This window comes from Panthera tigris, chromosome F2 (assembly GCF_018350195.1).
Source record: "Panthera tigris isolate Pti1 chromosome F2, P.tigris_Pti1_mat1.1, whole genome shotgun sequence".
NCBI lineage: Eukaryota > Metazoa > Chordata > Mammalia > Carnivora > Felidae > Panthera > Panthera tigris.
The window spans coordinates 6,441,515-6,650,943 of record NC_056676.1 but is presented as its reverse complement, the minus strand read 5'-3'; the positions used below and the strand labels follow the sequence as shown (position 1 = coordinate 6,650,943).

Below are 209,429 nucleotides of genomic sequence, written 5' to 3'. Positions count from 1 at the left end.
TGACCCCAGGGCCCCAGAATTGGTATATGAAACAAACACAATCCCCATAAACATCTTGGCTTCCTTTTTTTTTCTTTTTGCAGAAATTGATGAATTGATTCTAAACTTCACATGCAGTTGTAAGGGACTTAGAATATCCAAAACAATCTCATAAAAAGAAGAGCAGAGTTGGAGGATACACATTTCTCAATTTTTTTTAAACGTTTATTTATTTTTGAGACAGAGAGAGACCGCATGAACGGGGGAGGGTCAGAGAGAGAGGAAGACACAGAATTCGAAGCAGGCTCCAAGCCGTCAGCACAGAGCCCGACGCAGGGCTCGAACTCACAGACCGCGAGATCATGACCTGAGCCGAAGTCGGACGCTCCACTGACTGGGCCACCCAGGCGCCCCACACATTTCTCAATTTTAAAACTTACTATAAAGCCACAACAGATCAACAGAATAGAATTGAGTCTATAGGTAAATCCATACGTCTACGGTCAGTTGGGCTTTGACAAAGTGCCAAAATAATTCAATGGAGGAAAGAATTGTCTTTCCAACAAATGGTGTGGAACCCCTGGACAGCTCCAGGCAGAAGTTTAAGTTGAAGTTCTACCTCACACCACATAAAACATTAACTCAAAATGAATCCTAGACCTACATGTAAGAGCTGAAGCTATAAAACTCATTTTCTTAGAGGAAAATGTAGGGGTAAATCTTCGTGGCCTTGGATTAGGCAAAGCTTGCGTAAGTACAATATCAAAACTCAAGGCACAAAAGAAAAAGACAGGTAAACTGGACTTCATCAAAAAGGAAAACTTTGATTTTCTAAGAACATCATCAAGAAAGTAAAAAGATAACCCACTAGGAGACAATATAGAAAATCACATATACATAATAAAAGAATTTTATCCAGAAAATATAAAGAGGTCTTCCAACTGAAAATCAAAGGGGCACCTGGGTGGCTCAGTTGGTTGAATGTCCAAATTCGGCTCAGGTCATGATCTTGTGGTTTGTGAGTTTGAGCCCAGCACAAGGCTCGCTGCTGTGGTGCAGAGCCTGCTTCGGATTCTCTGTCTTCCTCTCTCTCGGCTCCTCTCCTGCTCACACACTCTCTCTCTCTCCAAAATAAAAATTAAAAAAATTTAAAAAACCCCAGAAGTTAACTAAAAATGGGTGATGCGTCTAAATAGACGTCTCTCCAGAGAAGGTATACAAATGGCCAATGAGCCCATGAAAAGATGCTCAACATCATTAGCCACTAGGGAAAAGCAAGTCGAAATCACAATGATTTTACATGTAATAGGTCGGCTTTAATCAAAAAGACAGACAAGGACAAATGTTAGCGAGTATGTGGAGAAAATGGGACTGTCATGCATTTGCCAGCGGAAACATAAAATGTTGCAACCACTTTGCTAAACAGTTTGGCACTTCCTCAAAACGTTCGACATAATTACCCTAAGACCCAGCAATTTCCTCCTACGTGTCTACCGAAGCCAGAGAAGTGAAACGTGTGTTCACATAAAGGCCTGCATGGAAATGTCCAATAACTGGAATCAACCCACATGCCCATCAACTGATGAACCAAGTGAAGTAAATCTGTACAATGGAATATGACTCAGCAACAGAAAGGAATAAAGTTCTGACACAGGTTGTAACGTGGATAAACGTCAAAAACATGCATAGAAAAGCCAGTCACAAAAGAGCACATCGCGTGTGATTCCATTCATAAGAAAATGTCCGGAGTAGGCACATCTAGAACGTAGATTAGTGGCTGCCTGGGGCAGGAGGGTTTGGGGGAGAAATGGGGAGTGACTGCCAATGAATCAGAGGTTTCTTTTTAGTGTGACGAGATTACCAATGAATCAGAGGTTTCTTTTTAGCGTGACAAGAATGTCATAAAACTGATTTCAGTGATGGTTTCAGAACCCCGTGAAAACCCTAAAAACCATTACGTTTGTATACGTTAAATGGGTGGATTATATGGTGTGTGAATTCGATCTCAATGATGCTGTTGAACTTTTTATGAAAAGAGAGGCAACTGCTTCAAGCGACCAGATGTTTCGGCGCGGGTGCGGTACGTAAGTATCCGGATGGTTCTGTTCCCTGGGGTCAGTTGAGTGAAGATATGGTTGAACCATATCACTGGTCTCGGTGGGGGTGGGGGTGGGGGTGGGGTCCCAGGACCTGATTCTGGACTCAGAAGGAAAATAGGATAGGTGGTATTTGTTATCTCAAATTGACCTGTGCCGTTTTTGGAGCTGGAAGGTTATTTTGTCCTCCTGCCCGTGTTGTCTTTGTGCATTTTGTGCCTGGGGAAACCTACCTGAGATTTTCGGTGGTGTGTCCAGGGGCTCCATCCATGTAGTCCTGCACTTGGGACCAGCCTCCCCGTCTTCACATCCTAGGGCCAGAACACATAGTCCCGAGCCACTCTGCAAACCGAATCATTCACGTTTCTCTTTTTCTTTCATGCTGTCCTTTTGGTCCACCAGCATTTTTCTCTTGCTCTTTCATTTTTGCACCCTCGATTTTTGGTGTCAAACCTTGGAGGAAGCATTTCTTTCTAACGTTCATGACGTTCTCCTTAGCATTTTCCCCATGCTTGTAAAAACCCTCGTTTCTGGAAACTTCTTTCTAGTTAATAGCCATTTGGATGAAAATTATTTCATCTTAAATCATGTTTGTTAATAATATTATCTAGGTGTGCGAATAAAAGGCCTCACGCTCAGTTCTTGAGAGATCCTCGTAAACATTATTGTTTCATATTCAAGGAAGGGGTGTGTGTATAGGGGGCACAGTAGCACCGACTGGCCTCCCCTGGCATTCTGTGTAAACCCAGTTTGCTAGAGATTGTAGCGAGAGGAATTTGCATGAAGAAAGAATTTTACAATCTGTCCAAGTTGAGTAACGTACTTGTTGGCAAATTTTCATTACCTCAAGAAAAAGGGCATCTCCTAAAGGGTCAATGTAACCGAGAGACCTGTGTCTAGGAAGCATAAACAGCTGAGAGAGTGGCGAGAGGAGGGAGATTAGTGGACCATTAATCTATTCGACTCCAACTTGGTCGTTAGCTCCTGAGAGAGGCAGAAAGCTGGTGGACTGACAGCCGATTGAGTAAATGTTCATGGAGATGAACGGATAAACCCTAAGCCCGGAGGAGCCCAGCCGAGACTCTTCCCTCATGCGAATGAGACTGATGATAGGCGGGTCCGGGGAAGGAAATCTTTACTGGGGTCCATCTCCAATTCCAGACAGTCCTGGAAGACCCAGACAGGGAACCTTCCAAGACTGCCCGAGTGGTCATAGCTCAGGTTGTGGATCCCGGCATTTGCTCTACTGGTAGGAGGATCTGCAGTCTTTGCTGGATGTCATGGATCCAAACGGTGACCTTGTTTTTCCTCCATTACTGTGTGTTAAAAGCATTAGAAGAGTGGTAGAGGACTCACTTAACCGTGGATCGATAGCCTTAAGGACCCACACGTGGTCCAGATGGAAAGGCGTGCAAATCACTAAATGACCCTTGACTTTCAGCCAGATGCAATAACTGGAAAAGATTGTGGGTTGTTCATTTAGAATGAGTGAATACATTCTCTCTCTCTCTCTTTCTCTCTCACCTATATATCTCAGAGAGAGAGAGAGACAGAGAGGGCATAGGCACACATGAGCAGAAGAGAGGGAGAGTGAGAGAATCCCAAGCAGGCACTGTGCTGTCGGTGTAGAGCCCAGCACGGGGCTTGATCTTACGACTGAGATTATGTCCTGAGCTGAAATCAAGAGTCAGACATTCAACCAACTGAGTCACCCAGGTGCTCTAAGAATGAGTAAATATGTTTAAAAAAATTAAAAAGTTTTTAAAAGTTTTTAAAAATTTTGAAAGTGCTTGACAAGAGCTTGGGAAAAAGGCTTTTATAGAACAGATGTGGCAGCAGAGCAAGGAAATCATGTGATTGGCTACAGCTTAGGCAGGTGACTAATTTGGGAAACCTTGTTGGCTATTTGTGATTGTTTAGCGTTATTGTTTATGGTACGAGTGCGTTTATAGGAATTCACCCTGGGTTACACGGGCTACCAAGGCATTAGAGGCAGCTTAGTCTAATGGCCTCCTTGGTTAATTAATTACTTTCACAATTCCCCCTTTTGGCCATTTTCTCGTACGTGATGGATTGATAAAAAAGTTTTCTATTAAGGACCCCTTCCCTGGTCACTGTCAGGGTTGAGGTTTTCGCTGTGAAACTCCTAGGTTATCGTGTCAGTTTTATGGAAATTTTTACTATTCATTTCCTTGTTCATCTCATTTCTGTCCTCCCAGCTCAGTGAGACCATCTGATGTACTGTTGATGGCTACAAGTGTGTGTTTAAGGCTTTTGAGAGATACTACTTAAAAGAAAAAATTTAGTGTTTATTCTTTTTTTAAAATTTTTTCAAATGTTTATTTATTTTTGAGAGAGGGAAAGACAGAGTGCAAGCTGGGGAGGGGCAGAGAGAGAGGGAGACACAGAATCTGGAGCAGGCTCCAGGCGCTGAGCTACACAGAGTTCGACTCGGGGCTCGAACTCATGAACCATGAGATCATGACCTGAGCCGAAGTCGGACGCTCAATCGACTGAGCTATCCAGGCGCCCCTGAGAGATACTACTTTTAAGCAGACCTAACATAAACATAATTATTGTTGAAAAGTCCACGTATCAACTTTTACTTACAGCTATCCTATGCATTTGTTCATTTAAAAAAAAATTTTTTTAATGTTTATTTATTTTTGAGACCAAGAGAGACACAGAGCATGAATGGGGGAGGGTCAGAGAGAGAGGGAGACACAGAATCTGTAGCAGGCTCCAGGCTCCGAGCTGTCAGCACAGAGCCGGACGTGGGACTCAAACCCATGGACCATGAGATCATGACCTGAGCTGAAGTTGGAAGCTCAACCAACTGAGCCACCCAGGTGCCCCATTTGTTCATTTTTTAAAAAGATTTCTTTTATGTTTTATTTTTAAGTAATCTCTATACCCAACTAGTAAACCTAGGTAGAACTAAAGTTCTATGTTTGCCTTATATTTAATGTTGATAACTCTGAAGACATGAATGTTTTCATTAAACCAACCAAACTTAGACTAGCTTTTATATACCAAAGATGATCCCAGATCATGTGAACTTGAGAAACATTTGCGTTAGTGTCTATATTTCCGAGACGATACTTAATTTTTATGTAAATAATTTATTTTTCTTTAAGCCAATTAAATAGAGTGTCTTTACGAATTAATTTTGCCAATACCATCTGGAGTAGAAAAATCACACATATAACACACACACATGCACACACACACATAGAGAGGGAGACATAAATAAACATATAGCAGACACTTTTTAAATTTTAGCTATGAGACAAGTCTAATAACACAAAACTCGCTAGTTTCCAAAAGAACTGTTGGATCCAAATTGTGTTTCTGGCAGTTGGAGTAAATCAAGATTACTTGCTCTGGTGACTAAAACTTCTTACTAGTGTTTGTGGAGAGGATTTATGATACTTCCAGTTGCTTTTTGTAAATAACTTTTTGAAGAGGCAATTTTTAATTCATTTAGTCTCTTAGAAGCTTCTGCATACCAATCAAAAGATGTATCCCATTATTTGGGGGAAGTGTCCTTTTTCTCTAGGGCACCTTGCAAATGGATAAGGTTATCTAGGTTAAAAGTTCTCGACTGTGGCCACTGTAATTCAAGATTATCTTTGGTAAGGTTCACCCACTCGTTCAGACAAACGTATGTTCTGGGATCGTAATTTTTCTACACGTTCTCAGCCAGAGTTCTAGATGGAGGAGCCCCAGACTCTTTGGGCTGGGAGGAACCCGTTTTGTTTTACTGTGGACCGAGTCTGGAAAAAAGAATGCTCAAATAAAGCTGGAGAGCTCACAGTGCGAAAGCGGCAGAGCTCAGATCTGGGAGGAACCTTCTGCACCCTCAAGGAAAGAAGTGGTCACCGCAGACTCTGCAGGTATCCGTGCCTGATTGCTCCCCGAGGGCCACCAAAGGTCTCCTTTGGATCCTGTTTCTGACACCGGAACTCTAAAAAGACAAACGGAGGCATACTAACATTTTGAGGAGTTTATCTGAGTAGATGTGGATTCGAATCCAGGGAGTGCCAAAGCAAACGTGGTTAGGGGTGCCCCGGGAACAGGGGTTGGGGGAAAGGCTTTCATAGAGCGGAGGCAGAGGCGAAGCACGGGAATTATTTGCTTGGCCACGGCCTCATTTAAGAAAACCTAGTTGGCTGTTTTGATTCCTTGCTCTCAAATTTTGTTGCCTGGAAGGATACAAGTGCATTTATGGGAACTGACTCTGGCTTAGGTTTCGGTTTGCTCACGTAGGCCACCGACGCACGATAGCCATCTGGGCCTAATGGCCTCCTTTAACAATGGCTATTAAGGTTACAAACTGTGGAGGTTCAACTGGCTGACACGTGCCCTCGAAACAAATCGGGGAGTCAGGCAGCAGTCCAGGCAACGCTTGGCCGTGCTCTGTTTCCTACCCTTTGCCTCCTTCTAATTAGGATCTGTATCTCTAAGGGTAGCGACTCAATGGTGGTCCTTGGAAGACAGGCCCACCTCAAACCCGGGGGATCTGTGGATGTTTCCTTATTCGGAAAAGGGTCTTTGGCAGATAAGTAATTAGGCGAAGGCTCTTGAGATCATCTTCAGGTGGGCCCTAAATCCGATGACAGGGTCCCCACAAGGCACAGAGGTGGAAGCAGCAGTGTGACCAGGGAGGTCGAGATTGGAACACTGCAGCCACCAGAAGCTGGAAGAGGCAGGGACTGGATTGTCCCCCCAGAGCCTCGGGAGGGAGCATAGTCCTGCTGACACCTTGATTTGAGGCTTCTGGCCTCCAGGACGGAGAAAGAATACACTTCTGGAACTTCTGGGGTTTTTTAGCCTCCAAATTTGTGACAATTTGGTACAGTGGCCCGAGGAAACGAATACCGTCAGAAGTCCTTTTCTCAGTCCGAAGCCGTGTTTCTCAACTTTTTCCTTCACTTTTGCCCCATCCAAGAGAGACCAAAAATGAAGCTACAATTTAAAGTGAATTTAGTTTCTCCCTAACAAAAGAAGTTAAATACTGAGAAAATTTTGGTAGACAGGGGTGAGTCAGTATGGGTCTCAGAACATTGGAATGTCCATGTTTTTTCTCAACCTCAAGGACCATTTTGCTACCTTGAAGACAATATTATGTCCCCAGTTTCCATTGAAAGTACAAGGTCTAAAAATATAGGAAATGACTAAAAAGGAGAAAATTACTGGGGAGGGAAGCGTTGACACTGTAGACAGAAATCAGTGGAAATTTAGGCCGACTAATCTTTTTTTTTCTTCCTTATTCATTTTGAGAGAGAGAGAGAGAGAACCTGTGCGCACAAGTGGGGGAGGAGCAGAGAAAGAGAGAGAGAATCCCAAGCATGCCCCACGTTGACAGCACGGAGCCAATGGGGGGCTCAATCCCACGAACCCCGTGAGATCAAGACCTGAGCTGAAGTCAAGAGTTGGACACCTAACCACGATTAATCTTTTGTTTTAAAAAAGGTATATTTGGAGAAAAAGCTATTAAAAAGTCAGCTTGTGACCTCTTGGTCAACTTCCAAAAGTTTCCTGAGAATAATAGTTATTAAAAAGAACATTATATTGCAGGCAAACTTTGATAGCAGTGTAATAGAAGAATATAGAGAAATGTTTAAGTTTACATTAAACAGTGATTGAATGATATAGATAGTGTTATAGGTAGGTTCTGGACTGGGGCTTGATTGATAGTTGGGGTGATTAGCGGAGGAGAGCCAAGAGGGCACTCCTGGTATAAGGAGAGAGGTGGAGTGAAGGAGAGGACACGAAACCTATCAGGTCTCTTAAGCTTGTGATAACAGTTGAACTTCCCAAGGGAAGTAATGGTGTTGGGTCCACATTGCAGGGAGCATTGAATGCTAGACCAGGAAGTCTAGATTTTCTTACACGGGAAATAGGGAGGCAGTACATACTCTTCATCAATGTTTATGTCCTAATCTCTTCTTTTTATAAGGACACCAGTTATATTGGATTAGGGCCCACCCTAAGGACCTCATTTTAACTTAATCACCTCTTTAAAGACCCTACCTCCAAATACAGTCACATTCTGAGGTACTGGGGATTGGCACTTCGTCATCCGAATTTTGGGGGGAAAGACACAATTTGGCCCAGAGCAATAGTAACATAAATCAATTTTATGGCAGTGGTTTAACTTCTTACATCTGCGTTTTCAATGTATTTCCCCCAGGAATAAATACAAATTCAATCTTTTAATCTTTTGATTTTCTTCCTCTATCTGTACTCTTGACACATTGATATGAAACTTAGATATTTTCAGACTCAACATACAAGAAACTGATGATAGAATAAAATTTCTTACTCTCTCCTCTAAGCTTTACAATTAATAATTAATGAAATTAATGTTAATTAATTAATACATTAATACATAAATAATTACATAACAAAATATATATTTTATATACATAATATTGTTACTACATAACAAAATAATACAATAATAAATAAGTTAAATAAATTAATAAAATTAGTGTTTTCAACTATTTGTAAAAACGTCAGCTTAATATATCCTTTGTTCATATGTGTTAATCAAAGATATTTTATTATAATGAAAATAACCTACATTGAATTCCTTGATTTTGATCGAGTTTAATTTTTAGTTAATTCATTGACGTATGAAAATTACCCATGGAATTGTCACCTGTTCTGGTTTATGATTTTCTCTAGTCCGACCAAAAATATATGTACAGAATATGCTGCAGTTTGAATAATTTCTAGATCTACCAATGACATTCAATTCCTTTCTGTGGAATGACATTAAGCATTCATTTTTATGATCTCTTAAAGTATGATATTTAAAAACTATCTTGAAAATGAAGCCCTGGACCCCTTTTCACTATCAGACCTAATAGGATAATGAGATGTGTGTTGATGTGGGTCGGTGAAAGCCCTGTTTATCTGAGTGCCTCAGAAAAAAAAAATAATAATTCTGCATGAATAAAGTGAAAAATTTCTTGATTTCTCCACTTGGTTTACTTTGAAACCTGGCCAGTGAATAAATACATTCAATTGATGGTAGTGAGAAGTCATCCTTATGAAATTTTTAGGGAGGTTATAGTCCGGATATTAGCTCCTTGAGATATGCAAGAGAAGTTAAGGGGTGCCTGGGTGGCTCAGTTGGTTAAACATCTGACTTCAGCTCAGGTCACGATCTCACGGCTTGTGGGTTCGAGCCCCACGTCGGGCTCTGTGCTGACAGCTCAAAGCCTGGAGCCTGCTTCCGATTCTGTGTCTCCCTCTCTCTCTGCCCCTCCTCCGCTCATGTTCTGTCTCTCAAAAATGAATAGACATTAAAAAAATTTTTTCTATCTATCTAATCTTAAATTCCACTATAGGGAACATAGAGGGTTATATTAGTTTCAGGTGTGCTTAAAAGCAAGGCCCAAAAGGATTAAACTGTGGGTAATGTAAGTATGTTCTGGAACAAAACTCAAGAATAATGATAGAAATAAAAAAATACCCTGGCACCCAAGTAAGTAAAATCCACCAGTTCTGGCATTTAATACAAAATAACCAATACCTTGTAAATTGTAAGCGTGCACATTCTCTCTCTCCCTGCACCGTGTGTGGACACAGTGAGAAGGTGGGTACCTCCAAGCCAGAAGGAGACACCTCACCACTAACTGAATGGCCAGCACGTGTTCTGGGACTTCCAGCCTCCAGAACTGTGAGAAATAAAGCCCTGCCGTTTAAGCCACTTGGTCTGTTGTATGTCATTTTGGCAACGTTGGCTGACAAATAGAGTTTTCTTTTTTTTTGCTATTTAAAAAAATATTGCACGAAAAATCCTTGCACATTTATCTTTGCACGCTCATACTGATAGTTTCACAGCAGACGTTCCTGGAAGTTTGATGGCTTGTTTATGGCATGTGCACCCGTAACACTGGAGTAGATACTTATGCTATTCTTTCTGGCAGGGCCTCTTTGTGTTCAAATGCGCCACAATGATGTCCTTCTGTAATGGTAAGGCCATGTATTCCCGCCACAGCCTAGAATGTGCCTTCATATTTGGAGTGACAGATCAATCAGATACAGATAGGCATTCTTCTGCTTTCTCCATAGGAGCACCACTGACATTTTTGGCTAGAAAATGCCTTGTGTGTGGTACCGTGCTGGTATCCCTCCCCAACATTCATCATCCGTAGTCCCTGGGCATCAAATGCCAGAAGAACTCCATCCCTAATCATTGCAGTAAGCCCAAAAGTCCCACAGAGTTTCAAAGACCCCTGAGGGGGTTCCTTTCTCCACTCTCAGAAGCTCTGAAACATGTATCAAATTTAAAATATTATAATTAATGTTGTATGTAAGTGATGAATCACTGACTTGTACTCCTGAGACCAATATTGCACTGTATGTTAACTAAAATTTAAATTAAAAAATTTAAAAAGTAAAAAAAAAATACTATAAAGAAATAGTTTTGGGACTTAGAGCTTTGTTACCAACGAAATTTTTTACTAAGCTATTATTGTGGTTAGTATCTGCAATCTTTCTTTGATTCCAATTCCACAATTTTCTTAGTAAGCAAGTCTTTGATTAATTTCGGCTAGAAGCTCGCATATAAACGGACTCAATCTATAGCATCAAATTTATTAAAAGAAAATTTCAAGTAAGAAGAACAAACACAAGGAATATCCATGTACATTATTCAGATTGAAAAAGTTTAACACTTTGCAGTATTACTAGAGTTTTTAAAAAAAACTTTAGGGGCGCCTGGGTGGCTCGGTCGGTTGAGTGACTCTTGATCTCGGCTCAGGCCATGATTTCATGGTGTGTGGGTTTGAGCCCTGTGTCTGGCTCTGTGCTGACAGCATGGAGCCTGCTTGGGATTCTCTCTCGCCTTCTCTCTGCCCCTGCCCTGCTCTCTCTCTCAAAATAAAATAAAACTTAAAAAAAATATTTTACTTTAGAAATACAACATAGATACGACGTAGGGCCCCTCTGAACATTTATTCCACCAATTATACTAGTGTTTATCCTTTCCTCTATGTTTGTGATAGGCAGAATAATGGCCCCCTAAAGATTCTACTTTCTAATCTCTGGAACCTGTCAATATGTTAGCTTACATGGCAAAAGGGAAACATGGTGACATATGTGATTCAAGTTAAGGACCTCGAGATGGGGAGAGTTGCTTGCATTAGCCAGGTGGGCCCAATCTAATCACATGAACCCGTAAAACCAGAGAACCCCTATCAGCTGTGTTGACTGAGTCTCAGAAGGCGCTGTGACATTGCTGACTTTGAAGGTGGAGGGAGGAGGACATGGGCCAAGAAATGCAGGCAGATTCTAGAAACTGGAGAACACCGGGAAATGGATTGAAACCCACGTCAGGCTTCTGACCTGGAGAACTGTAAAAGACTAAATTTGTGTTGGTGTAAGCCAGCAAATTTGTGATAATTTGTTAAAGCAGCAATAGAAAAATAATACATTATATCCTGTTACTATGTGTTTACTCACAGTGCTTTAAAACTTGGCCGAAATTTAACATTTTTAGTAAAATGTCTTGTTATACATCCCTCTGAGTGCTAATTACATATAACTGACTCTTTGCAGTACTGAGTAGTATTACTCATTATCTTAAGACAAACAGGGTAGTTGAGGCCCGGACTGGGGCAATCTTGCTCAAGTCAGGATTGTCAAATTTGCATTTTCAGTAAACACAAAGTTTTTAGTATAATTGCAAATACTACGTGAAATATTATTTGCTCAATCTGCAACCCGAGGGCAACGTAACTTTTGTGACCCACGTCTCAGCATCAGTTTCATATTTAAAATCCGAATAAGAATGCCTGCTTCATGGAGCTGTTAAATCCACGTGGAAGTCCATCTATTTAAAAGCATTAAAGGAAATATTTCAAAAGAACGGCGGTTAAGATTAAGTTTCGGCCTGATTCTCTGCCTTGGGCTGGAGGCCTCGACCGCCCCCAAACGGGGCTCGGGGTTTCCGGGCGGTGGTCCCCACGTGCCCACCTGCTCCCCTCCCTCTGGAGGGGCCAGCCTGGGCACAAGCTCTGCGTCCCTCCGGGGCCTGTGTCGCCGGTCGCGCGGACTCCGCCAGCCCACCTTGAGCGAGGCCCCCCCCCCCCCCCACCGCTAAGCGCAGTGCGGCTCCCTGAGCTGTTTTGGATCCTCCGGGCTTCCGGCTTCCGCTTTCCGGGCTGTCACGTGCCTCCGCTCACGTGACCGGCCCTGCTGTCATTCCGCTGCCGCTCCGGCTTCTTTCCACCTGGGCCGCCCTCAACGTCTGCTGGGTGCAGGGACGTCTGCCCTTGCCGGGGCCGCTCCGGCTGGAAACCCCGCTCGGCTCCGACTCGGCTGGCGCCCCCAGCCGGGCGGCGCCCCCGACGGCCCACACCGCCGCGTCCTCCTCCCTGCCGCCTTCGCGTGCGTTGTCGGGTCCCCTGGATTCGCGAAGTAAGCCCGCAGTCGCGCCGTTTCGTCTCCCGCCCCGGCCGGAGGGAGGCGACCCCCTGCGCTTTCCCCAGCTTCTCTGGCGCCTGCTGCTTTCTCGCCGCGCAGGCCCGTCCAGCCCTCTTGCGGCCCCGGGCTTCCAGATTTCTGTCCTTCCAGGCCTCAGCTAGGTTTACGGAACTGGAGCTCCTAACCCGCGGGGGCAGGAATGGGGTGGGGGGGGGGAGGACAGGTATACTGTATACTTTCCCCAGGATTGGGCCTCGGCCTCGGCCTGCTGCAGGTTCGAGTTGTTCGGGGACCCAGAGGGCCATCCGGAAGCACCTTCACCTACCCCGGGGGAGGCCGCTGCGCCTGAGTCCGCTCGGTGTTCAGGGTTCCAGCCTGACCCGGCCAGAGCCAGTTTTCCCTCCGTCCTACCTGTGTGTATTGCTTGGGTTGTTTAGGCAGCAAACCCTCAGATGTAGAGATTAAGTTCCAAACTGACTAAGGTCATTGGGATTGCAGAATAGAATTTTGGGTATGGTTTTAGCTTCTTTGTGGCCGTGGCAGCGAACGTCTGTTTTGTGAACCAAAACCTGTATATTTCGTATCGAGAGAAAATCAGGCCTGAGCATTTACGCGTAAATTTGGAAGGGAGAATTACGTGAAAGCTCATTATTGTAGGTGGTTGTCACCAGACCAGAATCCCATTGTTGCTTGTACCTAAATTGTAATTGGTATTTGTTCCAAAACTTCCTCCCCAAATTGATTTTGAAAATACTCTGAACTTTGGTTGAAGAAAGAAAATTACATTCCCACCTTAGGGTTTTTATTTTTATTTTTTTATTTTTTTTTATTAAAAAATTTTTTTTAAGTTTATTTATTTTTGAGACAGAGAGAGACAGAGCATGAACGGGGGAGGGGCAGAGAGAGAGGGAGACACAGAATCGGAAGCAGGCTCCAGGCTCTGAGCCATCAGCCCAGAGCCCGACGCGGGGCTCGAACTCACGGACCGGGAGATCGTGACCTGAGCCGAAGTCGGATGCTTAACCGACTGAGCCACCCAGGCGCCCCCACTTTAGGGTTTTTAATTTGAATGAGTAATTTTACAAGGCACTTGTAGCAGTTTTTTTTTTTTTTTAAATAATGATGCTTCAAAATGATGGTTAGTAAATGTAAAAATAAATGGTCTTCTCTCTACTGTACAGGTTCTTATTTTTTTCCGTGTCAGGAGAAACTTGTTCCCAGTCGTATACATTTAATCTGTATTCCTATTTTATTGAAGCCAGACTTCTGATGTTACTTTGAAGAACTTAAAAAGAGTTTCTTTGAAAAACCTTGCCGCAAGATTAGTGCCAGTAATTAAAAAACTTTTCCTGGAAAAGTAAAAATCTTTAGAGAACACTTTTATGGAGCAGGGCGTAATTGGACAAGTTTTGAAATCTAATGATTTTCATACTTAGGACATCTAATATATTTAATGTTTGAGTTGAATGGGGAGAATAAGGCGATAACAATGATGTTAATAACAATAACAATGATAGCAGTAGTTGTTAAAATATGGTAACACCTCGTATTCTCATGTTACTTTGCCTCAAAATTGCAGATCTGCTGAAAAAACATCCAAGATCATAACATTTAGATGACCAAAATGGATATCCGAGGTGCCGTAGATGCTGCCGTTCCGACGAACATTATTGCTGCCAAGGCTGCGGAGGTTCGGGCAAACAAAGTGAACTGGCAGTCCTATCTTCAGTAAGTACGGATTTGCTGTGAATCAGGGATAATCATGTGCTTTTGCATCGGACTTTTTCGTGATCATGCCTCAATGAGAGACATGATGGAAAAATACTACCAGACATGGAAGGAAACACTTCCTCCTTAGAAGTCTTACCTGCCGTAGGGAGACAGGATAGTGTGGTGGAAGGAGCTAGAGGCTCTAGCAGGGGAGCAGAGCCCCTCAGAGCCGTTTTGATCTTCCGTGTCTGGAAAGTTGTACCTTTTGAATGAGCGGGAGAGGTGGGAGGCGTGTTCATGGGATTTGGAGGGGGGAAGGGGATAGCGGGCAAAGCCTGCCAGACTGGCACGTTGTGCCTGGGTGATCAACGTGGGGAAGCTGGTGTTGCAGCGTGGCTCATACAACTAGTAAAAGGTGTAGATGTTTGAATTCCAAGACCTGGGTTTGAAGTCTGGTTCTTCTACTAGTTTGGTAATCTTAGGGGAATCGTTTAACTTCTTTGCGGTTCATTGAAGTAAAATGAAATGGGGAATACGGATCTCGCAGAGTTGTTGCTGAAATAGCATATTTAAAGGATTCGCACAGTTGAATATATGCAATAGTGTGTTGAATGCACTCTCCATAAATTTTAGTTCTTTTCCCTTCTTTCTTTTTTTAAAAATTTAATTAAAAAAATTGTTTTTAATTTACATCCAAATTAGCATCCAAATATAGTGCCACAATGATTTCAGGAGTAGATTCCTTAATGCCCCTTACCCATTTAGCCCATCCCCCCTCCCTCCACCCCTCCAGTACCCTCTGTTTTCCATGTTTAAGAGTCTCTTATGTTTTGTCCCCCTCCCTGTTTTTATATTATTTTTGCTTCCCTTCCCTTGTGTTCATCTGTTCTGTGTCTTAAAGTCCTCATATGAGCGAAGTCATGTGATATTTGTCTTTCTCTGACTAATTTCGCTTAGCATAATACCCTCTAGTTCTATCCACTTCCCTTCTTTCTTATACGTATTAAGATTTAGCATGCTGGTGTTCCGTATTTATCTGTAGAGTAAGGGTTCGTTTTTTCTTGACCATGTTTTATCGTATTGACTTCATATCTGTTTTGGTATATTTATAACAGTGATTTATTAAGGAAATTCAGTTCAGATTTTCAGATACGTTTTGAAAAACAAATCGAGGAATCTTTAGTTTTATATTTAGGAGTCTGCTGTAAGAGGGACATATGGCATACAACGATGATGCACTTATTTCGGTTAATTTAGTCACTCATTAAACATTTATTGTCCACCTGTCAAGTTTGAGGCCTATTTCGAGGCTTTGAGGCTTCAAAAAGATAAACTTATAGTCTGGTAGGGAAGTCAGTTATAGAAACAGATCATTTGGTATGTTAACTGAGAGAGTAGAAAGGTGCACCGGGAATGATGGGTGCACAGAAAAAGGACAGCTAAACCTCCCTCCAGGAAGTTTTTCTGGAGGGAATGTTCCAACGTAGGGAATTAAAAGCAGCGTGCTGGGTGGGGAATAATACATGTTTTGGAGGCAGGCAGTGGGGTGGGCTGAGGCCGGAGAGGCAGCCGGGAGCCAATTGTGGAGGCTCCCCAAGGAGCACAGTTTTAAAATCCCTGTTGTAGAAATTGGGAGTGACCGATGTTTGTAAGTGGGAGTTGGATGTCAGGTTGCCTTTTGATTGGATTGTTCTACTGACAAAACGTAGAGGGTGGGTTTGTGGAAACAAACCTAGAGCTATGATGAGGCTGTAGCCGTATCCAGGCTGTTGGGATGGATAGGATTGGATAGATTTGAGAAAGTCTTTGCGATCGATTTAATCTATGAGGGTGAAAAAGAATCTAGGATGATTCTGGATTCCCACTTTAAGGGACTAGATTATTGTGGGGCAGGAGGAGGAGGGACTTTCTGATATTCTCTCTGTTCATCTATATCTTTATAATTTAAATTTAAATCCCGTGTGAAATTAGGATTTTGAGCTGTTTCCTAGTTTTAGTCCAGAGTGTGTTTGGACTAGAGAACAAGGGGTTTCATGTTTATAAAGCTTGTCCCTGTTTATAACCTAAATAGAATGGTATTGTTATTAATCAGAAAGCACTGGCTGACTGGCAGAGGTTCCCTAGCATTGGTATCTGGAACATTTTTAGTTCCAGGGGGATATTTAATTGTTTTCTCTCTGTTCCTCCTTTTCAAAGGCCTCTGTACTACTAAGTTGTAGTCTCTCTCATTCTTTTTTCTGTCCTGTATTCTGCTGTCTGCCTCGTGTGTTTCTTTTATAAAACCCTTCTACTTTGTACGTCTGTGCACAAATGTTCACCAAGTGTTAACTGTGTGCCTGCTGTTGAGCCCCACCGCCCTGAGACGTACACTTCTGTCTGCAAGTTCCTCCCTAGATCACGTGGCTCATTAACTCCCTTCAAGTGGGTGTCTGCCCGGGTGGCCTCAGAAAGGACTTCACTGTAATCTACCCAAAAGCTATCCTTTCCTCTGTTGTCACTTTCTAGCTCCTTACCCAGCTAAAGTTTTTTTCATAGCATTTAGTGTCCTGGCATTGTGTGCGTGTGTATGTGTGTGTGTGTGTGTGTGTGTGTGTGTTAAAAAATTACTTATTTTTGTGTTTGTGTGTTTTTTGTTTTCCCCACTGCAGTCCAGGCTCAAAGAGGGATGTTTAATTCACTGCTGTGTCACCTGTTCTCACAGGTGCCTGACACACAGTAGGCTGCCTGTTGATCTTGGCTGGTTACATCATGAGTGAGCAGAGTAAATGTTGGGCAGTGGTGGAGACAAGTGTTTGGGAAAGGAGTACCTTACTTGGCTAAGTCACATACTGTGTCATGTTACTTTCATGGCAGCACTGTGACCTAAGGTTTTCTATCCCTGTCTTATGGAAGAGTAGATAGCTATTCAGATAGGTTAAATAACATGTACATACTGATGTAGGTTTTAACTAGTTGATTAAAATGATTTTTCTTTCTTTCTTTTTTTTTTTTTTTTTTTTTTTTAAGAGAAAGAGAGTGTGAGCAGGGGAGAGGGGCATAGGGAGAGAGAGAGGGAGAGAGAGGGGGAGAGAGAGAGAGAGAGAGAGAGAGAGAGAGAGAGAGAGAATCTTAAGCAGACTCCACACTCAGCGAGGAGCCCAGTGCAGGGCTCCATCCCACAACCCTGGGATCTTGACCTGAGATGAAATCAAGAGTTGGGTGCTCAACTGACTGAGCCACCCAGGTGCCCCTAAAATGATTTTTCTTGAATGCCTCTACCTTGGTGCCAGGTAGAACTGCCATTCAAATTTGCAGTGACTGATATGAAAGGAGTAATGTGGTCAGATGTGTGCTTGAGAAAGCTGGCTGGCACTAGTAAGAGGGGTGTGGAGGAGGGTTGGATTGGAAGCAGGGAAACCTTTGGTGGGTTGTTACCTTAAGGCTGAGCTATTCTAGAGGCAGAGAAGTTGAGAGGAGAGCGGTATTAGGACTGGTGCCTGAGTGGTTGTGGGTCATTAGAAAAGAGACCCCCGTTCCTAACTTGCTAGGTTATGGGACTGTCAAAAGAAGATTCAGAGACAAAAGAATTTAAGCAAGAAAAGAAAAAGGTTACTTACAAAAAAGGAAAGAAATTCAGACCTTGGAAGAAGTGGCTTACTGCAGAAAACCACAATTATTTAAGTGGCAAAGAAAGCTGTGAAATGATAAGGTCACCAAAGGTAACCTTCATTGTACAGTTTTGTCATGGTAGAACACCACAACTTTTTCTCATGATTATCCTATATACAAAGGTTATAATACGCTTTAATTCGTTAGCATGGCAAAATCTGGGGGTGAAACTGTTTTAGCTGGGAAGTTCAGGCTTATGAAAAAGACCATATGTATTTTGGGGCCAGAACTGGACCTTGTTATCTTGGTCTACCCCAGGGTACAGAGTGCCTTTTTTCCTGCCTGGTGTATGAAGTGCTTAGCCACAGGGGAAACAGAGCAAAGTGTCTTTTTTTTTTTTTTTTTTTTTTTTTTTAAATTTCATTATCCCATTAGCCAGGCTGGGATGGAATGTGGGTAGGGATATATGTTAGTGACCTCTGCTGTGCCCCTCAGGGTCTAGGGTGCTTGTGTGCTTGCTCTGTGGGAGGTCGGCCTGGGCCGCAGCTCAGACTGGCGCAGCTCAGACTGGGCCTGAACTCAGCGGCACGGAGGGTAGCGGGGAGCACTCAGGGAGGGTTCAGGGAGCGCAAATGAAGACAGCCCCCCACAGGGCCTGAAGCACAGGGTAGGAGACAAGGAATCTGTGAAGAGCACTAATGAGAAGTGGCCTGAGAAGGGCAAGAAGAATCTGGAAGCTCAGGGCGAGAGGGTCAAGAAATGGCCACATTGCCACCTGCCTCAGAGATCTGGAAAGATAAGGACTGGAAATTCCCCTTTGGGGGCTGGTAAGGAAGGGATTGTTGGAAAAATCCAGCAGGTGAGAATAGTTCACACACACACACACACACACACACACACACACACACACACACAAAGAGCACATGTGAAAACAAAGTTACAGTGCTTGCAGCTGAAGAACTGAGGGGCAGTAGATTCCAAAGTCCAGAAGCAAGTGAAAAGTATATAAAATAGTGTTTAGTAATAGTATATATAAAACCCAGAAAGGGATAAAGTAAAACGCTGAGATTTTGAATACTCAAAAGTCGAGATCTTCTTTGGAGGAGGGTCGGGTTGTGGGGAGGGGTGTCAGGAAGTATGAAAGTTCAGCTCCCTTGTCTCGGGGAGGGCCCGGCTCTGAGGACCTCACCTTCCCAGACTCCCCTGTGTGCTCAGAAACCCGTTCTCTTCAGGACTTTGCCTGAGTCTGGGCTGGGCTCCTAACCTTTCGAATCCTGTGCCCCCCCCCGCCCCATCCCTGGTCTCCCCTGGGAGCGCCGCCTCCATTAATCTCCTGCACCCCAATCTCCGTGTCGAGACCTGCCACCAGGAAGCTGGCCCAAGACTTCTGAAAAAGGACTCCCATTTCTGTAACTGTGCGTATGGTGAAACCTGCCTCAAATTCAGTGTTCCTTGGTTGGCCTTTTGTGGAACAGTAGCCTCTCAACATACCCCCGGGGGCAGGGGGTGGGGAAGGGCGGTTTTTTAAACCACTCAGTTGAAAGACATCTATTGATGCTATTTGAACGGCAAAGCGTATTACATTTTTTTAATTTTAAATTTGCATTTCTGTCGTGCTTACGTACGTCAGGTGGTGCTTCTCGCTTTCATAACCGCTCAGTGGAGTCGGGCAGGTACCATTACAATGGCCATTTTACCGGTGTGGCAAACATTGGTCAGAGGGATAGCGACCTGCCGAAGTTTCACAAGTGCAGTTGGAACTCTTCCTCAGACTGGCACAAATTCCACACTTTCCCCACCAGACTGATGGTCCGACAAGGTCGGCGTGTGTCCCGAAGTGCCCCGTGTCAGAGACTAACAAGGATGTTTGCTGACAGATCTTTTCACAAGGAAGGGTCAGACGGCGGTTTGCTGTGGCACGTTTGTGTCGTTGACGAGTGTGTCTGTGGCGAGGCTGGGTTGGAAGGGAAGGTGACGATGGCTCCGCGGTGATGATACTGAGTGTATCTCAGTGTGACTCTCTTGATTGGAATCTCACTGAAGGAAAGAAGTTGGGAGAGAAAAGGAAGATTCCAAGGACTGAGCTTGGAGAGAAGTCTTGCGCTGCGAGGAGCCACTGAGGAAGGAACCCCTGAAAGAAGTGGGAGGAAAACCGGATAGTGTGGGGTGATTGCTGTTAGGACAGCGTGTCAGGAGGGAGAGGTTATTTTTTGAGAGGGGGGAGGAGCTCATTTTTCCGAGTCTGGAGGGAACATGAGAAAATGCTGGAGGCAGTGATCGTAGAAGTTCGTGTAAAGTGGCTTTGGTCTTGATGGAGTGGACAGCCGAGTGAATTGTGTGGCTGGGAGGGGGGTGGGGTGAGACTTCGGACGGCCAGGCGCCGCTCTAACCACCTTATGTGGGTTATTTAATTTCATCCTCAGATCAACCCCTACTGGCAATGTGGACGTTGTTTCCATTTTGCAAATGAATTCACTCAGGTCCAGAGAGGTTGCGTGTTCCATACCTGGTGGAGCTAAGCTTGCACCCGGGTCTGTGTGATGCGGGGGCCTGTGCGCCGACCCCGGTGGTTAACCACCGAGGAGAGAGGAGGAAGATGGGGAATTCCTGTGTCCCTTCGTCGCAGTGTCAGCTCAACTCTTATTGAAAAAAACCAACTTCCTCTTACTTCCTAGGGGGCAGATGATTTCTGCTGAAGACTGTGAATTCATTCAAAGGTTTGAGATGAAAAGAAGTCTTGAAGAGAAGCAAGAGGTGCTCCAAACTGAAGGCAGTCAGGTGATGGATATGAACATATTACGAACACCTTCCTGTGTCACTGAAAATTCGAGAACAAAATTTTAATGACTTGGTGATATTTCCTTGTAGGTGTGCGTCATGATTTATCTAAAAATCCTTTTTTATCGGAAGATGTTTAAATACTTTCCAAATCCTCTTTTTTGGAAGACATTTAAATACTTTCCAGTTTTGTTTGTTCATTTTGGGAAAATGTTATGCCGAGTGTGTTTATTCAGTTTATTCCTCCACGCTTTTTTACATGTTTTTCATGGCACTTTCCTTATGGTTCCACACATAGGGTTTTTCTTTTTAATTTTTCTTTTTCTTTAAATTTAGTTAACATACAGTGCAATATTGGCTTCAGGAGTAGAATTCAGTGATTCATCACTTACATACAACACCCAGTGCTCATCCCAACGAGTGCCCTTTTTAATACCCATCACCCGGGGCGCCTGGGTGGCTCCTTTGGTTAAGCGTCCGACTTCAGCTCAGGTCATGATCTCATGATCCGTGGGTTCGAGCCCCGCATCGGGCTCTGTGCTGACAGCTCAGAGCCTGGAGCCCGCTTCGGATTCCGTGTCTCCCTCTCTCTCTGACCCTCCCCCATTCATGCTCTCTCTCTGTCTCAAAAATAAATAAACATTAAAAAAAAAATTTTAATACCCATCTGGCCCATTTCCTACCCACCTCCCACCGTTAACCCTCAAGTCTCTATTGTTAACAGTCTCTTGTGGTTTGTTTTCTGCCCTCTTCTCTTTTTTTCCCTTTTTCCCATGTGTTCATTAATTTCACATATGACTGAAATCCTATGGTATTTGTCTTTCTTTGATTGACTTATTTCATTCAGCATAATACATTCTAGGTCCATCCACATCATTGCAAATGGCAAGATTTCCTTCTTTTTTGATGGCTGAGTAATATTCCATTGTGTATATATATCACATCTTCCTTATCCATTCATCAGTGGATGGACATTAGGGCCGTCTCCATAATTTGGCTGTTGTCAGTAGTGCTGCTGTAAACATTAGGGTTCATGTACCCCTTTGAATCTGTGTTTTGTATCCTTTGGGTAAATACCTAATAGTGCAATTGTTGGATCATAGGGTAATTCTATTTTTAGTTTCTTTTTCTTTTAAAGAAAAATTTTTTTAATGTTTATTTATTTTTGAGACAGAGAGAGACAGAGCATGAACGGGGGAGGGTCAGAGAGAGGGAGACACAGAATCTGAAACAGGCTCCAGGCTCCGAGCTGTCAGCACAGAGCCCGACGTGGGGCTCAAACTCACAGATTGCGAGATCATGACCTGAGCCGAAGTCGGCCGCTTAACCGACTGAGCCACCCAGGTGCCCCTCTTTTTCTTTTTTTTAAAGTTTATTGTGAGAGAGAGAGAGAGAGAGAGCGCGCGCGTGCGCGCGCGTGCACACACACACACACACACACACACACTGCGCGTGTGAGTGGGGGAGGGGCAGAGAGAGAGAATCCCAAGCAGGCTCTGTGCCCTGAGGTGGTGTCTCATTGTGTTTTGATTTGTATTTCCCTGATGATGAGTGATGTGGAGCATCTTTTCATGTGTCTGTTGGCCACCTGGCTGTCTTTGGAAAAGTGTTCACGTCTTCTGCCCATTTCTTGACTGGGTTGTTTGTTTTTTGGGTGTTGAGTTTGATAAGTGGATAGATACTGGATACTAACCCTTTATCTGATATGTCATTTGCAAATGTCTTCTCCCATTCTGTCAGTTGCCTTTTAGTTTTGCTGATTGTTTCCTTTGCTGTGCAGCGTTTTTTATCTTGATGAAGTCTTAACAGTTCGTGTTTCCTTTTGTTTTCCTTGCCTTTGGTGATGTGTCTAGTAAGAAGTTGCTGTGGCTGAGGTCAAAGAGGTTGCTGCCTGTTTTCTAGGATTTTGATGGTTTCCTGTCTCACATTTAGGTCTTGCATCCATTCTGAATTTCTTTTTCTGTATGGTATAAGCAAATGGTCCAGGTTCATTCTCCATGATGCTGGCCAGTTTGCCCAACACCATTTGTTGAAGAGACTGTCTTCTTTCCATTGGATATTCTTTTTCTCATTTTGTCAAAGATGAATTGACCGCATAGTTGTGGGTCCATTCCTGGGTTTTCTATTCTGTTCTGTTGATCTACGTGTCTGTTTTTGTGCCGGTACCATACTGTCCTGGTGACAACAGCTATCTAATGTAGCTTGAAATCCAGAATTGTGATGCCTCCAGTTTTGTTTTTCTTCTTCAGGATTGCTTTGGCTACTCGGGGTCTTTTGTAGTTCCATACAAATTTTATGATTGATTGTTCTAGCGCTGCGAAGAATGCCGGTCATATTTTAATAGGGATTACATTTAAATGTGTAAATTGCTTTGGGTAGGATAGACATTTTAACAATATTTGTTTTTCCAATCCATGAACATATGGAATGCTTCTCCATGTCTTTGTGTCCTTTTCAATATCTTTCAGAAGTCTTCTATAGTTTTCAGAGTATGGATTTTTCACCCCTTTAGTTAGGTTTATTCCTACATATCTTATTATTTTTGGTGCAGTTGTAAATGGGATCATCAGGGATATTGGCCTATAATTCTCCTTTTTAGTGGGGTCTTTGTCTGGTTTTGGAATCAAGGTAATGCTGGCTTCATAGAATGGGTTTGAAGTTTTCCTTCTATTTGTTTTTTGGAGTGGTTTGAGAAAAATAAGTATTAACTCTCCTTTAAATGTCTGATTGAATTCCCCTGGAAAGCCATCTGGCCCAGGCAGGAATCTTGCTTGTTGGGAGATTTTTAGTTACTGATTCAATTTCTTGCTGGTTATGGGTCTGTTCAAACTTTCTATTTCTTTCTGTTTCAGTTTTGGTAGTTTGTGAGTTTCTAGGAATTTGTCCATTTCTTCCAGATTGCCTAGTTTGTTGGCACATAATTTTTCATAGTATTGTCTTAGAATTGTTTGTATTTCTGTGGTGGTGTTTGTGATGTCTCCTCTTTGATCTCATGATTTTATCCATTTGGGGTCTTTTTTTCTTGATAAGTCTGGCTAGGGGTTTATCAATTTTGTTTATTCTTTCAAGGAACTAGCTCTTAGTTTCCTTGATCTTTTGTACTGGTTTTATTTTTGTTTCTATATCATTTGTTTCTACTCTGATCCTTATAAATTACCCTTCTTCTGCTGGTTTTAAGCTTTATTTGCTGTTCCTTTTCTGGCTCCTTTAGGTGTAAGGTTAGGTTGTGTATTCTGCTTCCTGAGATAGGCTTGAATTGCAGTATACTTTCCTCTGAGGACCGCCTTTGCTGCATTCCAAAGGGTTTGGAGTGTTGTTTTCATTTCCATTGGCTTCCATGTATATTTTAATTTCTTCGTTAATTTGCTGGTTAACCCATTCATTTTTTAGTAGGATGTCTTTAACCTCCATCTATTTGAGGGCTTTCCAAATTTTTTCTTGTGGTTGATTTCAAGTTACATAGTGTTGTGGTCTGAAAATATGGATGGTATGAGCTCAATCTTTTTGTGCTGCTGAGGGCTGATTTGTGACCCAGTATGTGATCTATTCTCAAGAATGTTCCAGGAGTGCCTGGGTGGCTCAGTTGGTTAAGTGTATGACTTCAGCTTGGGTCATGATCTCATGGTTCATGAGTTTGAGCCCTGCATCAGGCTCTGTGATGACAGCTCAGAGCCTGGAGCCTGCTTCAGATTCTGTGTTTCCCTCTCTCTCTGTTTCTCCCTCGCTCATGCTCTGTCTCCCTCTCAAAGATAAATAAATATTTTCTTAAAATTAAAAAAAAAAAAGAATGTTCCATATGTACTTGGGAAGAATGTGTATTCTGTTGCTATAGGATGAAATGTTTTGAATATACCTGTTAAGTCCATCCGGTCCAGTGTGTCATTCAAAGCCATTGTTTCCTTGTCGGTTTTTCTGCTTAGATGATCTGCCCATTGCTGCAAGCAGGGTGTTAAAGTCCCCTAGTATTATTGTATTATTAATAATGAGTTTGTTTATGTTTGTGATTAATTGATTTGTATATTTGGGTGCTCTCCAGTTGGGGGGCAAAAAATATTTACAATTGTTTGATCTTCTTGATGGATAGACCCCTTAATTACGATATAACGCCCTTCTTCATCTCTTGTTCCAGTCTTTATTTTGAAGTTTAGTTTGTCTGATACAAGTATGGCTAATCCGGCTTTCCTTTGATGTCCATTAGCATGATGGATGGTTCTCTGTCCCTTTACTTTCAATCTGTGGGAGTCTTTAGGTCTAAAATGAGTGTCTTGTAGGCAGCATATAGAGGGTTTTTTTTTTTTTTTTTTTTTTTTTTTTACCCATTCTGATACCATATGTGTTTTGATTGGAGCAGTTAGTTTATTAAAATTCAGAGTAATTATTGAAAAATATGAACTTAGAGCCATTGTGTTGCCTGTAGAGTTGGTGTTTTTTGATGATGTTCTCTGTTCATTTCTAGTCTTTGTTGCTTTTGGTCTGTTTTGTTTTGTTTTGTTTTTTCTCTATTCAAAGAGTCCCCCTTAGAATTTCTTGCAGGGCTGGTTTAGTGGTCACAGACTTCTTTAGTTTTTCTTTGGCTGAGAAACTCTTTATTTCTCCTTCTATTCTGAATGACAGCCTTGCTGGGTAAAGGATTCTTGGCTGCATGTTTTTCCCATTCAGCACGTTGAATATATCCTGCCACTCTTTTCTGACCACGCTTCTGTGGACAGGTTTGCTGCAAACCTGATCTGTCTTCCCTGTAGGTTAAGGACTTTTTTTCCCTTGCTGCATTGAGGATTCTGTGTATTTTGTGGATTTGATATGTCTTGGCTATGGTCTACTTGTTGAATTTAATTGGGAGTTCTCTGTGCTTCTTGGATTTTGATGTCTGTGTCCTTCCCCAGATTAGGGAGTTTTGCTCACATAAACATTCTGCCCCTTTTTCTCTGTCTTCATCTTCTGAGACTTCTATGATACAAATGTTATTCCTCTTTAATAAGTCACTGAGTTCTCTAAGTCTTGTATCGTGATCTTTGCCCTCTGTATCCCTCCTCTCTTCAGCTTCACTATTTTCCATAATTTTGTCTTCTGTATCACTCATCTGCTGCTCTGCCTTGTCCATCCTCGCCGTCATGGCATCCATTCGAGATGCATCTCTGTTATAGCATTTTTAATTTTAGCCTGACTAGATTTTAGTTCTTTCCTCTGTAGAAAGGGATTCTCTGGTGTCTTCTATTTTTTTTCAACCCCAGCTAGTATTCTTACAATTGTGGCTTTATTTTTAGTTTATTTTTATTTTTTGAAAGAGGGGGTACAAGTGAGTGAGGGGGGGGGGAGAGAGAGAGAGAGAGAGACAGAGACAGAGAGACAGAGAGAGAAGCAGGGCTCATCCAAAGTGGGGCTTGAGTTTATCTGATTCAGGACTAGAACTCAGGAACTGTGGGTCATGACCTGAGCCAGTCAGATGCTTAACCGACTGAGGCACCCAGGCTCCCATAATTGTGGTTTCAAATTCTATTTCAGACTTTGTCTGCATTTCTGAAACATTTTTTAGAATAGATTCCTAGAAGGGCAATTAAGTTTCAAAGTAAGTATTATTTTTAAAGTTGCTTAACTGTTTTTTTGTTTTTTTTTTAGAAAAAATTTTCCACTTTGTATTCTTACTAGAATATGATGCAATTCTGCTGTCCCTCAGATTTTCTGATATTGGGTGGGGGGGCTACTGATGACTGAAGGAGCTTATACACAACTCAGCCCGATTCTCACAACAATCCTGGGAAATCTGTGAGGAGACATACTGATGGCTACGTTTTTTGTTGAATTCCAGAGATTGTCACACAGTTGGTAAGATGTAGGATGGGGACAGGTCATAGCCTTCTGATTCTAATCCCTAGTACTCTTGTCGCTGGAGTCTTCTGCTTCCCAGTAAATGCAAAAACAAAACAAAAATAAAAGCCAAAATCAATGATAATTTTTGGTTGTCTTCATAGCTTCATGTTTATGTTATCATGGGCAATCAAGAGTTATCGTTGCTAGGTCTATTTAAAAGTAGTAAACGTTTGGAAATGTATCACTAAAAATGATCACAACTCTGATGCAAGTCATAGTATGTTCCTCCCCTACTTCATCACAATATTCGTAAAGCATGTACATTTTCTATAATTGAAATCTTTTAGTTAATAGCATTTGTGTTATAATTTGTGCAAGAGAAATATTTTACCGAAATTCCATTAAGATGCTGTGTTTGTAGTTGAAAATGAGAGTTCACATTACTTTCATTTTTTTTCCAGTGTGCTAAAACATTTATAAATTTGATGACTCACATCTCCAAAGAACAGACAGTTCAGTATATACTAACTATGGTGGATGATATGCTGCAGGTAGGTATATTCTTTGTTTAATCCATTTGGTGACTTCGTTGTTTTATATCCTGCGCGGTAACAACACTTTTGTACGGTTTCACTTATACCATGGATTTCTTCTGAGTTGGGATTGCTAGTAGTGTTAAAGATGGGAATGCCTCCACACAGGCTCTTTTTGTTGTTTTTCAGGATGTCCGGTAATTAATTTGTATTTTTTTCATAATACCTCGGAGTTCTTTGTTCAACACCAGTGATATTGGGTAAATCATTTGAGGCTCCCTGGGTGCTCTGTGTCCTTCCAGGCGATGTGGCTTCTTCTCTTTCAGCCATTCAGCAGATTTCGGTGCCCCTGCCGTCCTCCAGGCCAGTGCCAAGCGCTAGGGGTCAGCGCTGAATGTAGGCAAGGTGCTTCCTCTCAAAGATCCTGTCTCTTTGGAGAGCATTTTGCTTATCATCTGAGACTTTTCCAGTTGCGTAAAGTTCCTATTTACTGTTTTACTGTCCCCGAACACAGAGGGGCCTCCCTTATTCATAGTTTTGTAGGTTCCACCAGAGTGTAGTCTAGATTGAAATTGTTGGTGTACAGAGCAGTTCTTTTCGAGAAAGGCCACCTGGGCCGCTAAATCCAGTGCCTGACCACTTCTTCGGGACTTGAGGAACGGTGCCAGTGTGGTTGCTTGTGTGGAGCGTTGTTCTGTCAGTTTACAAAGAAACACTTACTGATGGCCTGCTATGTGCCAGGCGCTGTACGAATTGTTAGTGAAGGTACACAAGTTAAGAAGAATGGTGCTGTCTACCTAGGGCCCTCGTTTATAGGAATGTAGTGATTTTATGATGTGGGTAAGGGTCAGTGTCCAGCCTGGGCCGATGCAGGCCTGTCTGAGAATGACTTCGGTCTCTCTCAGCGCTTTTTTCTTCCATAAAGTTAAGAAAAATGGGGAATGATGTGGTCTGCCTTGGTTATCCTGCTTACAGGATAGGATTGCACCTAGAATGAGCAGGCTTGAGTTGGCATGCAGGCTTTGCTTTTATTTATAAGTGTATACGTATATACAACACACACATGCGTGTACACACAGATATCCTCATTTTTTTATGCATGTTATCTGTAAATTAGAAACCAGGAGTTCACACTCTCTCCAGTTTGATTTCAGCTCAACACCAGAGTTCATTCGAGTCTGCCCTTTCCACGTTCGTAACTTTCTTCTGTGACAGTGAGATCGTGAGCCCTTCTTATCCTTTGTGTATTTACTTGTCTGTTCCGCCCTATAGCACAAGGAAAGGAGTTTCAGAATTGCTGACCCATACAACTGTGAAAAATGAGCCCTTTAACTAGAGTTCAGTATTTGTTTGCAGTACTTTTTCTTTAAGCTGAGAATATGTAGTCAGAGTATTGTACTCAGAACAGTTATATTATTTTTCTTGAAATACAGTTAGATTCACTTGTGTTTTTGGGTATTCTACTTATCTTTTTCTCATTCTTGTTGATTTTTTTTATTTTTGATTATGTAAAACACCAACATGCTTCCAGAAGTCAAAACTATACAGAAAAGATACAATCAGAGAAATGTCACCAAACCCTTACTCCCCATCCCTGCATTCCCACCTATCTCTTGTTAGGTAACCGGTATCATAGATTTCTGGTTTTATCCTTCCTGGTTCTTTTCTCCCCTTGCAGAAATAGTCAGATACATGTAATACGTTTTTTTTTCCCTTCTCTTTCTTTCTTCTTTTTTTTTTTTTTTTTTCAAATGTTTATTTTCAAGAGACAGAGCATGAGCAGCGGAGGGGCAGAGAGAGAGAGGGAGACACAGAATCCGAAGCAGGCTCCAGGCTCCGAGCTGTCTGCACAGAGCCCGCGCGGGGCTCAAACCCAGGAACTGTTAAGGTCGTGGCCTGAGCAGAATTCGGACGCTTAATGACTGAGCCACCCAGGCGCCCCATATTTGTGTCTCTTTCTTACAGAAAACATGTAGTAAATATAATCTCTTGTATTTTGCTCGTCTCACCTAACAGAATATGCCAGAAATCATTCCATGTCAGTTCATAGATATTTCCCATATTGTCTTTTGGTAGCAACAGAGTACTGTTTTGTTTTGTTTTTCTTTTAAGATTTTATTTTTAAGTAATCTCCACACCCCGTGTGTGGGGCTCAAATTTCCAACCCCAAGACCAAGCGTCACACGCTGACGGCCAGCCAGGTGCCCTGCAACGAAGGACTCTTTTAGTGGATGTACCGTGGTTTACTTAATAGTCTCTGATGTGATGGACATTGAGGTTGGCTCATATACATATTTATTTTGGTTTAATAAAGTTTTTATTATTTTTTTCATTTTTATTTTTTTAAGAAAGAGAGAGCAAGTGAGCAGGGGAGGGGGCAGAGGGAGAGAAAGATAATCCCAAGCAGACTCCACTCTCAGTGTGGAGCCCGACGCACAGCTTGATCCCACATCCCTGGGATGGTGACCTGAGCCAAAAGCGAGAATCAGATGCTCAACTGACTGAGCCACTCAGGCGCCCCTAAAGTTTTACTTTTCAAAATGTCCATTGGTTTGGGCCACCTCATGAATCTTCACCAGCAGCTGGGACATCTCTGACTTTGGTGTTTCTGGTGTAAATGGGCTCTGTTTTGAAACCAGTTAAGAAGTGCTTTATAAGGAGCCCTTGAAGGACTTCCCTGGCCAGGGAACCACGAATTTCAGTCTCCGGTAACAACTAGGGTTTATAACCTTTATAGTTGGGAAGTTGTTTGGGGTCTGTCATGTGTCAAACGAGACAAGGTTATTGGGCATGTCCCGAACTTTGCCTTTGGACCACGTCTTTTTGGCTTTGCCTTCAGATTTGTTCACTGGGTCTTTGTCTTTCTTGGCTAACTTTATGGTATCTTCTTGTTCTCATTGTCCTTGGGTGGTATCACAGAGCTGGGGGGAGCACCCTCGCTAAGATGTTGGACGAAAAGTGGTTCCAACGTTTTGTAATTAGAAATAACGAGGCCCAGAATAACCTTGTGCAAATGTATTTTCAGATGGTCAGGAATGTACTTCATGGTAAATGGCTAGAAATAGGATTGCTGGGTAGAAGAGAACTACATACGTAGTTTTGTTGAGATATTGCCGTATAATTCCATTTTGCAGTCCCACCTACGTACGAGAACACCTGTGTCTCTATAGCCTTGCCAACACAGGGCATAGTCAGACTTTCACATTTTTGCCAGTCAAGATGGATCTAAAGTTGAACACCTTCAGATGTATAGTTTTATTTCTTCTCCTTGTTGGCCTGTTTTTATGAAGTGTACGTGGAGGGATGAGACTTAGGTAGCTGACATTATCCTCGGCTGTTGATTAAGCATAGTTTATAAATTGATTTTATTGGTACAATTTTAGTGACCTTGAGAAATTTGCACATGACCCCCATCGTTTGATTTCTTGTGCTGTTTAAAAAATACTGTAATTATAAATGTTATCTTATTTTTAACCAGTCATTTCATTCTTTAATATTTCTGGGTAGAATACTTTCGGACAGAATTGCTTGCTTTTCCTCATGTGTTTAGTGTTGGGCACATAATTTTGAAGATGACGTTGTTTTCTGTGCTCAGCTATCAACAGGAATTGTTAAATGCCTTTGAGAAGAAGGGCTTTTCCCATATTCTCTTAAAGGTTTGTAACTTGAGTACCTGGAACAGTGATGAATGGAAGATGCATTTTTAAGCAGGAATTGAAACCACAAAGGACTAGTCAAGGGAGATGGGTTTTAAACTTACTTAAAATGTAAAAAATAGTGTCTCTTCTTTCTGTATGTAGGGTCCTTGGTCTATTTGTGTGCCAATGATAATTACTGTTTTAACTTGAGAAATAATCCACTAATGGAGTAAATGATGACTTCTGCAAATGTTGAATCCCTTGATAAAATCATTATCATACCTTGCAATTGTTATTCCAAACTCTGATGACTCATTACTTAAGGAGATATTAGTCTGCTCCCCAAATAGGTAGGTAACTGTAAGCACAGACCAAAATTTAAACCAATGTGTTTAAAAAGAACTAAATGATCTGAAAATTGTTTGTTTTTTTGTGATTTTATCAAATATTGCTACTTGGCAACCATATTCATTTAGTGAATCAGAGAGTATATTTCAGCCAGTGAAACGTACAGAAAACTTAGGTGAGAGGTAGCGTTTGCATGATTTGAACTAAGAATTAATTGTTCCTCAGATCCTGTCTATCTGCCTAGTGTTCCATGCTGTGTTTTGCTGTCTTTATCCGCCCTGCTTTTCTGTCGTGATTGTCAGGAGTAACCCTATTTTATTGGTGTGGAGACAACATTGGGAAGCGCAGGTCAGAGGTTCAGGCTCAGAAGTGTAACTTAAATTGCTTTTCCCCGCATGGGTGCAGTCTGCTAGCTTGGCTCACTTGACTTAAAGCTAATCATGATAATTAAAGGTATTTTGAAGTATCTATGCCTGCCCTGTCACCACCTCTGACCCGTAATAGCAACTGGCAGAAGAAGACACACTGTTGGGACCCAGAACGAAAAGTTGAGAAACAGTGCACAATAGAGAGATGCATTCTGATGAGTGATATCATTTCTTTTCTTGTTTCAGGAAAATCACCAGCGGGTCAGCATTTTCTTTGACTATGCTAAGCGCAGCAAGAACACCGCCTGGTCCTACTTTCTGCCCATGCTGAACCGCCAGGATCTCTTTACTGTTCATATGGTAAATTTTGAATTGATTAAATTTCTGATCTGGGGAAGAAACACTCTTGGGCTATTTATGACTTAGTAACCTCCCAGTTCCCCCGAGGAGTAACGGCTGTGATGTTAATTTTTCAAAGCAGTGTTTCCATTGATGTTTAGTAATCTGGGGGTATCGGGAAGACAGAGGAGATGGGGTTGCTCTGAGAGAGTTAAAGTTTCGTAGAGTATTTGTCGAGCTCATGAGCATGAAAGCCTTTGGTAATTGCATGAGCAAAGAGCTTTTGATTGTCTGTGACAGGATTAACCACATTTACTACAGAAATTAAATTTTGTTTAGTTGTTTTTTTTAATGTTTATTTTTGAGAGAGAGAGAGAGAGAGAATATCTTTATTTTTTTTTATTATTATTTTTTAATATCTTAAGCAGGCTCCACGCTCAGCATGGAGCGTGACGAGGGGCTTGATCCCACGACCCTGGGATCGTGACCTGATCTGAAATCAAGAGCTGGACCCTCAACTGACTGTGTCACTGAGGTGCCCCCCAAAATATATTTTCACAAGTGAAATACAAACTTATTTTGGAGGAGTTGGGTATTAAAAAAAAAATCTTGCAGCAGAATGGTTATAAGAGTCCTACTTTTTAAGGTATATGATGTGATTTTTAGAATCAACATGGCATTCAAGTACATTTCTTATTTTTCAGGCAGCAAGAATTATCGCAAAGTTAGCAGCTTGGGGGAAAGAACTGATGGAAGGCAGTGACTTAAATTACTATTTCAATTGGATAAAAACTCAGCTGAGTTCACAGGTAAAAGATACTTTTTCTAGTATCTTTGAAAGGAATGTGACGCCCATATACAGATTCTTATGGTAATTATATAAATGGTAAATAAAAAAAACATTATATTAAAATAATGCCATTTTGAACTACTCTTAGGTATGGTAGTATGCTTCACTTTTTCTTTCTTTGACCACCTTCAGCTCAAACTTTTCTGTCTTTTCTGCCACTTGGGGTTTTCCATTCATGCTTTTCAGTGGATGAGGAGGATCTTCCTTCCTGGGGGCTAACCACCATCACACAGGCGGGGGACCGGAAAGGACTTGCGCGGCTCCAGAGGGGGGACTCATGTAAGGCTTGCAGCAAGTGGAAGGAAACAGTGTAGCAGGAGACGGGGTGCAGGCCCCGAGGCTAAGACACTTCAGGTGCAGCTCCCACGTCTGCCGTGGGACCCCAAACCTCTGAGATTTGTGCGGGAAATCTTGGATTTGGGGAGAGCCCTTCATTAGTTTGTAGCTGGGATCGTTTATGTCCTTCTGGTCACAGGGTCAGGGCAAGCTGTCGTCCAGTGACACCAATAAACAGAACGCTGGGTGCCGCCAGGGACTTTTAAACTGCAGACAACCCGTTGCAGATCAGGGGTCAATCCAGTTATTCTAGTCTTGCCCAAGAGTCCATACAAGGCTGCCAGGCGCCCCCCGGGTAAGCCTGGAGCTGCCGGGTCTAGCTGCGAGGTAACCGTTACTGTGGCACCTTCCCAGATGCACCGTATCATCGTGGGATTGAACATTTGGGCCTGAGGTTAGACGTGAAGCCTGCTTGTGGCCATCTTGGTTGCTTTCAGACCTTTCTAGCTCTACTTCCCCACGGAGGAAAACAGCTTGCTGGTTGAATGACGGGAAAAATGAAAGGTTTTCTGTTTTTGTCGTCATGGTTCCCTAGAACAGGCAAAAGATAGGACGCTTATGGTGGCTCAGTGGTTCTTTCCTTTAGGCTTCAGTGACTGATAGCAGTGATAAGAGGGAGACTGGGAATGGTTCGCAGAAGAGGGGTGAAGCGAAGGTGGGTGGGGGAGGAGTACTGTGGGGAAGAAAGGGTAGAAGAGAACGAGATTTTGGCGTGGGGGTGGCTCCCGTGAAGAATGGGACCAGGAAAGCAATACTGGCAGTGTATTGTCTGTGTTAGAAATAAAGGTCTATTTGAAATAAAGTTTTGGAAAGTTGTAATTCAGATTTCAGGTGACATTTTAATAGATTCTAATTTGAGGCATAAGAGAGAGACACGATGACATTTTCCTTGGGTTTATTTTTTGTCTTATCGTTGTTTGCCTTTTGGGGGAAGTCTAATTAATTGCCTTTTATATTTGGACAGGGATATTTTGGAGTGTCTTGAACACGATTAAGTACTTTTTATATCAGTAGCATAAATTTTAAGTCTTTTTGGCTTAATTTTTAAAAGTATTTTTTCTAAGAGCCACAGATTGGCAGATTTTACTGAATTTGTGAGGTATTTAAAAAACACACTTAGAACACGAAAAATAGGTGTGCAAGGATGAGATTTTAAATTTCTAAGCGTATGGCATTTGGGATCCGAACGCTTAAGCTTCCCCTCTCCCCTCCCTTTTTTTTTTCTTTTTTGAAATTAGTCCTTCCTTTGAACAAACTTTATTTGTTTTAGCGTTAGCTTTATGGTGATGATAGTGAGGCTCTATTATAACTGGATTCATAAAATGAAAATTGGTAGGAAGAATGTATACTGCAGTTTGCCACTAACATTTTGGGTTGCTTCATGCTAGATTTTTCCTCGCAGGAATAACATTTATACTGTGCCTCGCAGATGATTTGTCGCTTCTGGAATGATTACGGTTATAACTGCGTCCAGGAAATGTCCTTATCATCGCTAGTGGAAGCAAAATATTTCAGTGTCTAGAACAGTTTTCATTAGAACTAAGCTTCTTGGTATTAGATGAATGCTTTTCTTTATCTTTCTGGTTCATTCTTTTTTATCACCTAGTCTTTGGCTTTCTTTGGTTATGGTATCGCGTTTCTGCTTTGCACGTCCTGCTACGAGGTGACTCTTCAGAGTGCCAGGCCCCGTCTGGCTTTGCTTCTCAGAGTCTGGTCACTCCTTCTGCTAGGATCTGAACTGCATTGTCTTTCTTGCCACGGGCAGACACTTCTTCCACAGCCTTCTATCAGGGTCCAATTACCGACTTCTTGTTTAAAGAATGAAACAGGATTATTTGGGATTCTATTTGCTACTTTGCTTAAATGTCATGTGATGGCACTGTATCTGGAAGGTCTCTTCTACCATCGTCAGTGTTTTCTCTCTCATAAAAAGGACCACAGTTTCATAATTTTAATAGAAATACATTTTCAAAAGTCCAAAATAGTTGCAAGTTTGGGTTTTTGGTTGACTTCATAGTGACATTTAGGAACTTTTTCTTTTTTGGTAGTTTAAGCAACGTATGTAGATTGGAGGGCTTCATGCCTGGCATTTAGTACATAATAAATAAAATTAGTTTGAATAAAACTGAATAAAAATATCCTTTCAGAAATTCATTACCACTTTTCTCTTGCACATTTAGCCTTTGACTTTCTACCTTTCCTTTAGTCACTTCTGTAAGTCATTTAGACATTATGTAACGTGTGAATTTCTGATTGTCATTATAAACTTACTAGCATTGCTATGGATAATCTAATTTTAAGTTCTGTGTAGTATCTTCCCGTTAATTAGGCACCTGTTTTGAAAGCATTGCCACAGAAAAGAGTGTAGGTAGTTCAGCTTAAGACAATCATCTTCCCTGAAAATCAGTTCAATAAGTAAATCCTGAGACTTGGAAATTTGCACCAGCTTCACTTAATGAAATTTAGCTGGAGCTTAGTATTCAGTTTATTATTGTTCCTTTTTTAATTATTAAGTTATCTGGGAGAGTGTAATATTTAGAGTATTTCATGTCGCCCCCATGCTTTTTATTAGCTGATGATATTCCATTAAGTAGGGTTAAGAAAAAGAATTATGAAATTTGCTTAGCTCCCTTTTATAAGCTGATAAATTCAGATAAAAATTAAAAACAAAACTAAGTAATAAGTTATTTATTTCATAATAGAAACTGCGTGGTAGCGGTGTCGCTGTTGAAACAGGAACAGTCTCTTCAAGTGATGTAAGTATATTCCTTCTTAATTCACTGGTCTCCTAACACCATGAACATAAGTTATTTTGAGTCATTTAAAATTTTAACGATGTTTTCTAGCTCCGCAAATGTACATCTGTGGATTTGATATCGCCTCCGGTTAGGGTAGTAGCATTGTAAAAATCATATGTGTGTGTGTACATAGGCACACGCACACCATTTATAAATATTTATGGTCTCTTGGGAGACTGGAGACTTGTTCTTCCTTGTTGCTCTTCTTTTCGGGTCGCTTCATCTCAGACCTGAGAATGAAAGCAAGAGTCTGAATTCAGATCCGCAACTGGAGTGAATAATTGTAAAGTTGCTGACGTCGAGCTTCAGTTGTCTGATAACCTCTCCAATATCTGTCTAACGGATACGTGAACAGCATGTCAAGCAGTGGAAAACAGTTCAGTGATGGCTTTGAAACTCGTTACTTACACTGTGTTTCTCAAGGCTTTATGTAGGGCTACATGGTGGCCAGAACCCCCACCCGCCCCCTTGTTTTTTTTGGCCAAACTCTCCCCACATTTTTGTAGAGCCAAAAGGTTAGAGGTTAAAATGAATCCCGTCTCCCCAAGTTTCCTTCTTGATTAGAATTATCTTCCCCACTTGGGAACAGCTTATCTTTGTTGTACTCAGAATAGCTCAAGAACAGGCAATGAGTTTGGACAAGTAAGGGCCGGCCTGAGTAGAGCCGGTTGAGACAAAGGGACAAAGAAACTTAGAAATGTAAGTGAGATGCGTCTGTCTTCATTTGTTGGAAATATATCTGGGGAATTGGAAAAAGTCTTTAGAGGACAGTGTCTACAACCTGCCTATAGTACCTAAATGAAGCTCTGTGGAAGCCATCTAATGTTCCTACTGATTACCAATACGCCCATAATCTGCATGGGATGTGTTTGTGTGCCCTGAGACTGTAGATGGTAGCGGAACCCATCTTCAAAGCCAAGAGCAGGGCTTCTCTTGGGGCATGGGTTGAAGGATTTGACAAGTAGCATGTTAGGCCAGAAAATAGCTGTTAGCCTTCTGAAATGGAATCAGAACAAGGTGAGCAATCTTGTGGTCAGAGTGGGGTAAGCAGGTGCTAGGTTAGAAGTCCAGATATTCTGCCATAAGCGCATGTTTAAATTGAGAGTCTTTATGACTTGAATTTCTACCAGTTTGAACTTTTGAAAAGTTATTTAATTCATGTGTTAGACTTACTGGTAAGTTTTTTTAAAGGTGTTTTCAGAATCACGTATCTTACAAACTTACTTGCTTGTTAATGTGTTTGTAACTTATTAAAGCTTACACAATGAGTTGCAAGCTCCGGTGACATGGCATTCTCATTTTGTTCTTTTCTGTCCAGTGTATCGGGGGAAAAGAACTAATTAATTCAGTTGGCAGCATATTAGTCAAAGTGGTTTACCTGGTAGACTCCTCTCCATCCCTCCCTAACAGAATTAGCATCGGGTAATTGTGAGTGAGGAGAAGAAGGCCTTTGATTTTGACCTTTTTCCCTTTCATACCCTTCAGACTTGAGCACACTTGCTGTCTCTTCCTGAAAGTTCCTACTTTTTCAGATGGCTCTCCGCTTGGAAGGCAGACTTTACTAAGTTGAGCATAAGGTGTTGACCTTTCGTCTGCTACTTGCATTTTAATAGGGGAATCTGGGTTGGTAACTAATGTTTATTGAGCTCTTACTGTGTGTTCAGTACTGCTTTGCTCATTGGGCATTTACATCTCTTTGATATTCACGCTCCCTCTCGGATGTAGGTCTTTCCGTAAGCCACACTGTATAGATGTGAACGGTGAGGCCACACGGAATGGCAGCACCGTCTTGCCCAAAGTCATTCAGCTAATGAGTGACAAAAACCCCGAAGAAAGGAACTGCTTGCCAAGGGAATTCCTTTTGAGGCAGTGGAAGGGGAATTGGGTCTGGGGGCATTCTCCACGTTGCAGAGCCTGCTCAGACTTGTAAAAATACGGGTAGTGTATCTTAAAATCCCTTTAGGTTTTCTGAGCATAGAAAAGGTTTGGGAAATTGCATTACATGATATTGCCACTTGATGTCAGTATAAAACACAAGTTTGACACTTCAAAACGTGAACTACGAATGATCTAATAGTCTTCTCTCTTAAAATGGCCACGGAAGCCTCATCTTGAGTTATAAGTGGATTATTACAAACATTTTTGTTTAAATGACATCACATAAGTGGGCTTGCCTTAGAATGCATTATGTTGTGTTTGCCCAAATATGAAAATGTTAACCAACATCCGATCTTACACACTCACCTTAAACTGTTCGGTTCTTTACTGGCTCTTGAAAGTGAGTACTCAGTCTTCTGTCCTTCTGAGGGAGCCACACAAGCCATGGAAGTTGGTTGGTGCTGATGTCCTGATAAAAAGGCACATACTGTGATCTGTCACGAACGGCAAGACTTAGAAGGAATCTGGGAATTTCGTGTTTGCTCGTTTTCTTTTGCCTCTGTCTGCCTTCACTTGCACCCGTGTGTGAGGGAGCAGGGTGACTTCTCATTTGGTTCTGATCTCTGGTTGTTTTGTTGTAGATCCAGTTTAGCATTAGTTATTGCTAGATGAACATTGTTTCACTGATAGGAGTAAGTAACTGCAGGAAGTTGATGTGTTCTCCTTATTCCTTATTTCATCTTGCCTTTTAATGTTCTGGATCCATTCTGTCCACCCGAACTCTCCATGATGATGGAACTGGCCATCGTGGGAGCCACCGTGTGGCTCTCGAGCGCTCGGAAATGCGGCAAGCGCGAGTAAGAAAGTAAATTTTCAATTTTATTTAGTTTGTTAACTTTTTTATCGAAGTATATATCACATACCATAAAATCCACCCATCTGCGCAGTTCAGGAGGTTTTAGTATATTTACAGAGTTGTGCAGCCGTTACCACAATCTAATTTGATAACATTTCAACCCCTCAGAAAGAAACCCTGTACACGTTAACAGTCATTCTTCATTCCTGTTCCTTGCTCCTACCCTCTAGCAAACACCAGTCTACTTTCTGGCTCTCTCTTCCTCTTCTGGCCGTTTCATAAAATTAGAGCGTACAGCCCGCGGTTGTCTGTGACTGTCTTCTTTCACTTAGTGTAATGTTTTCAAGATTCATGCATGTTTTAACACATATTTATAATATTTGAGAATGAGAGAGACGAAATTTAGGGGTTTTTTTTCCGGCTTTTGGCAAGATTTCTTAAATTGTCTTCGGTGGCGGTTCTAATATCCTCATTAATATGAAATTCGTTTTACTCTTGTAATTTAATGCTGTGCCCATGTGACACTTTTCAGTCTTCCACAAGAGGTAGAGTACTCGGTTTAGTTCTTCACCGCTTCGTTGTTGAGCACATCAAGAGTATCCCCGAGTAGCTGGAATGAGTCAGGAATTCCCGTGTCACGAGTTCGTACAGTTTGGGCCTCTTATTTAACTGCGGTCTGCTCTAGCTGGTGAGTCGTGAGGTCTGTGAGGACCCAAAGTAATTCACAAAGGATGTCTGTGTAAGTTTGACCTGAAGCGGATCTTGGAGGATTTTCGTTGTTCAATTGCCTTTTATCTTCCTGCCACCAAATTAATACATCTCATTACACACTGGGGACCGTTAAAATGTATGCACAGAATGAACGTTAAGGAGGGAAGATAAGAATCTGTGCGTTTTGTTTCTCTGATCATATTTTTGGAAGGATTATCCAGAGGTATATTCTGGCAGTACAGAAGAAAATTGAGTGGTAAGGTATTTCAGTACAAGACTTCCTTGTACAAATCATTGTCAAAGCATAGCAATGATTATAACAACAAGTAATCTAAACTTGTACATTAGATGTGTTCTTGGAAGTTGTATACAAAGCAATAATTTATAAAGTAATATTTTCTCAAGTTCATAATGATTTTTCTGCATAGTAAGGAATCTCATTGGATGCCTAAGCAAATTAGGTTGAAAGCAATGCTTGAAGGACGTTGAGAAACTTGTAAATTAATAGTGAATTGTGTTTTTTTGGTAAAACTTAAATCTAAGACTAAATTATCTCAATTTGGGCATTAATTTAATCTAGGTATTTTATGAGTATTGACTAGAAGATCTTTTTGCGTAAGCCAACTTCAAGAGAATTTTTGCCCTTCTGTATTTTAGTTCCTGCATATGAGGTAATAAAAATATACCTTACCATTGTTTTGTGCCTTGCAGAACTGATGTGAGTTCAGATTTGAGTAGCAGATGTTTTCCTTTTAATTTGTTAGGGCTGATATTTCCCTTTATTGATGATAAAACAGTTTTGAAGAGTTTAAGTGATTTGCCAAAGATAATTTGGCAAAATTCTTGATAGGCAAAGCCTCTCCCCTTTTCCTTTCCTTCCTTTGTCTTTTTTCTTTTCTTTCTTTCTTTTTCTTTTTTTAAATTGTGTCTTAACTTACACAAAGTGAAATACACAGATTTAATTTTTTTTTTTTTAACGTTTATTTATTTTTGAGACAGAGACAGAGCATGAACTGGGGAGGGTCAGAGAGAGGGAGACACAGAATTTGAAGCAGGCTCCAGGCTCTGAGATGTCAGCACAGAGCCTGACGCGGGGCTCGAACCCACGGACCGCGAGATCATGACCTGAGCCGAAATCGGCCGCTTAACCGACTGAGCCACCCAGGCGCCCCTGAAATACACAGATTTTAAATGTTCAGCTAAAAGAATTGAAATGTCACATGTCCTCGTACTCAGCACTTCCCTTTGGCTCAACTCTTACCAAGGTTGTGGTTATCATGGAACCTAGTACCATAGATTAATTTTGCCTAATCTTGAACTCTGTTGTAATGGAATTGTATTCAGTATGAACTCTTACGTATCTGAATTCTCTTGCCAATATTGTGCCAATGAAATTCATTCATATTGCATTTAGCAGTGATTCATTCTTTTTTTTTTTTTAAGTTTATTTATTTTGAGAGGGAGAGGGAGAAAGGAAGAGAGAGAATGAGCAGAGGAGGGGCAGAGAAAGTGGGAGAGAGAGAGAATCCCAAGCAAGCTCTGTGCTCCATACTGAGCCTGATATAGGGCTCGATCCCACGACCCTGAGATCGTTACCTGAGCTGAAATCAAGAGTTGGATGCTTAACAGACTGAGCCACCTAGGTGCCCCTAGCAGTGATTCACTCTTTTTATTGCTGTGTAGGAATGTATTAAATGAATATTTTCTATTCTCTTGTTAATGGATATTTGGGTTATTTCTAGTTTTGGGCTGTTGTGAGTAATCTTGCTGTGAACATTCTTGTACATGTTGTAAAGTATATATAAATTTAGTAGATACTGCCAATCCGTTGGGGCGCCTGGGTGGCTCAGTCGGTTAAGCGTCCGACTTCGGCTCAGGTCACGATCTCACAGTCTGTGAGTTCAAGCCCTGCGTCGGGCTCTGGGCTGATGGCTCAGAGCCTGGAGCCTGCTTCCGATTCTGTGTCTCCCTCTCTCTCTCTGCCCCTCCCCCGTTCATGCTCTGTCTCTCTCTGTCTCAAAAATAAATTAAAACGTTAAAAAAAAAAATTAAAAAACAAAAAAGATACTGCCAATCCGTGTTCTAAATCAATTTACGTATCTGTCAACAGAGAATGAGAATTCCAGTTGTTCCATTTCCTTACTGACATTTGACATTGTGTTGTGTTATTTCTTAAAGCGAACGTCTGTGATAGAGTTAAAAATCACACACATAGGTGCACGTACTCGTTTTTAGTTCTATGAGGAAGGATTCATGTAATTGTTATGAAGCATTAAATACTTTTCGGACTGTTGAAATGGGCAGTCCTCCATTTCATGTAAAACTGGCTTCTGGAATTTATTTCAGTCAATTTTGTGTTTGAAAAGTTCAACTTAGTGCTTCACCAGGTCTGCTCTGGTGTACGTTTCACTGTCTGTGGGACAGATGCCTTTTACTGCAATACAGACATGTTATTTCAAGTGCCCATGATTCCAGGATTTAAGTGAATATTATCTTTGCTCTTTCTCATTTAGTCTGTACTTAAATCCCAGCATTATAGCGGGGCACCTGGGTGGCTCAGTTGGTTGAGTGTCCGACTTTGGCTCAGGTCATGATATCGCGGTTTGTAGGTTTGAGCCCCGCGTCAGGCTCTGTACTGACAGCTCAGATCCTGGAGCCTGCTTCGGATTCTGTGTCTCTTCTCTCTCTGCCCCTCCCCCACTTGTGCTCTGTCTCTCTCTGTCTCTCAAAAATAAATAAACGTAAAAAAAAAATAAAAATTAAATCCCAGCATTATGAAGATGAATATTGAAAATGTATCTATAAACATTTTATAACATTAGTTTTACTTGGTACAATCTCACCGTAGTTTTTATGTTTATCTTTTGTTGCCAATTTACTTTGTAATTCCTCAGTTTTCAAATTAGCTTGTAAATCTGCAGAGTATGGATCCCTGAGACCATATTTGCCAGGAAGGTGAATTTTATCAGTTGCTGTTTTCCCTTTGCTGTGATTATTCCACCACGATGTAGGAGAGTTTGCATTTCAGCGACATTGGAAAATTTACCCAAGTGATATTCTCTTAAATGTGTTGAGAAGTAAACCTATTTCTCTATACCAGTGAGGTTTGCTGCAGTGAGAGGGCTTGTTGTGGCCAATTCTCAGCCCGGGATGTCTGGTGTAGCACAGAGAACTCTAGCTTAAGCATAAGAGAGTGGACTCCTAGTGCCAATCCAAGATTAACTCACTATTTTAATTTCAACAAATTATATCACCTTTTTAAGCCTCATCTTGAAAAATTGGTATCATAGTATTTCCCTTTTATTTTTAATTTTAATTTTTGTTTGAAAGGGCTTTGAAAAATACATGGGTTAATAAATTGTTTTTATTAAAAATTCTTAATTTCTTTTTTGACAGTTTTTTTTTTTTTTTAAGTTTACTTATTTATTTTGAGAAAGAAAGAGAGACAGTACAGGGGAGGGCTAGCAAAACCCGACATGGGGCTCGATCCCATGAACTGTGACACCATGACCTGAGCCAAAATTACCTGGCTTAACTGACTAAGGCGCCCCTACCTTAGCAATTTAAATGGCAACTATTATCTGCTTGAGTGAGTGCTTTTATCATAAATATTTTCTAGTAAAATAGGATGATATAAGGTGCAGCCAGAATTGACTAGCAATTCATATTAGTTCTTAAATTGAGATAAAATACTAGACAATTTCATAAGATCCATACTACCAAACAGATTCAGTTTTGGCTCCAAAAGGAAATAGAATAATAGTGCTATGTTGTATGTATTTCTGCAGTATTGATTGTTATCAGCGTAAGATTTTGGCCAAACTTTCAGTTACTGAACCATCTCTGTTAGAGACCCATTCATTTGGAATTTGTGCAAGATAGGACGTTTGTTTGTATTTCCCGTTTGTTCGTTCAATCCAGAAATAGGTATTGAGGTACCTGGGTGGCTCAGTTGGTTAAGCATCTGACTCTTGATTTCGGCTCAGGTCATGATCTCATGGTTTGTGAGCTCGAGCCCCGTGTTAGGCTTTGTGCTGACAGTGTGGAGCCTGCTTGGGATTCTCTCTCCCCCTCTCTCTTCTGCTTGCTTGCTCTCTCTCTCTCTCTCTCTCTCTCAAATAAACTTAAAGAACCATGTATTGAGTGCCAACACATACAGTGCATGGTTCTGAAAGAGTAGCACTGAACAGGATGGGCAGGACTCCTGGCTTCACAGGCCTTCATTTTACTCAGGGAGGACAGCATTAGACAAGTTAATTAGGCTCTTTGATTATCTTAGTACCCTTGTGGCAAGGCTCGTAGGAAAGGAGCACGGGTCCACGAGGGTGCGGTGGGGCGGGGGGGTGGGTGGTGGTCTCATCTGGGGCCAGTTTGCTCAGGCTTCCTGAGGAAGCAGGAGATAGGCCTGCGCCTCCAGCGGAGGGAAGCGCGTGGAGAACATCGCAGGGGAGGGAGAGCAGGCAGGGAGATAAGGCAGGTCCAGGACATTCAGGGCCTTAGGGATCACAGAGGGCTTTAGAGCTTCTCCTTGGCAGGGGAAAGAAGCCATGGAAGCATTTTAAGAGGGGGAGTCACATGGCACAGAGCAGCCATGGGAAGGAGGCCAGCGTGGCACCAGACCTGGTAAGCAGTGCTTACCAGAGCGTCAGCACTGCTCCCTCGATGGCTGCGTGCCTTGCTTGTTTACTTTCCTGGGCTTCTGTCACTTGTCTCCTCAGCATTGGGTGCCTCCAGAGATCCTGTGTAACAGAATGGAATTGCTGGGTTGTAAGGTGTATGTAAATTTAGTAGATGTCGCCAGTCAGTGTTAAGTCAATGTACAGATCCATCAACAAAGTATGAGAATTTCCACGTCTCCCTCTCTGCATTTCCTGTTTCCTTTTCTTAACAGTATTTTTGTTGCATTGGATTTGTCAGATTCCAGTGCGCTCTGTAATTTACTGTGTGTGTGTGTGTGTGTGTGTGTGTGTGTGTGTGTGTACACTTTTCCTCTTTCTGCATTGGACTGTAAACTCCCTGATGGAAGGGATTGCGGTCTGTTTGTTCATGGTCGTGTGTCCAGTGCAAGAACAGTGTCTTGCACATAGAAGGCACTCAGTAAATATCTGTTGAATGAATATTGAGTATAGACCTGTAGAGTCTTTCTGGGGAATAGTTGAGAACTTAGAAAGATGGAGGCCTTATGTCCCTTACTGGTTTCTGACCGTGCAGGCAATCTGAGGTTGTAGCTGTCAAGCAGTTTTTCTACAGCTGCAAGGGCAAATGGGCTTCTTCGTCTTTGGTTGGATTCTAAGGACAAATACATGTGAAAATAAAGTGGAATCCCTTCTGCTTATCAGATAATATAAGCAACCAAATAGACGCTGTTGAATTAGGGAATACTTCTTCAAAGTTGAGAGAGCACAGGGGGGTTAAAATCTTTATGTAAATGGTTAAAAATGCAGTAGATCTCTATGTATAAGATTAAATGGAAGAAGAAAATTACAAGTGAAAGTTATAGTATAATCTTATTTTTTTTTTCAAAAAAGAATGTATAATGCATAGAAACTTTCTACAGTATTACACAGAATATCTACTAACTGATTACATCGTAGGAATGGTACTGAGGGGTGAGAAGAGGGATGTTTTATTTCATGCTTATTCTGTATTGAATTTTTAATCATAAATATGTACAAAGAATTTCATGTAAAATTCAGGTCGATACAAGTCATATTAATACACAAATATTAATGAGATTCTGTACTATTTGTCTAGTTTATAGCTGTACCTAGTACCCGGAAGCAGCTCACATAGTGATGGTGCCTGTTACCCTTGGGTGTTCCAGGCATGGGGTCAGGGAAGGTCAGCTGGAAAAGCGAGGCTCTGGTACTGCTCCAAGGGACGGCACGGAGATCTCTTCCTCGTTTGATTCTCTCTTGTGGCATTTCTGTGTGGAAGGAGCAATCTTTGATTACCTCAAACACTGCTTCATCAGTGTCTGTGATGGTGGTTTGTGACATCGTCCTGCGAGATAGACTGTTTCTCTGCCTTTCGCTTCTTGTTCAGTTTGTCTTTGTTTGAAATCTTTTGACATTTCAGGGTTTTCTAATTAGCAACTGCAGCTTTTTCAAGAATACTTTTTATTTATTTATTTTTAAGTTTACTCATTTATTTTGAGAGGCAGGGAGGAGCAGAGAGAGGGGAGGGGGAGGAGAGGATGAATCCCAAGCAGGCTCTGCGCTGTTAGCATGGAGCCTGATGTGGGACTTGATCCCACGAACCATGAGATCGATCGTGATCTGAGCTGGAATCAGGAGTCAGATGTTTAATTACTGAGCCGCTCAGGTGCCCTGAGAATACTTTTTAAAGTCCTGATAGAATAGGAAATGCCAGCAGAAAGAAAAATATATACAGCAGGAAGGTCAAGATTGTGTTCACATTGAACCGTATGGAGGACAGTAGTACATTTCTATAATTATCACAGAAATCAGCTTAAGGGAAATGACAGTATGGAATTTGGGGGCTTCTATATTTTGTCCTTTTTTAAAGAAACAGTATCTTGGTAGGCAGAAAACTAAAAATCACTTCACTTGCACAAAATACATGTTAAAACTTCAGGTTCTTGGGTGCCTGGGTGGCTCGGTCGGTTAAGCGTCCGACTTCGGCTCAGGTCATGATCTCATAGTTCATGGGTTCGACCCCGCGTCAGGCTCCGTGCTGACAGCTCAGAGCCTGGAGCCTGCTTCGGATGCTGTGTCTCCCTCTCTCGGCCCCTCCCCAGCTTGCGTTCTGTCTCTCTGTCTCTCAAAAATAAACATTGAAGAAAAAAAATTTTTTTAAACTTCACGTTCTGCTTTTTTCCTCTTAAAGCCAAATGGTGTGCATGTGTGCCCCCCCCCCCCCATACTCACACAAAGGGCAAGAATAGAGTTTTATGTGTGGCACAAGGAAGCAATTAATTCCATCTGGAGAAATGAGAATACAGTAGTAGATGCAGAAGCAGACACGTATTGAATATTGAATGACAGATACCACCGAAAACTCTTTCGTACATGAACTAATGAAATTATACCCGCATTCCATGGGATTTGTCCTATTACCACCATTTTATAGGTAGGAAGCTCATTCAAGGTCACGTGGCTTGTAAGTGGCTGAGTGTGATGGTCTGGCGCGAGAGCCTTTGTTCCTAACGCTCATGCTGTGTGTTACCGCCTTCCGTTCATGGCGGAGGAGTTAACAGTTGGTCTGAGACTTGGCAGCAGGTGAGCCAATGCAGACGGAGAAGAGAATGGGGAGAGAGCTGTGCAGTCAGTACTCAGAGGTAGAGGTCTGGTTCTCAGGTGAAAGTAACTGTAGAAACTCTTAAGGTCACTGGTGATCCGAGCATTATTATTGTCATTATTAGTGGGTGATAAGATACAAAAGTAAAAATTTGGTGACGATTCTTTTAAGAAATGTTTCTGTATTGGGAGATAGATGCAGAGGTTGGTACAAAGTTTAGAGACTTTAAGGTGGGAAAGGATTGAGTATATTTAGAGGCTGAGGAGAGGAAACCAATCCGAGAGACCGAAGGTGTAGGAGAGGGGTCTGATGGACGACACATCACGTGGGAGGAATGGGATGTACATGTTGGCTGGGGCCGAGGGTCATGGACAGGAAGTTTTCCCGTCTCCTAGGCGAGAGAGGGGCAAGAATGGCTGTAAGTATAGTTCAGTTTTTGGGGTGAGATGTTGGCAGCTGGTGAATCTCTAAGTAATGGTCCATATATTTTCTCATAATGCTGAGAGTGAGGGAAGAGAGTGGGACAGGATAGCGGTGAGTGTGTGAGTGGCAGAGAGAACAGTCTAGAATTGCACGACGGCTTTGCAGGATTGTATGATTTTCTTTAGCAGTATTGAATTACCTTTGTCTGGGACTAGAGACGGTGATTTGTTGGCTTGATCGAAGCCTTATTTAGAAAAAAAATGGTTGAGTAATTTTTATACGTAAGAGTAATAGGACAGTGTAAGTGACAGATAAGGAAGTGATATAATTTACTTTGTTTAATTGAAGGCAGTAATTCAATCATCTGCCAATGTTGCCTTGACTGTATACTTTGAAAGTGATTTCGGGACTGGCATTTGGACTCCCTCATTATGTATAATAGGCGTGAGTACAGTTTTAGAGCCAGGATCTTTAATATGCACATTTATAATGTGAATCCGGAAGCTGTATGACAATGAAGAATCCATATTTGAAATGTATCATGTATTTCAATGTAGCATAGTAAATGGACAGGAAAATAGGCTTACAGTGAACCAAGAAATTTTTGTGTTGAGGGGCGCCTGGGTGACTCAGCTGATTAAGCGTCCCGCTTCGGCTCAGGTCATGATGTCACGGTCCGTGAGTTCGAGCCCCGCATCGGGTTCTGTGCTGACAGCTCAGAGCCCGGAGCCTGCTTCAGATTCTGTGTCTCCCTCTCTCTGACCCTCCCCTACTCATGCTCTGTCTCTGTCTCTGTCTCTCTCTCTCTCAAAAAAAAACAAAAGCCAAAAACCAAAAAAAACATTAAAAAAAAATTTTGTGCTGAGAGGAAGTTGATGATAAATGGAAGAGGAGAGAGTGCCCTAGGTTGCATTTTTATTCACTATATGCGGAAACCTTGCTTAGGCTATCCCTCTAAACAAGAAAAATGGAGTTCATCTTTCAAAAAGGATTACTACCTGCTGACTAAATTGGAAAAATAACATTTTTTTCCCATTATGGAAGATTATTTTAGAACTGAAAATTCGCATTTTTTTTTTTTTTTGGTCATTTCTGTTAATGTTTTGAGTTTTCAGGCAAATTGTATTAATGGATATATCGTGCTTTTGGGAAACTGTTCACTACTTTTAAAATCTAAGATAACGTTTTCTTGATATCCTTTGATACTTCCGCCAAATGTACTTATATCGTTGTGTTTTTGTGATCGAATGCCTGGAATTTCTTTGAAGTGTTAGGTTTTAATGGACTTTGTTTGAAAACACAGAGCCTAGTAGCAGCGTGTATATTAGGTTTTGTGAATTTCTATAACATCCGTGATTCTCTCCATTTTCTTTTCTTTTATTAGCATGTTCTTTAAGGCTAGAGTCTGCAGTTTCCTCTGCTCTCTCTGTTCTTCTAGATGGGGGGCGGGAGGTTCATGGTAAAAATTTGGACAAGAACCCAGGCCGGGTGTTGCTATTAGCTTTACTAAAATGGAGGTGCCTGCATTGTTCCTGGGGGTATTATTCCTGTCTATTTCAAGTTCCAGATTTAACCTCAGTTTTTCTAGAACAGTGCTGTGGAACTGATAGCTGTTAGAAATGATAGAGCACCTTTTTCAAACGTTTCGACTTCTTATGTGCTGTATGGTGGTTGTTTTTTTGAAGTCCCCATTTATTGCATTTCTGTGCAATGCCTGGCTCTATGCTAAAGGCATTACTTAACTTAGTCCTAACAACACTCCTTCGGGATGTGTGGGGTGTCATCCTCATTAAGGACAAAGGTATCGAGTATTGGGAAGGTTCAGTGACTTACGTCCGTTTAAGTACAGGCCCATCTCCAAGTGTAGAGTTTTATCTTTTTAATCTTATTCGACATTTCTGTGGTTATGAAGAGCAGTATCGTCTCTACGGTGCCCCGTTGAGGGCTGAGTGAGACATCGCGAGATAACACTTACCAAACCATAACAAGGAAAGGGTTACTTCTTTCCTTGATTTCCCTGTGTGCTGAGTAATCTTGAGCTATGTAGGTTTAACCTGGCAGAGAAAAACAGCCTCATCTCTAGGAGGTAGAGAGAAAAGCAAAAACGAAGGTTGGTTTTTGAAGATATGTTAGGGACATTTGGATGTTCTGATGATAAGAACCTCTAGCTAAAAAAAAAAAAAAATCCGGACTTTCCGTGTATGCACGATCCACGCCTTTAAGTGCTTGTCAACCTGAAACCTTGTCCTTCTGCTTGTGTAGAGTTCTCAGTACGTGCAGTGTGTCGCCGGGTGTCTGCAGCTGATGCTTCGGGTCAATGAGTACCGCTTTGCCTGGGTAGAAGCGGATGGGGTGAGCTGGTGAGTGCCCTTTCGCTTTTAACGAGTAACATTTAAAAGCTTCCCTCCTTGACATTTGCAAAGAAATTAATGCACTGAATCATCTAAAGGGAGTTTTTTGTTTTTTTTTTTTTTTAAGGCTGTTTAGCAGTGGATTATGCTAACCTTCATGGAAGTCCGTAGCTCCTAAATGAAATGTTTCCCCTCTCCCTCACTTGGTCTGTGCTATTTGTAAGAGGTTAAGGACTCTTAAAAGCCTGATGCTTGACAGAACAAATTCTAGGTACTCAGAATAGGAAAAAAAAAAAAACAAAACAAAAAAACCAATTATAAAATATCTTGTGGTAAATGCAGGCAAAAATCAGCAAGAAAAGGTCTTATCCAGAAAAATGAATGTGACCCATTCTTTGTAATGCTGTGTAATTAGCCCATTCTCTGTGGGGTCCTAATTTGCAGGCTCAGAAACCTGGAGGGGCTGCCCTCTCAGGTTAGCAAATGTACTTATATGAGAACTCCCCCCAACACCAAAACAAACAATGCTCTTTTACTACCAGAAAGTCCATTTATTTATTCATTATGGGAGATCTCATGCTTTTTTTTTTTTTTTCTTTAACGTTTATTTATTCTTGAGAGAGAGAGAGAGAGAGAGAGAGAGAGAGAGAGAGAGAGAATCCCAAGCAGGCTCCATTCTCCGCATGGAGCTCGATGCGGGACTCAGTCTCACGAACTGTGGGATCATGACCTGAGTGGAAATCAAGAGGGGGACACTTAACTGCCTGAGCCACCTGGTGCCCTAACAAATTAGTAATCTTATATTAACATGTAAAATTTCAATCTTTTTATACTTATTTAGCCTTCAGTATGTCAGGAAAAACAGTCATCACAATTTGCCATGTGGACAATTTTCAAAAATATATATATTTGGTCATTTTATGGATAATTGGTAGACTTATGAATAAAGCAATAGTGAAAAACAACCATTTGAAATTCTGTAAGAATTTTTTCATGGTAAGTCTTTTTGTAGTAAGTGAATTTTGGTGCACCAACGTCGTAAAAGATGAAAGAAAACCATCACATATCCTTTTAGCAAAATGGAATGGTGCAGGCTCTTGTTGCAAAATATCGTTGGAGGCTTTCACGTTGAACAGCTAAATAGGTGAGAATACCCTATTTCCTTTCTTTGTCCTTAGAAATATATTTTCACTTATTGCCTCTTGAGTTTGAGAAAATGCATTTATGATACAGTCAGCTGAAAACTCACAGTTTGAGGTTTCACGTATGTGACCAATTTTATCATCGTTGTTAATAGAAGGCCGTCTGTCTCCGCTTTCAACTTCTGATTCATCTAATAATTACGAGACGCCTTCCTCAGGTAACTGCCATTATGGATGGAAAATAAAAAGTTCTGAGTTCTTTGAATTTGCAGTGTTCACACAGTGTCAGGAGACTCAGCGGAAGGACTCAAGGGACCCAGCATGTAGTCATTCTCACGGCTGGGATTTATTTTTAGAGACACAGTGGAGCAGGCCGCGTCTGGAGGAATCCATGTTAGGCTTCCGTTTGTTCTCTCCCCGCAGTAGTCGGGGGTCGCACGGCCTACTTTTTCCCCAGTGGTGAAAATGTAGCAACATTTGTGTGACGTTTCTGCCCAGGAATCCCTGTAGAGACTAAGCACCTGTGGTTTTCAATTTTTTTTTAATGTTTATGAGAGAGAGAGAGAGAGAGAGAGAGAGAGAGCGCACGCATGCGCACACAACAGAGCATGAGCTGTGTGTGGGGGGGGGGTGGTCAGAGAGAGAGGGAGACACAGAATCCGAAGCAGGCACCAGGCTCTGAGCTGTCAGCACATAGACGCGGGGCTCCAGCCCACAAACCACGAGATCATGACCTGAGCCGAAGTTGGACACTTACCAGACTGAGCCACCCAGGCACCCCAAGCACCCATGGCTTTTATTGGAGGTTTATCAGACACCCTCTGCCTACCACGCAGCAAAATTCCAGACTCCAGAATATATTGTTTAGGTGCAGTGAGCCATCTCTGTCATTTAGGGAGAGTTTTGTATCAGTGTAGGAAGTTGTTTACCACTAAAGTTCCTGGAAGCCAGCCGAAGGCTGACTGTGGACGCAGACTTTCCTAAGAATAGCAGTTTCAGGACTACAATGTTGCTTTTTTTATTGCACAGAAACCTAAAGGTAGACTACGGAGATGGTATTTCCAGCCTTTTTACCTTCCTTACGAACGATGCAGTGCTCGCCTCAGCAGCACACATACTAACATAGGAGCGACACAGAGATCAGCTTGTCCCCTGTGCAGGGATGACATATAAAGTTGGAAGAAGGATGCAATATTCGGGGCAATGCAGTAGAAAGGATAATTTCGTTATTATTATATCATCTTCCTAGGTGATTGCATCATTCTCCGATTTTCTTTTTTTTTTTTTTTAATTTTTTTAACGTTTATTTATTTTTGAGACAGAGAGAGACAGAGCATGAACGGGGGAGGGTCAGAGAGAGAGGGAGACACAGAATCCGAAACAGGCTCCAGGCTCTGAGCTGTCAGCACAGAGCCCGACGCGGGGCTCGAACTCACAGACTGTGAGATCATGACCCAAGCTGAAGTCGGACGCTCAACCGACTGAGCCACCCAGGCGCCCCTCTCCGATTTTCTTATATTTTAGTCTTTAATTTATTTTTAAGCATAGTTGGGAATAATGAATGTATAATGATGCAATAATATTTAGGATAATAAAATACTGTAATCGTTCAAATTATGGGCAACATAAAAGCACTGAGATCCCGTAAGCGCATCTTAGGTTTATGAATGGATCCAACAGACCTGTATAGTGATTGAAGAATAAATTGAATTTCATTCTGTTACATACAAAATAGATTTTTTTTGTTCCCTGGAAGATCTGGAAAACAGAATAAAAGTCGTGAAACAGCAATTTCTACACATAGTTAGAATTGCTCAGAAAATAAACCCAAATACCGAAGTTAACCAAATGTGGCTGTTCTAATTACTGCAGTATTTCGGAGGACAGTAAGCAGTGTTATTAACTGTTTCCGTTAGCAACAAGCACAGGGACACATACAGTGTAGAATACTCTGTGTTCAGCATGTCCATTTTGACATACTAATGACTGCTAATTAGATTTAAAGTAATCAAAAATAATAGAGACCTTTAGGTTGAGAGCGGGCGTTAATCAAGGTATAACATGTTAACTTGCTGATAGTGTAGCAATCTAAAAAAGTCATTTAATCTTTTCACCTTTAAAGAAACAAACCATGTACTTTCTACTTGTCCATTTCTTTTGTTTAGAATTGAAAGGTTTCTTTGTTTCTTTTCTTGTTTTTGGAATTCCTCAGATCACAATTAGGAGTCATGTGAGGAGAAAACCTCAAGTATAGCCTTTCTGGAAGAACGAACCATAAGAGACTCTTAATTATAGGGGACAAACTGAGGGTTGCTGTAGGGGAGGTGGGTGGGGGTTGGGCTAGACGGGTGGTGGGTGTTCAGGAGGGCACTTGTGCTGGGCGCTGTGTGTTACCTATAATTGATGAATCATTACATTTTACTTCTGAAACCAGTATTACTCTATATGTTAACTATTTAAATAAAAAGTTGAAACAAAACAGAACTCCAGAACATTTTTTTCTATATAATTTTTTATTTTTATTTTTTTGTTAAAAAGCCTATTATGTGAATGATACAACACTATTTCTGGCTATTTATATTCCTATGTAAGACCAAAAATATACTTTGCATTATCTTGCATATTGACTTCACTAGAAAGTCTGAAGGTTACTATTGATTTTTTAAATACTGGAGCTAAAAGAGGGCTTTTCTAGGACAATTGCCTCCACAGATTCAACTGGAGTTGAAGTATTTTGTAAGTGTAAAGTAGTATATAAGAAAGAATGACATAAAGGAAGGTAATTTTTATTTTTTTTTACTTTTTTAGGATTAAAAAAAATTTTTTTTAATTAAAAATTTTTTTAACATTTATTTTTGAGAGACAGAGACAGAGCGTGAGTGGGGGAGGGGCAGAGAGAGAGGGAGACACAGAATCTGAAGCAGGTTCCAGCCTCGGAGCTGTCAGCACAGAGCCCAACGCGGGGCTCGAACTCACGGACCGAGAGATCATGAGCTGAAGTCGGACGCTCAGCTGACTGAGCCACCCAGGCACCCCTAAGATTTTTTTTTTTTTTAAACATCAGAACATTATTAGGTGATGCTGTGTGATAAGGTGTGAGGTGCTCGTGGGAGTAAAGAGCATCAGCCAGCTAAAAGTGCACAAGTCAGCCAGTAAATCAGCTGTTCGGTCTCCCTAGCCCTGCACTGGCTTGATTTGTTTTTTAAGCCTTAATTGAAAACACAGGATACTAAATAATAATTTTGGCCTCATGGACCTTGGCCTTCTATTTTGGATTTGACAGTAATTTGTATTTTTTGGACTCTCTGCGTAATGGTGCACTGTATATTATAGGGAATACAAAGAAACGTATGTGGTCTCTTTCCTTACAAAAAAATTATAATCTAGTTGGAAAATATTAAATAGCAAACCAAGGTAGCGTTTAGGATCCTATAGCATCATTGAGTAACTTTTTCAGTGACTTTAAAAATAATATTAAGCTCCTCGGTTTGAGAGGGGTAGTTGAGAGATGGGGATTTGTACTTATCCATTCTTCAGGCCTCTGCTCAAGGGAGAATCCTTCCCTTGAATCCACTCTGGGAATCCTGCCTCCCCACTGGACTCTGAGCTCCTTGAAAGCATGGGTAGGGTCTGTTTTTGCCCCCCATTATGTCTCCCATGCCTTGCACTGTACCTGCCACGTAGATTTTCAACAGATGTTTGTGAAATTACTGTATTCAGGTTTATCTTGGGCCTTTGTGTCCTTGGAGTCCCCTTAGCATGCTCTTGGACCTCTGTTGTCTTTGGAGTTAGGGTTCCCTGCCCCTAAGGGAAACCCTTCCTTACTCTGGTAAATAGGAACTTTATTTTGCTTCATTGGAGTTCTTTTGGTGGTTACTATTTGGATGTAGAAGACTTACTTATTTCTTCAACACAATCATATACAGTGTAGACACATGTTGAATTCTGAAATTTCTCTGCAGCGTTCATCATTGTTTTTTTTTTTTTTTAATTTTTTTTTCAACGTTTTTTATTTATTTTTGGGACAGAGAGAGACAGAGCATGAACGGGGGAGGGGCAGAGAGAGAGGGAGACACAGAATCGGAAACAGGCTCCAGGCTCCGAGCCATCAGCTCAGAGCCTGACGCGGGGCTCGAACTCACGGACCGCGAGATCGTGACCTGGCTGAAGTCGGACGCTTAACCGACTGCGCCACCCAGGCGCCCCAGCAGCGTTCATCATTGTTGATTGCTCCTTCCTTTGAAAGCTTTCTGTCTTTATTTCAGCGACAGTGTGAGCTGTTTTTAAGCCCTCTGGTCACTTACAATTTTTTTTTTTTTGAGATAATTTAATATCAAGAACTTGTTAATTAGTTACAAACTTGTTAACTAGGTTTCTGAAAACAAATAAAAGAACTCTCAAGTGTCAGAGACAGTGGAAGGTACAGACACAACCCCTAAAGTTGGGGAACAGATAAGAGATTGGAATTCCTAAAATTCATACGCTTCAAGGAGTCTGTGTAAACTGAAGTTTAAACCAGGGCTTATGTCCCTGAGCTCAGAGGAAGGGCCTCATAGGTCAGGGACCTAAATGGCTGGTGGTGGTATCGCTGAGGGTGTGCAGTGAGGCTGTGCGGCCAGCGCTGTTGCAAAAGGAATTCAGCCGGTGCCACGGAAAAAAAAAACGGCTGCCGCTGCCCCGGTGAAGAAATGTAGCTGGAGTGTTACCCCCCCGGGAGCGGGGAGCCAACAGGACAAAGCCTCTTCTTCCTCTGTCCTGGCGGTCAGCCCCTAGCGGCTCTTGCTGGCAGACCCAGCTGGCAAAGCAGAACTGTGGCTTCAGGTTCCAGCCACAGCGTCACGGAGCAAAGTGTGGAAGGCTTCCTTTCATCAGTGGAATAATCAGAGGGCAAAAGGAAGCTGGGTACTGGGGTACTGTTGGGATAAAATGACTTTATTTTACGTAAGATATTTTACGTGATGTATACCACTGACATCAGCATTAAACAAAAGCAAGTCTTAAATAACAACTCAAAATAGAAAAGATGTGAGGGAGAAATCACGCATGAGAAAATGAAGGGCAGTTCAGCGAATTTGTAACTGTATAGGAAGGAATCATAAAGATGGGAAAATGGCACAAATACAAGCCTTCCACTAAGCTAGCGGTTGTAGATTGTAAAGTCAGATTTTAAACATTTATTTATTTACTTTAATCGACTTTTTGGAGCACTTTTATATTTACAGAAAAATTGAAAGTGCAGAATTTTCTTATCTACCTGCCCCATAGTTTTCACTGTTAAGAACGTCTTAACGTTAGTATGGTACGTTTCCTTCAGTTGACGAGCCGATATTAATATACTCTTATTAACTAAGGTCCCTGTTTACATTACGGTTCAGTCTTTGTGCTGTACGTTCGGTAGGTTTTCCTCTTCACCCCTTAAGGAGTTCCCCTTAACCCCTCTGGTCATTTTTTAATGATCTAATCTGGTAGTTTCTCTTCTTTCTTGTTTAAATGTAGGCATTTCCTGTGGAAATTTCCTTAGTTGTTTTCCTCGATGTAATCTCTTTCATTTCCATATAGCTTTCCCAATTTCCTTATCAGTAAAATGGGAGGTTGAATTAGAAGCTTCTGAGGTTTGGGGCACCTGGATGGCTCAGTTGGTTAAGCTTATCAGACTCTTGATTTCGGCTCAGGTCATGATCTCACGGTTTGTGAATTTGAGCCCCTCATCGGGCTCTGTGGTGACAGTGTGGAGCCTGCTTGGGATTCTCGTTCTCTCCCTTTCTCTTCACCCCTCCCCTATTCACACCTCACTCTCAAAATAAATAAACTTAAGACAAAAAAAAAGAAGCTCCTGAAGTTTTACCCCCAATTGGCTATGTCCTATTCAGGCTCATGACCCTTTTTGTTTCCAAAATCATCCTGTTTTCTCTGTATGAGTCTCCTAAATATTTTTAAAGCTAAAAATGAACCTCTTGGTTATCCAGACTCAAAATCTTGGTATACCTTATGACTTCACCAAGATGTACAGCTATTTGTGTTACCAAGTCCTTTTGATTTTAACTTCTTTAATGTCTGTCCGTCGGTCTTACCGTTTCCTCTGCTGTATTATTGCAAATTTATGTTTCATTTCTTATTGCTTTCCAGCAGCGAGTGCTGCTGAATGCTGAAATCTTAAGAAAAAACATTTTTTTTTTTAATTTTAGAGAGAGTGAGTGTGTGCAAGCAGGGGAGAGGAACAGAGAGAGAGAGAGAGAGAGAGAGAGAGAGAGAGAAAATCCCAAGCAGGATCCAATCCCAGCACGAGCCTGATGTGGGGCATGATCCTGCAACCCGGGGGTTGTTACCTGAGCCGAAATCAAGAGTTGGACACTCAACTGACTGAACCGCTGAGGTGCTCCGGAAATCTCGTGACCTTAGGGAAGACTTAAGTGAGGCTGTGCTGGAAGTGTCCGTCTATAAGTAGGCGCCTAACTTGCTTGTTATTTCTGGCAGAAAAGAAAACGAGGCCATAATTTAGAAGGACTTGTTCCATTAGTGCAAAAAAGAGAATAGGCGATTATTTCTTCTCTCTTGTTGCACTGTTGCAGTAAATGTTTTCTTAATATGTGTTCCTTTTCAGCATAATGGGAGTTTTGAGTAACAAGTGTGGCTTTCAACTCCAGTATCAAATGATTTTTTCAATATGGCTCCTGGCATTCAGTCCCCAAATGTGTGAACACCTGCGGCGCTATAATATCATTCCTGTCCTGTCTGATATCCTTCAAGAATCTGTCAAAGAGAAGGTGACAAGAATCATTCTCGCAGCATTCCGTGTAAGTGTTTTGTGGGTTTTTTTTTTTATGGTGTGTGTGTGTGTGTGTGTGTGTGTGTGTGTGTGTGTGTACATGTGAGGCATTTTCCCTGTGGAGTATATATTTGAGGGCTTTTAGCAGGTGGGAAAAAACTGATTGTTCTCTGTGTAGTTATCAAACTATGGGTGTTGGTGAACATAGAGGCAAACCTCACTAATGTATATATATTGTGGGATTGAGGCAAAGCCATATAATAGGATGGGGTTGGGGAGAAGCCATTTAAATGGATACAATATATGAGTTATAAAAAGCTCGTGGGAAATGTAATTGTATGATGTTCATGTGGACGAAATCCTCTTTGGTTGCAGTGTGTTCCAAGAGACCGTTGAGGAAGTTTTTTTCTCTTAAAGGGCCCTTATTTTAGTATAGAGTTGTAGTTCAGATTCTGGATATAATTATATATATATGTATATAAAACTCCCTTGAACAGATGAGGGAGTTGAGAACGAGATGGGGAGCTGAGCCAGACTCTGAAAGCTAGGTCTTCTGGCGGCCAGGCAACTTAACACTGAAATAACGTATTGTTAATTGCTTGCCCAGACCCAGTGCATTTGCTGTCGTAGTTGTGTGTTGATTATTTTGTTGGTCACCTTAGGATTTGTTGGGCTTCTGAGGGATAGCTTGGCCAGCCCTAGCGTCTTTTAAGGATGCCACTGGAGAGTAATAATAATGGGCTGTTCAGAGACTGCTTACTCTGGGCCATGCATCATTCTAAGACTTTCCATTTGTTAGCTCATTTAGTGCTTACTACTGCCCTGGAACATGGCGATTGTAGTTTTTACTGTTAGTATGTTGGTCTTCTCATTTTACAAATGGGGATACTGAGACAGAGAAGGCACATTGCTGGTCGACATGCAAATCCAAATTAGCTTCGCGATCTGCTTTTAACTAGTATTTGCTCTTACGTTTTCCTTAAATAAACAACAACAAACCAAAAATAAAAAAGGAGTACAGATGTATTACATACACTTAAAAATAGCATACACATTACATTTGCCAAACATAGTTACTAACATCTTTCAGATTTTTCTAAGCACACAGAGAGAAATACATAGTTAGGTGTGTAATTTTGTTTTATATTTAAAAATAAAATGGCATCGTATTATAAATATTGTTCCGTGACTTTATTCTTGACCATCTGTGATGAATATGTGTTCATTTTCATACACATGGTTCTCCAGTAACTTTGAATGTCTGTATTCTACTGTGTTGACGTAAAGTGGTTTCTTTAACCGGTGTCCTATCGACGGGCATTTGAGGTGCTTCCAGTTCCTTTTACATGTCTGTCCACTTCTGTTGGATATAGTTCATTTTTTTTGTTTTAAACGTTTATTTTTGAGAGACAGCGAGGGGCAGACAGAGAGAATCCCAAGCAGACTCCGCACGGCCAGTACAGAGTCTGGCGCAGGGCTTGAACCCACAAACCCAGGTCACGTGAGATCATGACCGGAGCTGAAATGAAGAGTCAGACGTTGAACCAACGGAGTCATGAGTCACCCAGAGGTCCCTCTGTTGGATATATAGCTCTCTAGGTGGAATTACTGAATCTAATAATAAACGTTCACAGTCTTGATAGGTAACATCAAATCACCTTTCATAAATTTGCAAGTTTACATTTCCATCAACTATATCTTGAGGGTGCCTGTTTTTCCATTCTTCCACTGGTATTTAATATGATCTTTCTTTTCATTGTTACCAAAGATGAGGTGAAAAGTGAAATCATTTAAAGTTTGTATTTTGTTAACAATGAAGCTGAGCATTGTTTAATACTTTTTATTAGTTATTGATATTCCTCCTATAAATTGCTTACTGATAGCATTGGTCACCTTTAAAATTTTTAAACCTGATGTGTAGTAACCCTTTTCTAGGTGTTTGTAGTTAATAATAATAATAACTAATGTTTATCGAGAGGTTATTTTGTATCAGGGGCTGTTCTAATTGCTTTCAGTGTGTTGCTCATTTAATCTCCCAAGAACTCCATGCAGTGGGCGTTAGGCCACAAGTGGTTAAGGAATTTGCCAGAAAAGCTAGGAAGCGGCAGAGCGGGACTTCAGTCTCAGGCAGTAGGACTCATGCTCTTAACCGTCGTGCTAACCTGTCTTCGATGCTGAGGATAATAAATGTTACAAGTTATTGGGTGATTTGCATGCGTTGACTTATTTAATCTTCATTATTATCCAATTATTTTATTACATGTGAGGAAACCAAGGCTTAGCAAGTAAGTAAGCCTTAGTTAGTAAGCATTAAGATTGGAATTCCAGCGAGTGCTGTCTGGCTCCAGAGTCACTAACCACTCTGTCATCTCCTTTTTCTCTTTCTTGGCGCATTTTCTCAGGAATCTTTAGCATTAAAAGAAAGGGAAACCACAAAAAGGAGAACTGTAGGTCCCATGAGAGAGGAATTGTTTCCCTATTTGAAAATACATTCTTTAAAAAAAAAATTTTTTTTTAACATTTATTTATTTTTGACAGAGCACGAGCAGGGGAGGGGCAGAGGGTGGGGGAGACACAGAATCCGAAGCAGGTTTCAGGCTCCGAGCTGTCAGCACAGAGCCCGACGTGGGGCTCGAACTCACCAACTGTGAGATCGTGACCTGAGCCGAAGTCGAACGCTTAACTGACTGAGCCACCCAGGCGCCCCCAGAATACATTCTTTTTAATGTAGGAACTGTTCTGTGGCCCTTGAGAATTTACTCTTAAGAAACAGGGGAATGTGGTGCCTCACATTGGCTGTGCCGTTAGGTTTTCTAGCAAACTGTTTATGTGAGTGGTCACATCCAGATACGGTAATAATCAATTCTTCAGTCAGAGCAGGTTGTATTAATGAGACTCTACTTTGAGGTGTTTTAGTAGCTGAGTTGAATGTACCTTTTCTGCTGCTTGAGTGTTTCATCATCCATATTCTTATTTCTTTAGTAAAGATGAAAAATTCTAGAATTAGGATCTTCCAACAGTCTTCTGGTGGAGGTGGAGGGTGAGAACAGGAGGTTTTAGGAGAAGCTTCAGAGAGGAGAAGGCTTGAAGAGATTTTGGAAGGATGCCTAGGAGTGTTTTAGTACAAAGCTGGAAAGAGGTTGATAAATGTTAACAAATAAAGAAACTGACTTCTGGAATTGTCAGTAATTTGTTCTTGTAGGTTGATTATTGCCCCCTGCTCCCACCCTGAAGTGAATGTTAAAGGAATAAATGGAGTACGTAAGTCTGGCTCTTTTTTTTTTTCTTTTTTCTTTTTTCTTTTCCTGTGTGAGAGAGTGTGCTTAAGCTGGGGAGGGGCAGAGGGAGAGGGAAAGGAAGCATCTTAAGCAGGCTTCATGCCCAGTGTGGAGCCCCACGCTGGGCTCGATCTTACAAGTGTGAGTGAGATCATGACCTGAGCCGAAATCAAGAGTCAGTGGCTTGACCTCCTGAGCCACACAGGCTCTCACAGTCTGGCTCTCGAAGATACGATCCTGGTTTGTGGCCACTGGCTCTCCGAAAGGACAGACCTGCTCTGTAAAACGGAGCGTTTTCTCTGCTGCTCTGTAGTACCCTTCTAGGCACTGGCCTGGTGGGGCCAGCACAGACCCTTCGGCCCCTGTCACTGACTCACCCTAACGTGTGTTCATACTCTGGGGGCGTCAGCCACCAAAGCCCAGGGCCTCTGAACGAAGCTCCTTGAGATCTGCTTGTGCTACTTTATTGTGCGCTGTGCCTCCTTGGATGGACGTGAGGCAGGGCTGGCTGCTCTTTTAAATCCTGTTCGTTTTGGTCGAACATGAATTACATCCTTTCAACTCAATATATTTATTTTTTGGAAAGCTTAAAGCTCCTCCTATTTGATTTGTCTTTGTTTTGATCTTCTCCCTCGTTTTTCCTTCTTCTAGTTCTGCTGTAGTTACAGGAATCTTTGTTTTATTAAACTTCCCTATTCCAGATTAAGCACCTGCCATGTAATAAGCAAATGGAAAAAATTTGATCTTCTTCCTGTTTATAAAAATAATACGGTGTTATGGTTAAAAAAGATGCTATGGAAAAATATTAAGAAAAAAGTGTAAATTAAACATAGTTTCACGCTCAGATATGGAAGCCTCTTGTTAATACCCGTAACTTACAACCTTTGTTCCCTTCCCACATCGGGGAGCAACCCTGGATGCATTGCAGTGGGCACCCAAAACCCGAATGGTTGGAGGGGCCCGGATTCTCCTCTCTTCAGGTTTGGGCAGATCGCGCTTGGCACCAATTTCTGCAGAGAGTGCGTGCACTCAGGTTGGTGGTAGTGTGTGTGCCCAGCATGCACAGTGGAGGCCGAGTTTGCTGGGCCGTCGGGCCGGCCTCTCTGCCTTTGGGAAGTTCGCTTCGCGTCTCCATGCTTCCGCTTTGTTCGTGTGTCTGGTGAGAGTGATACCATCTGTCTCCAGTCTCTCCTCGGGCTTTATGCTCATGTGATAATGTCCTTTGAAAAAATAAATGTGGGCTAAAGAGCAGGCCCTCAGTAAGTATTGTGACCATATGACGGACCGAACAAAACACTGAGGTAGAAGTAGAAGAGCCTTCTATAGGAGTAGATGGGTGGCATTGAATTCAGTGATCTTTTTATGGGTTTCTTTATGGACTGAGAAATTCCTTTTAAAGGTTTTGGCTGCTTTGCTTGGTTCCCATATTTAAAAGTATAACAATAAAATTCTACAAGAGAATATCTGCTTGCACCTAATTCTGCATTGACAATGAACTCACCCTAGAGTGTCTTACATTTCGTCTTCATGAGTGTGTTAAGATTACTGATTATATTAGGATTTCATTTAAATAATCCGCTTAACAAAACGCTGTGGGAAGCAAGACTACAGGGAGAGAGTCCCAATTTTCTGTTAGTGCATGGGCTTTTTTCTAAATTGGAAGCTGTTCCTAAACTTGTCATGAAAAAAGTCTTTTTAGAAAGTAAGATACATTTGGTGTTGCTAGATTGTTAGGAAAGTTAGTACCCTGACTCAATGTCTTTGCAATTACATTGTCAGAAAGATGTCTTGGATTATTATCATTATTATTTTTCTTTGTGTGACTTTCTTTTCTGTGAAATGGGTCAACAGCTGGCTAAGTAATTAACATGGAAGTGAATAGTATTTTTCAGTTTATATCTACCTATCCTTTTTTGTATATTTTCTTAAGTTAAAATATTTACTGTTCCAAATGTTGATGATCGTAAACATTTATCCTAAATTATTTCTTCTGATCATTTGGGGATAAGGGTGCTTGTCTCTTTAAGGTAAAATACAGGTGTGGGAGAGAGAGCTGCTGTAGAGGTCAGGGTCTTATTTTAGCTGCTCTGTTCCACAGAATAGATTTCTATATTGATTTTCATTTTAGACCATTATTGTGTAAGATAAAAGGGTCATTGGAAGCAGCAACCGTTCATATTGTTATGTCTTAGAAGAGAGGTGTTAGTTGACGTTAGTTGAATCCTACCTTTGAGCTCCTCCCTCTGTCTCCTTGTCCCTCTCCTTCTCCCACCTGCTCTCCTGTCTCTTCCATGAATTATTTATTCACCTATCAAATGTTTACTAAAGGCGATTATGTAATAGGCAGTGTGTTGTTAGTTACCGAGTGTATAGAAGGATGAGTAACGTAAGATGCGTTTTCTCATGATTTCGTTTTGTATTTAAACGCTCATCTTTATGGAGTGACTTCATGAAGTCACCATGAAGATGTTTACAACGTAAAAAGCTCAAAAAGTCCCAGAGAACTAGAGAGTCAGACTGAGGTTCTCAGTTTTGTTTTGTTTTGTTTGTGTGTGTGTGTGTGTGTTTTTAAACCTAATTTGGGACTTCGGTAGACTGATTATCTGCTTTTTATGGAAATTGGAAAAGTACAATAGTGTAGCCCTTTTTCTGATTTTCCTTTCAGTATGGTGTATTAGGGAGAGTGTATGCTCTGGGGTGGATGGATGTAGGCATGAATTTGGCACTACGCTGTTGGGAGAGTGGCTTGAACTCTTCGAGCGGATTTCTCCATCTGTGAAAGAGTAATACTTAACTCACTTCAAGATTAGGTAAGGATTCAGTGAGATAACAGGAGCCCGGCAGTAGTAAGCATAAAGTTTTGTATTTACTTCCCTGCCTTTTCTGCCGAGGAAAACATAGAGTGATAGCAGTTTGCCTGTTTAAATCATCTACCTCTATAAATTGCATTCTTGCTAAGTTAGTGTTGACCGTGGGCAAAGATCCAGTGCTGACCTGTTTGATTTAGAAGAAGCAGCATGGGGGCACCTGGGTGGCTCAGTCGGGTAAGTGTCCAACTTCGGCTCAGGTCGCGATCTCACAGTTCGTGAATTTGAGCCCCGCGTCGGGCTTTGTGCTGACAGCCCGGAGCCTGGAGCCTACTTTGGATTCTGTGTCTCGCTGTCTCTCTGCCCCTCCCTTGCTCATGCTCTGTCTCTCTTTCTCTCTCTCTCAAAAATAAACAAACATTTCAAAAAAGCGGCATGAATATTTTATTGATATGTAACACGATTTAAAATTTTTATTTAAATTATATTTACAGTTTCAATTTTGTACCCACAGCACATGGAACTAATTACAAGGGTGATTTCGGGGCTCTGTCTAATTTTAGCTTCAGATTATGTAAACTAGACCCAATCTGTTGGCAGGACTATTAGATTTTTAGTATATGTGCTGCCGAAGCGAGCACAGGACTATTAGATTTTTAGACCCTGCTGTGCTAAATTTGGGACGGTACAGTCATTAGGAGAATATGCAGAGGGCTGGAAATCAGAAGAATGTCTTTAGATATCCAGAACTTTAATGTACACAACTGAGTTAAAATTAAGTCATTAGAAAGGACATAGTAAACCCATTTGACTTAGACCATCAGCAGGTGAAAAAATGACGTGTCCTTTTTTCTTTATCATTCTCAAATTCATAAAACCTTTAGTCATGTATTTTTTCCCACATCTTGAAACCCAGGCAGGACATTTTTGTGCTGAAGGCTTTAGGAAGCTTGCCGAGCTGCTGTGAGCTGAAAAAGTCTAGCAGCTGCTAATTATTTTGTTTCCCATTTGGCTCGGTGGATTTTATTTTTGAAAATGTCAGTCTCACTTATTCATAGTAGGTGCTGGACTTCAGGTCTCTGCAAATGTTATTCTATTGGTTAAATTGATTTGTCAATCTTTGGTTCCTAAAATAAATCAGCATGTTTTGAGCTAGTAACTGAAAAGACACCGAAGATCATATTTGTGGTCTAGAGTTCTACATGTGAGTTTTATTTCTCTTTTTGGCTCTGCTTAGTCAAGAGTCTACGTAGTGTGTCAGATAGTAAGAGAATTCATAATTTTACTTATCTTCCTGTGCAGGCGGTTCATAGTTGGAACCCTTTCGGGGAGGTCCACCCTAGTTTGAGTGTGTGGGGTGCTGTTTTGCCCACAGCTTTGGCATGGAGGTATCGCTATCAAGAAATCTTATTCCCTTGGGGCGCCTGGGTGGCTCAGTCGGTTAAGCAGCCGACTTCGGCTCAGGTCATGATCTCACGGTCCGTGAGTTCAAGCCCTGCGTCGGGCTCTGTGCTGACAGCTCAGAGCCTGGAGCCTGTTTCGGATTCTGTGTCCCCCTCTCTCTGACCCTCCTCTGTTCATGCTCTGTCTCTCCCTGTCTCAAAAATAAATAAAACATTAAAAAAAAAAAATTAAAAAAAAAAAAAAAGAAATCTTATTCCCAAGTCTGTACCTCATTCCCTGTCTCAGGAACTTACACGTTACTCAATGGATACCAGGTCTGGTGAGGTATAGTAAGATTGAGTCATTTTTTCATCTTGGGCTGAGTCTTTATGCAGTGATACTTCAAATATGGTGTGCGTGTGAACCATTGGTTAGCTGCGTACAGAAAGGAAGAGTAAGCAGGCAGAAGCTTACAGTACCTTGACGGAATAGTTGCATACCTGTCGAATTTAATAATACAAAATTTGAGATTACGTTGTGCATGTCTTTTTAAATTCATTTTTCTGGAGATTCATTTTTGTGTTTTATAAAAGTATTTGCACTTCCATGGCTGGAAGGTCAAAAGCAAACGTAACTGGCCTTCCCCAGTTTGAGATGGTTTGAGAAACCCTGCTTTAACATACAATTTCACAAGGCTAGCGGTTGTGGCGAAGGAAAGATCTGAGTTGTCACGTGATTCCACTGCACCCTTAGTGAGGACGAGATTTCTGCACCGTTGCTTGGACAATGGCAGAAATTACATTTGCGCTTTTGATTTTGTGGAGGTGAAGATGCCATTGAATTTTAGGGCTTTTTAAAAAAATGTTTATTTTGAGAGAGAGAGAGAGAGAACACGCATGCCTGCATGCTTGAGGGAGAGGGAGAGAGAGAATCCCTGACACGGGGCTCAGTCTCACAACTGTGAGATCATGACCTGAGCTGAAGTCAAGAGTCGGCTGCTTAACTGACTGAGCTACCCAGGCGCCCTGAGTTTTGGGGCCTTTAAAGAATAAGCTGCTGCCAGATTGTCTAGGTTTGTTTGGGAAAATTCGTTTTTTGGTTTTTTTTTTAGTGTTAATTTATTTTGAGAGAGAGAGAACAAGAGCCAGGGAGGGGCAGAGAGCGGGGGAGAGAGAGAGGGAATCCCAAGCAGGCTCTGCACTGTCAGTGCAGAGCCCAACATGGGGCTCAATCTCTTGAACCTTGAGACCACAACCCAAGCTGAAATCAAGAGTTGGACGCTCAACCGACTGAGCCACCGAGGAGCCCCACAAATTCAGTTTCTTATTTCATGATCCATTCGTTCGTTTTCATTCTTTATTAATGAAATGGAAATGAAATTAAACCATGTTTTGAAGGGAAAATGATCAGGCTCATTGATTTGACTCAGGATTGAAGAAAAGGGGAGAATCAACTATGACCTAAGTTCCAAAGTTCTGTTATCTTGGAGAACTGAGAGGAAAGGTGGTATTAGAAGAACACAGTAGTGCTGCTGTTAGTTATTATATTGATTGTGTTGAAGTTATTGTTGAAATCGCGAGTTACGGTAATACCTTCATTAGGAAGCTTAATTCTTTAGTCAGCAAATATACAGTGAAATAACAAAGGATCATATGAGCAAAAGTGTTTTGATATGTTTCTTTTTTTTAAATTATTTTTAAGATTTATTTTTATTTTTGAAAGAGAGAGAGAGAGCACGCATGTGTGAGGGAGGGGCAGAGAGAGAGGGAGACAGAGGATCCGAAGTGGGCTCGGAGCTCAGGGCAAAGAGCACGATGCGAGGCTTGAACTCACGAACGGCGAGATCATGACCTGAGCCGAACGAAGTTGGATGCTTAAGTCCCGTGTTTTGATGTGTTTCTGAAGTTAGAAGAGATAGTAAGAAAAATAACTAGAAAAAGCAACAGAAAACTTTGTAAAATAGTAGATAAAGTCTTTAAAAAGCAAAGGAAGAAGGGAAGAGTATCATAAAGGAAGAGGTTATCAGAACTTAGGTCTCCCCAGAGCTTAAGGTCTTTAACTGAATTTCATTATGGTCAGGGAACATATTCTAATAAGTTTCAATTCTTTGAAATTTGAGACTTGTTTTAAACAAGACTTATGGTCTGTCATGGTGAATGTGCCGTGTGTGCTTTAAAAGAATGTATATTTTGCAGATGTATAGTGTTCTGTAAAATGTAAATTAAAGCAGGGTGGTTAAGAGTGTTTTTCAGCTCCTCTATGCACTGATGTTTTGTTTAGTGGTTCTATCAATTGCCAAGAGTGGGAGTTGTTAAAATCTCCAGCTATTATTTATGGATTTGTCTGTTTTTCCCTTCAGTTTTGCCAATTTTTGCTTTATGTATTTTGAAGCTCTGTTATTAATACATTTGTGTATGTTACATTTTCCTGATGTAACAGGAAAATTTCCTTGAATCGTTGTGAAATGTCCTTTATTATTGGTGATGCTTTTTCTCTTGATAAGTACTTTATTTGGAATTAATATAGACAGGCCAGCTTTCTTGTCTTTTCTTTCAGTTTCTTTTCTTTCTTTTTGACGTGCCAGCTTTCTTATGCTTATGGCTTTCCATCTTTTGATTTCAGCCTATCTACGTCTTATATTTAAAGTTTGTCTCTTTTAGATCACATATACTTGAGTCTTGAATTTTAATCCCCAAATCCTCTGCCTCTTAACTGGAGCATTCAGTTCACTGGCATTTAAAATAATTATTGGTACAGTTGAATTTAGGCCTACCGTTGTACTATTTCTGTTGGTCTTAATCTGTTTTTTGTTCTTCTTTCATTCTTGCCTTCTCTTGAGGTAACTGAATCCCTTTTAGAATTTCATTTTAATTTTTCTGTTGACCTTTAAATGTTCTTTGTAGTGTTTCCTTTTTTTAATTACATTTTTTTATTAAAAAATTTTAAAATATTTTTATTTTTGAGAGAGAGAGAGACAGAGAGAGAGAGAGTGCGCAAGTAGGGGAGGGACAGAGAGAGAGGGAGACACAGAATCTGAAGCAGGCTCCGGGCTCCGAGCTGTCAGCACAGAGCCTGACGCGGGGCTCGAACTCACGGACTGTGAGATCATGACCTGAGCTCTAGTCGGACCCTTAACTGACCGAGCCACCCAGGTGCCCCTGTAGTGTTTATTTCTTAGAGCTTGTTTTGGTAGCACAGTATATGCATCCTTAACTTTTCCCATTAAAGTTAACATTGTACTCTTTTATGTAAAATGTAAGAACTTGAAATCATACAGGTCTATTCTCTCTTTTTTATTCTATAGTTGACATATAAATATATTTACATAGGTAAGAAAAAAAACCTGTATTACAGTCTAACTTTTCCTTTAAACAGTCTTATTTGTATTACAGAAGAGGGAAAAATAGTCTTTTGTATTGATTCAACTATTTACCGTATCTGTTGTTTTTCCTTGTGTCCTGAAGGTTCAGCTTTCCATTTGGCAGTCTCACTTCTGTCACCTGCAGAATTCCCTTTAGCTCAGGGCTCATCAGTCTGTAGTAGCTCATGGGTCAGTTCTGGCCCACCATCAGTTTTTGTAAATAAAGCTTTATTGGAACACTGCTGTGCTTTTTTTTTTTTTTTTTTTTTTCTGTATTTTGTATGCCAGCTTTTGCATTATAATGGCAGAATTGAATAGCTATGATGGAACCCTCAAAGCCTAAAGTATTCATTATTTGGCCCATTTTAGAAAGTTTGCCCACCCATGCTTTTGCATGCCTTCTACCACAGGTCTGGTGGTGACCAATTAATTTCAGTATCTGAAAATTGGTTGTTTACCTTTATTAAAAAAATCGAGATATAATTGACATACAACGTTTTGTTAGTTTCAGGTATCCAGCATAACACTTTGATATTTGCATATATTGTGAAATAATCACCCCAGTATGTCTAATTAACATCCATCACCACACATAGTTACAAATTTTGTCTTGTGATTACACCTTGTAAGATCTACTTTCTTAGCACCTTTCAGATATACATATAGTGCTATTAACTGTAGTCATCATGCTGTACATTGTATCCCTAGGACTCCCTTATTTTATAACTGGAAACTTGTGCCTTTTGGTCCCCTTCACCCATTTTGCCCACCCCTCATCCACTGCATCTGGCAACCACCAGTCTGTTCTCTATATTTATGAGTGTGTTTTTTTTTAATTTCAGTTTTTTGAAGATTCCACATATAAATGCGTTCATACAGCATTTGTTTTTCTCTACCATTTCACTTAGCATAATGCCCTGAAAGTCTATCTGTGTTGTCATAAATGGCAAGATTTCCTTTTTTTAAATGGCTGAATAATATACCATTGTGTATATATACTCCCATTTTCTTCCTTTTTTTAAAAAATATTTTTAATGTGTATTTATTTTTGAGACAGAGAGAGAGAGAGAGAGAGAGAGAGGGAGCGCGCAAATGGGGGAGGGGCAGAGAGAGAGGGAGACACAGAATCCAAAGCAGGCTCCAGGCTCTGAGCTGTCAACACAGAACCCAACGCAGGGCTCGAACTCCTGAGGCATGAGATCATGACCTGAGCCGGAGTTGGTCGCTTAACTGACTGAGCCGCCCAGGCACCCCTATGCCCCATTTTCCTTATCCATTCATCCTTTGTTGGACACTTAGATTATTCCTATGTCTTGACTGTTGTGAATAATGCTGCAATTAATATGGGAGTGCAGATAATCTCATTGATACTCTGTTTTCATTTCCTTTGGATAAATACCTAGAAGTGGAATGGCTGAATCATATGGCAGTTCTATTTTTAATTTTTTGAGGAACCTTCATAGTGTTTTCCAATTTATGTTCTCATCAGTAGTGAACAAGTGTGCACTTTTCTCCATAACCTTGAAACCACTTGTTATCTTTTGTTTTTTGAGGTGATATTCCATTGTGGTTTTGATTTGTATTTCTCTGATGAGTCGTGATATTTTTATGTACCTGTTAGTCGTTTGTATGTCTTTGGAAAAATGTCAGTTCAGATCCTCTGCCCATTTTTAAATCACTTTGTTGTGGTTGTTATTGAGTTGTATGAGTTCTTCATATATTTTGGATATTAACCCCTTATCAGATACATGCTTTGCAAATATATTCTTTCATCCACCAGGATACCTTTCATTTTTTAATTTAATTTATTTTATTTTATTTATCTTATTTTATTTTAGTTATTTTTGCTGTGCAGAAGCTTTTTAGTTTGATGTCACCCCACTTGCAAGTTTTTGCTTTTCTTCCTTGTACTTTGGTGTCATATACAAAAGATCATTGCCAAGATCAAGGTCAGGGAACTTTTTCCCTATTTTTTTTTTTTTTTTAGGAGGTTGACAGCTTCAGTATGTGTGAGTCTTCAATCCATTTTGAGCTGATTTTTGTGAGTGGTGTAAGATAGGGCTCCAGTTTCATTTTTCTGAATGTGATTATACAGTTTTCCTGACGTCATATATTGAAAAGACTATCCTTTCTGTATTGAGTACTCTTTTATGTGTGTATATATTTTTGAGAGAGAGAGAGAGAGAGGTAGAGAGAGAGCAAGCGAGGGAGAGAGAGAGAGCGCACATGTGCATGAGCAGGGGAGGGGCAGAGAGAGAGGGGGAGAGAGAATTCTAAGGCTCCAGCACTGTCAGTGAGGAGCCCCATGCGGGGCTTGATCTCATGACCTGTGAGATTATGACCTGGGCTGAAATCAAGAGTTGGACACTTAACCGACTGAGCCACCCAGACAGCCCCTCCATTGAGTATTCTTGGCTCCTTTGTCAAATATGAGTTGATTGTATATGTGGGGTTTTATATCTGGGCTCTCTATTTTGTTCCATTGGTCTGTGTGTCTGTTTTATGCCAGTGCCATACTGTTTTGATTAATAAAGCTTTGTAGTGTAGTTAAACCAGGAAATGTGTTTGTTCTTCTTCCAGCTTTGTTCTTCTTTCTCAGGATTCCTTTGGCTACTCAGGGTCTTTTATGGTTCCATACAAAGTTTAGGATTGTTTTTTCTACTCCTGTGAAAAATGCCATTGGAATTTTGATGGGGACTGATCTCTCATTTACATATGCTAAGCTAACTCTCTTAATGTGTTTGTTTAGCATAATTATTAGGAATATAGTTTGCTTGCAAAAATAAATTTAAAAATTTCATATTTTGGTACAGTTGACTTGGAATTGTCATTACAGGATTTGTGTGTGTGGGGGTGGGTGTGTGTGTGGAGGGGAGGCATTTGACAGGCCGCCTTTACCATCTTGGTGAAGGTAGCTTTCTTGAGAGCTTGTCTGTTTCTGTCCCTAAGCCTGAGCATAGTCTTTGCTTAGAAATACTGGTTCATTCAACGAACAGTTTATTTTTATAAATAGAGTTGAACAGTGTAGGGGTTAGGGGAGCTGACCCCCTGTGCTGTCCGAAATCCATGTATATCTTTGGACTCCCCCAAAACTTAATTATGAGTAGCATACTGTTGACTAGAAGCCTTACTGATAAACAGACGATTAACACGTATTTTGTATGTCATGTATCTTATGCTGTATTCTTACAATAAAGTAAGCTAGAAAAAAAATTTTTAAGAAAATCCTAAGGAATAAAAATGCATTTCCAGTACTGTACCATAATTATCAAAAAAAATCTGCAGAAGAGTGAACCTGCACAGTTCAAATCCGTATTAAGGGTCCAGTATATTTAGGATTCCTTTGCTCTTTTCATAAGTATTCTTCTAAGTAGAAAAATTACAGAAGAAAACTAGAGAATTTGCCAGAATGTCACAAAACTTTTTTGGTAATTGTTCAGGCAATGTCCTTTGTGCATTTGCAGGTTGGTGAGAGGGGAAAGGGTGACTGACTGAGAAACTCTAGAGATACTTGAAGAAACATTCTTCCTTAGCATCCCAAGTACTAGGTGGCTAACAGATGAGAAGTTCACTGGGTGTGCTCAGAAGCAGGGCTGTGAGAAAGGATTTGATGGACTTAATTGTAAACATGTCCAGTGTTTTGAGGCCCGACTGGTTCAATGATTTTAAATGTGTGGTTAAGCCAGTAAGTAAGCGAGGAATAAGAAATACGCTTTTGATATGGGACAGGTGCTCAGGAAAGAGATAAGGATTTGTGATATAGTCTTCGCTTAACCCGAGAATAGAGGAGGAGAGAGGGCGCAGGAGGTAGTGCAGGGGTCTAAGAATATCACATAAAGAAATTATACGGTTTTCTCACGTGTGTGTCTAACTCAGAACTTTTTGGAGAAATCGACTGAAAGAGAAACTCGCCAAGAATATGCCCTGGCTATGATCCAGTGCAAAGTTCTGAAACAGTTGGAGAATTTGGAACAGCAGAAGTACGACGATGAAGATATCAGTGAAGATATAAAATTTCTTTTGGAAAAACTTGGTGAGAGTGTCCAAGACCTTAGGTATGTTATTTTAAAAAAACTCTCACAGGCTGGATATATTGGGCCTTGTTGGACTTTCCTAGTATTTTCAGAAAGTCTAAGTTTGTTACTAACTATAAACTCAAAAGATTTCACTAAAACATTATGTCTTCTGTTAAGAATTGGGGATATGGGGGGTGGGGGACAACCGGCTCATCACCATGGTAACAGTTGGCTAGAGCCTTGTGTTACGTCTTCTCTTTTGGGGAGGTTCCCACCCTTCTCTTGTCTGAAATCTGACTTAATCCCACAGGATGTTGGTGTCACTCTGGAACCCCTTAAGAATCTCCCCCTGGTTTAGAATCTTTTTAAACAGCACTCGTTAATTTTTGAAGGATGTTTGGCCATAAACGGAAAGAGTATTTTTTTCCCTGCTTTTTTGAAGTTCCTATTGTGTTCTTTATTTTTGATATTAAAAATTACACAAATGATGTACCATGCAGTAAGAGAAAAAAGAATCCTTACATAGTTCTAGAAGGGACTCCACACCTCTTCCACCTAGTCATCCCGCCCCCACTTTTGTGTTTGCTTCCAGAAAAACCTTCCTAGCCCTGCTCCCCTGACACGTGTGTCCATGCACACACACAAACGCATATACAGATGGGGTTCTGCATATTCTTCTGGAACTGTTCATTTTTGTTTAATAATGTATTGATGATCTTTCCCATAACGTATATATCCTTTGTTTTTAAACTACTGATACATTTTTAAAAGGGAATTACTGTGTAGAAGTAGATCTTTCTGTGTAGGTGGTTTGGGTTTGGGAGCCAGGCTGAACCCAGGCTGGCTGAATTGTCTGGCCACTTTGTCCACACTTGGCCTTGACAAGCTTCTTGACTTTGTGAAGCCTCAGTTTTCCTTTTGCTAAAATAGCAATAAAAATTCTAACCTGGTAGGATTTGTTGTGAGGTTTCAACTATCCAGCAAATGCCTTCGGTGTAGTATGTGTTCCAGAAATGCATTTACCAGATAATTCAGTGCAGCTCTTAATCCCAAGGCCCAAGTGCTGCTATAGAGATGGGATGTGTCACCGAGATCAGTGGTCTATCATGGGCGTTGTAGAGGGAGGCAAATGAGTTTTGTCCTTCTGTAATTTCAAATGTGACTAACTGCATTGTAATAAACTAGCCTGGCCAGCAGTAGACTTGAAGTTTTTACAAATTTTACTAAAATTTTCATTTTTATAAATCTGTTATCAGTTCTTCTCTAATAATGATTTGAGATCTCTTAAAAATGAATAAGATTAGTGATACTTAGCTTTCTAAATTATTTAATCCATGTTAGCCAATTATTATTATGTATTGATTTTTCATGTTGAGTTTGGTAATTTGAAAAATCCTGCTCTTTACATTAAAGCCAGTCAGGTGATGGGTATGGGTAAAAGAGCTTTGTCTCTGTTTTTGCTGTTAAAGGTTTAGGATATTCATGTTAAACAGCATTAGTTTACTTCTTACACTGATTGGCCTTACATTAAAGTAAATTAGTACTTTATTTAATAGAACACTCTATTCAACTTAACCAGTAAAATTCTGGTTATATTGAATTACCAGTCAGTATTTAAATGGCTAAATCTTTTTCAACTTTTCACTTGGAAGGATGTCCAGCCATGTCCTTTTAAGTTTTCACTTTTCACTTAGAAGGAAAACCATTGGCTGACAACACTAAACACTTTTTATAGAATGAAGCTTTGAATAATTAAGTTACTTGATACATAGTGAATGATTTTTTTAATGGCATTGCATTGCAGTTTGTTTTATGCAGAGGTTTTTGTTTTTGATTTATAATGTTAACTTTGTTAGTGAATTACCTTTACAGTGTTTGTAATCATGTTGTGCAATATTATACCCGTATGTGTATTTTTCATTGCATAATACAGTATAGTGGTTTATGACATATATAGTATTGGAATATGCTATTTAAGTAACATACTTTTATATAGATTCACATTAACGCATCTAGTGGTCTGGCAAATACAGTATTTTAAGTGGGATGGTGGAAACTCTGCTAGATTATCAGATATTATACTGATTATACTTTATTTATTAGGACGAAGATTTTGAAAGCAAATGCTCCTTTCAGTAAACCTCATTTTGAGCACTCCAATTTGGCAGGAGTATTGGACCTTAGGACCTTGAATAAATTTCACATGGTTTATTAAAGATTATTTAAGCTGTTTAAACTTTGTTTAGTGGTAGTTTGTTAATGTACAAAGGATGGTCAGTCTTTGCAGTTAAATCATCGGTGAAGAATTTTTTCTTCTCTTGAGGTATGATTAACATGGTAAAAATGTTTTGCTTAATTTTGGAGCAACTCTTAGATTTTTCTTAACTTTGAGATCCTTAAAATTTTTTTTGTAGCTCATTTGATGAATATAGCTCAGAGCTTAAATCTGGAAGACTGGAGTGGAGTCCTGTGCACAAATCTGAGAAATTTTGGAGAGAAAATGCTGTGAGATTAAATGAGAAGAATTATGAGCTCTTAAAGTAAGTTTTAAATTTCACTTCACACTCTTAATACCTGTTGTTCCACCTCCTTGCCAATGTACTTTTGTCACTAGTGATAATAAATTTTAAAAAATAGTAAAAAATTTTAGTTATTTCATGATTTTAATTTGTATTTTCTTCCTTCCTTATGTGGTTGAATACCTTTTCATCTGCTTATCAGTCATTTGGATATCTATTTTTCCAGAATTGGTTGTTCAGGCATTTAAAAAATTTTTTTAATAGGAGATCTGTATGTATTCTGAACGAGAGGTCTTATATCTGTTCATCTCCACTGTTTTCTTCTACTCTTTCACATACCATTTCACTCTTTGGTTTTAGTGTGGCTCCATTGATTAATTTTTTCCTTTATGGCTAGTATTTTTTTTTTGTGTCCTGGTTAAGAAGTTTTTCCCCATATGGGGTCATGAAGATGTATTTCCAGGTCATCTGCTGGAAGATTTACTGTTTGAACCTTTCACAACTAGATCTCTATTCCATCTAGAATTGGTTTTGGGTAAGGTACAAAGTAGGGGTCAAGATGCAGTTATTTTCATTATGTAGATGTCTAATTGAACCAACACCATTTTTAATAAAAATTTTTTAAATGTTTATTTATTTTTGAGAGAGAGAGAGAGAGAGAGAGAGAGAGACAGAGCACAAGTGGGGGAGGGGCAGAGAGAGAGGGAGACACAGAATCTGAAGCAGGCTCCGGGCCCTGAGCTGTCAGCACAGAGACTGACGCGGGGCTCGAACCCACGACCCTCGCATCATGACCTGAGCTGAAATCAAGAGTCAGATGCTCAACATACTAAGGCAGCCAGGTGCCCCATTTTTGGGGTTATCTTATCACTTTCTTGATAGAGTCCTTGGAAGCACATTTAAAAATTTTGATAAAGTCCAGTTTATTTATTTTTTTGTTTCTCATGCTCTTGGTGTCCTACTGAAGAATCCATTGCCAAAACCAAGGTTTTGAAGATTTACTCCTCTGTATTCTGTAATATTTTTATAGTTTTAGCACGTACATTTAAGTCTTAAAAAAAAATTTTTTTTATGTTTATTTTTGAGAGAGAGAGAGACAGAGTATGAGTGGGGGAGGGGCAGAGAGAGAGGGAGACCCAGAATCCGAAGCAGACTCCAGGCTCTGAGCTGTCAGCACAGAGCCCGATGCGGGGCTCGAACTCACGAACCGTGAGATCATGACCTGAGCCGAGGTTGGACGCTTAACTGACTGAGCCACCCAGGCGCCCCACATCTAAGTCTTTGATCCTTTCGAATTTTATTGTACATGATGTGAAGTAAGGGTCCAACTTCATTCTTTTGCATGTAGCTATCCAGTTATCCCAGTAACATTTGTTGAAAAGACTATTTTTCCCCATTGCATTGTCTTGGTATCCTTATTGAAATTCAGTTGGCCTGTGGACACATGGGTTTATTTTTGGACGTTCGGTTTTGTTCTGTTGATCTACATGACTATTCTGATACCAGTATCCTACTGTCTTGATTACTTTTACTTTGTAGTGTGTTTTGAAATTCAGAAATGTGAGTCTTTTGCCTTCTTCTTTTTTCTGTATTGTGTTTAATCAGTCTCCCACTGATGGATATTTAATACTATTGCCAGATTTTGCTGTTAGAAACAATGCAAGAATTACTCTCTCTCCCCTACACACACACACACACACACACACACACACACAGACACCGTACTGTAACTTTTAAAATGAATAGATTTAAATTTTTAGAATAATGTTAGGTTTACAGAAAGATTGAGGGGAATGTACAGAGAGTTTTCATATATTCTCTCTTCCCCTATTATTAACATCTTGCAATAGTGTGGTACGTTTGTTATAACTGATGAACCAATATTTATACATTATTTTTCACTGAAGTCTGTAAGTTACATTAGGGCTCACTTTTTTCTGTTGTCTAGTTCACTCTGGTTATATGCTCTGTAGGTTTTGACTGATACCACATGTCCCCTATTACCGTGTCACGCAGAATAGTTTCACTGCCCTAAAAATTTCCCACGTTCCACCTACTCGCTCTGCTCTTCCTCCCTCTCCCTGAACCTCTGGCAACCACTGGTCTTATTTCTATCCTGTAGTTTCTCCTTTTCCACAATGTCCTAGAGTTGGAATTAGATAGTATATAACCTTTTCAGACCGGCTTCTTTCCCTTAGCCATGCACATTGAGAGTTCCTTCATCTTTTTTTGTGGCTCGGTAGCTCATTGCTTTTTATTTTTTCTTTTCTTTTTATTGCTGACTGTCCCATTGTACGGCTGTACCATGGTTTCTGCATCGAAGGACGTCTTGGTTGCTTCACGGTTTTGGCAATCACTGTAGATAAAGTTGCTCTAAAGGTCCACGTGCAGGATCTTATGTGGACATAAGCTTTCAACTCACTGGGGTGAATCTGAAGGGAGTATGGATGGCATGGTAAGACTCAGGTTTGGTTTTACAAGAAAGTGCCAAACTGCCTTTCAGGGTGGCTGGACTTTTCGGCATCCCCGTGAGCGGTGAATCAGCATACCTGTTGCTGTACGTCCTTGCCGGCATCTGGTGGTGCCAGTGTTCAGGGTTTTGCCATTTTCACAATGAAGGTGGATAGTGTTATCTCCTTGTTTTCCAGTGATGCGTGATGTTGGTCATCTTTTCGTTTGCTTATTCGCCAGCTGTTTTCTTTGGTGAGATGTCTGTTCAGGTCTTTTAACCATTTTTAAATTGAGTTGTTTTTATTATTGTTGAATTTTAAGAGTGCTTCATGTACGGCTCAGCTGTTTGTGCCTCTGACTTTGATTTAGGCTCAGGTTTTGATCTCACAGTTCGGTGGCGCTCTCTCTCTCTCTCTCTCTCTCAAAATAAATAAATAAACCTTTAAAGAAAAGTACTCATTCCGATTGGTTGTCCCAGTTATGCTCTGTTTGTGGAATGAGCTGAGAAGTTTTCTTCCTATTTCTGTGCCCTTGAGCAGTGTCAGTAACACGAGTCACCTGTTCCTTGAATGGTCTCCCCTCACGTTCGCTCCGAAGTAGATGAAGGAGGTCTCTCCCAGTGGATTGGATTCTGGGGGGGTGTACCCCCCGCTTCACTGCGGAGGACACATGCGCCCCTGGGGGCGATGAGTCCTCCCTGCAGGTCCTCGAGGAGGCAGAAATCTGCTCCAGCTCCCGGCAGAGGGGAGCCTTCTGTGTGTCTGGTTGGCTCCCGTTGTCACAAGCACTGTCGGGCTCCGGCAGTGGTGACACTCTGCCCGTGTGGTTGCTGTGGAGAAAGTAGGAGGACGGCAAGGGAGCCGGGGGTGTGAATCTGGGCTGCCATCTTCTCCGAAGATGTTCGCTTGCTATTTTGCATTTAGTTTTACCTGTGAAGTTCAGGTTCAGATCCTTCGTGGGACTTGGAGAGAGAGGGAGAGAGGGGATGTGTGTGCTCAGGGCGCACGTTCCGTCTTGATCGCAGCTTCGAGTAACTTCTTCATACCGACGAAAGGCTTACAGATGTTTAACTTTCAAAATATAATTGTCAAGGATTCAGTGGTTGTCGTGTATTAACTCACCATTAACTCAGTGTAGTTGTCTCTCTTGAGAGAGCAGGGGAGGGAGTTCCTGATATTTTAGGAATTGCGTGAGGTATACATCGTGAATCTGAAAGTAACCTGTTACATATGTATAAAAGCTGAAACTGCAAACTTACGTGTGATTTATTATGTGTAGTGCATTATGCATAATAGTAAGATCTGTAGAAAATACGACTATATTTATAAATGCCTGTTTTCAGGAGATACTTGCATTATACCTGTGCTCTGTTGTGCTGTATGGAACAGCTAGAAGTCAATCTCTCTTTGGATTACATGTATTTCAGAATTTTGACAAAACTTCTGGAGGTGTCCGATGACCCACAAGTCTTAGCTGTCGCTGCTCATGATGTTGGAGAATATGTGCGGCATTATCCACGAGGCAAACGGTAAGGGAAAAGCCATTAGCTAGTGTTTCCTGCAACATTCAGCTTAAAATCCTAACTAATGTGCTTACCTTGAAGTAGACTAGTTTAGCAGAGGTGCTAAAGGAGTAAGGGAAATCAAGATGGCCATAATATGGGGCATCGTGATAAACCTTGTTAAAAACGGGTAGTATAAAAGTATCCGTACAACTGTAATACTACTGTGTAGTGGCCAGCAGAGGTCACATTAGAAATTTGATGTTCAGGATTTTCTTTGGTTTTTGTAATTAAAAAATTTTTTACGTTTACTTATTATCGAGAGACCGAGAGACACAGAGCATGAGCAGGGGAGGGGTAGAGAGAGAGGGAGACACAGAATCCGAAGCAGGCTCCAGGCTCCGAGCTGTCAGCACAGAGCCCGACGTGGGGCTGGAACTCACGAACCGGGAGATCATGACCTGAGCCGAAGTCGGACGCTTAACCGACTGAGCCACCCAGGTGCCCCGGTGTGTATAATTTTAATTCAATAGCCATTTTGTGTCTGCTGGTTATTTTTCGACTACTACCAGTAGCTGCAGAGCTGATGAGACATTATTATTGAACTTGTCAGATTCACAGTGTTGAAGAAAATATAACAGCCGTAAAGAAAAGTTATAATAGATGTTATAGAAGTATGTTTTCCAGAGTATTGAAAAGAGAGGAATTCATGTGGGAGGAGACAGGTAAGGCTTTACAGAGGAGATGATGCTGGCTACATAATTTAAGATCACTTAGACACATTAACAAAGAAAAGACAGGCTTTTGGGGGGAATGTGAGAAATTAAGGTACCAATATTATATCAAGGGAGAAAACTTTAAACGATATACGAGGGCTGTTTGATGTTATTTGGAAAAGCAGAAATGCGTAGGCCTTGGTTTGAATTATTGCTCTTTTGCTTGCGAATTGGTATCCTAATCTATAAAATTGGGGTGGTAGTCATATTTGTTTCTCATGAGGCTGATGTGAGGACTGAATGAGTTAACCCAATACAGAGATGAGTAGTGCCAGTAGCTACATGGTCAGTACTCAGTAAGTATTAGCTACTTTCATTACTGTTAATGTTAGCATTTTACATTCCTCAAAGCTATCTATAATGAGACATAGAACAGTACTTATCTTATTTATCACAAAACAGTGTCCTGTGAGCCCAGAACATCTTAGAATGGGAGCGGAAATTGACAGGAGCCACAGATGCGATTGCATACCTTAACATTCCGCAATTACTTCCCAGCTTCCTCTTTTTCCTTGTAGTGCATAAATATTTAAATCTTTTTTCTAAAATAATTTTTTTAAGTTTATACGTTTTGAGAGAGACAGAGTGGGGGAGGGGCAGAGAGCGAGGGGGAGAGAGAGAACCCCAAGCTCTTCTGGAAGGTAAATGAGAGAAGAATTAGGCGTGTGTGTGGCAACGCCTCAGGATATTGGTACTTACTCTAGGGAAAGTGGGACATTATTTAGTGTAGCTCCTGGAGTACTCGGCGTTTGAACTGCAGAATGTTTTCCTTGTGACCCAGCAAACCCTTGTGACTGGTCTTGCGTAGGACTTGATTTCAGGCGGACTTCAGAGGCAGACGGCATAGGTGCAGAAGTCTGTGCGGTAGAGCTGTCCGTTGCATTTGTCAGTTGTGTGATTGTATTCTTCAGCTCCAGGGTCGCTGCTTGGTTCCGTTTATAAGTTCTGTTTCTTTATTGTCCTTCCGTTCATCTGTTATTTTCCTAGTCTTGTTCCGTTGTCTGTGTTCTCTTTCATTTCATTCAGCTTCTGTAAAATGATTATTTTGATCCTTTGTCAGGCAAATTTTAGATATATCTTTCTATGGGATTAGAAACTGTTCGTTGCCTTTGGTAGTGTTAGACTTACCTAATTCTTCGTGGTCTGTGTAGCCTTGCATCGATGTCTGTGCATTTGAAGGAGCTAATATCTCTTCCAGTCTTTAAAGAGCATTTTCAGCAGTTAATGGCCTCCTCTCTGTCGTCTGGGTTAACGGATGGGATTACCTCCGGAATCACATTCGTGCTGGGTCAGAGCGGGTTATGCGCGGTTGATGGGTCTGCAGCGGGGTCCACGGTTGGCAGGTTGGTTGGTCTTCAGGTGTCTGGGACTGTCTCCAGTCCCTTGTTCAGTTGGGTAGTGCTGGGACAAGGTCCACTTCAGCCTCCGTGGCTGCGTCCATAGTCAGCTGTCCTCTCACCAGGTGTGTGGATGGGTGCACCTCCTGCCAGGTCCCAGGAGGGGACCAGTCCCTGGTCACTGGTGGGTCCCTGGGTGGGCAGGGTAGACCCGGGGCCGTGGCTGAGAGGGGCTAGAACCAAGCTCCAGGGCTATTTCCGGTCTCCTGGCTGCGACTGAAGTCTGCGTACTTGGCGTCGGAGGCACGGAGGGGCGTTTGTGCCACCAGGTCCCTCGGGTGGGTTGGACTACTCCCTGACTTTGGCTGGAGGAACTGGGGCCGAGTTTAGGACCGTTTCAGGATCTCCTGAGGCACAGATGTGAGTGTCCCCCCACCGGGTCCCTATGTCGGCAGGACTGCTTGTGACTGCAGCTTGGAGGGAATCGAACCTAGTTTAGGACCTTTTCAGGATCTCGGGGATGCAGGTGGGTTACTGCTCACGGACTGGCTGGGAAGGGCTGGAGCTGAGTCTAGGCCTTTTCAGGACCTCTGGGAGCACTGTCAGACGTCTCCTGCTGGGTCCCTGAGACTGGCTGGCCTGCTGGTGGACTACTTCTGTGATAGGGATAAAGCCACCTATAGGACCCTTCAGAATCTTTAGGGGTGCAGCCTGCAGTCTCCTGCTGGGTCTGTGTGCCAGCACGGATGTTTGGGGACTGGCCAGGATGGGCTGGAGACCAGTTACCGTGCCCTTTCAGAATTCGACAGAATCTGTTGGGCTTACCTCCAGCGGGTCCCAGACCTCAGCAGAGAGGGGCTGAAGCCTGTTGAAGAGCTATTTCAGATCCACACAAGTGGGACTGAGGTTTGTGTGCCTGTTAGCTGACGGACGGGTACGTGTGAGTCCTCCAGGGTCCCTTGGCGTATTTTGTTGGTGGCAGAACCAAAGCCAGTGGGACCGTAGCAGAATTTTCAGGGTACAGAGCTGTTTCTGAGCCTGTGGCTAGGACGACAGTCAGTGAGTGAGCTGCCTGGGTGTGAGCCTGCCTTCTCAGAATGTCTTTCCTGAGTTGGAGAGTGCACCAGATAGCATCCTGAAGTTCCCGTGAAGGTGCTTTTTCCATGGTCGGATGCCAAATTATTGCTGTTGAAGAGGGGAGATGCATTTGAAGGATGTCTTTTATTCAGCCATCTTGCAGACGTCATTCCTATAGCCCATCTCTGCAAGTTTTACAGCAGTGCTCTTGTCCTTCTTGTCACGTGACCCTTCTAGACCAAAGCTTTGTGTGCATTTAGTCACTGATTGGAAAGTGGTGAAGTTATAGCTGCTGGACTGGGACACATGGATTTGGTAGCAGTGGAAGGGTGACAACCTTAGCACCTGCAAACAGAAAAATACCTCATTCCCCAGAGACACAGGGGAGGGAGAATATTAATCTTTATTTTTCAGTGAATTTTCCCTAGGGCTTTCCTCCTGAAGATCTATGAACCGTTGCACACTTTATGTTTAATTGACTGCTGCGTCTGTCATCTGCCTCCAGGGAGCGCTGTCATGATTTGATGGCCATTCCCTTTAACCTTATTGAGAAACCTATTGGAAACGAAAGGCATAATAAGAGGTTTTGCACCTCCCAAGCAAAATACCTGTCAGTAGCTCTTTATCCCTCAGCTTCCCTCAGCCATTCCAAGGGGCAGATAAATGTCACCCATCTGCTACCAGAGATAAGTAGGTCAGTCTTTCCTAAAACCAGGAGTAGACTCAGTCATTTGACTTGAACTGAGACCCCTAAGGTTTATCATCCATCTGGGAAGCCACCCGAGGGCACCATCAACTTCTGCCTTCACCTGGTCCCCGCCTCACCACCACTGCTGATGAAGATCTCATTTGGGTGGCCCATCAATTATAAACACTTTCTTTGCAGAGGCCATGAGTATCAACCCCTGGTGTTATACTTCCTGTATGAAGGCCAGGCATTAACTTGCTTCCCTTCCCACAACTTATACATTAGGGGTAGTCATAAGGAGCCTTTTATTTAAGGAAACACTACCAGTTGATCCTGTGGTCCTTATATGAATGTGGAGATTTCTATTAAAAGGAGCTACCTTTGCTGATTCAGTGGAGTTTCCCAAAAAGAAGTGATCAGTGATACCGTATGCCTTAACACTGGAAGACACTCAAGTTACCTTCAACTCACTGGCCAAATTAGGTGACAGAATTGCTCTAGACTTCCTTCTTGAGCCAAAGAAGAATCTGCACATTTTTAATGTATCCATTTGTACCTGGTTTAATGCCAAGTATAAAGGTCAATACAGAAACTTAAGGGGAAAGCCATTGAATTTTAAGTAGACCTTGGTGCTTTATGGTATTTTTTCAGCTGGTTAGGCCTAGGACCTTGGGGGACATGGATAAGATCAGGACTGCAAGGTTGGCTTTTTTCTGGTGCTATTTGATCTCTGCTTGCATCAGCCGGATTATTCACAGTGACCAGTGGAGTGACGTATTCAGGTAAACTTGCCAGAAAACAAGATAATGTAGAAATAAGGGTATATGCGGGGAGATATTTATCTCACCTTTCTGCCCTTCTTGCATATCGAGGCACTGAATGCCCTTGTCAAATAGATGTCTTCCTAGGAACAAAGGATGCTTACTGTCCATTATGAGAGTTGTGGGTTCCCTAAGTTCAAGGTTCTTCTTCTTTATACTGTGTGTGCAGGGCTCATTTAGCTCTCTTCGTGTTTTCCTATGGAAATTGTGGCTTGAGGAACCAGCACAAAGTGCTAATATTCTTACTGCTGCTGTTACCTTGAGTAACAAACTATCAGTCTCTGACCCAGGAGTCTCATGTCTTCTACCCGCATTTATGAAACTGTGGCAGCTTTACTTGCTTGCAAGTGGGATGAAAGCCAAGACCTTTTGTAGTTCTTAACACTGTGATATTAAGAACTATTTAACATTAATACCATTTAAAAATAGCCTATTATGAAAAAATTGAGGATCTTTAGATAAGATAAAGACAAATCTATAGATATAGATATATATCTATATATATCTATATCTAATAGCCAAGGTCCCTAGCCCATCTAAGATATGTTTTATATGAAAAACAGATGATAGATGGATCCTTCCTAGATATGTAACTGGGCTTATTTATAGTACTCTTGGAAAGGGAAGCTAAAAAGCAAATCTAGATATATCCTCATTCTAAAATCATAAAGGTGGTGAAAAACTTAAGAACTTAACCTTCTTACAGTGGCAAGTTATTACCACCAGCTAGTGTTTCAAATGTGTCTTATGGATACACTGTTTTTACACAACATCTGCTGCTGCTCCCAAGCCTGTTATGCCTTCACATAATCCATCGCTGCCATATCCCTTCTTTTCTCCCTTTCCTACTGTCTTCCTGGTGAGGGATTATCTCGCACTCCAGGCTTTACCTTCTTCAGGCTGCGTTATTGCTGGTGGTATCCACTGTATCCATCCTCAGTGCTGAAACGCTACCTAGGTGTCTTTTTTTTTTTTTGCCTGAAACTCTGGCATGCTGCTGTTTTTCTCTATCCTTCCAGTGGCTTACATGGACCCATGGACTAGTATATTCTTTTTTGAAGCCCCTCACCAGTATATCTCAGAGTAACTTCATTTCTGTACGGTTTTCTGCTCCCTCTTCTTTGAGATATATTTTCAAAGTATTTTCTTCTTATCACATAGCTCCTGAAGACTCTCATTCTCTTTGAATCTGCTTGAAAAAATGTAGCATTCTCTCTCCGTGAAGTCATTCCCGCATCTTCCTACATGGGAGTGTTTCTCAAACTTAATAAATAGTCAGTGGGTTAGCAGACCTATAATTTGAAACAAATATTTTAAAAATTAATCATTACTCAAAAAATCTAATTCACATTTAAATTACTGATAACTCTTTGGTGCCAGTTATAGACATGATTTTGTGTGTGATCTTTTTACTGAGGTATCGATAACAATGCTTGAATCATACACACTTTCTCTATGCACTTTATTTTTTATTGCTACTAAATTTGAAAAACTTAACTCACTGCAGTAAGTTGGCAGGAATGGCTTCAACAGTTTGAAGTCCCTTGAAGATAGTTCTGGATATTCAGATCGTATGTGGATTCAGACTTCTCCCTGAAGTCTGCTTTAATAGTTCGTGTACCAAGTTGACCGGCCCATCCCGTGTAAAAGGGAAATGGAATGTTGCTATGTGTGAGACAGAGACAAAACAACTTTGTGGCTGCATTTGGCCATATAAAAGTATTGCTTTAAACTCAGGTGCAGCTTGTGGATGTGGTTTTTAACTGTAGTTCTCATTGTTTTCCTCCATGAATAAAATAAAAACATTAAGATTTGGAAAAAATTCAAACTTTCAGGGATGTATCCATTTTTACCACAATGCAGTCACCCTGAAAAGTTACATTGGTATCTCAGATTTGACGTTGATATTTTTATTCGCGTTTTTAACCTATTCAAGATGACGACTGCATTGCTAAGTTACTTAGAATAATGGAAAAGGATCTTTACTGGTGTCGTCGCTAAAAATACTGTCTTATGCGTCACATACTGAGGAAACCAATGGTGATCATTCCCTACTACGTAAGGAAAAATCATGCTAGCAAGGAAATTGAATAAGTTCCTTCCAAAATACAAAAGACATGCTTCCATTTAGAAAGGCAGTCTTAAGCGCCCCGTGTTTTTCTTCACTCAGTGGTTGTAACTTGATCAAATTCACACTTGTTCTTTTTGACACTAACAAGATCAGTAGGCACGTTGTTGTTCCAAGGCAGTAGTCAAATCTCTTTCTCCATGGAGCAATAACTCTCCCTGCTGCACATAACTAGTCCTCTGTCAGTGGTGAGCCCATGAACTTCGTGTCCCGATTATGCCCTCCAAAGATATCTTCGGAGTATCTCCTCCGTACATGCACGGTACCCGTGCTGAGCTAATGGGCACCACAGACATCAGCACAGAATTACACAGTGGTTAAGTGCACAGACTAAACTTGTGTGCTTAGGTTCAAGTCCCAGCTCTGCCACGTGATAACTCTGCAACTGTGGCATGTCATATAGCCTCCATGTGCCTCAGTTTCCTTATCTGTAAATGTGAAGACCAAATGAGTACATATGTAATGAACTTAGAACAGCACTCAGCACATAGTAATAAGTACTGTTTAGGTGTTTGATAAAGTAGTGAAATGGGTAATTTTGTCCAGTTGTTAAAAGCATCTGCTGTCCTGCATGATAGCAGTTTCAACTGACTCTTGAACAACACTGGTTTGAATTCTGTGGGTCCGCTTAAATGTATTTTATCTTACGATTTTCTTAACATTTCCTTTTCTTTAACTTTGTTGTAAGAATACAGCATATGATATAACATACAAAATATGTGCTCATTGACTGTTATAAGTAAGACTTCCAGTCAACCATAGGCCATGAGTAGTTACATTATGGGGAATCAAAAGTGGTATGTTGACTTTTAACTGTGTGGGGCGTTGGTGTGCAAACCTCCCCCGGCCCCGTGTTTCAAGGCTCAGCTGTACTCTTCTCCACTATATGTTTTTGACATCATGTGATTTTAAACATTACAAAGAAAGGAAATGTGGCTTTCTCTAAGAACAGGATGTTCTTTGTGGTGGACTTTTTTCCTTTGGCGGGTTTCTTAGGAATGATTTGTACCCTTCATCACACAGCAGGAATGTCAGAATGTTGTCTCATTTGGAACTTTGGCCCTTTCTCCATCTCACGCGGTAAAATCAGTCAGTTGACAAGGTTTCATATCGGAAATGTTTTGGAGGCGACAGGTGAATGTACTGCTGGTCCAGTGATAAGTATTTCGGTACTAAATACCCTATTTCCTCCCTGTCGTTTTCTTTCATCACACTCAGATTTGTCTTTCCAAGCACATTTACAGACGATATTCAAAACGGGGTCCTGTTCGCTGTTGTTTTACATATTTGTTGTTATTTTCACGACTCCTTTTTGTAGTCTAAAGAAACCCTTTTGATTTGATAGCTTGTTTTTGTAAATTTGGGTGGAGAGCACAACGTAACAGCAATTCCCCTCCCCAGCTGCAAAGTTAATAATTGTTGTCGATAAATGGAAATAGCATGAAAAGTAAGGGCCCAAATGAATTTGCCCTGTCAACTGTGCCTGCCAGTTCAGTTCTTGTAAAGGGTCCACAGAAACAAACACGGCTTCTTAACCTTATTTTTCAAATGTGTATGATGGTGTGCGAGTAAAACTGTTCCAGTGCTTTGTCCTCAGAGGGCAGCAGACCACCGGTGGCCCTGACAGACGCCCAGAAACCACACTTCGATGACTAGAGCCCGAGAGTTGCTCCCGGGAGAGCGTGCCCCTTTGCCTGCAGAACTCGGTGGCACGAGTGGGGGCCAGTGCGATTGCTCCGACCAGCAGAACGTCGCACAGCACGCCCTCCTAGGGCTTGTGCCAGCGCACCCCCCCCCACCCCCCCACCCCACCTGGCATGCCGCAGCGAACACGTCTCTTTCTTTTCCTTTAAGGAGTGCGGCATCTGAACGGTCTTCCTAGGGGCGCCTGGGTGGCTCAGTCGGTTGGGCGTCCGACTTCGGCTCAGGTCACGATCTCGCGGTCCGTGAGTTCGAGCCCCGCGTCGGGCTCTGGGCTGACGGCTAGGAGCCTGGAGCCTGCTTCCGATTCTGTGTCTCCCTCTCTCTCTGCCCCTCCCCCGCTCGTGCTCTGTCTCTCTCCCTCTGTCAAAAATAAATAAACGTTAAAAAATAAATAAAAAATAAATAAATAAACAGTCTTCCTATATCCGAGGAAGTTCCCGCCGTCCAAGGCACGTGCTCCCCTTCACTGTAGAGGATAAAGGTGCCAGCAGTGTGCTCTCCTAAACTCCTTTGCTTCCGGCCTCAGCCGACCCGATCCCCCTGCCCCGGACTTCCGGCAGGAGTGAGGGCTGGAGGGCAGTGGGGATAAGCAGGCATCGCCTCCGGGCAGCCGCCGTGGCCTGGCCCCACGAGGGGGGAGGCAGCAGCACCCGGTGTCCGGGCGCCCGCGGTGTGAACGTAGGCTCCTGCGCCTCGCCCGGGCGGCACACTTGCCGGGCTGCTGCTTTGGTAGCCTGATTGCGATTCGGTGTGGACGAGCCTTCACGCTTGGCTCCCCAGCCTTCCGAGCCGTGGCGGCCTCTCCGGGAATTCTTTCACCGTTTTAACTAGGTAGTCAAGTTTCTGTGTCTGCAGGTAAAAATACCGACTGACGGAGGAGTTCTTTTTTTAATCTGGCGAACCAGCACACTGCCATTAAAACAGAGCACAGAAACGTGTCCGATTTTCTGCGCACGGACCAGTGTCCCACACGTGTACTCAGTCTGTGGCATCTTCCGCTGTGTGCACAGAGATGACCTGGTTGTGTCCCCCCGCCCCACCGGGCTGTGAACTCGGAAAAAGAGAAACTCCGTCCGACGAGGCATATTGTTCAGCACGCAGTAGGGCGTAATAAATAGGAGAGGAAGAGCTACCAAAAGCATTCCTTATTCTTTGAAAATGCACACTTCTGTATGAGGTAAGCATGTTTCTTCGTACAAAGCCTAACGTGGCACATACGAATAAAAATTAGTAGCTTGTTCTGAGGGTGGCATTAACTTTTTACCAGTAAAACCCGATTAATTTTTCTCTTCTAAATGAGAATTATCACGAAAAGTAACATTCTTCCTATAGGAAACTTGAAAAAGACAGAAAAGAATAATAAAGAAAACACAGTACTGCAGCCCTGAGGTAAAAATAATGGTTTATTTATTTTTGCTTTTTTTTCCCTCTATGCATACATTTTTCTCCCAAAATGTTGATTATAATATCTCTCGTGACCTAGTTTTGTTCATTTTTTCGTATTTCCCATCGACAAATTTTTAAAAATATAAGTAATGCTACCTATAGATAAAAGTATTCCAATTTGTTCAAATCTTACCAGTGGCTATTTGATATGTTTCCCGCTTTTCATTATTATGAAAACACAGCGAACGTCTTTGCAAACATTTCTGATTATTTCCTTTTTTTCTGGTCCCTTAAATACATTCCATGAGAGAAAGTATATAAGTACTTCTGAGATCTTAAAAACATTATTAAATGTAGGGCAATTCAGGCTCCAAGCAGCCGCATGTGAGAATAGTGTCTTTACCACCCTCTCAGCAGCAATGAATGTACTCATTTCTCTTTAAACTCTCACAGGGGAAGCTGGTACCTGGTGCTTTTCAATTTGTATTTTGATTGCTTATGTGATTTATAGGGAATTTAGTTGCCACATTTAAGGCAGACATCTTAAAAGTTTGCTGTCTACAGTATTATTCTATTCATAAGATTTTTATCATGTACGTTTCAGTTACCATATATTGAAATTCATTAATTCACTAGGCATTAATGTTTTACATTCCAGTGAAAACCTTTGTGGTTTCTCTCACTACTTTTGTGCTTAGAAAGAACTTGCCCATTCAGAAGTCTGGTAAATATTTTCCTGTATTATTTTAGTTTTTAAAAATGTTAAGGGGAACAAACTAGAATAATACAAAACAGTGAACAGAATAGTGATTTCTGTGCCATTAAACTTGTAGACTCTAGAGGGTGTATTGTTACACGGACGTGAGAGTGCCTACGTGCGTGTAAATGAAATCATACATGCAACTTAACCATTTTTAGCAATATGTTGTGGAATCATAATATGTTATAATGTGTTACAGTGTGATATGATTTCATTAGCCACGAATTGAATGCTAAACAGTAGAATCCTTACCAGGGTCTTTTATGTGACTATGTTATATATTACAGGATTACATTGAGAGGACAAAGACCTTTACAACAAACAAAAATGCGTCTGTGCTTTTTAGGATTTTTAAAGCTTACTCTAAAATTGCGTTTCTGTGTTTCACCGGCTGGTACATTCCTTAAAAGTTCTTAACCAGTACTGAGCTTGTTAACCATGTATTCTAGGTCTTTAAAGCCTAACATGCTACCAACTCAACTTGTTTTGAAATACAGTTAGCAAGTTTTTCCCTATTAGGCAATAGCTTATAAACAAAGTGCTCGGATCTAGTTCTAAATCAAATCATTTAAATACCCTGTCTTTTTAATGATGTCTTGTGTTAATATATTAACTGGAAATCCTCTTTTCTCACCATTTTTTCACACATCAGTGATTTTGGACATCCTGTATAATCTGAAATGAATTGGTGTTTCAATTAAATTTAGAAGATGGGAAATGTCTGTCTCTTTTATAGCAGTGAGTTTCAGTGGAGTGGAGGTTGTCTGTCCACTCCGTGAGACCTGTTGGAATTTCTGGAGTGGAGGGCAGTAATGTTTATGGTTTGAAAATGGTATAATATAATAATATAATACGAATACTTAATATATATGCTTAATAATATAATATGAATACTATGAAATAATATAATAAATGTAATAATGTACATTATTAAAAGCCAAAGTCTTCAAAATTTACTTGCTACTGGTAATATGAGAAGATAGTATAAAGGGGCAAGGGTTTAAAATGTCAAAAAACCACTTTATAGAGGAGTAGGCAGCACATTTGCTGTGAGGATTACATGAAGTAAAAACTATGAAGCTATGTTGTATGTATAACATATGTTATATGTAAAAACTATAGCTGACACCTATAAAAATGTTACCGTTGTTGTTATAAATGGTATATGATCTCTGTTTTTTAAATCCATCATATTTCACATACAATATGGCAGCTTTCTGAGATTATATTTACTCACATACAGTTGATCCTCGTTTTTTATGCATTCTATATTTGTGAATTTGCCTATTGGTTAAAATTTATTGATAATCCCCAAATACTCATGCTTTCGAGATCATCTGTGGACGTGTGCAGAGCAGAGGAACGAACGTTTGAGTTGCTGGACGCACAGCTAGGCAAACAAGGCGATACTCTGCCTTCTTGTCTTAGCTCTTGTGCTGTAAGCCGGTGTCCTTCTTGGGATTCGTTTAGTGTCATGTATTTTGCATTTTCGTGCTTTTTGTTGGGTGATTTCACTGTGTGAAATGGCCCCCGAGCATCGTGCTGACGTGCTGTTCAGTGTTGCTAAGTACAAGAAGGCTGTGATGTGCCTTATGGAGGAAGTACATACGTTAGATAAGCTTCATTCAGGCAGTTCTAGCGCTGTTGGCCGTGAGTTCAATGTTAATGAGTCAACAACGTAGGTTAAATCAGTTGTCTTCAAACAGAAACATGTAAAACAAGGCTTTGTATCGACAGGTTGATAAGAATGTCCTGACCAGAGGCTTGCAGGAACGTAATCCTGTATTTCCCCTAGGAGTCTCAGTATTCACTAAATCAGGGTTCATGGTGACTTTAAGAGAACACAACTACCATAAATAATGAGAGTCGGCTGTATTTTCTGTGTTGGAGGTATCCAGAGGGGGCCCGGTAAAGAATTCCTTTCCTACTTGCCTGAATTCCAAGCTATTTGAAATACTTGACAACGGAGATAACAGATAGAAGCCAAACTAGAATCTTCACCGATAAAGTCACTTTTGGGGAATGTGCTGTGCCTTCCTGGTACCGAACCCATTAACCCGGGGGGCACTGGACAGCGTGGAAGAGAAAAGAGGGAGCGGATGAGTGTCTCAGAGTCCTGCTTCCAAACTCTCGAAGCACGGAAGTCCCTCTGAGAGGGGTAGGCAAGGGCAGGGGGAGACGGGGCTGTTGGGTTAAACAGCAGGACACAGAAGCCGGCCCTGCCAGCCCCCCCCCCCCAAAGTGGCTCATCCGTACCCACACAGATCGGGCAGCTGAGTAGGCAGTTTGCAGTGAAGTAAGAATGGCTGTGGATCTGTCCCCCCAAACCCCTTTGAAACTTATTCTGTGATGATAATCTTTCCATGCCTTTGGATGAAAGCCTAGGTGCGTTGCAGTCCTTTCCCCCTCAGGCCGAGATGACAGCCCCGTGATCGTTTTAAATCACGGAAAGCGTTTGGTTGAAGACATTTAGCAGTCCTTCTCGCTGCGTACTCACAGGAAGGACGTCTCTCTTTGCGATGCCCTCGGCAGGTACAGGCCCACAGTCCCTCCTCTTCCTGGCTCTGTTTCCCTGAGCTTACCTGCCGTTGCCTCAGTCTTCCTGAGGCCGGTGAGCGGAGAAGGTGGAGGCGACGGGGAGGAGCGGGGGGGTTTCTTGCTTGCTGTTATGGATGGCTGCTTTATGTTCTCCCCCTGCTGGATGTCTGAAGCTGGTAATTTCTCTTGGGAGCACTTTTCTGGGTTCGTCGGAGGCCCCTTTTCTGGGCCACCCACCGCAGCCCCTGTGGTTGGGCCGAGCCGCCGTGTGCTTCGTCCGGCTCGTGGTGCCACTCAAACTTCTTGACACCCCAGGCTCTGGGGACGTCGGCCGATCCTGACGCAGCCCCCTCTTCTTTGCTGCTGTGGGTTACTGTGACCTCTCAGGCTCATGCCGCTGTCGGGCACCAGGCCACTGTCCTCTCTGCCTCTGTGTGTGCTTTGCTTGGCGTGGGGTTGGAAGCCGTCAGCACCTTTTTCTTTTCTGCAGGGCAGGGACCTACCTCGGGGCCCGTCACGTTCTACAGAACACTCAGAAACCGTCCTTCCCCTCCTTGGATCCTTTAATGTTGGAAATAGAATTTAATCCCTAAGGGGATTAAAAATCACTAGAGTTCTTTATAAATTCTGTATGTGACGTGCTCTCACGGTTTCCCGTTAGTGTCTCATATCTGTGGATTTGGCATCTCAGTAGGTACTGAGGCAGAGGAGCTCATATTATTATTGTCATCTCATACATGTATACGTATCAGTTTCAGCAGTTCCAAAAAATTAGCCTGGTTACAAAGACGTCAGGTAAACTCATGCCCGGTCAAGTCATCAGAGTAGGCAGGTCCGTATTTTGCAGCGTGGCAGTGGGGGAGTCTTGCGCATATGTGAGAAGAAGGCACGTTGGGCCTTGTGACTCTCTTCTTCTTCAGTGTTACCCTGGACTTGCGTATTTCTCTTTTAAATCTCCGTTCTCTATTGTTTATCCTGATGGCCAGCCTAGACCCCTCACAGCTCTTGGAAGAGTTCATCATGGGAGGTGCAGAGATGGCAGGCCGGCAGGTAGTGAGTGCTGTGTAAATGTTTGCTATCACAATTATTTGGAATTCTAGTAATAGTGTGCTAGAGCAGTTGAGGGAGGGTTATCTTCAGGCACTTTGGCTGCAGTAAAGGCCTCTGTTTTTTGAAGGCTTACCGGTCCTTCAGTGATGTCATTTGGAGAAAAATAAACTGGGTGATAATAGACATTGTTATTAATGTACCTATTAATAAAATGTAATAATATGGCTAATAGATGTTTGACGAGGGCCTTCTGTCTTGAGCCCTTTGGAACAGAGGGTAAGCAAAACCACGCATAGATTTGCCTTTCATGGATCTTCTTGTATAATGAGGGAGACACATGTAATATTTTAAAAAGCCATTCAGGTACAAAATTGCAGCTCATGAATACAATGAAAGGAAGATACAAAGTGCCACGAAAAGGGCATATTTGGGGGATTAAAGTGGAGAAAGAGAAGGCTTCTTTGAGGAAGGAACAGTTGAGGCAAGATCTGAAAGATGAATAGAAGTTATGTGTCATATGAAGTGGGAAAACTTCTGGGAGAGAAAGCAGCATGTGCTAAGGCCCTGTGGCTGAAGGACCTGAAAGAAGGTCAAGGGAGTCCGCGCAGAGAGCACAGGTAGGCGACCGTGCTCTGTGAGGCGCTTGGACAGGAAGTCCAGCCCAGGCTGTGAAGAACCCAGTCAGCCATTGTTTTGTTTTTAGTCAGGGCAAGTGACAATTTAGATTTTTGGCAAGGTCACTTTGACCACAGTGAGGAGAATAGGTTGAAGGGGAACAGCCCCTGCGTCCTCATCACCCTCACCGTGATCACTCTCATCGTCATCATAGCAGCAGACATGGGCTTACCGTATTGCGGGGACCTGGGCTCTACGGCCTTTGGGCTTAATACCATACCGTGAAGGAAGTGTCCGGGCTCCCTTCATTTGCCAGGAAGGGATTGACTAGATTAAATGACTCAGTGGAACATATCTGAGAAAGGGCAGAGCTGATGTTAAAGTGATGTGTTAAAGCAGAGGACCTGACACATGGCAAGCGATTAATGTTCGGTTATAATTATACTGTTCTTTCCCCCTCGATGTCAGTACATTTTTCAAAAGAGGTGTTTTGAAAAGGAAGTATAAAAAGGTATACAGATAAAAGCCGCTCTCTCACGCTTGCCCCATCTGCCCATCCTCGGGACCGTCTTCCTCTGCCAGAGTTCCTAGTGCCTTATCGCCGACTGTGTGTGGAGGTGCTGCTCTCCACCGACGGTGAGGCTGCGGGCTCCACGTTGCCGTGTGGACGTAGGAGCCCCCACAGCTGTCGCCGCAGCCACACCCTCGCAACAGCACACACAACCTCTTTCTGTTCGCGAAGCGAATCGCGTCTTCACTTCATTTGTGCATCTGTGGTGACCGGGGTTTTCCTGGTGGTAGGGGACACAGCGACAGAAAGCGGTGTCGGCTGGCAATCATCTGGGTGCCCTTGACAGTCGGAATTTCCTCCTCTGTTTCACTGGCCAGGACATCACGTGGCATATCGCATCATTGTAAGAGAGGGCGGCTGTCTTAAAGATCGAGTCTTTCTCAGGAAATTAACATGGCTTCCACCAGGTGCTTTTTAACCCTGTGTCCCCTGCTGTCTGCGTCTGAGCTGTCTCCCAGCACGGCAGCCGGTGGACTGGATACTGATCTGATACGGGTGCAGACATTAGATGGTGTTTAGTATACCGGTTTTAAGCAAGCCACGAATACCGGCAATGAAGAAGTTGTAACACTCGGCAGCTTAGAAAACGGTGATCGAGAACAGGATCCAGAAGACTGCAGCAGGCTGTGAGATACCCAGGTAGATGAGATGTGCCTGGGTTAGGCAACGAGACTGACAGCCGGATTCACCAGTGGGAGTTTAAGAGAGAATATCTTGGAATACGTTAAATCTGTGGTTCAGAAAAAAAAAAAAATGTTTTAAAGACGTGTGTTGGTTTACTTACCACATTGTAACTTTCGTCTTTAAAGTCCCTAGTCACTTTGCTCCACGGGCCTTCTGCTGGCTGACAGCGGGAGCTGGGAAGTAATTGCCGCATCTTCACAAAGTGCCTTCTGTTCCGCAGGGTTATTGAGCAGCTTGGCGGGAAGCAGCTGGTAATGAACCACATGCACCATGAGGACCAGCAGGTTCGCTACAATGCTCTTCTGGCCGTGCAGAAACTCATGGTGCACAACTGGTACGTGCTGGCTTTTCTTCCCCCTCCCCCACCGAGCTGCAACATCTCGCTTGCACCTTGCAAAAGTTCTTATGCGAACGCTCTGATGAATGATGGCTTTTTAAATCAGCAGTTTTGATCAGATACCTAGAAATATGTTTCGGCCATCGAGGGCAACGACGTCATTTTTAAGAGAGCAACTGCGTTGATGTTCTCAAAAAATGAGCATTCAAAGTACTAACATCAAAAACACTTGCAGAAGTAACTAAAAGGACATTCGCGGCTTGAGGGAATCAGTCTTTTTTGGAGTTGAGGGGAATCCGGTTGGATTACTGATCAGAGGCTTTACAATTTCACATGGCTTAACTCTTTAGAATATGGTTAACCTGAACAGTTTTACATTCACGTGAAAACACTAAGATTCAGCTCTCACATTTCATTCATTATAGCCTTTTGCTTTTGAAATAACCACAGTCATGTTTTTCTCTCATTAGTTTTTACTTTTCAAATAAAAATTGTTGACCTTTTTGTACCCACTTAAGATAGACCGAAGAGCGACTGTTAAGATAGAACGGTGAGCCATTTGTGTCCGTGATGGAACCTACCAGAATTCCCTTTGCCATGGCTAATTTTAGCTGCGGGTTGGGTGTTTAGTGCCTTCAATGCTCTACTGAACAGTTCACATACCTCTCTGTTCTCCACCATTTGGAAGGATGCTCTGGTGGTGGACTGTTCTGTTAAGGCGTTGTGAACAAATACACGTTCCCTGTTACTGACGGTAATGGTATGAGTACGTTCAAAGGAAAGCATGAAAGGTACATTGGTAGGTGTGCATTTGAGAGATGCAGGGAAACACAGTATAGGGGACCGTCCCGGAGTGCTGCTGTGGCATCTTATTTTACATACTATGATCTCGCCACTGAAGCACTTTTCTCATAAATACTGACAACACATGTATGCATTCTTTCAACGATTCTTTTGAGCACTTACTTTGTACCCTGTTACGTTAAATGCCGGGCTACAGATATGATGGAGGTAGGTGCAAGTTTACATAGGGTGGATAGAGAAGGCCTCTGGGAGTAGGCCAGAACAGCCAGGCTGACACCGTCGTGATAAGAAACCAGCCGTGCAAGCCAAGTTATTAGGGGCAAGCACTTCAGGTAGAGGGAATGAGAGGGGAACCAGCCCTCGGCTTCTTTAAAAGCAGTGCCTGGAGACGTCCTTGGTTGTCTGGAGACAAAACAGGGGTACTGATGCTACTTGTACAAGTTGCTAGAGGCCAGGCGTGCCGCTAAACGTCCTGTGATGCACGGACAGGCCCCCGCAGCCAAGAAGCGTCCTGCCTGCCGTGTTAACAGCGCCAAGCTGGAGAGACTGTAACTGGGAGTGGTATGAGGGCTGGCATGGGAAAAGACGGGCAAGGCAAGATTGCCAGGGAACCGGTCATGTAGGGGCCTGTAGGCCGCCATTTGACTCTTTCATAAGACGAGTTGAAAGCCATTGATGACAGTATTGGATTTATGTTTTAAAAAGATCTCTGAGGCTACTCTCTAGTGAATGGATTGTGGAGGGGTAAGTGTTGAAAGCAAAGAACCGTTTTAGTGGTTCTCACCGCGGTGGAGAGTAGAGATGGCCGGTGGCTTGGATCGGAGCACTGAAAGTTGAGATGACGAGTAGTAGATGACCTTGGATAGATGTCAGAGCCCGTGCTGGTGGCACTTGATGGACTGGAAGCATTTTTACTTGTTTTTATATCCTCGGCTCAAGAAGAAAGGGATCAAAGCAGAGGGCAACCAGAAATGGTTTTTATCTAATATTTATCAGGAGGAAAACACTTTTCAAGTCTGTCAGTAAAAAACAGAATATTAGACTGATTTTCTCTCCTTGTTTCACTTTACCATGAGCCCCGTTTTCAACGCAAATGAATTACTTAGTAGCTTTGTATCTCTTGGTTGGCACCTCTTTCTCGAAATTGAAGAATGTTGGCGTTTAGTAGAGTTCGAGGCTGTTGCATCCAGCACACTTACATTTGTCTTATGTGAAACACGCTTTCATTTTCCCTTTTTGTTGATATTAGGGTTGCTGAAGTATAATTCCTGTTTTGTTAATAAAAAAATTCATTAAAATTTTTTTTTAATGTTTCTTCATTTTTGAGAGGGAGAGACAGAGCATGAGTGGGGGAGGGGTACAGAGAGAGGGAGACATGGAATCCGAAGCAGGCTCCAGGCTCTGAGCTATCAGCACAGAGCCTGATGCGGGGCTCAAACTCACAAACTGCAAGATAATGACCTGAGCCAAAGTCGGACACTTAACTGAATAAGCCACCAGGCGCCCCTAAAAGAATTTCGTTGTAATAGTTCTTCCTGATGAAGTATTTATTGTTGGGTTTAGCTTTTTTTTTTTTTTTTTTTTTTAATGTGTACTTCTGATGCAGGAGAAAAGAGGGGTGTGAGATAAAATGACCTTTTTTCTTTGCCAGTGGAGGAAATTTTTTGGTTGAGAATTTTTGTTGTTTCAGTGTTCATGCATTGAAGGTGATTCGTTTGCAATTGGAATATTTCCTTGAGTTTAGGAACTTGATTTAGTTTCTTGGTACATTTTTCAACGCATGATTAAAAAGAAAAAGTAAACATCTTTATCGTTAGACACTGGTTTCTTAGCTCTCTGACTAGCTGATGAGCAGATATCCTTTCCCCCCCTAATTATGTGCTAAGCTCTTGTAACTTTGTTTTAATTATGGTAAATCTCCTTGAACGGAGAAGCTTAATGTCAATATTTTCTTACACTTTCTCTTTAAAGAAATTTCCATATGAAGAGAAATTTTGTTGTGACATGTGTATTTCCATGTCTCTTTGTGCTAGAGAATGAAAATTGCTCAAGTAAATAGCAGTTTATTTAGAATATCAGATTAACGTGAGATCGAATAGAATGCAATTTGGAAAGTAAATCTTCTGCAGAGGGTACCTTCAAATATGAAAAGGATTTTGAATCTGTATCTTTATGCGGGTATATCCAGTTTGTCTTGTTAAGTCGTGCTGGCAGAGACTGCCTTTCAACTTGCCTAAAGTAGACGCTCCCCGCCCCCCCCCCCCCCAATATGGTACTCGTGTGCTAAAGATGTCTGCTGATTGAATCTTACAAAATTTTCTTGGAATTGTTTATTCTCACATCAAAGACAAACATGAAAACAATTGACTTTGTTTCCTCTTAGCATTTTGTTGGTTTTACTTAAAATGAATTTATGTAAATGATTATGTTGGTACTATATAGTGAAATAAACTAGCTGAAAATATTTAAAATACAATCATAGATTTAAAAGTGGGAGAAAAGTCTGCCTCAATGGTAACAGCAGCAGCCTCTCATGCCATTTTCGCATGCTTATCTGGACTTGTTGTTTTGTTCCTGGGCCACACTTTGAGATTTCCAGCACACTCTGGATTTTCTTGTACTCGTCTACCCGAAATGATTTTTAGATTTCTTAAATACTGCATTACTCCGTAAAGCTTCTGTTTATGAGTCTAAGTCATAATTTTGGATACAGTAAAGTTAATATTTTACTATTTTTTTGTTTTAAACATAAGTTTAAAATTACATTTAAGTATAAATCGGATACTCGTGAAATGATAGAACTGGGCTGTCAGTGGATCTTGATTTTGATTCTGTTTTAGGGAGTTACATGTTAAGTTTTTGGTAATGTAGAGGTGGGTTTGAGCTTATGTAACGAAGGAGTATAGAGTTGTGTATCGTGTGAAAATACTCAATTCTTTTCCACGATTGTGTGGTTGATTTCTCAGTCGCATCATGAATTTTGCAGGTCTTGGAATGGCTGGGGTTTCTCCCCTTCCCCTTGACACCTGCATTTACATGGAAAATGTAGTATGGAAATGGGTATGGGAATGGGTATGGAATGGGTATGGGATGGGTATGGGAATGGGTATGGGAATGGGTATGGGAATGGGTATGGGAATGGGTATGGGATGGGTATGGGAATGGGTATGGGATGGGTATGGGAATGGGTATGGAATGGGTATGGAATGGGTATGGAATGGGTATGGGAATGGGTATGGGAATGGGTATGGGAATGGGTATGGGATGGGTATGGGAATGGGTATGGAATGGGTATGGGAATGGGTATGGGAATGGGTATGGGATGGGTATGGGAATGGGTATGGGATGGGTATGGGAATGGGTATGGGATGGGTATGGGAATGGGTATGGAATGGGTATGGAATGGGTATGGGAATGGGTATGGGAATGGGTATGGGAATGGGTATGGGAATGGGTATGGAATGGGTATGGAATGGGTATGGGAATGGGTATGGGAATGGGTATGGGATGGGTATGGGAATGGGTATGGGAATGGGTATGGGATGGGTATGGAATGGGTATGGAATGGGTATGGAATGGGTATGGGAATGGGTATGGGAATGGGTATGGGAATGGGTATGGGAATGGGTATGGGATGGGTATGGAATGGGTATGGGAATGGGTATGGGAATGGGTATGGGAATGGGTATGGGATGGGTATGGGAATGGGTATGGGAATGGGTATGGGATGGGTATGGGAATGGGTATGGGATGGGTATGGGAATGGGTATGGAATGGGTATGGGATGGGTATGGGATGGGTATGGGAATGGGTATGGAATGGGTATGGGATGGGTATGGGATGGGTATTGGGATGGGGATGGGATGGGGATGGGAATGGGTATGGAATGGGTATGGAAAATCCTCCTCGATGCGGATGGGGAGTGGAATGGTGGGGGCTGGAGTGGAGCTGCCAGGGAGGGAGGGGACACTTGGCACACCCTTGGCGTCTCCTCAGTTCAGGGGGTCTGGAGCGGGTCAGTCGCACTTACAGCCCTGCTTCCAAACGGCGGGCAGCTCTCTGACCTTCCCGTACCCGCTGTGTATTCGTGGTGTGCTCCTGTTCTTTGAGCAGCGCTGGACTTGTATCTTAACAAACTTGCCAAAATATATATAAACAGTGACAATGTACTCTACAGAACTTTTATATATACCCTCGGGTTCTACTTTATAACTTAACATCATAAAATATCATCATTTTTCTCCTACAGAATGATCTTAAATGTAATCAGCCTCTAATTCAGAAGCCACAGTATGTGCATATGGACAGCTCAGGACTTCAGGAAAGAAACACTGAATTTTGTAGGTAGAGGATCTTGTGTAGAATTTTCTATTGTTCCTAGGTTATTTTTCAAATTTTTTTTTAAAGCAGAGTAATAAGTTATAAGTGGTGTTCTCCCCAGATACTTTATGTATAGGTAAACAATGTTACAGAGGACTCACCAAGCCAAGTGTATGACTGATACTACTTTGTTTTCTGATGTTTATGTCTGCTTAGAATATTTTAGTTATTCGGTAAGTATATAGCCATAAATACGGTGATTAAAATAGCTACTTATGAAGAGAACTGAAGGAAAAAACCCTTATGTGCATTAGCCTTTTAGCATTAATTGTCATGTTACTAAAACATTCCATGTGATTTTTAATAAACATACAACATTTCCAGGTTTAACATTTTCCAGGTTTAATTTAGAAATTTGTGGTCACTCATTGGGTGCCTGGAATTTTCCATATTATTCTTACATTTTTGGTGGAAGAACCTTTGCAAATGTCTTTGGTATCATATGTTTTGTGTATTTTTTGGAAAGAAATATAACTCAATTAAAAAGTATATCAAAACCAGTTCCAAGAAAAGAGGAATTCTTTATAGCCAGTTGTCTCGCCATCAGATCGAATAGCTCCCAGTCTGCCAGGTAACGTTGCTTCTACTTTGCTAGTTAGATGGAGCTATTTTGAGGCTGTATCAATTTGTCTGGACACTATGTACCACTTAATTGCAATTGATTTGAGGATGCTAGCAGGACATAAATCTGAAATTGTTGCAAAGTACCAGCCCAAATAAACATTTGGGAAGGTCAATAGTAAGCATTTAGACAGTAAAGAATATAAAAACACTGATGGATAATGGAGTCTGTGTACTTTATAATTAAGTATAAAATCAAATGCAGATTTCACACATAAATGCATGTGACTAGTGTAAGTCTCTGTGGATCAAATTCATGTTGTGGTTTTATTTGATTAGGATTAAAACAGACGAACAGCTGGTTGGGGTTTTGAAGGGTCAGTTAAACATGAACAAAAGAAAAGTCTTGGAAGGGAAGGCAGAGAAAAATGAACTAACTTGCTTTGCTTTCAAGTGCTTTTTCTCTTTTCAGTGGGTGGGACAGTTACTTTTGTGGTCACATGAATATTTCATTTCATGGGCTGTGTGTGTATGTGAAATAATCAATAAATTAGCTCAATAGAATAAATTATGCTAAAAACTAATTAAATAATAGGGGTGCCTGGGTGGCTCAGTCGGTTAAGCATCTGACTTTGGCTCAGGTCATGATCGTGGTTCATAGGTTCGAGCCCCATGGTGGGTTCCGTGCTGACAGCTCAGAGCCTGGAGCCTACTTTGGATTCTGTCTGTCTCTCTCTCTCTCTCTCTCTCTCTGCCCCTCTTTTAATTAAAAAAAGAAAAAAAAAAGAAAGAATAAGCAAACTTTCTATTTACTCATCTAAGAGATTTAATTACTTTTTTGAATTATTTTATTGGTTTCCTTTTAAGTATGTTATCCAGATGTTGCATCTTGATGGGGGGGGGGGTTGGGAATCTCATGGGTAACAAATGAATTTATAGGTTTTCTTACCACTGAAATTTTGAGGAATTGACTAAAAAAAAAATGATGATAAGCCTGTCATCTTAACAAAGATAGATTTAGATGTAAATATCCTTTAATTACATTTTTTAATTTTTTAATTTTTATTTTTATTTATTTATTTTTTTCAATATATGAAATTTATTGTCAAATTGGTTTCCATACAACACCCAGTGCTCATCCCAAAAGGTGCCCTCCTCAATACCCGTCACCCACTCTCCCCAATTACATTTTTTTTTAATTCAAAGAAATTTTAATGTTTTATTTATTTTTGAGATAGAGACAGAGCATGAGTGGGGGAGGGGCAGAGAGAGAGGGAGACACAGAATCCGAAGCAGGCTCCAGGCTCCGGGCTGTCAGCACAGAGCCAGACGCGGGGCTTGAACTTACAAACCATGAGATCATGACCTGAGCTGAAGCCGGACTCTTAACCTGCTGAGCCACCCGGGCGCCCTACATTTTATTAAATTTGCATTTTAAAAGAATTACACAGTGATGCATTGGGTCCCTACTAATATATCTAACCCTCATATGAATTAAATAATGTTCATCACCAGTCCTTACTTGTATTTTTAAAAGCGAGTTCAGAGGAAAGCTACCAAAGTGTCAGTACAGGGCTCAGAGGTGGTCCCAAAAGATCAGGTTTCTTACACCTACACACCATCTAGCACATGTCCCTGGACTTCTCTGTACCTTCAGAAGATTCTTGCCCCACTTTCCTTAAGGGCGGGTATTGGCAGATGCCTGAGCGAAAATGGTGTTTTGGAGGACGGTGTTCCCTACCTTGCCACACAGCCCAGAGATATCTTGCGAGGAAACATTTTAGCATTTGGTTACACCGTGCCGTTCGTTGTCCGGTGGAGGGGGTCTTTGCTGGTATCCCTGTAACCATTACTCTCGTCTCTAACTTAGGCGTGGACGAGATGCCTGTTAGATGAGCGAATATGCGCTAGGATAGATACGAAGTAGAAAACCCTGGCACCGCCACGAGGGCTGTGACGGAGGCGTGAGCGCGTGTCACAGGAGCCTGGGGACCGTGCCTCATCCTCCCGGGCCTTCGCAGGGGACGTCTCCTGAGGAGGCGACGCCTGGGGTCAGCCTGAGGGTGACGAAGGAGTCAGTTGGCGAAGCTGAGGCTGCAGTGTAGGGAGGACTCGTAAAGAGACACCCTGGCGTGGGAGGCCCCAGCGGGGTCCCCGGGACGGAAATCGGGGGCCTGGAGGGCCTGACCTATGGCTCAAGGCCACCTCTGAAGTCGCGCGCCTGGCCTTAGCATTTCAGGGAGACTCAACACAGCCACGGTCATGTGAACACCGGTGTTATTCCTTCTCGGCTTCTCTTTATGGCGCAAGGGGCTTAGCCTCACGTGCCGTGAACCGTACTTGTTGGCAAGTCCCGAGCTGGTACAGCGGCTCACGAGGTCCCGACGGACCTGGCAGCGCTCAGCTTCCTGCTCTGTGGCTTTGGGATGTGGTTCCCACCCTTCCGGTGGCAGAGGAGAAGGCAGGTAGGAAAGGAACCAACGCTTTCTTTTCTTTCTTTTTTGTGACTTTTTAATTGGAAAGAATGTAGTGAAAGGTTGCAGGAGCAGAACAACGAACCTCTGCGTGTTTCACCCGGTTTTGCCACTTGTTGAAGTTTTGCTGCATTGGTGTGTTTCTCCCTCCCTCCCTCTCTCTCCCCCTCCCTCCTTCCCTCCCTCCCTCCCTCCCTCCCTCTCTCTCCCTCTCTCTCTCAGCTGTTTGAGAGTAAGGGGCAGACATTACACTGTGGCCCTAAATACTTTAACACCTGACTCCCAGGAACTGGCTTCCTCCTGTCACCATAGCACAGTGACACGCTGCTGTCCCCACAGCTCACACTGCCCCGTCCACTGTTTACACTGGTGTCTGTAGCAAATACGTTGTGTCCAGTCCAGGACCATACACTGCATTTTGTTACTGAGTCTCTTTCGTCTCATTTAAATAGAACAGTGCTTTGGTGTTTCTTTGTCTTCTTTTTAGCAGCGGTATTTTTAAAGCCTACAGGCCAGTTGCTTTGTAGAATGTTCCTCACTTTCAGTCTGTCTTCGTTTGCTTCCCGATTAGCTTTAGGGTGTGCATTTTGGCAGGAACGCCACAGAGGTGATGTCATGTTCTTCTTAGGGTCTTTATCAGGAAGCTCTTGAGTGGGTTTAATAATAACCCTATTATTAGCGGTGGCAGTTTTCACCTAAAGTGGTAGTAGGGTTCTCTGCTGTAATGAACTTCTTTCCCCTTAGTAATTAGTAAGTAATCTGTGCGGAGGTACTTGGAGACGGTAAGCACTGGTTGTGTTTACCAACAAACTTTCACTCATTTTTAGCATCCAGTGGTGTTTCTTGCAAGAATCAATTATTTCTGTAAATGATTGCAGAATACCTTTTGGGATTTTATTTTTTTTTTAATGTTTATTTTTGAGAAAGAGAGAGAGAGAGAGAGAGAGAGAGAGACAGAGCATGAGCAGGGGAAGGGCAGAGAGAGAGGGAGATGCAGAACTTGAAGCAGGCTCCAGGCTCCGAGCTGTGAGCACAGAGCCCAGTGCAGGTCTCGAACTCGCGAAACACGAGATCATGACCTGAGCGAAGTCAGACGCTTAACCAACCGAGCCACCCAGGGGCCCCTGGGATTCTAGTTTTTATAGGTGTAATGCCTTTGGAGGCAGCAGTCTGTACTCACCAGTGTGTAGGAAACTGAATCTGCAGAAGAAATAACTAACAATCAGTGAAGGATCTTATGTGGGTTGTACCGGCCACCGGAGGAGGAGGAGGAGGGAAGGGCCAGGCACTTGACGTGCCCGAACTCCTGAGCCAGGAGGATTTTGTCTTACATCCAGTGCTTCTTTCCTTCTAGCATCTAGCTACTGTTTGATAAGTTTCATTGCAGGTAGTGAGCTTCAGAGGATTGTGACTTGGTATCAGCTTCCTATCTCAGTTATTATTTTCTGAAAATGACATATCTTTGATCTCTTCTTGAGTGTTTTTATGATAGCACTATACAGCCATTAAAACAATATCTCCAAACCACGCCTTTCATCAGACATTAGTAATAGAGGTTTTATGTGGCACACCAAGAGTGAATGTGCTCCAACATTAATAGTTTTAAGAAGGTTTACTCATAAGGTATTTAGAAAACAGATATCTGTTTTCATATAAATGAATGAGATGTCTTATTTTGGTGAGTGGTTATGTGCTCATGGTTAGTGTGTTCGTAATGTTAGGAAAGTATAATTTTGAGACTACTTTTCCATTTGCCTAATTTTTTTTGCCCACATAAGAGAATTTCATGTTTATGTATGTGTGTATACGTGTGTATACATGTGTATATATACCTATCTTCTAAGATACCTTTTGCATATTCTGCGTGTTCAGAATCAAATATATCCAGTTTATCATGTTCTGACAACCTATGACAATTTTGCTATTTTTCTTTTGACTGTAAGTTATTTTAGGTAAGAATATGTGTCCTAATTATTGTTAACTTATATTTTTGATAAAATTGAAGGGTGGTAAACATTTATACTTAGATGACAATAAAAAATCTTTGCAGTGTTTTGGTAGGTTGTCAGTAGAAGCCGCATGTTTAAATAGAAGCTGCCCACGAAATAGTATCAGTGATAAAATTGTAGAAACAAATAAGCCACTAGAAGGTTCTGCCAGAGCATAACAGGAACGCGATTGGTTCTAGTATACTAGTGAAAGATCTTCATACACTAAGATCTGAACTTCTGTGCGTGCTTTACTTCACCAGACATGGTTTGTTTGCAGTCAATAAAAACCTACTTAAGCCAGCTTAAATCTAAGAAACTCTCTTGGAAGGATGTCAGCGTAGCTCACAGAACCCCACGATGGGGGAAGTCACACAGTTTCACCGAAACCGGGATCCGGAAAGCTGGCCGGAAGCAAGGCCACAACATTTTCCACCTCCCTTTCCTTGTGGCCACACGGTTTCTCCCGGCTGCAGCTGCCTGCTTCGTTATTTTCTGTAGACTGGCTTTTCCGCCCAAGGTCCTGTCGGGGTTGCCCCTCGGTTGCCAGCTAACCCTCCAGTTGAGTTTTCTACAGCGAGCTGGCGCAGGGTGCCTCTGCCGAATCCCTTGCTTCCTGCTGGGCGTGTTCCTTGGCCACTTGTCTCTTCCTCACCTGACGAAGAAAGAACAGGGTTCGGATGGCAGGGAGGAGTTCTTTTTTGTGGATCCGTGAGTTTGATGTCTCTGCGTTGCATCCAAGAAGGAGTCCCAAAGGTAGAAATACAGGTTTGGAGTTCCAGAGCAAGATGGGAGCTAGAGTGATAGAGCTGAGTCATCAGGAGACAAGGGATTGAGTCGCGGCAGTAGATGAGATTACCCCCCGAAAGCATGTGTAGAGCCGGACCTCTTCACCTAGGAGGTGTTTCGGTTAGCTCTGTGCAATTGGATGCCAAAACGTGTAGAAGTGTTGTCTGTGGGGAGAAGTCCACACTGTTCGTCAAATCTGCAAAGGGGTCTGTGATAAAGAGGAGGGTAAGAACCACTGTTAGAGAATGAGACGAAAATAATAAGGGATCGACAGAAGAGGAGTAGAATTTTACACGAGGGTGGGGGTGGGTGAAAGATTCTAAGGAGAAATGGCTACAGGATTAGGAGAAAACCAGAAACACATATGTTAGGGAAGCAAATGGAAGAGAGTGTATTTCAAGCAGGATTGAGTCAGGGGTGGGCGGTGTAAAACACGGCCGAGGGGACCAGGAAGAGGAGGAGCAGATAGTTCCCTTGGATGTGGCTGCAGGAAGACCTCTGGAGCCCAGGGCTGGGGCTCTTGGTGGCCTCCAACAGGCAGATTGCCCCAGGGATGGTGAAGAAGTAAAGAAAGTCACGGTGGTTGTTCCCTCTAGAGGGTTCTTTAGGAGAGGGAGGCGGGAGGACAGTGCTTAGTGGGGGCCTGAGGCAGACATCGGCTGTTTGTTGTCATCATTTGCTTTAGCCTAAAAACGTTTTAAATGCAGTCAGAAGGGAGTTCGAGTGGGAGAAAGTGACGAAGGGAGGGCCCTGAAGAGGCAGGGTGGAGTCATTCCTTGGAAAGGTAACTCGTGGGCATTGTCAGGCCTCCCTTCCGATAGCCCCTCTCAGGATGAGATTAAAACTCTCGTCGCCTGTTTAGCAAATAAATCTTTATTGAATTGTTAATTGGGGAGTGTAGGTATCCAGTTTGTGCCGAATGCATGTTTTCCCCATTGCTAAAGATTTAACTTTTTATTTCCAGACTTTTGAATTTGAGGGTGTGGCGAGGTGCTGGTTAGGAAGCAGTGCCACTCTTTTTACTTTTTGTTTTAGAGACAGAGTGCGTGAGCAGGGCAGAGGGGCGGAGGGGGAGAGAGAGAGAGAAATGTATACTTTTTAATGTTTATATGAGAGAGCGAGTGAGTGTGCAAACGGGGGAGGGGCATACAGGGGGGAGGGGCATACAGAGCGGGAGGACTGAAGATCTAAAGCGGGCTCTGTGCTGGCAGCGGAGAGCCTGTTGCGAGGCTCAAACTCATAAACCGTGAGATCATGACCTGAGCCGAAGTCGGATGTTTCACCGACTGAGCCACCCCGGCGCTCTGTGAGTGTGTGTGTGTGTGTGTGTGTGTGTGTGTGTGTGTGTGTGTGAGAGAGAGAGAGAGAGAGAGAGAGAGAGAGAGAGAGAGAGAGAGAGAGAATCTTAAGCAGGCTCCACACCCAGCACGGAGCCTGACGTGGGGCTCCGTTCCATGACTCTGGATCATGACCTGAGCCTAAATCAAAAGTCGGGTGCTCAACCAACTGAGCCACCCGGGTGCACGCCTCCCACCCCACCCCTGGAAGCAATGCAAGTCTTTAAAAGCGTTCAAAGTATTCCACACTGTTATCAGTTATTGGGTGTGCTGTATAGATAACAAATGGAGGAGAATTAACATTTTTTTTTTAATTTTTTTTTTTAATGTTTATTTTTGAGACAGAGAGAAACAGAGCATGAACGGGGGAGGGGCAGAGAGAGGGAGACACAGAATCTGAAACAGGCTCCAGGCTCTGAGCTGTCAGCACAGAGCCCGACGCGGGGCTTGAACTCACGGACCGCGAGATCATGACCTGAGCCGAAGTCGGCCGCTTAACCGACTGAGCCACCCAGGCGCCCCGAGAATTAACACTTTTTGAGGCAGTAGCCCGAAGGACATTATCTTTTAAGTCTTCACACATCTCTCTGCAAGATGGACATTACTGTTCTCGGTTTTATAGATAATGAAGTCCGGAGCATAAGGATGGTTACGTGACTGCCCAAGTTTTCCCATTTATGGGAGTTAGATTTGAATATGCGTCTGTGTAACTCCAGATTCCAAGTTTGTTGTCACTGTGTCGTGCTACTGAGTAGAGCGTCCTTGGGGGCCCCATGAGTGTGTTCTCTCCCATCACACCTGCACAATAGGGCACCTCCTAACCAGACATCTGGTAGCGCTTTGCTTTGGTGTTCAGGTGACACTGCCGTACCACTAGCTCACCTTCTGTCTCCTCTCCGCCTGTTTTCATTGTCAGTGTCAGTATCGATCACTGCCCGCCCCCTCCAGCTCCTTGCTGTTTTTGTCTCTGTTGCTTCCTCAATGCTTGGGGACGAGTTATGTTTGCTGACTGAATTAATTAAAGCAATTTTCTTTCCTTTCGTTCCTTCCACACCCTGGCTTTTGTGCAGGAAGGTTGGTAGTGTGTAGATCTTACCCAGCAATCAGATGCTCCTTTCCTACACACAGGAACTTGTGGATCAGTCCCAGGAGGTTGATTGCCTGGCCTTCGCCTTTTTCTTGCTTCATTTGATCTCTGTCTGCTGCCTCTGGCTCTTTGATGGTGAAAAGAGACTCCTTTTCATCCTCATTTCCCGACTTGATGTGATTTTAGGGTGATGATTCTGTTGCTACTGAAAGGGCATCTTCCCAGATCTTTATAGTAGTAGCCTGGATATGGGTTATAAGTATTTTTTTTTAATTTTTTTAATGTTTGTTTATTTTTGAGAAAGAGAGGGAGACAGAGCGCAAGCAGGGGAGGGGCAGAGAGAGAGGGAGACACAGAATCCGAAGCAGGCTCCAGGCTCCGAGCTGTCAGCACAGAGCCCGACGCGGGGCTTGAACTCATGGACTGTGAGATCATGACCTGAGCCGAAGTTGGTTGCTTAACCAACTGAGCCACCCAGGTGCTCCGAGGGTTATAAATATTTTAATAAGGTGAATATAGCTCTCATCACAGCCTCCAAATTTTAAAGACTAAATTAACACTGTTTGCTTCTTTTGGGGTATCTTGGCTTCTTAAGTCACGTGGGTGATTTCCTCTTTTGGTTAACCATTTTGTTTGTTGTGCCCATTTAATGGCAAAGTCAAGAAAATGAATTATATAACTTACATTAAATAGGGTAGTTTAAAAACCTATATTAAATATCCATTAAAAGTTTTTTACAAATAGTTGGGGTGCCTGAGTGGCTCAGTCAGTTGAGTGTCCGACTCTTGATTTCAGCACATGTCATGATCTCACAGTTCCTGAGTTCGAGCCCCATGTTGGGCTCTGTGCTCGCTGTGCAGAGCCTCCTTGGGATGCTCTGTTTCCCTCTTTCCAGTCCTCTCCCACTCTAGCTCTCACTCTCTCACTCTCTCTTTCTCTCTCTCAAAAATAAATAATAAACATTAAAAAAACTAAAAAAGTATTTTTACAAGTAATTATTTTTAACCTGTCCATTTCAAGACCTGTTTTTAATTCCCCCAAGTAACTATATATGTTTTGTATTTTATCATTTATCAGCATACCTTTTTAAAATACCTTTTTTTCATTTATAGTCGCTTTGAAGTCCTGTTTCTCATACTTCTCATTATTGGTTTTGGGGCTTTAGGATTTCAAGTAGACAGCAGTTATTTGTTTGATGATAGCAGAATATGTTCGTTGTTTGGGCCTTTGTTCTCCAAATAATATTCTGAAGTTCCTCTGGGCAGCATGGTAGAATAATATCTATTCACAATTTGGTAGTCATGGTTTACTATAACCTTATTGATTTGTTGTCTCTGTAGAAATAAAAAAAAATTAAGTACCTTGGATGTATAATATTAAATATATACTTAAAAAAATGGGGGCTGTAAGAATAGACTTTTTATATTGTGACAAATAGAGACCAGTTTCCTGAAATCAATTGTTCATTTGAAGCTTTAGGACAAAAACATGGCACACCCAACTTGGAGAAAATTACTAGGAGAAATTATTTTACCTTATTATCATGTGACATAAATGATCGTATTTAGCAAATATGATAAATTATAGGCATATAGATGGATTATTAAATATAAAAGCAAATGTATAGAATATTTACTATCCAAAGTGTTTGTGTTTGCAGCATAACACTAGAAAATAGACAGCTATCAGAGTACTCTTTTTTTTTTTTTTCTTGAATGATTTTTGGCATAGTTTTGAGTATAAGTTGTGGGCCGAAATGTTTAAAACAGAATTTTGATTTACTCTGCATTTTGCTAATGAAAAATTTCACCTTGTGTTTTCTCTGCTACATGATTTCTTATCAGTGGTTAATGCTCTTCAGACCAGATTGTTCACAATATCATGCTTCCCAGTTGTTTTTGTTTTCTGCTCTCCTGTCTCTTTGCTTAACTAGTCTTGAATAACGTGCTAGTTTCTCGGTTGGAATAGATGATAGTGTTACATGGTCACAATTTGCTGTTTTCCGAGGTGCTCAAGGTTTTCTGTCTTGTTGGTTGTTAAACCTGATTGTGTTAGTTCTGGCTTGACATCTCAGTCAGCCTTTCTGCCCCTCTCTGCATGGGTGAGAATTAGAAAAGGCAGTACTTAAATGCTGAGCTGTCAGGTTGAGATGGTGACAGAGACTGCCACATATTGAAGCAAGACATTGAGGAAGGTTTCAGCATTTCAGTATTTGGAAAAAATTTGAGTTCTGCCCTCTGTCTGGATTTATTTAAGTTTGTAGGTTAACTGTTAGCATATTTTACATGCTGGGCTAATTGAGCCAGTCACATACCCTTGTCTTAAAGCCAGTGTATATCTCCTATCTAGTATAGGTACTGAGGGTTTTTTTCAAGAGGAGACACAATGGAAGGATAGGTTCTGCTAATGATGTAACATACCCAAAATAACAGTGGTCGAGACACAACAGATGTTTGTTCTGAACAGTGTCTCGTGAAAGGATGGGGGTAGGCAGTCCTGAACCGTAAGTACCAAGGGATCCAGTCTTCTTCCAGCTCAGGATGCTGCCATTCCTAGGGTATAGCCCTCGTCCTCATGACTGTGGGTGGTGGTGGATGGACCAAGCACTGAAAGCCTCCTGGAATGTGCCCCCCAGCACTTCTCCATACAACAACAACTTCTCCAACAGCAACAACTCCCTGTTGGCCAGTACTGTTATGCGGCTGCAAAGGAACTGGAAAATGAAGGCTTGACTAAAATCATGTGTCCTACTATAAAGTTCAGCGGTTCTATTATTGAGGAAGAAGGAGAGAAAAAGGATACTGGAGACTGAGTAGAAGTTAAATCTGCTATATAATTTTATGTCTTAAAATTATCAGTATTTGCATTGATTTTGATTGTTGTTTTGGGACCCGTATGACCTACCTCCACTGGCATAGATAATTGAGGAGGCTGTGATTATGTTTGGGGTTCATGTTCTCTTAAAATCCCTTCTTCCTTTTAAGAGTTTTAGAAAAATTACTTGTAATCCCTTGAAAGCTGATATTTGGTAATTCTTATGGCACAGGAATTGCCAGTGCTTTTGATGTTTTGATGTTTGAAATGTTTATGAACTAAAACCAGTAAAATAGTTATACTACTATTACTGATTTATTAGCTGAACAAATAGCCAATTATAGATTTTATTTAAATGAAATGTATCTTAATTTCAAAACTAATTTTTGGCCGTGAAGGTTGATGATGATAATTGGCAACTCCATTCATCATGTACTTAAAAGATGTATATTGGACTTGCAAATTTGAACAAAGCTAACTTTACTGGTTACTTTTTGGGAGGAAAGCTAGACTGTTCATCGAACAGGAAGTAATTTAATGCCACTCCTGTAGCAGAGTGTGACAAGCACATGCTTCACTGTAACACTGTGGGGAAGGGCTATATGGCCTTGTGGAGAGTGGGCCCAGTCCAGGCCTGGGAAGGGATATAGGAGCTCTTGGCAGATTAGGAGACAGTAACCAGAGAAGGGGAGGGGGAGAGTGGGGAGAGGGTGGGAAGATTCCAGTGAGAGAGTTATGTATGCACATATATTGAGGTCAGAGAGATCCCGACCCATTGGGGGAATTACCACTGGTCCCGGACAGCGGGAGTCTGGTTACGAAGCTGAAAATACGGTTGGAGACATCATAGTGGCCGGGTCATGACAACCGTCTTTGCTGTGCTAGGTTTGAACTCCTTCCTGAAGACTGTGGAAAACTACAGAGATTAGTAAAAATAATCGCAGTGTCATTTTAGGAAGACCATTTTAGAGACAATGGGGGCTGGTGGATTTGGAGGCTGGAGGGAAAAACACCAGTGAAGAGACTGCAGATTCAAGCCAGGCGGTAGGTTATGAGGATGTCCATTTAGAGAGGCAGGGTCAGGGGTTGGAGAGAAGAGAATCTGTAAAACCTGGAGATAAGTTGGATGTGAGGGGAATATAAGAGGGAGGAGGCCAGTGACCCCCTCCCCCCCAAGGTTTATGGTTGATGGTCTTAGTTACAAAACAGAACGAGACAAGCAAACCAAAAACCTCTTATGTCCTTGCATGCTGTATTCCAAATTTCCATCATCTACTTGATGTTCTACATAGCTCTAAGATCCATTTCCAGTGATTATAAATTCACATTGGAGGAACAACTGGCCCACATGTTTTGGTTTATTTTAGTCTCTGCATATGTTACGGAGAAATGGTTCTCTAAAGAATAATTCCGTAGGCTTAGGAGATCTTTTAAGCTTAATTATAAAGCTAATTTAATACACTTTCCACTACATATCATTAAAATGTTGAATTTGCCTTCTAAAATATTGTTTCTTTACTGTGGATTTAGTTGAGCCTTCTTGTGTTATAAGGAGACTCTAATTTGAAATTTAAAATAATTTTAAATTTTGAGCATTCTGCTAGTAATGAACTGGTTTAGATTATGAAGTATTTGGTAGGTTTAATTGCTGGCCTCTTTGTCTCATCTGGTGTTTCAGAACATTTCTTGTTAGGAGAAAAAGGCATTCTCTTTCGGGGTCTAACTTTCCTGTAGTGTAGGGTTCTCCAGCTACTTTTCATTCAGCAATTACTGACATCTTAGAATATGCCAGGCACTGACCTAGAACTTGAAGAAGGTAAATTGACATTCTGTCTACGCTCATGCACTTAAAAGTCTTAATATTCCCAATATAATTCAAGACAAAGGAGTCTGTAATAAGCCTTAAATATGGACTTGGCTTATATACTATTCATAACTAATATAAAATACATTTTCTTCTTAAAAGTCCCTGTAACAACACAGACCTTTCTCCCACACTGTGTGGTGCATAACTAGATTTGTATGTGATGTGGTCATTTAGGATGACTTCTGGTTTGTGGTTTCTGCATGAAGGAGCTTGGAAGGTCCCACTGCATCCTGACAACAAGTAAAGAGCTCAACAGACTGAAAAATCAACAACTCTTTTTGGATCCATAGGAGAGGGAAGGACATAGGGCTAACGGCAGCTCCCGAGATTGGAGAGACAGAGAGGCACGCACAGGGAGTTTAGGCATACTGGGGCAGACCCGTAAGCAGAAACCAGTGAGAGAGCCAGCACCTGGGTAGGAAAACCTGGACTCTGCTGAATTTCAGGAGGCTCAATGTGGACAAGTCTGAGAGTTAAAAACCCCAGGGAGACCCAGTCATAGTGAGTCCTTACCATACAGTGAGGTTTATCTTCAAAAGCTAGACCAGGATCCCACAGTAAATATCTGAGAAAAGTCCCCTCAGGCTTTTGGCAGGGGCAAAGGAAAGGGAACCATCTCAAAATATGCCAGAGCACTTTGTACTTAATAAGGCCTACCCTCAAGGGAAACTGGCTAACTAGAGCCTTACCTGCTGGGATATTATCAGTGTCTAGCTGGCCTGGGGAGGGGAGGTAACCAGCTCTGTGTAGCTCACTCTGGCCATCCTGTCCCACCCAAGGGGGTAGAAGAAACCTTGAGAAACACTTGTGAAGTTCACAGTCCAGAGGCCATAGCTCACTAAAAGACCGAGATCTAATCACAGGATGACAGAATGCTTCCCCTTCCTGCACCTTACCACCACATTACCAAAGGCTTATTTACAGGAGCTCTTTTCACCTAGTACATCATGTCCAACTTTGAAGAAAATATGACAAGGCCTACCAAAAGGCAAAAGGCACAGTTCGCAGAGACAAAGTAAGCATCAGGATCGGCCTGGCAGTGATGTTGAGATGATCAGACTGGGAATTTTAAACAGCTATGATTACTATGCTAAGGACTGTAATGGATACAATAGCATGCCAGAACAGGTGAATAATGTAAGCAGAGAGATAGGAATCCTAAGAACCACAAAGAAATGCTGGAGTTGAGAAACACTATGATAGAAATGAAGAATGGCTTTGATGGGTTTATTGATAGACTGGATGTGGCTGAGGAGAGAATCTCTGAGCTCAAAGAAATATCAATAGAAACCTCCAATGCCTAAAAGCAAAGAGAACAAAGACTGAAAAACCCAGAATAACCACGGACTGTGGGACTTCTACGAAAGGTTTGATGTATAGATTGATCAATAGAATCAACTTGATCTGTAGAGTCAATGCAACCCAAATTAAAATCCCAACAAGTTACCTTGTGGCTATCAACAAACGTATACCAAAGCTTATATGCAGAACTAAAGACCTAGAATAGCCAACACAGTAGTGAAGGAGAAGGACGAGAGGATTGACATTACTTGACTTTAGGACGTAACTACAAAGCTACAGTATTCAAGACAGTGTGGTATTGGTGAAAGAATAGACAAATAGGGCAATGGAACGGAGTAGAGAATCTAGACATAGACCCCCACAACTATAGTCAACTGATCTTTGACAAAGGAGCAAAGGCAATACAGTGGAGCAAAGATAGTCTCTTCAGCATATGGTACTGGGCCAACTAGACATCCACATGCAGAAATGAATCTGGCGTAGACCTTACACCCTTCACAAAAATTGACTCAACATGAATCATAGACCTGAATGTAAAACGCAAAACTATAAAACTCCTTGAAGATAATATAGGAGGAAACCTAGATGACCTTGGGCACGGTGATGCCTTTTCAGATACAATGAAAGAAATAACTGAGAAGTTGGACGTAAGTTAAAAATTTATGCTCTGTGAAAAACGTCAAGAGAATTAGAAGATGAGACACAGACTGGGAGAAGATATTTGCAAAAGACACATCTATTACCTGAAATGTACAAAGAACTCTTAAAACTCAACAATAAGAAAACAACCTGAGAAATAAATGAGCCAAAGATCTTAATAGACACCTCACCAAAGGAAATACACTGATGGTAAATAAATCTATGAAAAGATGCTACACATCCTAGGTCATCAGGGAAATGCAAATTAAAACAAAAATGAGATGCCACTACACACCTATTAGATTAGTCAAAATCTGGAACATTGGCAACACCAAATGCTGGCCAGGGTGTGCAGTGACAGGAACCCCCATGTGGTGTTGGTGGGGATGCAAAACCGTGCAGCCACTTTGGAAGACTGATGGTTTCTTATAAAACTAAATATATTCTTACCATATGATCCAGCAATTGTACCTCTTGGTATTTACCCAAAGGGGTTGAAAACTCATGTCCTTACAAAGACCTGCACAGGGAGAGTTATAGCAGCTTTATACATAAAATTTTTTAATTTTTTTATGTTTATTTTTAAGAGAGAGGGAGACAGAGTGTGAGCAGGCAAGGGGCAGAGATAGAGGGGGACACAGAATACGAAGCAAGCTCCAGGCTCCGAGCTGTCGGCACAGAGCCCGACGCAGGGCTCGAACCCACGAACTGTGAGATCATGACCTGAGCCAAAGTCGGACACTCAACCAACTGAGCCACCCAGGCGCTCCTAGAAAAACAAACCTTAAAAAAAAAAGATACAAGGTCATGATTTTCAGGTCACGATCTCACGGTTTCTGAGTTCGAGCCCGCATCGGGCTCTCTGTACTCTCAGCACGAAGCCCTCTCAGGGTCCCTTGTCCCCTTCCCTCTCTGCCTCTCCCCTGCTCGCCTGTGCATGCTTGCTCTCAAAAATAAGTAAACGTAAAAAAAAAAAAAAAAAAAAAAAAGATGAAAGGTGTGTCGGCTGCCACTGCTGATGTTTTGAGAGCTCACTGCATTGCATATCATGACCATTTGTTAGAAAAATGAGAAAGTGTGTAAGATACTGCTGATTTAATGATAAAGCAAGCTGCTGGTAATAGGTAAAGAGGGACTATTCTTGAAAATAAGCTAGAGATAAAGAAACTCTGGGTATTTAGATTTTATAGCTGGTTTAAATGATTTGATTGTTGGAATTCCTGTGTGAAAAATACCTTTGTTACTGCAAATTTTGCCTAAATTGCTTTTATAATAGACTCTAAGGCAGTTGCTTTTAAAATGCACATTTTTGTTTCTTAGGGCCAGAACTCACATAAATAGATTCTACTCTTAGAATCACTGACCTCTTTAGAGATACTGCGAATCTATTGATCTTTGAATTTAGATGCCATTAGAAAATGAAGTGGCGAGTGGTCATGCAAATACATTTGAGAAATAAGCTGAGGACTGGCATTGTGATGTCCTTAAGCTTTTTATTCTCACGTCTACACAGTAACATGTCCTCAGCTAGTGGGAGGTCGGATAGTGTACGGTGAGGCGGTATTATATAGCGATTAAGACTCTTGAGTTTTTAAATCAGACGGACTTGTGTACAAACACCCTCCTGCCAATCACTGGTTAACCTGACATTACAGTATGTCATTTTCATCGCTAAACTCCAGCTCCTTTTCTATAAACATGGGGCTCATCTGTAGCTTTTATGAATCTTATCGTGGAGAATAAATAAGAAAATATATGTCAAGCAGTGAGGGCCGTGCTTAGTACTAAACAGCAGGCACTGGGAAATGGTACGTGTTGTGGAGATCACTGCTCCCAGGTTGAGATTTTTAAAGTATTGTGGGAACATTTGTATGTCCTTAAGTTTGGAATTTGACCATGTTTCTGTGTTTCTAACTGTGTAAATTAGATGCAGATGGCAGAGGGCATGGTGAGTTTTACATAGTTCTGAAGTTACATAGGAAAACCAATTCATAAAAACGGAATTTGCTTTGTGTGCGATCATGATAAAGCTGGGAGAATGAATAACTTAGAACTGTAGTGAGCTGGCATTAAAAAAATAATTACAACAGGCTGGTACAGAATATTTAGATTTTATTTTTTCTCTTTACCAAATAGAAATCTGTTGCAAGCCAGTATAAAGTTCGTATTTTAAAAAAAAAAAAAAAAAAAACTGTTTTCATACATTCAGAGAAGGATATTTCATTTATGATTTATATTATACCCACTAGTTTTCCGACAGGATAGGCAAAAGTTAAGAGAAATACAATTATGACTCAGTTGTAGGTTTAATAATTATTCTAATAACCTCACAGAAAGATGTGATATATAGAATTCTAGGTCCTTTATCATTTTAATTATGAAAATTTATACACCAAAGGAGACTAAAGAAAATAATACACAAATGATAGTAACAGTGGATTTTCTACTAAGCTTTTTGGCAGCCAAGGGAAAAAGGAAAATAAGGGTGATTGTAGTTTTCATAGGTTAAGATGTTTGTCAGGAGAAAATTCACTTTTTTCCTGGCACTAAATTATATAGATGAAGTTGCCATGTGTTTATTTTTTTTTTTAATTTTTTTTTAACGTTTATTTATTTTTGAGACAGAGAGAGACAGAGCATGAATGGGGGAGGGTCAGAGAGAGAGGGAGACACAGAATCTGAAACAGGCTCCAGGCTCTGAGTGGTCAGCACAGAGCCCGACGCGGGGCTCGAACTCACAGACTGCGAGATCATGTCCTGAGCCGAAGTCGGACGCTTAACTGACTGAACCACCCAGGCGCCCCTTCCATGTGTTTAAATTATATAGGCAAAGCATGTTGAATATCACAGTGTCTTCAACTATATTTTTTTTTTCTTCTTTGTAACTACAGTTTTAGAGAAAGAATAAAAATGTTTGCTTAAACAGCCCTAAATATAGTGAAGGTCTGACACTCCATTGTAATACGGTGAAGGGCGTTCTCTTCTAAGGGTTCATGTATGCCAGGGGATGCCCCCCGGTGCCCGGCTGCCGATAGCTGGGAGCCCAGACACGAATGCCCTCTCCAGACTGCCTCTTTCAGGCGGGTTCCTTCTCAGGAACTGGAAAACAGTTTTTCAGTGTTATGACGGATGCCGAAGTGCAGACCTTTTATGGTCATTGACAAGAGGATGAAACAGGTCTCTCTTAAGCTAGTGTCAGCCTGCGACATGGTCTCTTTTGTGAGCTGTTTCGTACTTGGATTTTTAAAAAGGGGAGTGGATCTTGAGACCATTTCTTTTGTCCGTTTCAGAGATTTGGACTCCCAAATGGTTTAAGTTGTGGATGAAGTTAAAGAGGAGAAAATACCACACTTCTCAGATTTTGCTTCCTAGGTAGTAAAAGCAAAGATTTAACGTCAAACTCCTGTGGATTTCTGGTACACACTGGGCACTTTCTGAGTGAATTATAAGTGGAATTTTTATTCTTGTATCGATCTTCACGTACAGAATGACTCAATACTTAGATTAACTCATTTACAATAATTCTTCTTGAATCTTTTGTTATAGATACACTGCAAGCCCTTGAAGTAAAATCTGTAATTGTTTTTCCTTTTGCCTGACGGTAATGGCACCTGAATCTGAAGAAATTACGTATATCCTCTTAGTACTTTCTAATCTGTAAAATTAGGAACAGTGGCTGCTTTTTGTACTTTTTAGGGCTCTTACTGGGTTGGGCGTCAGTCAGCTTCACAGCATGGAGAGAAAGGGATCTGAGCCCTGGCCAGGCCGTTTGTCCACTTTGTGCCTAAGCACGTTATTGGAAGTTTTCTGAGGCTCCTTTCCCTCCCCCGTCAGTGGAGGCAACTCACCTCGCAGGGATGCAGCGAACTAGGAGGATAGTGTGGGCACACGGCAAGCAGGTTTCCCTGTTGGCTGGTAACAGCGTGTGGGGTGTAGCCACCTGCTCCGTGTTTCTAGCCCCAGGCGCTTGGTGCCTGGACTGGGCTACGGCTGGGGCCACACGGAGTTCGAGGCAGGCTTGGGTGAATCTTGGGAAGATTTTAATTGGCTACGTGTTCCCATTAGCCATAGGGAGATAGACTGTATCGTTTTACAAGCCACAGACGTTCTCCAAAGCTTTGTGCACGTTAGGTCCTTTTTCTGCAGTCAGTATCTTTTTCAGTTGAGCCTCAGTTCGGCTCTCTCTGGTATTTTCACAACTCACGTGCCACACTGCAAACATCGCAATTTCAAGAAAGCCCGAAAGGGAGATTTAATTCTTCTTTCCATGGGTCCCATCTGGGCTCTTCTCCGGCTAGACTTTTGGCATTCTGTGACCTATAATTCAGGCTTTCAGAGTTCCATCTGGGTTTTTGATGTGCACGCTCTCAGTTGAACCCTTTATGTGTTCTTGTCCTGCATCTAAGTCTTAAATTGCATAAATCCTAGTGAGCAGACGCAAAGGAGGCCCTGAGTCCTCTGCATTCCAGGCACTGAGGTGGACGGCCTCGGGGCCACTTTGGATGTGACAACAATGAGAGTACCGGGGAGCATGCCATCCATAATAGAGACCTTCGACCAGGAGACACCAGGCAGCAGAAGACCGTTGGGGTGGAGCCATGGTTGGACATGCTTTTATTTATTTGTATGTGGTTTTTAAGTTTATTTAGTTTGGGAGAAAGCCAGAGAGCACAAGGCTGCGAGCAGGGGAGGGGTAGAGAGAGAGGACGAGCAGGCTCCGCACGGGGCTCCGTCCCACGAACCGGGAGCTGGAGTCAAGCCCCCGACGCTCGACTTACAGGGTCGCCCAGGCGCCCCAGACGTGATTCTAAATTCTCTGCCAGAAAAAACGCATCTTTGCCGGTTTACCATCTGACTCTGACCCTTAATGCAGTGATGTCTTTTTTATGAAGAAATCAGTTATCTTTTTCACCTCCAAGTGTTCACTCTTGTCCCCTGAATATCACTTAAATCTGATATGGGAATGGAGCACCCTGCATGTCTCTGAAAGGGGTGGAGCGGACGGGAGCCTCCGTGTGTGACCAGATCCAGCCAGACCCTTTCGGCCACTTGGCGGTTCAGAGCACTGAACTCTGGAAGGCTTTGCTATGTGACCTCGTGTCATTTCTCTTGGAAACTTACATTTAGAACGTGGTCCTTCACGTTGGTCTTTACTGAAAGAACCACAGCTTACTCTAATTGGCACGGTGTCTTTAGGTATACTTTTAAAATGTTTTCTAAGAAATCACTCTCAGAGGGGAGGAAAAATGATTTCCCTTCTACCTTTCTGAGTTCTTAGCTGAGACCCTGTAATAAATAACGGATTAACACGAGAAAAACAGTCGATTAACATATATTATCTCATGTATACATGGGGGACACGCAGGAAAAATGGGCAACTTAAAGATGTAGCTTTAAAATTTAGGATTAAATCCCATCTTCACAGGGAAAAAGGAGTGTGTGTGGGGGCGGTTAGGCCTGTTAGGGAGAGTAAGTGATTGATGGATGGACCGTCGGAAGAATTAGTGGAAAGTATCATAGATTGTGACAGGGTCTGTCTGGGTGTGATATGGACTTCTGTTCTCTTGTGATAAGAGTCCGTCCTCCCTGGTTGCTGAAACTCCCGGGGAGGGGACTGAAGAATTGAGTTCCTTCTGGAGGACCCGTGTTTAAGGAGATAAGGGGAGGTCAGAGAAAGCCTCTCCCTGCACTTGCTGTTTTCAAGTGTCTACAGCTCAAAATCATCAGTACCCCAAAGGGGCGTATTTGGGGGTGGCACAATCTGCTGACCCTTTGCGCTAAACAGTCTCACTTTTAGAATTGGAATATTTGAAGGCCCAATGAAGCATGCCTCATTTTAGGCTTAATTCCTTATGTACATGCAGGAAAATACATAAGATCTGGACATCTTGTAATAAATATTATATGGTACCCCTCATCTCTCCCTCCCCCCACAACACAACACAACCCAGCCCACTTATGCAGTCATACGTGGTTCCTAGTTACAGGCCTCCCCAGAAGGGCACGGTTGATAGTGACCATAAACTCCTGCTTTGTTTCCTGTCTAGTGAAATGTATAGGTGGTTTCTCTTTTTTCCTTTGCATGAGTTAGAACTACCGACTTGATGGTTGGTTGAGCATAAGATCCCCATTGTCCACGTTATGTCAGGGTAGCTCCTGGTGGACACAGGAATATGTTATATGCCTTAATATGACACGCAGAATTGATAAGTCAGTGATGAGAACTTTCACGAAGGATAAGAAAGGCACATAAACCGTCTTGACACCGTAGGAAGTTTCAGTCTGCCCCGTAGTATTTTCAGTCCTCCTTCACCTTGGTGAGACTTCTGGGGGTCCCTGACACCTCACCTGCACCGGTCCGCAGGACTCGCGCTGGTCCATGCCCTGAATGCTGCTGCTTGTTCTCAGTCCTGCTTCACAGCTCCGCTAGCTTTGGGCTAAGGCCGCGACAGCGGCCTGTGGCCTGCGGCCGTGACTGTGCAAACCCCGCCTCTCTCCCCTCTCTCTAGCTCTGTGGAGAAAGGCAGGCTCACATTTGTGGGAGACGCTGGTGGCCCCCGTAGGTCGTTTCCTGGAGGTGCTTGGACAGGGAGACGTTGGGTGCCAGTCGATGGCATGAGGAGATGACACTAGGCCTGTGTGTGCCCGCGGCTCGTCCCCGGCAGGTGCCCGCATCCCACAGCCCCTGGAACCAGCACGTCCCTGAGGGGGTGCGGCCGGAACGTAGGCCCAGGCCTCTATCCAAAAGTCACGCTGTTTCCTTTTCATGGCAGGGACTCTTTTAAATGTTCTTTACAAAATGTCTTCTGTTCAAAAACAACAGTTTGGGCACGTCGTTCACAGGAAAGTGGGAAAGAAATTGTTTCTGTCCTGGAATTAACAGTGACGCCTGTATGTAACGAAGAGCTAAATATACACCTGCTGTGGGTGTGGATTCAGCTCATTTCCTGAAGGAGAATGTGATCCAAATAGCTCAGCCACCACTGCTCTAAGCCGCAGTACCCCCCTGTAAAATGAGAATACTCCTTCTCTGTTCCCGTGGCGACTCTGAGGACCCAGCGTGACCATCGCTGTGAAGGTTCTAGACTATGTTGGTGCAGAGACAGTAGCTGTGTTACAAGTTGTGAATCTTGACGTTATTTTCACCCCTGGGTGTCGATACTTGTATTCAGCAATACGAGGACATCTGTTGTTGGTGTATCGGTACACTTACATGGAGTCATACTTCAGTGGGTTTTGAGCTTTGCAGGTTGCGAATGTGGCCGAGCTCGGAAACAGGCCTCGTACCCAGAGCGGGAAGGAGGCACCGCGTTGTAAGTGTGTGCACAGCCACTGGGCGTGCGTGACGACTTGTGCATGGTAAACAGAGCGCTTAAAATTCATACAGTACGGGCACTTTTCAAATCTGGAAAGGATTCGTTTTCGGGAGCTCTTTTACTAATTTGTAGTTATTAAAGGAAGTATAGATGAGATTGTATACTATGCTTCGATTTTGAAAGAGATTCTCTGTCATTTAAATTCTAATTGACCTTGTCCTTTTATTCCTGCTGTTTTAGGGAATATCTTGGTAAACAGCTCCAATCCGAGCAACCTCAGACCGCTGCTGCCCGGAGCTGAGCATGCCCTCCTGCCTCAGAATCTCCTGCCTTCCCGCTCTACCTGGGGTATGAATCTCAGTAGTTAGGGGCAGGAACAAATAATTTTTCATTTTACTTGCGATTTTCTTCTGTTGCGTAGCTTTTCCCAATGCTGATTTTCGTTAGACATGTTTGCCCATGAAGCTGTATAAAAGTAGGTGTTTTCTGTAGCTAAGGAAAAGATTACCGTTACCCGTACTGCTTGTAATTTCTGTATTTATTGTTTTCTGGAAATGAGTATAGTTATTAAAGGACTCTCGCTTCAAAAATGTTTTCCTCTTGTTCCTTACTTGGACTTTAACAAAAATCACCTGTTGTCCCAGCCAAATTGAGAGAGTTGTTGTTGCAAAGTAGTGAATGGTAAGTAAATGTTTTGAACTTCTATGTATTTGTCTGTCCATCCGTCCACCCATCCACCTTCCTACCTAATCATCCATCCGTCCCTCCAGCCACCCGTCCATACATCTCTCCATCCATCCGTGCACACACACACGTTGCAGCAACCCTCTGCTAATATTTAAAGAACTTTACAATTTTAAACACATTTTTTAACATAATGCTGTGGTCCGAAAGATTTGCCTGTGAAGCTCAGTGAAGAGTTTTAGCTTTTGGCTTTTAGTTTTAGAATATTTCATTGATTTCCTGTACCTTCATTCTTGGGTTTTAGTACCACAAGTCTGTTTTGTTTTAATACTTTTTGGCTTAAATGTTGCCAGTAGATATTTATTTCTGTTCCCCTCTCTCTTTACCCTGGAACTGCAGGCCTTCAGCAGCCCTCCCTCCCCAAATCTGAGACTTTTGCCTTTAAATCTCTCTCTGCATCTCATTTTTCATTCATTTCAATTGTGTATTCGCAGCAGTTCTCTGAATGCCAAGGTGTTTGGTAAATGTAGGAAGGCTAATAAACTGTTTTGATAGCTTTTTCCTCTTGAGGAAAGAAACTCATAGGACCCATCTCCTGTGTGAAGATTGAATATTATTTTATTTTCAGCATAGGGGTCCTATCGAAAAAGTTAGTTAAGATAATGGATGTCTTTCCTGGTTAGTGAGTTCATGTGACTTGACCTCATATTTCCAAGAAAATAGGTAATCTGAATCCAACCAATTTTTTCTTGACTGAAAGTTTTTTTTGTAAGTTTTTTTTTAAAGTTTATTCATCTCTCTCTCTCTCTCTCTCTCGAGAGAGAGAGAGAGAGAGAGAGAGAATGAATGCATGGGGGGGGAGGGGCAGAGAGAGGAGGGGAGAGAGGCTGTCAGCCCGGAGCCCAGTGGAGCCCAAAGCAGGGCTTGATCCTACGAGCCTCGAGATCATGACCTGAGCCAAAATCAAGAGTCAGATGCTTAACCAAATGAGCCACCCAGGCACCCCTTGACTGAAAGTTTTTCAAATTGCTTAGACCTAGATATTTTTACTTCCCCAAGTATGGAAAAACCAGAGACAGAACTTCTCTCTGGTGGTAATTACAGATTCTGCATTAGCAAAGGATCAGTTTTTGTGTTAATAACATTATTAACACAGTGGTCTATAAAGCTATTAGGTTTTTTAAGACATTCAGTTTCCTAAAATTCTGGTAATGAGACGTTGCAGTTTTCTTAATTTCTTAAGAATACATTGATTGTGGGCCGCCTGGGTGGCTCAGTCGGTTAAGCGTCTGACTTCGGCTCAGGTCGTGATCTCACGGTTTGTGAGTTCAAGCCCCACGTCGGGCTCTGTGCTGACAGCTCAGAGCCTGGAGCCTGCTTCGGATTCTGTGTCTCCCTCTCTCTCTGCCCCTCCCCTGCTTGTGCTCTTTCTCTGTCTCTTAAAAATGAATAAATGTAAAAAAAATTTTTTTAAAGAATACATCGATTGATGTCATACATTCAGATTTTAGCTTCATTTTGCATAGGTCTTTGGTTCTAATGTAGATTCAGTGACAGTCATTCAGATGGAAATTGTTAATGCTTTAATTCCCAAGAAATGCTTTTGGACATGGGAGGCATTACTCACATGTCCTTGTGTTTGAATTATTATCCCATATGTTAAGATGATCTCTAAGCATCTTTTTCTCCTTCAAATTTTTACATTCAGCTCATAGAAGTTATTTCTAAGAATTGTAAAAACAATCACTTTCTTTTTGCTTAATGATTTTGGTTAATATCCGATGATTAAATCTGCCTAAAAATTTAATACCACTTGTCTGTTCAACTACACTGCCAGCACCTGACAGAGTAGACTTACATATCTGACAAATAAATCTTAGTAGTTAATGCTTATAAGTCTAACCAGGCGTACATTTAGTGGAGCAAGTTTTGTTAAGAATTTTTAAACATCTTTAAAAATAGCCTAAACAAAGAGCACAGTGACTACAAAATTTGTTACTGCATCTAAATAAACACTATTTACACAATGTCAGTTACAGGATTGAATCATTTCATCATTTTCTTTGTACTTATTTTTACGTATTAATCTTTTAAAATACTTTCGTGTCTCATTGACTATTAGTCTGTTCTCAATTTGTGAGAAATAATTTCACTAAAAGTTGAATATTTTAGAAAAAAATTTGTGTAGAATTCAGGTATTGGATTTTTTAAAAACTTTTTTTAATGTTTATTTTTGAGAGAGAGAGAGAGAGACAGAGTGTGAGTGGGGGAGGGACAGAGGAGACACAGAATCTAAAGCTGGCTCCAGGCTCCGAGCTGTCAGCACAGAGCCTGACGCGGGGCTTGAACTCACGAACCGCGAGATCATGACCTGAGCTGAAGTCGGACACTTAACCGACTGAGTCACCCAGGCGCCCCCAGCTATTACTGGATTTCATGTTGAGGGCACAGTAGGTTCTACAATATTTGATGGGAAACTCAACTAAATAAACCAGTTTCTAAAATATCATCCATTAATCATTTGTAATAAAATTAACCTGAGTAGATATGCACAGTATTTTATCAAAAACAAACCAAAAAACAACACCCAGAAAAACCTTCTGATTTTCAGATCTTGAGAGGCACACAGATATTCACATTAAAGGGAGAATGAAATTGGGGTGCCTGGGTGGCTGCATCGGTCGAGCGTCCGACTTTGGCTCAGGTCATGATCTCCCAGTTCATGGGTTCAAGCCCCATGTCGGGCTCTGTGCTGACAACTCAAGGCCTGGAGGCTGCCTCAAATTCTGTGTCTCCCTCTCTCTCTCTCTGCCCCTCCCCTGCTCGTCTCTGTCTCTCTCTGTCTCTCAAAAATAAATACATGTTTAAAAATTAAAAAAAAAAAGGGGGGGGGGAGTGCAATAATAGCTTGCTTGTTTGGAAAACTCCTTTTGGGGATCTCGTTGACCCTCATATTTTAAAAGATGTGTGGGAAATATGTTGGCAGGTGAAGCTTGTTCCCACACATTACGCCAGGCCAGTCACAAATATCAGATTTAATAGAATATATCCAATTAAAAAAAAAAATCTCCTTCCCTTCCTATTAAGGGACATCAGAGTAACTGAGGTTAATTTTCATATTATTAAAATTTAAATAATTTTGTAACCTCTCAGATCTTGGAAAGCTCAGAGCCAAGTTTTGATGTTTTTGATTTATTTGATGGTTACTTAAAAGGTTCTCTGTTCTCATTCTTTGTCTTTGAGAATAGAGAATTTTTGAGACTAAATTTTGAAACTACTCAAAGATAGTAAGTAGGTGTCAAAGTTATTTTCCAAATCTGAACCTTATGATGAAATCACTTTTTAGTTTGAAATTTCTCTCTTATTTTGCTGTACAAAATGTTCTGTTCTGATTCACAGATGTGGCTCCTTCAACTTTCTGAACAAGGTTCCAATGGAAAAGTCATTTCAACTTTCTGAACAAGGTTCTAATGAAAGACGAATGAACTAATAATATGTTACTTCATTTATGCAAATCTGAGGCCGAGTGCACATTCTCTTTCTGTTTTTAAAAGAGGGTGTTGACTGCTCTTCCAAACAGAATAAAAGTTACCTTCCAGTAATGGTCTAAGCTGTTGTCTTTAACCCCTCCCAAAGGAAGAAAGTATCTGGGAACTTGGTTGAAAGAAACAATGTACGAAGATTAAGGAATAACAGTGTAGCAGGTAGAAAAATATTTTCAAGAATAGCACAAAGGTCTAAGGGGGTGGACATGGAATTAACACTCTTGGAAGGTTCTTACATTATACGTGAGGTGGTGTAACATTAACACAGGCTGTGATGAATTAAGGGTGCATATATAATTCTCTAGAGCAACCACAAAAACCATAAGCTAAGAGGTATAACTGGAGAGCCATTAGTGAAGATAAAATGAAATACTCAAAATACTTGATTAACCCAAAAGAGGGAGGGAGAAGAGGAAGAACAAGGGGGCACAGAAAGTAAATAGCAAGAGAATAGTCTTAACAGTAACAATAGCTACATTCACACAAGGGGTCTGGACTGTTCTCCCTCTCTGGGCCACACACCCCCCCCCCCCTTCTATATACATCTAGAATTTTAACTGTTCAGTGCTATCAGGAAACCCGTTGCTTCCAGTTGCCAAGATTTGGGAAGAAGGAGCGTTCTTGCCAGGGGTTGAATTCTATCCCCTCCTCTCATCTACCCCTTTGCAGGCTGTTACTGGAGTAGGAAAGCAGAAATTGAAGTCAATTACCATTTGTCCAGCTTCCGAAATTTTCTTGAAAGTGTTGGCTATGATCTCTTTTGTTCTCTTTGTGGGTTTATTCCTTTTGATTTTGTTTGTTTGTTTGTTTTATTCCTTTTTCAATTCTTTGTAGCCTTTCAAGTGTAAGCTTGGGAGGGAAGCAGAGCTAAATGTGTGTGTTTAAGATATTCACTATGTTCAACCTAAAGTCCCAAAGGTGGCACTTGTTTTCAATGTTTTATTTAAAAATTCTTTTAATGTTTGTTTTTGAGAGAGAGACAGCATAAGCGGGGAAGGCGCAGAGAGAGAGAGGGGGACATAGAATCCGAAGCAGGCTCCAGGCCCTGAGCTGTCAGCACAGAGCCCGTCGTGGGGCTCCAACCCATGAACCGTGAGATTATGACCTGAGCCGAAGTCTGATGCTTAACTGAGCCACCCAGGTGCCCCCCAAAGGTGGTATTTTTAATCAAAGTTGACATGTAAAGTGCATCTTAGGCTGAGACTAAATTGGGGAGTAAGAGCAGATGTGCTGGGGGGTATGGACTCAGAGCTGGAAGGATTTAAGAGTCTGTTACAACACTTGTATCTGAAGTGGTGAGAATTCAAATTTGTATTAGTGTAAAGGATTGAAAACAGACTGTAATCATTATATGGGATTATTTTGGCTGGCACCATAGGCAGATGGATATCCTGCCTCTTCTTGATTAACACCAGTGGCCGGCAACCTGCTTCATTGGAAGCCGCTCCAGTTAGGATGTTTTCTCCCTCTGAGCCAGTATCAGTTTGTAGTAATTTTCAACATTTGAGCCAAGTATTTGGGATAACAGGAGTTGGTCCTTTGGGTTCAACTTACTTTTAAAAACATTTACTCTAAAACAGTAATTCCTTGTCATCTAAAACAGTTCTGTTTGAATACTAAACATTTTAGATCCCATTCTGACCTAGAAAGGTGAAGCAAACGTGTCGTGTCGTCTGACCCTCCCCCCAGGCAGCCTCGTCATCAGGAGGAGCTGCCTGGAGAAAGGTTGCAGAAGGAAGTGTCACAGAACCACTTGAAAACAAGGCATTTGCAGGTGTTAGAGCTGGCCCTCCGAGGGCCTGCCTTACAGAGAGAGCGGTCGTGCCCTTAGTCACCGCACATGGAATGGTCTTGACTGGGGCTCTGCAGGGATGTTGCCTTGGTGATGCTCCGGGACCCTCTGCACAGGCACAGCTGACTGAACCCGCAGGCAGCAAATAGGGAGATGGCGGTGGGGGGTGGGCAGCCCAGTCCTGGGGTCCAGCAGGACCGTCCTGGCTGACCCAGACCTGTCTTGAGACGATGGGATGCAGGATGGATAGAAGTAACAGGCAGCGAGATGATTCGGACAGAAGAGTCAGCTAGAGAAAGAAAGGAGAAGAAGAGCAGACAGGTGAGTTGGGTGACAGCTGGGTGGGAGCAGCAGGGAGGAGGACGGGGCCAGTCGTCCTCCTGGTAGAAAACCGGCGTCCTGGGGACCTGCGGCGCTGCGCCGGCCAGGCCCTCCCTGCGAGCTGGCCCACTGGCTTGCTGGCTGGGCTTCTGCCTCCTTTGCATCCCAGAGTGTACTTCCTCTTCCGGTTCCATAGTGTACTTCCTGTTCTCATCCCGGAGTGTACTTCCTGTTCGCATCTCAGAGTGTACTTCCTGTTTGCATCTCAGAGTGTACTTCCTGTTCTCGTCCCAGGGTGTACTTCCTGTTCGCATCTCAGAGTGTACTTCCTGTTCTCGTCCCAGGGTGTACTTCCTGTTCGCATCTCAGAGTGTACTTCCTGTTCTCGTCCCAGGGTGTACTTCCTGTTCGCATCTCAGAGTGTACTTCCTGTTCTCGTCCCAGGGTGTACTTCCTGTTCGCATCTTAGAGTGTACTTCCTGTTCTCATCCCGGAGTGTACTTCCTGTTCTCATCCCGGAGTGTGCTTCCTGTTCTCCTCCCAGAGTGTATTTCCTGTTTGCATCCCAGGCCATGGGTTTTCTTCCACTTAACTTGGGAGCTATTCTGCAGCCCTCACTGTCAGGGCACCTCCCTTTTCTCCTCTATGTCCTCACCATTCTACAAGCTGCAATCCTACCTGTTGCGGTTGTCATTGATCACAGCTGTGCACTCATTTTTCTCCTTCCCTCTCCAACCATTGCCACTGTCATTGCTCTCCTCCAAGTTTCTCCTTTCAAGCATTTCCCCCAAATGTGGACAGACAGCCACGAAAGCATCTACAGAGTGGGCTCCTTTGGGGCTCCATTGACATTTGAGATGAAAGCAACCCATCAGGATCTGGGGTAAAAAGTTGCAGCTTCCTCAGTGAGGTCATCTCCTTAGTGAGTGGGGGGGGGGGGCACATTTTCAGGGGATGTAGAGTTTCAGTGACATTGAAGGGGGCAGCAATAGAAAACCTGTAAAAGCGTTTAAACTGTAAGGAAGAGGAAACCCGCACCTCTGTAGGGGTTACATCTGTGCTGGGACCCACCCGGAAGACCCGTCAGGGCAGAATTGTTAGGCCGTTCCTGCAGGATGGTGGTAGCGGAGGGTGTGGCTCTCGCCCAGGGCTGCGGGTGCTGCCAGCAACGCACGAGATTGTGTAGAATCGGCTGGCAGAGGGTTGGGATCCATGGAAAAATCAGTGGTGTGAGGGTGGGAGGGGGAAGCGGCACATGGGGAAATGGAACGCATTTCAAATGTGGCCCCGTAGCGGGGACCGTGGCCCAGAATTACAGGTTTTTGTCTGGCACCTTGTTGCTGAAGAGAACAGTGGGGAGGCAGCTGAGAAGTCTAGGTGTGATATGTAGATGGCCGGACCGGAGTCTAGGGCGTTGTCAGAAGGCTTATGCCCAACTCCATTTCAAAGCTGTGAGATGCTTGGGAAGCAATGAGAGTGTGCATGCACTTCAAATCTGTGGTTTTCCAGAACTGGTAGTGTGGAAAAGCCATGGGTTAAAGAAAATAAAAGGTTATGGACCAGAGCTTTTAAAAAACCTGGGTCATTGTCTTAGGAGACCTTTGGAGCCCTACCTCTTTGACACTAAGAGCCCTTTGCGTATGTCAAGCTCACCTTTTCCCACCCATTTCTCTGCATCTCACATTCTGGACTTTTTTGTATCTTAGGGCCTGCCCATCATGCTGAGTCCCAGTGCTGATGGACACCTGGGCATCTTCCCTAACAGTGGATGGATGAGGCTTAGCTGTTAGGATGTTGTGAACCTGTATATATCAGGGGAAATTACCCACAGAGAAAAGTCAGCCATCTGTCCCTCTGAAGAGGATTGAACTCTGGGAAAGTAAAGTATGTAAGTATCTATTTCTGGAATCCCAGGAAGAGGATTATATTTAGAATATATTTTAGAATATATTTCTGGAAATATATTCTAAAAGGTCAGAAATCAGTTGTTAGCGTTTAGGGATATCAGTCAGTGTTAACCTAAATCAGAAAGACTGACCCAGGGCCTTTAACATGAAAATCTCACCTTCTGTTCCTTTCAGAGGTAGACACTATTCTTCCAACCCCCTCCTCGTTTGAAGAGAATAAGTGAAATGGGCTGAGGGCAGGCTGAGGCTCTATACAAAGCCCCTAGTGGATTCTCTAGTCTGGCTTCCCTTATCTTGGCAACCAAGAAGGCCACATGTTCCAGCCTTTAGAAATAAGAGAGAAAAATAGGAGTCTGGAAAAGGACGCAGGGGGACAGGTGACCTTCAGGGAGATTGCCATGTGTATGAAAAGACGCTGTCCCATAGGGCCAGTGAGAGGGTCCCTCAACTGGTTCCCTTTCTTAAAGCCAAGTTAGATGAAGATCCAAAAGTCGTGTGTGCTGGGAGAACCATTTTATTTCCCGTTTGGATACTCCCTGAACTGCTGCGCTTACTGATTTGCCCCTTTGCTACTGGACCTGAGAAGAGGGCTCGATGAGAGATGGGGGGACAGTTTAGCTCGGTAGGAAGAGGTAAGGGAGGAGGTGAGATAGAAATCGCAGGTTTGCTGGTGATTGCCTCAGCGTTGGAAAAGTAGGTAGATCAAAAAGTAGGTGGAACTTTTTTTGCGTGGTGCCACCAGGCAGGGACAGCTGAAAGACACATCATCTCTCGCCAGCGGCCACTTTATACATATGGGAGCTGCTCAGGATTCAGCTGTCAGTAGATCTTGTTGGGGACCCATCCTTATCACGTCTATGGAAAATGAGCTAATTTCAGGCAATTGTAATCCATAAAAACACAGCAGGTGTCTCTTCCTCACCATGTTCTTGCTTATATAACGGATCAGCTTTTAGAACGAACTCGGCACACTCAACATGAGCAGAGTCATGTAAGGAGACGTCATTTTTCATGCTCGTCCTCCTCATTCACCTCCTCATGCAGGGGTGAGTGTGTGTGATGCAGCAGAAACTGCCTCCCCGCCCCTCCAGCATCCACAGCTGTGTGTTCAGCAGGGCAGGGCGGGTGGGGGGGCGGGGGAGAGGGGGCAGAGAGGGCCGTTTTAATGGACTCTGAGACTGACGTGTTGACCAGCTTGTTTCAATAGTTAAAAGTGACGAAAAAGCAAAGAATCATACTGAAATCCCAGTAAAGGAGCTGATTAGAGAGACGGGGAATTTGATGGCACAAATTAATAGAAGAATAGTTTCTGGAAAAATGTCATCTATATATGCATTTTGGTGGGATTCGTTCATCAAACCAGTTACTTGTTTTATCTATCTATCCATCCATCCATCCACCCATCCATCCATCCATCCATCCCACCTATCTATCCAATGTTCTCCACACTAGACTGTAAGCATCCTGAGATTAAAGACCAAGTCTGTTTTATTCACTACAATATACCTAAATCTCAGCCAGTACCTGTACTAGGTGAAACTCGATAAATATTTGCTGTATAAACGTTACAGAATTCTCCTCTGGATCTTTCCTGTCCCTACTTTTGATTACTACAAATTGTGAAAATAGGTAAGTAGTTTTGCTAACCTCGCTGGATATAACAAAAATGGAAACTAAAACGTATCGCACTCCCCTGTGCTGGGCACTGCGATAGGTGTTTTATGTGAAGTGGTCCACCTGTATCCCACAAGAATGCCGAGGCAAGTGTTAATCTTTCTTTACAGACAAGAAAACCATAGCTAAGAGAGGTAAGGATGTAGCAAGTCACAAGGACAAAGCCACAATTTAAACTCAAGTCAGTGGGTTCTTAACACTTACCCTGTAAAGGATCTTTGTATCTGGAGTATATATCAATCACTTTCTCATACTTGTTGTTTTTATTTTAATGAGACTCATTACGTTTTCCGTGGAAAACATTATTATGTTTACAGACTTTTGGATTATTTTAGATGAAGTAGAAAATCAAATATACTCCTTTTCCTCTTAAAAGTAGAGTAAGATTTCTACTTCTTCCCCTGAAATGTTAACTGCCGTGGGAATTAACTTTCATATTAATTACCTCTTGCTGCAGCAATATTACCGCGAAGGCAGCAGGCTGAAATAACACATTTATTACGTGACAGTTTCTGTGGGTCAGGAGTCTGGGCACGGCTTAGCTGGGACTTCTGCTTTAGAGTTTTACAAAGCTGCAGTTAGGTGTTGGTCAGGGTGGTGGTCTCGTCTGAAGTCTGGGGCAGTATCCACTTTCAAACTCACATGGTTTTGGGAAAAGTCCAGTTCCTTGCATGCTGCTGGCTTGAGGGCTTCGATTTTTCACCCTCAGCTCCTTGACAGGGGGCCCTCTCCAACTGGTCGTACACAATATGACAGCTTGTTTCTGCAAAGCCATCAAGGTTTCTTCTGGAGATGAGCATTACAATCCTACGTAACACAATCACATACATGTAATCATACACACCCTGTCACCTTTGCCACATTCTGTTGGTTAGAAGGAAGTCACAGGTGCTATCTACACTCAAGAGTATGAACACCACCAGGACGTGGGAGTCAGGGAGGCCACCCTGGAGCCTTGCTTTCCCACCACAGACAACTAAAAAAGCGGACAAAACATAAGAAACGGCTCTTTCAGGCGGTGGGCGACACCCAGTGCAGGTGTATGATCCCTGGGATAAAGAAACAAGGTACTGCCTGGAGGCTGTTGCCGGGACCCAGCAGGTAGACTAGTGATTCTGCTCAGCTGAAGGCAAAGGTCAGCATCTGCAGGGACCGAAGCGGCTAGGATTTGTGGGCAAACTGCTGGAGAGGAGGGACTTACATAGAGCAAACTCTGAGGATCTAAAGAGGGATTCCTTCGAGTCTTTGGCGGATACTGGTTTGTACGGGCACAGGGTCCCTCTCCATAGGGCTGAAAGACAAGAAGTCCAGAAGTTCCCAGAGCTCACGCAGGGAGAGTCCGTGTTCCCTCTTGCAGAGGGGAGAGAGCTCTGATACATGAACAGTCAGGATCTTCAGCAGTGTGACAAATTAGCTGTGGGGATAAATTAGCTCTAGACTGAAGGCCGCTCTAGCTAGCCCTAACAAGCCTTAAAAGCAAGCTTTCAAACTTCCTCAGGAACCTGTGTGCCAACTTCTTTTAAAAGAATGCAGTGAAATTCAGCATACAGCAACATGAAAGTCACAACATCTGGCATCCGATTAAAAAAATCACAAAACCTGCAAAGACAAAAACTATGACCCACAGTCAAGGGGGGAAAAAACCCATTCAATGGAAACAAACCCAGAAATGATAAAATGAGAGTATTAGCAGATAAGGATGTGAAAACAGCGATTGCAATATGTTCTAAGGCTCAAGAATGTAGACGAAGACATGAATGTGACGAGGAGAGAAATCAAAGGTGTTAAGAAAGACCTAAAAGGGGCTCCTGGGTGACTCGGTCGGCTGAGCATCCAACTTTGGCTCAAGTCATGATCTCGCAGTTTGTGGGTTCGAGCCCCGCGTCGGGCTCTGTGCTGACACAGAATCCAAAGCAGGCTTGGAGTCAGGAGCCTGCTTTGGATTCTGTGTCTCCTTCTCCCTCTGCCCCTCCCCTGCTCATGCTCTGTCTCTCTCTCACACAAAAATAGATAAACATTGGGGGGGAAAAAAAGAAAGACACAAAGGGAACTTCTGGAGAAAAAAAGATAATATCAGAAATAGAAGACACACTTGATTGGATTAACAACATGCTAGATACCTCAGAAGAAAATCACAGGGGTCCTGAGTACACAGCGATGGAAACTTTCCAAAATGAAACACACAGAGAGAAAAAACTGAAAAAAGTCTGAGGGAGTTATGGGATAATATCAAGTGTTCCAACATACATGCAGTTAAAATAGGAGAAGGACCATCAGATAAGAAATAATGGCTACACGTTTTCCACACTTGATGAAAACCATAAACCATAGACCTAAGAAGCTCAATGGTCCTCGACAGAAAAAAATATTTAAAAACACAAATCGCCCTAAATCTACTACAGAAATTGAATTTGTAGGTGAAAACATTCCAACAGAGAACAGAAAACTCCACTCCAGTGAAGGCACCTTCAGCTGCCTTCACTGGTGAAATATACCAACATTTAAGGGGAAAAAAAAATCATCTTCATACCAATTACTCCAGACAAAACAAGAGGAGGGAATATTTGCCAACTCATTTTCAGAGGCCAGAATGACCATGATACCGCAACCAGAAAAGAAATTACAAGGAAAAAGAAAAGAAAAGATACCTATAGCCTAATATCCTTCATATACATGGATGTAAAAATCTTAACAAAATTTTAGCAAAGTGAATCCAACAGTATATAAAAAGGATATTATGTCACATTCAAGTGGGGTTTATTGCAGAAATTCAAAGTGGATTTAACATTCAAAAATCAATCAGTGGATTTCATCCAATTTATAGCCTAAAAGATTAAAAGAGGAAATACATGAATGAAAAACCATATTTTCGGGGCGCCTGGGTGGCTCAGTCGGTTAAGCGGCCGACTTCGGCTCAGGTCATGATCTCGCGGTCCGTGAGTTCGAGCCCCGCGTCGGGCTCTGTGCTTACAGCTCAGAGCCTGGAGCCCGTTTCAGATTCTGTGTCTCCCTCTCTCTGACCCTCCTCCCCCGTTCATGCTCTGTCTCTCTCTGTCTCAAAAATAAATAAACGTTAAAAAATTTTTTTTAAAAAAACCATATTTTCATTGTATGCAAAAAAAACCCATTTCAATATATGCCAAGAAAGAATTTGACAAAATTCAATGCCCATACACAAAAATTCCTGGTGAACTAGGCATAAATGGAAACTTCCTCAATTTGGTAAGGAGTACTTGTTAAACACTTACCATGGACATTATACTAAGTGATGACAAACTGAGTGCTTTTCCCTTAAGATTTGGAAGAAGGTAATGATGTCTGTTCTATTCAACATTGTAACAGTCCCCGTCCACACAATATGACAAGGAAAAAGAAAGTGTGTAGATTGGAAAGCACAATGTAAAACCTTATTTATTCACAGATGACATCATCATTGCGTAGAAAATGTGAAGAAATGTATAAAAAAACCCTAGAATTAATCAATGAGACTAGTAAAATTGCAGAATGCAAGGTCAATACAGAAATGCATTTTTCTATGCTAGCAACCAACAACGGAAAATTGAAAATAGTATAAAAATACATTAAAAACTCAACAAGATGTGTGTAATATTGTACACTGGAAATTAAGGAACACTGCAAAGACAAATGAAAGAAGACAAAATTAATGAAATTAATGAGTCACCATGATCATGGAGAGGGAGTCGGAGATCAGTTCTCCCTAACTGATGTGAAATTTCAATACAATCCCAACAGAAGTGCCATCAAGCTTTGTTGTAGACATTGGCAAGCTGACTTTAACATGCGCATGTAAAGGACCTGGAAGAGCTGGAACAGTTTTGAAAGAAAGAACCAAGTTGGAAGACTTGACAGTGATTGATTTAAACACAGTAACCGAGTCAGTGTTGTATGGGCATGAAAATCACCATCCAAACTGGTAGGACGGAATAAAGTCCAGAAATAGAGCCTGACTAAATACGACTGTGGGCACAATAAACGGAACCCTCTCTAAAATGGAGCTGGGAGGCCAAGAGGAGGAGCCTAGAAGGGGGAGCCATATCACCTAATATCAACGATGGGAAGAATGGTCAGTTACAGACTCCAAGAGAATAGTCAACGGGAAAGAATCGCCAATTATAGGTCCCAACAGGGGAACATGCACACCGCAACTCCTACAACGAATCAACTACCCCAGTAACTCAGCCGATGAGAAACGGTCATCACACTAAGGGATTTTCTTTCCGAACAAGCCTTCCCAACCCTCTCCTTCTTCCCTGTTAAAATAATGTCCCTCTCCTTTGTTGGACTTGCCCCTGGTTTTGCTGTAGCTTGCGGGTTCCAGATTGCGATTCTCTGCTGTTCTTGAATAAACTCATTTTTGTTGGTGAAATAACAGACGGTTTTATTTTTATTTTATTTTATTTTATTTTTAAATTTTTTTAACGTTTATTTATTTTTGAGACAGAGAGAGACAGAGCATGAACAGGGGAGGGGCAGAGAGAGAGGGAGACACAGAATCTGAAACAGGCTCCAGGCTCTGAGCTGTCAGCACAGAGCCCGACGCGGGGCTCGAACTCACAGACTGTGAGATCATGACCTGAGCCGAAGTCAGATGCTTAACCGACCAAGCCACCCAGGCGCCCCAGACGGTTTTATTTTTAAGATAAGCCGGACAAATGAGGCCTAACTGGGGAGGTTTAAAACAAAAACAAGATGCGACAAAAAATATCGCGTGTGATAGAACATGGTATGCGAGAATCATGAGGTGAATTTGCCTTCTAAGGTCCTTGCTTCACTTGGGAGGAGGAGAAGGATACTGCTTAGCTTTTGGGTTTTAGAAGTTAAATATTCCTGGTGAAATATTAGGGGAACTCTTAAAAATAAACCCAAGCCATGGCTGTAGAGGTGAGAGGGAAATAAGCTGAAACCCCGCCTCCGCCACGCAGACGTTTTGTGACTTAGTGTCCACGCGTGTCATGATGCCCATCGCATCGTGGAAGGGGCTCAGTGAGACCAACCAGTGGGGAGGGTTCAGCCCAGAACCTGGCTCACGCTCACTGCCCAGGAAATGATGGTCCTCCAGCCGGTTTCCTGGTTTTAGCTGGAGATCTCTCTACACAGGCCCAAAGCTGCTTTCTGAGTTACCAGGGTGCTCGGGATTCTTTGGTAGATGAAATCAGAGCGCTGGTTCTCCCAGCCTTGTGGAGGTTACTGTCGCAGGGTGTGTGTGTGTGTGTGTGTGTGTGTGTGTGTGTGTGTGTGTGACATGCGCTCGCTTTCCTGTTCCTCCGGTGGGTCTGTCGCATCTGGCAGGCACCAAACTGCACCCGTTCCCCATGAAGTAGTAGCATTGCTACGTTCCATTCCCAGCGCCTAAATGTCTCCCCCACGTGGTAGTGGCTTGATAAATACCGCGGGCTGTGCTTCTCTGTAAATCAATCCTCTCTCAGGATTTTCAAGGATTTGAAAAGAAGAAGAAAACAAAAGTGAGGTGCACCAGGCAGTTGGTTTCTATTTAAATAGGTTTTAAAAAGGAAAATCTGACTAGTCTTTAAATAGAGGCGGTGCAAGGTGCCTTGAGTTGCTTAGTCACCTCACACCGTTCTATGTATACAGCACACGGCACAGGGACCCTGTGGGACCTACAGTGCCTTTAGGATGCAGAAAAGTCGCAGGGATTCTGAGTTTATTCAGTGAAGAGCCTGAGTGATGCACAAGATTGTTTAAAAATCAACATATAATGAAACCTTGTTTTCTTTAAGTTTTGTTGGGAAATAATTTCATGTTTACAAAAAGTCGCAGGAACAAAACTAATGTAAACAACTTTATAGATAGCTTCACCTTTAGCTAATATTTTATCCCATTTGCTTTATCATTATTTGCTTGTGCTTTGTCTCTATTTGCAAATGCACACACACACACACACACACACACACACACACAAACTTACACATTTATTTTTCTGAACCATTTAATGGCAAGTTACAGACATGACTCATTTGCTGTAAATATGAAAATGCGTATTTTCTAAGAAGAGGTTTTTTTTTCTTATATAACCACAGTACAATGATCAGCTAAGTGTGCATTTACTTTTATCTGATTTACCATCCATATTTCAGCAGTTTTGGTTGACTTAATGTCCTTTATAATAGCTTTTTCCCTTTAGTACCAGATCTTGATTAGAGTCAGAAATTGAATTTCATGGTCATGTCAATTTGTAATAAAAAACACACAACAACAACAACAACAACAACAACTATGGCAAGAACTAGATGACTACTTTTTTTTTTTTTTTAATTTGAAAGTTGAATCCATGATCCTCAGGGATTTGGGGCAGAGAGTTGTGTCTGAAATTTGCTGTCTTGGCATAAGAAAGGATTAGAATACAAGGAAACAAGTTTGTAGGTGATGGAGAAACGCTGAGGAGAGTTGTTCCCTCTGGTGGTCAGAACAGTCGTGTTTCTAAAGGGCTTGATGGACTTTAAAATATAGGGTCCTAGACACTATCCTCCGAAACGCAAGAGTTAATAGATTTGGTCTTGAGCCCAGGACACTGTGGGGCTTCTTTGTTTGTTTGTTTTGTTTTTGTTTTGTAGTTGTTTTTTGGGGTTCCTAGGTGATTATGACCTGCCAGCAGGCTCTAGAACACAACCACAGAGAGAAGCCTGACTCTCGCTGTGGGGCATGAGGATCGCAACCGACAGCCGATCACTGGCTCTGAACAAATTCACTTCCACTTTTTTTTTTTTTAATAATTTATTGTCAAGTTAGTTAACATACAGTGTATGCATTGCAGTCATGGCTTTGGGAGTAGATTCCCGTGATTCCTCACTTCTGTACAACACCCAGTGCTCATCCCAACGAGTGCCCTCCTCGATGCCCATCACCACCACCCCCAATACCTACCCCGATCAACTCTCAGTTTGTTCTCTGTATTTAAGAGTCTCTTATGGTTTGCCTCCCTCCCTCTCTGTTTGTCACTGTTTTGTTTTGTTTTTCCCCTTCCCTTCCCCCATGGTCTTCTGTTAAGTTTCTCAAATTCCACATATGAGTGAAAACGTGTGATGTCTTTTCCTGACTGATTTATTTCACTTAGTATAATACCCTCCGGTTCCATCCATGTTGTTGCAAATGGCAAGATTTCATTCCTTTTCATCGCTGAGTAGTATTCCATTGTGTGTATAAAGTCCGCTAACGGGGCCAGCTCTGTACCCACACAGACGTACTGCGGGTGGGTTTGTAGCGTGACCTTTGAGCGAGCAATGAAGCGTGCTAGCTGCTCAAGGTGGTTCTGAGGATCAGAGAAAATAGAAGATGCAAAACGCCCGGCATAGAATAGATACTCAATACGTGCTGGGTGAATTGGATTTTTAATACGGGGCATTTAAAAGAGAAATACTGTGCTCACGGAATCTTGGATGGTGACACATGGCCTCAGAGTTCATCATCTCCTTGACATCAATCACATGATTGATGTCTTAGCCCTCAATGAACATCTTAGCCCTCAATGAAACTGCATACAGAAGGAAAGGCTCGGAAACAAAATAAGTTGAGTTAGGAGAAGAAATCAGACTAAACTCATGACTATCTGATTCTAAAACTTACATGGAAATGCAAAGAGCGGCCAAAATAATTTTGTGAAGGAACACAAATTTGGAGACTTACAGTACCTGAGTTAAAGACTTAACTGTAGAGCGACCAAGTCAGGGTGGGAGTGGCATAAGCGTAAACATAAAAATCAATGGGATTAGAAATCTCTCTTCTTAGTGAAAGCCCAGAAATAGACCCCAAATATAGAACAGTTGTCTTGTCAAAGTGCCAAGGCACTTCAGTGGAGAAAGGATAGACTTTCCAACAAATGTTACCAGAGCAACTGAATATCCATATGCAAATAAATAAACTTCCATTTCTACCTTGTACTATGAAAAAGGATGAACCCACACTGGATCATATAACTAAATAAGAAAACCTAAAACCAACAAATTTCTAAATGAATATTTAAAATCTGGGTTTTCTCTGACAGTGGACACTGTGGGTTCCTCATTTGTATTCCTTGCTGCTTCTCACAGTAGTTCAAAGGGAGCTAGACCCAGAGCCCAAGTACCTGAACTGGTTCCTAGCTTTCCCCCTGGAGCCTTAGAAGGTGGTTAATGAGTAGAAAAAGAAGGACCCTTAACATCCAGAATCTTGGCATGAGAAGGAGACATGGCTGAGAAGCACACTGATATGTATGGTCTCCATGTGGTCTTGGCCCCACATAGTGTCGTAATCAGTATTTTTTCCATCCTCGAATGCAGAATATTGCAAAGGAAATTTATTAATGTCATCATTAAATATTGAGGTCAGTTCATGATTCTAAAATTCTGTGCTAATTTAATGTAATCTAATTTGCCAAAAATTAATTTTTCCCATTTCTACACATACTGTTTTATCTTTTCCTTTATGGTGTATTTGAGCTTTAACATTTAACATTAAGCTTTTCTTGAACTTGTGGTTCTATCTTTCACATAGATGTTTTATATTATTGTAACTGTAAGAGGAAATCTGATTATTTTTCCCATTGATATGGAGAACAATGAACACATTTATAGACATTGGATTAAATGATGTTTATTTTTCTGTCTGAGTGGATTAAAATAAGTAATATCTCAATGGCCATTGGCATTTTCATGCATATAGAATCCCATTTTGACATTATTTGTTGACCCTACAATCATGATTAATGTCATTTATCACCAGATATTTTAATTCATATATATATATATTTTTCTTTTTTCTTTTTTTTCCCAGAGAAACAGTGGGCACAAGCCCCTCCAAGAGGGGATCTATTAAGCCAAAGAGCCTTCTATCCTTGGGTGGGTTTGCCCAGAGGAGCCCCAGTCAGTTGGTATCTGTTGAGTCGAGGGATGGAGACTGATCTCAAGGGAGTGAATCCAGCCTTGGTAAGCTCAAGATATCTTTAGAGAGCAACTTCCCTGTGTGTGTACCACTCTAGGCAATGGGTACACCATATTTAAGTAGCTTAGAGTTCAGTGAGATGAGAATGGGCATTAGGTGAAGCTTACCCACTTTGCTAAGTGCTGGAGGAGAGCGGAGAGGGGCCTTCCCTCACACTTCTCCTCATGTGTCCACATTTCCTGATGTGCCCATGTGTGTAAAGAGAGCCTTAGCAGTGTAAAGCATCTGTCCCAGATCCCTCACTCACTTCGTCCAGGAGAGGTAGTGATTTAGCTAATGATGAATTTGAGAGGAGAAACCTAGCCGGTGGATCTCAGATCCTTCCTCCCCATTTAAGCTACCTGCAGGAAAGTCTGCCTCTGTTGGGTGCCCATCAGCGCCACGGATGGTGGGTGAGTTTACCAAGATTTGGGGTTTGGTGTTGCGAAACTGACTTGCTTTGCCCTCCAACAGCAGCTGTATTAGTGATAAAAATGTCACTTGGCCTTATTCTCAGTGGGTTCAGGATCAAGTAGGGAACAAGAGGCATCATTCGTCAGAGTCCTCAAAGATAATTTACAGTAAGAACAGATCGAATGGGTGTACAGAGATGAGGCCCCTAACCTAGCCTGGGGGTCTGGGGAAGACTTTGAGAAGGAAGTGGCCCGGCAAACTGAATGTTGAATAGTTAGTTCATTGGCCAACAAGAAAGGAGAGTGTGTGAAGACCGTGGTCTGAGACGGCGTTATTGGGTAGAAGCCTGGGGTCAAGAAGCAGCATTGTTTGTGTGACAAACAAACAATGCAAGGTCTCTAGAGAGTGGGGTGGGACAGGGAGACGTGTGACTGAGGCCACATGACGTGGAGTGGGATTTGTTTTCCAATGCAACTGTTGCCACCATTTGAGACTCACGGTCTCCCAAATCCCAATGGCTTAAATAACTGGATGGATATGTGTTGACAGTAAGATGTGTGAAACAGGCTTGAGGACTGTCACAAACATTCCCACCCTCAGTCAACAGGCCATGTGGCTGTAACTATAGGGCTGTCTGAGTTACATTAGTGCTGAGAGGCTGCACAATGAGAAAGGTGATGTAGCCAGCCCGTGTGATATTGGCATGGTCATATCGAGAAACAATGGAAAAGCAGAGAACATCTAGTGATGTGTGAGCAGCACCTAAAAGTAGGTCATGTGAAAAGACATCAAGGAGACGGGTAAGTTGGCCCCATCCTGTGTTGTCAAGTGATAGATTTTTGTCTCCTTATCAAGCAGGAACTTCCTATTAGAATTGTAGAGAATAAAAGGTTGTTGAGAGGTAGAAATTCTAAAATTAGCTATTATGCAATGAGTACTACTTTGCAGGAGGCACTGGGCTAAGTGCTTTAAATGCTTCATCTCATTTAAAGCTTAGAACAGCCCTATTGTGACGATATGATTGTCACCTTCCTTTCAGGGATGAGGAAGTGGCACTGAGTGCAGTTAAGTGACTTCCCAAAACTAATGGGATTTGAGCTCAGCTTTAACAATGGCTTGGTTGAAGCCAAGAAAATCAGGGCTGGCCACATCTCAAAGATGTTCTGAAGTCAAAACAAGCCTCTGATTTTATCAGATGAGCAACTTTCCAATATTATAATGCAGTAGAACCCTATCTAAAATGAGTGGAGGGGTACTTGGGTGGCTCAGTTCGTTGAGTGTCAGACTCTAGATTTTGCCTCAGGTCATGATCCCAGGGTTCTGGGATCGAGCCTGGTGTAGGGCTCCACACTGAGCATGGAGTCTGCTTGAGGTTCTCTCTCTCTCTCTCTCTGTCTCTCTATCTCTCTCCCCCCCCTCTCTAAAATAAAAGTTAAAAAATAATGAAATGAGTGGAATCCCAGTATTTATCACAGACAAAAGTGGATTTGCTCTGTATTAAAGTAGAGATGTATCGGTACAACTTCTTCCCTGGACCACCCAAGCTGGCTGAATCTCCTGCAACTTCAAAATTTCTTGGGACTCCATAGGCAGATTGAAAAGCTTTTGGATGAGATGATTTTGACTGATCCTGTGGTCAGGGGATGACAAGTAGTGTGGTGGGGCTCAGGCATAAGAAAGCTGGAAAGCAGGTGCCTCGGTCAGACCCAACAGCTCATGCTGGGGAAGGCTGCTGTTTTAAATCAAACTTTTGGCTTTTAGGTAATTGTGAATTCATATGCAATTGTAAGAAAGACTATAGAGAGACCCTATGTATCTTTTGCCCAGTTCTCCCCACGGGCAACGTCTTGCAAATTTACAGTTCAAAATCAAAACCAGGAGATTGACATTGATCAAGAACATTTCTGTCATGAAAGCATCTCCTTTAATCTTCAATCTCCTTTAATACCCATACCCATTTCTATCCACTCCCTCCTTAATTCCTGGCAGCCATGAATCTGCCTTCCATTCCTATTATTTTGCATTTCAAGAATGTTGTATAAATGGAATCATATAGTAGGTAATCTGTCAAACTTGGCTTTTTCCACTCAGCACAATTTTCTGTACATCCAGTCAGTCAATCCCCAAACACCAAGCCAACTCTGGACTTTATACTCATTTCCTTGTTACTTCTCACCCCAAACAAAGTTGACTCTGTGGCCCCAGCTAATTGAATTTTTCTATCGTCTTCTTTCTTGTTCTTTAATCTTTATCCTATAAAAGCTTTCTGCCTTCCACCCCGTTTACAGTTCTCCAAAAGGAGACTGTTCACTTTTGTGAAGGGTTACAGTTTTTTGCATCACCTAAATTGTCTTCTTTGATAAATTTAAAAAAATATTTTATTTTATTTTTTTGAGATAGAGAACACATGAGTGGGGGAAAGGGGCAGAAGGAGGGAGAGAGAGAGAGAAAGAGAAGGAGAGGGAGAATCTTAGTTCACTTCGTGAAGTGTTACAGTTCTTTTGTGTCACCTAAACTGTTTTCTTTGATAAATTTTAAAAAATTATTTTATTTTATTTTTGTTTATTTTACTTTTTGAGGTAGGGAGAGAACACATGAGCGGGGGAGAGGGGCAGAAGGAGAGAGAGAGAGAGAGAGAAAGAGAGAGAGGGGGGAGAGGGAATCTTAAGCAGGTTCCATGCTCAGCATGGAGCTCCATGTGGGGCTCAATCCCATGACTCTGGGATCATGATATGAGCCAAAACCGAGAGTTGGATGCTCAACTGACTGAGCCACTGGGAGCCCCATCTTCTCTGATAATTTTTCAAAGAATCATTTGATACAAAACAGTTTTTAATTTTAGTGAAGTCCAATTTATCTATTTTGTCATTTATTGCTTGCACTTTTGGTATTCTATCTAAAAAACCACTGCCAAATCCAAGGTTGTGAAGAGTTACCTTGAGGCTTTCTCCTAAGACTGTCATGATTTTAACTCTTATATTTAGATCTTTGGTCCATTTTGAGTTAATTTTTATACATGATGCGACCTAGGTCCCATTTTATTCTTTGGTATGTGGATATCCAGTTGTCTCATCACTATTTGTGGAAAAGACTATTCTTTTCCCATTGGATGGTCTTTGCACTCTTGTTTAAAATCAGTTGATCATAGATGTATGTTTTTATTTTTGGACTCTCAATTCTATCCCACGGATCTATATGTTTATTCATATGTCAATTCCACACCTTTTGATTTTTATTGGTATGTAATAAGTTTTGAAAACGGGAAGTGTGAGAAGTCCAGTGTTGTTCTTTTCTCAAGATTCTTTTGATTATTTGGGTTCTTCATAATCTTGTATGAATTTTAGGATCAGCTTTTCCATTTTTTACAAAAAAAATGCCATTGGGGTTTTAATAGAGATTGTATTGAATCTGCAGATCTATTTTGGGGAATATTGCCATTTTAACAATATTTATTCTTTCAACTCATGAACATGAGCTGTCTTTCCATTTATTTAGATTTTCTTCAATTTATTTCAGTAGTTTTTCAGTGTATGAGTTTTGCATTTTTTTTTTTTTGGTTAAATTTATTCCTAGGTATTTTCTTCTTTTTGATGATACTATAAATACAATTACTTTCTTAATTTTCCTTTTGGATTGTTCACTGCACATATGTAGAAAGACAATTTATTTTCATGTGTTGATTTTGTAATCCATAACTTCACTGAATTCATTTATTAGCTCTAATAATTTTTTATGTATTCTAAAGTATTTTTTATATACAAGATCATTTCATCTATGAATAAAGATGGTTTTACTTCTTTCTTTCCACTCTGGATACCTTACATTTCTTTTTCTTGCCTAATTGCTCTGGCTAGAACTTCTACTACAATGTTGAATAGAAGTGGTGAAAGGGAACATCCTTATCCTGTTCCTGACCTTAAGAGGAAAGCTTTCAGTCTTCACCATTGAATATGATGTTAACTGTGGATTTGACTTAAATCATCTTTCCTATTGCTAGTTTTCTAGAGCTTTTATTATTAGCAAAGGCTGTTGAATTAATCAGATTCTTTTCTCTGATCATGTGTTTTCTTCCCCTTCATTCCACTAATGTGGTATATTACATTTACTCATTTTCATGTGTTGAACCACCCTTGCATTCTGGGGATAAATCTCAGTCATGTTGTATAATCCTTTAAATACAGTGCTGGATTTAGTTTGCTAGTGTTGCATTGCGGATTGTTACATCCATATTCGTAGGAGGAATTGGTCTTGAGTTTTCTTGTGGTGACTTTGCCTTTGATATAAAAGTCGTACTGGCTTCATAGAGTAGGTGAAGACATGTTCCTTCCTATTCTGTTTTTTAGAAGAGTTTGGGGATTACTGAGAATTCTCCTTTAAAGGTTTTGTAGAATTTACAAGTGAAGCCATTTGATCCTATACTTTGTTGAGAAGTTTTTGACTAATTCGTCCTCTTTACTTGTTGTAGGTCTAATAAGAGTTTTTATTTCTTCTTGTGTCAGTTTTGGTAATTTATGTATTTCTAGGAATTTGTTCCTTTCATCTGGTTATTCCATTTGTTGACGTACCATAGTACACAGTACTATGTACTATTGTTCATAGTATTCTTTAATAATCCTTTTTATACCTGTAATGTCAGTAATAATGCATTTAATTTCTGATTTTAGTAATATGTGTCTTCTCTTTTTTCTTAGTCAGTTTAGCTAAAGGTTTGTCAGTTTGTTGGTCCTCTCGATGAACCGACTCTTGGTTTCATCAATACTGTATGTCATTGATTACTGCTCTCATCTTCATGATTTGTTTCTTTCTTCTGGCTCTGCTTTTAGTTTGCTCTGTTTGCCTAGGTACCTTAAGGTGTAAAGTTAGGTTATAGTCTGAGATCTTTCTTCTTCTTCTTCTTTAATTAAAAAGTATTTTTTAACATTTATTTTAAAGAGACAGAGTGTGAGAAGGAGAGGGGCAGAGAGAGAGGGAGACACTTCAGAGAATCTGAAGCAGGCTCCAGGCTCTGAGCTGTCTGCACAGAGCCCAATGCAGAGCTTGAACCCACAAACCGTGAAATCATGACCTGAGCTGAAGTCGGACACTTAACTGACTGAGCCACCCAGGTGTCCTGATCTTTCTTCCTTTTAATGTGTAGGTTTACAGCTATAATTTTGCCTGTGAGCATTTCTTTTTCTGCATCCCATGGTGTTTATGTAGTGTTTTCATTTTCAATCATCTCTAACTATTTTCTTATTTCCGTTGTGATTTCGTCTTTGAGCTATTGATTATTTAGGAGTGTGTTGTTAAATATCTACATATTTGTGAAATTTCCAGTTTTCCTATAGTTATTGATTTCTAGGCTTATTCCATTGTGGTTGGAGAACATACTTTGTATGACTGCAATCTTTAAAAACTTATTGAGATTTGTTTTGTGGGTTAGTATATGGTTTATCCTGGAGAACGTTCCATGTGCACTGGAAAAGAATCTTTATCCTGCTGATGGGCCGTTTTAAAACTGTCTGTTACATCTTATTGATTTATAGTGTTGTTTAAGTACTCAATAGCCTTATTGACCTTCTATTTAGATGTTCTATACATTTATTGACGTGGGGTATTAAAGTCTTCCACAGTTATTTTAGAGTTATCTATTTCTCCTATCAATTCTGCCAATGTTTCCTTCATGTATTTTGGGGCCATGCCGATTGAGGTGTATATATTTAACATTATCAATATATAATTTTCTTTGTCACTTTTCCCCACAGTTTTTGATTAAAAGTCTATTTTGTCTGATGTTACGTACAGCTACCTCAGCTGCCTTTTGGTATCTGTTTACATGGTAAAAAATAGTACTATTTGCATGGGAAAAAGTTCCCCATCTTTTGACTTTCAACCTGTTTGTGTCTTTGGATCTAAAGTAAATCTCTATTAGATGGCATAAATATGGATTATCATTTTTTATCCATCCTGCCAATATCTTTCTTCTAACTGCAGAGTTTAAATCATTTACATTTAAAGGAGTTATTGATAAGGAAGGACTTAATTCTGACATTGTATGGTTTGTTTTCTTTTTCTTTTTTAAGTTTATTTATTTATTTTGAGATAGAGCTAGAGAGAGAGAGAGAGCGTGGGTGAGGGGCAGAGAGAGAGAGGGAGAGAGAGAATCCCAAGCAGGCTCCATGCTGTCAGCACAGAGCCTGATATGGGGCTCAATCCCACAAATAGTGAGATCATGACCTGAACTGAAATCAAGAGTAGGACGCTTAACTGACTGAACCGCCCAGGCGCCCATGTGGTTTGTTTTCTGTATGTCTTATATCTTTTTTTTTTAATTTTTTTAATGTTTATTTATTTTTTTGAGACAGAGAGAGACAGAGCATGAACAGGGGAGGGGCAGAGAGAGAGGGAGACACAGAATCTGAAACAGGCTCCAGGCTCTGAGCTGTCAGCACAGAGCCCGACGCGGGGCTCAAACTCACGGACTGTGAGATCATGACCTGAGCCGAAGTCAGACGCTTAACCGACCGAGCCACCCAGGCGCCCTGTATGTCTTATATCTTTTATGTTCTTCAATTTCTCCATATGGCCTTTTGTGTTGAATTAATTTTTTAATACCATACCCTTTTGATTCCCTCCTCGTTTGCTTGATTGTATATCTTAAGTTTGTTTTCAGTAGTTGCTCTGGGGATTACAAGTAATATCTTCAATTTATAGCAATCTCGTTTGCATTGATACCAACTTATCTTTAATAGTAAAAAAAAGAATCTTCCCTTCTACGGCTTCATCCGCCTCACCTTTAGGTTATCGCCAATTATATCTTTATATATTATGTGCTAATTAATATGTAATTTCTAATTATTCTTTTACGAAATTTTTTAACTCCTATAGGGAACAAGAAGAGAAACAAAGAGCCTCACATTTTGAAAATAACACATAACGGGGTCCTACACTCAAGAGTTCAAGGTGTAGTCTTGGCCGACGTTGAGGTTGTTCTCTGCATCGCACTGGTCTGAACGCATCTCCAGAGAGAACAAACGAACAGGCTTCATGAACGGGGCTGCAGGATGCCTCACTCAACACCGTCCAGCGGAGAGTGGCTCCACCAGCTGACCAGACACAGCCCATGTTTTCAGTCTGCCGACGGAAATACTGCACATTCCAATCTCAGGGAGCGCTTGCTGCTAGGTTTTCCTCACTCCCTCCCAGTTCCATGCCAGGATGATAAATTCTGCGCAGGTCATGGAAAAATTATTGAGTTATACTACAGTGTAGAGAAGAAAGCGTGCTGGTTCAGTATCTTGGATGTCTGAGTCCTGGATACTCAGCTTTCTAAATTGGTGACTTGCCATTTTGCTTACACGCTACTCTCTGTTAAGCCAAGCATCCAAAGACTGATTGGCTTTCAGTATTTTGGTAAAATCATGGTCTGAAAAGTTGAGGAGTGGATCTTGGAACATTGGTACCCAAGAGAGGTGCACCTATGAGAGCCCCATCTGCCTTGATAAGCATCACGTAAAGCTGAGACAGGTGTGATAAACCTTCACATTATATCTGTAGCCCTTATTTCCAAGCATATTAAAATTCACTTGACATTCCAAGTGCAAACTAACCCAAGCACTGAGCTCTGAGAGACATGTCAGGCATAGCCAAGCCTCAGAGGTATATTTAATAGGCATATGATTAATGTCTGGTGAAGATTTACTCAAGTTAAGTTTTATTTTGAGGTGAAAACATGACACTGAGATGGAAATAAATCAAATAATTAAGAACAGAGTTGCTGTTATCACCACATAATCTGGCAATAAATCAGTGGAACAGAATATTTATTTGAAAAAATGTGAGTCAGATTTTTGAGGTGTTATATATTAATTCAATTCGCATTCACTAACAATTATTAAAAACTACTATGGGCAAGACTGGCCTAAGCAGTTGTTGTGCATAGGGATGTGTGTGTGTGTGTGTGTGTGTGTGTGTGTGTGTGTTGTTAGGGGGTGAATAAAAGAATGTGTGAGAGATGCTACTTTCTGTCTTCAAAGAGCTTATGATATAGAAAGAGAGAGGAGCCATGCTTTAATCTAAGGCAAATGTGATGAATACTATAAGAAAAATTGAAACTGTTTCAGGTGGGTGCCAGAAATGATATACTACGTTGGTTTGAAGAAGCTGGGAAAAGCATTACAGAGAGAATGATGAGATTTGAAATCTGTAGACTTTTTCTAAGACCTCAGCTCATTGTCACCCGGTTTCCTACTGCACTCCTCCAAACGTAACCGCTCGCAATGACTTTACCAACGACACCCTTGTTGCTAAATGGAACAGGTACTTGTCCTTATCTAAACAAAATTCACACCACTTGTGGTTCTTACCTTCCCTGCTTTCTTTGAAGATGATCCATTTTCAGCTTTTAAAAAAAATGATTTTATTTTATTTTTTTAAGTTTACTTACTTATTCTGAGAGAGAGAGAGAGTGAGCAAGGAAGGGGTAGAGAGAGAGGGAGAGAGAGAGAATCCCAAGCAGGTTCTATGCTGTCAGCACAGAGCCAGGAATGGGGCTCAATCCCACGAACCGTGAGATCATGACCCGAGCCGAAGTCAAGAGTCCGACGCTTAATTGACTGAGCCAGCCATGTGCCCCCATTCTCAGTTTTAACTCTCATCCCAGCAGGATGAGACCGTGCCCACCTGCTCAGGAGAGAGGGAGCCACTGTGCTCGGGTGCAGAAGCTAGCATCGTCACCTTGTACAACAACTCTTGGGATCATCTTGGGATGCAACTGTTAAAAATGGCACCTCCACAAAATGCATCAGAGATGGGCATTCCAGAGAAGAGTAGGCCTGACTTACTGGGCTGCGGCCCCTGGAGCCCACAGAAGACACTCCAGACAGGGCCGGCACAGCAACAGAGGGGAGGCCATCATCAGTGCGTGGTGACGAGTTAGCAAACTGTGGTCTCAGCCTCCATTTGCAGCTGTACACAGCTCCCTTCACGTGGGCCACAGCGCGGGAGCCATTGATTGTTCTTTCTCACTGCCCCTCTCCCCCGTCATAGGAACAATCTGAAATGGTGGTGGTGGCCAAGCTCTTCTCATCAGAGTTCCGTAAACTCACGTGGGGGTTTTCTGGCGTTCCCTGCCTTACATACGTTTCCGTTCGGAGTGCAGGTGACATCAGAAACAGTACCTTGGTCAACACTGGGACGCTCTGAACGCGGATATATCGCAAAGCGAGGCAGAAAAATCAGCTGATTTGGAAATCAGTCAGCTTGTAGTGGAGACTGACACTCAGATATCAGTGCTGTGGATGGACTAAAAGTCTGAAAAGAGGGAACATTTGCAATACTATTGTATGACATTCATTCACTCATTCATGAACACAGTTATTGAGCGCCCGCTAACACGTCAGACTTGGAGAGACGATCGAATCACAATCTGAAGAGGGAACTCTGTTGTTACGGTTCGGTCTTGTTTAACCGCGCTGAGGGAAGCCCAGTACGAGGTACATCTCTGAATTAGGAGGTAGGATACGTTGGGTGTGCTCCGGGGGAAGGTATGAGTTGTCTTGCCGATCCCATGCATTAGACAGTCCTTCTTGGACTGAAGGGTTCTTGCTGTGTCATTAGAAGTACCCTGGGCAAATCATTTGACATCCCCAGGACTCACCTTTCTCCAACGAGAATCTTTGGTTTAGATTTGCGTTGCTAACGGTTGAGCTCTGTGAGGACAGAACGGGGAGCAGGGTGAAGGTCTGCACCATTTCGGCCATTTGGCACAAATGCAGGGTGCAGATTCTGCATTTTTAAAAGAACTTGATTCTGGGGGCGCCTGGGTGGCTCAGTCGGTTAAGCATCTGACTCCTGATTTTGGCTCAGGTCACGGCCTCGCGGCGCGTGAGTTCGAGCCCCACATCAGGGTCTGAGCTGACGGTGGAGCCTGCTTGGGATTCTCTCTCTCCTCTCTCTGCCCCTCCCCCACCTTAGAATAAATAAATAAACTTTAAAAAATAATAATAATAGAAGGACTTGACTCTGTTCTGTTTCGAGACCTACTGACGGCAGAAAGTTGAATTCGGGTGGAACCAGTAGCTTGACGCTTTTCTGGGTCAGTTCAGGGTTTCCTCTCCTCCTGGAGCTGCTGTCACTTAGACGTCTCTTCCTACCTGTGCTGCCATCTGCTGAAACGAGCCTGCAGCCCTCCGGTCTCTGCCCAGCACCTCACCCAGTCACTCTGTGTCCCCTTTGTCCCGATAAGAGGGCCACCTCGGCAGCCACCCTCGCGAAGTCACCGTGATGGAGTCTCATTTTTGGTGTTCATTTTTTTTCTTCATTGCTTGGCACACAGCACGCGTCGAGAAGTATTTGTTGGATAAATGAACCTTCCCTCTAGGGCGTCAGAGAGGGGTTCGTGAGAAGCTTGGGTGATTTCCCGTCACTCCGGGACCTTGGCCGTGAGGATAGGGACCTCTCTGGCCTCCGCTGTTCCGTTCCTCTCTGATTCTTCATTCTCACCTCGCGGGAGCGTCAGTAAGTCTGTGCAGCCTACGTCTGTTCCTGTGCCCCATCTTTTTAAGGCAATTCACCCCATGTGGTGAAGATGTAGAATTTGCGGATCTGAATCAGGGATCCTCAGTGTTTTGTGGTTTCATAGACCCCGTTAAGAGTATCATGAATTTCCGAGCACCTGCGTGGCTCAGTCGGTGAAGCGACCGACTTCGGCTTGGTTCGTGATCTCACAGTTCATGGGTTCGAGCCCCGCGTCGGGCTCGGCGCCGACAGCTCAGAGCCTGGAGCCTGCGTCTCCCTCTCTCTGCGCCTCCCCTGCTTGTGCTCTGTCTCTCTCTGACTCTCAAAAAATAAAGGTTAATAAAAAATTATTTTAAAAATAGAATATACTAAAAACTGCAATACATTAGAATCACTGAGCAGAAAGTAACAGGAAAGACTTCTAGATGCCTTCATTTCTTTGTTTTGTTTTTTTTTTTTAATTTATTTTGAGAGAGAGAGAGCACACGCAAGCAGGGGAGGGGCAGAGAGAGAGGGGAACAGAATCCCAAGCAGGCTCCACGCGGTCAGCACAGAGCCTGATGTGGGGCTCGAACCCACAAACCGTGAGATCGTGATCTGAGTTGAAGTCAAGAGTCAGATGCTTACCTGACGGAGCCACCCAGGCGCCCCTAGACGCCTTCATTTCAGTGGTAAAGAAACCGAGACCCAAAGCGAATAGAAGACTTTCCGGGGACGTCAGTGAGGTGCAGGTGAAGGACGCTGTGCTCCAGCTCCTGTTATGAGTCCCATGTGCCGAAGGTGCCATTTGGGCGGCACAGCACTGTCCGGGCTGGAAGGCCCGGCGCTTCCTGTCACAAACTAGGTCGCTCAGACTCACCTGCTTAAGTCATTGGTTTTAGGACCAGAACTATTTCTTTTCCTCCCTCCCTCCCCTCCTCCCTTCTTTCTGTCTTTCTCTTTTTCTGTTTTCTTTCTGTTTCCTCTCCCCTCCTCCCTCCCTCCCCCTTCCTTCCTTCCCTTTCTTTTTCTTGCTTGCTTTTTTGTTTTCTTGATTCCTTTCGGTTTCTCTCCCTTTCGTTGCCTCTTTCTCTCTCGCTTTCCTGCTTTCCTTTTTCTTTCTTTCCTTCGTTCAGTTAGTTCTCCATAAGCGGAATGTAATTCCGGGTTTGGGGCCATTTCCCACCGTTGTTGGTGAGACCGTCCAGGAGCAGTCCCTGAGACTGAATTTGGGGTGAAAGACAGTTGTCACGGAGCCGCAGCTCTGAAAGGAAGGGGGGGAGGCCGCCTGGGCCGTGACGGAAGGTGAGCTGTGAAGGCCCCTCACAGTCCTGCCTCCCCACCGGGCGGCCGGAGCGAGCAGCGCCCCAGAGGCCTGGGCCTCGGGTACTACAACCCCAGAGGCCTCTCTTGCTGAGGGGAAACCGAAGAGGTAAATGAGTCGGACAGACGAGAGCCCCTGTGGCTGCGGTTGGCCTTGGAGCACGGTTGCCAGTGCTCGCCTTCCTCCTCTGTTACGCATCCTAGGTGCTCCCTGCACTCAGGGGCCGCCAGGCCTCAGCTGTGGGCCTGGTTACCTGGCCCAGAGGCTTCCCTGGGGGACACGGTCCTTCCCAGGCTTGGGGTGCTTTCCCTGGCCGTTGTAGTCACAGCCGGGCAAGAGACGTTGGAACATCTCTGTGGGGAGAGCTTGGGTCCCTCCAGGGCCCAGGATCAGCCACTGCCCCCAGGGAACAAGCATTTCTTTGTAGAAGTTGGCCAATCTCCTCATATTTGCTGCTGAGCTGTGAGGCGGGACGCCTGAAGGGGTTTGGTGTCAGAATCTCTGGACCATCTGAGGACAAGTCAAGGCCCACAGACCAGTCAGCATCAGAAACCTCTCCTACCCAGTTCCGTGTGGAAAATTACAAAAGGAATGGGGTGGGGAAGGCCCTGGCTTCTGTCATAGGGTGGTTGTGGGACCTGACCTGGTCCCCAGGGGGTGGCGATGTCATGCGCTAATTCCAGCAAGCAGTCTCTGTCTCGGGTTAAGTTACTCCGGCCCCCCCAAAACGGCTGCCATCTTGGAGGGGTGTGCTTGGGCCACACGGTGGGCGCCCTCAACAGCCTCAGAAACCATCCCTGATTCCTGCCTCAGGACACATAATAAGTTGTTCCGGAGAAGGTGAGATGGTGGCTGTCACCTCAGGAAAGAAGCCGGAGGAGGTAGGAAAAAGTGGTGGCTCGACTTTATGTGTTTGAGGGCGGCTATCAGTGGGGAGCCCCTGAAGACGGGTGACCAGGGCAGACTGGCCATTTCAGGAAGAGACGATGCCGTTCGGGGTTCAGTCTGATTAAAACGAGGTCATACGACACAGGATGAAGAACCTGCCTCTGCCTTCTCAGGAATGTACTTCTTCTACGGGAGGTACAGGCCCCGTGCAGGAAGGAGGAGAAGGCAAGAGAAGAGGGGACCGACACTCACGACTCAGGCGGGGGGGCAGTAATTAGTGATCCTGTCTCGGAAGGGCAACACAGCAGTAAGTTTCCAGGTCCTGAAAAATACTTACGCCCTTTGACTGTCACTCCATTTATAGTCTATTTTAAGGAAATCAAAAGTGATGCCCACGGAGATTCATCATAGCTATTCATGGACTAGCTCTTTGCATATATTGAAAAAATCAAATAATAGGAAAATTGATATGTCGTTTAAGAGACATCTCTATGCCAGGATACTACACAGTCACTGGGAATTTGCTGAAGAATTCTTAATGATATAAAGCAACGTTTGATGACACTTTAAGGGGAAAAAAAGAAATACATATATATTGTATACATATATGTATATACATATATGTATGTAATATATAAATATATACACATATAAGTATATACATACCCTGTAATTTCACATTGAAATATACACATTATAATGTCAACTATGTGAATTTATTTGTATATGCCTATATGCACGGATTTATAGAAAAAACAGGTCCAGATTTGAAATTTGGATCTGCTGTGATCACAATGTACTTTCACTTCTACAACCGAAAGGGAGGGAGAAAGACACCTTCCAAATTTTTGTATAACTCTAAGAAGATCTATACATTTTTTTCATAACTCTAAGAAAATCTATCCATTCTGTCCAATTATTATCCAGTTATTTGGGCCAATTAAAACAAGGCCAATAATGTCAAAGTTGAATTAGCTACCACATGTCGGATAAGTAGCTGTCCGTGTTCATAACGCCTGTATGATAAATACAATTTCTCACAAACAAGTACAACAGGTGTATGGTCTCTGAGGTCAGGGCATCCTCAAGGTTATAGAACCTCCACCTTAATTGTTTTTGGAACTTGTGGCCTTTGGTTTGTTAAAAGGTAAACTGAGTCATATCAGACATAATACAAATTTATTTGAGGGGCGCCTGGGTGGCTCAGTCAGCTGAAGGCTAGACTTCAGCTCAGGTCATGATGTCACGGTCCGTGAGTTCAAGCCCCTCACGGGGCTCGCCACTAATAGCACGAGACTTTTCTTTGGATCCTCTGTCCGCCCCCCCTCTCTGCCCCCCCCCCCGCTTGGGCTCTCTCAAAAATAAATAAAACACTGAAAAACAAAGTGTTTATTTGAGCAAAAATCTACCGGCATCAGGCAGCACCAAGCCAGAAGTGGTTAGGAGGGCTCCATCAACAGGTGCAGGGGAAAGACTTCTGTAGAGAAGGAGCAAAGAAAGGATGTTATTGACTGGCTGCCGCTGAAAGCCTAGCTGGTTGTGACCGGCCGTCCTGGGGTTTTGACTTTGTAACCTAGAAGCATTTACAGGCTTAGGTTCTGGTTTGCTTACCAAAGGTTGCCAAGGCATGAGAACCACCTCAGCCTAAGGGCCTCCTGGTTTAACCATTTGAACAGGGTTTTTTTTGCTTTGTTTTGTTTTGTTTTTTAACATTTATTTATTATTGAGAGACAGAGAGACACGGAGTGTGAGCAGGGGAGGGGCAGAGAGAGGGGGAGACACAGAATCCGAAGCGGGCTCCAGGCTCCGGGCGGTCAGCACAGAGCCCGACGCGGGGCTCGAACTCACAAACTGCGAGATCGTGACCTGAGCCGGAGTCGGTCGCTTAAACGACTGAGCCACCCAGGCGCCCCTCCCCCCATTTGAACAGGTTTTAATGATGATTTTAACTAAGGCTGAACAAGAATGCCACACCATCTGCTCTTTATGTGTTTCTACATTTCCTCCCAATTTTCTGGATCAGGGACTTCTCTCGAATCCATGCCTACCCCTCCGCCCTGCTTGGCTCCTTCTCCACTTTAGTTTCCAGAGGGTGGTTCTGGGCATGCCAGTCCTGGCTTAGGCTCTCCTGGGCCCCCGCTCCACTGGGGTCCGGTCCCGAAGCTGATGTGGCTGGAGATCGGCCTCCTCTCCCAGCCCGGCCCCCAGAGCTTCCTCCCGGGGCCTCTTGTTCCTCTCCTGTTGACAACTGCTCATTATCCTGGTCTTGGTATTAGATTCCTCAGACCCGACTGATTTCCTCAGAGGTGACTTCCCGGTCCCCAGTCTAAATAGGGGAACACATTCCCCTCTGTTCTCGCTCGCAGCTGTCTCCACTTTCCCTCCGTGACTTGACGACAATTTATAATCATGTTTTTGTTTTGGGCATTTTGCTTGCCTCTCCCCACGGCTGGGAGCTCACTGCCCTGCACCCAGCCCCCACACAGCACTTGGTAAACAGTAGTTGCTTAGTTTGTGCGTGAACCATCTATACGACAAATGGAATAATGCACCGTAGGAAGAAGCCTAAGGAAGAGATGATAGTATGGTTCAGCAGCCTTTATCTCTGACAGGTTGGCTTATGGGTGGTTTTCATTTCCTATGTAAATATCGATGTCCTATCCAATTTTTCTGTAATGAGAATTAATCACTCTTGTAATTAAAAAAAGGAAAGCCAGCCAGGAAAGGGCATCCACCGCTGAAGCGTCAGTAGAAGGGAGAGGGATTCCGGGGCCCCAATCCCTGCTGAACCTTGGGAAAATCTTAGCGGGGGGGGGGTCCCTGAAGCAGGGGGGTGCTTCAGGGTGTCCGTGAGGCATGGAAGGGGGGCGCCGCGCCGGGATGCTGCTATGGCCCCGAGGACCCTTGGGCTTGAACAGGACAGGCGGTGCTCACTCACAGAACGGGAGGCAGACAGGCGAGCCGTGGAAAAGACGGGACACTCTGGGGTTGAATCGGCCTCTTTTTTAACTAGTCAAGAGGGAGGGAATGAGTCACTTTCTTCCTTCTTCAGGCAGGCGGTCCGGCAGGCGTGAGCTGGGTTAGTAGGATGCCTCCTATAAAGGATGATGATTTGCGTTGTGGTTCGTGGGGCAAAACCCTCTCTCCAGCTGAGTTTTCCATGCAGAAGACGGTGTGAATGAATGCCTATTTGATGACCTTGCTATGAAGACAAAATGAGATCGTGCATTTGAGTCAAGGGCTTAACGCAACAGGTCCTGACACATGGTTTGTGCCCAATTGCTTACTTCAGTAACCAGCAACAAGTCAAGTGGGTGGGGTCAGTGCCTCACAAGAGAGGGGATTCCGAGATTGGACGGCCCTCTGCCACTATCAAGCATAATTCGGTTTCGAATCACATTTGGGGGCCGTTGTCTGGAAGCACTCACTGGTCTGTAATTGTCTATGCTAGACTTTCTCATGACCTAAGTTTTCTTTTTTTTTTTTTAATTTTTTTTTCAACGTTTTTTATTTATTTTTGGGACAGAGAGAGACAGAGCATGAACGGGGGAGGGGCAGAGAGAGAGGGAGACACAGAATCGGAAACAGGGTCCAGGCTCCGAGCCATCAGCCCAGAGCCCGACGCGGGGCTCGAACTCACGGACCGCGAGATCGTGACCTGGCTGAAGTCGGACGCTTAACCGACTGCACCACCCAGGCGCCCCATGACCTAAGTTTTCAAGCTGAGCGCTTGTTTTCCAGTCACCTGCCAACGTCCGCTTTTTCAACGCCACTCAGCAATTCCCGTCGCCTCGCTAATTTAGGTGAATAAAACACAGGTGGATTCTCTTAAAAATTTCCATCGGTGCAAACGGGTTTCTGGAGTTGAAGGTCAGGGCCTCGTTTTGGTCACTGATTTGCGGGTGGACGTCATGAAATGTCATTTCCAGTAGCAGGTTTGTTTTTTTCTAGAACTTTCGACCCTCAAGCGGAGTCCTTGCTCTTCCTTTCAGGGAAGGAGACAATGAAAGTGACAGGTTGTACTCTTGCTGGCGTTCATGTGCACAGCTGGACAAATTGAAAGCAGAGCGGAAAGCGGCACCTCCTTGGACTGTCAAAGGCGCATCGATGATTGACATCATCTGAATTGTCAAGCCAGTCGTCACGATGCAGGAAGAAACCTGGGAGCAGCACAGAAGGAAAAGGGCGGCAAACAGAAGAGGGTGGGGTGGCTGGGTCGTGTCCCTGCCTCCTTCTGATTTTCAGGGGAGAGACCCAAGGACAGGCGAAAGTAGGGGGAGAAGACGACAGGGTCTTGGCCGAAGCCTTTGGCTCTGGCTTGAGATTCTTGGAAATGCTCTGACGGCTCCTTGCTCGTCAGTTTCGCAAATAAGCAACCAGCTCAGAAAGACCAATTATTTATGCTGGTAAATGGTAGAGATAAATTAAGGTGAGTCAGTGAGGACGCATTACATTTTAGTGATAATTTCTAGCATAAACGTAAAATAGAGCATACTGTGCCCAGGCTTGGCACCTGGGGCGTCCCCAGGAACATCACAGCCATCTCACCTGCTCCCGTAAATGTGCTTGGAGACCCCGGGCCAACAGGGGAGAAGGTTGGAGGTGTTCTGCAGGTGTCACTGTAATTAACAGGTTAGGTAAAGTTGGGGTGGTGGATGATGAGATAGGGGGAACAGACCCCAAAGCCAGGCAATGGAGTCTAAATAGACCTTCAAAAAAACCAAGGAAACATGTATAGAAAATTCAGCTTTGGGAGCCCAAAGAGAGAATCAGGAAGGAGACACAGGGTACCCGGGATCAGGCATCACCTCTGGGGTTTGCTATGGGCCCCCGGCAGGGGAGGGTAAGTGGGATGACTGTGCTCAAAAGGCCAGGGTGGAGGTCAAGGGTCCTTCCAGGTCACGGTAGCTGGAAGGCAAAATGTCCACATGCTCAGGATTCGGGTCTTTGTGTCCAGCCGAGTAGATATGCTCCCGTTGCTTTGTGCTGCGATTTCCTCACTGTTTACCATCTGGGGGGAGGGGGGGCACATTCAGGAGCATTTGTGGGCACCAACCAGGTGCCCCGACACCCAGTGACTCATGGCCCTGCGGTGGCTAGCATCCGACTTCGCATCCGGGAACCGCTTCCCCCCACCCGCACCCTCACGGCACATCCTCACACTTCCTGTCCTTTGCCAAAGTGGTGCGGTAGGAGCCTGGGTGGTGGAGGCGGTCAGCGGGGGCACGAGCCTGGCTCTGCCATTCCTAGCTCTGTGACCCAGGGCAAATGGCTTAACCTCTCTGTGCTGCGGTTTCCGCTTCCATAAAACGGTGATAACAAGTACCCCACCTCCCAGGGCTGTCGTTAGGAATACGTGCGATAATATTTACGTGACCTTCAGACAGAGCTTGTAGAAGTGTTCAATAAGCCCCGGCCGTCAGTGCTTGAAAGCCCTGCAGGGTGTTTGGGATTCTTTGTAACTAAACACACACAACATCGGTAACAGCGGAGACCGCTGGCTCGCAGGGTGCGTCAGAGTCCCCAGCTGAAACTCTGAGGACTTTCACCAGGAGATGAAGTTTTGCCCTCTGTTCACCCAGAATTTCCATCAGCCGTTTGATTCCAGCCCCTGCTTCCAAGCCTGTCTGCCGCTAAGCCATCTGGAATTGGGAACTGGTCTCCGTGATCTCCAGGAGGGATCCCTCCTGGGATAGTTTATTCTGATCACACTGGCTTGTTTTGATTCCCCGCTGCTCTGCTCGGTAGCACTTACTGAACTTTCTCGCCCTTTTTTGTTCTTCTTCCTATCCGGCTCAGTTCAAGGAGCCCCTTTGGGACCAGGCAGGGCAGTTCACAAAGGCACATGACAGAAGTGCATGAGCGAGTGGCCGAGAGGTGAAATGGTCCCCCCCCTTCACTTTGGGAAGCCCTGAGGGTCCAAGTGGAGCCTGCTGAGTGAGGATCTGGACGGCAGTGTTGTTTCTGCGGAGAGGAGGCTTGGCAGGTGCCCCGACGTGCAGGCCCAGCCCATGACGTGCCATATTGTCACTTTGGCCACGCTGAGGACTGCCTTAGCCTCTCAGCCCATCTCGGCACATCTCCTCTCCCGTCCCCCGCCTTGATGTGAGGAGGAGGGATGGGGAGGGCTGGCACCTTGTTGGTGAGGCTCCTAGCCTGGAAGTCTCTGGAATTTGCCTGGTAGAATGTGAGGTAAAGGTCATTTGATGAGTTTGTAGAAAAGCTTTTCAGCCCAGGAACGGTTGTGGCCTCACCTCGGACAAATGCTGTAAGGTCAAGGCAATCATTTTATTTTACTTTGGTTCCGTCCAGACTCCGAGGGAGCCACCGGAAGGCTGTGCTCGCTGCTCAGTACTCCAGCCGGCAGGTGGGCCAAGTCGGGCTCGCCTTGGCACAGCACCTCCTTCCAGAGCATCGATGGGACCGCTTTCTCTGTGGAGAGATGCCGCTTTGAGGTCATAATTGTTCTAATATTTATTTTCTCGAAAGCATAGAGGAGGCCGATATCAGGAACCACCAAGAGGTGCTCCCTCAACGTGTTTTCGGTAATTGGTCAGGTGGGTTTGCTAACCTTGTTCCTGGAGGATCACCTGACCTACCTCACTCGTCTGTGAAACAAGAGACCTTGAGGAGTCCACTGTCAAGGCAGCCAAGCAGAAGGCACTGGCGTTTTCAGCCTTCCTAATAATGTAGCTGCCATGCTGGGAACCAACACAACCCCTTACCTGCATGCGGCCCGGTGTCTCTCTGTTTTTGAACCATAAATGCTTTTGTTTATCAAAACTGGATATCCACAAACATATATTTATATATATTTTAAAAACATAAATAATAATAATAAGAAGAACACATGGTTACCTACCTCCTCCCCGCCCCATCCATCAGCTTAAGGAAAAGTTCATTACCAAGCCCTTCAGAGATCCCTGGGCCTCTCTGCAACCCCGCCTCCTCCCTAGCCTTCGAGGTAGCCACCGCCTTGAATTTTGTGTTTAGCAGACCTTGCTTTTCTTTATGGTTTCCTCCAGATGCTTCCCTAATCAATATATTCAGTTGGGCATGCTTTTACAGTTTCTATAAATGGAATCACATCGTAAGCATTCATCGGCAACATATATTTCAAATATCAAGATTATTTTCCAAAGATCCAGCCACACTGACGATTTTCACGGAGTTCCTTCTTTCTTAACCTCTACCATGGGATGAGCCACTGGACAGGTAATTTACTGACCTTTTTTCTGGTGGATGGTTATTGAGTTTGGCTCCATTTTCTTGTCTGCCTCCAGTGTGACCATGGACACACTTCCGGAACTCCTGGGCACAGGGAATGGTTTCTCTAGGGTGCCAGTTCTTCAACTCTTTCTGTGCCCGGACCACTTTATGCTCTTTTTTTCTTTCTTGCTTTTTTTTTTTTTTTTGCATTGAGAAATCTTTTATTTAGACTTTATCCACTTAGGAACCTACAGACTTGATCTAGGCATACTCCATGCAAGGTAAGAGTAACTGCATGCTCTTTTCGGGGCCGATCAGGTTGAAAAGTGCATGTCTTGGGACCCCAGGTTACTATTTATTTTATTAAAAAAATTTTTAATGTTTATTTTTGAGACAGAGGGAAACAGAGTGTGAGTGGGGGAGGGGCAGAGAGAGAGAGAGAGACAGAGACAGAGAGAATCCCAAGCAGGCTCTGTGCTGTCAGTGCAGAGCCCAATGCAGGACTTGATCTCATAACCCTGAGATCATGTCCTGAGCTGAAATCAAGAGTCAGTTTCTTAACCGACCAAGCCACCCAGGCACCCCACATCTTTCTTAAAAATTTTTTTTTTAATTTTAATGTTTATTTATTTTTGAGAGAGAGAGAAACAGAGCACAAGCAAGGGAGGGGCAGAGAGAGAGGGAGAGAGAGAGAGAATCCCAAGCAGTCTCCCTGCCCAGCTCTGAGCCCAATGTGGGGTTCCATCCCACGAACCATGAGATCATGACCTGAGCCGACATCGAGTCTGACGCTCAACTGACTGAGCCACCCAGGCGCCCTGTAAGAGGTCGTTTTTAAAAGGAACGTTTTGCATTCTGTTACATCAAAGTACATTGTATTTATGTGGATCTTATTATACCCATGATTTTCATGAATTGGTCATTTGGAAAATATTAGTTCACCAGTTATGCAGATCTTTCGAATGTTGACACATTTCATTAACAATACCAAAAAAAGTAATTTATGTCACTCCTAACCTCATTAGAAAAGTCTTCAAATATTGGGGCTCATGGTAGCAGAAGCAAATTTCTACAGTTCTAATTTTTGCTTGAAAGCTCAAATTTGATTATTTGTAAAAAATATTGTCAGTTCCTTTTATTTTTTAAGTGACAGGCTCACTGGGTGATTTTCAAAAAGATGCCAACGTGCTTTTAAGTAAAATTGGTATCCCCTGAAAAACAAAGCTCGTTCTTCAAAGAATTTTCTTTTTTTTTAAAAGGAAAAAAGAATTAAAAAAAAGAATTTTCCTTAATGAAACCATCACACGCAGCACAAGTGGTTTACGCTTCCCGGTTAGTCACACAGACTATTACAAAGACATGCACTGCAAGGCTTAGAGGTAGTAAAATGAGTAGCTTTTACCCCTCCGTCAGTGAGGCTAAACGCTTGTGAACAGACTCGTGACTTGTTAGGGGCAAGCACTCGGTGATGATGAACAAGGGCGCAGTGACCACGAGTGTGGTTGGGGCCATCACCTTGATTTGGGCTAAGCACCGGTCTTTACCCCGCCGTTGCCTCAGTGCAAATGTCAACGCAGTGAAAAAGGCAAATCCATGTCTTAAAATGATTACAAAAATAATTCTGACCCGGAGGACCCCTTGAACGTGTCTTTAGGGACCCCAGCGTCTGCCAGAGCGCACTTGGAGAACCACAGCTCTAGGCACAAACAGAATTGGAATCGCTGGACTGTGTGGTGTGTTTACGCTCAACTTCAGAACCAGGGCCAAATTGTTTTCCAGAACGGATGTGGCAGCGTAAACTTCCACCAGCGGCGCCCGAATCCTGGTTTGTTTAATCCCTCCCTAAACTTGATGCGGTCGTAGATTTCTCTTCTTGAATTTGTGCCATTCTAGTGAGTCTATACTGAGGAATAAATTTGTATGGATTTACTGTGTAGTGATAACATTTTAAAACTTGATTGAAATGTGTTAAAGAAGCCTTCGGCTAATGGAGGTAACATGTTGATTGCCTACTTGCGTTCTTGTATAGGAATAACGCCTGCTGGAAGGGTCAGAAGTTTACGCAAATTCTATTATTTAATCTTCTCTACAATTTTATGAGGTAGTTACTACCTTTGCTTCCATTTCATAGCCAAGAACTGAAGCTTAGTGAAGTGAAGACACTTGCTCAAGGTCTCGTGATGTGAAAGAATGCAGTGGTCCAGGACAGAGCTGGTGGTAGACCAGCCATTTGGATGCTTTCAGCCTGGCTTTGAAATTTCAGGGCTACCTTGTCCCGATTACTTACAGTGATTCCTTAAGAAAGGACAGGGGAGGGGCGCCTGGGTGGCTCAGTCGGTTAAGCGTCCGACTTCAGCTCAGGTCACGATCTGGCGTCCGTGAGTTCGAGCCCCGCGTCGGGCTCTGGGCTGATGGCTCAGAGCCTGGAGCCTGCTTCAGATTCTGTGTCTCCCCCTCTCTCTGCCCCTCTCATGCTCTGCCTCTCAATGATAAATAAACGTTAAAAAAAAAAAAAAAGGACAAGGGAGAAGTGCATGTTTATGTTCATTAAAGGAATTATAGGCTTCAGAAGCTCACAATATACTCATTAAGCTGACCTCATAGATGATATCCAGCTGTAAGGCTTTTTTGTTTCCTAAGACTTAAAGAAATCATATGAAAGCTACATAAACCCTCTTGTACAAAACGCCTGTTCGTAGTGAACAACATGGTATTAATTCTGTATAGTAACTACACTTATTGAGGTGATCGCAAAGTGTACAAAGCTTGAAGCACTGTGTTGAACACATGAAACTAATATATTACGTGTCAATTATGCTTCAATAAAGAAAAAAGCCTGTCCAGAGTGAAGACACCATTTTCACCACTTGTAGCTTAGAGCTTGTGCCTTCAGTCCCCTTGAGAGCTCCCAGCAAGTGAGTAGGAGCGGAAGTTAAATCATTACCTGTGTGCCCAGTCAATGAATGTGTCCCAGGGCGGATCAAATGGTCCCTAATGGAAACCGTCTACATGCTCCTGAGACCCGACATCGTCCAAGAGCCCCTCTTCCCTCATCGCAAATCTTGGCTGTCCCGTCGGGAAGCGGAATATCAGGAAATATCGACTTGCGGGACTGCTTTAAGCAAGGAGGGGTCCTGCCCATGTTTGCCTTAAATGGGGCAGACACGGAGCCAGAGAAACGAGGGAGCCTCAGAGACGTGGAAACGTGTTCAACAGCAAATGGGAAAAATTGTATAGTCGTCTTCTCACATTTGAAACTTGAGATCACATCCTCCAATCCCCTGTCCTGTTCTCATTTCCAAGACCTTTCCAGAGGAAGATTTGTCAGGGTCTAAAAGCCATGTGAAGTGTTCCAAGCCATGGTGCAGGAACAGTGAAGTGGACATTTGTCTAGTTACGCGGTCCTTCATGTTGCTGTTTGAAAACCAACGGTTTTGTTTCTAACTGTTTCTCTTTTTCTCTCCTTTTTTTTTTGTTTTTTTTTTTGGTGTGCTTTCACACTCTCAGCCTCCCACTTTAAAAAGACATCTGGTGAACTGCCCATTATTTAAATCATCCTTCCCATGGCAAAGTCCCGTGCCTTCAGTGATTCCATTTTCGGAGGAAATAAGACAAAACGTCAATTTCTTATTTTCACGTAGTGTCTTGACGCATTAATAAAACAATCCAGAATGACTAATCATAATATTTTCGAGGTATAAATTATATGTCTCCCAGCTGTAGTCATTAATGCCAAGTGAAAATGAGACTAAATGGAGATATTAGCCATAATGCCATTGCAGAGTTCCTCAGGGATATACATTACACTTTAATAAAGCAATAACGTAGGAGAATTTTGTTGCTGCAGTGAATTTTGGCATAGCATTATTGCTTCAGAGAAAATTCAATCTTATTTCCCATTCACACATCTGAAAATATGTTTAGACTTATTACTTTTATTCTCAAATTTGGCTATCAACTTTTAATTATTACCGTCATTAGCCTTCTTGATATACTTGTGCTTCATATATACTTTGGTGTTTCCGTCCCTGAACTCCACAACCCTTGGGAGTCACTTTTGTCTTTAATTTCTAAACAAAATAATTGAGTCTTTATCTTCTATGACTACAGCAAGTTTGGTCCCATCCTGAAGAGTGTCTCTGAAGGTCCCACGTTGTGGTGAGGGTTTTTCCCCGGTTGTTACCTCTTCCCTCTTATTTCCAGTGACTTCTAGCTGCTTGCCGTCCATATCTGGCCACACACGATGTCACTATCTCTGTGAATCTCTCCATCCATTTAATCCTCACTCCAAGTGCTGAACTGGTCCCATCCCCCTTAGTCCACAAAACAGAGCGAGTGAGAACCAGGCTGGTGTGGAAGCTGAGAGTTGGCACAGCGGGAGTTCAATCCAGAGCGGGAGATGGTTTATAACTCTCTGTCCTCGTAGTCACGGCCCACACCCTCAGAATCCTTCCCTATCCCTCCGCCATTGCCCCCTCAAATGCCTCCTCAGGGTAGTGTGTTTCCTAATCATGCCTTCCCTCCCCACAGAACATGGGGAGGCCAGCTACCTGATAACACCTGTCAGTGGGAACCCCACCATTCATCCCTACAGAGATGAATTCCTCCACGAGAGAGGTTAACTTCTTCCATATTTAAGCATAGTTAACTTCTTCCATATTTAATGAACATAATTGGAAGCGGGTGCTTTTGGATTACTTCGCCAAACTTTAAGATCCGCTTATACCTGTACCAGCAAAATTGATCGTAAAAGTAGTCCCTCCAAGGATGAAGATAAAGTCTTCCGATGGGTAGATTTCAGCTATTGGCCTGAATGCATGAATGACTGGAGTTTTGAAAACAGCACACATTTATCAAAGGATAAATAGTTAACACTGAAGTTAATTCGGATAGTAACGTGGTAGGGTCCCCTCCCTAAGGAGAGAAGAAAAAGAGGGAAAAAAAAAAAAAAAAACCCTTCAAGGTAACCTGGCTATGGGCCCACGTGACAACATCCCTCATGACCTTGTAAACTAAGACCACTTAATTAGACTACAGGTTTGTGCGTGTTACCATATACGGGAGACAAAGAAATAGAACGTCTAAAAAAACTACATCATGGGACGTTCGGGGCTCCGTTCTTCCGGTAGGAACCCACTGAGCAGTGCCGGCAGGAATAAAATTGTTTTCTGGAACAAAAAGCCTCGGTGTGACTACTCTGTGGGAGAATTCTGCTACGTTATTTGGGGGCTCACGTCTGGGACGCGGGGATGGTGCGTTTCCACCTCCTTTGCCACTGGGGATGTGAACCGCCAGGAGAGGTGACTCACCTGGCACCAGTGGACCCCTTGATCCGCAGGAGACCAGCCCTCCTGGAGCCAGGGTAAGAACCCATGTGTGCCAATGGAACCCATGAGGCCCAGGAACTGGCTGGCTCAGGGAGCGCCCTGTCAGACTGGTAAGAACCCGGGTTTGTTTTGGCCGACCTGCCCCTAAGAGGCAGAGGGAAGCCTGATCACCTCCCAGAGTTGCCCTAGTAGGTCCACTAGGGACGAGGAACGAAGCCGCAACTCTAAGGCGCTGGGTGCTGGGCCGCGGGTTGGAGTCGCCGTGTGACTGTGTGTGGGGACTTGTCTCTTGTTCATTTCCTGGGTCAATGACTATGATCATTAGCGCCAACTGTCTCTGGTTGGTCTACCTCAGAATGGGGACTTTAAGGAGTATTCCCAAGCAGCTGCCGAAACTCCCTTCGTTTCGGGGAAGCTCCCTGTCTTCTCCGGACTGACACGGACTGGAGGCGGGGGGGGGGGGGGGGGGGACAAAACAGAACAGAACAGAACAAAGGAAACCTGGAGTCTGCTCCTCTATCTGACCTGGTAAGATTTAAAACAAGGAATTCTCTTTCTCTGCCTTCTGCTGGCACCTCGCCTTTTCTGCCTGCCCTTCCCCGCATCCTGTTTCTGCCCCACTTGGGGGGCGGCCTACACAACTGGCTCCCCAATGCCTCAGGCACCGTCAGCTCCTCTCCTCCTCCCACCCTAGATGTCGAGGAGCGAAGACCCCCGATGTCAAATTTCCCCACCAACGTTCCAGGTAAAAATTAACCACGGGGAGCAAAGTGTCTTCCGTGGACCCAAGTAAAACGTATTCGGTGTTTAAGCTAATTTAAGTTTGCTGGTTTGAGACAGGCAATGTTTATCAACATTAAAAAAAAAATATTCTACCTAGATTTGCTGAACGTCAAATAAGCTCATGTCATCTCTGTTCCAATTTGTTAACAAAAAGATGACTTAAAGTGATGGTTAACTTTGTCTCATAGTTTTCCTGGGTAGTTGTTAAGATAGCTTTCAAAGTCCTCGGGAACCTAAAACGTTAAAGTTTTGCTTGCATGATAAATTGAGATGGAATGTATTGGATGTCATGCAAGACGAGAGAAGAAAAATTCTGATGTAACATTGGTTACTACTTACTTTTCACTGGAGACCAATGTTTCTAAGAGTTAAAATTCGGCTAAATGTAGTTCAGACGGATAAAAATAAGAAAAGCAACTCTGTATGTAGAAAAGTAGGAGATCTAAAAAAATACATAAGAAATGGATTTTTTTTTTTTCTGAAGGTAAAAGAAAGTAATTTTGTCCTAAATGAGACCGGTTATTTGGAAAGAAAGGGCCTGGGACAAAAATCTAAATGCAAAGAAAAGTTGTAGAAGGTTTGTGAAGGAAAATGTTTAAAAAGAAATTTTACGTGTGGTCAAGACAGGTTAAGGTTAAAATAAATGGATTTTAAAAGTACACTGAATTCCTCCTCCTTTGATCCAAAGCCTGGGAACATGATGGCAACACCCTTGGTGCCGGCCGCCAAATCCTCCTGCGTCGTTCCTGTTCAGCAGAGGAACGAATGCCTCTGCCACTGAGGGAGGGAGGATAGATGAAGGGCTTTTACTAAGATACGTGGGAGCCATTTTACTAAACTTAGCCCACTGTGTGCCGAACATGAATGTCTACATGGCCGGGACATATTTATGTGGGCCTTGTTGAAAAAGGCAGGGGAATAGACCTTGACTTTGGCCCTTTATCCCCCTCCCTCAATGGCCAATGATCAATATGTAAGTTACTGTTGGGCCAAAATAAAATTAGTGTGTCCTAGGACACCCAGGGGGGTCTTGCTTGGTCACAGTCCATTCCCCCAAGGTCCTCAAGGTGGGAAACGGAGGAGTAGGAAAAAACAGGAAAGACCAGGCCAGCTCTCAGAGGTCGGGTCAAGCTTGGGTGAGAATGACTACTCCCAGCACCTCGAGAGACCGACAGGGCTTCTGACTGCCAGTTGCATAGCGTAGGAGATAAGGTTTTCTCTTGAGACCAGAGCTACCTTTTCTGTCCTCCTTTCCACTCCAGGCCAAGTATCCAAACACAGCATGATGATCAGAGGCATCTCCGGAAAACTAACTAAAGTTTTCTCTCAGCCCCTGGGCTGTATATGAGGAAACCTAATTTTTTCTCATTCTTTCCTGATAATGCCAGAGAACCCTACTCCCTTGCTAGAAAGGGACATAGTAACTAAATTGGAGGCCATGGTGCTGCTAAGTCCAGGACAGATAAACAATTATGTGAGTTTTTAAAAATTCCTAGATATTGTAGGCTGTAGGTACCAGCGTTCAGGAAAATAGTTTGCCTGCTATATCGGTTGTTAAAGGAGACTCAATCCCACCTACTCTCCCCTAGCCCCCCCCCCCCAAATAATCGGGGTTCTAAACACTGTCTTCAGCCCTTGGAATGGTTACAAACAGAGCAAGGCAGTTACTATTACCAAGCTCACAGAGCTAAAAGATCATTAAAACACAGCATCAGGCCTTTCTCATTTAGGGAGCGACAAAACTTCCCAAATGGCCCGAAGGATGTTTACGAGACAAAGATTTTGTCAAGGACGGTTCTGCGAGTAGTGTCAGCCTGTGAAGCACGTCTTAGAAACAATCCTTTCAACCACAGACTTGCTCTCCCAGGCCATCAGGGAACTGGAGGCTGTCCAAGAAAGACTGACAACTAGGTGTCACTCATATGCCAAGGTCAAAGAAATTCCAGCGTCTATTGGTATGAGTCAGTACTTGTACTAATTGGGGGAAAGCCTTCCCCTACAAAACAGAAAAGGCACAAAAAGTAATAAAAATTCTGCTTTATAAAATAATGCCCAGATTTGGCTTACCTAAAAAGTTGCAAATGAATAACGGTGCATGGCTCTTGGAAAAGTTTTACACCTCCAAATAAAGCAGATTGTCTGCTTATACACGGCAAAACTCCAAATAACACCGCACAAGCATTAGATGCATAAGACTTTTTTTTTTTTTTTAATTAATTTAGGGCCAAACTCTTGGAAATAGAGCCACCATTGATTACTTACTGCTCTCCTGCTTCTCCATCACCTGGGTTATGAGAGATTCCCTGACACGTGTTGTTTACAAAGTCAACGTCTCTCGAGGCGCCTGGGTGGCTCAGTCGGTTGAGCGGCCGACTTCAGCTCAGGTCACAATCTCGCGGTCCGTGAGTTCGAGCCCCGCATCGGACTCTGGGCTGATGGCTCAGAGCCTGGAGCCTGCTTCCGATTCTGTGTCTCCCTCTCTCTCTGCCCCTCCTCTGTTCATGCTCTGTCTCTCTCTGTCTCAAAAATAAATAAAACGTTAAAAAAAAAAAAAAAAAAGTCAACGTCTCTCCTAGATTGTTTGACAGGTTTGAAAACTGTAGATATTATCTTAAGACGCCATCTTGTTGGTCAGTATAATCTTTACTTTGTGTTTTTCTCTGTGTGTCTGCTGATGTTTATGCCACCTCCTGCCTGCTGCCAGCCTTCCTGTAGAAACATGCTGCGGGCCACTCGACCGACCCGTGGGTAGACTCTAACTGCCGTACCCCTACACCGCCCCTTGTCAGCTTGAAGAAGCCACAACGGTCATCGTCCCTGTTCCCTGACGGCAGTTATAGGCCCTGTTCCTGGGGAGGAATAAACAGGGAAAGGGTTAACATGAGGCAGGGAGAGATAAGGGACCTTCTGGAAGGCTGACCGCAGCTGCAGGCAGGAGGCTGAAGAAGCAGATGGGCTTGTCCCCTTACAGGATCCTTGATGGGCACCCTCTCCCCATTGTCAAGGGCATAAGGCGGGGGGATCTAAATGCAATAGACAACCTAACCCTAAGACAACAGATGCGGGCCCTGGGCTAAAGGAGTGAAATGTCCAACCTCTAAAACCCCTCTGGAGGGGCCCGTTCACTGTCATCTTGTCCACCCCTCCTGCCGTAAAGGTAGCCGAAGGGGGTCCCTGAATTCACCACTGCAGAGTGAAGCCGGCATCTCGACACTGGGAGTGCATTCCTGACTCGTTGACGCTGTGCCAGCTGACCGTACGGAAGATTCTGCAACTCCAGAGGCTCTGGGAGACTGCAGCCCTGCTTTAGTCACTCCGGAAGCTGCCTGATCTACGCACGGCAGAAGGCTGAGGGACTGACAGTCTGGTGAGGCAGATGACCGTCTTATTTTCTATATGTTTCCTTACTTGTGATGCACTGTCACCCTTGTTTCTCACTATCACTGTGATTCTTGCTCTACTCTTTGTCACAGGATTGGCCTAGGCCGCCCTGGCCGGCTGCAAATGTGGGGAGATGTTTCTGTGAACACGCACCTTCCTCTTGTGGACGGGATACTTCGTTGGTGCCAACGTGGGAAAACAACGGCCATAGGAGACTAGAAAATTAGATCCCCACAAACCTTAGAGTAAAACAAACTACCCCAGTCCTACTACCGGGGTTTGGCTTCTCAAAAGCTCAAATAATTGGGAAGAACTTTCTTACCTAGTGGGGGAAAAGTTCATCGTCGTCTCTGTTAAAAACTTAGCATACCTAGGCCAAAGATTCTATAACTCAACTGCCAGGAAAACCCACTGGTGGGGGACCCCGATCACCTTGAGCCAGATCCCCATCCATTTTCTAACTTTTCTCATCTCTGAGAGGCCTGGGACAGTGTCAACACAGCCATCAAGTGGCGGGCTCCATGTGGACTGTACTAGATATGTGGAAGGACAGCTCTACAGTACTTTCCTTGGTCTGGTCACGGTCATGTGTGCTGGAAACTCTTCGTCCATCTTTCTTCCTGCTCCCACTTGCCAGAGGGAAACATTTGGAAGTCCAAGTATATGGGGAGAGGGAGACGCAAAGAAAGCAGCATGCCTTACAAATTGGCAATTAAAAAGATGATAAATGGCCTCCCGAGCGAGAGCGTATAATCCAATATTATGGCCCTGCCACCCGGGCAGAGGACAGGTCCTGGGGCCACCGCACCCCCATTTACATGCTAAAGTGCATCATCAGACCACAAGCACTTGTAAACATTACAACCAATAAAACTGCCAGAGTTCTTAACTTACTAGCCAAGCGACAAACCAATGTGCACAATGCCATCTATCAAAATGGCTTGGACTTAGATTACCTGCTTGCTTCCGAGGGAGGTGTTTGTGGAAAATTTAACCTGAGAAACTGGTGCCCACAGACAGATGATGAGGGGAAAGCCGTAGAGGAGATGACAGATGGAATGAGGAAGGTTGCTTGTGTCCCCGTCCAGACCTGGTCCAGTTGGAACCCCGGGGAGTTATTTGAAGGATGGTTTTCAGCTCTCGGGGGATTCAAAACCCTAAAGGGAGAATTCCTGGAGGAAGATGGCGACGTAGGAGGACGCTGGGCTCACCGCGTCCTGATGATCGCTTAGATTCCACCCACATTTGCCTAATTTACACAGAAAACCACCAGAAGACTAGCAGAATGGACTCTCGGGAGCCAGGCGCAGACGAGAGTCCCACGGAAGAGGGTAGGAAGGGCGGAGAGGCAGTGCGTGCTCCACGGACTGGCGGGAGGGACCCAGGGTGGTGGAGGGGCGGCCAGCCCACCTGGCAAGGCAGAGCCCCCGAGTCTGGCTTGCAAAAGTGGAGGGGCCAGACGGAGTGTGTCCTGACAGCCAGCGGGACTTAACATCTGGAAGGTTATAAGTCAACAACTCTGTTCAGAAAGCAAGAGGGCTAGAGGACAACAGGAGGGAGAGTTGTTGAGCCCTGGAGGACAGAGCTCAGCCTGGCAGGGAACAAAGGCACTGGGAAGCGCCATCTCCCTCGCCCATCCCCCAGCGGAAATCCCAAAGGGAACCAGTGCCCCTCATGGAACTTGCTTGCACCGTGCAAACACCCAACGCTGTGCTTCTGCGGATCCATCTCTCCGATGGGTCTGCCTCCTCCTGGTGCCGCAGGGCCCCTCCCGAAGGGGATCACCGAAGGCAAAGTGAGCTAAAGCTGCCCCTCCCACCCCTGTGCACCTTGCGGATCCACCCCAGCTAATACGCCAGATCCCATCGAAGCAGCACCACAAGCCTGGCAGTGTGCTAGTAGCCCAGACAGGGGCCACACCACAGTAAGTCCTGCCCCTGGGAGAGGGGAAGAGAAGGCACACACCAGTCTGACTGTGGCCCCAGCGGTGGGCTGGGGGCAGACATCGGGTCTGACTGCAGCCCCACACACCAACCCAAGTTACTCCAGACAGCACAGGGGAAGTGCCTGCAGTTCTGCGCCACTCCAGGGACTATCCAATATGACAAAACGGAAGAATTCTCCTCAAAAGAAACTCCAGGAAGTAGCGACAGCTAACAAACTGATCAAAAACGATTTAAGCAATATAGCAGAAAATGAATTTAAAATAATAGTCATAAAATTAATCGCTGGGCTTGAAAAAAGTAGAGAGGACAGCAGAGAATCTATTACTACAGAGATCAAGGGACTAAGAAACAGTCAGGAGGAGCTAAAAAAGGCTATAAATGAGCTGCAAAATTAAATGGAGGCGACCACAGTTTGGATTGAAGAGGCAGAGGAGAGAATAGGTGAATTAGAAGATAAAATTATGGAAAAAGAAGAAGCTGAGAAAAAGAGAGATTAAAAAATCCAGGAGTATGAGGGGAGACTGAGAGAACTAAGTGACATAATTAAACGAAATTATATACGCATAATTGGGATTCCAGAGGAGGAAGAGAGAGGGAAAGGTGATGAAGACGTACTTGAAGAAATCATAGCTGAGAACTTCCCTGAACTGGGGAAGGAAAAGGGCATTGAAATCCAAGAGGCACAGAGAACTCCCTTCAGACGTAACTTGAATCGATCTTCTGCACGACATATCATAGTGAAACTGGCAAAATACAAGGATAAAGAGAGAATTCTGAAAGCAGCTAGGGATAAACATACTCTAACATTTAAAGGGAGACCGATAAGACTCATGACGAATCTGTCTACTGAAACTTGGCAGGCCAGAAAAGAATGGCAAGAAATCTTCAATGTGATGAACAGAAAAAAATTGCAGCTGAGAATCCTTTATCCAGCAAGTCTGTCATTTAGAATAGAAGGAGAGATAAGGGTCTTCCCAAATAAACAAAAACTGAAGGAATTCATCACCACTAAACCAGCCCTACAAGAGATCCAAGGGGGATCCCGTGAGACAAAGTACCAGAGACATCGCTGCAAGCATGAAACCTACGGACATCACAATGACTCTAAACCCATATCTTTCTATAATAACACTGAATGCAAATGGACTAAATGCGCCAACCAAAAGACATAGGGTATCAGAATGGACAAAAAAAAACAAGACCCATCTATTTGCTGTCTACAAGAGACTCATTTTAGACCTGAGGACACTTCAGATTGAAAGTGAGGGGATGGAGAACTATCTATCATGCTACTAGAAGTCAAAAGAAAGCTGGAGTAGCCATACTTATATCAGACAAACTAGACTTTAAATTAAAGGCTGTAACAAGAGATGAAGAAGGGCATTATATAATAATCACAGGGTCTATCCATCAGGAAGAGCTAACAATTATAAATGTCTATGCGCCGAATACCGGAGCCCCCAAATATATAAAACAATTACTCATAAACATAAACAACCTTATTGATAAGAATGTGGTCATTGCAGGGGACTTTAATACTCCACTTACAACATTGGATAGATCATCTAGACACAGGATCAATAAAGAAAGAAGGGCCCTGAATGATACACTGGATCAGATGGACTTGACAGATATATTTAGAACTCTGCATCTCAAAGCAACAGAGTATAATTTCTTCTCGAGTGCACATGGAACCTTCTCCAAGATAGACCACATACTGGGTCACAAAACAGCCCTTAATCAGTCTAAAAGAATTGAGATCATACCATGCATACTTTCAGACCACAATCCTATGAAGCTTGAAAATAACCACAGGAAAAAGTCTGGAAAACCTCCAAAAGCATGGAGGTTAAAGAACACCCTACTAAAGCATGAATGGGTCAACCAGGCAATTAGAGAAGAAATAATAAAACAGCACACCTAAAGGAAAGAGAAGCAGAGCAGCAAAGACACCCCAAACCCAGCAGAAGAAGAGAAATAATAAAGATCAGAGCAGAAATAAACAATATAGAATTTAAAAAAACTGTAGAGCAGATCAATGAAACCAAGAGTTGGTTTTTTGAAAAAATAAACAAAATTGATAAACCTCTAGCCAGGCTTCTCAAAAAGAAAAGGGAGATGACCCAAATAGATAAAATCATGAATGAAAATGGAATTATTACAACCAATTCCTCAGAGATACAAACAATTCTCAGGGAATACTATGAAAAATTATATGCCAAAAACTGGACAACCTGGAAGAAATGGACAAATTCCTAAACACCCACACACTTCCAGAACTCAAACAGGAAGAAATAGAAAGCTTGAACAGAAATTGAATCAGTCATCAAAAATCTCCCAACAAATAAGAGTCCAGGACCAGATGGCTTCCCAGGGGAATTCTACCAGACATTTAAAGCAGAGATAATACTTATCCTTCTCAAGCTATTCCAAAAAATAGAAAGGGAAGGAAAACTTCCAGACTCATTCTATGAAGCCAGCATTACTTTGATTCTTAAACCAGACAGAGACCCAGTAAAAAAAGAGAACTACAGGCCAATATCCCTGATGAATATGGATGCAAAAATTCTCAATAAGATACTAGCAAATTGAATTCAACAGTGTATAAAAAGAATTATTCACTATGATCAAGTGGGATTCATTCCTGGGCTGCAGGGCTGGTTCAACATTTGCAAATCAATCAACGTGATACATCACATTAATAAAAGAAAAGATAAGAACCATATAATCCTGTCAATCGATGCAGAAAAGGCATTTGACAAAATCCATCAACGTTTCTTAATAAAAACCCTCGAGAAAGTCGGGATAGAAGGAACATAGTTAAACATCATAAAAGCCATTTATGAAAAGCCCACAGTTAACATCATCCTCAACGGGGAAAAACTGAGAGCTTTCTCCCTGAGATCAGGAACACGACAGGGATGTCCACTCTCACCGCTGTTGTTTAACATAGTGTTGGTAGTTCTAGCATCAGCAATCAGACAACAAAATGAAATCAAAGGCATCAAAATTGGCAAAGATGAAGTTAAGCTTTCACTGTTTGCAGATGACATGATATTATACATGGAAAACCCAATAGACTCCACCAAAAATCTGCTAGAGGTGATACATGAATTCAGCAAAGTCGCAGGATACAAAATCAATGTACAGAAATCAGTTGCATTCTTATACACTAACAATGAAGCAACAGAAAGACAAATAAAGAAAGTGACACCATTCACGACTGCACCAAGAAGCATAAAATACCTAGGAATAAACCTAACCAAAGATGTAAAAGATCTGTATGCTGAAAACTATAGAAAGCTTATGAAGGAAATTGAAGAAGATATAAAGAAATGGAGCAACATTCCGTGCTCATGGATTGGAAGAATAAATATAGTTAAAATGCCCAAAGCTATCTACACATTCAATGCAATCCCAATCAAAATTGCACCAGCATTCTTCTCGAAGCTAGAACAAGCAATCCTAAAATTTCTATGGAACCACAAAAGACCCCGAATAGCCAAAGTAATTTTGAAGAAGAAGACCAAAGCAGGAGGCATCACAATCCCAGACTTTAGCCTCTACTACAAATCTGTCATCATCAAGACAGCATGGTATTGGCACAAAAACAGACACATAGACCAATGGAATAGAATAGAAACCCCAGAACTAGACCCACAAATGTATGGCCAACTAATCTTTAACAAAGCAGGAAAGAATATCCAATGGAAAAAAGACAGTCTCTTTAACAAATGGTGCTGGGAGAACTGGACAGCAACATGCAGAAGATTGAAACTAGACCACTTTCTTACATCACTCACAAAAGCAAACTCAAAATGGATAAAGGACCTGAATGTGAGACAAGAAACCATCAAAACCCTAAGGGAAAAAGCAGGGAAAAACCTCTCTGACCTCAGCCACAGCAATTTCTTACTTGACACATCCCCAAAGGCAAGGGAATTAAAAGCAAAAATGAACTACTGGGACCTTGTGAAGATAAAAAGCTTCTGCACTGCAAAGGAAACAATCAACAAAACTAAAAGGCAACGAATGGAATGGGAAAAGATATTTGCAAATGACATATCAGACAAAGGGCTAGTATCCAAAATCTAGAAAGAACTCACTAAACTCCACACCTGAAAAACAAATAATCCAGTGAAGAAATGGGCAGAAAACATGAATAGACACTTCTCTAAAGAAGACATCCGGATGGCCAACAGGCACATGAAAAGATGCTCAAATCGCTCCTCATCAGGGAAATATAAATCAAAACCACACTCAGATATCACCTCACGCCAGTCAGAGTGGCCAAAATGAACAAATCAGGAGATTATAGATGCTGGAGGGGATGTGGAGAAACGGGAACCCTCTTGCACTGTTGGTGGGAATGCAAACTGGTGTAGCCGCTCTGGAAAACAGTGTGGAGGTTCCTCAAAAAATTAAAAATAGACCTACCCTATGACCCAGCAGTAGCACTCCTAGGAACTTACCCAAGGGATACAGGAATACTGATGCATGGGGGCACTTGTACCCCAATGTTTATAGCAGCACTCTCAACAATAGCTAAATTATGGAAAGAGCTAAATGTCCATCAACTGACAAATGGATAAAGAAATTGTGGTTTATATACACAATGGAATACTACGTGGTAATGAGAAAGAATGAAATCTGGCCTTTTGTAGCAACGTGGATGGAACTGGAGAGTGTGATGCTAAGTGAAATAAGTCATACAGAGAAAGACAGATTCCATATGTTTTCACTCCTATGTGGATCCTGAGAAACTTAACAGAAGACCATGTGGGAGGGAAAGAAAAAAAGAAAAGGCTAGAGAGGGAGGGAGCCAAAACATAAGAGACTCCTAAAAACTGAGAACAAACTGATGGTTTATGGGGGGTGGGTGATGGGCATTGAGGAGGGCACCTGTTCGGATGAGCACTGGGTGCTTTATGGAAACCAATTTGACAATAAATTTCATATTAAAAAAAAAAAACCCTCAAGGGAATTATTCTCCTGATTTTGGGAGGGTGCTTAATCTTACCCTGCTTTGCTCCCTTGGTTATACGGTTTGTCTCTAGTCTCACTGAGGCCATGATTTAAAAAGGACGGGGGTGTCTGGGTGGCTCAGTTGGTTGAGTGTCCGCCTTTGGCTCAGGTCATGATCTCGTGGTTTGTGAGTTCGAGCTCCGCGTCAGGCTCTGTGCTGATAGCTCAGAGCCTGGAGCTGCTTCAGATTCTGTGTCTCCCTCTCTCTCTGCCCCTCCCCCCTCATGCTCTGTCTCTCTCTGTCAAAAAATAAATAAACATTAAAAATTAAAAAAAAAAAGGATGGCCACTCACATAATAATGTTATAAAAATATAAACCTCTAAACCGAGATGGTGCTCTTTGACCCAAAATAGAGGGGTGCGAGCATCAAAGGGGGGAGAATGTGGTAGGGTCCTCTCCCTAAGGAGAGAAAAAAGAGAAAACAACAAAAAACGTCAGGGTAACCTGGCTATGCTCCTACATGACAATGACCCTCATGACCTTGTAAACTAAGACCACTTAATCAGACTACATGTTTGTGTGTGTTACATGTGTTATGGGAGACAAAGAAATAGAAAATGTATAAAAAAGCTATGCCACGGGACGTTTGGTGCTCAGTTCTTCCAGTACAAACACAACTGAGCTGTGGCAGCACAAATAAAGTTGCTTCCTGGATAAAAAGCCTCGGTGTCACGACTCTGTATGAGAATCCTGCTACAGTAATGATTTTGATATGATTTGATTTTTTTAATTGAAGCATAACCGAGGCACTATGTTACGTTAGTTTCAGGTGTACAACATAACGATTCGACATCTCTATGTGTGATGGTATGCTCACCGTCTACACGATACATCACTATTTAAAAAACAATTTTTTTTTAATGTTCACTTATTTATTTTGAGAGAGAGAAAGTGCAAGCAGGGGTGGGGCAGAGAGAGAGAGGGAGAGAGAGAGAGAAGCCCAAGCAGGCTCCGTGCTACCGGCCCAGAGCCTGATGTGGGGTTGACCTCACGAACCATGAGATCATGACCTGGGCCGAAGTCAATCACTTAACTTGCTGAGCCCCCCAGGTGCCCCAAACATACATCATTATTTTAACGCCATTGACTCTATTCCCTGTGCTGAACCTTTAATCCCCATGATTAATTCCATAACTGGAAGCCTGTCCCTCTCACTCCCCTTCACCCATTGTGTCCGTCCCTCCAACAGTCTTCCCTCTGGCAACCAACAGTTAGTTCTATTTATTGATCTATTTCTATTTTGTCTTTGGTTTTAGATTCCACATATAAGTACATCATATGGTATTTGTCCTTCTCTGTCTGAGCATAATGCCCTCCAGGTCTATCCACATTTTCACAAGTGGCAGGTTCTGATTCTCTTTTATGGCAGAGTAACATTCCATTGTATCTATGGACATCACATCTTCTTTATCCATTCATTTTTTTTTGGAATAAATAAAAGGTTTTATTTGTCTCACATAACGTTCAGAGGTGCAGTCCAGGGCAGGTGAGAGGACTCAAACTCCCCTTGGTCTCCTGCCCCCAACGCCTTCTCATGCATTCCCAATTGTGTTGTCTTATGGTTGAAGGTGGCTGGAAATCTCTACCCACACCCCCGGGGGGAAAAACCAAAAATGGAAAGGGAGGAAGGAAGGAGGTAGCACCAGCAGAATTCTTATTCTTGAGCCAGTTTCAATAGTTCTGATTATATTTTTATATCATATTACCCATTGCTGTGTGACAAATCACTCCAAAGTGAAGTGGCTGAAAACAACAACCACATATCATTGCTCGTGGGTCTGTGGGTTAGTTTGGAAGTTCTGCTGATCTGGCCCAGGCCTGGCCGATCTCAGTTGCGCCTACTCATGTACCTGCATCAGCCAGTGGGTTGGGATCATGGCCAATCTTGGATGACTTGGGATGGCCCCACTTACAGGTCTGACATTGTCAGGCTGTCAGTTGGCAGGGTGGGGGATATGTCCTATCACTTAGCTCACCAACCTGGGTTTGTTCACCTGATGGCTGGACAGGCTCCCCAGAGAGGAGGTGGAAACATTCAAGGACTCTTAAAACTTAGGCCAGTACTGACACAATGTCACTCCTTCTATTGCCCCAAAGTCATGAGCTCAGCTCAGAGTCGAGATGGAGAAAACAGATTTTTTTTCTTAATGTTTTAGATTTTTTTAAATTGCGCTGTAATGGGCATAAAATATTATATCAATTTCAGGTGTAGGGTAGTAATGATTTAACAATTACAACAAACACACAAGATATGGATCAGAAAGCCAGCTACAGTTGACATTCATTAGAAATACTCCACATGTTATTATTTTAATATGTGGTGGTAAGAGCGTAGAGTGGCTGGGTTTAAATCCAGACTCTACCACTGATTAACTTCACAAGTTTGGAAAATTGATTTAATTTCTCTGAACTTCAGATCCTTCATCAGAAAATGATGATGATGATGATGACGACGACAATATCTGTCTCATGTCTGTTGGGCGGCTGAAATGAGATCGTCTAAGGAAAGCCTATAGCACAGTACCTGGTATGTAGCTCTTATCATAATGCATCTGGAGACTTGTTAATCCCACATTTCGGAACATCTGGTCCTTGACTTCCTTTAGGAATACATTTCAGTTGAAAGCCACGTGCTTCTTTATATCACCAAAACTTTGCAAATTTAACCAAAGTGTTAATCTTTCATTTGATAAGCGAGTTTTTCCTTGGCTTGATGACTTCTTGAGCCACTTTCAATAATTCTGTTTCCTTGTCTTTACGGGGCACGTGGTGACTTTGTTTAAGGGAGAAATGTAAGCCATGGTCAATGCCAATCTTATTTTATCTGTTTATCTAAAGCCTCTATTTTCTTGCTTTAAACTATGAATCATCTCACTACTAGACCTCATAAGAAAGTTGACTTTCTTTTGGAGGCTATTTCTTTTCTTTTTTTCTTCTTTTTTTAAAAATCTTTATTTATTTTTAAGAGAGAGAGAGACACACACACACACAGACAGAGTGAGAGTGGGGGAGGGGCAGAGAGAGAGGGAGACACAGAATCTGAAGCAGGAACGCAGGGCTCGAACCCATGAACCCTTAAATCGAGAGTTGGATGCTTAACCGACTGAGCCACCCAGGCGCCCCAGAGGCTATTTCTTAAGGAAACCAAATCTCTCATCACAAAAGTTGCTAAATCTGTGGTTGCAAAGAAAAATGGGCCAACATTGAGGTGTACTTATCGGTCCAGTCCACACTCCCCACCCGCGGAGTGAATCCTACTGCCTCATGGCAATGTAAATCCATGCTTCAAGAAAGATGACAATTCTATGTTTTTGGATACACAAGAAATTGTGTTAGTAGTTACAGCTACAAACCTTGTAAAGTGGAAGATTGTTAGTGGGTGGTTTTTTTTGCATATAAAATTTACATGAGAATAAAAGTAGTATAATTTGCTACTTTCTCTGGTCACTTAGCATGTTCTTAGAATCCTTGAGGAAGAATATATATATATATATATATATATATATGCACACACAGAAAGAGAGAGGAAAAGTGGGAGGGAGAGAGTTACTATTTTAAGGAATTGGCTCATATGACTGTGGGGGCTGGCAAGTTCAAAATCCATACGCTGGCTAGAGATTCAGGTAAGAGTCACTGTTACAGTGGTGATTCCAAAGGCTAGAAACTCAGATGGAATTTCTATGCTGAAGTCTGGAGATAGAAGTTTCTTTTCCTTGGGGAATCCCAGTCTTTTCTCTTAAAACCTTCAACTGATTAGATAAGACCCAGTCACATTATGGAGGGTAATCTGCTTTACTTAACATCTACTGATTTAAATGTTAATCACCTTTAGAGCAACAGCTAGGTTGGTATTTGACAAAACAGCTGGGCACTCTAGCCTGGCCAAGTTGACACATCCAATTAACCATCACAATGACCTTGGTGCTTTCTATCTCAAGTGGGTTTGGCTCAAGATCTGGTGACCCAAAGAAGCAGGGGCCATTGGGGTTTTTTCTTGGTGAGGACAGCAACATGGGAAATGCCCACTCCCGAGAATGGCAGTGGGGAATCCAGCAGAGGTCCAGAGCCTGGTGTTGGGGATGGCAACTGGGAAGGCAGTGGCAGTGGGGAGGTCTCCACAGGGACAGTTTGTGGCATAACTTTTGGGCTGTTTGCTTGGCTGTGTCACTTCAGCCACTGGTTCTCTAGCACCCAAGAGATACTTTGAACCGCTCAATATCATTTGTTAAATTCCTTCCGGATTACTCAAAGTTCATTTCCATCATTTCCAACTCATTCAGGAGGTCATAAGACAGTGAGCCTGACAATTGTTCATGATGTATGGAACTTGCTTCTTTGGGAATCCGAGGCACCAGAAAAGGGAGGCATCTCTGGGGTGGGGCAAGAACGCGTACATAGAGACAGAACAAGGGTGGACTGATGGAGGTGCAGCTGGGGGGAGCTGTGCAGAGGGGCTGAATGACACCATGGGGCAGAGAGCCCAGGCAACGAGGACTGATTTATGAGTGAAATATAAAGGCGGGGTCTAATCTGTGCTTAGCCTAACACATGAAAATTATATGTCCTCTTGATTCGGGACAGACTGCCTCCTACACTGAGTATAAGCTTTGCACCCATTTCAGCAGCAAGAGGGAAAAGGAAATTCCAGCATGTGGCACCTGCCCAACACAAATGCCATTTTGGGCTGAAGAATCCAGTGAGAGAGAGAACTCCTTTAAAATAGGTTAACTGGGTATTTTCATTGCCCTTGAGGCAAAGAAGATTATGCTTTCTCCTGATCTTCAAATACTCAGGTGGCCCTGATGCACTGTGACCTTTTCCATCTTTTGCGAGTTTATCGGAGTTTGCAAGGTTGATTCTTTCTTCAGATGCCACAGAGAGGACAATGGGAGGCAAAGAATAATTGCAATGCTTTCAATGACTCTGCTCTTTGTGTTTATTTGCGTGTAACTTGCAAAAACATTTTACCTGATTCCCCCCCTCCCCCATTTTCTGCAGAAGACTTTATTTTTCACCTGTGGAGGCACCAACGAGAGAAAGTGCCAGATGTCCAAGCCTACATGATGATGCACTCAATAGTAATGCATTTAAATGAAAACATGTTGACCCTGAACTCAGAACTGATATTGGCCTAAGAAGAATATAGGTTGTTTCTGTTGGACACACTACGTCTCACGAAAAAAATAAACGGTGATGACCAGATAAATCAAACTTTGACAAATGAGAAAAATAGCACTTAAAGACAATATCTCAGCAAGGAATCTTTGCAAATGGGTAATGGGCCCAGAGGAAACCATTTGGGTCTGTCACTCTGAAAACAGGGACAGTAGTAGAACAGCCCTACCGGCGTTTTGGGTCCGGCGAGGTGAGGGGGTGCCGCTGTGGTGGCCTCATCTATGCGGGTAAGGGCAGGCAGGCAGCAGTGGTTTTATCAAAAAGTGGTAAGGAAAGGACTAGGAGGGAGGGAGTGGGATGCATTCTAGCAGAAGGGTTGGGATATGGACATTGCTGGGCAAAGAAGGAGGCAGAGTTGGGCAGGGTTTCATAGCCTGGATTAGGTCAAAGGGCTCGCAGCCTGGAAGTTGCAATGAGTAATAAAGCAGGTGTAGTGGAAATAATGGAGAAAACACCGCAGGTGAAGTCGACCCGGTCAGAGGGAGGTATGTGCCAACTTACGGCCTCAAGGTGGAACAGTCCTACGTGGTGACAGTTGTTAGGCATCTTCATGGACGCAATGAGGAAAGAGGGAAAGGGCAAAGGGCATGGAAATAGGGGACTAGGGTACCGAGAAGCCAGCTTGTTGGGTGGAGGTCGGTGGGACCAGAAGGTGGTGTAGATTAACGGCAGGAACCTAAAAGGAATGAGGCCTTTCACTTGAGGTTGGGGAGGTAGAACTGGAATAGGACTGGGGGCAGGAAGGAGCCAGGCATGCCCCTGACCGGAGGCTCATGGGACAGTGGAGTAGTAGCAGGAATGATTCAAGAAGCTTCTAGCGGGCGTGAAGCTTAGGAAGATTGAGTCTCCATAGGGATCAGGAGTGGATAGGAGAATTTGGAGGACAGATTTATTGGAGTTTGTTTGCCTGGAGCAGGGGCTCAGTTAAAAGATCTTGGAGAAGGGGAGCGGGGGGAGTTTGAATTAAGAGTATAAAAGTCAGGAATTCTGAGACCTTTGGCAAATCCTATGCTCAGTAAATCCCACCTATATCACGTGGTGGTGGTGAATTTTATGTTAGCTTAGCTAGGCTATGGCACCCAGTTCTGGTCAAACATCAGCTTAGATGTTACTGTGAACGTCCTTTTTGGATAAATTAACATTTAATGTTTTATTCATTTTTGAGACGGAGAGAGACAGAGCATGAGCAGGGGAGGGGCAGAGAAAGAGGGAGACACAGAATCCAAAGCAGGCTCCAGGCTCCGAGCTGTCAGGACAGAGCCAGACATGGGGCTCAAACTCACGAACTGTGAGATCATGACCTGAGCTGAAGTTGGACGCCCAACTGACTGAGCCACCCAGGGGCCCCTGGATAAATTGACATTTAAACCAGTAGATTTTGTGTATAGCAGATTGCCCTCCATAATGTGGGTGGGTCTCATCCAAGCAGTGGAAGGCCTTAGGTGGAAAGACCAAGGTTCCCAAGGAAGTGGGAATTCTGCCCCCAGGCTGCCTTTGGACTCAAGGTGCAACGCCAATTCCTCTCTGGTTTCCAGCTTGCTGATCAATCCTGCAGATTTCAGACTTAGACTCCATGATTGTCTGAGACAATTCTTTAAAACCTCTTCCCCGCCCCCCCCCCCCCCCCCGTTGGTTCTGTTTCTCTGGAAAACCCTAATACACATGCTTACTATTTTCCAGTCATTTTTCTAAGTGCTTTTCATCTGGTAACTCATCTTTCTTTCCTAAGGATATGAAACCTTCTGGAATCAGGGGTGACAGAGGACACAGGCCTCCTTGGAAGGAGCTAGCAGCATTTTGGTCTGATTCTGGCCTTACATGTTTAGGCCCTCAGATTGATTAGAAGTCTCCAAGGCCCTGGGCAGGAATTAGATTGTGCATCGAATGATATACATCTCCCGCCCCCCCCCCCCGCCCCCAAACAACTGGGAATCTGTCACTATGATTAACAGTTTATGCATAAAGAAACCAAGGCTCAAAGTTTTAACATGGATAAATTCTGGTTTAGGCAAAAGATAGACTTAACCACCCTTTGCACACATCTTTCCTGCCATGCTTCTACTTTTCTTTCCTTTTTTTTTTTTTAAAAAAAGATTATTTATGTATTTTGAGAGAGCAAGAGCATGAGCAGGGGAGGGACAGAGAGAGAGGGAGAGAATCTCAAGCAGGCTCCGTGCTATGAGCACAGAGCCAGATGTGGGGCTCGAACCCATGAACTGTGAGATCATGATCTGAGCCAAAATCAAGACGCTTAACTGACTGAGCCGTCCAGGTGGCCCCTACTTTTCTTTTATTGTGGCAAAGACATGTAATATAAAATTTACCATTTTAACCATTTTAAAGTGTACATCTCTCCATTTCTAGGGTGATAGTGAATTCTTCCCTTTAGAAATATGAAAATGTCTCCTAACATTAAAAGAAGTTTAATAACATAAAAGACGATTTGGAAGTCCAGGCAACAATTGTGTCAGAAATCACTAACTCGGGGTGCCTGGGTGGCTCAGTCGGTTGGGCGTCCGACTTCGGCTCAGGTCACGATCTCGCGGTCCGTGGGTTGGAGCCCCGCGTCGGGCTCTCTGCTGACAGCTCAGAGCCTAGAGCCTGCTTCAGATTCTGTGTCTCCCTCTCTCTCTCTGCCCCTCCCCGGCTCGCACTCTGTCTCTCTTTCTCTCAAAAATAAATAAACATTAAACGAAATTAAAAACAGAAAGAAATCACTAACTCTAGGGACTATTATTAAGTTGTTAATGTGTGTGTGGAGATCTAACTTTTGCAGGTGAACCTGTGACTATATTTACATTGTCCCTGCATCCATAACTCTAATAAAGAGTTGGTGTCCTCATGGCAAGAAAATGAGGTGGACAATAAGCCATTGCTCTTCTGGAAGGAACTGTTAATTCATCAGCACATATATTATTTGGAAATACTTATAAGACACAAATTCACGTTGAAACACAGTGGGTGAGTGTTGCCTTCTCATTAATTTAGGTTTACCAATTGCCTGGCGGTAGAGATTTTTAATTCCCGTGTTGCCTTCACTGCCTGGAATACTTTACTGAACGGGCTTTTGAAGTTGGGACTGCCCATTCAACCACCAAAAACTGAATTGAGCACCTATTAGGTGCAGGCAGCGTTCGATATGAGGGATGGGATGGTGGACGAGACCGTCCCAGTTCTTGCCGTCTGAGAATTGATAGCCAAGCAAGGAGGACACTTAATCTAGCAATTCTAATAGAGGTAGAAATGTTATGGGAGGACAGGTGCAGCTACAGTCGAAGCATTCCACCCAGTCAGGGGTGGGCGTGTGTTTGTGGATATCTCCCTGTTGGAAGCAATGGTTGAAGCTCTGTGGGGGTAATGGAAAATGGACAGATAAGGAAATGGACAGACGGGATTTGCACTGGGTAAAGGAGGAGCAGTGGTGTATTGTATTCCCTATATATTTTCTCTATATATTGTAATTCATTTAAAGGCAGACTTCTAACTACTTAGGCAGGCTTTCAAGATGTGTAACATGGTTTATAAGTGTCTTGTAACTACATCTATGGTCAAAATGGGAATCTGGGGTAAGAATAAATCGATGGCAGGAGAATCTGGGTCGCTCACACATCGCTGGTGGGAATGGAAGATCATACAGCATTCTGGAAAATGATTTGCCAGCTTCTTGACAAACTAAGCATGCAGCTACCCATTTGATCCAGCCATTGCACACCTGGGCTTTTATTCTAAAGAAGTGAAAACTTATTTTTACTCAACAGCCTGTACACAAATGTTTATAGCTGCCTTTTAAGTGCCCCAACTGGATCCAGCCTGGATATCCTTCAACAGGTGAATGGATAAAAAAAACCCTGCAATACAGTCCTATCACGGAATACTACTCAGCAATGAAAAAGAGCAAAGTAGAGATATGCACCGCCTGGATGAATCTCCACGGAATTGTGGCCCCAAAAGTTACATACTGTATGAGTACATTTATACAGCATATTTAGAATTTTAGAAGTGGAGAACAGGTTAGTGGTCATCAGGGGAAGAGGAAATTGGATGTGGTTATAAAGGACATCATGAGGGGTCCTTGTGCAGTGAGAACTTTTTCCATAGCGTGACTGTCATTGTGGGTACATTAACCTAAACTGATGTTACAACTGTATACAACTTAAGGCACACACAATGTGTAAATACGACTGGGGAAATCTGAATGAGATCAGTAGATTCCATCAGTGTGAAGATATTGGTTGTGATATTGTACTGTAGCCTTGTAAAATGTTATGACAGAGGAAGCTGGATAAAGGTTACGAGGGCACTGCTGTGTTATCTTTTACAACCGTGTACAAACATATTCTCTAAAAAAGATGTCAGGAGGAGAAAGGAACCATGAGGGGAAGGCATAGAGGAAACATCCTTATTGCTGAACAGAGGATCAAAGGTAGGTCTTCAGAGATCTGGGGAATAACTTGACCAGGAAAAAGCCTGCCAGAACCCCAGGTTAAGCCCATTGGCAGAGTAATTTTTATTCAGTGTGTCAAAAACTTGAATCTGCCTAATGTTGTTTTAAAAAGCCCTATTGTTGGGCACTTGTACCCCAATGTTTATAGCAGCACTCTCAACAATAGCCAAATTATGGAAAGAGCCTAAATGTCCATCAACTGATGAATGGATAAAGAAATTGTGGTTTATATACACGATGGAATACTACGTGGCAATGAGAAAGAATGAAATCTGGCCCTTTGTAGCAACGTGGATGGAACTGGAGAGTGTTATGCTAAGTGTAATTAGTCATACAGAGAAAGACAGATACCATATGTTTTCACTCTCATGTGGATCCTGAGAAACTTAACAGAAGACCATGGGGGAGAGGAAGGGGAAAAAAAAGTTAGAGAGGGAGCGAGTCAACCCATAAGAGACTCTTAAAGACTGAGAACAAACTGAGGGTTGATGGGGAATGGGAGGGGGGGTGGGTGGGTGATGGGCATTGAGGAGGGCACCTGTTGGGAGAAGCACTGGGTGTCATATGGAAACCAATTTGCCAATACATTTCATATTAAAAAAAATAAAAAGCCCTATTGTTTAGGGGTGCTGCCTGGGTGGCTCAGTTGGTTAAGCGTCAGACTCTTGATTTTGCCTCTGGTCATGATCTCACACTTCTTGGGTTCAAGCCCTGCATGGCTCTCTGTGCTGATGGTACAGACCCTGCTTGGGATTCTCTCTCCCTCTCTCTGCCCCTTCCCTGCTTGTGCGTGCTCTCTCTCTTTCAAAAATAATTAAATAAACTTAAAAAAAAAACAACCCTATTGTTGAGAAACAAAGGACCAACAAATGTATTGAGGCTTAATATTCACTGGATGGAGGGGTGAGCTGTGCTGGGGTCTTGAAGACCACCCCCGGTTTCACGGATTCACTGGGAAGAAAGAACCACAGGATCCACAGTGATACTCATGGCTGAGATTTATTACAGTGAAAGGATACAAAGCAAGATCGACAAAAGGAAAGGCTCATGGGGCAAAGTCCAGAGGAACCAGGTGCGAGGACCCTTTCCTTGTGGAGTCCCGCAGCGTGCACTTAATTCCTGCAGGAGGGAGATGTGACCGCACATACGAAACGTCTGGAGGGAAAGTCCATTAGAGGTGCAAAGCCAGAGATTTACGGGGGACTGCCTCGCGAGTGTCCAAATTCCAGCCCCTACGGAGGAAAGCGGGTGTTCTGCATAAACCACATTACGGTACAAACGGTTTAGGTGCAATGAGCCACCCTTATCATTGGGGTGATGGGAACACTCCTGAAATACAAGTTCCCAGGAAGCAGTTGAGGGTCTTGAGCCTCGTCAGCTTGGCTTTCAAAGGGCAGCAGTCAGGCCTTCACTGTTTACTGGACAAGGGCCAACGTGATCTCTGTCTCTGCCTCTATATGTCCCTACATATCGACATGTATATGTCTTTCTATATCATCTTTCAACCATAACAAGGGGTAGAATGGTGAAATAGTATTCAAAGCTCGCAAGCCCTTAAAGGCCACAGGCCAAAGACCAGTCGCATGTGGTGGGGTATGCAGAGGGCTGGGCAGTGGGTCTGGACCTCGGGGTTCTCCCAGGTCTGCTGAACAGCTGGTGGGTGACCCTCTCCTCCAAGGCACAGGCAGTGGAGGGGAATTGGGACTCTAAGGACTGAAATCCTAACTCGGTCACTCATTAGTTATGGGATCTCAGGCAAATTATGTACTAACCTACAGCTTTCATTTCTTCACCCATAAATGCAGATAATTGCTTCCTCAGGTTATTATAAAAATTAAATGAAGGGAGGCAGGTGATGTTTCTGCTACACGATAGGCTCTCAATCCATGCTTGTTCCGCGGATCCCCAGGATGAACCGTGGTCTCCAGGGGAAAGAGTGAAATGTTGTAAAATTATAGAAAGCTGATGAGCAGACCGCGGGGAGTAAGTTTAGGAATTCCCTGAGCTTGCACCAATGGGTTAACATGGCTTAGGATAAAAACATCCAAGATTAGGTAAACAAGGCAAAAGGGCCCCCAGTGTAGAACAAAGGCATAAAGGAATAGGAAGCCACAGGATAAAAGCCTCCGAGATTAGGTATTTAGGGAGGGAGTGCTCCCCAACTTAGTACAATAGCAGAAAGCTGCTTTCACAGGAGGGAAGGACCAGAATAGGTGAACAGGTAAACAGGGCTATAGACCGCAGTGGGGCCAAGTTGCCAGGAACAAGGTGATTAGAAAAAAAGGGCGCCTTGCTGACCCTGAGGTAGCATGCTGTCTGTCTTATCCTCTAGGCAAGCAAGATAGACAGACGTGGGGCCTGTGCCTGCCGTAAACAACCATCTGCCCGGCACTGGGATTTTGTTTTGTATTGATCCAAACCCCTACCACCGCATATCTTTGAAACCCCCTTTTCTCTCACACACATGACTTAATGTTCACGGTTTCGTTGTCTCTTTGTGCACTTCCATCACACTTGTAAGCCTCCTGATCCTAATAAAAACGGAGCAAGGACCCTCACTCAGGGCTCTTGTCTCCTCCCGGACATCAGCCGCTCTCACATTTTAATTCTGCGTCCGCTCTCTTGCTGGACAAGAGGGAACTCCAGACCCAGAGTCTATGACCGCAGGCAACATTCTTGTAAGTAAAAATTAATTTGTATGGTATGTAATATGTTTGTGTAACTCACCTGACATTTTGTGAAAATACTTCTCATTGTAGCATATTGACCCTCACATACAGTGAGACCATTAGGCTATTTATTAGTGATAACTATCCCATCCCATCAGTATTAACAACAAATTACACATATAGCCATTCATACACATTTGTTGAAATCTTGGATTTTCTAATAAGAAATAATTTTACTTAATAAGGCATTAAAATAAAAAAGGGATTCTGAGGTTTCCTGGTACATTAAATAAACTTACAAAAACCAATTGTTTTTCTTTTTTTTTTTTTTTTAATTTTTTTTAATGTTTATTTATTTTTGAGACAGAGAGAGACAGAGCATGAACAGGGGAGGGGCAGAGAGAGAGGGAGACACAGAATCCGAAGCAGGCTCCAGGCTCTGAGCCATCAGCCCAGAGCCCGACGCGAAGCTCAAACCTACGAACTGTGAGATCATGACCTGAGCCGAAGTCGGATGCTTAGCCGACCGAGCCACCCAGGTGCCCCTGAGCCTGTATAATTCTAACAAAATATAACAGAACATTAAAAAATCCTGAGAGGATGATTCTAAGATTTATATGGAAATGCAAAAGACCAAGAACAGCCAAGACACCCTCGGAGAATCAGAGGAGATGGGATTACTAAGGACATTATAAAGGTAAAGTAATCAGAGAGATGCTGGTGTAGAGGAGACTTAGACTAAAAATTCATAACAGAGAGCTCTAAAAAGAGACCAAGGCACATGTCGACATGATATACAAGAAAGTACTACAGAGCAGTGAGGAAAGAATTTTTAGTAAATGACACTGGGACAATTAGATATTCAAATGGACCTTACATTACGCACAAAAATCAATCCTGGATACGTTAAAGACCTAAATGTAAAAAGCAAACAAAGACATTTGGGAGACAGTCTTAAGAGAGAATCTTTATAACCTGGGGCACAGGGAAAATTTGCAGAGAAAGATGCAAAAGCCATTAGCCAAAAGGAAAAATATTGATAAAATTGGATACATTCAACTGTGGCACAAATTTTATCAAAAGACTGTATATATAAACCACATCTTCTTTATCCATTCATCAGTTGGTGTACATTTAGGCTCTTTCCATAATTTGGCTGTTGTCAAAAGCACTGCTATAAACATTGGGGTACATGTGCCCCTATGAATCAGCACTCCAGTAACCTTTAGATAAATTCCTAGTAGTGCTATTGCTGGGTCACAGGGTAATTCTATTTTAAATTTTTTGAGGAATCTCCACACTGTTTTCCAGAGTGGCTGCACCATTTGCATTCCCACCAACAGTGCAAGAGGGTTCCTGTTTCTCCACATCCTCGCCAGCATCTATAGTCTCCTGATTTGTTCATTTTAGCCACTCTGACCGGTGTGAGGTGGTATCTCAGTGTGGTTTTGATTTGTATTTCCCTGATGAGGACTGATGTTGAACATCTGTTTATGTGCCTGTTGGCCATCTGGATGTCTTCTTTAGAAAAGTGTCTATTCATGCCTTCTGCCCATTTCTTCACTGGACTATTTGTATTTCAGGTGTTGAGGTTATCGATTTTGGATACTAATCCTTTATCTGATATGTCACTTGCAAATATCTTCTCCCGTTCTGTCAGTTGCTTTTTAGTTTTGTTGATTGTTTCCTTCACTGTGCAGAAGCTTTTTCTCTTGATGAGGTCCTAGTAGGTCATTTTTGCTTTTATTTCCCTTGCCTTCAGAGACGTGTCAAGCAAGAAGTTGCTGTGGCTGAGGTCAAAGAGGTTGTTGCTTGTTTTCTCCTTTAGGGTTTTGATGGTTTCCTGTCATTTAGGTCTTTCATCCATTTTGAGTTTATTTTTGTGAATGGTGTAAGAAAGTGGTCCAGGTTCATTCTTCTGCATGTTGCTGTCCAGTTCTCCCAGTACCGTTTGCTAAATTGACTGTCTTTTTTCCATTGGATACTCTTTCCTGCTTTGTCAAAGATTAGTTGGCCATACATTTGTGGGTCCAATTCTGGGTTCTCTATTCCATTGGTCTATGTGTCTGTTTTTATACCAATACCATGCTGTCTTGATGATGACAGCTTTGTAGTAGAGGCTAAAGTCTGGGATTGTGATGCCTCCTGCTTTGGTTTTCTTTTTCAGCATTACTTTGGCTATTCAGGGTCTTGTGGTTCCATACAAATTTCAGGATTGTTTGTTCTAGCTCTGAGAAGAATGCTGGTGCAATTTTGATAGGGATTGCATTGAATGTGTAGTTTACTTTGGGTGGTATTGGCATTTTAACAATATTTGTTCTTCCAATCCATATGCATGGGATATTTTTCCATTTCCTTGTGTCTTCTTCAATTTCTTTCATAAATTTTTTATAGTTTTCAGCATACAAATCTTTTTTTAAATTTTTAATGTTTATTTAATTTTGAGAGACAGAGAGAGACAGAGACAGAGCACAAATGGGGAGGGGAAGGGAGAGAGGGAGACACAGAATCCAAAGCAGGTTCCAGGCTCTGCACTGTCAGCACAGAGCCCGATGTGGGGCTTGAACTCGTAAACCATGAGATCATGACCTGAGCTGAAGTCAGATGCTTAACCGACTGAGCCACCCAGACACCCCAGCATACAGACCTTTTACCTCTTTGGTTAGGTTTATTCCTAGGTATTTTATGGTTCTTGGTGCAATTGTGAACGGGATTGATTTTTGATACCTCTTTCTGTTGTTTCGTTATTGGCGTATAGAAATCCAACCGATTTCTGTACATTGATTTTATATCCTGTGACTTGGCCGTATTCATGGATCAGTTCTAGCAGCCTTTTGGTGCTTTCCTATCGGGTGTTCCATGTAGAGGATCATGTCCTCTGCAAAAAGTGAAAGTTTGACTTCTTTGCCAACTTGGATGCCTTGTATTTCATTTTGTTGTCTGATTGCTGAGGCTAGGTCTTCCAACACTATGTTAAACAACAGTGGTGAGAGTGGACGTCCCTGTCATGTTTCTGATCTCAGGGGGAAAGCTCTCAGTTTTTCCCCATTGAGGATGATATTAGCTGTGGGCTTTTCATATATATGGCTTTTATGATGTTAAGGTATGTTCCTTCTATCCTGACTTTCCTGAGGGTTTTTATTAAGAAAGGATGCTGTATTCAGTTAATCACAAACATAAGCAATCTTATTGTTAAAAATATGGTAACTGCAGGGGACTTTAATACTCCACTTACAACAATGGACAGATCATCTAGGCAGAAAAATCTATAAAGAAACAATGGTCTTGAATGATACACTGGACCAGATGGATTTGACAATTATATTCAGAACTTTTCATCCAAAACCAGCAGAATATACATTCTTTTCAAGTGCACATGGACCATTCTCCAAGATAGATCACATAATGGGTTACAAAACAGCCCTCAATAAATATAAAGAATTGAGATCATACCATGCATATTTTGAGCTCACAAGGCTATGAAACTTGAAATCAACCATAAGGAAAAATTGCCATCCAAATGCATGGATGTTAAAGAACATCCTACTAAAGAATGAATGGATCAACAAGGCAATTAAAGAAGAAATTAAAAAATATATATGGAAGCAAGTGAAAATGAAAACAGGACAGTCCAAACCCTTTGGGATGCAGCAAAGGCAGTCCTGAGAGGAAAATACGTTGCAATTCAAGCCTATCTCAAGAAACAAAAAAATCCCAAATATAAAACCTAACTGCACACCTAAATGAACTAGAAGCAGAACAGGAAAGAAACCCCAAAGCCAGTAGAAGTAGAGAAATAATTAAGATCAGAGCAGAAATAAACAACATAGAATAAAAAAACCCACAACAGTAGAACAGACCAATGAATTGAAGAGCTGTTGTTTTGAAAAAATAAACAAAATTGATAACCCCCTAGCCAGACTTCTCACAAAGAAAAGAGAGAGAACCCAATGAATAAAATCATGAATGAAAGAGGAGGAATCATAGCCAACACCACAGAAATACAATTATTAGCGAATACTTTGAAAAATTATATGCCAACAAACTGGACAACCTGGAAGAAATGGACAAATTCCTAGACACCCATCCACCACCAAAACTCAAAAGGAAAGAAATAGAAGATTTGAACAGACCCATAACTAGCGAAGAAATTGAATCAGTTATCAAAAATCTCCTGAGAAATGAGTCCTGGGCCAGGACTCTTAGAATTCCCAAGGGAATTCTACCAGACGTTTAAAGCAGAGTTAATACCTATCTTTGTCAAACTGTTCCAAGAAATAGAAATGGAAGGAAAGCTTCTGGACCCGTTGTATGAAGCCAGCATCACCTTGATTCCCAAACCACACAAAGACCCCACTAAAAGGGAGAATTACAGGCCAATATCCCTGATGAACACGGACGCAAAAATTCTTAACAAGATACCAGCAAATCGAATTCAACAGTGTATTAGAAGAATTATTCACCATGATCCAATGGGATCCATTCCTGGGCTGCAGGGCTGGTTCAATATTCGCAAATCTATTGATGTGATGTATCACATTAATAGAAGAAAGGATATGAAAACCATATGAAGCTGTCAATAGATGCAGACAGGAATGAATCTTAACAAATGATCTAGTGACACCTGAAGGTATTTTACACAAAACAAGATTTTCCTTTGCTGGTGCTACACCATATAACTTACAAACAGAAAGCTATATACATCACACTACTGTTGTGGGCCGCCTTCCCCTTTTCTGTCCCCTACAGTGATCCCACGCCCCACTGGCTGTGAAACACACCCCCAAGGGGATGAGACTCTGAGTCTGATTGATGCCTCCCCAGGTCTCTGATAAATTAGAGCTAATTGGTAGATTTGGGGTGGCCATAACTCTATCCAGAATAGAGTAAATCAGTAGGTTCCAGGATTTTGCATTTAATTAGGCATTTCTGCGGCAAGAGACTGCCTTTGAGGCAACTAATGTATCCTATCAAATGAATTTTCTTTGGTGGAGGGTTTTGAGAATTGATTCAGCAGCTAAGATACTAGAGAATCTCCTAGGTCCTTACATGTTCTTGATCGAATGACAGTTCTCCAGCTTCTTGTATTTTCCCCTGGCTTCTGCTCCCAACATATTTACCTGAGATCACATCATTTTACCAGATGGGGCAGCTGACACTCCCAGGGAGAAGTTTCTTGCTGGAAGCCGAGCAATCCAACCAGCCTGATGGCAGGGCCCGGGTGGTGGATGGATCGGGACTGCAGGGCGGCCCGCCGACAGCGAAGCTTCTTACATTCCCGCTTTTATGTAATTTGGCCTTAATAAAAGTACCTGGGGAATTGTCTGTTGAGGAATTGCCCTCGACAGGCCCCCTGGGAAAAGAACCATTGGGGAAAGAAACTAAGGTCCCGCAAGGAAATTGTGCGGCCCTACATTCAGCCCTTGCCACCCCCTATAAAGGCTCCGCTACCTAAAGGAAGGATAGCCCCATACATTTCCCAGCCAAGGAAGGAAAAAATGGATTTGAAAGCCCCACTCCAGTAACTAAGGAGTGTATCTATGGGCACAGGTTACTCCGACCTCTAGGCCCACTTGGCCCCCAGGAGGCATTCCAGATGATGACTGAACCTAGTCGGTTAAAGTACAGAATGGTTCATTAGTTCCTAGGTGCATTGTCTCTCTGAGAATGTATAAGGCGTGGGTTTCTAGGGCCTTCTTGGCCCCCTCCTGGCACCTCAGACCGAGGCGAACACTTTTGTTCCTCAAGCCACAAGCGGTTCAGGGAAACAACTAAGAGGTCATGTCCCTGTAACTGTTCCACTTGAGGTGTTGAGAGATAGATGACCTTTCATGAAAACAGCAAAGCAAATGCTTTATAGATTATAGGTAAATATAGATACATAATGAAAATAATGTAAGAAATTAATCAATAAGCAAAGGGCAGGAGGAAACGTTATGAGAAAAAAACCATGTTATTCCTTAAAGGGTGATTACACAAAGGAACATTTTTAGAATCAGGTAATGCCAGAAAACATAGATGATGTACGCTACAAGGAAATTGCTAGCAAATATAATGCCACGTTTGCCACAATAAAGCGGCCAGTTCGACACACTGCTGTTGTCTGTGTCTGTTTTTATTTTTTATTTTTATTTTTTTTCACTTTTTCGCCCACGCCGTTCATCCTTCGGGAACCCCCGGACCCGCTGGAGCTGGACTCCGGCAGTTTCTGGGGACAAAAGCTGTGACTCCGCGTGTCTTCTTGGAGGTAGAGTCAGAGCCACCTGGGATCTCCCCTCTGTGGCCCTGGGAGTTCTCCCTGACCTCGAATCTCTGCTGGGCGCCGAGCAGAAGGTGTGTGAAATGACAGAGAAATCCAGATCAAAGTATGGGCTTTGATTCTATCAAGAGCAAATTACTGAGACTGAGTTTCAGTTTCCTTGCCTGCAAAATAGAGGTAAGAATACTTACCGTACAGGGGGTTTCTGAGGATTTCGTGCACATGAGTTCAATGAATCTTTCCTCCCTTGGCTAAAAATCTTAGAGGAGACAATGGCCAAAACTGTTCTAGTGTGTAAGTTACTTTAGGCTGACATTAGCTACTGATAAAACCTGAGCCCTGATTTTAGTTTCAAATAGAATTAGCTGTTCGATGGGATGGTCAAATCTGCAAGTATTTCTCTGCAGCAGAAAGCTGCAAAGAGAGTACATTTATGGAAATCCAAATTTTAAACCTCCCATCTCTTTCTGCTCTGGAAAGCAAAGCCGTGACTAGAAGAGGGGTGTAGTGTTGTTCTCCCTGACCCCTCCGGTGCGTGGGGCACTGTGATGAATAGCCATGAGCCCTACCACGGTGGAAGTCAACAGTGAGCGGAAAAGTGCCTTACCAGGGGATTTTTACCGGGTGAGCTCTAAGACACAGTAAACAAGCCTCCATCTGAGACACAGGTGCTGTGGGAACACAGAACAGGACGGGCTCAGGGAGACCCCACTGATGGGAGAACCAGGTCCTGTGGGTGGTGGCTTCTATGAGGGTCCCAATGACCCCATCCCTGGTGTTCATGCCTCCTTGTAAACACTCTTATTGAGAGTGGGCGGGCCTATGCCTTTTTTTTTTTAAATTTTTAAAGTTTATTTATTTATTTTGAGAGAGAATGCAAGCAGGGGAGGGACATCCAGAGAGAGGGAGAGAGAATCCCAAGCAGGCTCAGCACGGTCAGCGAGGAGTCCGGTGAGGTTCAAACTCATGCACCGTGAGATCGTGACCTGACCCCAAATCAAGAGTCGGCAGCTTAACCAGCTGAACCACCCAGGCGCCCCCCCCCCCCCCCGTGATTTGTTTATATCCAACAGAATATGGCAAAATAAGATGTCACTTCCACAGTTACGTTGCGGAAGAAGTGACTTGCGTCTTGCTAGCAGACTGTCTCCCTTGCTGGCTTTTAGGAAGCGAGGTGCCATGCTGTGAGTTGCCCTTTAAAGAGGTTCTTGTGGCCAGAGCCCGAGGGTAGCTTCCAGTGGACAGCCACAAGAAAATGACGCCCTCGTCCAACCGCCAGCAAGGGACTGAATTCTGCCAGCGAGGCAGAACTTCCACTGGAAGTCAGAAGCTGATCTTTCCTCACTCTGAGCCTTGAAATGAAACCACAGCCCCAGCTGACACCATGTCGCGGCCGGTGAGAGACCCCGAGTTGGGGGACTCGGTTACACTGTGCCTGGGTTCCTGTCCACAGAACCTGGGAGTTTATAAACGTGTGCTTTTTTTTTAAGTTGCTAAATTTCTGGTCATTTGTTACACGGCCACGGTATACAGGAATAGCCTACGGGTCTTGGGGGAGGTGGCGGGGGTTCTAGAAGGAGAGCTAAGGCACAGATATTCCAAAGAAGGAGTAGCGAACGCAAACGTCACGGCCTGTGAGGGCAGATGCTTTCAGAAAACAGTGTGGCTTTTGGTGAAGGCAGGGGAAGCATCAGAAGATGGGCTGAGGGGTTTGGTGCTGGGTTATAAAAGGTGATAGGTAACACACTGAGAGGATCGGCCCGTGTCCTGGACTCTTTGGGAAACGATCAACACATTTTAGGCTGGGAAGTGAAAGAAGCAGACTTTTATCTAGGAAAAAAGGCGGCGGTGGTATGATCAGCGGAAGCTGGAGACCAGTCCAGTTGGCTGCTTAAGAGTGATGCGCTAGGAGTTTCTTGTCACCCCTCCTTCTCTATGGATCGGGCCAAGCCCTCAGTCTGAGGAGATGCCTTGTAGGATCCTGTATTGACAAAGGGGCACCTCCGTAAGTCTTCACATCACGGTACAGGCAGCAGAAGAGCATTCAGGGAAAGGAAACCAATGTCTGGCGTCGAGTTTGGAAGGATGCGTTGCTACTCCCTCCAGGGTGGAAACATTCAGTGTGTTAACCTTGTAGCGGGTTAATTACCGGCAACTGCCTGGTCTGCCCAAAGGGGCTATGCTTGCAGGGTATCTGGAAGAGTTCTAGTGTGTGCAGGCCACACGATTGGGCCACGGAGCAGTCCCTCTCCTGTGTGTGTGTGTGTGTGTGTGTGTGTGTGTGTGTATGTGTGTATATGTGTGTGAGGGAGAGAGAGAGAGAGATTGAGAGAGAGAGAGAGAAGCAGACAAAGACAGAGATTGAGAGGGAGAGAATAAGTTAACATGATGAACAAGGGAACCGGTTCAACTGACATGGCTTCTAGAAGGGTCTTTGATGCTGAGCTGCAGAGCCTGGGCAGGATCTATGGTGCAGGTGGGAACAGTGTGGCTCCGAGCTTGGCCTCCCGTACCTCTGAGGTACCGTGGTTAGGGAACCAACCTTAGAGCTCCAAGGTTTTAAAAATCAGGGTAGTAGTTTCAAAACCGCAGCATTAGTCAGTTTTAAGACCATTGTGATAGACACAGGCATAAGGCTCCCTCTCCGGCCCTCGTTCCTTTTTTATGTTCCTATGTTTCTTCACATTTCGTTTCCCCAGTGGCATGAGAAATAGCTTCCCATTACCACCCACAAAGCACCTTCGAGACTCTTTCTTGGTCTTCTCAGCCCCATTGCTCAGCCCTATTCTCTTTGGTTGTTCTCAGCTGGCCCACTTTCCTTCTAGTCACATTTGTCCCTGTCCCGGAGCTGCTTCAAAGCCTCGGGTGTCGCTCAGTTTGGGATCCCGGAGTTAGGACACTGCCCAACGCATGAGGGTGTCCCAGAGTCACAGAAGCATTGCCTCTTCCTCCACACTTTGTGCCAAGTGTCCAAGGAGAGCTACAGGCGTCCACTCTACAGCCTCCACAAGGTCACTGTGGAGCAGTAAAAAGGAAACAGGTGAAATGCAGTCTGTTTCAGGAACACATTAGGTCAAACGGCGGGTGTCTGAAAAGAATGAAAAACAAAACAAAACAAAACCAAAAAACCAAAAACCAGGTGCCATCTTGCCTGGCTCCTGAGAATCTGGCTGACCTTGGCAGGTGGGGGGTGTGATCACAGCGTCTGTCGGCTTCGCTCTGTTTCTCCCAGCGGCTACCACATTGCTGCCGGGAGTTCTAACTGAGCTGAAGTTCAGTGGAAATTAATTTCACTTGGCGAAGTTCAGATGGGCAGGGAGGTTCCCCCTGCTCCTCCGGTAAAGGTGAAAGGCACGTCAGTAGTCTGTGCTAATGAATCCTGTGACCTTGGACGAGTCCCTCTGATTCGGCTTTGGAGTGGTGGGGGGTCCGGAGCCAATGGCCCAGAAAGAATTCTTGAGACGTCTTTGGTACAAAAAGGTGGTTTTATTAAAGCCTGGGGATAAGACGCATGGGCAGAAGGAGCTTCTCGGGGATTGTGAGGACTGACGGATGATGTACTTGGGAGCTGGGGGAGGTAAAGGCCAGGGGAAGTTTGCAAAAGGATCTTCAGATGTTAAAGAAGACCTGGCTGTGGTCAAGCGAAGGTCGTTTTCTCCCTCTAGCAAAGCATTAACATTTAAGAGGAGTGTCATATTCTGCCCGCCTCAAGTATCTGTCAGTGGCCTGCAGGTTCTAAGGAAATTTAATTTTCTCTACATTTCCTTTTGGCCTTTGTTCTCCACGTCACGTCTCAGCCTCGGTTTCCCTAGCACTACAGTGAAGGATTTCAATGGGCGATCTTGAAATCCCGTCCTCACTTCAGAATGCTTGATTTTACGAAGCTGTTGCTATGTGCTTTCTGTAGTGGCACCCCAAACCGGCGGGAACCCGTGGGCATTGAAGGACCGCGTCCAAGTGACGGCTTGAGTCGGGTGTCAGTTTAATAAACAAAGGGCTTGGAAGAGTCAGACAGTGAAAATCCTTTCCTGCAGTTCTTTCTCTGGGCCCTTCCTTCCCTGCCATCTCTGGGTGCGAAACTGTCTATAATCCTACACTTTAAGAAATTGCTCTAAGTCACCATTTGCCGACATTTCCCGGCAGTAGAGTTTTTCTGCCAAATCCTCAAAAGCAGAGCTTAGCCGTTTAAGACTGCTTTATGGATAGGAGGGGTGGTGACCAAAGACAGGGCTGGCCCTGGGATCAGGAAGGTGAAAGATGACAAAGAGGGATATCTGGATGCAACCTGTGAAGTCACTGCCCTTTTCAAGAGCTGCAAAAGGGTTTTCTGAGACAATAGATTGCCCGGAGGCTGAGGTCATGAACCTAGGCGAATTTGCATTACGAGACCTATTCTTGAGTGCCAGCTATTATGCAAAAATGCTAAATTACAGATGCAATCTACTGCTGCAAGTTGAACTGGAGGGGGAGGGAGAGCAGATTCCAGGTCCTTAGTGGAGACTTGTCCATCAGCCATCTTCCACTTTTGTTTTGCCAACGGAGATAATCAATACTGATAATCAATCAGTATCCCTCCCGTTCCTCCTGCTTCAGAAGGCTCAGGATTTTGTGTAATAGTAGGGAGTGAGTGTTCCTGTTAGCTCAGAAGTTGAGTGGCATTTGAGAATGGATTAAAATCTAGCCGAATCCAATCTCAATAAAATCTCGAGTGTCTTTTCTAGTTTTTTTTTTTTTTTTTTTTTGGACAAACCTCTGCTAGCAGTCTCCAGGATGCACCCACAGTGGCTGAAGTTCACCCCGTTTTCTGGAAGGACTCGACTGTATTTCATTCGTATCTATGCAGGGTTGGCTGAGGTGGCAGAGAAGAGAGATGTACTTGGTGGCCTGTAGTGAGTGACAAGCACACGTTTCACCCATTACACGGGGGTGGAGTGGGAGAAGGGGGCTCTGGTCATGTAGTGTGCATGGGCATCCTGGGGATTCGGATCATCTGCTTTGGCTTTTGTTCTGTCTTTTGCCATCCAAGGGTGAAAGAAGTCAGAAACTGATGGTTCCAGCAGAGTGAAATGGGTGTGAGAACAAATTCACCCCACAGATGAAACCTAAATTTTAGGGGGAGAGAATTACGCTGACAGTTTGTTTTGATTTGGGGAACTGAGGTAAGAACTTTGTAATCCTCCCTTCCACTTCATAAAAGCTTTCAGAAATGTACCCAACTTAAAGCAACGTAATGGTTTGCAGAAATGCCTTTTCTCACTGCAATTTCAGGGAAAGGTATGCACTTGATTTATTTTATACCAGGAGCACAGAGCTTCGATGTGTGAAACTGAATAAAGGAAACCATTTAAAATGGAGTCAGGAGGCCAGAAGGGGGGACGCTCAATCCCACTGCTTGTTTGTCCATTACAGACTCCAGCAGAAAGGAATGTGCCTTGCATTCCCCGCAGGAAGAAGCCTACTTTACTGTGTCAGAGGGAGGAGGGGAGAATTTCTTCCTGCCCAGCAACAAGCGCAGCCAATAAAAAAAAATACCACAACTCAGCCAATGAGAGTTCACTACCCTGAACTCTTATTTTCCTCCAAGGATTTCCCTTCAGAGTACCGACTCCCAACTTCCTCCTTTTCTCTTTTAGAAAGTAACGTTCCTTTCCTTTGATTTCCAGACTTGCCTCTGATTTGCCGCAGCTTGCCTGTCCCAAATTGCAATCCTCTACTCTTCTCAAATGAGCCCATTTTGCTAGTAAAATTACTGGCTGTCTTACTTTTGAGGTCCACAGGTGAAGAAAATATAACCAGGACAAAGATATGGAACAGTAAGCAGCAGAGTACCTTCACCGTCCCACAGTCTTTCGATATTCTTACAGGAATATCTTGGTTGAGAAGGAGAATGTTCTTGACAGTATGAGAATTGCAACCACACGGGCACCAGCCTCAAGAGTCTTAGGCTTTGGTGTTGAGTCTTGGCCTGGGCACTTCAGCTCTGTGCTCCCCACCAAGCAGTGACCACTCTGTCTCTGAGGATGTTAGCATGGGGTCTACCTCTCACGCAGGATTGCCGTGTAGGCTCTCAAGGTTTATGCTATCCAAGTAAGCATATTAGTATTGTTTTTCTAAGTTACAAGAAAATTTTACTCTTGCTATGCCTCATAAAAATTTTCCTTCTTTTTCTCCTTCCTTCCTCCCTTTCTTCCTCCCTCCCTCCTTTTCTTCTTCTTCTTCTTCTTCTTCTTCTTCTTCTTCTTCTTCTTCCTCCTTCTTCTTCTTCTTCTTCTTCTTCTTCTTCTTCTTCTCCTTCTTCTCCTTCTTCTCCTTCTTCTCCTCCTCCTTCTCCTTCTCCTCCTTCTCCTCTTCTCCTTCTCCTTCTTCTCCTGGCTAAAACCACTTGCCAGTGGCTGTTAGGATGCTGTTTAATAGCACTCTCTCCACAGCCTGTGCTCATTTTTGGCTAATACAACGAAAACCATATCAGTGTTGTTTTCTCCAAAGTTGAGACACTTTTTTCCCCTTCTCTGTTTATTCCTGCAGTCCTACTAACTAACTCATAGGTAGTAAGGGATTTACAATGTAATTTGAATAGTTTTATCACATTTCATGTGTGATACACACTGATTTACAATAACTAACAAATCTTAATGAAATACAAAGGTAAATAGATGAAAAAAAACACTTATCTGCTATTTTGTTTGGATCTTCCAAATCTTTACCTATCACCCACTACTTGGACTATTGAGAGTTGATTTGAAGTCGCTTCTTTATACCTGAAAATTAAGGTTTTCTTTATTTTTGTCTTCTAGAAGATCAGGATAAAGTAGGACATTATGTAAAGAAACGAGGGTCTCCAACTCTTTCAGAGAGTCTTAAAATGGTTACAATGATGACTGCCAGTTATGTCTTTCTCATCAGAAACGAATTCGAGTTTTATTCTAAAAAGCACTTATTTGGGGTTTTGGGATTCATGAAATTGAAATTAGGAAAATGAAATTGACTTGGTGACTCTGGGCAAGTTTTTCATCATAAAACCTAGCGGGACAATAGCATTAGTGAGTTGTAAAATATAGTGGGAAGGATGACGAGTTCATGTCCTTTCTGCACATGAGAAGACTGTATGGCAACAGGAAGACAGACATACCCACCTCCCACCTGGAGGTTGGCATGATCAGTAGCTACCGGTTGGTGCTTGTCTCCTATGAATGGTTAGAAAATTAGCGGTGGCTCCTGGGTGGCTCAGTTGGTGAAGCGTCCGACTCTTGATTTTTGGCTCAGGTCATGATCTCACGGTCATGAGATCGACCCCCCAATTGGGCTTTGTGTTGGGCGTTGGAGCCTGCTCAATTTTCTATCTCTCCCTCTGCCCCTCCCCTGCTCATGCATATGCTTTCTCTCTTTCTCTCTTTTAAAAAAGAAAAAAAAAAAAGAAAAAGAAAGAAAAAGAGAAAATTATTAGATCTGTTTTTCAGTACCTTACCTCCTAAACCTCCCTTCAATTTTTGCAAATTCCCTTCTGTGGTTCTTCCAGAATGATCTCCCCATTCAGTCAGTAGGGGAAATTCGTTGACAGATACCTTTCACTAACTCCAAATGACCTTTTTCAGGCTACAAAATATTAATTGGGGTTTAGTAGAAGAAACCAGGTGGGACTACATCTCAATCCAGTGTTATTTATTTACTTGTTTATTTAATTAATTTATTTTTGGGTGAGAGAGAGAGAGCGCGTGCGCGCGAGTGGGGGAGGGGCAGAGAGAGAGGGAGACACAGAATCTGAAACATCTAGGTTCTGAACTGTCAGCACAGAGCCCAACGTGGGGTTCGAACCCACAAACCCTGAGATTATGATCTGAGCCAAAGTTGGATGTTTAACTGACTGAGCCACCCAGGTGCCCCCTCAATCCAAATTCTAGAAGTTTTCATCTAGCTAAAGGGAAAGAATGCTTGGGAGCCTGGGGGTGGCTCAGTCAGTTAAGTGTCTGACTCTTGATTTCAGTTCAGGTTATGATTTCACGGTTTGTGAGTTCAAGCCCCATGTTTGGCTCTGCACAGACAGTACAGAGCCTGCTTGGGATTCTCTCTCTGCCCCTCCCACATACTCTCTCTCTCTCTTAAAATATGTAAATAAACTTAGAAAAAGGAAAGAATGCCAAAGGGCAGCATGTAATTTCCAAGCTGGCTTTAACCCAAGAGTGTTCTTTCCTGCCATATAAATACTTTGACCTTTCCACACCCATCTAGAAAAGCTCAATAGCTACACATCTTCTCTGGGGCACATCTACAGGCAAAGGGCAAAGGCTCATAAATTTAGATGAGCCCTTTAAAGTGGCTGCTGTCAGCTTCTCAGACAGGTTGCTCACCATTCTCTGGACATTTCGGTGCCTCCTCGGGCTTCCTGATTTGCAACATTTACTTTCTGTCCTGATGGACAAGAAAGGAAAGTGCGCTCTGATCTGTGACCATCTTCTTTGAAAACCTAAGTGTGGTTATCTGTAAAACACACACAATTTGTGGAAGGTGCTAGAGTTTTAGCAATCTCTGTTATCAAGTATTTACAGTTAATTTGTAACCAGTTTTTTCTCTTATTTAGCATTTTCTGTTCACTGTTTATTCTTAATTGCCCGCATTTGTTAATCTGGGACAGAGAGGGAAAGCTAGACTTTAAAAGTCTGGAAACTGGTGAAGTTCTCATAGTCAAGCTCACAGATTAAAATTCCAGGGACGGGGGCGCCGGGGTGGCTCAGTCGGTTAAGTGTCTGACTTCGGCTCGGGTTATGATCTCATGGTTTGTGAGTTCGAGCCCCACGTTGGGCTCTATGCTGACAGCTCAGAGCCTGGAGCCTGCTTCGGATTCTGTGTCTCTGGCCCTCTCTCTCTCCCTCCCCCACTCACGCTCTGTCTGTCTCTATCTCAAAAATAAATAAACATTAAAAAAAAAGAATTTAAAAAATTCCAGGGATGGAACGTTCCTGTACACTTAGAAAAATAATGTAACTGGGGAGGAAAATCTTTGATCTCCTGTGCACAAGGTGATGGAAGACAATGAGGGCTACAGAGACTACTGGAAGTCTTTGGTTGGCCACTTGTGGCTCATTAATCCCTCCTAGAGTTTAGCAGAATCTTTCTCAAACTGGTGCACAAATTAAGAGCAGTAGAGTTGAGAATAGGTAACAATTTGTGTTTATTTCATTAACTCCCCGTACATAGGGCCAAGGAAATAAGAGAATTTTGTGGATGGTTGGTATTACGTTCTCATTTTCAAGATGGCGCAAGGTATGAAAATTAGCATGTCAAGATGGTAGCTAGATTTATCATGCTGAATACCTCATCATGTATATACATGTTGAATCACTGTGTCATGCACCTGAAACTATATATTGTATGTCAACTACAGGTCGATAAAAATATCAGCATGTTAGCACTACATTAGACGAGAAGCTGTTTACTTCCAATAATTCTAAGAAAATGTAACACTCCCTTGTCAAAGCTCACTTTTTCTCCTACAGCTTTTACATTTCTGGTTGTAAAGGTTTTTTTTTTTAAAGATTTTTAAAAACGTGTTTTATTTATTTTGAGAGAGTTCGAGCAGTGGGGGAGGCAGCGAGAGGAGGAGAGAGAGAATCCCAAGCAGGCTCCCTGCTGTCAGTGCAGAGCCCCAGGCGGGGCTTGACCCCACGAACCGTGGGGTCATGACCTGAGCCGAAACCAAGAGTCAGGCATTTAACTGACTGAGCCACCCACAAACCTCTTTTTTGTATGAGTGTGTGATTTCTATAGGCGCAATACATCTGAAATGCAGTGTATTTCCCTGCGGGTTGTAGTTAGTTACATGTTCATGGGCACTTTCATCTATCTGAACACACCTGTGGCTCCTGGAGCCTACTTTCTGCCTTCTGTCTTCCATGGGCATGAAGCTTTCCACCTGGCAACTCTGGTCTCAAAGCAAGAGGCTTTTCTGGGGGTAGGATTGGTCCTCTATTTTAAAAACAAAACAATCCTACATGGCGCATTGGTCTAATATCAGGAATGGGTTGGGGAGGAAAGCATAGTACCAAGAAAATGGGAAGATGGGAAATTAGGGCCGGAATGTGCAACGAACAATGTCACCTCTACCCTGCTCTATGAAAAAGTAGAGTAACAATTCCATCATCGGTTTGGACAGGAATTAGCTGTGAGGATGAATGAGCTCGGTTCAAGGAGCAAATATCCACGCCTCTTTTATGTATTTCTTTCCCGTGTTCAATTGTTTTTACCCAAATATTTTATATGCAACTATTTCAAAGTGTTGGTTCAATTAGAATCATCCCTTTGGTTAGGAAATAAATGTGTGTGCCAAAAGAAAAAAAAGGCAAAAAAAGAAACAAGAAAAAAACCTCTTACCTCTTATGGATCCTTCCAGGTCCTTCAAGGTTCAGTCCATTCATTAATGTAATTAAAAGCAGTTCACGTAAAGGGGATGGGGAGTAAACTGCCTGCCGTTAGCTTACTGTTTCCCTTGATACTAAGGTTTGTGGAAGACTTTGTCCCAGGGTTTGTCTTGAGCTCCGGACTCACAATGTTAATGGTCTTCTCCAGCTGATGTGACCATCAGTTCAACTGTGGTCATGCGTTGAGCTGTGTGTGTATGTGCGCAGGTGCGTGCACCCGTGTGCATATGCATTTGTATACCTATGTGTGTGTATTGGGTGTGCAGGTATGTGTGTGTGCATGCATATCATTGGAGAGGGTTAAAACTGTCCGAGGCTGCCTTTCCATAAGCCAGGAACACTTCAAATTGTGGCATCTCCTGGGGGATGTTGCTGATTGCCTGTAGGGGTGCCCACGGGCTCAAATCTGTGGGAGGCTGTGTTTGCCTGTAGTTGTGGGCTTGGGCTCTCGAGCTGGACTGCCTGGAATCAAATACCTGCTGCACAACTGTCTTGGGGTATGACCTTGGGGAAATGGTTTAAGTGGGCATATTATAGTTCTTACCCAACAGGGTTACTGTGCGGACTAGTTGAATGCATCAATTAATAATTATAAAGTACTTGGAACACGTGCAGCACATAGTAAGTGCTCGAAAATAGAAGCCGACAGTATGATTTTATTACTGAGAAATATCAGGGAGTTGATATGGGCAGCCAGCCACTAAGAGCTAGAGCTGAAACCGAGCAATGGTAATAGGGAAATGTCGTATATTCTGCTGGACAGGCGCCATCACGAGATGAGACCAGGTAATAGAAAATGCCAATGTTGATGGAACTTCCCTAAGGGCAAAGGAAAAAAGGAGGAAGAAGGGACGATGGCTTTTTTTTTTTTTTTTAAACGAGATGAAGCTGTGGTACGCTGAAGAACTTGCCTTCTCTCCCGAGGATGGAGTTGGTTACTTAAGGCTGTTTTATTTCAAGCGTCAGCTAGTGTAAATGAAACAGGGAACTGACTATAAGGGTATGGGTGTGACTTACGAAACCCCAGGGCAGGAGCCCAGCGGGCCTCAGGAAAGACTAGAATGGGGAATATGGGGGCGCCTGGGTGGCACCGTCCTTAAGCGTCTGACTTCAGCCAGGTCACGATCTCGCGGTCCGTGAGTTCGAGGCCCGCGTGGGGCTCTGGGCTGATGGCTCGGAGCCTGGAGCCTGTTTCCGATTCTGTGTCTCCCTCTCTCTGCCCCTCCCCCGTTCATGCTCTGTCTCTCTCTGTCCCAAAAATAAATAAAAAACGTTGAAAAAAAAATTAAAAAAAAAAAAAAAAGAATGGGGAATATGAAAAGCTGTCCGTCTCTTGCCTGCTTCTCGGCTTTTATTCCGGATGCTCACTTTGCAGAAGGATTTTCTCTACTTCTCAGTTGCGTTGATGGATGGGACGGTCCACCAGCTTCCAAGTCCATGTGTCACTCTTATGCCGTACGGTGCTCTCGCTGTCTTACCCTCAGGCTCAGGCACTCAGGCCAAGGGAGTTGGAGTCACGTGATATCAACATGGCGGTGAGGAAGCAACGTCAGTTCTTGGACGTGTGCTGGGCAGAGGCGTCAGGCTATCCACCTCCAGGGGTCATCCTTCCCATGGTTCACGGTGGCTGCCTGAATGGTAATACCTCGTCCGTGTTTGGAGTCAGTACGTATTGAATGGATATACCACAACTATTAACCATATGAAATATATCACGTCCACATTTTGAGGTGATACCATTTGATTAAGCAAGACAATTCTGTGGAAGATCAACTTTATTGTCCTGTTATGTCTTTGCCTTTTCATCACTTTCCTAGATATTTAAAGTAGCAGATAGGCTTTTCAGCTAATGCCTGACACTGGACTCCTGTGAGTGTGTCCACCTTACCTGTGACATGAGGTGCAGGGAATTTAGGCACTCAGTCCTTGCCCAGGTGCCTTGCTGTGTCTTAGCATTTACAGTTTCCTCTCCGTCCAACCTGACATTACGGTTTTCTCAGCTTATTGCCTCTCGGGGACTTCCGTATCAATTGAATGAGATTTCTAGCGTCATGGCTCCATAAATCATGATCACTATGGTAACAGGAGCACTATTTTTTTCTGGGCGATTGCTGCTTCTCTAAGCGGACAAGATCGTATATGATCCTCCACAATTTTGGAATATGTATTAAAAGGAAAAAGCAAGATACTTTAAAACCATATTTTTATCACCTCCTGTTCAGGCGGGGATCACACGATGCAGACAGGTGGTCTGCTTGAGTACATTATGAGAACATCTGGATTCCTTCCCCGCATCTAGCACGTCTCTTACTAAGTGTGCTAAGAATATATGCGTTGCAATTATAAAAATTTAATGCTCAGATTGAACATTTTATTTTCTTTCTCGGATAATAGAAGACAAATTTAGCAGCGTTTAAAGATTGCCAGTGGATCTACAAGGATTTCGCCATTTTGTCCGTTCAATGAGACAGGACCCAGCAGCAAAGAGGTGGTCTGACTACGTTTCTTTTTTTGTTTTCTTTTATTAAAAAAATGTTTTTTTACATTTATTTATTTTTGAGAGACAGAGACAGAGCACAAGTGGGGGAGGGGCAGAGATAGAAGGAGACACAGAATCCGAAGCAGGCTCCAGGCTCTGAGCTGGCAGCACAGAGCCCCATGTAGGGGCTTGAACTCACCGACCGCGAGATCAT

The 209,429-nt window shown here is 42.9% G+C and overlaps 1 protein-coding gene, 1 long non-coding RNA gene and 1 other non-coding gene across 5 annotated transcripts; all 3 read left to right on the top strand.

Annotated features, from left to right (window-relative positions):
- The first annotated feature begins 12,268 nt into the window (after window positions 1-12,268).
- ATP6V1H (ATPase H+ transporting V1 subunit H) lies at window positions 12,269-122,735 on the top strand. Of its 3 annotated transcripts, XM_007090559.2 has the most exons (14): window positions 12,271-12,512; window positions 14,098-14,246; window positions 20,492-20,594; window positions 26,864-26,953; window positions 31,536-31,649; window positions 32,333-32,437; window positions 35,517-35,570; window positions 49,003-49,100; window positions 56,835-57,027; window positions 71,705-71,883; window positions 74,259-74,384; window positions 78,241-78,342; window positions 94,671-94,784; window positions 122,386-122,735. In XM_007090559.2, exons 2-14 carry the CDS (start codon window positions 14,134-14,136, stop codon window positions 122,444-122,446), a joined length of 1,452 nt encoding a protein of 483 aa, XP_007090621.2. In that variant the 5' UTR covers window positions 12,271-12,512; window positions 14,098-14,133; the 3' UTR covers window positions 122,447-122,735. The 3 variants fall into 3 exon arrangements, with proteins under 3 accessions (XP_042829420.1, XP_007090623.2, XP_007090621.2); XM_042973486.1 differs by lacking the exon at window positions 94,671-94,784 and having other exon boundaries at window positions 12,269-12,512; XM_007090561.2 differs by lacking the exon at window positions 35,517-35,570 and having other exon boundaries at window positions 12,270-12,512.
- LOC122235159 lies at window positions 51,327-51,430 on the top strand. The gene has a single exon (XR_006213296.1). It is a non-coding gene; the product is annotated as a U6 spliceosomal RNA (small nuclear RNA).
- Window positions 122,736-128,512: 5,777 nt separating the features above from the next.
- Window positions 128,513-149,264, top strand: LOC122235058. Its single transcript, XR_006213165.1, has 3 exons — window positions 128,513-130,375; window positions 140,856-141,007; window positions 148,284-149,264. It is a non-coding gene; the product is annotated as an uncharacterized LOC122235058 (long non-coding RNA).
- The last annotated feature ends 60,165 nt before the right edge of the window (window positions 149,265-209,429 follow it).

What these genes read in the sequence shown, in the direction of transcription:
- ATP6V1H (XM_007090559.2), top strand. Translation starts at nt 14,134, where the DNA reads ATGACCAAAATGGATATCCGAGGTGCCGTAGATGCTGCCGTTCCGACG. An exon ending in TCCAAACTGAAGGCAGTCAG is followed by an intron (nt 20,595 to 26,863) that starts GTGATGGATATG and finishes TTTTTTTTCCAG; the next exon opens with TGTGCTAAAACATTTATAAA. An exon ending in GAACAGTCTCTTCAAGTGAT is followed by an intron (nt 35,571 to 49,002) that starts GTAAGTATATTC and finishes CTGCTTGTGTAG; the next exon opens with AGTTCTCAGTACGTGCAGTG.